Consider the following 260,222-nt stretch of genomic DNA (forward strand, 5'->3'; position numbering starts at 1 on the left):
TCCCTCTGTTATTCCCTCCTTCCTCACAGAACCGCTCTATTTTTTCATTCATCCTTAGAAACAACACAGGCTCTAAAGAGCCCCCTGTACCCTTACATGCACACTGTTTCCTCGGGCTCTACAGCTGGGTAGTGAACTATGTGGATTTGAATCTCTTCACTGAAGGCCTCAGATCAGTAACTAATAAAATACATAAAAGATGTTAAAGGGACTATATTGAATTTCAATCATAGAATATGGCCCTTCTTAGAGTTTCTAAAAAATAACTGAGAAGCCCAACACATCCACTATGCGTAATCTATATAAAACACACACCTTGACACGATGGTGTCTAACATGCAGCACACTATGCATAATCTATATAAAACACACACCTTGACACGATGGTGTCTAACATGCAGCACACAAACAGGACACAGTATCCCTGTCCCTGTGTGAGTGTATGACAGGAACAATCTGCCACTGGGCTAAAACAAGCAAACACCTTCTGCTCTGGGTGTGATGTGTCCCATCTGAACATGAAAGAGTCTCAGTACGCTGACAGAATGAAGCTGAGAGTCCCAGTGTGGCACAAAGATTGATCAGATTAGACTATATTCACTGTCCCAAAAGTGAAACACACAGACATAAAGGGGAAAAATAGGGTCAAGGCATTTTCATTAATTGTTCAGTAAAATGTTTCTTATAAGTTGAATAAAAAGGGGACTACTATTCTATGCGGAAGAACCTCTTGCTTTAAGTTATGAACCTAATATCTGTGGGAATTTTTAAGCTCCAGAATTCACCAATCAGGCCTTTGAGTTTGAATGCCTTCTTTTTTCTCATATAAACCCTTTCAAATACATGCTTGTCTTAATTTAAAACAAAATAGAGTTTATACTCACTTTGTTGACAACTGAATTCCCCTCCTCTGATATGTGCCTCTCAATGTAATTTGATGATAGAAGATCACTGCAAAAAAAAAAGAGCAGAAGTACACAGTTGGCAAAACGTTAAATGTTCTCTGCATTATTAGTGGATTCACTGAATTCTCTTCTAAGAATTTGTTAAATATTATTCTTAAATCTTCACAGAAATCATAAAATTGATTGCATTTCCCATAAAATACCAGTGCTTGTAAAAAAGAAAAAAAAAAGTTTCACATAAGTTTAGATTTTAGGCTTTGGTTCAGAAACTATCTGCAATGTATAGGAATGTATGTGGTTAAATAGATGCAAGAAAGGAAACACTAATCAGATTTCAGTATGCAAATACTATAATGATGCCATTGCGGTTATATTATAAATGGAACATTATATGAATATAAGAGATACCTTACATTTCTTAAAGAAGTAGAAAATTTACCAAAGCCAAAAATATATAGCACACCTACGATAAAAAGATTAAAAGGATAGATAGATAGATAGATAGATAGATAGATAGATACTAGCATACCTAAGAATTATTTAAATGAACACATAAGCTATTCAAACTTTAAAAAAAATAATTACATACATTTGTGGAGAAGAAAAATAGACTGTCTGAGGAATATGAGCACAGTAAATATGATTCATCATCATCCTCCCAAACACATCACTCCTGTTGATCCTGGCATCACACATTTAATGATCAGATCAAATCAACACTCACGTCACTCATGTACACTGCTTATCTAACAGAGGACAGAAATGGAACAGAATCTGGAATGGAATCTGCGTTCCAACACAGAGAGTCATGAACACAGTTAACCTGCGGAGAGATCCACGGCTGATTTCATACATCACAGTAAGTTGTGTTCAAGGACACTTCAGTGTGTGTGGTTTCCCAAGAAGGAGCTCATAAACCGGGCTGAGAGATTCACTGCGAGTGCACACTTTAGTTTTTTGCTAGCCAAATGATACATTTGCAATGATCAAAAACCGGCAATGTAGCAAAAAACAGATCGAGCCCAGGAGGAGAGAGGGGTGAAAGTGTCTCCCAGCAGGAGCTCAGTTACCGTGAGCTCATCACCAGGACAATCACAGTATGACATCAAACCAGCCTTTAAAGACAGAAACACACATCTTCAACAGCTGTTCACTAAACCAGGTGATTAGCAGGATATTTATGGAGCTGCAGCACTCTAACTTGCGAAACAGAAAGGAAATGTTTGTGTTTACAGTCTCATTCTGTGGTAAATGCAGAGAGGGGCAAGACAGAAATCAAAACATTGATTCAAGGACTACTAGAGGACAGGACAAAACCGGGGGCTAGAGAAAGAAAGACTGAGCACTGAGAGAGGATCAGAATAGGAGAGGATAAAGAGAGGGTGATAAAGTGGGATGTCAGAGAAAAGAAACATTGTGATTGATGATAAGAGCTGCCGTTGCACACACACCATTATATACACATGCGCCATCTAAGCCTCCAATTGCTACATTCTCCCACCCAACCACTCCCCTTCCCCACACTTATTTGACAATAGTGGGTGAAAATTTGCTGACAATACATTTTTCTTACTGGCCATGAAACTGCATTTTGTATTTAAATTAAATTAAATTATTTTTCCTTGCATATTTGAGACAAACAGAACTAGACTTTATGTCACTTGCAACATGTACAAGATGAGTCAGTCTCTGTCTCTTTGCTAAACTGCATCTGTCACTGTGATTTTGTTCTTTATATATTAATTTTTTTGACTTAATGCAATTATTACCAATTTGTCATCACATTACAGGGTTAGTTCACCCAAAAATGAAAATGATGTCATTAATGACTCACCCTCACGTCATTCCAAACCCATAAGACCTCCGTTCATCTTCGGAACACAGTTTAAGATATTTTAGATTTAGTCCAAGAGCTTTCTGTCCCTCCATTGAAAATGTATGCCTACTGTCCATGTCCAGAAAGGTAATAAAAACAAAATAAAAACCTAATCGCGTCACAGTCCGGAGCAGAAGGGGGCGGTAATGCACCAATAAGCTGGATGCCAACCGCCGTAGAAGAAGAAGAAGCAGCATCACTGTGGATATACACAGACCCGGAAGAGAATACAATGCTGAATAAAGTCGTAGTTTTTGTTATTTTTGGACCAAAATGTATTTTAGATGCTTCAAAAACTTCTAACTAACCCACTGATGTCACATGGACTACTTTGATGATGTTTTTATTACCTTTCTGGACATGGACAGTGCACCGTACAAACATTTTCAATGGAGGGACAGAAAGCTCTCTGACTAAATCTAAAATATCTTAAACTGTGTTCCGAAGATGAACGGAGGTCTTATGGGTTTGAAACGACATGAGAGTGAGTCATTAATGACATAATTTTCATTTTTGGGTAAATTAACCCTTTAAGTTCAGGATAATAAATATTACTAAAGAAAATGTATCATACAAATTTATTTAGAATCCTAAAATGTCTGATAACATTACGACCACCTTCTTAATATTGTGTTGACTCATCAGGCATGGACTCCACTAGACCCCTGAAGGTGTGCTGTGGTATCTGGCACCAAGATCTTAGCAGCAGATCCTTTAAGTCCTGTAAGCTGCGAGGTGGAGCCTCCATGGATCGGACTTGTTTGTTCAGCACATCCCACAGATGCTCGATTGGATTGAGATCTGGGGAATTTGGAGGCCAAGTCAACACCTCAAACTCGTTGTTGTGCTCCTCAAACCATTCCTGAACCATTTTTGCTTTGTGGCAGGGCACATTATCCTGCTGAAAGAGGCCACAGCCACCAGGGAATACCGTTTCCATGAAAGGGTGTACATGGTCTGCAACAATGCTTAGGTAGGTGGTACGTGTCAAAGTACATCCACATGGATGGCAGGACCCAAGGTTTCCCAACAGAACATTGCCCAAAGCATCACACTGCCTCTGCCGGCTTGCCTTCTTCCCATAGTGCATCCTGGTGCCATGTGTTCCCCAGGTAGGCAACGCACACGTACCCAGCCATCCATGTGATGTAAAAGAAAATGTGATTCATCTCAACAGGCCACCTTCTTCAATTGCTCCGTGGTCCAGTTCTGATGCTCACATGCCCAGTGTTGGCGCTTTCGGTGGTGGACAGGGCTCAGCATGGGCACCCTGACTGGTCTGCGGCTTTGCAGCCCCATAAGCAACAAACTGCGATGGACTGTGTATTCTGACACCTTTCTATCAGAACCAGCATTAACTTCTTGAGCAATTTGAGCTACAGTAGCTCATCTGTTGGATCGGACTACACGGGCCAGCCTTCACTCCCCATGTGCATCAATGAGCCTCGGCCGCCCGTGACCCTGTCACCGATTCACCACTGTTCTTTCCTTCGACCGCTTTTGATAGATACTGACCACTGCAGACTGGGAACACCCCACAAGAGCTGCAGTTTTGGAGATGCTCTGATCCAGATGTCTAGCCATCACAATTTGTCCCTTGTCAAACTCGCTCAAATCCTTACGCTTGCCCATTTTTCCTGCTTCTAACACATCAACTTTGAGGACAAAATGCTCACTTGCTGCCTAATATATCCCACCCACTAACAGGTGCTGTGATGAAGAGATAATCATATTTAATATTTTTCCTTATAATATGAAAAAGACAAGAACGACCAAAGAAAATAATAACATCTCAGTATCCAGTAAAATCAAAAAACTGTCATGTGTCTGACCTAAACCAGATGCAGATGCAGTGGTGGAAAGCTGCAGTATATAGTTCTTTGTGAAATGTGAAGGTAAAGGCTGATAACAGATTTCAACATTAATTGCTTTGGGATTTGAATAATTTATAAGGAAAGCCCCACAATTCCCCATCCCATACCAATCCATCCCTCTTCACACACACACTGCCCTACAAACATTTTAATATGGCACTGTCACATGACTAGAAAATGGCTCTCATTTCTCATGTAAAGCTTAATGGACTGATCCATTGTACGAGACAGACACAGAGAGAGCGAGACATGCTAATTAAAGAGGGAAACCAGAGGAATAAAAAAATGAAAGGGTTTACAGAAGAAAGAACAAATTGTGTGTCAGGTGAAAAGGTTCTCTTGCAGACATTAGCTCTGTTCCAAAACCAAATGGTCTGTTACCTGAACTGCATTTTAAGTCATCGTGCCATAATTATCGTGCCATCTATTATACCTTTAGCCAAATTTTAAGGTAGCATTTCATATGTCCTTTGCAAAGAAAGCTATGCCAGGATGCAGGAGTCCCATATAACTAAATTTGATATTTCAGTGAAAGGCATTATTTTCAGCTTCTTCCTCAGCAAGGAAACATAAAATTGATCAGAAGTGACAGTAAAGATATTTATAATATTACAAAAAAATGTATTTCTTTTTCTTTATTCTTTTTTTTTTTTTAAATAAATGCAGTACTTTTGAAGTTTCTATTCATCATAGAATCCAGGAAAATCAAGGTTTCCATAATGTTAAGCAGCTCAACTGTTTTCAACATTGATAATAATAAGAAATGTTTCTTGAGCAGCAAATCATCATATTAGAATGATTTCTGAAAATGTAACATAGAAATTAGTTCTTTTTAGTTGTAATAATATTTCACTTATTTTACTGTATAAAATAAATGCAGCCTTGGCAAGTATAAGATACTTCTTTCCAAAACTTTAAAGTCGACATGAAACGGAAGTTGTGATTTTTTTTTTTACCTATTGTGACATATATATCTTAGTGAAACGGCTTATCGAACAAGAAAAAATTGTAGGGCGGGATTGATTTTGTCCATTCCGAGATGCAGAAGAGAAGAAATAAGAGAATATTGCTGCAAGAGGGAGGCGAAGTTATTTTGATTAAAGATTAACAATTAAAAAAAAAAAATGCTATGGCTACCCCTGACTAAACATTTTTCTAGTCGACTAGTAAGTTGTTCATTTAAGCCATTAGTCAACTAATTGCACATTCATATTAATTTAATTACTTAAATATATACTGGGGGGCAGAATACATACCTCACACTTACACATAAAGTTTGCCGCAAAGCACTGGCAAAAGTAATGATTATGAATGTGTTGAAAAAATAGCAAGGAGCCATTTTAAACTTTTTTTTAATAAACTAGTGTTTTCTCGGTTAGTGTCAGCTGCAAAGATGAAGTTGACGATGCTGACTCGCCATCTCTGCAATTAATGCACCTATAGAGAAAAATGCACTTTTCATGTGGATTACAATCAGAGAGTATTTGTTTTCATTTGAATTAGTTAGTTTAAAAGTAGATATTTCAAGCTTTCTATAAATATATTTATCATGTCTGTGAGGCAAGTAGCCTATATGCTGAATTTCGGTTCATTTATGTAACGCGCTGCTGTTCAGGGAGACTGAGACGGCAGAAAGCACATCCTGTTTGTTTTCTTTATTTTACAAAAACGCAATGTTTTGTTGTTATTGTGAGTGTAATTTGAAACATCAAATTCTCCAAAGCTGTTTGCCAAGCTTTCGATTAAATTTCATATTTGAAATCACCAATGAACAACTGTCTCATAAATGTTGTTTCTAAATGTTCAAATCATGACAAAAAACTGTATTTTTCAGGCTGGATCAAGCTAATGCGCATGCGCAGTCCTAAATGCGTGTCTCTTGTGCCTCATTTCGGAGGCGCGCATCTGACTGTTTTTATAGAAACCGGAGCTTCTAACGGCCGCTGCAGTGACGCGATGACTTTACCAAACGGCGATTGGCTCTTATTTAGAAGGCGGGACTTATTCTGCCATATTGCACGTTGCACTTTCTCCCATTCAAAACAATACGAGTGATGCGTCTGGTGCGTTGGTGTACACAAATAAAAGTAGAGTAGACCCTTTAGAGTTTGGAATGATGTATTACTCTTATCTATGTGACAAAAAAATACAAGCGATCACACCTGCACCTCCATGTCATGCAGTAAGCGCGCTAATACGTCAGCTTCCATACTGCGCACAAACACTTGAATGCCCCTAATAATAGCGCACATTTATTTAGGTTAATGTTAGAGCAAGCGGCCATGTAAAGTTGCTACTTACATGTTTCAAATGATAAGCCATATTTAAGGGCGATGGATGATAGGCTAACATTTGGATTTCCTGCCTGACAACTAACATTTAGTCGACTATTAGGGGACAGCCCTAAATAATGCTGACCCCAAATGTGTGAACAGTAGGTTTTATATAAATATTTGCACACAATAACATATATGCAAATTTATAAGGCAAGTTCATGTTTTTTTCTTCTGTCATGCATATGCACATTTGCAGCATCTTTAGAGATTATGGAGTGTGTAAGTCTGGTTCTAGACCCTGGAGACCAGCAGAAGAACATCTCCCCTGAGGTCAGGACGCCGTCTAGCACAGCAGACCCCAATCTCTGATCTAATTAGCACTCAAACGCATACCGGTTCACTTTTTTTATGGCACACTTAAAACAAGTGTAAATAAATGTTTTGTAGTAGACAGTGTGCTGTTTCCACCATTTAGATTCTATTGAAATTTGAAGACTTGATCTGATTCCTGCTGTGATTTATGTGTGTTTAAGATTATCAAAGTCCCATGGAGAAAACACAATGCCCATTAGAGACTAATGCCTGTTCATGTTCACAGACAAAAACAACTACATCAGACTGAAGTGAATGCTATATAACGCATCTAGAGTTTAATGAGCTATTAAGACATAAACATCATGTTCAAGTATTGTGTGAGAGCATTTGCGAACGTGTGTGTGTGTGTGTTTGGAAAAGCTGAAGTCAGTAGGCCTATTGTAAAGTGTGTGCTGAGCTCTTCAGCTCTTTTGTGCTTTTGCTATCCTTCAGCTCTGGTCGTGTTCCCAAGGAGACAAAACTGCAGCCTCAGCAAACAAGAGACCTGCAAGCATCCAGCCTCATCCACACACATTTACAGTACTAACATAATCACTACAATAAAATCAAATGTGCTCACAATAGGAAGAATCAGCAAAATGTAACCATAAAACATGTATGAACTCATGGTCACAGAGAAGGTCTTTGCAATGTGAGATAGATTTGGTGTATTTCAAAGAGACACCCTTCCCCCCATAACAAGACATATTCTGAGGGGAGCAGGTGCAGTCGTTCTCATTGTTAATGTGTGTGTTTCACCAGCCCCTCCTACTGAGCTTGTTAATATCAAATATGCTCATTATTTATTATTTTCCTTCACAATCAAATAAAAAACAGATTTCTAGCAGATTCCAGCATAAACAGAACTGTTTGAAAAAGTATTTTTTTCTTCAGGATTCTTTGAAAGTTCAAAAGAACATTTATATGAAATAGAAATCTTTTAGTTATTTGTAACAACGTAAATGTCTTTGCTGTCACTTGTAATTTAAATGAATGCATCCTTGCTAGATAAAAGTATTAATTATTTAAAAAATGTTACAATGACCCCAAACATTTGACATTTAGGCATGTAGACACGGTCAAGACAATCTGCTGAAGTTCAAACTGAGCATCAGAATGGCGAAGAATTAAGTGACTTTGAATGTGGCATGGTTGTTGGTGCCAGACAGGCTGGTCTGAGTATTTTAGAAAGTGCTGATCTACTGGGATTTTCACACACAACCATCTCTAGGGTTTACAGAGAATGGTCCAAAAAAGACAAAATATACAGTGAGCGGCAGATCTGTGGGCGAAAATGTCTTGTTGATGCCAGAGAACAGCCAGACTGGTTCGAGCTGATAGAAAGGCAACAGTAACTCAAATAACCACTCGTTATGTCTGCAGAAGAGCATCTCTGAACGCACAACACATCGAACCTTGGAGGAGATGGGCTACAGCAGCAGAAGACCACACCAGGGCCACTCCTGTCAGTTTAGAATGGGCTCATCAAAATTGGAGGATAGAATATTGGAAAAACGTTGCCTGGTCTAATTAGTCTCGGGTTCTGCTGCAACCTTCAGATGGTAGAATCAGAATTTGGAGTAGCATGGATCCATCCTGGTGCTAGTGGTGTAATTTCGTGGGGGATATTTTATTGGCACACTTTGGGCCTCTTAGTACTAATTGAGCATCATTTAAACACCACAGCCTACCTGAGTATTTTTGCTGACCATGTCCATCCCTTTATGACCACAGTGTACCCATCTTCTGATGCCTACTTCCAGCAGGATAACACGCCATCTCACAATGCTAAAATCATTTCAAATTAGCTTCTTGAACATCACAATGAGTTCACTACACTGAAATGGCCTCCACAGTCACCAGATCATAATCCAATAGAGCTCCTTTGGGATGTGGTGGAATGGAAGATTCGCATCATGGATGTGCAGCCGAAAAATCTGATATTTCCTGGTTGTTTATGACTATGGATACTATGGATACACAAAATCGAGCAGTGGTGGTTTGGTATGGTAAATTAGACACAACTTCTCAGACAGGGTTTAACACGTTGACAGTTCAACAGATGATGTTAGCACACTAAAGCACAGCAAGCAGCAAGCACATTAAAAACCCTTCAAAATTCATCTCCTTTACTTTTATTATGAAAAATACTAAAGCTAAAAAATAGATAAACTGACTAATTAGTTTAAAAAGCATGTTTTCATTACATAAACATAATTTAAACATCACCACAAATCCTTTTTCAGAGATGCCTTGAAGTAAAAGCAGAATCTTTGCAGACTTTTAATGAAAAGTACTTCTCAACCCTGCAGTTGTGGGTTTCTCAAAAACAAAATGAAAGAGCACCAAAAAGATCACTAAAAAACAAACATGCCACAACATGTTACAGCAGAACAAACCAGTTTAGCCTCATTAAACGATCAAATGATGCATCTCCACCATTCAGAGAAAAGGAGAAAGAGAGATACACTATATTTTAAAGGTGCCCTCGAATGAAAAATTGAATTTATCTTGGCATAGTCAAATAACAAGAGTCTACAGTGAGTCTCAAACTCCATTGTTTTCTCCTTCTTATATAAATCTCATTTGTTTAAAAGACCTCCGAAGAACAGGCGAATCTCAACATAACACCGACTGTTACGTAACAGTCGGGGTGTACGCCCCCAATATTTGCATATGCCAGCCCATGTTCCCAACATTATGAAAGGCATTAGACAAGGGCAGCCTGTATTAACGTCTGGATCTGCACAGGTGAATCAACAGACTAGGTAAGCAAGCAAGGACAACAGCGAAAAATGGAAGATTGAGCAATAATAACTGACATGATCCATGATATCATTCAATTTTATTGATATTTGTAAATTGTCTTTCTAAATGTTTCGTTAGCATGTTGCTAATGTACTGTTAAATGTGGTTAAAGTTACCATCGTTTCTTACTGTAATCACGGAGACAAGAGCCGTCGCTATTTTCATTTTTAAACACTTGCAGTCTGTATAATGCATAAACACAACTTCATTCTTTATAAATCTCTCCAACAGTGTAGCATTAGCCGTTAGCCACGGAGCACAGCCTCAAATTCATTCAGAATCAATGTAAACAATATAACAGTATATAATACTCACATGATCCGATCCATGCATGCCGCATGCATGACGAACACTTTGTAAAGATCTATTTGAGGGTTATATTAGCTGTGTAAACTTTGTTTATGCACTGTTCAAGGCAAGCGCAAGCTCTGTGGGTGTGGATCATGAGAATTAAAGGGCCAGTAGCCCTGAATCGTCTCATTTATAATGATGCCCCAAAATAGGCAGTTAAAAAAAAGAATTAAAAAAAATCTATGGGGTATTTTGAGCTGAAACTTCACAGACACATTCAGGGGACACCTTAGACTTATATTACATCTTTTTAAAAAAAGTTCTAGGGCACCTTTAATAGTACTAATCATCTGTGTAAACAGAGTTTGTCTATGATGGACAGGTAAAGTAGAACATCTCAAACCTGCTTCTGAAAATGTCTTGCATCACTATATGTGTGAAATATATAAGCAAGAGCCCTACTGAGACTCTGACGCCAGCTGTTTTTCTCTCAGATCTCTCTCCTCCATCACACACCCACACAGACTCAAGGGTGCATGAAAAATGCTGGTTGGCCAGACTTTCACTCTCTCTCCATCCAACAACTTATTCACTTTCTCGCTCTCTCTCTGCCTCTTTCTCATGTTCTGTCTATCTTTCCTCTACTACGCAGTTTCATGAAAAGATGGTAAAATTGAGCTATAAAAATGATACTATATAAAATCAATTTAAATGGCACACACCATAGATCAGGACACTACAGCGAGTGAACCCCAGATGAGGATAATTCAAAGACATTACTTCACTGTGACAGAAGATATTATAAAAAGTGGCTTTATAAGTCAATATATTGTTTGTTTTGTGTACATCTGATTTCTGTTGTAACTCTAATTCAGCTTTCAGTGCTTGCCTGTGCATTTATTACATTGTAACACATTAACGTTACAGTTTCTTTTTAGGGTCCAAGTGCTCCTAAACAAAAATAGAGCCCTGTCATCAAAGCCTATTTATGTTATATAAAGCAAATTATTTTGACTACAAACTAACCCAACCCTATAGTTGGAAAACAAGAACCGGTTCTATTTTAGAGAATGTGTAAAAGACTGAGCACCCCAAAATAAAACAAAGAGACATTTCACACATGCACACACACGTCACAAAACCCTCAGGTGCAACTGTCATCTGAAATTAAACCAATGAGTGTGTCTGGAGGTGTGTATTTGGACTCTTTTTATCCATGCTGGACACAGTTGACATGAAGATAAATGTAAATGGCAATGCATGAAGTGTGTTCAACCGAGGTGTGTGTGTGTATCTCTAAAAGAAACCATATAATAAAGAAACCAATTTATAATTGCAAGCAAATGGAAATATATTCACACAAAACAACAGTGACATTATATAAATTGCACAACAAAAGCCATCCACGTATAGCTCACTCAACAGGACTGATACAGGATAGTTTTGACACACACCAGTGTCTCAGCAGACGTGTCCCGTCACAGGTTTGATCTGATGAGACGTCACGCGTGTGCTGACAGGGTCAAACAGAAGCTCATAGTAGCAGATGTCAGATGACACTGGGACTTTTACCCCACCCAAATGTCAGTAAGATTTTTTTTAATGTTTTGCTCACCACAACTGCATTTATTTGAACAAAAATCTGTTAAAAAGGTAATATTGTGGAATATTATTACAATTTAAAATATCTGTTTTCTATGTGAATATATTTTAAAATATAATTTATTTCTGTGATGCAAAGCTGAATTTTCAGCATCATTACACCAGTCTTCAGTTTCACATGATCCTTCAGAAATTATTCTAATATGATGATTTGGTGCTCAAGAAATATTTCTTATTATCTTATTAATGTTGAAAACAGTTGTGCAGCTTAATATTTTTATAGAAAGTTCAAATAAAGTTCAAAAGAACATCATTTATATGGAACAGATATATTTTGTAACATTGTCTTTACTGTCACTTTAGAATAATTTAATCCATTTAAATTTGTTTTAAAATATCAAATAAACAAAAATGTAAAAATGTAAAAATCTTTCATGACAAAAAAATAAAAGGGTGAAAGGTGAAATAAATCTTTGCTTTGGTAAGTTACCTGGTTGCCTTAAATTTTAGTTCATTGAAATTAAAAATACAATTAAGGCAATTGGTTTAATCAACACAAACTAAAAATGTTTTGATAACAAATCTAGGGCTGCACAATGATTAATCGAAAATAATTGGTTGCAAAATAAAAGTCTGTGTTTATGTAATATATGTGTGTGTTCTGTGTATAATAATTATGTATATATAAATACATGCACATACATGTATAAATTTAAGAAATATATGCAAGTATAAATAAATATATATATTTATATATATTTCATATTACATATAAATATAAATATTTTATATATAAATTCATTTTTTTCTTAAATATATACATGTATGTGCATGTATTTATATATACATAATTATTATACACAGAACACACACATATTGCGTAAACACAGACTTTTATTTTGCGAACGATTAATCGCGATTAATCGTTGTGCAGCCCTAAACAAATCATGAAAATCATTTTTTACAGCATGGAAAATTATACAAACATGGGATTTACCATGCATTTATCAGATATCTGATATAAAAGCAATGATTTGTCTGCAGTGATTCGATTCAAAGGTGAGCTTGTTTTTGGTTGTTATCTGTTCAGAGTTGCAGCTGTCTGTTCCCACCCCCCCCCAGCATCAGCAATATCTGACAGATTTTAATGCTTCCTTTCTGCCACATGGTCCGTCGTCACGACGACACAGCGTGATTGAAAAGCAGAAAACCCATTTGCTCCAACCGCTTTAATCAAACACACTCATTCATTATTCAGAGCGTGTGAGAGGGTGCAGGGGGGCAAGCCAGTGTGTGTGGGGGGAACTACTAGAGTTTGAGCAAGAGCACAATAAAATAATACAAGCAAAACAAGACTTTTTGTTATGAAACATGATACAAATATGTCAATCAGATGTGTTGAGATTGCTAACTAAAGTTGATGAACAATGATCACATAGCAAAGAAAAACTTTTAGGAAAGTAGGTCTCAGCTGGAGGCCGGAGAAAAGCCAAATGCGCACAAACACACACACAAACAAGTTAAGAAAATCCCAAACCTTTAGAAATTCACAGAGAGAGGTGAGAGAATGAGAATGAAAGAATGAATTGGTTTCCTAGGTGGAAACTGGGAAAGTAATCTGGACGCAGGTCAGTCAGGACGGATCCAACTGCCAGCTCCCCATGGGCGTAGAAGAACAAACTGAACAACACAACACACTTGTGTTTCTCTCTGCTCTATACACACATAGCACTATTTCAGAAGGACAGAGGCAATCAAATCCATCCAGTCAGAAACCATTAAAGCAGAACATATACTGAACAAGACCAGCCACATGCTGACACAGAGAGAGAGAACACTGACTGATATAATAACCTGTATCAATGGCTCTAATCCAAAACCTAGTGAGCAGCCTACGCAGACATGATTTTAAGGTATCAGAGGTGCGCTCCTGGCGCGACGGCTGTTAAGAAAGGTAGGCAGCATGAGTATACTGCCTTCTAAGAAAGGGCTGTACCTAGTCTCTTAATGAGTTATGGGTGTGTTTTGGGTGTAACGTGCAATAAACCAATCTCATCTCCCATTCCCTTTAAAAGCCAGCTGAGCTTGCACCATGGCGGATTCACCATTTACATGGCGGAATTTGCAAGCGGAAAGACTGAACGCTTCTCCAGAGAGGAATCTTTTTATTTGTAATATTTAAAAATGTTTGTGTGCTGCTGCGAGTCCCTGTGTGTGTAACAAGCAGAGTGTACGTACGTTGTGCACCCGCTTATAGGCGCATATTACTAACGCACCCTTTAAATAACAAAAAAAAAATACTGCGCCATTGACTTTAGAGCAGGTTTTTGTTGGTCAATGGCGCAGTCATTTTCAGTTGCCTCAAAATAGCAACACGCCAACAATGCGCCTGAACACCCCTCGTTTTCAGACCAGCACGCCCATGGGCGAACAGATGGGCGCGAGTGCATTTGCTATTTAAACAACGTGGTGCTGGACGTGAAAATGATAACTGCGTTCAGGCTGAAACTAACAAAAAACACTTGCGTTGTGCGTTGTGATAGTTGTGCGTTGTGATAGGACCCAAAGAGTTGCTGCCTATGAAGAGAGCTCCAAATGAGTCCAAATGTTTGGTTTTGGAACACACCCCAACATCTATTTATGCATTTGCAAATTCATCAGTGTTAGATTTGGGTGATTGAGGAGGTACAAACATGTGTAGAATAATCTGGCAGGTCTTCACTTAAGCTGCACATAATATTAATGGGAAAAGAAAGGCCTAAATGTCTTTTAATATTAACAGCAGTTTTGCATATCACACTCAAATACAGTGACTCTTTCCAGTGTTATTTTAGTATCATTGAACTATTATAGTTTTTATTATTATGAATTTGATTTAATTTTTTTACATATTTTCTGTTTTCATTTTGGTTAAGGTTTTAGTCATTTTGTTATGTTTTTGTAATTTTTATAGTTTTATTCTTATTTTTTATGGAATATTACATTTATTATAAATGATTTATTGGTGCTAATCGGCTTATAATATTTAATCAAAATAACTTCCCCTCCCTCTTGCAGCATCACCTCTTCTCTGATTATGTATTTACTGGCATAAGGGCGGGGTAACCTTTCACTCACATGAGATTGACCAACAGCAAACCACAACCATGCAACCATCCAATCAATTCCCGAGAGACAAAATCAAGTCCCGTCCTACATTTTTTCTTGTTTGAGAAGCAGTTTTACTCAGAAATCCATCACAACAGGGAAGATAAGACTTGCAGCTTCCATCTCATGCCTACTTTAAACATGTCTATATAGTTTTTTTTAAGTTTCAGTTTATTTTAGTTATTTTAGTACTTCAACACTAAACGAAAATGAGAAATGCTGCTTTGGCAACTAGCTAAAATAAAATATGTTTTTTTTTTAATATATATATTTCATTTTCAGTTAATGTTTATTTTATTACAAGTAATGAAAATGCTTTTTTATTGTTTTAGTTTTAGTTAACGATAATAACCCTGGGCAGAACTACATTAGAATGCCAACAGCACAATACAAACACACTGACAAAAAACACAGAGGGAGTCAACATCTTAATGCCAGATTTTCTCTTCACCAAGATGTTTTAGGAGAAACACACAGACACTGAGGGAGAACACTGAAATATTCATAATGCATTATTATAATGAGATCAGATCTGCTGACTCTGACTCTGTCTGGCACCAGTTTAAAGTACAGAGGCAGTTGTGGTTGTAACAGTAAGAGTTAATGGACTGAATGTATATGATGAATATGAAAGAAATTAGGTTATGACTGTGAGTTTTGGTGCAGACTCATAGAAGTTACTTAGACAATGAGTTACAAGACAATAAGAAACTTACAAATAAAGCAATTGAAGGTCAGTTTTGTAAAAAATCAGCCTTAATAAATCACCTTCTAAAGATAAAATACTGATTACAGCACCAGGGTGAATCTCACAAAACCTGTCAAGAACATGCCAGGTTATATTTCAGCCCAAAATTGGCAAAAAGAAATAAGAAATTGTTTCAGGACTATAAATATTTTTGCAGTGTGACATTTTCATAACTAATTCAAAGTTAATTATTTATGATTTATAATGAATACCCACCTAATTCTCATTACCATAAAAATTGGTTAGTATAATGCAAAAAAATTATTGATTATTCAAATTATAGTATTTATTTATCATGGCAATATTTGCTGTACTGCCTTTAATTTATGCTGATTTAAATACAAAAATCATTGTTATTACAGTAAAGTGAATCTAATGTGAATCACAAATGAGAATAAAGGAAATTGCAAAAAAAACTCATTATGGTAATGAGGATTTGGGCGAAATAGCTCAATTGCACACTATAAATAATGTAAAAATCCAACAACAAAAAAAAAGGCTTTATTTTATTTATATAAAATATTTTTTCTGGTTTATTTTCAGGGTGAAATGTGACCTGGGCATATTTTCATGAGACAGCATAATATAGTTTAATGCATTAGGGCATGCAACGTCAACTGGCGGCCCGCGGGCCAAATCCGGCCCGCCAGAGATTTCCATCCGGCCCCCAGAATAATACTGAATTCAGGAATAGCCTTGTAAGAGGAAAAAAGTTTAGGGCTGGTCCGAATACCATTTTTTGAGCTTCGAAGCTTCGGTAATAATGAACGTATTTTTCTCTCTAATAAAGGCAGGAATCTATGTCTGTATGTCCGTTTGCATTTTTATTATTTCGAGAACCGTTCATCCAATCGACTTCACAAGGCAGTGCAGTGTCGCATTTGGTGCAATATAGATGGACACGCGAGACGCGACACATTCAGAATTAATAAACTTTTAGTAAACTACAGTCAGAACAGCGCGAGCGGGAAGCGGCGCACCTCATGCGGGCAGGGCTTATGCTCCAAGAACGGACACTGCACTAGTGATATAAAACGCACACACACAGGTCTGTTAAATTAAGCAATACTTTTAAGGTAGTCTAATATTTTTCTGACTAACAAATTGGCACAGTAAGGGTAGATTTAAATAAAGAAAAACGAAATTTAAATAAAGAAAAATGAAATTTAAATAAAGAAAAACGAAATTAAGTTAAATTAAAAACGAGATTAATTTAGATTGATAATAACGGGTAAAAATGCTAATACATTTTGTTTCTATTATTGTATTTTCCACAGTGTCAAAGCAACAAAACACAAGCTCAGACATGCACTTCGGTCCATACAAACTCCGCTGTTCTGAACACTCCCGTTGCTGGAACACGCGTCGGTTCTATTTCTAGCATGCACGCGTTTTCCGCGTGGCTCGAGCGCGCCTGAGACGCGTGTCTCAGTGTGCAAACTCCATCCTGTTAAATATGGGAGCCGAAATAAAAACGGACACGCCACGCAGCTGAGACGCTCACGCAGCCAGTGTGTCGCCGGCCTTATTCAAGGGGGAATGAGAATCGTTTCGCGGGGGATCCCAGGTGTGCAAAAAATAAAAATAAAAAAATATTCGAATGTCAAATTTTCAAATCGAATACCAACCCACCGAACGAATATTTGAATATTCGGGTCCGTTCCATATTTATTTATTTTTAAATCTAACGAAAAAAAAAACCCTTCTGAAAAGTAGCTTGTGCCATAGCCTGCCTTCAGTCAAGAATGACGATAAACGCGTTGCTCTCATTGAACATCTTTTATTGTTTCACGTGCTCATTTTTTCACAAATGTCAAAATTTTCCTTGCCTGGGATTAGCGCACAACTGCGTGACAGTGATGGACAGCTTGACAGCCTCACAAATATGAAGCCTAAAATATCGCTATCGCCCCCTGGTGGCTTGCTGCAGTACAGGTAATATGTAAAAAATAAAATACATTTGGAATTAGAATTAGTATATCAAATAATAACATATTAGGAAACAATTCGAATTTTATTTTATATTACGAGTATCTGGCCCTTACAGTGTCTGCAGAGAAAAATTCTGGCCCTTGGACAAATATAGTTGATGACCCCTGCATTAGGGCATTATGACATCAAATCCAAAACAATCACAAAATGCAAAAAAACATCCTCTACAGGACCAGTCAAATGAGAACAAGGACCTGTGCAAATAGTGATGCTTATCAGTATTAAGACAACATGTATTATTGGGAATCCTGACAGAGTGAGAAAGAGACAGCGGCAGATGCCATGATCGATAGAGTGGTCAGGTCTTTCCCATTCCTTCAGCATAAATCAACAGCCATTATGATCATGCAGTCCATCAGTAGCAACATAAAACCCTTTGCAAATAGATCTGATGGACATTAGCCATACCTCACAAACTTCAATAACACACACTCCATTTTTCCAGTGCATTTCCAAACTTAAAACAGCTGCATGACACCCTGGAAGCAGATACTCACTGGTTCAGTTCCACGTCTAAAACGAAGGTCTGCCCGAAAGCCTCAACCTGGAAGCTAGCCTGAGCTGCATGGTTCTGTAAAAAAGACAAAACAAGATTAGATGTGGTCTTTTCAAATATATATGAGTGTCATGCATATGCTGAGATCATAAAAAATACAAAATTAGAACATATTTTGTGTTTCGGGAGAGAAAAGTAAAATTAGATGCACTAACTGTTTTGTGGGTCCCACTTTATATTAGGTGGCCTTAACTACTATGTACTGGCATCAAAAAATAAGTGCAATGTACTTATTGTGTTCATACTGTATTGCAAAACACTTTTGCTGCTATTGAGGTGGATACGGGTAAGGTTAGGGACAGGTTTGGTGGTATGGGTAGGTTTAAGGGTGGGTTAAAGTGTAAGGGATGGGTCAACAGTGTAATTATAAATGTAATTACAGAAATAATTTTTATTTTAATATAAGTTCAATGTAAAAATTTGTATGTACAAAATAAGCGCATTGTATCAAATGATTAATTTAATTCTAAGTACATAGTAGTTAAGGCCACCTAATATAAAGTGGGGCCGTTGTTTTTTTTAAATTAATTCATTACTTCAGTCTTCAGTGTCACGATTCGTCAGAAATCATTCTAATGTGGTGATTTGCTGCTCAAGAAACATTTCTTTCGGGATTCTTTGACAAATGTTGAAGTATTGTTCTTTTGAACTTTCTATTCAAAGAATTTGAAATAGAAATCTTTTGTAACACTATAAATGTCTTTACTGTCACTTTTTGATCAATTTAATGGATCTTTGCTGAATAAACGTATGTTTTTTTATTTAAAAAAATCTCAAGGTGCCACACATGAGCTAAGACTAATAAAAACTGTGAAATTAGAACATATTTGGTGTTTCAGAAAGGAGAATAAAATTAGATGCACTCATTTAAAAAAAAAAAAAAATAATTAATTACTCCAGTCTTCAATGTAACATGACCCTTAAGAAATCATTCTAATGCATTTCTTATTATTACCAGTGTTGAAAACAGTTGTGCTGCTTAATATTTTTGTGGAAACTGATCATTTTTTTTTCAGGATTCTTTGAATAGAATGTTCAAAGAAAGAACATTTATATGAAATAGAAATATTTTGTAATATTATAAATGTCTTTATAGTCATATTTTGATCAATTTAATATATTCTTGCAGAATAAAAGTATTAATCAATGTGTCACACATGAGCTGAGACAATTAAAAACTGTAAAATCAGAACATATTTGGTGTTTCAGGAGGGAGAAGTAAAATTAGATGCACTAATTGTTTTTTTTTATTCATCACGGGTACACTTTGATGTGCAGGACTGGTGGCTGTGTGTGTGTGTGTGTGTTCGCTGATAGTTAATTCACTGCCTGCTTGGGGCCCATATGGCCAGGGCCGTATAACACCCCCTCAGGGGAAAGAGAAGCTTTTTGGTTGCAATGCATTGTTCTCTATCTCGGGAGTGTGTGTGTGTGTGTGTGTGTGTGTGTGTGAGAAAGAGAGAGAGAAAGGGAGGGCAAAAATAGAATCATATAAGGGAGGTGAGGGGAGTCTAACACCCCCAAGGGAACACACCTCTCCCTAAACCAGCAAAGCATAGTTATCAATAAAAATGGAAGGAGAACGAAGGGGTGGAAGAAATACAGAGGAGGGGGAGATCCTCTACACTTCAACCATCAGTGACCCTCTGAATGAAGCTACCCTCCCCGCGACACACCCACATACTGCCCCTCGGATGAGTGTGGATTTGTGTGTGTCACGTCTGAACAAAATGCACAATAACACTCTCAACCCTTGTTTCTTTAAAACACAAATCTAATAAAGAGATTCAGAGTGTTTTCTAGAAACTGTGTAAGATGAGAGGGCTGCAGCTTTCTGTCCATTATGTCTGTGGTATCATCGATCGCTGTTTCATCATATTATTGCTCTAAAACTGCTTGACTCGATTTTTTTCTGATCTGCATTTTGTGTTAAATAAGGAAGATCTAAAATTAGCAACCTAAAAGATTCTCTGGTTTGTTTTCAGGCATCAATAAATATCTATAAATAAAACTGTCAATCTTCAAAAAGATCTAATTGCAAGCCAAGAGTGGAGCTAAAAACAGACCTGAGCGTAGTTAAATGTATTTACGAGAAAAAATATTTTATTGGCACACGCTTCTAATACAATCTCTAATGTTGCATCATATAAAACACCACAATGATTAAATCAATACTATGCATTGGCATGATGAAAAAGCTTTCACTTGAATTATACAGAACTCAGCTGCACATGTCAGACAAAGGGTTAAGCCCCACACATGCACACACAGCCCGGAGCACAAAACACGGTGGGACACATGTATAGATATTCTAACCGGTCAAAGAGACTCGTTACAGAAACGAGGCCACGAGCGATTGCGTGCATGTGCCTCTGAGAATTATTCAGTCAAGTATGAACAACAAAGTACCTGAGTAGTCAGGATAGACAAAAATGCTTAGATATTTTATAGAGGTTTCATAAACACATACATATTTTAGTGCTGTCAGACGATTAATTGCAATTAATTGCATCTGAAATCTACATAATGTGTGTGTACTTTGTATATTTATGTATAAATACACACACATACATGTATATATTTGTTTATATATATATATATATATATATATATATATATGATTCATATTATATATAAATATATTTTTGTTAAATACATGCTTGTGTGTGTATTTATATATACATAATAAATATACACACAATATAGACACATAAACCTTTATTTTGGATGCGATTAATCGCAATTTATCGTTAGACAGCACTAATGTAACGTTACTTTGAAACATTGAATACAGCTAATTTATGACTTAATGTAATATCAGTCCACTCAGAGAGTCTTATTCACTATCTTTCAAGCCAGGCAAAGCAAGAACAAAAGAAATGGCATGTCCATAAACCTCTAATAGCATTACACGCTCAACTGAGAAACAAAACACAAAGTACATTTACCAGTTTTATCAACATGGCACAGGTTTTGAGTCCCTGATCCAGTGTTTTGCTGGTTTCTGACAATTCTGTGCTATATAATAATGTAAAAAAAAATAATGCAATATTTATGTAGACTGATAATGCTCCAACACAGGAGCTGCTCGTTTATTCTTTCTGTGTCCTTTGTGTTTCCAAAGCTGTGATGCCACGAGATGCCTCAGGAGGCCTGAGCATCAGCATCTTCCAGAGAAATGTGTTGTTTTGGTTCATTAGATCATCCTTAAATGACTGGAATTAACTGCACAGTGCTCTTAGACCACCAAGAGTCAGACTACATGACTCAGAAAGAGAGTGAAAAAGAAAAACATAAACATAATTTGAAGAGCAGCATGTCTCCAATGGCAACGGGAGGAGAGAGCATGCATATGACACACGCATATGACATCCTAACATGAGATGAAACAATACACACCTGTTTACTGTCAGAGCTCATTCGGACCCGTGTGTTCAGAACATCATGAGCCGTCTGAGTGTCTCCGTCCATTCGGTACATCAACCGGACTGGTACCGTGTTCTCCCTCCCGAGGTACCTGGCGTCATCACGCCGAGCCCTTGTCTTTACCAAGGCGTCTCCTAGAATAATACAATTTGTTCTTAACAATTACATATTTTCCTTCTGAGTAACACGTATGAAACTTGACATGATAGTCTCTTAAATAAGATAAATAATGATAAATCACGCCTCAGGGTCGTATATTTACCGTTAAATATCTGTTTACATCAGCTGAACGGATGCAGTATGATTAAAATACGGCACTAATATGATAAAAATACGACATAATGCTCTTGTTTCGTGATGAAAATATAAATAGCTATATAAAATAAATACACCCTCACCGTAATGAGGCAGGGAGATGCTGGTGTGTACCACAGAGCTCATCACCGCTACAAAGAGACACAGAAAGGAATTCCCGACACGGAGAGGCATCATTCCCGCATCCATTCGGTTCAGAAAATCGCGGTTAATCATATCCCAAATTATTCGAAATACGAGTTATATCCCAAGTTATACGCGATTTTCTGTTTCCCTCAAGAAGGCACACACATCCTCTCGCGCGCTGGTTGCCATTAGTGACGCGTGAGCAGCTACTGCATCGAGACGCTGGTTGCGCGAGCAGCGGGAGGATGACTGGTCGAAGGCGGGTGCGTTCTGGAAAACTAAAATCAGGCCCTTTTTTTCTTCACCGAGCAGAAACCGCCACCTCCTCAGCAAGACATCAATAATGTCCAGCCGCCTCACTGCAGAAACGTCTCATAAATATACATGAGCGAACTGCACGCGGGATGACGGGTAGTGTAGTGCGCGCTCCACCTGCTGTTACCTTCTGCGCCAAACAGAAATCATCCAGTATTGAGCACACCAACAGCGAAACACAGGGCTTGATATGGAAATATATTACCACGTAGTAGAAATTAGAAAATAATAACGCATATTATAACAATCAGTCATCATAACCAGCCCAGACATTTGGTTAAATCTTTGATAATGTATATTAGCAGTATGCAATAATGCGTATCATTGGTGCACCAGGTAATGCTTTATGCATTTACAATATTAACCAGTAAAGAGCACAAAGAAAATGCTTTTCTAGAAAAAAAAAAAATCAAAAAAAAAAAAAAAATCATAAATACTGTGGCTGCAAGGTTCACAGAATTGATTTACATAAATAAACAGTATAAACAAAATAAATGCCTATGGAAGTCATTCAAAACAAATCCAAAGATTTCATAATTTGTTTAAAACCAAGGTCATGGGATTAAAGATACTGTTTGAAATAAATATTTATATATTCTTTATGTCATATACAAAATTTGATAACTGGAAAACATTCAATACCATTCAAAATTTGGCGTTTGTAAACTTCTTCTTATTAAAGTCTATTATGCTCACCATGCTGCATTTGTAAAACAGTAATATTGTAAAATAATTTTACAATTTAAAAGAACTGTTTTCTATTTTATTATATTTCAAAATGTAATTTATTCCTGATGTCAAAGTTGAATTTTCAGCATCATTACTCCAGTCTTCAGTGTCACATGATCCTTCAGAAATCATTCTAATATGCTGATTTGGTGTTCAAGAAACATTTCTTATTCTTATCAATGTTGAAAACAGTTGTGCCCTTAATATTTTTTTTTTTTGGAAACTGATTTTTTACACAGGGCTTGATATGGAAATATATTACCACATAGTAGAAATTAGAAAATAACGAATATTATAACAATCAGCCATCATAACCAGCCCAGACATTTGGTTAAATCTTTGATAATGTATATTAGCAGTATGCAATAATGCGTATCATTGGTGAACCAGGTAATGCTTTATGCATTTATAATTTTATAATTTTCACATTAACCAGTAAAGAGCAAAAAGGAAATATTTTTCTAAAAAAATAAATAAATACTGTGGCTGCAACGTTCACAGAATTGATTTACATAAATAAACAGTATAAACAAAATAAATGCCTATGGAAGTCATTCAAAACAAATCCAAAGGTTTCATAATTTGTTTAAAACCAAGGTCATGGGATTAAAGATACTGTTTGAAATAAATATTTATATATTCTTTATGTCATATACAACATTTGATAACTGGAAAACAATACCATTCAAAATTTGGCGTTTGTAAACTTCTTCTTATTAAAGTCTATTATGCTCACCATGCTGCATTTGTAAAATAATTTTACAATTTAAAAGAACTGTTTTCTATTTTATTATATTTCAAAATGTAATTTATTCCTGATGTCAAAGTTGAATTTTCAGCATCATTACTCCAGTCTTCAGTGTCACATGATCCTTCAGAAATCATTCGAATATGCTGATTTACTGCTCAAGAAACATTTCTTATTCTTATCAATGTTGAAAACAGTTGTGCCCTTAATATTTTTTTTTTTTTTTTGGGAAACTGATTTTTTTAAGGATTCTTTGATGAATAGTTAGATGTACAATGATGAAAAGTAAAAAAAAAAAAAAAAAGTAAAAAAAAACAGCATTTATTTGAAAAACTTATTTTTGTAAAAACAAAAAAAAAAACATTTAAAGTCTTTCCTGTCACTTTTGACCAATTTACCTCATCCTTGATAAATAAATTTATTATATATACACACACATCTTACTGACTCCACACACTTGAACAGTACTGTACATTGAATGAAGGCTTGAAACACTGAGGTTGGAACAACCAATCTGGAGATCTGTTAGATTAAAAGAAAATTTGAAACCCATGATTTCTAAACATTGTTTTGTGCAAAAGACTGGTGCTTATAACCATGAAACACAGACACAAAAAGAAAGAAAAAATGTAAAAAATATTTTCAATTTAATACAGGAATCAGGAAATCATTTCAAGACATTCAAGACCTTCAATTACATACACAACATTAATGTACTTACTGTGTAGCTCCACTCATTGCTCCCTATATATAGTCAGTAGTCCAGTCTATAATCAAAGTTTTCTTTTAAAGCCTGTATGGTGAGAATGCAGTTTTCCATTCTACTGATGGAAGAAATCACAGATCTATTAATATATATTATTTGGTATAGTAATGACCTTTATTACACATACATAAGTGTTCTCCACTCCTCAATTTCTCTCATCAGCATTAATCTCAAAAACCCTTAAAGTCTTCATCCATGTTGTCACTGGACTGAAAGAGATGCCACAGGTCTGGGACAGACACTGGTGGGCTCTCACACTCCTGTACAGGTTTAACAGTTGAAAGAGAGCTCAATGATTCTCTCTCTTTACTGGATTCAATGTGCAGGGCTGGTATTTGCTTTCTTCTTCTGGGTCTGACATTCCGAACCTTCCGTTGCAGTGAATTAGACGGGCTGTCACGGTCCGGTTCGGGTTCTGTGCTGGCCAAAGGGCAAAGAGCTGAATTTTCAACTTGATTTTCAGGCATACTTTGCATATAAATTTCACTGCAGGTAGTCCTTAAGTATTTATTTCCAGTTACTGTTTCTCGGTTTGTTTCACTGAACTCTTGAGCTGGGTGCGTGTCAGGGTTTGTCCAGGTCTGTTGTTCTGTCCTGCATTCAAGTGCATTCGAGTCAGAGTTCTGCTCTCTGCTGAGAAAAGATGCACCTTCAGATTTCCGCACAGCAGATCGCAAGTGGAATTCCCACTCAAAGGATCCACGCTTGGACTGGGATTTCTCTGGAATGTCGGACTGGTCAAACAAGCTGTCCCTGTTGCTACAAGGTAATTCACACTGGCCCCTGCTGCGTTTGCGAACCAGAAGAGGTTTTCCTGTGGTCTGTTCTGAGAGAGAGTGCTTTGCTGTAGAGTCCCAAAGCAAAGACCCTTCGCTTTTCTGTTTCCAATCACCATTCACAGATCTCACATCTTCCTTTACTGGCAACATGGCTCCAGCACACAGAAGAGGGGTTGACATACTGCATTTCACCCTATGGCAGAGAGACATTGATGTGGTGCTGTCATTATATAAAAATAAGCAAATAAAATTGGGCTGAGCACTGACAGATTTCACAAATCGATTCATTTCCATTTCTCAAGCTCTTGATTCAATATTGATTCATTTGGAGATATGGAGATATATATATTTATATTATATCTATCTATCTATCTATCTATCTATCTATCTATCTATCTATCTATCTATCTATCTATCTATCAGGTACAGTATGTCAATTATTAAAAAACAAATAAATCTCTCAATTAAATGTAGGGTAGGCAATGTTTTTCAAAAACACTTTGTTATACTGGTTTAAATTCTCTTCACATCCTGATAGCAATCAATAATAGAAATGGTCTAATATAAAAAAAAAATGTACATATATCTTATGTGGAAATCTCAGGACCAAATAATGTTCGTCCAATTGCATTCAGCCCGAACAGGATGTCCCACCTGACTGTCAACCTGTTCCATGAGACTATACAGAGTTGTAGACAGAAACCGAGCGCCAAAACAAACAGAAGCCAACTTTTACATTTTTTTTTTTTTTTACCTTTTGCACATTAATGTTTTTTTTTAATAATTATATTTCTACTCCAATTCATTGTTGAAAAATAAACATTTTAATGGTGGCTGTCTTAAAAACATGTTTTCATGACAAATTTATTCTAACATACATTAAATAATTAAGACATGCTCAACTCTAGAGTTATTATTTCTAGTTAACTAGGGAGTTATGGACACTGAATGGCTTTCCTAAAGATTACTGTAACATTACCATCTTATTTATTGACATCTTTCCATGGTTGAAACACTGATTCAGTGTTAACATGAGACATGATACATTTCAATACTTTGCACTGTTTCTTTCAAAATATCTTCTGATGTTCATTTGTTTATTTTATGCTATATCTATTAGTAGAGAGGAAAAGAGGATCGGTTCAAATTGTCTCTTTTTTTTGCAATAAAATTGACAGAATTTGAAAGCTGAGACTTTTTTGCTTATCAAAAGTAACAAAGCATCCAATTATTGGATGGGAGGTATGCTACAAATAATGGTGAAGTTTTGTTGACAACAATAGTAAACAACAAAGGCTCAAAAATTTATTTTGGACACGGTAATCAATGTCATCAACCTAGCCCTGAAGAAATATATAATTTTAATGACATGTTTGTACCTTCTGCAGTGTGTGCTGATGTTCATGAGGTCACAGGTCAGTCCCGCAGTGACTCGATCCACAACTCTGTACTCCTCACTCTTTGAGAATGCCTGATGCAGCTTACTCTCCAAATGCTGGTGGTCAGAAGGTCAAAAAGGTCAGACACTGTTTTTGTTTCAGAGGACAATAATCAAAATTTGTTGTATGAGCTTTAAAACAGAGTGGCTTTGTATTTTTCCAACACATACCGCTTTTAGGTTGTCAAATTTGATCTCACAGCACTCACAGTATCCTCCCTTCCTCTTTTCTCTGCGCCTCTCTTTCTTCCCTCGATCCCCTCCAGACCTAAAGCAAAACACAGATTCTAATTCACACTCAAAAAAAACTTGACAATAACATTCCAGCATGTAAATTATGCTCAATCTACCTTTGCTCTTTCTGTTTCTTCTTCGTATCATCTTTTCCATGTTCCTCCACTAGGAACGGACTGCAGGGTGGAAGAGAGCGGAGGTTGCACACAGGCATGTTGGACACGGGAAGGTAGATAGGACGATAATGCCTGCAAAAACCACCATAGATTGTTATGAAACTGGACCTATAACATATAAGTTAACAAGAACATAAACTAAGAAAACACACCTGCTTGAGTCTTCCACTTTCACAAACGGTCGACGAATTCTTCCAGCTGGAAATAAAAAACAAAATAATTAAAATTAATGAAAGCATTTCTATAATATGTTCAATTAACATTTTTCAACTGGAAGAGGCAACAAATTAAATCTGACTGGTTCTTTTGTACTTACCATTGTGTCTTTGATATGTATTTTTCTCTGTGTGCTGAATGCTGGCCTGAAATAAAGAGTGATAAACTGAATATACACAGAAATAACAAATTCATATGCAGCCCTGACCAGAATCTGCAGCTCCACAGATCTCTCTTCAGACAACCATATTTACATTCCACAGATTTCCCAACACAATCTGGGCACAAATTAACTAGTGCAGACTCTGCTTGGGCCTTGTAATTTTCTAGCGAATGTTAAAATGTTTTAGCTCAGTCTTTAAAACAGGGCAGTAAACTACCACAAACTTTGAGGGGCACCCATCCCACCCAATAGATCAGAAAAGTGGTTGAACAATAAGTTTTTTCAATGGATGAATTTTAAACTTGTTCATTTGGTTCTTTGTATCAAAAGAATAATAGAAAAATAATAGAAAAACAAAAATACTCACAGCTCCTTTAACCACTGGATTAGCTGCATTCACTGCAATGACTTTTGCTTTCTTCTTGTCAACGTAAGAAATAACATCTGTTTGGACGTCAAGCATGAAACACCATGAAATACTGAAACTACATCTCATTGTCTAACAACACATTAATGATGATGATAATGATGATGATACCGTCAACATGCAGGACTTTGACCCCCCATTCCACAGCATTGGCCAGGATCCCATTCATCTGAACCCGTTCCTAAAACAGAACAGAAAACCCTAAATCACTCATTCAGATCACTGATAAACTACTCAGAACTGCTGCACAGAGTTCATTAAGCAAACAAGGCTTGATAAGATTGACTCACTTGTTCCTTAACGACTCTTTCCACAAGAGATTTGCCTCGACTTATAGCCGCCTGTGAAATTCCAGCACAAAAAAAACATGTCAGTGTTTTTCCCAAAAAAATACCATTTAAGTTTGAGGTCCAAAAAAAACAAAAAACTAAACTTATTCAGCAAGGATGCATTAAATTCACCAAAAGTGGCAGTAAAGACTTTTACGTTGTTACAAACTTTCTGTTCATGAAAAGAAATAATGTGTTAATATTTAAAGCATTGCAGAATATCACAAATCAATATTCACCCCCGGTTTCACAGACAAGGTTTAAGCCTAGTCCCAGACTAAAACGCAAGTTTGAGCTGTTCTAACAGAAAGCCACTTGCACTGACAAATCTTAAAATATGTCAGAGCACATTGTTTTGTCTCAAGATGCACATCAGTAAATGTTTTTTTCTAAGGCATGTTTATAAAAGCTAATTAAATGTCCTAATTGAACTAAAGTCTAATCCTGGCTTAATCTAAGCCCTGTCTGTGAAACCAGGCCATAGAATATTAATAACAAAATATATATTGTATATTTCAGTGATTCGAAGCGTGTATTAAATTGCCAAAAGATTCTAAACAAAAAACTTGTAAAGCTTTGAAGCTTCAAGAAGCAGTGTTTTGAAATCACCCATCAATAGATATCATTAAATAAAGTATGTATTTAGTTTTATTACAAAAAGTGTTCTTGTCGCTTCATAATATTAAGGTTGAACCACTGTACTCACATGAACTGTTTTAAATATGTCTTTAGTATCTTTCTGGGCATTGAAAGTGTTAATTATCTTGCTGGCAATGCAGGCCTCACTGAGCCATCGGATTATCAAAAATATCTTAATTTGTGTTCTGAAGATGAATAAAGGTCTCACGGGTGTGGAACGACATGAGGGTGAGTTTATTAAAGGTCCCGTTTTTCATGGTTTTTTGAAGCTTTGATTGTGTTTATAGTGTGCAATATAACATGTGTTCATGTTTCGCGAGTAAAAAAACAGTATTTTTCACATAATTTACTTATCTGTATACCGCTGTTTCCACTGTCATAAATACGGGCTGATGACTTCCTTGTTCTATGAAGTCCCTCCTTCAGAAATACGTAACGAGTTCTGATTGTGCCAGCGGTTCCTGTGTTGTGATTCGACAGCAGCTTAGCGAACCTTGCCCGGAAAGGTCACGCCTCTTACCATAACGTGGAGATGCACGCGCTCAGTGTTATTGTAAACATGTCTTTAATTTTACCCTATCAATTTAAGCCGGAATCAGACCCGGTGATTGGACTGCGGGATGAAAATAACAGCGTTTCGACAACATGGCGACAAACACACTCTACAAACGCAACTCTTGTGTATTCCTGTGGGCGGAGGTTAGTCAAAAAACTGTTTTAGTGACGTAATTAAAGAAGGAAGTCCAAACTGGCCGTTCAATGTAGGCGACTTCTGTTAAATAAAATATCTCGCTTGGCATTGAACTTTGAGCTTTAAAATTTTACAGATTTTATTTATACTCTAACAACAACATTACACACTAACTAAAGTTTGAAACATGGGATCACGAAGAACGGGACCTTTAAGTTTACGCCATGTTAGCATCATGGCTATTTACATGGCAAGCAAAAAGGTCAATATCATCCATAAAATTTACATTATTATATAAAACATTGAAACTTAACATAAGATCTAAAATACATTCAGGTGATACATTTTGAAATATTCCATGCAATATTCCATTTTCCTTCTTTAAAAGATCTAATTTATTTAAGATTTCAACAATTATGGGGTGACATGAAGGTGGGTAATTAATGACAGAATTTTCATTATCGTGTGAATTAACCCTTTAACCATAAAAAAAGGCAATTTGAGGTCATTTATAATTACTGGATAAGAATTTTATACTCACAAAAAGCTATTTATTGCTAACATAATTCTTTAGAGTTGAGCATAACTATAAAAACATGATGTTGGCTGCATACATTTACAATGACATTTAAAAGACTTTAAACATTTTAATAAAATTTTAAGGACTGTAAATCACAACTTTAAAATGCTTTTGGTTTTATTTGACTTAGGGAATCCTAATACAAAAATTCTCACAGCGTAACAAAAAGGCACCCTGACTAACCGTATCTGTGACTCCCTGAGAGCTGCCCCTGTGCCCGTGGCTTTCTCTCCTGCTGCTGGGATGAGGAGAGCTGACGCCAGAATCCGGACTGGGCGCTGGGGAGTCCGGCAGGAGACGCTGGGCATAACGAGCCTCCGGCTTACTGGACACAAGATACTTGATCTCCTTACTGAAGAACTTTTCCACTGTCTGATGAACAGAACATATAAAAGTTACTTAATCTGTGATGAAATGTGCATGGTCAACATCATCATTTGTTAAGTTCCAGACTATTATTGCTTTATTCTTACCTAGAAACAGAGATAAAATATATAATAGACTGTTTAAAAATTGCAGTTTGATTTAAATCAGGAGAAGTGAACAAATAGCATCTTAAAGCTATCCTAAACAGTTTTGTTGATAAACAACTCAGTTTCAAAAGTGACAGCTGTCTAATTTTACCAATTTAAAAGCCATTCTCTTCCTGTATGTGAAAATACTTACATTATGTGCGCAATAGCCTCAAATATTAAAATATTTTAAGACAATAAACTGTACTTACACCTCCAAGTGTTTTGATGTCATTTTCCAAGAGTTGCGTTTTCATATTCCATGGCAGATCCAAGTAAAATATTCTCCCTTTAAAGGGTTTGTTGTGAAGAGCATCACATGCTGGTTTAATTTTGCTTTTAGATGATGCACTATTATGTCCCTCTAGTTTTGAATCTGTGAAGATTAATATAGCACAATTAGACAGTTTTAAACAATGTACATACATATTCAGTATACATACTGAGCAACAAAAGCAAGCAAATTTCCTAAAGCATAACTATCGGAGGCTACTTTTAAGAAATAATAATATAATAGAGATACAGGTCAACAGAAAGTTAATTCAAAGAGATTCACAGCACCTCGGTCTTTACACCTGGAGAAAGATTCGTGCTTCATCATGGAGCTTCTAGTTTTAACGGTTACAGCCCTAAACCCGGCTAAACCAGCTAGTTTTACCACCCACACATAGCAGCATTACTTAAAAGTGTGGGCTGATTAAAACACTAAACTAAAAACACGAAGACTGCGTTAAATGGCTCCACTGTTTGTAAATATCTTCATAACAAACACTCGACGCAGCCCGTTTCCATTTTCCCGCTCGAGAGAAAACCTGCTGCAATCTTGGAATTCATGAAAGACATTTCGACGTATATTTTTTGACGTTTCAAAAAACGAGTCCACAAAAAGTTTATATTTTAATGTCAATTACACCAATATAAACAGCCTGAATTTTATGTAGAATATAAATAAGGAACTACTGTTAAATATATAATATATGACTTTGATAAACTGTTACGTCAATACATTTTCTATTGTGTCCAATGGCGAAATTTAAATAGCCGGAAGTAACGAATCTGCTGGCCCGAAACACACCGCTTGATAAACACATGTCAAAGTTGAGGGAACGCAATGGCGCACACTAGTGTAGTATCGTGAAACTTCATATGAATCATGTGAATTCATTTATACTCTTGGTTTGCACTGATGACATTGCTTTTTTTCTTTCGGGGTTACATGATATTTGCTATTTGCATCCTTTGGAAACTCAGCAGCTGGCAGTTGTAATGATAACTGATAAAGGTCACAATAAGAGCGGTTTATTGTGTTCAGATCTGTTCGGAGCCGAGGTAAGTGTGAGCTTGTTCAGCAAGGTTCATTATTGGGACACGGCTGTCAGTCACTAAACACTGAAGTTAACGTAGTTTGTGAATCCAGATTTATATGAATTTTCTTTAAATCGCAGACTTTGAGATGAGCTCTCAGAAAAGTTCTTCAGGACCCAAGGGGGACATTACACCCTTCCAGCAGATGATTTCGTCTTGCTCTGGGGCAATTATTACGTCACTGTTTGGTAAGAGAATGTGGATTTTGTCCAGATCCTAATAAATAAATATAACACATAAATATATTAACTTATCCCACCTTATGCAACATGGGCCAGAATTATTATATAATATTATATAATTATTTATACAATAAATGTAGTTTCAAAGACAATATATTTATCATTTAGATTTTGTTTTTGTACCATTAAAATACTGTACTGTATATTGATTTGCATAAAAAAGCATCTACTAAATGACAGCTTGATGTAATGTTTTTACTAATTAATTACACATAAGAATAAGATATTTAATATAGCCAATATGCAATTACATATAGATAATAAATGTGAGAAAAATATTTTACTTCTTAATATTAAGTATAATAATATAGAAATTATGAAAACAATCTGGTAAACAGATTATAAAGATGCCCTGAATTAAAGGTCTCTTAAATGAGAAACGTAAAGGGTTAGTTCACCCAAAAATGAAAATTCTGTCATTTATTACTCACCCTCATGCCGTTCCACACCTGTAAGACCTTCGTTCATCTTCAGAACACAAATTAAGATATTTTAGTTGAAATCCGATGACTCTGTGAGTCCTGCATAGCCAGCAATGACATTTCCTCTCTCAAGATCCATAGAGGTACTAAAAACATATTTAAATCAGTTCATGTGAGTTCAGTGGTTCAATATTAATATTATAAAGCGACAAGAATAATTTTGGTGCACCAAAAAAACAAAATAACGACTTGTATAGTGATGGCTGATTTCAAAACACTGCTTCAGGAAGCATCGGAGCATAATGAATCAGCGGTTCGTTGCGCCAAAGTCACGTGATTTCAGCAGTTTGATGATTTGACACGCAATCCGAATCATGATTCGATACGCTGATTCATAACACTCCGAAGCTTCCTGAAGCAGTGTTTTGAAATCGGCCATCACTATATAAGTCATTATTTTGTTTTCTTGGCACACCAAAAATATTCTCGTTGCTTTATAATATTAATATTGAACCACTGTACTCACATGAACTGATTTAAACTAACCCTTTAATATGGAAAATATAGCCAATCTAAATGCATTTTATGCATTTTATGGTTAATAATGTGATTTCAGATGACACTGGGCTTTGTGCTGAAAAACACACATTTTGTTTAGATTTTTAGCAAATGGCACTGTCAAGGCAAACTGTGAATCTAAGAGTCTAATAACAGTCTATTAATAGTCTGTATCATGTCTTTGAACAGTCTGTAAGTCTGGAAAGGATGCATTAAATTGATCAAAAGTGAGGGTAAATGATATTTATTTTATAAAAGATTTGTGTTTCAAATAAATCCTGAAAAAAATGTGTCATGGTTTTCAAAAAAAATATTAATCAGCACAATGTTTTCAACATTGATAATAATAAGAAATGTTTCTTGAGCAGCAAATCAGCATATTAGAATGATTTCTGAAGGATCATGTGACACTGAAGACTGGATGCTGAAAATTCAGCTTTGCATCACAAGAATAAATGACATTTTAAAATATATTCAAATAGAAAACAGCTAATTTAAAATATAATAATATTTCACAATATTACTGTTTTTACTGTATTTTTCATAAACAAATGAAGTCTTGGTGAATGCAAGAGACTTTTTTCAAAAATACTAAAAAAAAAACCTTTGAATGACAGTGTATTCATTTAGCATACACTTTTATTTTACTATTAAAATATAACAATATAATCATAATTTATGCTGTTTCCTTCATGTTCACAGTAACCCCTCTGGATGTGGTGAAGATCAGACTGCAGGCACAAAAGAATCCTTTTCCCAAAGGTACACTTGAGCTGCTTCCTGTTCAAATCTAGTCAAATGTTGATAGGAAACCTCGCTTATTATTTTTTTCATGACTGGCAGGAAAATGTTTTGTGTACTGTAATGGCCTGATGGATCATATATGCGTCTGTGACAATGGCAATTCAAAGGCATGGTACAAAGCACCTGGTCATTTCAATGGCACTTTGGTAAGCTAAACCATATAAAATTGTAAAATGTGAATCCAGTTACTTTTCACCAATGGTAACGTTAAAAATATAAATATTACAGATGGGTTTAACTCATTCAAATGCTCTGTTCTTCTGTCCCAGGATGCCTTTATTAAGATTATACGTATGGAAGGAATCAGGTCACTATGGAGCGGCCTTCCTCCAACACTGTGAGTGTTCAGTTACATTTCTGAAGATTTCTGAACACAAATGAGGTTTATCGGGACACTACGGAGCCCTAAAGGGACATGGTAGTGGAAAAAATATGAAATGGGAGAATGTATGTCACAACTTTTGCGTTCACTCGCAAAACTTTTGTGTTTCCCAGAGAAACTTTACGGTCGCTCACAAAACATTTACGTTCTCCCAAGAAACTTTGCGTTCAATTGCAAAATTTTGTCTTCCCCCAAGAAATGTTGTGTTTATTAGCAAAACTTTTGAGTTTCCCCAAGAATCTTTGTGTTTACTTTAAAACATTTTTGCGTTCCCCAGAGAAACTTTCCCTTTACTCGAAAAAATATTTGCATTCCCCCAAGAAGTTGTGCGTTCACTTACAAAACTTTTGTATTACCCCAAGAAACTTTGCATTCCCTCTGAAAACATTTGCGTTCCCGCAAGAAACTGTGCTTTCATGATGAAATGGTTTTCCTTTACAGAATGATGGCAGTGCCCGCGACCATGATCTATTTCACATGTTACGATCAGCTGTGTGCTGTTCTCAAGGTCAAGATGGGAGACCGATCGGACCTGGCACCACTGTTGTCCGGCGCTATCGCGAGAGGTAACATTTAACCCTGCTAATTAAGTGTTTGACCTTTTCTCCACATGCTGACCTTCTATATCAAAGTGCGCCTGGCTTCACATGAGTTTTCTGCCTGTGTCAGTGGGTTCGGCCACAGTAATCAGCCCCCTGGAGCTGATCCGCACAAAGATGCAGGCTGAGAAACAATCGTACAGGGAGCTGAGCGCCGTGATCCGGTCATCGTTGCACAGCGAGGGCTGGCGGTCTCTGTGGAGGGGCTGGGGACCCACGCTGCTCCGAGACGTCCCTTTCTCAGGTGAAACGCACACAGCCTCAACATTACAGACTTCACATTTTGAAGCACTTGATTTGCAAACCCAAAACTATTATAAAAATACTAAAAGTAATATAAAACTGATAGTTCTGACTGTGAATTCAGATGGATGTTTTCGAAACTGCTGCTGAAAATTCATCAAAGCCATCACAGGAATAAATTACATTTTGAAATGTATTAAAGATGTCAAATTTAAGAGGATCTATTGACAGAAATGCAATATAATATACATAACTATGTTTTGAGTGTTGTATAAAGACCTTACATAATGAACTTATGTATTTATTACCTTAAAATGAGGCATTTCTATCTACAGTGGGTACGGAAAGTATTCAGACCCCCTTAAAATTTTCACTCTTTGTTATATTGCAGCCATTTGCTAAAATCATTTAAGTTCATTTTTTTCCTCATTAATGTACACACAGCACCCCATATTGACAGAAAAACACAGAATTGTTGACATTTTTGCAGATTTATTAAAAAGGAAAAACTGAAATATCACATGGTCCTAAGTATTCAGACCCTTTGCTGTGACACTCATATATTTAACTCAGGTGCTGTCCATTTCTTCTGATCATCCTTGAGATGGTTCTACACCTTCATTTGAGTCCAGCTGTGTTTGATTATACTGATTGGACTTGATTAGGAAAGCCACACACCTGTCTATATAAGACCTTACAGCTCACAGTGCATGTCAGAGCAAATGAGAATCATGATGTTAAAGGAACTGCCTGGGTACTTTCCGTACCCACTGTAAATACACCGTGGGTTCCCCCTCCATGTCAAGTTGTAATTTTTCGCCGGCATGTTTCTACAGTAACCCTAAATGGACAAACTGCTCCACAGAGCGCGTTTCGTCTCTATGTTTGTTGGTGTTTTTAGAGGCAGCTTGAATCGTCACTACGAATAATATGCACGAAGAAGTAGTAGTAGTAGTGGTCGTCTGATTTATTAGAAGCAGAGACCGTTCTTTGTTAGAAGTAAGAAGAAACCTCATTGCTTGCCTGTCTATGTGCTGTTTCGGACAACGACATATTTGTCTTTGTGTCAGCCTCCGTAGCTTCTCTAAAAGTGCTTTGAAAGGGAGGGGTGAGCACGGTGCTGCTGAGCCGTTGGTTGATGCCATCAAAATTTACACACTGCACTTTTAAAATAGAAAACAGTTATTTTAAATGGTAATAATATTTCACAATATTACTGTTTTTAATATATATCTATATATCTATATCTATCTATCTATCTTATATATATATATATTTTTTTTTTTTTTTTTTTTGTTTTTTTTTTTTGCTCAAATAAGTGCAGCCTTGGTGAATATAAGATACTTTCAAAAACATTAAAAATCTTACCAACCCCAAATGTTTGAATGGTAGTGTGATACGGAATAGCAGAATGTTTACTATTTGACCATATTTTTTAAGGAGTCTCATATACCTTCATACAGCTCTTTGAATGTGTCATGTTTGCTGCTATTTCCTAATTTCTTATCTGACTTGATGTGTTTTTCCTCAGCTATGTACTGGTTTAACTATGAGAAGGGTAAAGCCTGGCTCTGTGAATACAACAGCTGTACAGATCCAACCTTTGCCATCACATTCACAGCTGGAGCGCTGTCTGGATCGGTGAGCTTGTGATTTACACCTCCATCATCAAAGCTCCCATGGGCTCCATTTACTGATGCTAACACTTGTAAAATACAAGTATAAATGGGGTCCAATGTGATCCCATCACGCAAAACATATTTTGATGTATCCATGCAGGATGTATTTGGCCTGTAAAGTACCTGTATTTTGTTGTTTTAGTTTGCGTCGATCATCACACTTCCATTTGATGTGGTCAAGACAAAACGACAGGTAGAACTGGGTGAACTGCAGACAATGAACTGTGAGTATCAAAATTTTCCATCATTGGGATTTTCAGCTTTTTGTTTACATGTGTAATCAGATCAGAATATGACATTAATGTGTAGTATTCTCTGTGTAGTGTCCTCACAAGTCTCATCCAGCACATATAATGTGATGAAAAGGATAGTTGCCGAAAATGGAGTATCAGGACTATTTGCAGGTAAATAAATATATTTATATAATATATACAATACCGTTTAAACATTTGGCGTCACTAAGCTTTTTTTTTTTTAAAAGGTGCCCTAGAACCAGTTTTTACAAGATGTAATATAAGTCTAAGGTGTCCCCTGAATGTGTCTGTGAAGTTTCAGCTCAAAATACCCCATAGATTTTTTTAAATTAATTTTTTTAACTGCCTATTTTGGGGCATCATTAACTATGCACCGATTCAGGCTGCGGCCCCTTTTAAATCACGCGCTCCCTGCCCCCGAGCTCTCGACTATAATACAGTGCATTTACAAAGTTCACACAGCTAATATAACCCTCAAATGGATCTTTACAAGATGTTCGTCATGCATACTGCATGCATGCGTCGGATTATGTGAGTATAGTATTTATTTGGATGTTTACATTTGATTCTGAATGAGTTTGAGGCTGTGCTCCATAGCTAACGGGCTAAAACTAACATTACACACTGTTGGAGAGATTTATAAAGAATGAAGTTGTGTTTATGAATTATACAGACTGCAAGTGTTTAAAAATGAAAATAGCGACGGCTCTCGTCTCCGTGAATACAGTAAGAAATGATGGTAACTTTAACCACATTTAACAATACATTAGCAACATGCTAACAAAACATTTAGAAAGACAATTTACAAATATCACTAAACATATCATGTAATCATGTCAGTTATTATTGCTCCATCTGCCATTTTTTGCTATTCTTGCTTGCTTACCTAGTCTGATGATTCAGCTGTGCACATCCAGATGTTTTGCCCTTGTCTAATGCCTTGAACATGGGCTGGCATATGCAAATATTGGGGGCGTACATATTAATGATCCCGACTGTTATGTAACAGTCTGTGTTTTGAGATTCGCCTGTTCTTCGGAGGTCTTTTAAACAAATGAGATTTATATAAGAAGGAGGAAACAATGGTGTTTGAGACTCACTGTATGTCATTTCCATGTACTGAACTCTTGTTATTCAACTATGCCAAGGTAAATTCAATTTTTGATTCTAGGGCACCTTTAATATATACAGTACTGTGCAAAAGTCTTAGGCCACCATTAGATGTTGTTTTAGATATAATTATTTTTGTCTCTTTTTTTTAATAACCAGAAAATACAGGAAAATTTATATGCAGTATTAAAAAAACAGGAAAAAAGACTTCTATAGGCTAAGTGGCAAGTATTTATTGACCTCCCTTTACACTTGAGCAATTGCAGGAATCGGCTCTCTTAAACCAAAATAAAAAGGAAAAGGACTGGAAGGCCAAAAAAAGGTTCAAAATATGATAAGAAGTTTCTTATATGTTCTTTTCAAAAATGGAAAAAGTCCAGGAGATCACACTAAATACAGAGTTTTGCTTAAAGAAGCCATTTTGCTCTCTTCTTTTTTTTTTTACATTTTGTGTACATATTTACCGTATGTCTGTTTGTATCATAATAAAGACCAAAAAATAAATATGGATGGTCATTAAAACATTGTGGCCTAAGACTTTTGCACAATATGTGTGTGTGTATATATATATATATATATATATATATATATATACACACACAAACATACTCACACACTCTGTGTGTACTGTAGTAGTATTAGACTGTTTTACAATTTATATAGTGTGTGTGTTTTAGTTTAATTATACGTTTCTGGATTGTTTTCAGTTATGTTTGGTACCTTGATTTTCAAATCAACACTAGATGTCTCAGTAGTACACTCTTTTTCTCATCCTCAGGTTTTATGCCAAGGCTGATTAAAGTGGCTCCGGCATGTGCTATTATGATCAGCACATACGAGTTCGGAAAAGCTTTCTTCCGCAGATATAACCAGCAGAAACGGAGCGTGACCCGACTGCAGCCCAGCGTATGATCTCACTCTGCAAATCACTGAATAACAACAACACTTGTTCACAGGCTTTTAGAATACAGATCATTTACCATAGATCACTACACATTTTTCCCATCTTGTATTAGTCCTTGGTGTCTGTCTAGCAGGGTTGTCCAATCCTGCTCCTGCAGAGTTAATCCCAATTAAACACACCTGAACCAACAAATCAAGGTCTTATTAGGCATACTAGAAACTTCCAGGCAGGTGTGTTGAGGTTAGCTGGAGCTCAACTCTGCAGGACAGTGGCCCTCCAGGACTGTCTGGACAGCCCTGTTCTAAAGAAAAGTCTAGTTCATAGACTTGCTGTGAAATAAATACTTTTTACTTCTCTATATTAAGTATTTAAAAGGAATCCTTTAAGGAATTAAAGGAATATCTTCCTCTTAGATCAAATAGTTGAAAATCAAATATAATTTAATATTTGCATTTTGATATTTATTTAAGGAGGTGATGAAACATAAACCCTACCATATAAATTTGTCTATCTCCTGTGAAGAACCTTTTCTTGAATCATTGTGATTGATTTTATTCGACCTGTTCAGTCTTGTCAACTTTTTGGTTGTTTAAAAAGTCTTAGTCGTGTTTCAGGAATTTCTATGTGTGTATGGTGCCAAAAAAACCTGAAGCTGTATGTATGTATGTATTAATGACACTTAAATAATTGATTTTTAATTGTTAATTAGTAGATTTTCTGACCCTATGCCTAAATAGCGACTATCAACAGTTTTTAAACAATTGCACTGTGTAAATGAATTAACTTTAAGTGCTTCAATAATGAATTATTTAAAATGTCATTGTCTTGATTTCTTTATTCAGTCAGATCCAGAATATTGTTAGTCATGTTGCTTAAACTGTGGGCACATAAGATCTCATGCAGTCTGTAAAAATGTAGTTTATGCAATGTAAGCACAAATTACTTATTACACTGGATAACATAATGCAATGTGCCAGACCTTCTATTTCCAGTGTAATGAAAATCAGAATTAATTTGTGCAATCTCTAGTTTACATTCTGTTTTTAAACAATATTGCAAATAATTTGTATTGATAACTGGACATTAAATACAGAATTAAACATGCGATGTGATGAAGTTGTGTGACAATGTTAATAGCCAATGAGACAAAATCAGCATTCAGCCAAGCTTGTATATACATTTAAATTTATTGAAAAACAAGATGAGGACGTAAAGTGTAATTTGACTGAACATATTGAGGCTAAATTATAATGAATATATGATATTCATCTGTGCGCCCTCACCCAAATTATTTCTGTCACAGTGCAACAGAAATTTAAAGAGAAAACAAAACAAAAACTCAATCATAAAAACAGATTTAAAAGTACTGAGAGAAAAAAAAAATACATTCAAAAATGTCTGTAAAGGAGATAATTCTGCAGTCTTCCAAACAAGTGTTAACTTTTCTCAAGTTTAAGGCTAAAACTCTTTAACGAAACTGAAAAGTAACACTTAAGCACTGAAATGCATTTTCTTCATTCCACATTGGACATTTAAAAAAAACACTGAGATGCACGGATGTACCGGTTTCTGAATAGACTAGCTCTGAACAGTGTAAAACATGCGTTTCACATGTAAAACGTGTATTTCTGCGGTACAGAAATGAAGTCACACACAGGCAGATGACACATTCTTGAACACAAAGAACATGGATGTTTAGCAAGGCAACATACAAGCCAACAAGACTATTTCAAATGAGTGGCAACAAAGGGAATTCTGCATACGTGTTTCCCTGGAATTTCTGTTAATGGTGTGCTGATAATGAGCAATCATACACATTTCTTAATATGTTCAATATTTCCATACATAGCATGCCTCTTATCCTGATTTTATAAAAAGGTCTGTTTTTATGATCAAATCACACTAGTAACATTTAATGTTTATTATTTTTGTAAATCTCAGCAGCAGTATTAGGAGTGGTCAATTTAATTTAAACTTCAAACAACTTAATTCTAAAATTAAACCATTTAAAAAAGGGTTCAGACTGGGGCTGTCAATGATTAAAACTGATTTAAAATTAATGAAATACATTAATTAAAACATGCTGATTTAGTAATCAAACCACATATATAGAAAAAAAAACCCTAATGAAAATAATAATAAGACATTAACATTTTTGTGGCAGATGGGTAATGCATTGAATAGACTGTAGAAGTCAATATGTTATTTATGTCCATCTTATTGAACATAACTGGCCTATAGTCCATTATACAGTCGAGGTTTGCAGAAACAAAGTGGTACTTTAAACATGAATTACTCTGGAGGTAGGAAAATTACAGCATTTACATACAACTTAGAGGAAATTATTATTAACTACATTACTTTTTTTCCTATTAAATTTACAACCCTAGTTCTGACGATTACAAATCAAGTTACAAGATATTCGCTTTAGGTTCTGAATACATTTTTGTTTCGGTCTAATGTACATCATATTATTTATCATCCATATTATTCTTATATATTATAAAAATGCATGGCAATGCTTTACACCAGTGCACATTAGCCACTATCTCTGAGTGATGGCGGGAAAAAATGCAAAACTGATGTTTGAGTGTTGTATGAATATGTAAATCACAGAACTCATGAATATGTATGAAATCTTCATGTAAGAGGATTGAGTGATTCTCAAACACTTCTGTTAAAATCCAGAAAAAAAAAGTATTAACATCCACATTCATCACAGCAGAGAAATGTCTGAAATCACATGCCTCTTACACCCTTAAAAGACAAAAGATGGAAAGTGTTGTTCGCACTTCTCTGTCATCATCGGACAATTCTATATTATTAGGGCTCCATCATCCAATTTTCCACATTCTAATACAGAACACCCACTTCTCACAATCCCAACAATTTCTAATGGATAAAACTGTCACATCCTCTTATTGAATATCACAGCTATTCATTTATGTTAACATTTTGAAAGCTATTTTAAGGCCGTTTTAAGTTTAAAGAGTTAGTTCACGCAAAAATGAAATTTCTGTCATTAATTACTCACCCTTATGTCATTCTAAACCTGTAAGACCTTTGTTCATCTTCAGAATAAAAATTAAGATATTTTTGATGAAATCCGAGAGGTTTCTGATCCTCCAAAGAAAGCAATGCAATTACCACTTTCAAGGCCCAGTAAAGACATCATTAAAATAGTCCATGTGACTACAGTGTTTCAACTTTAACGTTATGAAGCATCAAATACTTCGTTCTGATGTAAAACTGGCGTTCTGATGTAAAACCGTGTTTACCACGTGAACAGACAGACACATAAGAGAAGAAATTGTTGAATGAAGTCATTATTTTTGTCGTTTTTTTGCGCACAAAAACTCGTCACTTCAGGCTGAACCAATGTAGTCACATGGACTATTTTAACGTAGTCTTTACCACCTTTCTGGGCCTTGAAAGTGATAATTGCGTTGCTGATTTCATCAAAATTATCTTAATTTGTGTTACGAAGATGAACAAAGGTCTTACGGGTTTGGAACGACATGAGGATGAGTAATTAATGACAGAATTTTCATTTTGGGGTGAACTAACCCTTTAAGCTAATTGTTTTAGTTGGCAATAAAATTAAATTAAATTAAATTAAATAAAATAGTGAAAGATCATCATAAATTGGCCATTGGCTCAGACAACCAATTTCCTATATATCTGTGCTAGTATAGCTGTGATGTGCTATGATGTGTTTGGCTTTTTCCAGGACCATTTTCTGAAGGCCAATCAGAGTTAAGCAGGGGTCAATGACTCAGCGTTACGGACAAATTTTAAGAACAGGAGCACAAAATAAAACAGCAAGAAAAGCTGTATCTATGGCCTTTGCAAAAACAGCAGTCATTTGATCTGGGAATTCCACAAATAGCTGAAATTGACTGATGTCCTGAGTCAAGATTGTCATTCATCGTGATTCATTATGCTCAACATTCACTAATGCTAATGCTTAAACTAGCTATGGACTTCAACGACCAAATGTTCACATTTGAAAATGAAACTGCACAAATGAAACTAAAACCAGTCAGGACAGCACTGTGGTGTCATCTTGTCTGATGTCTCTTAGAAGCTCTGAGGATGGTAGGTTTTCATTTCTTCTCCTCAGTTTGAAGCCCACACCATCTCAAGCAGGACGGTGTGTTTGTGTATGCGTAAGCTTGTGTGCGTGTATATGTCCATACTTGTCTCTGCGTTCAGGACGGGGTCAGTCCTGGGCTGGTCATGTCTGTTGTTGGACTGGCCAGATATTCACTGGACTTCAGACTGGCCAGAGATTTGTAACTGGCCATTGAGGTTAACGAACCACACAAACCCCTCAGAGACGGAGTATCCTCTTTCCCTGTGAAAACACAACCATGTATACACAGTAGTAGAGTGTGGAGACATTACTAATATCATTTCACAAGGCTGATGTTATTAAAGAAGCAAAAGGAAGAGCAGTAGACAACATTTGTGGAGACATTTGTGTTTTTATACCATTTCTGAATCATGCTTTTCTGTGCAAAGTTTGTGAATTTTCTGTAGGCATTAAAATATGCAATGACCTACTACAATTGCTAATGTAAAATGTGCAGTGAATGTGCATAATTTACTTTTTTTTTCATGCAATTCTAACTAATATTGAGGAATGGGTGCTGTTATCTTCCCTCAGGTGGTATAAAGACCCTTCCTTTGAGAAATGACATCATCTATAATAGAACTCATTATCAGAGAATGATGTCACCATAGCTGACTCATAACACACATCACAAACCTTCTCTGTGCCAGTGTGTAAGTCCTGCCTTGCCGTCCAGACTGTGAGTGTTCAGTTGTGCTGGATCGAGAGACATCTGAGAGAGACTCATATCCGCAGAAAGCTGCTCCAAACTCTGGAAGCTTTTACTGTAGACATACACATGGGTTATAAAATATTAAAAAATATATATATATTTTGCTTAAAAATACATATTTTAAAACCATCAAGATTTCTTACAATGTTATAACAAAAAAATAAAATTGTTAATATTTATTATAAAAAATATTAAAAATGCAAAATAATTGAAAAGTTAATATTTTTATATACATAAGATTTTTTCAAATTTTTTTTAGAATGTTATATTAGAAATGCTTTCTTAAATATTATAAAATATATAAATTATAAAATAAATGAAATAGCTAATTTATTAATTTATTATTTTAAAAAAATATATATATATAAAAAATGTTTTTGGAATGTTATATTAAAAATAGATTTTTAAATATAAAATATAAACAATTGTATAAAACAGTTATGTATATAAATTGTTTTATAAATTGTATAAAATGTGTATAAATTATACGTATTTATGCCGATTGATTTCAATAAAAATTTGTAATGCATTAAAAATATTACATTTCAGTAATGAACATTTAACACCACTGAAAATAATGGGAATTTTAAAAAAGGTCTATACACATGACAGTCATTTTTGGGAGGAAATGTGCTTAACTGTCATTAAAATAATGCAATAAAATAATTGAAAATAACATGATATTTTTTTGTGAGAAATACCAGTTGAAGTTTGGGTTACAATTAGAGCAACCCATTTAATAACCCTCTGTAGGTTATCAATACATGAGAGTGATGGCCGTAGGAAGTATGCCAATACTGTAATGTGATTTGAGAGCTGCAGACGTGAGCTAAATCTAGAGCCCGAGAGCCGTTGCTTCCTGAATCATTCGCTGACCATGAGGAACTTGACTGGAATTCAATATAAGATGAGCTGTGGTGTGAAGCTGTACGTATGTCATAAGGACATGCGTAACCTGAGAGGATACATTTATGAAGTACAAAAACAGGAAGTACATACTCCTCCCATGGTCCTGTGCGTTTTCTGTACAGGAGCGTATCCAAGGCAACAGCATTGGTATCCAAAGTGCCAGGTGAGGGCCATTGGTTTGTCAGGTGTGAGGTAAGCTCCTGTCTGGAGCGCAGGTCATGGTTCTTCAGTACCGTCCTGGAGGAACAAACACTGACATTGAAAGAGACAGTGCTAAAAAGTTGAAAATGCAGTATATGTAACCGTTTTATAAAAGCAATAAGGTACGAGAGGTATCGTGAATAAGTCACGGCTGAAGGGTGTTGTTAGGGTTAGGGTTACTCATTCACGATACAGCACTAGCCTCAAGTACCTTATTGCTTTTATAAAACGGTTACCACACAATACAAATATTAAAGCCAAAAATATGCATCAATGCAACTTTCATGAAGTAAACTTTCACTAAAGCATTCCTTCCGCTGGAAAAAATAGTCCCTGACTGTGAACAGCAACAGAAGTTACATTATTACGCCATTAGATGGCGGCAAAGGCTGTCTTTATGAATGTGTCAGTCAGTAGTGAAGACGTTTATATTGAAAAGACTGAATTGTTGTGAACACGGAACAAGACACAACTGACAAATGCTTTGACTAGCGCTGTCAGTCATGGGAAAACCCCTTAACTTTTAAAAGGACAGGATAATACATTGGACATTTAAACAGATTTTTTATTATGAACATAGGACTGACCTATGCTAAATCTGAATGCAGGTAATAAACTCACTCACTCGATCTTTTTCTTACAATACTCAATACATAATACAGTATTGTAAGCTTCAATGAACAATATCAATTGAGAACAGAAGAGTGGTTGCTAAGGGTGTTGTGCAGTGATACACAGAACCATTGGGTGAAGCGGTCATTCTATTGACCAATTAGAATCAAGGACAGGAATTAACCGTTTTGTAAAAATAAATACACTCACCAGCCACTTTATTCAATACACCTGTTCAACTGCTCGTTAACGCAAATATCTAATCAGCCAATCACATGGCAGCAACTCAATGAATTTAGACATGGCGATCTGCTGAAGTTCAACTGGGGAAGAAAGTTGATTTAAGTGACTTCGAATGTGACTAAATACAACTAAAGACTAATACAACTAAAGTATGAAGAAGAGCATCTCTGAACGCACAACATGTCAAACCTTGAAGCAGAAGACACACCGCTGCTGCTCCTGTCAGATAAGAACAGGCACCTGAGGCTATAATTAACATGGGCTCACCAAAATTAGACAATAGCAGATTGGAAAAAAGTTGCCTGGTCTAATGAGTCTCGATTTCTGCTGCAACATTCAGATGGTAGGATCAGAATTTGGCGTAAACAACATGAAAGCATGTATCCATCCTGGTGCTAGTGGTGTAAGTGTGGGAAATATTTTCTTGGCACTCTTTGGTGCACTCTTAGTACCAATTTAGCATCATTTAAATACCACAGCCTACCTGAGTATTGTTGCTGACCATGTCCATCCCTTTATGAGCACAGTGTACCCATCTTCTGATGCCTACTTCCACCATGCCATAAAGCTCAAATCATCTCAAACTGGTTTCTTGAACATCACGACGAGTTCACTATACTCAAATGACCTCCACAGTCACCTGATCATAATCCAATAGAGCAGCTTTGGGATGTGGTGGAAAGGGAGATTCGCATCATCTGCAAATCTGCAGCGACTACGTGATGCGATCATGTCAACATAGACCAAAATCACTGAGAAATGTTTCCAGCACCTTGTTGAATCTATGCTACAAAGAATTAAGGCAGTTCTGGAAGCAAAAGTGGTCCAACCCGATACTAGCAAGGTGTACCTAATAAAGTGGCTGGTGAGTGTGTATATAACTTCATCAACAAGTCACTGATCAAAACTCAACATCTGAAACATGGAATATCAATGTCAAATATTCTCATCCATAAAAAGAGTCTTTAACCTCAGCAATTGGATTTCCAAACTGACTACTCAGCTGAAAAATCACTCCTGGCGGTCTGCAAACACTCACGGCTCTCTGTATTGATTCGAACAGATGGTCCGCTGCAGCTGATGCAGTGAAACACAAACGGCTTCACATGGACAGAGAGAGACGGACTTGTTTCTACTCCGATAAACAACATATAAACATAAACTGCTTGAATCTGGTCATAGAAGAAAATAACTTTTCAAGCAGCTATTGCCAGACAGACTGAAAACACTGTTCTAGGTCTGCAATGCAGCGAATGATCTTCATGATTCAATTAAACACCTCAGACCATCCTTTGCCATCAGCGACCTCTCTCCAGATTAAAAGAGATCATAATGGAATACAAACTAGCATACTGCACACTACATAGGTCAGAAAGATTTTTTACTTTTTTTAAAATGTTTTAATTTGATCAAAAATGTAGTAAAAACTGTAATGTTGTGCAATAATATTGCACAATACTTAAAACAACTGTTTTCTATTTGAATATATTTTAACATGTAATTTTTTCCTGTGATGCAAAGCTGAATTTTCAGCATCATTACTCCAGTCTTCAGTGTCACATGATCCTTCAGATATCGTTCTAATATGATGATTTGGTGTTCAAGAAACATTTCTTATTATTATCAATGTTGAAAATGGTTGTGTTGATTAATATTTTTGTGGAAACCGATATACATTTTTTTCAGGATTAGTTAATTTAACATTATAAATGTCTTTACTGTCACTTTTGATCAATTTAATGTGTTCTTGCTAAATGAAAGTATTAATTTCTTTTTTAAAAAAACTTTTGAATGGTGATGATAGATAGATAGATAGATAGATAGATAGATAGAATAGCTCATTCATGTAAGTTTGTTTAGTAAGAAGAAGTGCCAATAAACTAAAAAGTACATGCAAACAAACAAATTCTTTCTCCTCTGAACAGTCTCTCCTCTAGTTTTTCATTCATTCCCCCTCTCTATCGATCAAATCCTCTCCCCGCTTACATGCTGCAATAATCTATTAACTTATTTGCGTCTGTCTCCATAGCAACCCTGCTCTGGTTTAGCTTCTGACGTCTCCTAAAGCAGACAGCTCTCCAAGGCTCATTTGAACCGTGAACTCCAGCTGTCTGAAAGAATGAGAGGAGAAACGAATCGGAGGGCTCAGGAGGCAGGAAACATTCAGAGATCATCCGTACTGACACTCTGCAGCCATGGAAAATGCTAAAGATTAACCGTTCTTCTGCTACAGCACCTTGTGCAACCAAAATAAATGAACAGCATAATAACTGCATGATAAATGAGACCGAACTGCAAAGATCTCTTCACAGGGAGACAAACTTTTTCCCTCCTGCTACAGCATATTTCCATTAACATGAATCACGCATACAAAGGCAAATTTACTAAACAGTTGCACCACTTTTGTATGCGGCATTTCTTTGCAAAATCCAGTGTCATATTCAGTAACCAACCACAATTTAGTTTAATCACATGCCTAATACAAAAGCACTTTAGAGGTGCGTGGGCGATATGACCAAATTCTTATTTCACAATAACGATATACATCACGATATACAGTCAAACCAAAATTTATTCAGACACCTTGAACATTTCATTCATTAACACAGTTTATTCACTATAGTTTAAAAAAAGCTAATAAAATATGACAAGATCTCAGAGTTAAACTGTGTCAGAAAAAAATTATCTTAAAGGTGCCATTGAATGGAAAATTGAATTTACCTTGGCATAGTTCAATAACAAGAGTTTAGTACATGGAAATGACATACAGAGAGTCTCAAACTCCATTGTTTCCTCCTTCTTGTGTAAATCTCATTTGTTTAAAAGACCTCTGAAGAACAGGCGAATCTCAACATAACACCGACTGTTACGTAACAGTCGGGATCATTAATATGTACGCCCCCAATATTTGCATATGCCAGCCCATGTTCAAGGCATTACACAAGCCAGTATTAACGTCTGGATCTGTGCACAGCTGAATCATCAGACTAGGTAGGCAAGCAAGAACAATAGCGAAAAATGGCAGATGGAGCGATAATAACTGACATGATCCATGATATCATGATATTTTTAGTGATATTTGTGAATTGTCTTTCTAAATGTTTCGTTAGCATGTTGCTAATGTACTGTTAAATGTGGTTAAAGTTACCATCGTTTATTACTGTATTCACGGAGACAAGACTGTCGTTATTTTCATTATTAAACACTTGCAGTCTGTATAATTCATAAACACAACTTCATTGTTTATAAATCTCTCCAACAGTGTGTAATGTTAGCTTTAGCCACGGAGCACTATCAAACTCATTCAGAATCAAATGTAAACATCCAAATAAATACTATACTCACATGATCTGATGTATGCATGCAGCATGCATGACGAACACTTTGCAAAGATCCATTTTGAGGGTTATATTAGCTGTGTGAACTTTGTTTATGCTGTTTAAGGCAAGTGTGAGCTCCAGGGGCGGGGAGCGTGAGGAATTAAAGGGGTCGCAGCCTGAATCGGTGCATTTCTAATTATGCCCCAAAATAGGCAGTTAAAAAAATTTATTAAAAAAAATATATGGGGTATTTTGAGCTGAAACTTCACAGACACATTCAGGGGACACCTTAGACTTATATTACATCTTGTAAAAAAACGTTCGATGGCACCTTTAATTATGTCAGATAACACTTAAGCAAAACATAGTCAGGTCAAAGTGTCTGAATAATCTTAGGTCCCAAATGTTTACTGGTAGTCCACTGTATGAAGAATTTTTTGGGTATAATATGTCACAGTTTACTTTATTTTGCTAACCTCACTTGCATAAATGAACTATAGTGTCCTGCACCCACTAGTAAAAAATTATATCTAGTGTCTGAATAATTTTTGGTTTGACTATTTTTGGTCATTTTGTGTTATTTTATCTCATTTCTGTTATTAAATATAAGAAAAGAGAAGCAAATTACAAACAATAGGACAAATACAATATAAAAAAATTATGACTTAAATTATGTTTTTCAGGTACAATAAGTTTATTTAACATGTAGTTAGAATTAGTACAGAAATGTAATAATCAAAACTAAAAATAACATTTACTGTATGAATTAAATATAAATGTGTTCTTATTAAAGCTAAAAAAGTAAGTTATTGTCTTTTTTGTTTGATCACATTAATGACACAGAGCAGCAGGTATATTAGGCTGCTGTCACTTTAAGACCAAAGGCACGGATCCATTATACTGATACACATCCGGTTTACTTTCACTTGAGACATAACCGGCTGTGTTTACATGAATACTCCACATGATGGGCATTTTGACATAATTGTGGGTGTATTCGACCATTCAAGCGCATAAGAAGTGAAAGAGAACTGAATTTGCGATGCTGAGAGACGGCTTTCTGTGCATGTGCTTATGCTATGTGTCAATAAGCCAGTGCACCGCATTGAGTTCTTTTTAACTGCTTATTGTGCTTAATAACACTTTTTAACATCGAGCATTTCCCAAAATCGCGATTGACTTCTGAGAGAGGCGGCTTTCTGTGTGCGCACTTTGGCAGTGTGTCAGCACGAGCCTTTTCAGGATATATTGCAACATTTTTTAACATCAAGCACGTCCTGCTTTTTTTATTATCATTCATACATTTCATCATTCAGAAATGTCAACAGTGCTATATATTTACATACCCCGATATAGCAAAATCTCTAATGATAGACATTTTATACTGTTGTAACAATATACTGTATCATACCGCTCCAGCCCTAAAGCACATTACAAAATCACAAAAATTTCATTGAAATTGAAATGAAAACTGGAAACATAAAAATAAAAGCATGTATAAAATAGTAAAAAACTATACATAAAATACTAAAATAACAGCAGTTCAAACTTACAGCTGATCCTGCAGCTCCAGTATGATGATCTCCAGCTGCTCTTTCTCCACTTTGTGGCTGATTTCCGTGTCTGTGAGCTGCTGCAGTAGAGATTTATTTTGAGAGACAGACTCGGACAGCTGAGCTTCCCTCAGACGCACCAACTCCTCCAGATAACCCTAAACAATTATAATAGTTAATGTAATCTGTGTCAGTGTTTCATGGTCTTGCTCCTGGGCGCCCCCAGGATGTCTCTCTTATCTAACAAACCTGACTGAACTCATCAGCTCATCAGTACAGACCCCATGACCTGATTTAAGGGTGTCAGACCAGATACTTAAAATTAGGAGCACTGAGAATCACTGATCTAGAAACAGCACCCAGTTTAACATTCAAAGTTCAGCACAGGATAAGGAAAACTAGTTTACTGCTTACTGCACATGGCAAAGTATGTATTCCATATGACATACTTAAAAAAAAAAAAAACAGTATGCAAAATCAGACAATTAGTCAAAACAGAGATACGATCACTTTTGGTTCATTCTTCACCATAAATATGAATACTTGAGGGAATGAAATGTAACTTTTAACTTTTTATGCCAAATTAATAGAAAAAAAAAATGATTAAACAATGAGCTTTTAACAATACATGCATATGCTCGGTAAGAATTGTTTTAGCCTTTTGTTGACATTAAATGATCTAAAGCAATTTAAAAGGATGATTTTTTTTGTTCAATAGCAGTTAGGATATAAATCAGTATGAAAACTGATTACAGAATCTGAATCAGTGTATACACCACCATTCAAACGTTTGGGGTCTGTAAGATTTTTCTTAAAGATATCAATACTTTTATTCAGCAAGGATTCCTTAAATTGATCAAAAATAACAGTAAAGACTTTGTTACATTGTTATAAAAAAATAATATTTCAAATAAATTCTGTTCATTTGAACTTTCTATTCATCAAGAAATCAAAAAAAAAAATACATCAGCATATTAGAATGATTTCTGAAGGATCATGTGACACTGAAGACTGGAGTAATGATGCTGAAAATTCAGCTTTGTATTACAGGAAATAAATTACATTAAAAAAAATTTAAAATACCAAACAGTAATTTCAAATTGTAATAATATTTCTAATAATATTTATGAATTTTTGATCAAATAAATGCAGCTTAGGTGAGCTTTAAAGTCTTTTTAAAAAAATCGTACCAACCCCAAACTTTTGAACGGTAGTATATGTTCCACAAAATGATGAATTTAGACATGATTTAATGCAGCATGCTTGAAAGATTTTCATACACAGCCAATGATAATCAAGATAAATGTGAAGGGAAGCTCACAGTGTGCTCTGGTTGTGTACTATGCATTTTGGCAAATATGCACACAGTATACTATACATACTGCATACTGCAGAAGCCATATGATTAGTACTCATCCTCACCTTCTGTTCCAGCACGACTCTGTATTTCTGCTCAAGTCTTTTGCTCTTGCTGTACCAAGTGCTCTGATCGGCCATCAGACTGGCGGCCATGTGGGATTCAGGAGTGCCTGCTTCACTGCCACTGCTGCCCAGCGTTCTCATTTCCTCCTCATCGCTGCTGATGCTGTCAGAACTACAGCACACACAATGTATACTGAATATATAATATTCAATCACATGCATTAAGAGGCCTTAATGCATGTGGTCAATGTCAGCATGTTTATATGTGTGATTTTGTGTAGCACTCTTACGTTTGTGTGAATTTCAGGTACGGTGTGTAGTCAATGACGACGGGACAGCTCTCATCAAGCCCCTCCCCTTTCAGACAGAAACTGTCAATTGAAGATGAGAATTTCAGCATAGGTCAACAAATTCACTTGATCAGACAGTGTGTGTGTGTGCGTGTGTGTGTGTGTGCAGGAACGTGTGTGACTCGTGTCAGCAGGTGTTTATGGAACGCCACCCATTTAATGAATGATCAACATCCTGTCCTGCTGCGGCACAGCTGAATGTCACTGCCACCCACAGAAAGGAAGTGAATGAACATAAATGTACCTGAAGTCAATGGCATTCAGTCCAATCAGAGTATCTGCCAGAAGCCCCGCCTCCTCCCCCAGAACTACAGCCCCCTCCTCATAAAACCTCCTGACAAATAAACACAAGACAGATCTTCAACACATTTTGTAGTTGTTGTTGTTTTTTTTTAAATACTAAAAATATAAAAAAAAAAAAAAAATCAGGCAAACAGTTTTTCCATTGTTCCCACCCTCAAACTTGCATCAAACTCACAACAAAGCAATGCTCTGAAAGAACTGCAGAGCCTTCAGGAAGTCGACCTATAAATGGCTGACTTTTAGATGTCTCTGCATATTAAACTGGTATACAAGGAAGAATTATTGATGACACAATGCATTTTTGTCAACTCAATATCCTTACGTTTTTTGCCATACGGTGCTGCTTTTATTTTGGTGAAGTCGCCATGTTTAAACAATCACTGTTGTGGAGAGGCTGACAACAGAGACTCATAAAAAGTTTTTATCACAATCAGCCTGCAATAAAAATGAGAGTGTCAGTGTGCGTGTCTGTGAGAGCTGCATAAAGAAAAAGTACCGTGTAGTTTTGAAGTCTCTCAGAGCTGCAGAGATGTATTCAGACAAACGCTTCTCCATTAACGCCACTCTAATCCAGGCACGACCCTGAGAGAGAGAGAACGAGAGAGAGAGAGAGAGAGAGTGTTGCTCTTACCTGTCAACCACAAAAGCCTGAAGTAATTCAACTGAGTGAGGATACAGATCCCATTTATCCGATAGTATGGAAAAACATTTGAGCCGACTATCTGTTATAGCTGACTACTTGTGATCAGATCACACAAAACAGATGATAATACCAGATTTAAACAGGACAGGTCTGCTCTGGGAGGTCTTGTTTCCTCTGGTTTACTTTGTGATCACATGTGTGATCCAAAACTATTAAAAATCATTTTTGTTAAATAAAATGAAGTACAATAAAATATAAATATCAAATGAAAAACTTAAATTTAAATACTTAAATGAAAATGTTAAAGGTGCCCTAGATTCAAAAATTGAATTTACCTCAGCAAAGTTAAATAACAAGAGTTCAGTACATGGAAAAGACATACATTGAGTCTCAAACTCCATTGTTTCCTCCTTCTTATATAAATGTCATTTGTTTAAAAGACCTCAGAAGAACAGGCGAATCTCAACATAACACCGACTGTTACGTAACAGTCGGGGTGTACGCCCCCTATATTTGCATATGCCAGCCCATGTTCCCAACATTATTAAAGGCATTAGACAAGGGCAGAACGTCTGGATGTCCACAGCCGAATCAACAGACTAGGTAAAGCAAGCAAGGACAATAGCAAAAAATGGCAGATGGAGCAATAATAACTGAAATGATCCATGATAACATGATATTTTTAGTGATATTTGTAAATTGTCTTTCTAAATGTTTCGTTAGCATGTTGCTAATGTACTGTTAAATGTGGTTAAAGTTACCGTCGTTTATTACTGTATTCACGGAGACAAGAGCCATCGCTATTTTCATTTTAAAACACTTGCAGTCTGTATAATTCATAAACACAACTTCATTCTTTATAAAACAGTGTAGCATTAGCCGTTAGCCACGGAGCATAGCCTCAAACTCATTCAGAATCAATGTAAATATCAAAATAAACACTGTACTTACGCGATTAGACATGCTGCATGACGAACACTTTGTAAAGATCCATTTTGAGGGTTATATTAGCTGTTTGAACTTTTTTTATGTTGTTTAAGGCAAGCACGAGCTCTTGGGATGTGGAGCACCAGATTTAAAGGGCCACACACCCTGAATCGGCTCATTTCTAATTATGCCCCAAAAATGAATCAAAAAAAATCTATGGGGTATTTTGAGCTGAAACTTCACAGACACATTCAGGGGACACCTTAGACTTTTATTACATCTTTTAAAAAAAAGTTCTAGGGCACCTTTAAATGTTGCATTGGAAACTAACTAAAATAAAATTTAAAAAAATTACAAATGCACATAATAAAATTACTAAAACTGAAAATATAAAAATAAATTCAAAATATTAACCAGGCATACTTTAATCAGGCATGTGATCAGCTAAAGACAAGCTTTTATCTTATCTTTTATTGTTTTAATTAAACCTTTTAAGTTGCAAATATTGTTTTGTTGAGTTCTGTTGACATAATGTTGATCATTACATCAACTTAATATCGTCTGTAATTTAAACTAAAATTATTGAGTTAATAGGCTTTTTTCTAAAAATTAGGTTGTAGTAACTGTAGTCTTGATAACTTCACTTCACATTAGGCAGTGGATTTCTAGTTCCCACCATGCTTTGCATAGGACTGGATAAGAAGAATAAAAATGTGTTAATTAATTAAGTGTTCATTTATTTGTTTTCAGTGAAGGGAGAGACCAGTTAGTGCTTAATGAGGTTCTGTTTGACATTTAAAAGAGCTTCTGTAATGTTGAAGTTTTTGTGGTTACCATTGTTCTAAAGAGTAGATACATGAAAGTAAACACTACATTGACTCTATAAGCAATGACTGCGCTAATGCCAGTGACAAGCAATATCTTACTTGTTCATCAAATATAAATGTTAAATGAGTTACGCTATCATGTGCTATGATAGCTGTCGATTTGAACTGAAACAGATAAGATTATGCTAATTGGATCCAGGGCTACAACTCTGGTAGTTGGAGCAACTTCATTTTTTTTTTTTTTTTTTTTTGAGTAATCAACTTAAAAATTTGTGTTTATGCTACAAATTATTAAGTTCTTCTTGCAAAATTGATGAAAACTGTTTTTTTTTTTTTATTGAGCCAACACATTATTATTTTTAGAGTGTAGTATATACACTATTGTATATACAAAAGTGTAATATTTCACAACATTACTGATTTTACTGTATTTTTCATCAAATAAATGCAGCATTGGTGAGGATAAGAGACTTAAAAACATAAAAAAAATTGAAATTATTCCAAACTTTTGACCTTCAGTGTAAATAAATAATCTTAAAATAACACTACACCAAACACCCTGCAAACAGCAGCGGCACAGACATGTGGGTCCTGACCTTTGCTCTAGAGCTGCGGACGTTCTCCATGTTCTCGATGCTGTGGATGCAGCTGTGTGGGACTTTAATACACGCCACACGTATGTAATCCCAGAAACTGCGCGGGCTCTCGTAACCAAACCAGCTGACCTGACCTACACAGAGAAAACACACACAATACAGTGTAAAAGCAGTTTGATTATACAAGAACAACTGTGCATTAATTCAGATGCAAAACTATTCTAGAAAAACAAACACTGTTTGTATCCAGTTGCACTATGTTTTAGTGCAACGGCATTGTGGGTAAATATCTGAGCTAGTAATTGAAAGGGTTGAATCTGACAAGTGACGAGCTCCACAGGGATTTTTAGCCTTTTAAGATGTTTCCGAGAACATAAACATAGAGAGATCAAATATTGCTGAAAGGCTGAAAATCAGCGATATGTAAGTGAGAACTGTTTTGTCATGCTGTTAGAGTCGTTGGAGCTCTTCTAACCCAAAATGAGGCACTCTGTGCTGTATTTATACCTCATTTCATCAGCCGCGTGTGTGTGTGGGGGGTCTTTTAGCAGCATGCATCACAGCATCACTATGCAATGGTGTGTGAAGCTTTTGGCATAACTCACATCAAGAAGTGTGTGTGTGTTGGAATATTATGTTTATTAATCAATTTTTACATACATTTTGTTATATGCAATATACATGCAACAGCAAAAAAAACAACACTTTAACACAAACAATATGTTACTATACTTATAAGGGATGTTCTGAGCCGATTTAATTTTTTTTTTTTAACTGATTGGTTTTGGCTAGCCTAAGCCCGACCCTTTATTTTACATCAGCTGTCACGCAGGTGTCTTGCTAGTAGGTGGTGTATGCATCCTTCAAGTGGGATTGCAAACCATTAGATTGATTTTAATATATTTAATGTGTTTAGCACCAAGCACCAGAAAAATACAAGTATTGGATCGGGACTTGGTATCGGCAGATACTCGGATCGGATCGGGGGCACAAAACTTGATCAGGACATCCTTAATAGTTATCTATAACTACAATGGCCAAAGGCTTAGAGAACAAGTGCAGTATATATACCGATCAGGCATAACATTATGACCACCTTCCTAATATTGTGTTGGTTTGCTGCCAAAACAGCCCTGACCCCTCGAGGCATGGACTCCACTAGACCCCTGAAGGTGTGCTGTGGTATCTGGCACCAAGATGTTAGCAGCAGATCCTTTAAGTCCTGTAAGCTGCGAGGTGGAGCCTCCATGGATCGGACTTGTTTGTTCAGCACATCCCACAGATGCTCGATTGGATTGAGATTTGGGGAATTTGGAGGCCAAGTCAACACCTCAAACTCGTTGTTGTGCTCCTCAAACCATTCCTGAACCATTTTTGCTTTGTGGCAGGGCACATTATCCTGCTGAAAGAGGCCACAGCCACCAGGGAATACCGTTTCCATTGAAGGGTGTACATGGTCTGCAACAATGCTTAGGTAGGTGGTACGTGTCAAAGTAACATCCACATTAGGGCTGCACGATTTGGGGAAAATGTCATATTGCGATTATTGAGGTCAATATTGCGATTGCGATTTGCGATAGCGATATAATAAACAAATAGTATCATGAGTCATCTTGCTTGGTTCTCAATGGAAATACACACACAGATTACTGATAATGCTGAAATGTGTATTTCTCAACTCAAACTAGCAACAACAGCAAACAAATGCACAGCGTTTTCAAATTAAAATATTTTTATGAAATTAAATAACATCTTTGCATTACTGCAAACTTGTTATAATCCCATTTAAGATATTTGTTTCTTTACTAATCTGTAGTGGTTCAACGGATCACAAAACTCACGGTTCGGATCACATCACGGTTATGACGTCACAGATCATAACAGAAGTGAACAGACTGTAAAAAGAACAAATACTGTACACCAATTACAACAAGCATAGATAAATACTACATAAAGTTACAAATAACGTATAAGGTCTAACTGTAGTATTAATTTTCATGCACAGAAATGTAATAATTAAATGTAAAATGACACTGTTCATTGTATAAATTTAATATAGATTAATCTTTGTTAAAGCTGTGTTTTGTTGTTTGATTTACATGACAGACCACAGCAGGTATTTATAGGTTGCTGTCACTTTAAGAGTAAGACATGCACGCACACATCGGACAGATACATCCGAATTCTCACCTCGTTCAATTAAGACATAACTGAATGTGTTTACATGAATACTTGCTGAGAGGGGTATTTTGACTGACACAATGCGTGTATGTGACCATCCAAGTGCACTGAGTAGTACGCGAAAGAGAAATCAATTTGGAGTTCGCGAGCTATAACGCGCCTCTCTCTCTCTCTCTCTCTCTCTCTCTCTGTGCGCGCGAGCCTTGTATGTATGTGCGTCATGTGCGCACCGATAACAGCGCTGCGTGCGATACCGAATTAAATCCTCTTTCCTCTTCAACCACTACTAATCTGGGTTTATAATCTTATAGCCAAAATATCGCCATATAACACAGGTAGCGTTTTTTCTTGCCACCAGTTCAGTGACCGTTTGCTCCGCATCCTTCTTTACCCGTTCTCTGCGCTGCACACCGGAAAAGTCATGACCATGCGCGCCACACATGCCACTGCCTAAACTGAAACTGACTGGTCTTCTTTTTATTAGCGGTGTATAAAATGGGCAAACAGCTCTCAGATTCACAAGGTTGTTGTGTCCACACATGTATTTTTTTATTTATTTATTAACTCATTATTATCTTATTTCATAAAATCGCAGCATTTTGCGTCATATAATCGCACAAGCTTGACATTGCGATTGCGATATGATTAATCGTGCAGCTCTAATCCACATGGATGGCAGGACCCAAGGTTTCCCAGCAAAACATTGCCCAAAGCATCACACTGCCTCCACCGGCTTGCCTTCTTCCCATAGTGCATCCTGGTGCCATGTGTTCCCCAGGTAAGTGATGCACACGTACACAGACTGGTCTGCGGCTGTGCAGCCCCATACGCAACAAACTGCAATGCACAGTGTATTCTGATACCTTTCTTTTAGAACCAGCATTAACTTCTTGAGCAATTTGAGCTACAGTAGCTGGTCTGTTGGTTCGGACCACACGGGCCAGCCTTCGCTCCCCACATGCATCAATGAGCCTCGGCCGCCCATGACCCTGAAGCTGGTTCGCCACTGTTCCTGCCTTGGACCGCTGCAGACCGGGAGCACCCCACAAGAGCTGCAGTTTTGGAGGTGCTCTGACCCAGACATCTAGCCATCACAATTTAGCCCTTGTCAAACTCGCTCAAATCCTTACGCTTGCCCATTTTTCCTGCTTCTGACACATCAACTTTGAGGACAAAATGCTCACTTGCTGCCTAATATATCCCACCCACTAACAGGTGCTGTGATGAAGAGATAATTATTGTTATACACTTCATCTGTCAGTGGTCATAATGTTATGCTTAATCGGTGTATTATAGTTGAAGGTATACTATCAGGTCCAGTTTCGTTTTCTAAAAATGTGATGCTCATATCAAGATGAAATGCAGTTCCTAATTTCAGTGTGTGTGTGTGTGTGTGTGTGTGCTTTCTGCCTCACCTTTCAGTCTATGGCTCAGAATATGTTCTAGAATGGAGACAAAGTTGATGAACTCAGCAGATGTGTCGTCTATCGTCTCAAAACATGAGCGATCAATGAGGGTCTTCACTGAGAACCTGCATACTCAAACACACACACAAATACACAATCATGAGCATGACAGTTTAAACTCTAACAGCTTGTACAGTTAAACTCTGACAAACTTTAATTGTGTAAATAATTAACTTAAGTATGCTACCTTCTAAGATTTGGCCTTAATTTAACGCAACAATACCATAATGCCAATAGGCAGTGAGAGAAATGTTGATTATAAATCTAGCTTTATTTCAGTTAACAAAATTATTTTAATTGGCTAGTTTTAGTTAACAATAACATCACCGCTATTGGACACGCTGACACAGATAAAAAAAAAAGTTCAGCAGAGATACAAACAGATGTCTAATTCAGAGCTAATATATAAAAAAAGCGCTGAGTCTCCAGTAAAACCCTAAAATAAAGCTTTTAAAAACCCCTAAAAGAGCATTTAAGAGTCAATGGCGATCTTGTGTTTTGTGGAGCACCATTAGAGCTGTTTAATACGTTCTCATCAGATGTAATTATGGCATAAATGACTGTCCTTTTCATTATCGGCAGCTCCTGTGCTTTTATGCGTCTCCTCATGACTTCCAAATACCCAGCAGCCTTCATGCAAATGTCATTTCAGAGATAATTTCACTACTGACATTTCCTTTCTAAAACACGCAGAGCAAATGTGAAAAAAAGATGAACAAGTTTGAACCAGAGACGAATAACTATCATCTTACGTAACTCAAAAACTAAAAATTATTATTAAATGCACAGCAGTGTTGTATGCCAAGGATTTGAATATTTATTTCTGAGACAATACCTGGCACAAAATAAATATGCAATGTAATGAGGTCATGTGGCACCAATGTATGAAATATTGATACACAAAGAGAGATTCCAAATCACTTTAAAATGACATGATGAAATGTCACATTGAGAATATTAAATCTGATATTCATAACACCAAAAATGGAATTTGTCAAGAAGCCATCTTGTGACATCTGACGTAGATTAAACCAGCCTGACATTTCATTTGAGAAGGTCCGAAAACCTCTGAACTTCTTTGAAGTTTCATGATCATTTTAAGAGCATTCAAGACTTCATTTAAGACTCTCTGACAAAGTGAACTTCCTTTCATGATTCGTTGAACATCACAGACAGTATTATCACTCAGAAAAGACCAGCAGTGATTTATTTCAGTCCTGAATGAACTCTGGATCAGATATCACAGGATAAACATGAGAGGAAATGGATTTTGCTTATCTAGTCTTTCTTCCTCAGACACAAATAGTAAAATGGCTTTATTTGTCTGAGCCGTGAGCTTCGGTCTCACTGTGATTGTGTGGACACGTCACGTCACGCTCCAAGCCTTTTGATTGGCCAATTCCTGCTGTGCCCCCTGATGGGTATGACATTCATTTGTGTTCAGACTGATGCTTTTTCTGCTTCAAACCTGCCCTGTACGCCGCTGCCTAATTAGACATATTAATGTAATTAATCATATTCATCTACATGTTCTGATTCCATCCTAGATAAGGAAAGTCTAACAACAAATACCACTGACATTACTTATTTCAAAAGGTTGTGGAAAGACATAATATATAACATATTAAAAATGTTAAAAAGAGAAAAAAGACTACGTTCAAAATGGAATACTGGCTTGCTACTCAGTATATAATGTATATTTTCAACATGCCCATGGCGACATTTGTGCAAAATTCAAAGTTCTGTCATGAAACCCTAGATGGCACAAGCTAACAGGTCCTTAATTTAACCTGCTTGCAATCACATCATTATCTATAGGACACAGCTGATTGGTTCCTGCTGTATTAGTAGCCAGTGAGCTCGCTGCTCAACCCTCAAATACACCGAGCATTTGCCTTAGTGCAGCGCGCTTTCAGAAACCCTCCACCTTCCCCAGCTCCACCTGTATAGATCTGCTATGGGTAATTCATGTACGCCATATTGTACAGTAGGGCTGCCCTCAAGTAAAGATTTTTCTGGTCGACTAGTAGTCAATCATTTTAAGTGATTAGTTGACTAATCGCAAGTTTATTAATAAACCATATAAATCATAATAAAGAGCATTTATTGCCTACATACATAGCCTAATCTGTGCACAAGAGCACACATAAAGCTTGCCACAGCGCACTGGTAGAAGTAATGATTATAAATGTGTTGAGGAAACACAGCAAGGAGATTGCTTTAAAGGTGCCATCGAACGTTTTTTTACAAGATGTAATACAAGTCTAAGGTGTCCCCTGAATGTGTCTGAAGTTTCAGCTCAAAATACCCCATAGATTTTTTTTTATAAATTTTTTTAACTGCCTATTTTGAGGCATAATTAGAAATGCGCCGATTCAGGCTGCGCCCCCTTTAATTTCTCGCGCTCTCCGCCCCCTCCCAAGCTCTCGACTCTATCGTTGCATAAACAAAGTTCACACAGATAATATAACCCTCAAAATGGATCTTCACAAAGTGTTTGTCATGCAGCATGTCTAATCGCGTAAGTATAGTATTTATTTGAATGTTTACATTTGATTCTGAATGAGTTTAATAGTGCTCCGTGGCTAACGGCTAATGCTACACTGTTGGAGAGATTTATAAAGAATGAAGTTGTGTTTATGAATTATACAGACTGCAAGTGTTTAATAATGAAAATAACGACGGCTCTTGTCTCCGTGAATACAGTAAGAAATGATGGTAACTTTAACCACATTTAACAGTACATTAGCAACATGCTAACGAAACATTTAGAAAGACAATTTACAAATATCACTAAAAATATCATGTTATCATGGATCATGTCAGTTATTATTGCTCCATCTGCCATTTTTCGCTGTTGTCCTTGCTTGCTTACCTAGTCTGATGATTCAGCTGTGCACAGATCCAGACGTTAATACTGGCTTGTGTAATGCCTTGAACATGGGCTGGCATATGCAAATATTGGGGGCGCACATATTAATGATCCCGACTGTTATGTAACAGTCGGTGTTATGTTGAGATTCGCCTGTTCTTCGGAGGTCTTTTAAACAAATGAGATTTATATAAGAAGGAGGAAACAATGGTGTTTGAGACTCACTGTATGTCATTTCCATGTACTGAACTCTTGTTATTCAACTATGCCAAGGTAAATTCAATTTTCAATTTGATGGCACCTTTAACATTTTAATAATTAATTGATAAACTGTGTTTTCTCTATTTTCGGCTGCAGATGAAGTGGACTTGTCATCTCTTTGCATTAGTGGATGTGCCTAATGCACATTTCATATGGATTACATAACCTGAGAATATTTGTTTTCCATTTGAATTGGTTCATTTTAAAGGATTAGTCCACTTTCAAATAAAATTTTCCTGACAATTTACCCACCCCCATGTCATCCAAGATGTTCATGTCTTTCTTTCTTCAGTCAAAAAGAAATTAAGGTTTTTGATGAAAACATTCCAGGATTATTCTCCTTATAGTGGACTTTTTCCGTAAGTAGAATAGGGAAGGCATAGGACATACAGCGTAAACTTTTTGAAGAATACGGAAAGCGGAATGGTGGAAGCACTTGCGAGTTGTATTTTTTTTAAGAAAATGACTGATCGTTTTGCTAGATAAGACTCTTATTCCTCGTCTGGTTTAAAGCCCTTTGAAGCTGCACTGAAACTGTAATTTTGACCTTCAACCGTTTGGAGACCATTGAAGTCCACTATAAGGAGAATAATCCTGGAATGTTTTCATCAAAAACCTTAATTTCTTTTTGACTGAAGAAAGAAAGACATGAACATCTTGGATGACATGGGGGTGAGTAAATTATGAGGAAATTTTCATTCAGAAGTGAACTAATCATTTAAATTAGACAATTCACTTTCTATAGATACATATTTTTCATATCTGTGAGGCAGGTTTACATGGAGTTTAAGTTTTTTTTTTTCAGTTTTTTGGGCGCACTCAAGTTCACAGAGAGAGACGGCAGAAAGTGCACCCAGTTGGCTTTCATTATTTTACAAAAGCACAACGTCTTGTTGTTATTGTGAGTGCACACAAATTGACTCTTCACAGATTCAAAAGATGTATTACTCTTATCTGTATGACCACAAATGACAGAGTATTTTAATTCCAAGTGATCGCGCCGACGCCTCCATGTTAGCTGTCATGCAGTAAGTGTGTTACTATTCAGCTTTCACACTAAACACAAACACTTGAATAGCCCACATTTTTCTAGGTTAACGTTAAAGCGAGCTGACAAGTAAAGTAGCTACTACTTACATGTTTTTTGAATATAAGCCATATGTGATGTCGATGAATCATAGGCGAGAGTTTGGATGTCCTGCCCGATGTACTGCATTTACCACATAGACCATTTGTTAAGACCTGTCCATCACAGACTGCATGACTTCGCCACTTCCTGTGGATTTTTTCCCCCTGCGATTAAGCAACTAATAAAATTTTAGTCAACTAAGCCTCTAAGCGCAATTAGTCGACTATTAGAGGACAGCCCTATTGTACAGCAGCAGCATGTCTTACTTGCTCACAGCAGAGTATTGCATATTTGTTGGAAGTAGCAAGTCCCGTACTTGCTCTGCAGCAGCAGCAATAAAAGCAGCAGTGTAGCAGATCTATTCCGCAAGACCAAATATATCAACACTTTCATACCCATTACCATGCCAAACACGAAGGGAGTTGTCATGACAAACATTATATTATGTTGCTTCTTGAATGTTTTGCGATACTTTCAAAGTGAAATGTCCAGTGAATAATTCCAAATGCACTAAGCAAATGTGAAATAAAAACACATTTCCATGTCATTTTAGCTTGTTTGTACAAGTGCAATACCATATAAGCCATATGTGTTTCTTACATATATAAGTTTGTTAGTTTACATATCATGCTCTATGTTAAAACGTATTGAGGTCATAATAACATTATACTGTGCAAATAACCACATGAAAATAAGTATTTATTAATTGATAACCCGCCCTTGTAATTATAATTTATCTGAAAAGGATAGAAGTTGTTGGTGTTTTACTGCCACTAGTGTTCATTTCAGATGGAAACGTCATTGAATGTATTGCAAAGGTACGTTTTTGGACTTTTGCTCATGCTTTTCCAATGAGCCAAGGTAATATGTTTTTTAAAACTAGTATATGAAAAAAAAAAACACTAATAAAGTTATCATACTTTATTAGCAACGCATATTTCAAACCTTTATTCTCAAGTTAAAATCTTTTTAAGTTTCAATAATCACAAGCTATAAGACCAGAGCAGGTGTCAATCATTTTGTAAAATAAAAACAAATGGTGTCAGGTTTTGTTTTTTTTTTTGGACATGTAGGCTACTATTTCAATACCATATTTTGGACAAGGCTCCATGATAGAACATTTTTAACATGTTTTAAACATCTACCCTTGTAAAAACGTTTTTATACGCCTTCTTGGAGTATTTTGTAGCACACTGTAAATTCAATATCGCACGAGCACCACTGTAGATCAGTATTCACCACAGTACTTTTTCTACAGACTCCATCTATATGACGTGATGCTCTGATGACAGATCTCAGATCGGCGCTTCTGTGTGCAGTACACGTACATCATCTCATCTCTCCTGATCCGGCATCAGCAATATGCAAAAACAAACTTGCTAAAAAAAATAACAATGACATCACCACACATGTTCTGTGCCGCCGGTGTGCTGCAGTGTGTCAGATGATGAATGTGTAATCAGATTTTACCTGCACACGGTGATCAGATTCCTCCTCTCTACGGCTCTGATGCGCGCTGCCGCTTTTTTACGAGCCCCGTTAAACCCGAGATTTATCGATGCCATGACCGTCTCTTTCTGATGCACAGCTGTTTATTTCCTCACGTCTTTTTCTCTTCTGATGTTTGGATCAGTCTCCAGCTGACTGACTCTCACTGGAGCCATAGAAATTGAACAAGCGGATGGAATGGAAATTAGCATGAAATGGGTTTCAGAGATGGGCGTGGTTTAGTGGGTTTAAAAAATAATTATCTTATTTTAATTCTTCTTTTGAGATTTTTTTTTATCTTTAATTAAATTGTAAATTTCTCAGTATTTTTTTCCAGGCGTAATTTACCATCCAGATTGCGTCTAAAACGGACGGCTTTGTCACATGCTCCCTGTTCCTTTTCTCAGCGCTGCTGTGATTAGCCAATCACAGATAAGTACACAACGATTCGTAAAATCCTTTTTTTTTTTAGATATTGATGAGCTAGATATCCATTTTCATGGTTGAAACCAATCCTTGTACGTAGCATATTTAAAAGTTTACATCTATTGTGTACATATGTTTCTAATAAGACATAAAACGCCGTGAAATTTGAAGTCGCTACAGTGGAGGATTGGCTTTCTGAGCCACCATTCGCCCCCTGCAGGATGATTATTCTGTGCGTTATAAGAAACGACTTGTCGCCCAATGACTGATCATAACTCAGGCTCACATTACGGAGCGTTTATGGAGGTTTATAAAGTGCGTTTATAATCAGTAAAAACGTTTCTAATTATAACGTCGTCATGAGAAATACTAACTAAGGATTATTATGATTTAATGGTAAAAGTATTATTAAGGATTTTGTCCGACGTAATTTACTACAGCTCACTAGGTGGCCCCAGAAGTCTAGTTTAGTTTGAGAACAGTAAACAAAAGAAATAAAAAAGTATATTTCTTCTATTTTATATATATATATATATATATATATATATATATATATATATATATATATATATATATATATATATATACTATATTGCCAAAAGTATTGGGACGCTCCTCCTAATCATTGAATTCAGGAGTTCCAATCACTTCCACAGGTGTATAAAATCAAGCACCTAGGCATGCAGACTGCTTCTACTAACATTTGTGAAAGAATGGGTCGATCTCAGGAGCTCAGTGAATTCAAGCGTGGAACAGTGATAGGTTGCCACCTGTGCAATAAGTCCATTTGTGAAATTATCTCACTACTGAATATTCCACCGTCAACTGTTAGTGGTATCATAACAAAGTGGAAGCCATTGGGAACAACAGCAGCTCAGCCACGAAGTGGTAGACCAAGAGCGGGGTCAGCGCATGCTGAGGCGCACAGTCAACTTTCTGCAGAGTCAATAGCTACAGACCTCCAAACTTCATGTGGCCTTCAGATTAGATCAAGAACAGTGCGTAGAGAGCTTCATTGAATGGGTTTCCATGGCCGAGCAGCTACATCCAAGCCTTACCAAGTGCAATGCAAAGCGTCGGATGCAGTGGTGTAAAGCACGCCGCCACTGGACTCTAGAGCAGTGGAGACGTGTTCTCTGGAGTGACGAATCACGCTTCTCTGTCTGGCAATCCGATGAACGAGTCTGGGTTTGGCTGTTGCCAGGAGAACAGTACTTGCCTGACTGCATTGTGCCGAGTGTAAAGTTTGGTGGAGGGGGATTATGGTGTGGGGTTGTTTTTCAGGGGTTGGGCTTGGCCCCTTAGTTCCAGTGAAAGGAACTCTTAATGCTTCAGCATACCAAGACATTTTGGACAATTTCATGCACCCAGCTTTGTGGAAAAAAGTTTGGGGATGGCCCCTTCCTGTTCCAACATGACTGCGCACCAGTGCACAAAGCAAGCTCCATGAAGATATGGATGAGCGAGATTAAGAATGGGATGCCATTAAAGTTCATGTGCACATAAAGGCACGTCCCAAAACTTTTGGCAAAAAAATAAATAAATAAATAAATTTTATATATATATATATATACAAATATAAATAAATAATTTTTTTTGAGTTTTACTACCCAAAATTCTTTTGACAAATTTACACGTTTTTTACAGAAATTAATCATTTTTATTTAACAACATATAGTAAGAACTTGCTAAAATGAACTAATAATTGTGTTATCATCAGTGGTTCTAAGGTTCTGTGCATTTCAACCGAAATAGTGGTAGATTAGAGTTTCTCAATCCAGCTCCCGGGGGCCCTTTAGCCTGCACATTTACAGAGTCTCACTAATCTTACACACAATTCAGGTCATGGAGCCTCTAATAATGAGATGAGTTGAATCGAGTGTCTTAATGGAGGAAGACATCTCATATGCAGTGCCTCGGGGCTCCCAGAAGCAGGATTTGAGAATTACTGTGGTAGAAGGAAAAAAGGAAACTCGCTCAACACGCATCAAGGATGTCATCAGTGAGTCATTATGCTTTTCCAGTCATTTTTCTGCATGCACATACATGCAGTACAGTGCACTCAGCAAAACCCAACATAAGCAAACAAGAAATAAGCAGAGTTGGGGGTAGCGCAACACAAGTAACGCAAGTTATGTAAGCAGATTACTTTTTCAACTAGTAAAGTAACGCATTACTGTTAAATTTACAACAAAATATCTGTTACTTTTCAAATAAGTAATGCAAGTTACTTGGTTTTCCCATTTAAGACAGACACCTCTTTTGTCCCCATGTTCAGAAATCAGAAATAAGGTGCAGCAGTGTTGTGTGCGATCATGTGTGAGATGTGTAAAAATGATGGTTATTGTAGTTCTACACTACAATATGAGCATGCATCACAAAAACACATTTAGTATTCCCCAAAATGAATAAAAACAGTTAAATGCAAACTCTGAATACACAAACCTGCATTAATATGTTTAATGACACAAATATACTTTATGTATTTAATCTCACTTTGTTAACCAATGTCTTCAACCATATGAATAAGCGAAAAATACTTTAGTTAAACATCACATTTGTTTCTTTTTTGTTGTTGTTTTATTGTAAGTAAGAATGTTGAACTTTATTTTCCTGCATTCTATTCAGAATGGCAGCACAACTGAAAGGTTTGTTTGCTGCGCCCTCTGCTGTACAGGCGTGAATTTGCATTTCTTAGCCATTGCTTTCTGTCAACAGACATGTTTGAGATTTGCTACACTGCTCAAAGCTGCAAAAACATGTCGTAAATAGAAACCTTTGACGCTTTCCTTAGCGAAAACTTAAACATGCACTTTATCGTTTGCCAAAAATCTTTATGCTATTAGCATACACCAATATGCTGCTATTATTATTATTATTATTATTATTATTATTACAGTTACAACTGAAGGTGAACCGGGCCTGCTTCCCCTGAACAAAAAGTTGCACGATACCAAAGTCCCAGTGTCTTTGACGACACCTAAACTATCACAGATCGACACACCCATTACACTAAATTGGCTTTGTTGATATTCGCCAACAAGGTAGGCCTATCGAATTTTCCGGCATTCTTACTCCGGCTCAATTTTCCTAGATAATGCAAAGTGTGAATGTAAAACGTAAACAGAAGTGAGATGTCAAGTGTTTAGGTTAGGGAACAGATCACTTCTCTGTGCGTGGGACCTTCATATGTGCAAGTCATTGGGACGTGCTAGTTTGTTTTGCACTTCTAGACAAATGCTGTCTAAAACAAATGAAATTGTTTCAGTTTAAATGCACCTTTATAGTGTAATTTGGTTGTTTTGAGTTGGTAGCTAGTATGAATGAAAGTAGGTCTACATTGATACATGATGCTACCCAGGGTGCGATTTGTGAAAAAACCAGAGGGGGGGGTGTTTTGAAAAGTTTTTTTTTTTTTTTTTTTTTTTTTAAACCCCTAGTGGAGCTATCCACCTGTTTCCGCGGGGCGCTACTGTAAAAGAGAACGTGGGTACAACTTCCGGTGAGGCGGCGGAAGCAGCCTACAATGGTATTTTGTGTGTGCTAATTAGCGAAGAGGCTAAGTGTTTTTTGGATCATTGTTTACTTTGTAAAGTTGCAAACCTTTATGAGAGATGTCGTTACGGTGCTCAGGGACAACATCTCAGTTTACTACATTATTAGTTAATAATATCACAATACAATAAACGTGCCCTTAATTGCTCTTTTACTTTACTGACCTTCCACAAAAGTGCTGCTGCATGACTACAAGAGCATCCTGACCCTGCAATACATGAACAACCCGCTGTCTGTACTTCACCTGTCACTGATGCTAGCACCAATATGGAAGGCCGTTTCAGCATAAAAACGTTCCAGCGTTACTCGTCATAATTATATTTTTACTAGTAACAATTAAATTAAAGAGCTCTATAATTTAATTTATACTAGTAACAATTACGATTACAGAGCTCTATAATTCAATTTTTACTAGTAACAATTATAATTGTAGAGCTCTCTAATTCGGTTTTTACTAGTCACAATAACAATTATAGAGCTCTACAATTAAATTTTTACTAGTAACAATTACAATTACAGAGCTCTATAATTCAATTTTTACTAGTAACAATTATGATTATAGAGCTCTCTAATTCAATTGTTACTAGTAACAATTCCAATTAGAGAGCTCTACAATTCATTTATTACTAGTCATATGTCTCCATTGACTTCCATTCATTTTTAATTATAGAGCTCTGTAATTCAATTGTTACTAGTAACAATTGGGATTATAGAGCTCTCTAATTGAATTCTTACTAGTAACAATTACAATTATAGAGCTCTCTAATTCAATTTTTACTAGTAACAATTACAATTATAGAGCTCTCTAATTGAATTCTTACTAGTAACAATTACAATTATAGAGCTCTCTAATTTAATTCTTACTAGTAACAATTACAATTATAGAGCTCTCTAATTGAATTCTTACTAGTAACAATTACAATTATAGAGCTCTCTAACTGAATTCTTACTAGTAACAATTGAATTACAGAGCTCTTCAATTGATTTATTACTAGTAAAAATACACATTAAAGATATGTGTAATTGCAGAGCTCTATAATTCAATTACAGAGCTCTCTAATTCAATTGTTACTAGTAACAATTGAATTAGAGAGCTCTCTAATCGTAATTGTTACTAGTAACAATTGAATTACAGAGCTCTCTAATCATAATTGTTACTAGTAACAATTGAATTAGAGAGCTCTGTAATTCAATTAGAGAGCTCTATAATCAAATTGTTACTAGTAAGAATTCAATTGTAGAGCTCTCTAATTGCAATTCTTACTAGTAATAATTAAATTATAGAGCTCTCTAATTCAATTGTTACTAGTAACAATTGAATTAGAGAGCTCTATAATTGAATTACAGAGCTCTCTAATTGAATTGTTACTAGTAAGAATTAAGTTACAGAGCTCTATAATTCAGTTCTTACTAGTAACAATTAGAATTAGAGAGCTCTGTAATTGCAATCTTACTAGTACAAATTGAATTACAGAGCTCTACAATAGCAATTCTTACTAGTAACAATTGCATTACAGAGCTCTGTATTCGGTGACATATCATTATGCTAATCGTGCCTTATGCATATTCAACTGGGGTCAGTGGCGTAACTTTGTTTTACAAAGTGGGTGGGACAAGAATGTGTATGGGTGGTTGTATTATTATTACAATAATAATGATATGATATTAAAATTATAAATGTGTTCAAATATGATAGTTTTCCTACATCTACTATAATACAATGTCGTTAGTCTCGAGAGTATGTACATTAGTTAATAAATACGACGATCCGCCTTTGATGATTGAATGTCCTGATGGACTAATGGCAGTTTCTCCGATTAGGATGTAAGAGATTCCCGGTTCTAATCCAACGAAGTGAATTTTTTTTTTTTTTCTCATTAAAACCAAAGATTTTCATCAGTGATTGTATATCAAGAGCAGTGACACGTTTATATGTATTTTGTTTTTTGTGATTTCAACGTATGGAATAGAGAGTCTCCGCAACAGCGATAGATTGAAGTGCTAATCCGTGTGCACGAGCGCTGTGAACCCTGTTGCACGCGCCTCTGATAACAACGAGCACTCCACAACAACATAATTTCAAAAACAACATACCCCAGCGCCAAATCGCCTATTATTAACACAATTTGATAATCAATTCAATAGAGGTGTTTATTTTGTATTAGATATCCGCGATAATCATTCTATTATTGCATAACAATACTAAACACTGTAAATATTTAAAATGAATTTATACTCCTTAATATCAAGTTTGTCAAAACACTTTGGGTGGCTTAGGGCATTTCACCCTATATTATGTCCAGTGATATGGAGTGTTCTTGGCTCTTAGCTTTACCAATATACAAAGGTGAATGAATATAACGACTAAATATAGGCTTTTATCTCAGGCATCATCTTAATTTTGCTTTAATGTGAACATGATTAATATGTTACCTAAGTCTGTAAAATATTTCAGGATACTTTAGAACCACGCTACAGGGCTTTTATTTTGAAACGCACTTTTGTAGGCGGGAAATCTGCAATCTGTTTTGCATCTCATGAATAGGAGTTTTTACTAGTAATAATACAATTATAGAGCTCTGTAATTAGAATTGCTACTAGTAAGAATTGAATTAAAGAGCTCTCTAATTCAGTTTTTACTAGTAACAATTATAATTAGAGAGCTCTATAATTCAGTTTTTACTAGTAACAATTGAATTAGAGAGCTCTCTAGTGGAATTGTAGAGCTCTGCAATTGGATTATTACTAGTAACAATTGAATTACAGAGCTCTGCAATTGAATTCTTACTAGTAATAAATGAATTGCAGAGCTCTCTAATTGGAATTGTTACTAGTAAAAACTGAATTATAGAGCTCTACAATTCAGTTGTTACTAGTAAGAATACAATTGCAGAGCTCTATAATTCAATTAGAGAGCTCTACAATCATAATTGTTACTAGGAAAAAAATAAATTATAGAGCTCTCTAATTGTAATTGTTACTAGTAAAAACTGAATTAGAGAGCTCTTTAATTTAATTGTTACTAGTAAAAATATAATTACGACGAGTAACGCTGGAACGTTTTTATGCTGAAACGGCCTTCCATAGCACCAAAGCCTTATGATGTGATATTATTGACTCCTAACGTGTCGTGCGTGCCAGAGCCAGTCGCGTTTCCACTGTCATATATGCGATGCTAAAGGCTACTTATGTTAACCACTGCGATAATAAATACACGTTTATGGAAAATATCAGAGACTGCTTGAGGAACGAAGACAATTCTTATGTGATTATAATCGTGTATTTAATTGGTTTAATGTTTTATCTGTCTCTTCCCTGTGCCTGTTGATTCCTGACAAATGCATATCTTTCACAGATTCACACACTCCGGTTAACTCGTATAACTCATAACTCCTGTTGTCTTCTCATGAGCTCCCTCTGTTGCTCTGGCTGAAAGGATCAGGATAGATAGACGAAGAGATCGCGCAAACATCCTCGGATAGCAATCATCGCATAATTTAGAGGAAAATAAATAGAAATGCTCAGAAAAGTGACGTAAACATAGGGTATGTTATCAATATATTTCTAAATGTGTAAGCCTTTGGATTTAAAAGCCTTAGTGGAGTTGTTTTTTGCGTTCTTGTGATCGCAAATAAAAGGAAGCAGGCGCAACTGAATAGGTCTGTGTTTTCTTTTTATGTCAATATAAATATCAGTTAGATTCAGCATGATTGATGTGCACTCCTGACATAAATTAATAAATTACTATTACTGTAACATTTTTTATTGTAAAACATTGTTCAAATATTGATGCCGGAATCTTAAATCTTTAAGTAAAAAACAAACGTTCTCAAGTTTGGATCGTAAAATCTTGAATTACTGTCAACTGTTGAATGAATGAGTGTCATGTCTAGCTTGTTTACTTAGAACCGGAAGACACTCCCACGTTTGACGCAAGGCCTCATGGGGCGTAGGAAACTTGTGGATAGCCTATACACAAATCCGCCGCGAACTCTATGGGCGCCGCCATCTTGCCTGCCGCCATTACTGCGTGCCTGCGAAGTGTGACGGTGTGACACTTGCCGGTGCCCTCTAATGACATTTCAATTAAAGCGCATCCTGCTCATTAAAGAAAATGTCTGGTGAAAGGGAACATGGGTAGATGATGTCAGGCAGTGGCCAAAACTTACCAATAAAGGTAATTTATTGACAACATAATGTAATAATGTAAAAATGTAATGTAATGTAATTACGAAGTGTATTAATTGATGACAACAATAAAACCGATCGCTGTTATTACTAGCTGTGTTGCTAATATGTTCACAAGCTTCAAGTTTTAAATAATTATTAGGCCATCCTTAAAATATTCTTGTTTGCCATAACCCGACCGACCCTGTCAATTTAGGACCGACCCAATTAGCCTAATTATTTTTTCCCCTTTTAGTCCGACCGACTTGCCGATTGTAATTGCGTTAAGACCCACGGATTTTTTTTTACTCTTCAAACAGCTAATACAAATGCAATAAAATGTGAGACACGCAATTGACGCTTTTCACACGCTCTCACGCCACACATCCATTTTCTCACGCACAGAAAAATCGCGAAGTAAAGAGGACACAGAGACCGACAGACTAGACAGAGCAGGTTACTTATGATAGAAAAAAATCTCAGCTCTCAGATTCTGTCAATTTTATTACGAAATTCAAACAATAAATACCGTTTTGGTGCTTGTAAATGTGACATGCTAGAAATACAGATTAAAAAAATATTACAACATCAAACGACGTATAATGTTATGTTCTTGTAAACATGTTTTTCAAAATGGATTTATGTATTCACACTTAGCCTACCTTCGTCTGAGGTAAATCTCTCAGAAATGACCGAACGCTGTCAGCTAGCAGCCCCTCACACAGAACCTGTTTTGGCTGATATGTGTACTGTATTACATCTTTATTATATTTTTACTTATATCATTAAATAAAGTTGTTATTATAATAAAAAATGCATTATATTTAAATTGTTATTTTTAAATAATACTGCCAGCTGATAGGGCTCTCTGTATGTTTACAGCATTAAGTTAGGTGAGTTGTTTTTTTCTTGAGAAAAATTATAGCCTACCTAATATTTATCCAAATGAGTCAATATTAAATCAAATCACAATAATAATTAAATAATAATAATTGAATAAAAATAATAAAAAAGTGTAGCTTACCAGAAATTGTAGCCTACCATGTAAACATTGTAACATGTCACTAAACCTAATAAAAGTCAGCTTAGTTACTAAAATGTTTTGACAATCACAATACACTTAATGTGATGCAATAATTTTTTTTTATTTTTTTTTTTTACATTTTTTACGACCTACCGACCATTTTTTTTTTTTTTTTTTGGCTGTTACGGCAAACCAAAATATTTTTAAGGATGGCCTTAGCCACGACCAGTTGTAGCAATAAAATACATGTTCTTACAGGTATTCAAGATTATTTTATTAATCATCTGACATGCGATGAGCCACCTCGGTTATGTGTTTCATCCACTTTTGACGCACATCTTGGTCCTCCGCTCGACCAGGAACTCTGTGCAATCCGTATGGCAGTAAACATGGGCAGTCAATGTGCAACAAAGCTTCGTGGATTACACAAACGGTTTTATTCCAGGCCTGTAGTTTTGTGCTGTTGTTAAAACAACCAACCACACAACATGCTCTGCCCGGCATCACTGGACAGCATACATACTAAAAAAACTATATAGCTAACATCTGCTACAGCCTATGGGACCAACACGCTACTTCTGCTACTTCCTTAGCAGCAAGGCACGCAGTAATGGCGGCGCTGCTTTACTTCCGTGTTTCGCATAGACAGTAAAAGAAAGTGTTTCGCCGGATTTGTCTATAGACCCCTTAAAAGTTTGTAAACATTGCAACGTTTCCTGGTGGGCGGGGCTTAGCTGGAGGCAAAAAGAGACGCTGGACCATAGCTGTCAACATTGAACACTGAAAATAAGGGAGATTTCCCGGAATCCATCCCCAAAATAAGGGATTTTTTTTTTACACGATTATTACGTTGGCACGGGGGACAGGGGGTCAGGACCCCTGCAGTTTTGAAAAGACAGAAATCGACCCCCGCACTTTTGATAAGGGCTGCTTCAATCAGTCACACTATATCATCTTTTAGCTTGGGGATATTTTCTTTCAAATGAGACCATTTTCATTTTCACGTTTCTGTGAGCTTTCGTACGTAAACAATCAACGGAAATGCGCGCTCGAACGGAGAAACACGCGATCTCCAAACCATCGATCAAAGCGTGCTAACGTTTTAGGACAGGTCGATGATGGTGGTATATAAATCATGCCCGAACGTTAGCGTTTGTCAATCAAGCCAAACCGCCCATTCAGAAGCCGAGAAATTTGGAGGCTGATCTCTCAGGTTGACGCGCAAGCTGGCTTGACTGAAGTTTTCGTGAGGATTTATAGTTTATGGACTGTTTTGATTTCGGTAAATACATCTAGAAAGGTAAAAGCATTGATGGCATCTATAAAAGAGATATCTGAAAGCGAAACGAAAGTGAGGAGTGACGCACGAGAGGAGAACTGCGCGTTTAATTGCTATGTGTATACTGTAATACTGCATTTACAATGCTTATCAGTGGCGTGCACTTTGATCGTGAAAGTGAAAGTGCCCTTTGCGGTCGCATCGCGGTGCCCGTGTTCCCATTTCTCCCGATGTCCATTACAATTTATATACTTCCATTTCCCACGAGCCTTTCAAAGAAACTCCATGAGCGGAAAGACGCGTTTGGCGCATGCATAGCCTACGTGCATCGCCCGTGGTCAAATGCAAGCCACTTCTTGCGTGTTCTGAGTTAACACAATCAGAGCGGAAAAATACGGGATATTTTACGGGAAAATACTAAAACGGGAAGACAGCGGGAAAAGAGCTAAAATACGTGAGAAACCCGGAAAAAACGGGAGGGTTGACAGCTATGCGCTGGACTCAATGTTGACAAGCGCAAGTAGCATGTTTTAGGAGGGATTTATTAAACATATGCAGAAAAAGGTTCAGAACTGTCCGAATATGTACAGTCACTGACTCTACGGGACCGTGACAGCTATTTTTGTAAATTAACTTAAGTTTTGGATATTTCCAAGACAACATATGAATTACTTTCGGGTGGTTCGGGGAATTTTGTCAAGGCTTATTGTCTAATGTAACGCTGGGCTAACTATGATTATGGCTAGCAATGTGGATTATTTTAAGAGACCATTCAAAGGATGGCGCACACATCTATCGCTGTATGTTTGTTTAACATTTATGCTAGCTAGTGCGCTGAAAGTTGGCGACTTTTCACCTATAAAACAGAAACGTGCTGATTTGTACTAGATAAAACCAACACACCATTACATATGCATCGATTATTTTACCTGATATGAAGTGTGCACTGCAAACACGAGCATTATTTATGATCGTCTCCGTCCAGTCTGTACGCCGTATTGCTTTCAACCACAATTATCTTTTTGATTTCTGTGAAGGAATGTCTGCCGGGATCTGGTAAAACTTTAGTTTTGAACCAAAAATCCTGTTCCTTCTATTCTGGCAGCCAAAAACACAACAAGACGACATTTTAAAGTCAAAACCTCAAACTTTTAGCGCGCCTGCTATGAGTTCTTATTTATGTTTTGCCTCCAGCTAGAGCGGTGACGTCACAGTGACGTAGGCGATTAAGGGGTCGATTTGTGAAAAAAACAGAAGGGGGGGGGGGGGGGTTTTGAAAAGTTTTTTTTTTTTTTTTTAAAAACCCACAGTGGAGCTATAGCCTATACTATTTTTGGCAGCTGTTACAGAAACCTTTTTACAAAACAATCTTCTGATTAAACCTTGAGATTTGAAGTATTAGATAGCTTAGATATTTGCACCACTATCTACAATGACACTAATAATTCTTAATTTCTGATAGAAATGCAAAATCAATCGGTAGTTATTAATAGAATAACGAGACACAAACCTTTACGTTCAATCGCGTTTGGTCCCATTTATTTTTGATTACACACGTTTAGTCCCAAAGTGCGCACATTTGTAGAAATGCACATTTAGGCTACCTCAGATTTCATTAGATAGAATAAGCCGGGCCGTACGCAGGGTTTCATAATTACCTAGGTCAGAAAATGTTGTTTGCTAGGGGGTTTGCCGAGAAAATTTAGATTTCCCTGGTATATATATATGTGCATTTTTAAGACGTTTTAAGGCCAACAATTTGGATAACAATTTAAAACCATGTCAACAAATAAATAAATGCATGCACAGTTTTGAGGCAGCTTTAATCGCATGTTTGGTAATTTCATGATTTAACTTACAACAGAACAACGACGATCATTGTTCGCAGTTTCTTTTGCGCTTTATTTAAGCTATAATAAAGTAATTAGCCTATGCAGTGCGCGCCGGCGCATTTACTCATGCAATTCTTGAGTGCGCGACACGAGCACAGTATAACGGCTGATTGGACAGTCGTGTTAATTTTTCTGAGTTTTACCGACATAGCCTGACAACATCTCATCTGACAGCAGTTCACTGTTGTTCAACTGAAGCTCCCTCGTCGTCACCTGCACCTTTTCCGCGCTTGTTTGCTCCTGGTGCTGAGGCGAAGCCGGAATGCGCGTCTGAAAAGTGTCCCGTTTGTTGTGGTCGTAAAGAGAGTGTTCTATATAAACGCAGCGTTTTACTTGGTGAAAGAAAGATTTTATACTACTTTTAAAAGAAAGATTTTTATTTTTGGTATTTTTTTTATGCTCTGTTGGTGGTTTGTGGAGTAGAATCACCAGAAAGTTGGAAATCCCCCCCGTCCCCTCCTACAAATCAAACCCTGATGCTACCAATCCCAAGTTTGTACACACTTGGCTGAATTTGTTTAATCTAAAGGTTCTTGAATTTGTGCCTACATATGGATTTCATTACAAAAAGACTGAAGGATCAAAGGGTCACCTTTGTGTAATTCAGTGATAACCTATGTCTGAACAGCAGAACAGATTGAATTGACTAGAAATGGGTGTAGAGGAGTCTATTTGTCTAAATTGTTCAACTTTTGTCTAAAGTTAGGGGTTTGTTTTACCTACAATCACTAAACACTGTACATGCACTCTGTACAACTTTCTAATGTTCAATCATTAGCTCTGACCAACAGGAAGCCAGTTATTTTTGTTTGAATGTGGATTTTTTTAACCAAGCTCTCAATTTTTAACTACTGCTCCAAAGGCTGTATTACAATTCACACCAAACTTTTTCAACATGAATTCAAGACATTAAAGGAACACACCACTTTTTTTTGAAAATCGGCTCATTTTCCAACTCCCCTAGAGTTAAACAGTTGAGTTTTACTGTTTTCGAATCCATTCAGCCGATCTCCGGATCTGGCGGTACCACTTTTAGCATAACTTAGCATAGTTCATTGAATCTGATTAGACAGTTAGCATTTCGCTCAAAAATGACCAAAGAGTTTCAATATTTTTCCTATTTAAAACTTGACTCTTCTGTAGTTACATTGTGTAAGACCGATGGAAAATGAAAAGTTGTGATTTTCTAGGCCGATATGGCTAGGAACTATACTCTCATTCTGGCGTAATAATCAAGGAACTTTGCTGCCGTACCATGGGTGCAGCAGGCGCAATGATATTACGCAGCATCTCTCACAAATGTCTCCATGGTTGCAAAGCATGCTCCATGTGCAAGCAGGGGGTCACAGGTGCTGCATTGCGCCTGCTGCACCCATGGTACGGCAGCAAAGTTCCTTGATAATTACGCTGGAATGAGAGTATAGTATAGAGTATAGTATAGGGAAACATTTAAAGATTATGATGAAACTTCAGCTGTTGTAGGAGGCCGATCACATGGATGCGACTATTGTGAGTAAAAGTCACCAACTGGCAACAGGAAGTGTGTCACTTTCAAAATGCTTTGAAATCACCCTGTTATTTTTACCCAATTCAAACTACATCAGATTAATGTCAAGACATGGCATATGTAGACCTGTGAAAGGATTCTTGATATCTTAAATACTGTTGCCATGGCAACACGTCAACCTTTTATAATATTCTTGGGTGTTTTTGCTTAGCATGCTTCAAATTGCATGAAACTAGAAACACATCAAAGTTGTCGGCCAGTAGACATGGGCAAAGCCTTAAAAATGGGTGGGGAGGAGGGGCTCTATAGTGCCACCTTTTGACAAAAGTCGGGGGGTTAGTCTTACTTACAGTCACCAAACTCAAAGTCAAGCTAGACAACTTTCTAATTTAGACATTAGCTCTGACCAACAGGAAGCCAGATATTTTGGTTTGAATGTGGATTTTTTGAATAATCAATAATCAGTTTTTAAGTACTCCTTGTAGGAAATTCATGCAATTGCCACCAAACTCGGTCAAAATTAAACAAAGACACTGAAGATGCTAAACTGTAAACATATATAGAAGAGTGTTGCCATGGTGAGGGATTAAAGTAATGACAAAAAAGGGAAGCAGGAAGTGTCTCATATCGTGTAAATTCATTGTTTGATTTAAATTAAATTAAGATTGTATGTTGCCTGCCATGTACAGGTTTCCTTAAGCCACCGGGGAGGCGGTAGCGCCGGAGCTTGGGCCCGTCATTGCTGCTTGCAGCTATATTTTGAATTGACATTTTCAACACACTAAACAGTTCTTTACCTCACCAATTTCCACTGCTGCTAAGCACAAACATTTATGTCATTCTGAAAGTCCATTTGAAAGTACTGTGACATTCAGTCCTTGTGCATGTTCAAGGAAATATGTTTTTTGATCCACTTTCATGCCTAAAAATAGCTTCCTGGCCTCTTCTCATTGCAACCACGTATCTACATCCCCTCTGAGCATCACATTTGTGCCTCCTATAACTTTCTCGATCTCTAGCTCTATTCATAAACCCAGCGAGCTGCCTCAGTTGTGCTTCGGAAACAAAATCTGTTCCAAAAGGTAGGTTACATAATTAGGCTGGCTACTAAAACTTCTTATTTTTATTATAATATATACAGTATTATATAGTAGCACTGCAAAAATCATTCACATTCATTTGATACTGGAAATAATTGACAAAAAACAATTAATTTAGTAACAATATTTGTGTGTGATATATTTTATGCATATTTCGGTATCACACAGCTTAGCAACATGCTTAAACCAGGTTTGCTCTCACAATTGCTTGACTAGCTGTTTACCAGTCTGAACAGCTAAACCTCTCTCAGTCTAACCAGGTATTTTTAAGCTTAAATTTTAAGATAAAATGTTGACATTGCGAAAAAAAAAAGAAAAGAAAAAAAAAAAGGTTAAGACAGCTAAAAACAGGTTCAGAGCTTTCTCATCCAACAGAGAAATAAGATGCAGGAAATGCACTCATTAAATATAAAAAGATATTGAGATAATATCATTATAATTCAGTTGCTTGTGACTCATCCATTCTGCTGTCAGAAGAAGAGCCATTAGCAGAATGCGTTTAGTGGATTCTGGGTTAGAGATGAGTATAGTTGGAGTGGTTTGAGGTTTTTAATCTTTCTTCCTGGTGCGCTTAAGGCAGTCTCATCAGAGGAAGTGAGATTCAGTCACTCACTGTTTCGCTAGCTGATCAGGACAGGTTCTGTGCCCAACAACGTCTGTGAGGATGGCAAGATTGTTCAGGATTTGGATGTTTAAGGTCCTCTTCTTCGGATTGATAGACCCATCTCAGGCCTCCCTGCGTCCTCGTGTGTCATTCTCTCAGGGTGAGTGAAGCTATGATGTCGAGACATACTTTACTGGTGGAAAACTCACCTTTATTTATGTGAATGTTGAGGACAGAGTAAACTGTAAAAAGATTATTAAAGTATGTTTTACAGGAAAATAATTTTTCTACTTCAAATTTTCATGTTTAAATAAGTTACTTGCTATTTCTTTGTGTTACTTGCTATTTCTTTGTAAATTTACTAGAAATTTCTGAGTGAAATTTGTTTCTACACCAAATTTTTTTCAGTATAAATCATCTGTTATTGAAATACATTCTTGTAGACATCCTCGAGCTGCTCAAGAAACCAGAACAGGATTTTAATCAGTCAGACTGTTGCTGATATCAGTCATTTGTGACCACATTTCTGACAGAATGTGTTTACAGTATGAACAATTGAGAAATTAATTGTTTTCCTACTTGGTAATGAAGTAGTTCTGTCCAAATCCAAAAATCAGCTCAGCTATGTACAAGAACATAATTCAATGGGCTTTATTCATGAATCACAAGCAAAGCATTTTCTTATATCATTTTTTTGCATTTGATTTACAGTAAATGGTACAGTTTAATTAAGAAAGGATTTATAAATGATTCACTCAACTAATCTATGGCTCAGTGTTTAGCATCAAAACGTGTTCAAATGACAAAACAGTCATGTGGGGCAAAGGCAGACTCTGTTGAAGTTTTGCAGTCTCTATTCTCTGAACTTGTGAGTTGTGGTTTTGTTTGTTATTACCCATTACCATTGTTCTGCAAATGATTGATGGTCTAAATGTTGCATGCTTGTGTACTGATGGTGGAAACCACCGTTGACCGATTATCTCCACCACATGCTCAAAACCCTGCTGCTGCAAACAGTCTTAAGCCTAGGGTTTATCAGGCATAAATCAATAGATTTGTCATGAAAATCTTTTTGTGCACTGTCCGGGGTTTTACTTATAACTTATATACATGTTTGAAGTATTTGGAAGAGAAACTGCTTTGAAACTAAATGCCTGCTTTAATATGCACGACCGTTTAAAAGTTTGGGGTCAGTATTTTTATTTATTTGTTTATTTTTGAAAGAAATTAATACTTTTTATTCCGCAATGATGCATTAAATTAATCAAAAGTGACAGTACAGATATTTATAATGTTATAAAGATTTGTATTTTATATAAACGCTCTTCTTTTGAACTTTTAATAAGAAATGCTTCCTGATCAACTTATCAGCATATTAGTATGATTACTGAAGGATCATGTGACACTGAAGACTGGAGTAGTATATAAAAAAACGAACCCAAACTTTTGAACGGTAGTGTGTATACAGTATATGTAGCTTGTACATTTACATTCTCAGAATCAAGACGTTTGCATATTAAAAGTATGCTTGGTATACCACACTGTTTCTCAGTGTTATAGTTTAGAAACAGACAATGGAAAGTTATTTATGAAATTGTTATGAAATCCAACCTCAATCATTAGCATTTAAAACATTCAGTGTTGTCTTTTCCTCTGATGTCTCAAATTGGGGAAACATTGCAAAGAAAAAAACAAGTAACAAGTGACAAAAGGACCTATGAGTGTTGAAGTCAGCATTAAACGGAAGTTGCGATAGTTTTTTCCTTCCCTATTGCGACGTATGTTCAAGTGAAATGGCTTCTCAAACAAGAAAAAATGTTGGACGGGACTTGATTTTGTCTGTTGGTAATTGATTGGATCATTGGATGCTTGTGATCTCATGTGAGTGACAGGTTGTCCCGCCTTCGTGCCAGTAAACATCATCAGAGAAGAAATGAGGAAGTTAATGTAATTTAAGATTATGAGGGCACTTGTTTAAAAAAAATAATGATGTGCATGGATAAATTACATTATAATACATACATTAGTATTCCATTAAAAAAATGGTCATTTTGATTTCATAGTGCCTTTAACACTAGACAGCACAACAAAATTATATGGTCACTTCTGTGTGTGCAGTATTGCTAAACCTCAACTCACGGGCCTTGTCTGTTTCCTCAGATCAGAAAGAGGAAAAGAGTCACAGTGTTGTGGTTTCATTTCTAAAATTTCAACTTAAAAATATAATTTTTTAAAAAATATTTCCCTTACACCTTGAAAACACTCAAGTGTACAAATTAGCTTCATAGCTTCCTACATGGTATAGGTTAATCATGTTTTGCCTGGTCGGTCTGACAGCATTAGCCCCTGCTGAATGCCATAACATCATCACTGTTGGTTGTTTTTCTTCAACAGGAAGTTCAGAGCGTCTCTTGGGCATCTACCACAGCTCTACTGTGAAGAGCACCACCACTCTGCTGCTCAGCACTGATGCTGACACACTGTTTGTTGGAGCTCAGGATGCTTTGCTCTCCCTAGATGTCAGTCAACCGGATAGTATTACACTCAAAGACGAGGTGAGAAAGATTTTGTAACCATCCAGGTATATTGTGCTATATATTTCAGTTTACAAAACTGATTATGTTCCCACTCTCTAAACTTCTGTCATGAAGATCTCCCTAGATTTTGGATGGAATATTACAACGTAATAATTTACATTAAGATAAAAATGTAAAAATGTTACATTTTTACAGCTGGAATGGAAAGCATCAAGAGAAAACCTGCTAACCTGTAAAATGGCCTCAAAAAAGGTATGTGCCATTGCTAGTGTGGAACTTCAAATTTGCTTTACAGTATGTTTCAATGACAAATTTTTTATATATATATATATATATTTATATATATATATATATATATATATATATATATATATATATATATATATACACACACACACAACCCGAATTCCATTTTACATTTTTTTAATTTGAATAAAATGAAAACTAAAAGACTTTCAAATCACATGAGCCAATATTTTATTCACAATAGGACATAGAAAACATAAATGTTTAAAGGGAGAAATTTTACACAACTTTACACTTTTATCCACTAAATGAGCTCATTTCAGATTTGATGCCTGCTACAGATTGATATCAGGTCTGTAACATGATTAGCTATAAAAGGGATGTCTTAGAGAGGCAGAGTCTCTCAGAAGTAAAGCTGGACAGAGGCTCTCCAATCTGTGAAAGAGTGCATAATAAGATTGTGGAAAACTTTAAAAACAATGTTCCTCAACGTCAAATTGCAAAGACTTTGCAAATCTCATCATCTACAATGCATAACATCATCAAAAGATTCAGAGAAATAGGGACAAGGCCGAAGACCTTTATTGGATGCCCGTGGTCTTCAGGCCCTCAGACGACACTGCATCACTCATCGGCATGATTGTGTCAATAACATTACTAAATGGGCCCAGGAATACTTCCAGAAACCAATGTCGATAAACACAATCAGCCGTGCCATCTGCAGATGCCAACTAAAGCTCTATCATGCAAAAATGAAGCTATTTGTGAACATGGTCCAGAAGCGCCATCGTATCCTGGGGGCCAAAGCTTATTTAAAATGGACTGTTTCAAAGTGAAAAAGTGTTCTATGGTCAGATGAGTCCAAATTTGACATTCTTGTTGGAAATCACGGACGCCGTGTCCTCCGGGCTAAAGAGGAGGGAGACCTTCTAGCGTGTTATCAGCGTTCAGTTCAAAAGGCAGCATCTCTGATGGTATAGGGGTGCATAAGTGCATACGGTATGGGCAGCTTGCATGTTTTGGAAGGCACTATGAATGCTGAAAGGTATATAAAGGTTTTAGAGCAACATGTTCCCCTCCAGACGTCTATTTCAGGGAAGTCCTTGTGTATTTCAGCAGGACAAGGCAAAACAACATATTGCAGCTATTACAACAGCATGGCTTCATTGTAGAAGAGTCCGGGTGCTGAATTGGCCTACCTGCACCAACAATTCCAACACCAAAACGCCAGAAACTCATAACCTCGATGCCCAGATGTCTTCACACTGTTTAGAAAAGAAGAGGAGATGCTACAACATGGTAAACATGCCCCTGTCACAAATATTTTGAGACCTGTAGCAGGCATCAAATTTGAAATGAGCTCATTTTGTGCTTAAAATTGTAAAATTTCTTTGTTTAAACATTTGTTAGTTATCTATGTTCTATTGTGAATAAAATATTGGCTCATGTGATTTGAAAGTCTTTTAGTTTTCATTTTATTCAAATTTAAAAAACGTCCCAACACTTCCAGAATTCGGGTTGTGTGTGTATATATATATATATATATATATATATATATATGTATATATATATACACTGCCCTCCAAAAGTTTGGAAACGCCCTAGAAAAATTTGGTTTTGGACAATATTGGCATGAATCCTTTTTAATTTGTGATAATTTTGCACTGATAAGGGACAACACAAACTACGAAAACATATTTTATTATGTAAACAGTTTATACATAGAAAAAAGCTTAAATTTTCGATTCATCAAAATATCCACCATTAGCAGCTATCTGACCTAAACTGGATTCTAATTGGTTCATTGTATTCTAAACTTAATTGGCAATCAATTGTTGAAGCTATTACGGTGTGCTGACCCAAAAATCTTTTACAAACCTGGGCCAAGTTTAAACCAGTAACCAGGCATCACAGCTGGCAAAGGGACATGTCTGACTTTGACATGTATATATTGCCAATATTATGTAATCCAAATGAAAATGATTATTTCTAGTCTTCAATGATAATGTCAAGTTACTGTAATGTATTTGCACCAAAAAATGATAAGGATTTATGCTGATATCATCCAAAACCAGACTTTGCCAGGGGTGTTTCCAAACTTTTGGAGGGCAGTGTATACACACACACACACACACACACACACACACACACACACACACACACACATACATTTTTATTTATTTTAAGTACAGATCTTGACTGTCTATGAGATCAAAATGGCCTCCTTCATGTTGGTTACATCACAGATTTAACTGCTTCACTGCATTAAAAAAAAACCCAAAACAATACAAGATATACATCCCAAACTACTGCCAGCATTTTGTTTTCAAGAATTTCAGCCTTTTAATGAGATTCTTCCTTTTTTTCAATATTTAGACAGTTACAACTTGACATATTTAATGTTTTCCATTGCCCTACAAAACTGAATCAAAATGACTTATAATTCAAAAAATGTAAACATAGAAAAGGTGCATCATGTGATTGACCCTTATTGCCATTAATGGGACTTTTTTCCCCAAGTATGATATTTATTCTAACATACGTCTTATTTTTTAATTGTATGCTTGTCCATAACAGGATTGTAGCAACTTCATCAGTATTTTACAGTTTTTCAACTCTACACACCTTTATGCCTGCGGGACAAATGCATATGGACCACAAGGCATCATCATTGTAAGTTCATATAAATTGTACAGATCGATATATGAGGAAGAATGAAGTATAATTTTAAGAATGAATCGATCGCACTGCTCTAACAAACTGGACATCTCTGTTTTAGCCAGCAAGTTATCTGAACGCCAGCAGAGACACAAAGAACGCCAAAAACTGCTGTCCCTACAGCTCCACCCGGAGGAACACAGCCATCATTGTTGGTGAGAGAGCAGAAACACAGTGACCTCAAAGATAGTCTTATCTAATCTAGTGCTCTCACACACTTAACTGTGACCTCTTTGCTTACAGATGAAGAGCTCTATACAGCAACCAAAGTCGGCTTCTTTGGAAACAAACAAGTAATTTCTCGCTGTCACAGCAAAGAAACCCGCAACAACCTGGAGCTTGAGAATGTACCAAAATTGCTACAGGGTTTGTATTTTTTGTACCAAGAATAATGCTACCATGATGCTCGGAATACCTGCTCTAACATATACGAATTAATAATTTGATCTTGATGGCCTAGTGCTTATTAATATGGGGTGGTAACACAGAGGTTGCCAGTTTGATTTCATGAAAGGGTCCTAGAGGAGTCACTATTGTAACCTTGAGCGAAACACTAAGAGCATTTCCACACGCATGTGAAGGCTTTTTAGGAATGAAAAAGTTTATTTTTTCTCTTAGACCCTGTATTCATCAGTTCAACACATGTTGCCAGTGAAGGAAAGATCCTCCTGTTCTTTACTGAGGCTGGGGACTTGACCGGAGACTTCTTGGTGAACTCTTTTTTTGTGTCTCGTGTGGCCCAGGTCTGCACGGTGAGACTTAATTTTCTCCTATTCTGAAACATAATTCCATTATTATAAGATAGAAGGCTGGGTTTTGTTTTGTCAGCAAAAACTACAAATATTCAAGTAACTCTCGTGTCCTGTTTTAAATAAATTTCAGCGGTTTAAGGATTAGTTCGCTTCAGAATGAAATATTCCTGATAATTTACTCACCCCCATGTCATCCAAGATGTTCATGTCTTTTTTGAGGAAAGTTTTCTGAGGAAAACATTCCAGGACTTTTCTCCATATAGTGGACTTCAACGGCTACCAACGGTTTGAAGGTTCAAACTGCAGTTTCATTGCAGCTTCAAAGGGCTCTAGACGATCCCAGACGAGTAATAAGGGTCTTATCTAATGAAACGATTTGTCTTTTTCTGAAGAAGAAAAAAAAAAATTATAATATATATATAAAATATATATACACACACACACACACTTTTTAACCACAAATGCTTGTCTTGCACTAGCTCTGCGATGTGCCATGCATTACGTAATCATGTTGGAAAGGCGGAAGTACCGCAGTAGGGTGTTGGTAGCCATTGAAGTCCACTATTTGGAGAAAAATCCTAGAATGTTCTTCTCAAAAACCTTAATTTCTTTTCGACTGAAGAAAGAAAGACATGAACATCTTGGAGGACATGGGGGTGAGTAAATTATCAGGAAATTTTAATTCTGAAGTGAACTAATCCTTCACGATCGCATCAAAAATGACCCGCTAGACTTAAAGTCAGCATGAAATGTAAGTTGCAATAGTCTTTCTTCTCTATTGTGATGTACTTATGAATATCTGAGTGAAATGGCTTCTCGAACCAAAAAATGTTGGACTGGACTTGATTTTGTCCATCAGGAATTGATTAGATCATTGGATGGTTCCTATTGCTATCTTTTTGTGATCTTTTCAATAGTCATAGTAGAAGCCTTTTACTTGGAAACCTTATGAATAACTGCATTTCAACAGTAGGGATAAGTAACTGAAACAGAGAATATTTGCAAATGTTAGGCATTTGAAATAAATCATGACTGTTTTTAGATTGTGAATGATTTTTAATAATTTCTTATCAGCCATGGAGATATTGCAAAAATAACAACAGATATTGTTAAAGACACTCAAGAATCTCCAATGACCCCCAGCAAAATTACCAGAGTATACAATTTTTGACTCATATATAAACAAATATTATAAAATCTAAAAATCTGAAGGTATCTGAAGGTATTCGGAATCTGAAGGTATTTTGAGCAAATTTAAGATTAAAGGGATAGTTCACCCAAAAAATGAAAGATTTGTCAACATTTACTCACCCTCAAGTTGTTCTAAACCTGTATGAATTTCTTTCTTCTTTTGAACACAAAGATATTTTTAAAAATGGCTGTTTGGTTACCGATATTTTTCAAAATATCTTCTTTTGTGTTCAGCAGAAGAAAGAAAGTCATACAAGCTTGGGATAAGTTACAACTTGTGATAATTAAATGATGACAGAATTTTCCTTGTTGGGTGAACTATCCCTTTAACTATATTTTTTTAGTGTTCTTAACTCTCATCAACTCTCAAAAAAGACCCGAACAGCATACAAAGGAAGCATATGAATCTGTCTAGTTTTAAAAAACTTCTTTTTTAATACCAGGATGACAACGGAGGAAGCCTTACCTTACAGAAACGCTGGACATCCTTTGCTAAGGCTCAGCTGGTCTGCCAACAAGGGGAAGATCTCCAGTTCAACAAGCTGCAGGACATTGTCAAGCTGTCCCCACCGGACAATGAATCTCCTGACAGCACTCTGTTTTATGGGGTCTTTACCTCACAATGGTGCCAATCATTTCAATCAAACCCACCATCGTGACATATTTTATTCACTGTTCTGAATGTTTCTGTGATTTCTGTTTAAACGTTTTCTTCCCATCTCTTTCTGTCTCACAGGTCAGTTTCGTCTGGTCAGTCAGCAGTGTGTGCTTTCAGATTAGCAGATATTAAAGCAGTTTTTTCAGGGGATTACAAGACATTCGATTTGAATGGAAATTACTGGTCACATCAGCCAAATGTAGACGGCAAACTCGGCAAGGTAACACAGACTAAGAGAGCTAGAATGTTTAAGGGCTGTTTGTACAATTGGGGAGAAATTATTATAAAGATTGAAAAATTATTTATTTAAATAATATTATACAAATTATTATCGCAGTTCTATTTGGTGCCACTTGTGGTGCTAATTATACACTACACCTTTAAATGGTTAGTTCACCCAAAAATGAAAATCTTGTCATCAATTACTCACCCTCTTGTCTTTCCATGTCTTTTAAATGAAATCTGAAAGATTTCTGTCCCTCCATTGACAGTCCACACAACTACCACTTTGACGCTTCAAAAAGTTCATAGAGAGATCTTAAATGAATCCATATGGTTTAGTCCAAATTTTCTGAAGAGACACGATCGCTTTATATGATGAACAGATTTATGCTTTTATTCACATATAAACACTGATCAGCGAACATAAGCAGAAGCTCAACCGAACCGACGCGCGAGAACAAACCTCATTGATTCTCGTACATGTCAAGCAAGCATGCTTGAGCTTCTGTTTACCATAACTGATGTGTGCGTTGATGAATGTTTATGTAAATAAAAGCCTAAATTAAATTTGTCTCTTCAGAAAATTTGGACTAAACTGTTCAATTCTATGGATTAGTTTTGCGATCTCTTTATGAACTTTAAGCTTCAAAGTGGTAGTTGCATAGGCTGTTAATGAAGGGACAGAAATCTCATTAAATTTCATTTAAAATATTTTCATTTGTGTTTCGAAGATGAACAAAAGTCTTACAGGTTTGGAACGACATGAGGGTGAGTAATTGATGACAATTTTTTCACTTTTGGGTGAAGTAACCCTTTAAGGTCAACATGAAATTATTTTGCCAACCCATGTTACTCCCATATAGTTGACGTGTTTGGCCACTAAAACAAACAACAATGTTTGCAAAGCACCACAGTGACTACACTCCTCAGGAAGTCCACTATCAATGGTTTACTTATAATATCACATTAAACTGCAGCAGGAGAATGTATTTTATCATCCAAATGACTCACAGCTGATTTAATCATAGTGTAACCAGACTTCTCTCATCTATTTGCAGTGCGGACTGTTTAACGACACTGACCGTGTGTTGAACATTGTAAAAAAGACCTTCCTTGCTGAAAAAGCTGTGAGTCCCGTGGGGAAGAAACTGCTTCTGTCCTCCACAGAAGAGCAGTATAGTCGTATAGCTGTTCAGAGAACTCAAGCTGCAAATGGACAAAGTTACACCATCCTGTACCTGCTCACCGGTAAACATAACGAATACTAATTTTACTGATCTTATGCGGTTTATTTTTGTATGGCCTGATCCCATTTCTGTCCATTTCTGTTTTCTTCAGAGTCTGGCTTTCTTCATAAAGTTGTCCTGCTGGCTAAAGGTCCTCATATCATCGAGGAGATTCAAACTTTTAAACAACAACAGACTGTGAAAAACATCCTCCTCTCCAAAAGCAAGGTTTTAAAGCATTACAATTTCCTTGTTTGTCTTTTTACTCTCCTGATCATTGATACATTTTTATACACTGTCTGTTTGCTCTGTTCCTAACCTAGTGAGCTCTTTCACTCCATTACATTAAAGGAGTGGTTTCAATCTTACCTTTTGCATTAACAGATTGGAACAGGGCCATAATTTATTAGATGTACAGTGTGATCAGATTTCATTTAATGGTCTTTGTAAATTACCATAGGGTGTGCTGTTCATTGGCTCTTCTGAGGGTGTCTTCAGAGTGCCTGTGTCCAACTGCTCAGCTTATCCAAACTGTGCAGAATGTGTGTTAGCACGCGACCCGTTCTGTGGCTGGGACTCGGAGACAAGAGTGTGTGCTACTGTGTCTGGAATGGGGTCTAAACTGTAAGCTGACTTTTCTATACCAATATCTGATCTAATAGATAAAATTATCTCTATTATAAGTGACTAAGTGGGCAAAGAACCACCCAATTAAACCACAAAAGTCAGTCTGACCCAGAGTTATTTTGGCATTATTTATATACTATTATAATATTTATTAATATTTTTGAATTAACTTTTATTTTATATGTGTGTATATATATATATATATAATATATATATATATATATATATATATATATATATATATATATATATATATATATATATATATAATTTAGTTTTCATTTTCATTTTAAATTAAATTTTTAATAATGAATGTGTTTGAAATGTTTTCATTTGAAATTTGGAATATTCATTGCTTAAATTTACAACCGTGTTAAATTTCAGCCCCCAAAAATGCAAACCCTGAAAATACAATGCATTAAAATACAAAAATTACAATGCATTTTTTTAATTAGTGCAATTCAACATGCCTTTTTTTTGTTTCAGAGACATTTGTCATTAGTTTACTTTCATATTTATTTTAGTTGGACAAAACTACTTGTGATGCTGCTTAAAAGCTGATATTTCTTCTATTATTTTATTGTATTGTCATAATTATAAACACACTGTAGTGCAAATAGTTTCACTGTTTACTGCGCTTTCTTCTTCTAGATATTTACTTATAGCACATTCACAAAATAAGGTGGATAGTTAGCTGATAAATATAAACAACATTTATATTTTTCATTTAAGTTTTTTTTTTCATCATAATTTTTTCATCTAAATGATTTTAAATACTTTAAGTTTTTAGTCTGACCAAGATGAAGTGTGACTTTGTGTGTGTGTGTGTGTGTGTGTAAAGGTGCTTTTATCTGATACCACACTACTATTCTTTTTTTGGCAGACGACAGGACGTGGAAAGCGGAAATGTCAGCGAACAGTGCAAAGAGTTCAAAAGTACTGCTGCTACAGGTGAAACACGTCTTCTGTGCAACCCGCTAGATATGATAGTCTCATGTCACCTTTTTTCATAACCAACATTTTTATTTGCAACTGCATGGTGTTAACTCATTTGATAGTATCACACTTTAGGTGAAGGTGCCAAATCTTCAACTCATAATCACCTACAAGCATGAAATGTTTGCTAATACAGGCTATATTTCACACAAAGCTGGACAGACATGTAGAGCTTTCAAGTCGACATGACACGGAAGTTGCGATAGTCTTTTATTCACTATTGAGACTAAATGTTATGGTAATTTAGTATCATATTTTAGTATCATTGAGGTACTATTAAAGTTTCTATTAAAGGTGCCATCGAATTGAAAATTTAATTTTCCTCGACAAAAGCCGTCGCTATTTTCATTTTTAAACGCTTACAGTCTGTATAATTCATAAACACAACTTCATTCTTTATAAATCTCTCCAACAGTGTAGCATTAGCCGTTAGCCACAGATCACAGCCTCAAATTCATTCAGAATCAAATGTAAACATCCAAATAAATACCATACTTACGCGATTAGACATGCTGCATGACGAACACTTTGTAAAGATCCATTTTGAGGGTTGTATTAGCTGTGTGAACTTTGTTTATGCAATGATAGAGTTGAGAGCTCTGGGGGGGCGGAGAGCGTGAGCAATTAAAGGGGCAGCAGACCTGAATCGGTGCATTTCTAATTATGCCCCAAAATAGGCAGTTAAAAAAATTACTTAAAAAAAATCTATGGGGTATTTTGAGCTGAAACTTCACAGACACATTCAGGGGACACCTTAGACTTATATTACATCTTGTAAAAAAACGTTTGATGGCACCTTTAATATATTGAATATATTTTCAGTTCATTTAAATTAAAGGTACAATATGTAACTTTTTGCCCCTAGAGGTCGCTTATTCAAAACAAAGGCATAGCTTGATGGCGCCTTGATTTTGCGGAATCATGGTTTATCATATTAGATATTATTTTAGATTATTTTATTTCAAGTAACATCTTTTATGGTTCTAATTTTTAACTGAACCTTTTGTCTTTCTCCAGAGAAACGGATTGCACACTTTAATGAGACTGTGGTTCTACCATGTCAGTCGAGATCCAGACTGGCGGAGGTGACTTGGAGATTTTCAAACAACAGCGTTGTTTCCCAATGTCCGTACCTGCAGCGGGCCGATGGCAGCCTGGTCTTCCCTGTCACTCCAGAGACCGTGAACACCTACCGCTGCATGTCGAAGGAGCTGGGCTTCGAGCAAATAATTGCTGCCTACACTGTAATTCTCCCGGCCATCCCTCGTTCTCTTCCTCCCACATCACACCAGCAACCTGACGTCAACCTGGACACGAAAATAGAGCCCATCCCTGATTACTACACAACACACAAGTTTGATGAATCTGGTGAAAAACAACCCAGGACTAATCGTGAATCTACTGTAACCATCAACACCTCTGGACAAGACACTGTTTGCATCTCACAGAAGAGTTACTACACTGAAATGGTTGCTTTTTGCTTTTTGTTTGTCATTTGTCTCTTTGTATTTGTTGCTTTTCTAATCCTGTGGAGACAAAGCATGAGGTGCAACAAAACCACCCCCCAGAAACAAACTAAAGACACTGAGTCAGACAATATCTGGCAAACAGAACTGGATGAAAAGCAAAGCTGAACCCTAAAACCAGCACTATCTGTAGATTACGAAAAACTAAGGAGTGATTCTTGACCCATAATTAGTTTGGAAAATAACAACATTTCCATTTTGAAATTAATTTGATTTGATCACTAGAATGCCAACAGTACATTTCATGATATTTATAATCATTTGATTTTATTTATATTTAATGATTTTATATAGCTAATCCTACTTGTTTTACTTTCAGTTTCAGTACACAAAAACCTCATAAAACATTGGGATGTGATCTAGAACCTGGAATTTTCAAAGTTACAAAGTTTCCATGGGAATTAATTGGAAATTATGTGAATAAACTGGAAATTTGCAAAATTGCAGGTTAACCTATAGCAGGGAACTTAAATGTAAAACATCTTGCAGCATAATCTTGGTTAAAACAACCAGATTTAATGCAAATTCAGTTGAATTTCTATTTTCATTTTACATTTTCAGTGGGACTTTTTGTGTGTGTCATAAGGAATTTGTTTATTATATTCAACATTCATGATTTTTTGTCCTAAATCGGTCAAAGATATCATTTTTATTTGTATTAGTTTGCATGCATGTCTGTTTATGATCAAACAAAATGTTTATGTTTGAACATGATACAGTTTGTATAAATTACCCCAAATTTCCAATTCCCTTTAATTCCTGTAAATTCTTGTTAAGTTTGCAACTTGGAATATTTCTGAAATTCCCCAGCTTAACTTCCCATGGAAAGTTTCTGGAAAATGTCTTGAAATTCTACGTCCCTTTGCAATCCTAATTGTTACTAACACAAGAAAAAGTGAATTGGCTTTTGCATTTAGTGTGTGATATTTTTTAGATTTTGGTTATCATATTTTTCTTGTTTGAAACCATCCTACATTCAATTTATTGTTCACAAATACAGATTTGTAAACACAATACCGTAAAAAAAATACAGTGGTATTTTTTCTATATATCAGTGTGTTAGAAACGTTGATACATTGATATAAACGATATTTTACTGCATAACTTGTTAAATATGGATATTTTTTAACACAAATGCATAGCTTCACTTCAGAAGGCCTTTATTAACCCCCCCGGAGCCGTGTGAAGCACACGTTTATGATGGACGGAGGCACTTTCTTTAGATCATACTTATTGATCTGCCATTATAAAGCTCGGATGCGTCAGGATATTTATTAATATATCTCCGATTATGTTCATCAGAAAGAAGAAAGTCATACACCTAGGATGACATGAGGGTGAATAAAGCTTGGGCTAATTTTCATTTGAAAGTGAACTAATCCTTTAAAGGTAAAATTTAATTTCATCAAAAACTCACAGTCCTTAAGCAACAAGTCACAATAATAAAAAAAAGTCATAAAACATCATTTTTCAATTATGAGTGTCCATGTTTTTTTTTTATCTGTATGTAAACATTTCTTTCTTTTTTTTTTTTTTTACTTGTGTTGCATGGATGCAAAAATGCTTGTGAATCTTGTGTTGCTAAAGCCAGAATCAAAATAAATGAATAGTTGCTTGGTTAGTATTTATGTTATCAAGTCATGTCTCTGGTTGCAGTTCACTTGGCCGAAGTCTTATAAATTTGTGAGTGAAGGTATAATAAAATTAACTTAAACTAGGAATATTTTCTCTTTATTTAGTGTTTAAAGTGGGGGGATTGTGTAAGTTTTATTTAAGATAACATGTTGCAGAATTATATTATTTTACAATGCATTCGAGTATAATGTGGTTACAGTGATTAGGATGCAGAATGTAGTGTAACCTTTATAGGGTATAACCTTTTTACAGTCTATGGGTATAACCTGTAAGGGTAACTGGGAGTCACTCAGATTCATAGGCCTATATGCTACCAAATCAGGAACGGAAGAAAGGGTTAGTTCGCCCAAAAATGAAAATTCTGTAATTTATTACTTACCCTCATGCCGTTCCACATCCGTAAGACCCTCGTTAATCTTCGGAACACAAATTAAGATATTTTAGTTGAAATCCAATGGCTCTGTGAGGCCTCCATAGGGAGCAATGACATTTCCTCTCTCAAGATCCATAAAGATACTAAAAACATATATAAATTAGTTCATGTGAGTACAGTGGTTCAATATTAATATTATAAAGCGACGAGAATATTTTTGGAGCGCCAAAAAAACAAAATAACGACTTATTTAGTGATGGCCGATTTCAAAACACTGCTTCAGGAAGCATCGGATGAATCAGTGTATCGAATCTTCTGTTCGGAGCGCCAAAGTCACGTGATTTCAGCCGCTGGCAGTTGGACACGCGATCTGAATCATGATTCGATACACTGATTCATTTGTGCTCCGAATCTTCCTGAAGCAGTGTTTTGAAATCGGCCAACACTAAATAAGTCTTTATTTTGTTTTTTTTTGGCGCACCAAAATATTCTCGTCGCTTTATAATATTAATATTGAACCACTGTACTCACATGAACCGATTTAAATATGTTTTTAGTACCTTTATGGATCTTGAGAGAGGAAATGTCATTAGGCTACTCCCTATGCAGGCCTCACGGAGCCATAGGATTTCAACTAAAATATCTTAATTTGTGTTCCGAAGATTAACGAAGGTTTTACGGGTGTGAAACGCCATGAGGGTAAGTAATAAATGACAGAATTTTCATTTTTGGGTGAACTAACCCTTTAATGTTTGTGGCCAATCTCTGTACAAAACAGATGGAAACCCCAGGCAAAAAAAAAACAAAACAAAAAAAAACACCGAACTAGTTACTGGATTGAACTGACAGTGTACTTTTACCATAGACTTTTACACAACTTAACACGTGTTTAGCCTCAAACGAGTAATTTGGAGTCCGTGTACATTTTAGTTTGATGGTTCTTTGCCCATTCATGGCGTTATAGATGAATAGAATTTCTGACAGAAATTCTGTCTCTATGCCTGAAGGGGTTAAATGAAGTCAGTGCCAGTGGGAGGAGAAGGAAGTTTATTTTCCGTAAAGGTTTTTCTGTTGTTCAGTCGTTAAATGAGGTCGCAAGTCAACTGAAGTCAGTAGAATCGGTAAGTAAACAGCTTGCATATCGTTCTTTTGTATATATAATACAAGATATTTCTCCAGCGTCGAAAAGTTCGTTCTGCGTAGTAAGTCATAAATAGCTGTTATGATTATAGCTGTGCCTTAAAATCTGGCAAGCTATCTAGATATCGTCGTTCTAAAATCTAGTAAGCTGCTGCTTAGACGACATTTTCTTTTTTTGATATCATATCGCAAAAATATCGGTGGCTTTTGGAATACTCTTAGGCCTACTGTTTTGTAATCTATGTGTTTATGTATACTGTATCAGGGACATTTAAATATGTTCAGATCAGTCTAGTAATGTTTCTATGCACAGAATATTCATATGACCTACATTTTCGAAAATGTTCCATTAGATACAACCGCGAGCACATTGCGTATAAGTTATCCCAAAGTGCTTCTATTTCCATCATATAGCCTCTGTATACAGCACGTGTATTGTATCAGGAAATCGTGTGATAAAACACACCTGTAGTGTCCCTTATAAGTAGAATAAATAACTAAATAATTCAGTTTCAACTATAGTTTTAAATAACATTGTTTACAGCAAACATTCTTAAGCAAACTAAAAAATAGATTTAAAATTTGCAACTTTAATGAGGAATGAGAAGCAGGTTTGGCAAGTCCTCATGTTTCATGTGTTTTTTTCTTCCTTGTTGTTGCAGAATAAAAGTGAGCCTCATATTACTGTGAGATATGGCCTCTTCCATGACTACTGAGGCAAATGGAGTGAGGGTAGTGACTCATGTTATCCCACTGGAGGAAAAAATGGAGTCTCCGGAGGCGAGCTTGGTCAAACAAGAGAAGTCCAACCTGCCACCAAAAACAAGGATGTTCCTGAAGGGGAAGCCTCTATCACTGGGGGTGAGAGCTGGGCGCAAGTATTCAGATGCAGTTTCATACCAATATTAAATATAAGTTAAGCTTCTTTGACAACATGTTGACTCCCAGAGGATAAGTTATATCAGCCTAAATCATTTTAGCAGTTTGTAAAAGATGTTGTCCTTTGAATATTCTCCCTCTGTTTAGATGAAAGTGATTCAGTTTGTTTAATGTATTTGATGTATATATAATGTATATTTTCCTGAAGTGTGTTTGTGTTTGTGTAGTTGGTGCAGGTTTTTACTGGTTTGGTAATCATGACTCTGTGCACCGTCTCCCTACTTGTCGGCATGCTACATGCTGACTTTGTAGTCTTCCTTGGACTTCCTGTGAGTGAATATTCTGAGCCTTAATAATACTCCAACATAAGAAATATTAAAATTTATATAAGTTTTATAGTCAATAATGCACAATAAATGTCACTGAAATATAATTTAAAGGGTAAGTTCACCCAAAAATGAAAATTCTGTCATTTATTACTCACCCTCATGTCATTCTACACCCGTAAGACCTTCATTCATCTTCTGAACACAAAGTAAGATGTTGTTGATGAAATCCGATGGCTCAGTGAGGCCTCTATAGAAAGCAAAGCCATTCAAACTCTCAAGGTCCATAAAGGTACTAAAAACATATTTGAAACAGTTCATGTGAGTTCAGTGGTTCTATCTTAATATTATAAAGTGACGAGAATACTTTTTGTGCACCAAAAAACATAAATAAAGACTTTTCAACAATATATAGTGATGGGCCGATTTCAAAACACTGCTTCGGAGCTTTACGAATCGAATCCGTGAATTGGAGCGCCAAAGTCACATGATTAAAGCAGTTTAGCCGTTTGATAGGAGATCCAAATCACTAATTCGAAACAAAAGATTCATAAAGCTCAGAAGCTCATATAGATATTGTTGAAAAGTCATTATTTAGTTTTTTTGGCGCATGAAAAGTATTCTCGTCACTTTATAATATTAAGATAGAACCACTGAACTCACATGAACTGTTTCAAATATGTTTTTATTAGCTTTATGGACCCTGAGAGTTTGAATGGCTTTGCTCTTAATAGAGACCTCACTGAGCCATTGGATTTCATCAACAATATCTTAATTTGTGTTCGGAAGATGAACAAAGGTCTTACGGGTGTAGAATGACATGAGGGTGAGTAATATATTACATAATTTTCATTTTTGGGTGAACTAACCCTTTAATAAATCTGATTATTTATTGTTCATGTCTGAACATATGGATTATTGTGTTTGTATCAGTTTTTTGTTTTCTTTCTTTTTATTTATAATTTCTCATAAAAGAGCCTCTGTAGTTTGGTTCAGGTTAATGAACAAAATAAATTGTACATTCAATTGTTTTACATTTTTGTTTTTTCAGTTTTTCATCTCTGGGTTCGTGGCAATTGCTGCACACAAGAAATCCAGTCTTGCTCTGGTGAGCAAATTCTCATATTTACTGTATATTTTTGCGTATTTAAATAAACACTGCATTTAGTGCATACCTTATGTGTTCAGATATCTTCAGCATTCGACACTCTCTCTGAACACTCAATAAACTGTCTACAGGATTTCAAATGTTTCTTGAAAGCCTGAAAACACTTTCTTTCTGTAATAAAACCAATTTCTTATTCTTTGTGATTGTGCAGATCAAAGCCACTCTGGCCATGAACGTGATCTGTGTTCTGCTGGCTGCTGCAGGAACTGGATATTTCAGTTGGGAGCTCAGCATCAGACCAGGGGAAGACCCTTGTAACGGCGGAGATTATTGGTCAAATTGTTCAAATATGTTTAGGAGATTTAATGTACGTCTGTAACTAGTGATGATCTCAAGCTTACATTTAATGAATAATGATGCATATGCCTTCCTGTAGCATATTCATATGACAGATCTTGACTGTCTGTTTGCCATGTGCAATATTTTTTTTTATTTAGAATTTGATGGATGGAGTGAAGGGTCTTCTGCTGGTGCTGTCTTTTCTTCAACTGTGCATGTGCATCTCTCTGTCCATCTTTTCCGGCCGGGCCATCGTCCAGGTAATAAGTGAACTGAATGACTATAGGCTTGTTCGAGATGCATCGGCGCTGCGCAGACCGATCGGCGAATGACATCAAAGTACCGAGAGAGCGATTCAAAAGCATAAGGAGTCGTCTGGTCTCCAATTGCTCTCGTGGTACTTTGATGTCATTCGCCGATCGGTCTGCGCCGCGCCGATGCATCTCGAACAAGCCTAATATGTCAACCACATGACACATTAGTGAATTATTAGTAAATGATATTCAGAAAACTTAAGTTCTCAGTTGCTATGTTTCCATCCAAAGGTATATATTTAACTTACGCGCAAAATTGGAATATCGCATAAAATATTTGCGAATACAGCATCGTTTCCATCCCATGTGTTCAAGAAAACAAAATTCTGTTCCTGGTGCAAAATATCTGTAATAAAAATGGAAGTTGTTGCAGTCAGGATTGTAAATGTGTTTACATCATAGTTCATGTGCATATCTTCTTATTGGATAAGAAAATTTGTTGTCCTCAATTGAGTACGTTTGTTTTTTTTTTTGTTTTTTTACGCGCATCTTGGCGTTTCAATCCAGCATTTTTTTTAATGCGATATCCTAAAATTTGCATATAAATGTGTGGATGGAAACATAGCTAGTGTAGCCCCGACCCCACAAATCTCACTCTAAAATATCAGAAGTTGAGAACTAAAAATCTTGCAACCAGCTTCATGACTTCTTTGAGTTTACTCATCTTATGAAAAAATTGTTGTATCAACTTAGCAATTTAAGTTTGACTTATTATAAAACAAAATAATACGTTAAATGTTTTTACTTATAGATCCATGTTCAATCAGCTTGCATTTTAAGTTAATATAAACATTGATATTACATAATAGTGATAGTAAAATAGAACTTAGTTTATCTAACTTGTGTATCAATGTGTTGAGCAAACTGAAGGGCTCCATAGAATTCTATACACCAAAGCAATGTATGTATTTGAAGAAATCTCACCAAAAAGAACTCTATTCACTCAAATAGGGACTTAAAACATACAGCTTTTACAACAAAATATAATCAAAAACACTACATAGTGCTGAAACAAGATGGTCCTCAATGCAGAACACGAGATCCAGGGGGGCGAGGTTGGATCCAGATCCAACTCCTCCCACTTTACATATCCCTAAACCTATCCATCTCCGCCCTCTGGATCTAAACCTACCCATCTCCACCCCCTGGATCTGGACCCAACTCCTCCCACTTTACATATTCCTTAACCTTCCCGTCTCCGCCCCCTGGATCTCTTGTGTTCTGCAGTGAAGGGCTGCTGTTTATTTCAGAACAACAAATCATAACTCCCCATGCTTTGACCAAAAATACAAATTATTCAAGTGCACCAACAGTGATCAAACTGAGCATGCTCAGCAGCCTGCTAGTTGACCCCTCACAATCAAACTTGTCATTGTAAGTTCTTTTTTTTTTTAAGTTGCTGAGACTAAATGGCCAACAAATTAATAAATATTTTATACAATGTCAAATTTGTCTACATGCAATAGTTCAGTCAACCTTTAAAATGAAAGGTAGATTTTTTTTTTACAGTGTGTTTTGCTGATTGTGACATACAGATGTGATCTAACTAAATCATCTTTTTTTTAAATTCCAGGATGAAACTGATGCCGATCCCTATGGCAGTAACTGCAGTCTCCTGAAGGTTGGGTTGGATTGCCCCTCCAACCCCTGAATGGCCAACACAGTTATGGCCAAGGCTTATCTAGCCAAAAGTTTAATCATCACATAGGCTAAACTTAATAACATTTGCTTTCTTTCTTTTTGATGGAATTGTTTGATATAATACGGCCATTTTCCATTAGATGGTTTGTCATTTTTGTGGTATATATCTGGTATAGACATTTCTATCCAGGAATGTTCTGTGGGACCTATAGCACCTTTCTTACTGACTTTATGAATAAAATGCACTTTTTATTTCATTATTCCTCTTGCATTGTTTTGAGAACAATAAGTATAGTAGCGTTCACAGCAACAGACGATAACATTCTGTTTATTATTAGCTCGTGCTGCAGTTATGTCATCTGCCACTTGTGTTCTGTAAAATATAGTGGGTTCTGATTGGCTGTTCGCTATTCTCATAGTATTAGAGCGATTATTGAAACTTACCGTTATAGTTATGTTGTTAGTGTGAATGGGCCTTTTATTATTCATTATTTTTCATTACTTTTTTTCATAATGCTTGCATTAAATTATATAAAAATATATATTTTTCAAACATTTCATATAATATTTAAAGCATTCAATAAATGTTTTCTGAATGTAATAAATATATACACACACATTTTTTTTATACGTTTTTTTTATTTTGCAGTGGAGTCAAAGTTAATGTAGCTAGCACAATCTGTCTTCTCAACTACTATTTACAGTTTTTTTGTTCGAACAGCCCATTTAAAGTGGATGTGATGTCGCTACCCTTCAGAGGTTGGGCTCATGAATATTTATTATCTCGTGCTGACGTTGTCAGTTAATTGACTGTTCAGTCACGTACTGTATCTTAGTAATATTCATAGTGCGCCACCTTGATACTATTCATAAATATCCTGTGTGCTGTTACTGCTGTAGTTTTTGTAGGTTACTAGTTTTCTAAATGTTGTAGGTTACTGGTTATTTCCATGGTCTGACGTCTGTACTTTTTACGTCTTAGTGCTGGGGAAAAAAGGGCACATTTATTTCTATCTTGCCATCCAATACAGATGCTAAGGAAAGCACTCAAGCAACATGTTTTTGCTGCGATTATACCTCCTCAGGCAAATATACGACTGATGTTATATGAAAAAATATTTTTCGCAACCCTCCCCCAACCTTGCTGATCTGATTTTTTTGGAGGCATTCAAACATATTATGTTATAAGCCATATTATGACACATAAGGAAAAAAAATCATTATGTCATAATTATGACATAAGTCATTGACAAAAGGTCGAAATTGAGAAAAAAAAAATTCACATAATGACTTTTTAATTCATAATTATGAGATTTTATGTTATAATTATGATTTACAAAAACATTTTTTCTTATGTGGTAAGAATGGGTCTCCCTATTAATTAGGGGGTCACCTTGATTTTGCCACGTAAGACGTATTTTGTTGATCCTGGAACAACATTCCTGTCTGAAAATTTAGTCCTAACCCTATCCCTACCCCTAAACCTAATCCTACCCATAATTTATCCCTAAAATCTGAGGGAAATGATAAGTGAATGACACTGATGTAGAAGCACCTAACCCTGGTTGTAAGCCGAAACTTGACATAAACTGTTACTTGTCCCTCAAATCTGGTTTATTGGAATTTTTGATCCAGGATCAACAAAGATGTTGATTTAGGAATTAGGTTGGTCAGACTCAGAACCCCCAAACCTCGATAATTCGCACCCTGCTTTTAGCCAATAAAACACTAGTTGCCTGACGTATATGCGTTACTCTGGTGGTTATCAATCTTTTTGACTCCAAGGTTCTCCACTTTTCTCCATTTTTTCCATAGTGGTTGATTATGATTTCACTTTTTTAACTTTAGTTAGTGTGTAATGTTGCAGTTTGATAATAAACAACATCTGCAAAGTTATGATGCTCAAAGTTCAATGCAAATGGAGATATTTTCTTTTACAGAAATCACTGTTTAAGGACTACAACAAATGGCTGGCACTAACCCTAAAATTGACATAAACACTGCCCCCGAGAACACGCAACAAAGGGGGAGAGGCCATGTTGGGCTGCTTTGTTGTTACCATGCCGTCATTTTAAACTAGAGTCAATTCAACGCAGGGTTTACACAAAAGATTAACATGACGGCACATGCTAGTCGATGAGTTGAATCAACTCCACAGCAGCTACATAAATTTATCCACTAACCATTCAGAAATGTTCAGTTTCATTCTAAAAGTTATAACTTCTTTCTGAATCTCTCCATCAGTGTCTGACTCTGGTTTGAACAATGTAAGGCTGAACACCATTACTGACAATCGTCATTTTGGCTGTGTGAGATTCTCCAGCTTTGTTGTTGTTGAGCAACCAAAAGCTCCGCCCTCTTTGCAAAGCTGGCTAAGAGCAGCAACTCATTCGCATTTAAAGGAACACAAAGAAAAATGGTGTGTTTTGATAAATTTAAAGGTGCCGTAGAACTTCTTTTTAAAAGATGTAATATAAGTCTAAGGTGTCCCCTGAATGTGTCTTTGAAGTTTCAGCTCAAAATACCCCATAGATTTTTTTTTTAATTCATTTTTTTAACTGCCTATTTTGGGGCATCATTAAATATGCGCTGATTCAGGCTGCGGCCCCTTTAAATTCTGGTGCTCCCCACCCACGGAGCTCGTGCTTGCCTTAAACTCCATAAACAAAGTTCACACAGCTAATATAACCCTCAAAATGGATCTTTACAAAGTGTTCGTCATTCAGCATGTCTAATCGCGTAAGTATAGTATTTATTTGGATGTTTACATTTGATTCTGAATGAGTTTGATAGTATGCTCTGTGGCTAAAGCTAACATTACACACTGTTGGAGAGATTTATAAAGAATGAAGTTGTGTTTATGAATTATACAGACAGCAAGTGTTTAAAAAATGAAAATAACGACAGTCTTGTCTCCGTGAATGGTAAGAAACGATGGTAACTTTAACCACATTTAACAGTACATTAGCAACATGCTAACGAAACATTTATAAAGACAATTTACAAATATCACTAAAAATATCATGGATCATGTCAGTTATTATTGCTCCATCTGCCATTTTTCGCTATTGTCCTTGTTTGCTTACCTAGTCTGTTGATTCAGCTGTGCGCATCCAGACGTCCTGCCCTTGTGTAATGCCTTGAACATGGGCTGGCATATGCAAATATTAGGGGCGTACATATTAATAATCCCGACTGTTATGTAACAGTCGGTGTTATGTTGAGATTCGCCTGTTCGTCGGAGGTCTTTTAAACAAATGAGATTTATATAAGGAAGAAACAATGGAGTTTGAGACTGTATGTCATTTCCGTGTACTGAACTCTTGTTATTTAACTATGCCGAGGTAAATTAAATTTTTAATTCTAGGGCACCTTTAAAGTTATAATAAATTATCTGTGGGGTGTTCTGAGCTGAAACACAGACACATTCTGGGGACACCAGATACTTATATTACAATTCTTGTAAAAGGGGCCTTTAAGTTATCTATCCCCTTGGAAGTTTGCTGAGGCCCCCTAGTGGGCCCCGGACCCCTGGTTGAAAACCACTACTTTACTAAGACATACACACCCATCCATAACCCATATATGCAAGACATTATTTAGGAAGAAGATAATAAACAGATGTTCCACGAATGTATTAGTCTGCAGTTTCTCAAAGCACACTCAGCTCTTATCCTCTACATAATTCATAACCTAGATAAAAATACCCACTCTTGAGCGCTTGCAAGGGTATTTTCTAGAAAAAGGGCCGGTGGGATGAATGAGTTGTGCTCGGGACCGAGCCAACCTGAATTTCTCCTTGTTTAGCCGCCGCCTCCCCTCATGACATCAACACTGCGGAGAGCCGCCGCGCGCTCAGACTCTGCTGCAGAGTGCAGAACGCCAGTGCGCAAAGGTAAGCGAGCGCTCCTCATCACACACAAGAGCCTGATAGTACACATGTGTGGATTGAAAATATTATTCTCAATATGCATGAGGAATGCATTAGCTCGTCTCCACGCCATACCAGCATGTTTTGTTGATGCATGCTGTTGTGCTTGTGTTTGCAGCGGATCGTGTGGTATTGATGAGTGATTGGTGATCTATCAGGATGTCGCTGTACGCGTCTCAGATTAAAGCTTTTAAACGCGCAGAACCCAAGACACTTGGCGTGAGTTTCCCTACAGCACACTATCACATTATTCTATCGATATTTGCTGCTGTTTTACCTCTGCCATTACAGATGTTTTATTAACTAGCCTGTATCATGCTGGATGTTATAGACTGAGCAGATTGTTTACATATTATTGGAATGCTGCATATGAGATTTTAGTCATTCAACCAGTGCTGTCCTTATAGAAGATAATATTTAGGTTTAAGTTTAATATAAATGCACAATGCACACGTAGTTTATTTATTAAAAGACATCTGGCCATCATCCAAGGACACACCCATATCTGAAATGAAACACACACATACTGACAGACTCAATAAAATAAAATTAAAACAATTAAAAATGAAATTAAACAACAATTGCAATTCTAATATTTTTCTTTAATTTGGTTTAGGCTATTGAGATCATAATTGGAGTGTTGACTGTCATTTTGAGCTCAGTTGTGTATAAGCTGCACTATCATATCCAGCGGGAAATCATCATCCTCATCATCAATGGTGCTCAGGTACAAATGCACATACATGTGGGTAGATTTGTGATGTTTAAAATCAGTAATGTGACCTATGGCATTGTTTCCTACAGCTTGTCATAACTGGTGTTGTCCTGGTGCACACCGGGAGGAAGCCAACTAAATGCCTGGTATGGACACACAAATATTAAAATCATCTGAAAATAGGAAAGTGTAAGAAAAAGAAGCATGAACAGGTTGCAGTTAGCTTATACACTTAGTACACTCTTAGAAGAAAAGGTTTTATATAGAAACTTAAACTGTTATCTGCTTCATATAGAACATTTTAGGGGTTCCCATTATTGGTTTAGTTCTAATTAATTCATTTTGTTTTAATTAATTTTTAATTGTAATTAAATGTTATTAATTAAACAGCTGGTGAACATACTTTATCACTAGAAAAAATTGAAATAACCATTAAATATCATTGTATTATGAAATCATTCAAGACATTTCTCCTTATATAGAACCATTTTGACATGAACAGAACCATTGAACCTAAAAGTGTTAGTACAGTTATGACAAAGTTGCATTTTTTGAAAAGTTTCACATATAGATGACAACATTGTCAAAATGATCCCCGTTCACACGTATCCACGAAAACGACTAAAAGCGCTGTATTATGCATGCCAGGCCAGTAGTTGGCAATGTCACATTGAAAAGAAACACTACGTGCCTGCGCACATACCATAGACTGTAAAAGACACATACGCATTCTTCTACGTATGTAAATAATGCATCTCTGCTGGCTGTAGTAGTGGTGCAGTAAATCCACACTTTGCTGGAGAAGCGTCAATAAACTCGATATCTTGAGCAGCACAAAAACCGTTCTGTAGTCCGCTGTAACGACAAATTGGTTCCCCCTGAAATTGGGTCTCCATTAAGACCCCAAACAATCCCATTGATTTGAATTGCTTTTAATTTACTCTCTTTAGCATCTGAGTACAACCCCTACAAAATCATGTTATGATAAATGCTGTTTCAACTGTTATAATGACCATATTTTTCTGTATTAGTTAGCTTAGCATAGCATACAGATACCGATTAGCCTTATAGCTTAGTTTATACATGCATTTGCACTTACTCTACATGTATTCACAATAATCTTTAATGTAGTTAAGTGTTAAATGTCCAAATATTTCAGTTATAAATAAAACAAATGAATGATTTTCAATTATTCACTCAATAGGCTATTATTAATATTCTTTATTAATTAACATTTAAGTGTAAGAAATTACATTCAGTTGGATTTATTATGCACTAATTTGTTTTCTTACGCATTATATAGTAAGCTATATGTGTATTTTAAATTAATATAATTCGTATATACTTGAGATAATCATCACCTGACAGTTTGTGGAGACCTGATTTCAAGGGAGGACCCGATTTGTCATGACACCGCCATTGTTGTTTGGTTGTCAAGTATTCGCTCATGCATAGACTGAACAAGTATACGCATTCGCGTGATGTCACGTTTTCACAAATTTGCGTTTTTGTAATTTACACAGAGACGATAACGGTACAAGTTAACGTTTTCAGGCCCCTAAAACAATGTTGTTGCGTACATGAATGGCCAAAACGCTTAAAAAGTTTTAGCTGAAAACGGTGTCCAGTAAACGCCCCCTGAAACTCCAAATATAAATATTCATATTAACATCTACTCTTGAATGCATACAGGAAATTTTAAACAACTGCAGTCAGTTGACACAAATCATGTCAGTCTTGCTCTCCTCATTTAAAATCCTTTAAGGTCCCTCCGTCTGAAAGGACCTTGCACCCCGTCCTGTATTGACCAAGTTAAATGCAAGCTCAGCAACAGTAGTCTTGTGTAGTCAAACTTCTAATGACAAAGGTCTTCTTTACATATTATTTTGGCCAAGAACTGCCCATTTAGACTGCAAGAAATTGGCTGCATCCGAAATCGCATACTTCCCTATTATATAGTAGGCGAAAAACAGTATGTTACAAAAGAAGTATGTCCGAATTCACAGTACTCATAAAAAAGTAGGCAAAAAAGTACACAGACTTACTACTTCTGGTTAGATTCTGAAGTGTGCATGCGATGGACACTTTACTATCCCATGAAGCCACGGGAGAGGATTTGTGAATGGCAGTGAAGCGACGTAACTGATGCTGGTAGGTCACATGATAAGGACAACATGGTGGATGCAGTACGTCTAGATTACACACACTCATACTATACAGAACATACTTTATTTACTTATTCAAAATAAGTACTTAATCTAGAGAGTATGCGATTTGACTGACCAATCACATTTTGTGTTTTTACATGTCATTTAGGGGCAGTTTGGATTTTCCATATATTTCTGAGCATTCATATTTGAAATCAAAAGATCAGAGTTTACAAAATTATCAAAAAATTGTATTTATCCCAACGTTTCAGTCCCATGACCTTCACCAGACATTCATTACCGGAAATGAGATTATTAGTAGGAGATTGGAGATTTATTATTTATTGTTGAAATACATGTCTGTTCGTTTGTCGCAGGTGCTGACAACCATTGTTCTGCAGTTACTAACAGCAGCATTTGATATTGTTGGATTTGGGCTCATGGCCAGACACATCCCATTCAGAGGAGAGTCGTACTACTACAGGGACACAGAGGTAAACAAACAGAGACGCCCCATCCTGTTCATCCTCGAGCCAAGGCATCTACATTCCCACAAGTGAAAGAAGATTACTATACTATAAACAAAACAGATCATATAATCGGTTATTATATATATTAAAAAATGGGAAAATGTTATACTTCAACCTTGCTTTGTTAAAAAAACTGAGAGCTGAAAAGCCGATGATTTTGAGAGCAGGAATCAGGAAGCCGTGCATCGATCTGAACAGACGGTAGACTGTGGTTGAGTGTGTGTGAGCAGAAAGAGAGATGTGACTCCAGGCTCTGTCCTGCTTGTTTCAGTGGTGTTGTGACCCACTTCACTCTGTTTGGGCTTGCTGTGGAGAAGGAGAGAAAGGGGGACATAAAGAGGTGAGTCACATTACAAGCTTTACGATGCAGCAGGGAATACTACAAACACATCCTGAACAGGATTAAAACTGTAATTCGGTTCAAGATGAATCTAATCTGAATTTAGACAAACACAGATTTAATGCACATTTCTCAGTGTTTTAGGAGAGAACTCACTAGCGTTTATTCATTTAGGATAACTTTGCTTTGATTTTGTGGTCAAATAATGTGAGCTTCTCAATGGCAAACGAAAGAGCAATGTGACCATATAATGTTGATGTATTGATTTTGTTATTGCTAACTAAAATTATTAAAAATATTTTTGTTAATTGAAATAAAGCTGAAATAAAATATATTCATTATTTTAAAATTAACATTATAAAAATTTAAGCTGAAGTGCTAAAACTACTAAAACTAAAACTGAAAAAAAAAAATCTAAATTGAACTAAAATGACTAAAATGAGTAAAATTAAAATGTAAACTGATTGTATAAAAATGAAAGATAATATACTATAATAGTATATAAATATTACTAAAATAACACTTTTGTAGGTAATTATATAGCAAATTAAATAAATGCATATACTCTACAATTACATTTACTTAAAAAAGTGTGAAAATAGAAATTATGCGTAATAAAAATGTACTAGTCTATCACTAAATTAGACTTTTGGAATGATTAATTGAAGTATAACATTTTCCATTTTCCCTCTCTGTTCATATTCATTGTTCATTATTTTGAATATGATTATTATTTACCATGTAAAAAGACATAAAATACAGGTATATTGCTTTATCATCGAATTGTGCTGTTGGATTATATTATTGTATTTGTGGTTTGTATTACAGTTCTTAGTGAATGGGATCTTGGGAACACTGATCGGTTTCCTGGTGCTAGCATGTATCATTGGTTTGGTTGTGTCTCTTTTTGGCGTCTACGCCCTTTCTGTTAGTGCCATTAAGGTACGTAGTTCAGCACTGCTATTAAGGAGATCCCATTATCAGATAATTATGTTCTGTTAGATATCTGGTAATGTTTTAAAGCTAATTTATAATGAAACTGACTGTCCAATTCACTGTTTTCTCTCAGGAGCTGACGCCCATCCCTCACTCTACAGCAAATCAATATTATGGTGCTGGCGTTCAGGCCCAGAATATGATCCATGCTGGAAACTGACAAAATAAAAGATGTTCAGTGCAGAAGGGCACAGTTTTAGCACACTTTTACACCAACTGCTAACTACAAACTACAAACCACTCACAGGTAAACAACCACAACTACAGAAAAAAAAGAGAAAAAAACTTTTGTGAAGTTGTAAATAACTTTTTGAAAATAAAATGGATAAAATCTTGTTTTTTGCTTGGCTGTTGCTCTCACTAGGACTGCTGTAATTTTGAATGCTCAACTTAATAGTTATTCGTACCTCATTAATTTTTGCTCTTACAAACTGAAGCTTCTTAGCATGTAAGTCTAATTAAATGTCTACCCAGAAATCTTGACCAGAATCCAATGTTATAGATGTATGTTAGAGAGGGGTAAATGTGTTTATCATTCTTAGGATATGTGAAATTCAGCATTAGGTACATAAAAGAAACGGAAAAGGAATTATGGGGAATGGGAACGGTAAGAAGGTTCTGTGATTCTGACTTTTGTAGAATTTTGTACCACCTTTTGCATGAAACTTTATATTGGTCAACATGTTTGTTTTAGCCACATGAGGACATATGGGCAACATTTTGTCAAGTTGATATTTGTTCATTTGAATTGCAATTTGAAACCGTAAAAATCTAACAACATTGTAAGTAGGCCAAATGATATATATATATATATATATATATATATATATATATATATATATATATATATATATATATATATATATATATATGCTTACAAAAAAAAAAATATCCTGGCTTGATAAATGTGGCCCATGTTCAGTGAAACTCCTCTAAAGCAGAGTAATGAGAATTTAAACACCAGTGAATAATTAAACAGCATCGCTTGGCTTTTTTGTCATCTCGTTTTATCCGTACTGATTCTTCAGGAAAGCTATGATGACTGCCAACTCTGTAAGTGCCACCACTTGTGACCAAAATCATGGACACCCTAATGACTAAAGGTCAGAGGTTGAACCCTCAGTCAAGGGCTCGACTTTGGTGATGTAAAATCCTCTTGTGGAAGCATGTGTCGTTCGTTCTGTGTCTGTAGATCTTTGTCTTTATGACAGCATGTGAGATTTACATTGTGCCTGTTCTCAGTGATCTCTTGATGTGTAGTAAAATGAAACCATGTAGTATGTAGTAATATGGCTGTGTTTGTGTTTGTATTTGACTGAATGATATTTCAAATAAACTTGATTTAATACACAATCGGATGCTCTCACTTTATTGCTTTATTTTCCGCAGTGCACAAACTTAATCAAATCAGTAGATATGAATATAAACTCTCAGCAAGTCATTGAGAGTACAATTTAATGCTGAAAATGGGTTTCAAAATTTAGATGCATTTTTTTAAATGTGACTCTGGACCACAAAACTAGTCATAGTTTTGACTATGGACCACAAAACTAGTCATAGCATGGGTATATTAGCCAACAATACATTGTATTGTATATCGATTTTTCTTTTATGCCAAAAATCATTAGTATATTAAGTAAAGAACATGTTCCATGAAGATATTTTGTAAATTTCCTACTGTAAATATATCAAAAATGTATTTTTGTGAGTGGATATGCATTGCTAAGGTATGGAGTCAAATTAATGCCTGAAAGTTTTGCACAAAAATAAAGTTTTGCAAAACACAAAAAAGAATTGAGCAATAAAAAAATGTTTTGCAAACAAAAATAAAGAATTGCAAAGGAAAAATAAAGTATTGAGCGGAAAAAAATAAGTTTTGCAAACAAAAATAATAAATTGCAAAATAAAATAAAGTAGTGCAAAAATAAAAATATAATCAATTACAAAAATCAATGACAGCTGTAATCCTATTTTATCTTTGCCACATATTTTCCATGCTCAAACCGACTAAATCATTTGCAACGCTCATTTTATTCTGCGTTTCAGTCAAGCGTGCGCTCACGATACCGGTTTTCCTTTGCGCTGCACTTTTCTGTGCGGTTCTCTTTATGGCACTGGTTTGACGTGGGGGTGGAGTCAAGAAACGGGGGCACGCCCCCGCGAAATGCATTGGAGGGGAACGTAATCGGCGACAGGTGAAATAATTCTTTGACATGGTTAAAAATAATGAATGGTTTGTTTTTGTTGGTTTGTTTAGCATATGTTGTCGCCGATTACGACCCCCTCCAATGCATTTCTTATAGTAATATGACCCGTTGCTCTCTGTCTCACTGCCTGTATCCACTTTTGTGTCCTTAAACATTCGTTTTTGGGGGTCGACAGCTTATAAAAACTTATTTCTGGGTTTTTTAGCTTGTTAGCTGTACACCTTGTCACACAGCAGCTTTTAGGCATTGTTCTGTTTTTTGTAATGAGTCAGAAAAGACAAGAAGGCAGCCTGGAGACAGTTGGATTGTTTAATAAATGCGCTCTGTCTCTATGCTTGATCTGTTCTGTTGCGATCTGCGTCTCCTGCCGATGACGTGTTTCACGGGGGCGTGCCCCCGTTTCTTGACTCCACCCCCACGTCAAACCAGTGCCATAAAGAGAACCGCACAGAAAAGTGCAGCGCAAAGGAAAACCGGTATCGTGAGCGCACGCTTGACTGAAACGCAGAATAAAATGAGCTTTGCAAATGATTTAGTAGGTTTGAGCATGAAAAATATGTGGCAAAGATAAAATAGGATTACAGCTGTCATTGATTTTTGTAATTGATTATATTTTTATTTTTGCACTACGTTATTTTATTTTGCAATTTATTATTTTTGTTTGCAAAACTTACTTTTTTCTGCTCAATACTTTATTTTTCCTTTGCAATTCTTTATTTTTGTTTGCAAAACATTTTTTTATTGCTCAATTCTTTTTTTTGTTTTGCAAAACTTTATTTTTGTGCAAAACTTTAAGGCATTAATTTGACTCCATACTAAGGACTTCATTTGTACAACTTTAAAGGCAATTTTCTCAGTATTTTGATTTTTTTTTTTTTTTGCACCCTCAGATTCCAGATTTTCAAATAGCTGTATCTCGGCCAAATATACTAACAAATCATACATCAATGGAAAGCTTATTTATTCAGCTTTCATATGATGCATGAATCTTATGGAGTCAAATTAATGCCTTAAAGTTTTGCACAAAAATAAAGTTTTGCAAAACACAAAAAAGAATTGAGCAATAAAAAAATTTTTTGCAAACAAAAATAAAGAATTGCAAAGGAAAAATAAAGTATTGAGCAGAAAAAAATAAGTTTTGCAAACAAAAATAATAAATTGCAAAATAAAATAAAGTAGTGCAAAAATAAAAATATAATCAATTACAAAAATCAATGACAGCTGTAATCCTATTTTATCTTTGCCACATATTTTTCATGCTCAAACCTACTAAATCATTTGCAACGCTCATTTTATTCTGCGTTTCAGTCAAGCGTGCGCTCACGATACCGGTTTTCTTTTGCGCTGCACTTTTCTGTGCGGATCTCTTTATGGCACTGGTTTGACGTGGGGGTGGAGTCAAGAAACGGGGGCACGCCCCCACGAAATGCATTGGAGGGGAACGTAATCAGCGACAGGTGAAATAATTCTTTGACATGGTTAAAAATAATGAATGGTTTGTTTAGCATATGTTGTCGCCAATTACGACCCCCTCCAATGCATTTCTTATAGTAATATGACCTGTTGTGCTCTGTCTCACTGCCTGTATCCACTTTTGTGTCCTTAAACATTCGTTTTTTGGGGTCGACAGCTTATAAAAACTTATTTCTGGGTTTTTTAGCTTGTTAGCTATACACCTTGTCACACAGCAGCTTTTAGGCATTGTTCTGTTTTTTGTAATGAGTCAGAAAAGACAAGGAGGCAGTCTCATGCATTACAAAGTCAATGGAGACGGTTGGATTGTTTTTTCCCCCGGTGGGCATGGTTTTCAGATTATAATAAATGCGCTCTGTCTCTATGCTTGATCTGTTCTGTTGCGATCTGCGTCTCCTGCCGATGACGTGTTTCGCGGGGGCGTGCCCCCGTTTCTTGACTCCACCCCCACGTCAAACCAGTGCCATAAAGAGAACCGCACAGAACAGTGCAGCGCAAACGAAAGCCGGTATCGTGAGTGCACGCTTGACTGAAACGCAGAATAAAATGAGCGTTGCAAATGATTTAGTAGGTTTGAGCATGAAAAATATGTGGCAAAGATAAAATAGGATTACAGCTGTCATTGATTTTTGTAATTGATTATATTTTTATTTTTGCACTACGTTATTTTATTTTGCAATTTATTATTTTTGCTTGCAAAACTTATTTTTTTCTGCTCAATACTTTATTTTTCCTTTGCAATTCTTTATTTTTGTTTGCAAAACATTTTTTTATTGCTCAATTCTTTTTTTTGTTTTGCAAAACTTTATTTTTGTGCAAAACTTTAAGGCATTAATTTGACTCCATAGTATCTCAATTTCAAAAAAATGACCCTTATGACTGGTTTTGTGGTCCAGGGTCACACATAGAATTTCTTTGTGAATTACTAGGCTATGGAAACTTGTTTCCCCCATGGAATTAAAAAAAAAGAAGGTAATTACGACTTTTATCTAACAATCTTAACACATTTATCTGTTTTTTGCAACTGTGAGTTTCAATTCTGAGGAGAAAAAAAAGTCAGAATTTCAAGATATAATCTAACAATTCTGAAGGGGAAAAAGTCATAATTATGAGATATAATTATTATCAAAATCAATCTTCCATAATTCTCTTTCTACATTACCTGAAATTAGTGTAATAAATATCAATGTAACACTTTAGTTATAAAATGGGCTAAAAAAACAGACTTTTATTCTAAAACATCAGGAGAAGTTTTTCGAGTTGACTCATTTCCGAAGCTCATGAATATTTATTACGTAGTTTTACGTTCGCTCAGTATTTCTTCCTGATTTGCTGCAAGGTTTCTGAACGAATTAATAACACTGCGTAACTGAGTTAATATTCATAGAGGAGCCTTAAAGCGCTGTAAATAGTTAGACTTTTATTTTAAAACATCAGAAGCCATTTTCTGGAGAATCAGCTCGGAATCGGGTGGTGTTTGTTATGGTTTGGGTTCAGGGTCTGGACACTGACAGCATGTTTGTGTTTCCGCTCTAAACACTCATGCGCTCTCTGACGATCTCCTGGATAGTTAAGTGGTTCACCCTGATTACTAGTACTGTATCCAATACAATATGAATATTTTGTAGTGATATGTCAAATCATGAATGAAAAAAGTGAATTAATCATATTCTGTGATCATGTCATACAGTATGGAGAAGGTCCGAAAGATTCTAGTTCATCTGTCGAAGGAAAACGCCGCTCCGCAGTGCGCGCGATTCGTGCAGGTCAGCTGAACTCATATTCCAGCTCCCATTAGTTAATAACGTTAGTAATGTTAACTAATAATGAGCAATACATTTGTTACAGTAATTATGAACGTTAGTTAATAAAAAATAGAATTGTTCTTTCTTAGTTCATGTTAGCTCAGGTCCAGTAAATAATATTAACAAATGCTTTTTATTTTGAAAATGTATTAATGTTGAAATTAACTTAATTTTTTTTTCATTGGTTAGTTCATGTTAACTTGTAGTTAACTAATGTTCACAAATGAAATGTTATTGTAAAGTGTTAAATATGCATACAATTTGAAAATATTCAGTTATATATATATTATAATTTTTAAATAACAATCTGTTTAAAACGATCATATATGATAGCACCAGGTCCAGGGCATATGTGCACATCCAGAGTTGGAAAAACTCTTTTCAATTCCCTTCTTTTATTATTTTTTATTATCATGTTTTCTTTTAGCTGCAAGATCATGGTGTTGGATACAATCAAGCTGTAATAATTAAAATTAGTCCTATACGGATAGAAGTCTAGTATGTGCTCATTATGTGATGCTGAAAAATTCTTATGCATTTGTATGCATCTTCTGACAGCTGAATAAATAAGCTTTCCATTGTTGTATGGTTTGTTAGGATAGGACAATATTTGGCCGAGATCTAGAATCTGAGGGTGCAAAAAAATAAAAATATTGAGAAAATTGCCTTTAAAGGGATAGTTCACCCAAAAATGAAAATTTGATGTTTATCTGCTTACCCCCAGCGCATCCAAGATGTAGGTGTCTTTGTTTCTTCAGTAGAACACAAATGATGATTTTTAACTGCAACCGCTGCCATCTGTCAGTGGTATAATGCAAGTCAGCGGGAACTTGGACTATAAGAGTAAATAAAACACGACAGACAAATCCAAATTAAACCCTGCGGCTTGTGACGACACATTGATGTCTTAAGACACGAAACGATCGGTTTGTGTGAGAAACCGAACAGTATTTATATCATTTTTTACCTCTAATACACCACTATGTCCAACTGCATTCATCACTCGATTCGTTTGGTCTGATGTCTCGCTCTCATTGAAGCATATGCGCGAGACCTCACTGCCGCTGTCAGAGCGCGATCAGACCAAACGAATCGAGTGATGAATGCCGTTGGACATAGTGGTGTATTAGAGGTAAAAAATGATATAAATACTGTTCGGTTTCTCGCACAAACTGATCGTTTCTTGTCTTAGGACATCAGTGTGTCGTCACAAGCTGCAGGGTTTAATTTGGACTTGTCTAAGCAAGTTTTATTTACTCTTATAGTAGAAGTTCCCATCCACTAGCATTATTTGACTGACAGACAGCAACGGTTGCAGTTAAAAATCATCATTTGTGTTCTACTGAAGAAACAAAGACACCTACATCTTGGATGCTCTGGGGGTAAGCAGATAAACATCAAATTTTCATTTTTGGGTGAATTAACCCTTTAAAGTTGCCTAAATGAAGTCCTTAGCAATGCATATCCACTCACAAAAATACATTTTTGATATATTTATGGTAGGAAATTTACAAAATATCTTCATGGAACATGATCTTTACTTAATATCTTAATGGATTTTTGGCATAAAGAAATATGTATTCTTGGCTATTGCTACAAATATACCCGTGCAACTTATGATTGGTTTTGTGGTCCAGGGTCACATATGCATTTCATTTTTTCCAGAGCATAACTGGACACTTTGTTGGGAGTGAGGATCAAGTAAATGTGAGCTGTTCTTTGGAGAATAACAGATTTATTTTATGTGACCGATTGTGTGATGGAGGAGTTCCTCTGAAGGTGAGATCACACTGAGTTTATATTATGGCCATTTCAGTTTTGTTAATTGAATCCAGTTAAAACAGGAAGTTTCTTTGTGGATCAAACTCATTGTCTGACCCTAGAGGGCGTCGTTTTGCCCCATCAAATACCTGTCTCACTCAGAGGCAGTCTCCCTGCCTCCAGACACCCTCAGCCGTGGGGTAGACGTGGGCGTGGCTGTGCTGCTGCAGTCCTCCAATCAGAGACTGTTGCTAACGCGTCGTGCCTCCAGCCTCCGGATCTTCCCCAATGTTTGGGTTCCACCTGGTGAGTGAGTTATTGCGCACCGACCCAAATGACCACTCAAATATGTGCGTGCTCATGTTTATGATTTACAGATGAGTGAGGTCATTTTAGTCAGCTTTATCTGGTTCTGAGGACCACAATTTTAAACGGTTATTTAGTTTCATTATCTGTCGAATCTCAGATCTGACTTTCCATCAGAGACTGTAATGTTGTTAGCTGAAATTAGCTACAGAAATGTGGCCAGCATGTGTGTGTGAGAATACTGTGGTGTTCAGGACTAATGGATGTAATTTGTTTGTTCAGGAGGCCATGTGGAGCTGGATGAAAAGGTACATGCTGTATTGCATAAACAGTGAGCTATCAGTCGATCAATCAATCAGTCAGTCATTAAAGGTGCAGCAAGGGATTCCAGAGAAACGCTGTTGATATTTGAAATTAAAGGATTAGTTCACTTCAGAAGTAAAATTTCCTGATAATTTACTCACCCCCATGTCATGTTTATGTCTTTCTGTGTTCAGTTGGAAAGAAATTAAGTTTTTTGAGGAAAACATTCCAGGATTTTTCTCCATATAGTGGATTTTAACAGGGACCAACGGGTTGAAGGTCCAAATTTCAGTTTCAGTGCAGCTTCAAAGGGCTCTACATGATCTCAGCCGAGGAATAAGCGTCTTATCTAGCGAAACAATTGGTAATTTTCTAAAAAATATATATAATATATATACTTTTTAACCACAAATGCTCATCTTGGAATCACATTGGAGTTTTTCGGCCTACCGCGGTACTTCCGCCTACGTCACGCGTGACCTTTCCAACATGATTACGTAATGCGTGGCGGATCACAGAGCAAAACCAATGTTACTCACGTATGGAGCAGAAACAAAGCAACCCGAGCATCTGTTTTCAGGCCTTCCCGCTTAGGTCTCTCCAGTGCTGGAAAGCTTTTCTAATATTAACTCGGGTCCTAAAGCTCATGCCTGATCATAACCCTTCTCTTTCCAGTGATATTCCTCTGACCGTTTCTCTTTTGTAATGTCTCTCAGAGATCTCTCTTTCTACAGTCTTTCTTCAAATCTCCCTCTTGCTCGCTCTTTCTCCTCCCCCATCATGTGCTGCTCAGTCCGATCCACTTTCAACAGCATTTCTCCGAAAACGCTTACTGCAGATTTAACAGATATTGTCAAGTAATTTTAAATTTCTTGAGAGAATTAGTTTGTGATTGATGGATTGATTGATATCCAAATCTGAGACTACTTTTTGCATTCTTTTTAAATTTAATACAGTATTTTTCATTACCAATTATATTTTCAGTATAGCAAACTAAGTGATCACATTGTTTGTTGACAGCAGCACTTGAACTGCATGAACTCCACAAGTTTGTGATAACATTTGTACAAGCCACAAATGTGCTTGTTTGATTATTGACCTAGAAATAGAGCAGAATTGTAAATATTTGTTCTTCGTTTTATGTCATGAGTTTTTATATACATATACATACATATAAACACATTTCAAAAGTTTGGGGTCGGTAGGATTTTTCAATGTTTTTGTCTCTTATGCTCATCAATGCAGTATTTATTTAATCAAAAACACAGTAAAAACAGTAATATTGTGAAATATTACAATTAATAACTATTTTCTATTTGAATTTATTTTAAAATGTAATTTATTCCTGTGATGACAGCAGAATTTTTACTTCAGTCAACAATGTCACATGATTTTAAGGGATTCATTGATAAAAAAATAAAAACACGCATTTATTTTAAATAGAAATCTTTTGTAACATTATGAATGTCTTTAATGTCACCTTTAATTAATTTAATGCATCCTTTCTGAATAAAAGTATGAATTTCCTTAAAAGAAATCTTCCTGACCCCAAAGTTTGGAATGCTAGTGTACATTTTATAATTATATTTTTATAAATTATTCTGTATTAATATAATAATGCCACCAAGTGAATTAGATTGAATTAAAGGCACAATATGTAAGATTTTTGGATTAAAATATCCAAAAACCACTAGAACAATGTATTATATTTTGTTGACTTTTGTACTTACATTATCCCAAATGTTTCCAAGAATGTTTAAATACAGAGAAATAAGCAATTTTAACCAGGACACGGACTGTGTCCGTGCGTCGCCTATCAAATCAAGGCATCATCAAGCTACACCTTGATTTTGAATAAGTGACCTCTAGTGGTGAAAATGTACATATTGTGCTTTTAATGAACAACTAAGATATTATTCTGAATGAATGAATGAATGAATGAATGAATGGCCCATGGCTCAGTGATTTCTTTCTGTGTGTGTGTGTATAAACTAGCTGTTGGACGCAGGACTCAGGGAGCTCCAGGAAGAGACTGGTCTGAAACTGAGCCCTGATGAGATCTCCTCTCAGCTGCTCGGCATGTGGGAGGTGTGTGTTTATAGCACAATGTTTTTTGTGAGACCTGCAGCCAAAGTCCAAGGGGGCCACTGCACAGAGACACTGAATTTGACAGACCGAGGCCGATTGTTTGCAAACCGTAATTGTGTAACCTGGAACAGTCAGGCGCTGCACACATCTGTTGTCTATCTCAAAGTATTAATCATTGACATTAATCTGTTGGCGCAAGATGTATATCTAATCAAGCTAATCCAGGGGGTTTACTTTAATTTTCACAAAAAACAAACATATGAGATGGTAAAGGAATAGTTCATCCAATGACGTTGTCATCATGTCCTCATCTCCATGTTGCATGATTTTATTTGTTTCCATGAACACAAAAGATGTAGGCAGAATATCTGAGGTACTATTTTCCATGCCCGGAAAGTAAATGAAAAAGGACATTAAAAGTTGAGTACGTGGCTAGTGTGCTCTCTTCCAATACTTTTAAATCCAAACACTACATTAATGTGAGCAACAGACTGAAAATTTGAACATCCACTGATAATCTTCTTCTCTGCCATAAGTCTCAGTTGTGGTTGCATGTAATTAAACTTTTTGAAAGTATAAATCACCATCCACTTTCATTGTATTAAAATGAGCAGCTCAGACATTCTTCCCAGCATGTAATTTTGTGTTTTAAAAAAATTAAAGTCGTAATGACATGGGAATGACTAGATGATGACAAAAAAACGTAATTTAAATTAAGATGAATGTACATGAATCATGTCCCTTTTGATCAATTTAATGCACCCTTGATGAATAAAAGTATTGAAATCTTACTGACCCCAAACTTTTTTCAAAAAAAGATGAATAATTAAATTTTATATTAAACTCTTATTCTCTGTCCAGTCAGTGTATCCGCCCATGTTGTCCAGAGGACCACCTCAGAGACATCATGTTGTGACGTACATGCTTCTGAAGAGCTCTCAATCACACCTGCAGCTTCAGGTACACCTTTGGCTCGTCAACAGATACGAACATGTTTACACCCGCTGCTGATCTGAGGTCCATGTGCTCCATAAGGTCTCTCTCCTTCTTTCTCAGGCTTGTTTGCGCCCAGATCCTGCTGAAGTCAGTGCGTGTGTGTGGGTTGATGCAGGTTTGGTGAAAGCTGTGGTATCTGCTGTAGATGGTGAGAAGGATTCTGTTAGAATACCAGCTGACCTGCCACAGACCATCAGGTATGGAGAACTTCATTAAAGGATTAGTCCACTTTTAAATAAACTTTTCCTGATAATTTACTCACCCCCATGTCATCCAAGATGTTCATGTCTTTCTTTCTTCAGTCGAAAAGAAATTTAAGTTTTTGATGAAAACATTCCAGGATTTTTCTCCTTATAGTAGACTTGAATGGGCACCAAACGATTGAAGGTCCAAATTAGTTTCACTGCAGCTTCAAATTGTTTAACACGATCCCAGATGAGAAATAAGGATCTTATCTAGTGAAACCAGTGCTCATTTTCTGAAAAAAAAAAAAAAGAAAATTATATAAGTTTTAACCTTAAATGCTCATCTTAAATTGGCTCTCTTCTTCTTCTCCTCTATTAGAATTCCAGCAGTGTAGACGCTGCTAAGTGTATCACTGCCCTCCACAGGCTAAAGTTTGAACTAATTGTTATATACTATTGAACTAGCATATTGCATATAAACATTAGTTAAAACTTTGGCCTGTGGAGGGCAGTATTACGCTTAGCAGCGTCTATACTGCTGGAATTCAAATAGAGAAGAAGAAGAAGAGAGCTAGTTCAAGATGAGCATTTCTGGTTAAAACTTATATAATTTTCAATTTTTTTCCAGAAAATGAGCACTGGTTTCACTAGATAAGACCCTTATTTCTCGTCTGGGATCGTGTTGAACAATTTGAAGCTGCACTGAAACTAATTTTGACCTTCAACCGTTTGGTGCCCATTCAAGTCTACTATAAGGAGAAAAATCCTGGAATGTTTTCATCAAAAACCTTAATTTCTTTTCGACTGAAGAAAGAAAGACATGGGACATCTTGGATGACATGGGGGTAAGTAAATTATCAGGAAAAGTTTATTTAAAAGTGAACTAATCCTTTAATCTCTATTAACCCTGACATATGAAATAATAGTCAGAAAAATCTTATATTTTTTTAAATGGAACAGTTTTTTATTTTAAAATTATATTTTTATATATATATATATATATATATATATATATAAATTTTTTTTTTTTTTTTTTTTTTGATACATCAGGCTTTTATGACTCATATGATATAGAAGAATATAGAGCTCATACTTGAGGAGTAAAAACACAATGAGCAAAATTATGCAATTTGGTGTAATTCTAACAACTTGTGAGGTAAATCAATGGGATCTTTATAACAGCATACCAGAATACTTACATAAAATGCATATAAATATTAGTTGTCACTTTATGGGCCAGATTTATTAAACAGGGCAAATTAGCATGAGAGTGCAATTCCAAAAACTCTGCGCAACTCCAATTTGAGTGGAAAGTTCTGCGCGTAATCTACTGACGACACACAAATTAAAGATCACAGATGCAGCCGAATCATTTCCATAATGACCAGCACAATCTACCAAGAGCAGCGCAAATTAGGGTCTGGTTTAAGACATGCTTTTTTGGGGGGCGGTAAATAATGGCGCAAATACCAGTAAATTGACTAGCGCAAACCTTAGTAAATCACCATGCATGATTCATTTAAATACTCTCCTCCCATAAATTTTTCACTGCGTGTCTTTATTAAATTCTGACAGTAGTTTTTTAACGCCAAAAGAGGGTTTGCGCTGGAGCAAGATCTGGACCTATATCTTCAATAATATGTCTTAGATGAAATTTAAATGTTTAATTTTATGATCAAGGCTCTGTATTTTTTATTGTGGGGGAAAAGTATATAATGGAATGCATTACAATGATGATTGAGAGATGTACATATAAACATTCCTCAATAGCCTGATGTATCATATTTGATACTCATATTTGACCATGATTTTTCTAAAAATTATGTATAATCATGGACAATCAAGTAAACCTAATTTGCTTCAGTCCAGTATGTGTTCATCTTGAAATATAACTACAAACCCGATTCCAAAAAAGTTGGGACACTGTACAAATTGTGAATAAAAACAATGCAATGATGTGGAAGTTTCAAATCTCTGCCCATCTTGACTTCTGAGAGACACTGCCACTCTGAGAGGCTCTTTTTATACCCAATCATGTTGCCAATTGACCTAATAAGTTGCAAATTGGTCCTCCAGCTGTTCCTTATATGTACATTTAACTTTTCCGGCCTCTTATTGCTACCTGTCCCAACTTTTTTGGAATGTGTAGCTCTCATGAAATCCAAAATCAGCCAATATTTGGCATGACATTTCAAAATGTCTCACTTTCAACATTTGATATGTTATCTATATTCTATTGTGAATAAAATATAAGTTTATCAGATTTGTAGATTATTGCATTCCTTTTTTATTCACAATGTCCCAACATTTTTGGAATCGGGTTTGTATATAAAATGTATGTGTTTACTTTATAAAAATCACTTGAAGATTTCACTAGAAGACCTAAAGGGGGGACATTTTTAGAATTATACAAAAAGGCCATTTACTTGCTAAAAATGTATAAACTATCAATGAGAAGACAGAAGACATGTAGTAGATTGTGTATAACAGCAAAATTGATAATATGATACAGTAGGCTTTATTTTTTCCATTGTTTTGAGTGTTCATTTCCTGTATGTTGTCAGTGTGACGGAGGTGTCTTCACGCGGTGAGCTGAGCGAGACCTCTCTGCCCGTTTCTTTGTTCTGTAACCGGGCCCCAGATCATGGCGAGGACATTGAACGAGTCAGCACCGGAACCAAATTTGCATTAGAACTGTGGTTGAAAACACTGGAGTCTCATGCTGAGATGGGCTGACCACAACTCTCTGCCAGCTTCTGTTTATGTTTGTTACCATTTAACCAGTGCCTTGAGGAAGACAGCACCACCTGCTGGACTGGAGCTATTTCAGCAGGGCATGTTATTCAGGCACAACATTAAAATCTAAATTTTGCCATAAAGCCTCGACAGCCTTAGAATAACATTTTTCATTACAATATGATTTTATAATAATCAAAATGTTTATTTAACCCTTGTCAGTGTGCAATATTTTTCAGCATTTTTTAAAATTACAACAAACATCTCTGCCTACCACAAGGAGATGGTAGAAACTGTGTCCCCTCTGCTAAAGCTGGCAAATTAAAGTTGGTTTAAAGGTAAATTAATTAATTTTTCTACATAAAGGTGTTGAGATCAGATCTGAATATTCGCTTTGTCTCTTTTTAACTCCACAATGATCAGACTCTTTAATATGCAGAATAAATGAATCTTGACAAATACATCTATTAATAGTATATAATCGAGTTATAATTGAGTTTTAGACCATTGGAGAGACAAAGAGAGTAAAGTGAGGACACTTTGGCCGGTCCACATTTTCTGAGACCCCTTTAAAGGCCTGTTTTAGGGTCAAGAATTTGTTTTGGCGATAAGGTTGTAATTAGGTTCAGGGTAGGTTTAGGGTTCTACGCACTTAGTTGTGATGGGTAAGGTTAGGGTAAGGAGCTAGAGATTGAATTGTGTCAGTGTATGTCTTCACAAAGATAGATGTACAAGAATGTGTGTGTGTGTGTGTGTGTGTGTGCGCGCCTCTGGATTCAGAGTCAGTGTGACCAGAAGCTGTGAGACGAAAATATGAGAAAAATTCAATTTCATCAGAGATTACACTTTACCTCAAAGATAATCTGCAGCATTTCACTTGCCTAACCCTTCCTCTAACACATTGTGTTCTTGCTGTTCAAATACTCCTTGATTTCTCCATCAGGATAGTGCCTGGACATTTTTCCCCTCTTTGCTTTTAAGCAGAATTTGACCTGAAGTGACACAGAGCCCTGTTATGACCATCTACTTCTGTTCAGTTGATTCTGTTCACCTGATGCACAATTATGATCCACGTTTATGCTTTTTCTCAGGGCCAAAAATTGTTACACTTACAATAGGTTACACTATCATTCTACATTGCAATTTAAACATAAATGTTGCATTATGTGACTCATTTCAGCTCTGATTCTTGACCTCAATCCTTCAGAGAACAGACTAGTCATCCCACAGCCGTTTTCAGAAACTCTTTTTAATTTCACTAAATCACTGTTAATACATCACATCATTCAATCAATGTGTAAAAGTTACAAAGTACATTGTGCAAAGGTATATTGTAGGAAAATAAATTCTAAATAGATCGTAATGGCATGTAAAATCATTTCCCTGTCTGTTCAGCTTCCTGCAGTGCAGTGCCGGTTGAATGACAGTTATTCTTCCAACAAAAGTTTTCCTCAGGCCTTGTTCTTCACACGTGGAGTGAGTGACAATGTCGGGGGTTCAGAGAACCTGAATGATGGAGTCAAAGTGTGAGATTGAGCTCTGCTGGGTTTGTTAAGTGTGTCACAGGTACTGCTGCATGTGTGTGTTTACCGTACCTGTGTCCATCATTTGTTCACCACATACATTCCTGTTCGGATTTTCGGAGGTTTTTCTCTGACGTCCTGTTATTAACAGAGTCAGTTATTAGTACCTGTATGCACATCATAACACCAATTCTGAAAATAAAACTATACTACCTTCAGCATCAGACATAAAACTACAATGTCAAAAGTAACCCCCTTTATTTATTTTTATGCAGTTTGAACTCTTTTTATTTACTGTTTTATTTTTATATATACAAGCCGAATTCCGGAAATGTTTGGACGTTTTTTAAATTTTGAATAAAATGAAAACTAATAGACTTTCAAATCACATGAGCCAATATTTTATTCACAACAGAACATAGATAACATAACAAATGTTTAAAGGGAGAAATTTTACACTTTTATCCACTAAATGAGCTCATTTCAAATTTGATGTCTGCTACAGGTCTCAAAAAAGTTGGCATGGGATAACATCTAGCAACTAATTAAGTTAATTTATAACAGGTCTGTAACAAATTGCAAATGCTTTGCAAATCTCATCATCTGCAGTGCATAACATCATCAAAAGATTCAGAGAAACTGGAGAAATCTCTGTGCGTAAGGGACAAGGCCGAAGACCTTTATTGGATGCCCGTGGTCTTTGGGCCCTCAGACGACACTGCATCACTCATCGGCATGATTGTGTCAATGACATTACTAAATGGGCCCAGGAATACTTCCAGAAACCACTGTCGGTAAACACAATCCGCCGTGCCATCTGCAGATGCCAACTAAAGCTCTATCATGCAAAAAGGAAGCCATTTGTGAACATGGTCCAGAAGCGACGTTGTGTCCTGTGGGCCAAGGCTCATTTAAAATGGACTGTTTCAAAGTGAAAAAGTGTTCAGCATTCAGCTCAAAAGGCAGCATCTCAGATGGTATGGGGGTGCATAAGTGCATATGGTATGGGCAGCTTGCATGTTTTGGAAGGCACTATGAATGCTGAAAGGTATATAAAGGTTTTAGAGCAACATATGCTCCCCTCCAGTTGACGTCTATTTCAGGGAAGTCCTTGTGTATTTCAGCAGGACAATGCAAAACCACATACTGCAGCTATTACAACAGCATGGCTTCGTCGTAGAAGAGTCCGGGTGCTGAATTGGCCTACCTGCAGTCCAGATCTTTCACCTATAGAGAACATTTGGCGCATCATTAAACGAAAAAACTACATCTAAGACAACCACAAACTCTTCAGCAGCTGGAAAGTTATATCAGGCAATAATGGGACCAAATTTCAATACCAAAACTCCAGAAACTCATAACCTCGATGCCCAGATGTCTTCAAACTGTTTTGAAAAGAAGATGATATGCTACACCATGGTAAACATCCAAACTATTTTGAGACCTGTAGCAGGCATCAAATTTGAAATGAGCTCATTTTGTGCATAAAATTGTAAAATTTCTCAGTTTAAACATTTGTTATGTTATCTATGTTCTATTGTGAATAAAATATTGGCTCATGTGATTTCAAAGTCTTTTATTTTTCATTTTATTTAAATTTAAAAAACGTCCCAACATTTCCGGAATTTGGGTTGTATAATATTTTGTTTATTTTATAAAATGTTGTTGTTTGTTTTATTTGTGATATTTTTTATTTAAATTATTTATTTGTATTTTACATATTTACTTTTATTATTTTATGTGTTACATATATTTTTTTTTTAATAATTTTTTTATTTAATATATTTGTATATTATAAATAATTTTCTTTTATTTTTGTTCATTTGTTTGTCGGTTTATTTTTATTGTATGACTACAATAAAAAAAATCTGCCTGTTTTTAAGATTGACATATTTCAATTGTACAGTAAAATTCGATCAGATTGAATTGAATAATCTTTACATATTATTTATATTATGGATTAATAATTTTAAATGAGTAAAAAAAACCTAGAGCTTAATAAAACATTTTGTATAAATCTTAATGGAACAAGGGAATGGGCCATTTCAGTTTATGTGATTTGTATTCATAATTTAAAAAAAGAAAAGAAAATATGTTTACATTTATGAATACAAATCACATAAACTAAATGGTCCATTCCCTTACTTTTTTTATTTTGAGTTATTAAAAAATACTTTTTTTTAAAATTTTTCAGCTTGATGAGGTCTTGCATAACCTGCAGTACAGGAAGTGCTAAAACGAATGTCTTATAAATCTTTTTTCTGTTTAGTTTAATGATTACGCCCCTGTTTCTTCCATTTTAGTCTGCCATTTTGTGTTTGGGGTCCATAAGGAAAGTAAGTTGGGGCATTTAGGGGGATTTTGATCATTTTGTTTTCATTATCACTGTGAATCATCCCAGCTTGTTATTAATATAAATGCCAGTGCCCTAACAAACGCCTCCGTTCAGCTCAGTTCAGTTAATCACTCTCTGCTCTGATCAGCTGTCGACCAAAATCTGCTGCTCAGATGCATTCAGCCCTGGAGGCCTCAAGGGTTAGATTCAGAGTTTAAGTCTTTCTCTCCTGGCTCCCGTTATTGTTCGAATGTAGGCAGGGCATTGTGAGCGGTGACGCCGTGGCTACTGGACGATGGAGGAGACGCAGATGGAGGCCTCACAGTCTCTGAACGAGAGTCGAGTTTCCCACGCTTCAGGTTTCTCAGTCAGAGCCGCACAAAGAGGGGCCTGTGCAGGCGACGGGGACGCTGGAACGCCAGGTAACAGTAGCCAATTTTCCCCAGTTCTGATCCGTGATTGTGGGGTCAGTGTTTTACATGGACACAGATAGTGATGGAGAACCCTCCTGAAAACCCCTTTGTTTCCCTCCACAATAAAGATGCAGTTCTATTTATATAGTTAAAAGTTGCAAAACAAGATTTGCGTTTGTATCCAATCTTAATGTTGGGTTTATGTTGCATTGTTAGTCGTGTGAACAGGTTAAAATGCTGCATTAAAGTTTTTGCATTAAAGTACAAGGTTCTTGATGCTTTCTAAGCTGCATGTAAAGCTGCATTCACACAGTGTTTTCATTCTGCATTTACTAATAAGTGTGACTCTCAAATTCTCCCATTCATCCATCAGCAGGCAGGAGCAGATCCATTATGTCTGTATGAGCAGGTAACCAAAGTTAATCCCCCTTTTTAACTTGAGAATAAGTCCTGTAGCTATTGTAAATATCAATATGTGTACTGTGCCTTTAAGGATTTAATACTTAAAATCTCCTGCTGCTTTCATCCTCTCAAAAAATGCTGTGGTTCTGTTTTTGTCTAATTCAGGTGTTGCATTTTTACTCTATTGCTGTGTTATTTAATATTTATATAGGCCTACTATTATAGTATTTTTTTTTTTTTCATATTTTGTAATAGCTTTTATTTTTGCATTTTCAGTTTTCATTTTAATTAAGTAATTTTGTTATGAGCTGTTGTCGTTTTTATTTTTTCACATTTCTATTTAGATTTTATCAGTTACATTTTTTATATCAGTTTTAATAATTTTAATACTTCAACTTAAACTCGTTGATTCTGTTCATAATGCACATACTATCTGAACTCGCTGGTATGAAGACCTAAAATTTAAGGGAGTCACTTTTGTTATAGAATCTAGTTTCATAAACGAACTGTATAGGAACAAAATGTCAGAATGAATTGGATAGTATCGCACCGCTTGTTTGCCGTTGGCTGTATCAAACGTGCTTTGCGTTGAGTACATGGGGATGTCTGGATTGTAGTACATGGGAGGATTCATCTCTTCAGGTTCATTCACGAAAACTCTTCGTTTCGGACAACAGCACCAGAGCACCACCTGAGAGGAGGAACACTTTTGTCCTTTAACAGTACAGTCACTGACAAAAAAGTACCACATACATTCGCTTTTTGGACATATTTATGATAGTTTTATGTACATGTAAATGAACCATAATGGTGTTATTTTGAGTATGTTACCATAAATACATTGCTTTATTCACCTTATTTTTCGCGTACGGGCGCGGCCATTTGTAAAACGAATGTGTCTGGCTTCCGGTGTGATTCACTTTCAGCTATTTTTAGATGTACAAAACACTTGATATTGAAAACTAGTATTTCTTAGCATATTATTTTAATGTACTATCTTAATTATAAACAAACAAACAGTTTTACTATTTACTGCACGTTGATATTCTTCTCCTTAAATGGAGTCTAATGAATCGGAAGTCTCGCACATTCACAGAAAACAGCTTTCCGTGTTGAAAAATAAGGTGGATGGATGAATATGGTAATTATTTAGTAGTATGGTATATAATCTGGTATATACCACCACTATACTTAATAATAATAATAATAATAATAATAATAATAATATAGATGTTGGTCAGTTTTATTATTTATTCAGATGAATGTACAATCAATACAAATTTAAAAGTTACTACCATGTTCTCCATAAAACCAAAGGTTCATACAATATTGATCCTACACCCTCGATCACTCACCAGAATGATGAGGATGATGAGGAGGAAAAGGCTGATAGCCGCCAGCGCTAAGAGGGCGACGCCCCATCCAGGAACCAGAGCAGAGGCCTCGGTAGGTGAATAATTCACAGGCGTGGTCTTCGAGGGCTGTGCTGTTGGGAATGGAGTGGAGCTGAATGTCGGGTTCACAACAGTGATGTGGATGGAGGTAAAAGTGGTCTTGAGGGTTGTAGTGGAGGTGTCATTGGGGGCTGTGGAGGCGGTGGTGCCATTTGGGGAGGCAGTGATGGTGGCATTGGGGACTGTAGTGATGGTGTCAGTTGTGGTGGTGGTGCTATTGGAAGGTAAAGTGATTGTACCAATTGGTGCTGTTGTGGTGGTCCCAATGGGGACTTCTGTTGTGGTTCCATTGGTTACTTCATTGGTGGTGCTGTTGGGTGCTGCAGAAATACTTGCGTTATTCATTGGAGAGTTGGCTGTGGTGTTTGGGTGCATTGAGGTTGCGTTAAAGGGTGTGGAGGAGGTGGAGTGGATGAAGTGTGTGATGTTTCCTACAACAACAGAAGTGGACATGTCGGGTGTGTGTGTGGATGGAAGGCGGCTGGTGAGGGATTCGGCATCCGTTATGATGTCAGGAGTGGAAGTGAGGGGCGTGGCCATGGAGGGCGTGGTCGTAGAGGGTGTTCCTATGTGTGTTGTCGTTGGTGGTCTGCTGAAGGTCTTCTCTTCTTCAAAAGGTTCTTCAGTTGATAGTTTATCTGTGGTTGGGATTGAATTTACTTTTTATTAGTTGGTGATGTATTTTTCTAAAAATCTAACTTTTCATATGATTCACATTGTATGGATTCATACAAAACTGCCATCTTGTAAAATAGTTACATTTTCTTGTGAGATTTGGTTGTATTTGTCTGATTTAGATGGTCTTTTCTTAACTTTTAATTCTACAAGTAAAACCCCAGTCAATGAACAATGTGAAAACAATGTGAAATCAACTATTGTCGACTGTTATTTTACTTTCAGTGTAGCTGAGGTCGATCTCTAGTGCCGGCGATGGAATTTGTTTGTACGCAGGCAAAAAGATGTCTCTCACAATCTCTGGATTGACTTGGGTCGGCCCAAACAGCAGTCGAGAAGTGGCGATCACTGACCCGTTACTGCAAGAGAAGAACTCATAAGATCAGATATTCTCTATCGCTTAAATTGGATGTTAATCTAAGATTGATCAAACCTGAAGATCATTTCTTCTGTCCCCAAATATATCAGGTGAGTGGTGTTAAATGGTTGAGCATAAATATCTTCAAACTGGAAAAGGGAAAGAACAACAGTGAAAAAGTCAATGTTCATCAGAGTTAAATCGATTTTAGGAGCCGTTTACACAACAGCGTTTTCAACTAAAAACTGAAATGTTTTATGCATTTTGGCCATTCATTTACAAGATAATGGCGTTTTGGGGGCCTGAAAATGAAAACTGTTGTAAACTGGTTTCAAAGTGCAAGTTTTTGAAAGCGATACCGTTATTGTCTCTGTGTAAAAAAATGTAAAAAGATAAATTTGCGAAAATGGTGACGTCATGTGCATGTGTATTACGTGTTCAGTCTATAAGCGCGTAGTTTCTTTACAAAATGACATTGCCAACTACTGGCCTTGCAGCAGAATACAGCGTTTTAATCGTTCTCGTGGATCTGAACATTTTGACATCATTGTCGTCTGTACGTGAAAAACGCAAAGGAATTTTTTTTCCATTTTTAGTAAATCATTGTCGTGTAAACATACCCTCAGTCTCTCAAATGACCCTTTAAATGCTCATTAATTTAATTTAATATTATTGATAAATACACCATCATTGTATTTTTGGACTTGGTACCATGGTAATACTATGGTTTCCATTACATTTATGCATTTGGCAGATGATTTTATCCAAAGCGACTTACATTGCATACAAGATATACAGTACATTTAATCAGTTCCATTTATCACCTTAATAATACTGTGGTATTCTATAAGGTACTTTAGTTCATTAGCATATCTTATTTTATTGGTACTATAGTAATACCATGGTTTCTTAGATGGGCCATAGTATGGCATACATTGTAATATTTTGTAAATAAATCTGCACTAAAAAAAATAGTAAAAATAGGGCACAATGTACTGTATTAATTTGACAGAATTTTCCGTATTTACTTTTTTTTTTACAGGTGTTTTACCTGTATTTTGAATTTTGAACTTCATTGCATTGTGTTTTAGGGTTAATGGAAATGTCTATAAAATTACTGGATCATGTCCTGGTAATTTTCTGCCAGTACATTATCCGTTTTTTACTGATTTTTTACAAAAAATTACTGTACCATGGCAGTACTGTGGTATGGCTTTAATATAAACTGTGGTATTAACATGGGATTGGTACTTTTAACAAGGTAAATGGTACTTTTTTGTAAGTGTAATCATTCAATTCCATAATATATCAAAATACCATGGTATTTCCATCTGAGACCATTACTGTTCCATGATATATTTTTCAAAGGATTTCTAGACAACCACTTGTCATTGACCTGACCATTCAAATGATTCACTTCCATCTGTGGCATACTGTATATCTATTGGTTGTCTGTAATATATCCCAGAATACTGTAAATACCCCATGAATGCTTCACATATACATGCATGATTAAAAAGAGACCCTCACCAGTTGGTCCACCTCTTGCTTGAGTGTTGTATACTCTGCTGATTGCTGGTCAGCCAGTGAGTCATTATAAACACGGTTAGTGATTCTGAGATCCATGAACACTGAAGTTAAAGCATGTGGAGTCGAGGCATCTGTGCTTTCATTTGGGGAATCCAACGCAGAGTTATTGACAGAGTATACACCTGAATCAGATTTTGATATATTCATCACAAAAGGTTTTTTTATGTGTCTTTATCTTTTTTGCATAATATTTAAAATTAATTATTATTTCAAATGAAAAATTTGTCATCAGTTATTCACCCTTTTGTAATGAGACAAAAGAAGGCTTTTTGAAGAATGTGTTTATTCTATACAGTGAAAGTCAATGGTGTAAAAAACAACAAATACAATTAGTTTCATTGTATGGACAAAAAAAAACAAACAAAAAAAACACATTTTTCAGAATATCATCTCATGCTCCACATAAATAAGAATGTCATACAAGCTTAGAACATCATGAGGGTGAGTAAATAATGACAGAATCTTCATTTTTGGGAATGCTATCCCTGTTACAATGATAAATTAAAAGTAATTGTCAAATGTTAAAATATTTTGTGATTCACATTTTTAAAACATAGCTGCTACTTACCCATGAAAAGTGCAATCCAACCAACAGCTAAGGTGGTGGAGGCTCTTAGTATAATCTTCATCATCTTTGAAGACGAGTAATCCTTCAGCGTGTGATCTGTGCCAGCGGGTTGAGTCAACATCAACTAATGTTCTGGACTCTGGAGAAAGTGCCTCTTTATCAGAGTGAACAGTCCTTTTATTGTTTGAGCACCTGAGCAGGTACCACACACAGGTGGGTGGAGCTCCTGTGCCACATTTTCTCTAATGTTTGTGTTTAAATGAGTAAAATAAAAGATGATGCATTTTATAAAACCTCACAAATTAGATTTTTTCTTTTCTTTTTGACAGCAGTTAGATTAAATGGAGACTTTTCTTATGTCTCATGCTTTTCAGATGGTTCTCCTGAGGAAAAAAAAACCCTGTGATCACACATGACTTCAGTAGAGTTTCAGAAGTTCTCAACAGTGTCTCACTTTGTGCTCAAATTTGCCAATAAGTCTGTCACAAGTCTTTTTTAAAAATATTTTTTTTTCTCCAAGACCATGATCTGAGCTATGTTATCCACATTGATTTTATATCTCTACATTCTTGATGTCAACATTTGTCTAGACTGTGTTTTTTTTTTCCCCCTCCAATTTCCTCCAAGGAAGTTTAGATAAACCTTCTGAGACAATGTTTTGCTATTTTGGCATTACATTTTTAAAAAGTTACTTCTGAATGTTGAAAAAGTTTTTAAAAATGTTTTATACATTGGTTATGCAAACATCCCAGGTGAAAAACGTACACTTCTATAATGTACTTAAAGTGCTCTATTCTCTATTTTTTGTACTTAATATACTAAAAATTCTTCTTTAGTACTAATTAAGATAATCTTAAGAACATCTAAGTGTACTCAACTGTGCTATTTTGAGACAGCATGAAATATGAACTAAAATGTGCTTTTAATATACTATCTCTGTATTTAAAAAAATGTATTTAGCTACCACTTGTAGTACACTATGGGTTCAAATGTACTATAAGTGTTATCTAAATATATTTATCAAATACAGAGAAAGCATAATAAAAGCACATTTTAGTTCATATTTCATGCTGTCTCAAAATAGCGCAATTGAGTACACTTAGATGTTCTTAAGATTATCTTAAGAAGTACTAAAGAACAATTTTTAGTATATTAAGTACAAAATTAGTGCGCGAAAATAGAGCACTTTTAGTACATAGAAATGTACTTTTTTTTCACCTGGGATTTAGGAAACATTCTATTTTTGGATTTTGCAAACATTATGGGAACTTTACTTTTGAATGTTCATTGAAAACATTTAAAGAACATTAGACGAATGCCCAGAAAAACACATTTCAGAAAAACAGTGAAGTATAAATAGTGTTTTTTGTGCTAACTTTATGAGAACATTTTAAAAGACCAGATAACTTTGAATAAATATTCTATTAACATTGCTTTGAGGAATGTTTTGTTTATAACTTTGACATTAAATGTTCCCTGTTTGCTGGGTTGGTACTTTTAAGTTTGTTGATATGATTTCACTTTTTTAACTTTAGTTAGTGTGTAATGTTGCTGTTTGAGCATGAACAACATCTGCAAATTTACAACGCTCAAAGTTCAATGCAAAGGAAGATATTTTCTTTTAAAGAAACCTCTGTTTAGGGACTAACAACGAGCTGCTTCCCGGGTTAGTGACATCACTAACCCTAACATTTACATAAACCCTGCCCCCGAGAACACGCAACAAAGGGTGTGAGGCCATGTTGGGCTGCTTTTGAGAAGAGGAAGAGTTGTTATAGTAGAGTGTTGTTGTCATGCCGTCATTTTACGCCAGACTGCTTCACAAACGAGGGTCAATTCAATGCTGGATTTGCACAAAAGATTAACATGACAGCACATGCTAGTCGATGAGTTGAATCAACTCCACAGCAACTACATAAATTTATCCATTAACCGTTCAGAAACATCCAGATAGTTGTAACTTCTTTCTGAGTCTCTCCATCAGTGTCTGACTCCGGTTTGAACAATGTAAGGCTAAACACCTCTACTGACAATTGTAATTTTGGCTGCGTGAGATTCTCCATCTTTGTTGTTGTTGAGCTGTTAAAGCTCCGCCCTCTTCTGGAAAGCGGCAGCTCATTTGCATTTAAAGGAACACACACAAAAATGGCATGTTTGTGCTCACACCAAAATAGGGGCAAATTTGACAAGCTATACTAAATGATCTGTGCCGTATTTTGAGCTGAAACTTCACAAACACATTCTGGGGACACCATAGACTTATATTACATCTCGTATGAAACTGAGAACACATGAGCAATGAAATAGCAACATCTGAGCAATATATTGTTCCTTGGCAGTGCTTTTAAAAGCAGTGATTTGTTCTGTGTTCAAGTTCTGTAGATATGCACAAGTGCCTGTGGAATATAAATCTGATTTACTTTGAATAGAGATATGAAATTGTGAGAGAATTAGAAAAACAAACAGAATGGACATATATATTCATATGAGATTTTGTCTAAAAGCATTTCATGCTTAAATTCAGTTTCTCTCCAGGAGACGCTTGGCATTCAGCTTTATGGTCATAGCATCTCACCATAAATAGCACATCTCACCTTTGCAGAATTGTATGTGATGACATCATCTGTGACATCAGCAGTGACATTATCCAGCAGGGTAAGGTGTGTGTGTTTCCTCTGGCATTAGCAGGAGACATCTCTCTTCTTCTGACCATTTCAACCACATATGTCTGCCTTTTTTAAGTATCCACTCAGATAAATAAGATAACAACAGGGTCACTTACTGTTCCCAGCTAACAAAAATGTGTTTTAAGAACGTTTTGCAAACGTTCCCATTAAATTACGAAAACGTTATTTCTGAATGTTCTCTGAAAATTCACAATGTCCAGTTTTGTAAATGTTTTAAAATCTTTTTGCGAACGTTAAGGAAACAATCCATTTTATATTTCTTCATACATTATGAGATTGTTACTTTTGAATGTTCTCCGAACTTTCTGAACCAAGTAACGTAAAAAATGTTAGACGAACATCCAACTAAAACATTTCAGAAAATAAAAACATTCCATGAACGGTGTATAAATAATGTTTATGTGCTAATGTTTTGAGAACATTATTAAAGACCAGATAACTCTGAACAAACGTTCTATTAACATTACTGGAAGAACATTTGAGAGAACCTTGCCAGAACATTAGCCGAATTCTTGCCAGAACTGGGTTGCCAGTTGCATTAGAGTTAAATTATTATTGTGGCATGTTTGTGTCAGATGGTTCAACAAAATCATCTGCATTCACATAAATATTTTGAAATCCCTGATTTTTTTTCTCCAGGTCAGAGACGCCGTGGTAAGAACTCTTCCCCTCGGGTCAGTGATGTTTTATTCACTTGAGGTTTGAGTGCTTGTCTGTGTCTGAAATTTGAGTTGTTAAACGGGTCATTTGGTTTTTCCACAGGGCTTCAGTGAAGTGCTTTATGCCACCCTGATGTTTGGGATGAAGGACGTCATCTTACCACACACAGTCTGAAATTTTTAGTGACACTCAGTTTAGTGGCAGAATTTGCACTCTTCAGTGTCTAATTTGCTATTTTAGTTTATTTTCCAGTCTTGTGTTTTTGAATATTTAAAAATGCACACAATGTGGTCTGTAAAATCTGGAGAACATTATCCATCAGCATTTCAATTCATGGCAGTTGCTTGGCTGGTGCAGGTGTGCATATTTTTTTAAGTACTATTAAAAGTACTATTAATTTCTTTAAAATATATTTTAATGTCGGAAAAATTATTTCATGTGAAAATGTGCAAGGCTCCTTTTGACCTTTAGTTGTTCTTGGAACAATTTCAAAGAATTTCAGAATGTCCCAATGATGCCTAAAGCCCTTTTCCAGAGATTTTCGCAGTGTGTTGAACTTTTCTTGTCTTTACCCTTGATGAAACTTAATTATCTAAATGGGAACACACAGTTACATTAAGTGGTTACATATGTGATATTTTCAGGCCATAGATTAAGACAGAGTAAATGTGGTCTAAAGAAAGAAGAGGATTACTGAAACGAACTCAAGAGTTCACACAAACGGACGGGATGGGTGCTCATGGCCTGAACAGGAATGTACTGGACTCTATCAGTCCCTTGGGTTTCTGGAGATGATGTCATCATGTGTGCATGTGTTTTTTTTCTCATGAATTCTTGGCAGATTCCTGGGTTGGAGAGTTTCAACATATGCAGCTGATTGTCCGTTTGGCCAAGGGATGAAGTCTTCGCTCTTTCCTACAGCAATGATATAACACAATGACATACAGTTAAATTAAATTACCTTACAAATCATGCCATGGTAGTCTCAGCCTCAGATGTCACGCGCACTGTCTGATGCATTGGAAACACTTGCAGGATATTCAAAGTCGTCATCTGGTTGGTTGAATTCTATAGGATATCCATGAGACGTTTGTGTTGCGTTCTTTAACGGTCCACCTGGAAACAAATGCTGTGATGCCAAACCCCCTTATGGAAGAAAGGACGCCATTGCGTTTATAACTGTGACAACGAGCGCTTTCCAGGATCAACTAAACGCTTGATTTTCAAAAGTAGCCTATGTGACGTTCATGGCTCCATTGTTGCAGTAAACTTGCACAACGTTCTTGAATGAATAATTTATTAGATGCCGGTCTGTTATTATAGGGACATTGACTTTACATTTTCACATTCTTAAAGTCCCCCTGAAATCAAAATTTAAGTTTTTTAGCTTTTAGTATGATTATGTTGGCCTTAAGGTTATGAATAAGCTGGTGTGTTCCAAAACAATGACAAAATTCGCATTAAGGAGATATGAGCATTCAAAACTTACAGTCTCTCACTTCCGCTAAAATGGATCACGGATTTTCATGACATCACATCGCACTTCAGTTTCTCGTCAAATCTTCGGTCCAATCAAATGCTCTCTAGAATCTGAAGTCCCGCCCCCTCCTACACTCTTACAGATGCTGAAGCCTCGGCTGAAATCGGTCACACATTTACTAGTTTCTACATGGCACATAGTGTACTATATAGAGAATAGGGAACGTTTCAGAGAGTGTAAATATGCTTTCCATTGATGAAGTCCGAATGAAGTCCATTTTCACATTAGTGTCACATGAACTGCCGCAACACGAGCACAGACTGCTCCAGTCCAGAGACACGAGAGCACAGGGTGGATCACATATATGCGCGAGTCGGCACAGACCACAAAAGGTATCGGACCCATTTGAATTCTGCTGTATATAAGCAAAATAAAGGACATTATGAGGAGAAACGGTTAGAGATTAGAAGGAGACAGAGATTTTACTGAGTCTTATGGCTCTGGCGAGCTGTAACATAAATGAAACGCTATTGGCTATTTAAAAAAAGGGGCGGGGCTGTTCGATATATCGCCCTGTCTTCCTGTTTCAGTTAAAATTATGTCAACACATTGAATAATGCTGCACGTTTCAACATTCTTCAGTGGGCCTTTAAACATGATGCGGAACAAAACGAACTGTGACTGGTTGCATTACATGTCAGTCAAACGTCCTCTTGGGCGGTCCTTGGCCAATGAAAGTTCCAGACCTTCTGCCGTCAGTCTCACCAAGGCTACATTTATTTGATAAAAAATACATTAAAATCAGTAATATTCTTAAATGTTATTACAAATAAAACGAACTGTTTTCTATTTTAATATATTATAAAGTGCAATTTATTCCTGTGATAGAAAAGCTGAATTTTCAGCATTACTCCAGTCTTCAGTGTCACATGATCCTTCAGAAATCTTTCTAATATGCTGATTTGCTGTTCAAGAATCATGAAGTGCTCAAAAAAAATTTTTTTCTCTCTCCAGCATTTATTTAAATTAAAAATCTTTTGTCTTGATGAAATTACAACGTGCTTAAGTTAATTATTAAATTAATACAATTAATAAATTAATTTAATAAATTAATAACATTTTAAGAGCGGTATGAACATATCACAGATTATTTTACACACCCACAGACTTACTAAATGTACCATCAACGCGATCACTTTATTTAGCGTTCATGTAAACAATACCGTCAGATTCATCAGTCGGAATGAATTCATTCCGATAGAAACAAGAGGTGTGCATGTAAACATAGCTGTCTGTTCACCTGTGAGTAGAACACATCCACAAAGTTATTGGGACTTTTATTTGTCAACGCAGCAGCAGCTCCGGGTCAAAGGTGTTTGGTCTGTGAAAATGGCGGCTCCCTGTGAGCTGTTTTGCTGGAAAGCTGGTTTGGGTTTACCGTCAGTAAATACGGACTGTCTCATCGTGCTGGTGAGTTTTCATCACAGGCTCATGTAGACTGGATATTTATATGGGTTGGGTTCTGCTCACATGTCCATGTTTGTACAGCGATTCGGCTCGGTACCGCCCTTACTACAGTGTGGGTCCATGGTACAGTGATATAACATAGTCATGTCTTATTTATAATCATATTTGTGTCACATGCGTGTTATTTAAATGCAAGGCACTTAAATTTTTTAAATATAGAAATATAGTTTTATGTGAGTAGTGGTCGTAGCTGTTGTTTATATAATAATAATAATAATAATATATTTATGTATATTATATTTTAATATGTAATATTATTATTAGTATTATTATTCGTGTTATAATAATTAATTAATTCATATTATTATTAATAATAATAATGAATATTTATTTCTTTAATTTCTCTGTTCTGTGAAACATAACATTTTCCAGAATGAAATTCTGGAGATTATCAAGATCAAGATTATCCATTTTATTTATAGAATACCAAATTATGTATACTCATTGTTTTGTTTTGTTTTTTAGTCAAAGGGTTAGGAAAAGAGGTCTGCCACTAGGGTTGCCCTGGGCCTCACATGACCGCGATCTGACCCTGTCTAAATACCATTCAGATCATGCTGCCCTTTGAAACTGCAAATCTGCACTGTTTACTCTTCATGTTTCAATTTGAAATTCATATCTTAGTTTTTTTTTTTTTTTTCCAAAGCCAAGGTGCTTATCAACAGATATTTTTATTGCATGAATCATCATGTGGGAAGTTTCCTCCACTTTTTCTTATTTTTCCACTTCAGTTTGGTCACACCAGGGCGCCACCTGTCTGTGCTACTGTAAACCACAAACCCACCACTGTCATCTGGAGTTAACATCAATCTCATCTCCATCGGCAGCTTTGGAGACTGAATTCAGATCCATTTTTTTCCGAATCAACAAAGGTTGTGTGTGGGCAAAGAACCAGGTTACTATCGCTGAAAACGCATGTTAAAGTGATTAGGTTGCATCAGTGCTGTGTGTTTTGGACTCTCTGAGTGTTGTGGGATTTTTCCAGCTCGCCAGCGGTCGGGTTGATGTCTGTGCGTTACAGTCTGTCTGCACCTACTGAGGGCGCTGCAAAAACCGCAGGCATGTTTTGCTCCCTCTGTCTGATGGTTTGGTAATGTGAAGTTCATTCAGAATTTTCCAGATTATCTCACTGCACTAGAAAAGATATTGTTGCATTAAATTGTGACTGCATGTGAAGGCCTGAGGATGTTTGGAGATTTGCCTGTCAGCTGCCAACTTGAAATTAGGCCTGTTGTAGGCCAAGTAATTGTGATTTATTTAATAATTATTTTTTTATTAGTCTTGAAATGTATGCATATTATGCATATTATACATATTTTAAAGACACAGTGTGTAACTTCTCGCCGCTAGAGGAGGCTTAATCAAAACAGAGGCGTAGCTTGATGACGGCTTGATTTCGAGGAATCATGGGAGGTGTTGTCTTCACGTCTACAGCCAGTGGAAAAGACTCAGGCAGAAATCATATTCATGGATGAGCTAATGTATTAAAGATTTATTAACGTTACTGTAGTGTGAAGCAGGGTGTGGCTGAAAGCCGTTGGAGTTGAACGAGGCCGCTGGAGCGATTGCTAATGAGAGACGAGCACGACACATGGCTTTTATTATGCCGCAGACGACTACTTCCTCTTCTTCCGGTCAAGCCTATGTGGGGTAAAGCAGTGCTGTTTTATTATGTTAGATACATTTGTGTGTTAAAAGTTGTTATAGTGCTACTCTGTGTTCACTCGGCGGCAACTATGAGACACTTGTTGCACACTGCAGTAAGCTAGATCGATATTAGGTATGGTAAAACATGGTACTCGCGGTAAATCAAGAAAACGAGATTTAAAAAATGACTTACTGTGTTGAGCTATATAACATGATTCGTTTTTCTGTTGATGAATATATTCAAACCGTGTTTGAATGTCTTTGGTGTTTTCATGGTTTCTACAAAATAAAACCGGAAATCGAGGGCAACACGGGTATGATGTCATTGATAGGCGACGCACGGACACGGCCCTTGTCCTGGTTAAAATTGCTTATTTCTCTGGATTTAAACATGGTTCGAAACATTTGGGATAATGTAAGTACACAAGTCAACAAAATGTATAACATTGTCCTAGTGGTCCAAAAATCTTACATATTGTGCCTTTAAGTAGATGTCCATTAGTCATGTTAACTTACATTTTTATGCCTTGAAAAAATGGCATATAAAAATGTATTAAAATTAAAATATTTAACTGATTTGGAGTGCTCCCATATCCCATTACTGCACCTGGAAGGGAGAAATAAAATAAAATAGAAATATAATTTCATTGCATTTCTTGTATTCGTTTAAAACTTTATTAGTTAGTTTAGTTTTTTTTTCAATTTTGAATGGAATTTAACATTATTTGACAATTATAATATAATATAACATAATAGTTATTAAAAATATCAATATAATAACAATACATCAAATAATCTGACCAGGCAATTTTGTAATAATTATGACAGGCCTACTTTTAGTTAAGAGATTTCTTGTGATGTTGTGATGTGCTTGTTTTATTCTAAGCTTCAGTCTTGATCTTAAACTATAGTATGCTTTTTTGACATTTAGAAAGTCAATTTATTTCTTTATGTTATGCTTGATGTTTTGCAGTGATCTATTAATTTATACTAATGTGTAATCTTATAAAAAGTATTATGCTTCTCTTTTCATAGTAAACTTACAATTTAGTTACTTGGTGCACCTTTAGATGTTAAAATTAATGAAAAAGTGCTCTGATTTGGAAATGTTACTGTTCAGCAAAAATGTACTCTAGTATGTGTTTATTGATGAATTAACCCCTTCTGTGGCGGCTTTTTGTTGTATTAACATTCCCTTAACGACAGAGCAGTGATTGGATACACAGCAAGACGTGGGCAGGGCTTAAAATCAGGACAGCCCAATCATAATCTGCGCCACTCTATTTAAGGATCTTATGGAAGGCTCAAACTAATTATTACCATCTGCACTTTCAAGAGAAGCTGTTCTGTCATCCGTGGCCTAATTTGAGTGTGTTTATGTGTGCAGCAGGAGTCTGATGAACTGCTTTTACTGTGGGTAAAGTGGATTTCTGCCAGCTGTAGTTTTCCTCCTCGTGTTTGTTTTGGACTATACCAGTTGTTCACGTAGGAAAGATTTATTTCCAAACTTTATCCTCTCCGTTTTATGAGCAACAATTTAGGATGCTGTAGGAATCAATCTAGTAATAAATCTGAGGTTGTGATGTCAGCCTTTGATGGAGTTAACTGCGTTTTCCAGCTCACCGCGCGACTGTAACCGGGAAAAGGAGAAAATCTCAGAACTCAATACTCAGCTCTTTCCACAAATCTGAGTTTCCTCTCCTCCTTTTACAGTCACTGTGAGTTTTAGAGTTCTGTGAGTGCTGGCAGCCTAATGTTAAAGAAATCATCCAGAAATGAAAATTCTGCTGGTATTCTGTGGCTGTTTTTTCACTGAAACACAGGAAAAGATTAAAAGCATCTTTATGTAGTTCTTTTCCATTAAAGGACAATTTATTGTGATGAAAGCTCCAAAACTAGCATTAAAAAAGTTCATATTCAAGCACTGTATTCCATGTCTCTTACATAATAAAATATATCTGAGGAATAATTATGTCCATCCATTTTCTCTACCCATTTATCCTGTGTAGGGTCACCGGAGAGTGCTAGAATGAAATTAAAATTATTTACTTAAAGGGGTGGTTGATTATGATTATGATTTCACTTTTCAACTTTAGTTAGTGTGTAATGTTGTTGTTTGAGCATGAACAACATCTGCAAATTTACAACGCTAAAAGTTCAATGCAAAGGAAGATATTTTATTTTAAATAATTCTCTGTTTAAGGACTACAACAAACGGCTGGTAGGGACTACAACAAGCTTCTTCCCGGGTTGGTGACATCACTAACCCTAAAATTTACATAAACTCTGCCCCCGAGAACACGCAACAAAGGGGGTGAGGCCATGTTGGGCTGCTTTAGAGAAGAGGAAGAGTTGTTGTAGTAGAGTGTTGTTGCCATGCCGTCATTTTACACCGGACTGCTTCACAAACGAGGGTCAATTTAACACTGGATTTGCATAAAAGATGAACATGACGGCACATGCTAGTCGATGAGTTGAATCAACTCCACAGCAACTACATAAATTTATCCACTAACCATTCAGAAACGTCCAGTTTCATTTTAAAAGTTGTAACTTCTTTCTGAGTCTCTCCATCAGTGTCCGTCTCCGGTTTGAACAATGTAAGGCTGAACACCGTTACTGACAATCCTCATTTTGGCTGTGTGAGATTCTCCAGTTTTGTTGTTGAGCAACTGAAGCGTGTGCTGTTAAAGCTCCGCCCTCTTCTGGAAAGCGGACTGGGAGCAGCAGCTAATTTGCATTTAAAGGGACACACAAAAAACTGTGTGTTTTTACTCACACCCAAATAGGGGCAAATTTGACAAGCGATAATAAATGATCTGTGGGGTATGTTGAGCTGAAACTTCACAGACACATTCTGGGGACACCAGAGGCTTAGATTACATCTGGTAAAAGGGGCATAATAGGTCCCCTTTAAGTTATCCACAGTATCATTTTCGAGGACGAGTAAATATTGTCAGAATTTTCATTTTTGAGTGAACTATCCCTTTAAAAATGGAGGCTAATGATTCTTGACTCATTCTTGGCTTCAGCCTGAAATGTAAAGGAATCGCTCCAAGGGCATTTAACCCCAGTGATCAGTAGTATACAATGCATTCAATGGAAAGAATCCGCTAAACGACGTGCTGATGTTCTGAGCCAGGTGTGAAGTGCTGGATCTGGCAGCTCTCAGCTGCATGTGCTGGAATGTGAAATTACGTCCTACTTTATCGGATGTCGTCGTAAAACAAGGCATCCCATCCAAGAACTAATCCTGTCCAAGAGCTAAACGGAGCTGGTTTGTGTTGTTGCTTTTGGTGTAGTTAACTAGCTATTGTTTTTTTTATTCAGGTTGTGTTCTTTGTTGCTACTTGATATTATGTTGTTGTGAGGTTGTGTAGTAGCAGTGCTATTGGTTTGTCCATTTGTGCTAGAACATAAATGATACCTCAAATTGCTTCTAGCATAAAATTTATAACTGTAGCTTGGCAATAATAATAATAATAATGTCTTTTATATAATTTTCCAGGCATATGCTCGCTTCGCTGGAGCTCCGCTCAAAATTCACAAGATTTCTAACCCCTGGAGAAGCCCCACAGGTAAGCAGGCCCAGTTTTAACAATCTGTTTCTTGGCAGACACTCCACATTCATTAAAGAGGATTGTTTAGCATGTTTTAACTGAAGCACACAGGCCTCTTCCTCTTTCCTGCCGAGCTGCTGATAACTTGCATCTGTATCTTTCTCTTTCCACATTCTTGTCTATCTCCATTATTATTTTCCTTGGCTCCTGTTTCTTATTATTCCATATTGAATACCAATGCTGTCTAAACAGTTTTATACTGGGCAGACCCTTTGACCCGTGTACTGACCCAATTAAAGACCTATCAAAAGCATGACAGTTAATTAGCCTGTTTATCACATTTGAGCAGACTTTGGGTGCATGATCATTTAATTTTATAGAATTTATAATATACAGCTACTTAAAACATATAAATAAACTAATTACTTGATCATTTATTTATTTATATGATTTTTTTTGTACAGAAATAATACTTTTATTCAGCAAGTATACATAAAATGTATCAAAAGTGACATTTGAGATCTCCATTTCAAATATATGCTGTTCTTTTAAACTTGGGGAAATCCTGGGGAAAAAATGTATCACGGTTTCCAGGAAAAAAATAAGCAGAACAACTGTTTTCAGAAATGTTTCTTGGGCAGCAAATCAGCATATTAGAATCATTTATGAAGGATCATGTGACACTGAAGACTGGAGTAATGATTCAGCTTTGCATTACGGCAATAAATTACTTATTAAAATATGTTCAAATGGAAAACAGGTTTTTAAAATTGTAATAATATTTCACAATTTTCCTTTCTTTGCTGTGTTTTTGATGAAATAAATGCAGCTTGGTGAGCATAAGAGACATATTTTTAACCAAGCCCAAATTTTTGAACGGTAGTGTATGTTGTGCCAGAGTGATAGTGTTTTAATTTTGGTATTCCTTGGTAAGGACATGCATTTCTATCATTGATATCCAGATTGATTGCTAGATTAAATGGACTGTCATTGGTCATCTTTGTAGGCATTAAGAAAAATCTCAAAACTTTGGCAGTAAACTCATTCAGGCAAAAAAAAATGATGTTAATGTCTCCACTGAAGGTTCACTACCTGCTCTCAGGACCAAAGAGGAAGGCAGCTGCTCTCAACCCAGTCAGATCATCATTCAGTTGAGGAAACAGGTGATTATCTCACACCCGCAAAAACCTCCTTTGCCTTACTGCTGCCATGATCTCATTTTGCTTTTCATCAAGAATTGTACAAGTGTCCCTGTATATTTCACTCTTCATGGGCTCATTTTGTTCCAAACAAAGCTTAGTTGAGTAGTTTCGGGTTCATGCATTTGAGGACTGCAGTGTTTCCAGTGATTCCATCATAAAGGTCCTAATTTTCTCATTAATCATGTTTGATTGCACAATGAAGGTACCCATTAAATGTGTTTGGAATGAGACAAAATAAGCATGTGTTTTCAGGAAAGGTTTTAATTATGTGCATAATTAAATCCCTTTCTAGAACTGTTTCTTGCCTCTCATTCTCCAGGTAGTAGTGCTGTTCAACCCAGAGTCAAAAGCATACACAGATCAAGTCAATGGTTCCAGCTTTATTTACAAAAACTACACAACTTTTTGGATGCTAAAAATCTGCTTTTCTTCACCTTTTGGTTAAGTGGCTGACATATGAACTGTGGTTAAAGGATTAGTCCACTTTCAAATAAAATTTTCCTGATTATTTACTCACCCCCATGTCATCTAAGATGTTCATGTCTTTCTTTCTTCAGTCGAAAAGAAATTAAGGTTTTTGATTAAAACATTCCAGGATTATTCTCCTTATAGTGGACTTCGTTGGCCTCCAGACGGTTGAAGGCCTTCCCTATTCAACTTACGGAATGAAGATGGCGCCAGTTTTGTTTTTTCCATAAGTAGAATAGGGGACATACGGCGTAAGCTTTTTGAAGAATGCGGAAAGCGGAAGCACATGCAATGCGATAATTTGTGTTTATAAAGCATATACAGTTGTTTTTTGTTTTTTTTTTAGAAAATGACCGATCGTTTCGTTAGATTGTTAGATAAGACCCTTATTCCTCATCTGGTATCGTTTAAAGCCCTTTGAAGCTGCACTGAAACTGTATTTTGACCTTCAACCGTGGACCCTGGAAGCCATTGAAGTCCACTATAAGGAGAATAATCCTGGAATGTTTTCATCAAAAACCTTCATTTCTTTTCGATTGAAAAAAGAAAGACATGAACATCTTGGATGACATGGGGGTGAGTAAATTATCAGGAAAATTTTATTTAAAAGTGGACTAATCCTAAAATATCGCAAGATATTTTCATGTTTTATTCTACTAAACAAAATACATTAGCACAAAGGGGACATATCATGAAAATCTGACTTTTTCCATGTTTAAGTGCTATAATCAGGTCCCTGGTTCATCTACCAAACCAGAAAACATGAAAAAGGACAACCCAGTAACTTTGTTTTGGTAAGCCTTTCTCTGCAAGCATGTGAAAAGCCGCTCAGATTTCGCTCCCCTTGTGACAGAGGAAGGGGATCTTATTATAATATTACAGCCCCTTAATCTGAATGTTTCCACCCATGGTGCCGCCATTTTGTTTTCGCAAGCGGCAGCGGTGTACCAGTAACATAAGCTGTCCTGCACAGCTACGTGAAGGAAGGTGAGTTGGGTCTGAGCAAAACTCTGCAGGACAGCAGCACTTAAAAACGACCGTCCCTGAACTTGTGATATGTCTCAGCTATGTATCTGCTAATGGCTATAATAGTAAACATATGAGTCTCCATAAACTCCTGGCATCTGAGCCACTAAGGACGCAGTGGTGTAATTTTATTTATGAAAGGAATGTCCAAATAAATTCATATACCAGTATGTGCAAGTCATTTTACCCCAGACTGCTTTGCACACGAGAGCCAGTAAAACACGGGATAGCCACACAAGTTGATTCTCAAAGATGGATCGATACCAACTGTTCATGATCCATTTTCATATACATTTCGTGATGTTTCCAAATTGTCTTTCTGAATTCATCCGAGTCTCTCCAACAGTGTTTAGCTTTAGCCACGTTAGCTGTGCAGCACGCTATCAAACTCATTCAGAATTGAATGTTAGCAAACATCCACAAAATACATGCCATACCTACGTGATCTGATATGCTGCATCACGAACAGTTTGTAATGATCCATTTTGAGAATTATATTTGCTGTATGAGCTTTTCCTGTATTGTTTATGCCTCAGTGTATTGGAATCGCGAGCTTGGGGGCGGTGAGCACGAGCTCAGTTTCATTTAAAGCAGAACTAAGTAACTTTTTTTACCTTCATAAATAGTTTTCTTAGTCCTTACGATGGTTAATTGACTTGTAGTGGTGTGTTTGAGGCGAGCACTAACCCCCTCTGGCACGTCTACGCCAAAAAACAGCACTTGCAAGTTGAGCTGCACCGACCCGAAACAATCTCGCCTCATGTTCACGTTCACGCGAGAGTGACAAAATGCTTTACGGTAATTCAAAAACAATGTATATATTATGACTTTATAAGACAATTTCGAAAATTACCCACCTCCATCGAGATTTCTTGTACTGTATTTGCAAAACTACTGCGCTGGTGAGCGTTGTAGTCCAGAGCTGCGCTTGGAGTATTTACGACAGTGTGATTCACTGAAGGAACCTATAGGGAGAGCTTCGCAAATCTTACTGAGTTCCGCTTTAAATGTACACACACCAAATCTGCATTTTTTTCCCACCCAAAAATAGGCAGTTAGCACATGGTATAATAAAAAATCCATAGGATATTTTGTGCTCAAACTTCACGGACATATTCTGGGGACACCTGACACCATGTCTACACCGGCAATAGAACCTATTATAATCCATGATATTGTCTACACTGAATGCGGCATGACGCAACAAATTCCCGACAGTAAACAGATTCCCTGTTCTATTTCTGACATAGTCCAAGTGCTTTCCATTGGTCGTCTTGTCGCATTCAGTGTAGGCAGCTTTTAGCTGTTGTGGCGCGACACGATAAAAGTCGTGTCTGGTGTAGACACGGTGTGAGACTTCTATTACATCTTGTAAAAAGGGGCATAATAGGTCACCTTTAAAGGGACTCTATGTAATAATGACACCCAGTGTTCAAAATAGGTACTGCAGTCCAAATTCAAAATATTGTTTGGCCCGCCCCCTCGTTCAAAGACGCGGGTTGCCAGCAACAATAGGGAGCGCAATTCACAATGAAAGCTGAGGAGACTTACACACTGTAAGCTGATGAGTTGATTGATCTGTTTTAATATGCTGTCATTCATAGAGATATTGAGATGGATTCAGAGGCTTTTTAAGGTCAAGTAGAATCTGCGATTCTCTGACCCAGTTTGTTTGTTGGTTTCCATGGCTGCAGTACGCGATGTTTTCCGCCAACTGGCAACCTGTGATATCGAAATACTATTGGATAAACTGGCAGCACATGGTTTCACACAGACCAAAACAAAGACAGACATTCCGACACGGAACGCACATTTTCAAAGTAGAATATCTGGCTATAGCATTGTTTTTCTGAGAAACAAGTAGGTGAACTTAGCATGTTTCCTAAATATCTGCAAACATATCGGGGAATTTTTATGCTTTATTAAAGTAAAAATCTTACATAGAGCCCCTTTAAAGATGGTTGCTAACAAGTGGCTAAATGGGACTACAAATGTTGCCGGGGACGTTAAAGGTCATCACACCAAACAGGACTCACATTTACTCACTGGTCTGCTTTCACAGCCTCGCACTCTTGCAAACTATTGAACTCAGACTTTCCAACTTGCAGAGTTTAAATTAAGATTTAATTTTGGTGGTAGTGACGTTGAACTTGTATGACTGTGGTGTAGTTGTGCTGCTTGTATTTAGACCTTAAAATTCACAAAAGTTGTGTTCATTTGTGAAGAATATCTTGATGAACAAAATGTGTAAGAATCCTTAACTTTTGTTGCGGAGCTTATTTTCTGCAGTAATCCCAAAGCCAAAGGAATTATCCTTCTGGCTATTTGTCGAGGGAACCAGGTGATGCTTACTTCTGGGCTGACCTACAAAAATACATCATCACTTCAGTGCTCAATAAATAGGCTGTTCCTAGGTTGTAAACACTGGCCCTTGGTTGAACGGCCTGACATGGCTTGACTTTGGAAAGGGACTATCTGTTTGTCTGAACACTAGCAGAAGTAGTAGTAATGCTGTAATTTTGCCTTTCAGAAATACAATGCAGACTATGATCTCTCGGCCAAAGAGGGCGCGGACACATTGGCCTTCATCTCGCTACTGGAGGAGCGACTGTTGCCTGCGCTGGTAAGATTCGATTTACTGAAACTTGAAGATGATAGTTTTGGTGGGTACCTCCTCAAACTCTCTCCTCATTTCCCACCAGATCTACGCTTTATGGATCGATCCTAAGAACTACGTGGAGGTGACGCGCCGCTGGTACGGAGAGAATATGTCCTTCCCGTTCAATTTCTTCCTGCCGGGCCGCATGCAGAACAGGCAGCTGGAGCGACTCCGTCTGATCCGAGGAAACAGCGCGCTCGAGGCGGGAGAAGAGGCAGAGAAGGAGGTGAGATAGGAGGAGTTTTCTGCATGTTCTTCAGGTGGGATTCTGGATATTGTGCTTATAGTGTAGTATTGTGGGCTATTTTGACACTAACGCCCTCCTTGAGAGAACAGGACGGCTGTTAGACTCCAGCCAGAGCCAACAGTGTTCTGGTCCCTGAAGAGGTCACTGATAAACCAGCAGATGTGAGGAATCAGGGTTCAGATAGAGCAGAAGTTCCGTTCTGGCAGACAACTAGTGGCTAGAGTTAGAAAACAACTCTGCTTATGAAACTTCAAGTCATGAGTCATACTTTGAGTGCATGCTTGTGATCTTCTCACTACAACTGAGAAAAATATTATATTTTCAGTGATTTTGCTTGTAATGTAAAACTACGGAAGAGGATTAGGGCCAAGCAATAATAAAAAAATAAAACCATCTCGAGATTAAAGTTGTTAAATTTCGAGAAAAAACTCGTTAAATTTCGAGAAAAAAGTCTAAATAAAATGTTGAGAATAAACTCATTAAATTTTGAGAAAAAACTTGTTAAATTTCGAGAAAAATGTTGAGAATAAATTCGTTAAATTATGAGAAAAACGTCATTAAATTATGAGAACAAATTCATTCAATTACGAGAACAAATTTGTTAAATTACGAATTTGTTCTCATAATTTAACGACTTTTTGCTCGTAATTTAATGAGTTTATTCTCAACATTTTATCTCAACTTTTTTTCTCGAAATTTAATGATTTTTTTCTCATAATTTAACGAATTTGTTCTCATAATTTAACAACTTTTTTCTCGTAATTTAATGACTTTATTCTCAACATTTTATCTCGACTTTTTTCTCGAAATTTAACGAGTTTTTTCTTGTAATTTAACGAGTTTATTCTCAACATTTTATCTCGACTTTTTTCTCGAAATTTCACGAGTTTTTTCTAGTAATTTAACGAGTTTTTATTCTCAACATTTTATTTCAACTTTTTTCTCGAAACAACTTTAATCTCGAGATGGTTTTATTTTTTTATTATTGCTTGGCCCTAATCCTCTTCCGTATAAAACAAAGTTTACTTTGAATGCAATGCTTTTAATGCAGTGCTTAGGCCCAGTCACACCTGTAACTATAACTATATTAGCATTCACACCAATGCACAGTAACAGTAACGTTGTGTTCATAAATACGCACACCCTGCAGTTATGTTGTCTGCTGCTTTAAATGCTCTAGCTCATTAAAGTCAAGTGGATTCTGGTTGGCTGTCAATGTTTGTATTGTTCATCAGCCGTTATCGTTATAGACTGCCCTATTGTCAAAAATGTCTTACATTTTTGCCATGTAATCAATAATTTTATCCCTTAAAACTCATCTTTGATCACCAAAATGACATATTTAAACATTTTTTTTCCTGTGAAAAATTTCTTCATGCCTTAGAATAGCTTGATGTTACTCTACATCCTTGCTTCATTTAGTATACGTGGATCTATGAATATGCTAATTAGCCCCGCCTCCACTCACTCGCACTCACTCAGAGATCCACTCGGTCAACTTAAGCCGCGCACACACTTAACGATTGTAAGGCCGATTATGAATGTAAATTGATACTTATGACTGATCGCGCTCAAACGCGTCCAGTCAGAGCCAGTTGCGTTCACTCGCCGATTACAATCGGTGTTCAATTTCCATGTGTAAGTATGTAAATCTGATTCAGTCGAAGGAAACAATTGCTGTGTGCTGAGCTCAGTTTTAGAATGTTTTAGCTAGTCGTTAAATGTGTGCCCAGCTTTACTGCGGTAAACGCTGCACAATGGTATGGCTCTTTACAACGTCGAACACATAACAGTAATTAATATGATTATCCTTTTTTTTGACTTTATCAAACAGCTAATAATGTGTTGCTAATGTTACACAAACCATGTTCCCGTTCACCATCTCAGAGTCAGACAGCTGTCTTCTAAAAATCAGTATCCTTAAAAACGCTTTGAACAACTTAGAACGTCAGTGGAGAAAGGCATATAGTTTATCATAACATCATAATATGTACAATGTATATGCATATAAACATAATGGCTGACATGAATAAACAAGGACATAGGAATCTGTAATCTAGCTGTTTATTCTACGCCCTCTCTGTCTCTATTGTCAGTGACTCTCTGTCTTTTCCTCCAGCTTTACCATGATGCTCTGGAGTGCCTGAATCTTCTCTCTCAGCGCCTGGGATCGAACAAATTCTTCTTTGGAGATTCGTAAGTCCTACAGTTAGAAAACCACAACGTGTTTTACACATTAAGTTTGATCTTTGAGCTTCACTTCGAGACTCTTGGTTGATTATGGGTTAGGTATAATACACATTTTGATATACATTTGATGTCTTTGTGTGTGTTAAAGGCCCTCTTCTCTGGATGCGTATGTGTTTGGTCATCTAGCACCACTTATTAAGATCCGACTGCCTAACTGCCGAGTGCAGCAGAACTTGAAGAATCTGGACAACTTGAACACATATTGCTCTAACATCCTGAGTCTGTACTTCCCCAGTGAGAGTAAAGGTGGGCAACCAACAACTACAATAAAGTGTTTGCAAAGAACAAAATGTGCATCATGTTGTTGTTCTTCTGTCTGTAGAATAAGAGAAGTTTTTGCTTCATATTGGGTTCTGTTCTGTGTGCAGAGGGCGTCAGCCGTCCGGTGTCCAGCACACAGCAGGGGAGCGACTTTGACAACGAGCCATACAAGAGACGCAAGCAGTTGCTGTCAGTGCTGGTTGCTGTGGCAGCAATGTTGAGCTACGCTCTCCTCACCGGCATAGTAGCTATTGAGCATATGCATGAGGAGGGGCCCATAGGCCCTGCTTCACTCAGAGGCCCCTCACATGAGGATGAAGAGGAGGAGTGAATGAGAATCAGGGCTTTCTGTTAGTTGCACTGGGACTGTCACTTCTACATGGTGGAGGAACATACAAGGAACCATATATTGTTAGGAATTTATGTATTATTTATTCCTTGACTTGAGCTTTAATTGCATCATAAGCTTTCATTTTATATTTTGTTAGATGTTTTTCTGTTATTCCATAGAGCTGCATTGTTTGCTTTAATCTCTTATCTGGGTATGTTCACATGTGTTTTCTTTTTGTTTTGTTTTCTACCAAAAATAAAAAGCATAACTATTTATAGGTTCTAATCTTAAGTTAAGTTCAGGTAAGAAAGCACTTAAAACTTGTCACCAACTGAGGGATTCCCTCTACTGTCATTGTGTGGACCAAAACAGAGTGTTTTAAACCCTTTTGATAGCTTTATGATAATTATAATGAGAGATTCACATCTCTTATGTGCTATTGTGATATTACCTTAAAGCTCAGTCAGTGTTTTTCTTGTTTTAATGCACATTTTATTTGCTACCTGCATAAATCATCTTTTCCACTCTGCTGTCAGTACTAGTCTGCTGCTTTATACTTCAAACAGATTAATGCTCATGTTAATGTGATATATCCTATTGACGGAAATGACCAATATTTAATCCAGTTAGTCTTAAAGTAATAGATAAACAAAATAATTGATTCTCCTTCATGTTGTGTGATTTGCTTTCTACTGTAAAACACAAAAGGACATATTTTTCAGATTGTCGCCATTACTGATTTTCACACAATGAACGTAACGTAGTAACTCGCGTTAAAGTAGTCCAAACAACTTGTGCGTTATTTTCAAAGTATTCTGCAGACATACAGTAGTTTATGCGAGAAACTGTCCATAATTTAAATCATTATTTGCTCAAAATATTCTTATTGACTCTTGTATCTAATTTGCACTAAATATTCATATTCAAACATTCAATACATATGGCCACTTGGCATGTGAGAACAAATAGCATTTGGCATCACTAATTGTGCATTGCACATTTAGATATTGGGCCAGAATGATCCAAAACAGCCTTACACATTGAATAAAAAACTGTGACTCAAACTTAATTCAAAATGGGTTCTTTTGTAAAAATCATACAGGTTTACAACAACAGAACAGGGAGTAAATGATGACACAATTTTAATTTTGGAGTAAACAAATGTTTTAAACAGGACATATTCACCTTATTGCAAAGGATAAAGAAACTGTGTCTTATGTTAATGATTAGAAATTGCTCTCAGATGGAGATTTTTTTAGGAGACAGTAATAGATTATTAATGCCAAAAGATACTGTCCAAAGGAATCTCGCTGACAGACCGCAAAAACTGGCTAAGATGTTTCAGTTTTTGTAACTTTCCATGAGATCCATGAGGTTTTCTGTAAGGAAGTTAAACTACATGAGAGCGATTTGTTCTTTCTTGTTAAACTATGTTTGAAGATGGCTGATTTGGGTAATATGTATGGTCTGTAGTCGTTTATTCCCCTTAACAGCTTTGTTTTGCACATTATTAAAGCTTCAAAACCAGTTCACCTTTTACATTCATGTGTTGATTTGTTCATATTCATAAACCGGTGATCTGTCATGGTAAAGGATGGGATTCTATAGAAATGGAAAGAAAATTTAAACTCTCTTCAGACTGAACTTTGGATCTCTTTTCACTAGCTGTTATGTGCTGTAACTTATGGATTTCTATTTTCATAATTTGAGGGGCAAATAAACTGTCTTGAATAATCCTGATCCTACATGTGGTTTCTTTACTTTCTGCAGATGCATTGCTGCATTGACACTGAGGGAGTTGCTGCAACAAAATTCAGATTTTATCTGTTGCAATGTTGTAACACAAAAGCCCCTGAGGACTTTGTGTGTGTGAAGCGGAGGTTGTAAGAGAGAAAGATATTCTCTTTAAAATACAATTTACCTGCCGGCAGTGTTTCCGAGTATCGGAGTCGGCTGAGCGAGGTCTCTGTGAATGTGTGCCCTGGGGAGACACAGCTGTGTGTTACAGCACCAGACTGGAATCTCTCTCTGGCTCCTGTTCATTCCTGGGTTTGTTTCCTTGTATTTGTGTGTGGAAACATAGTGAACCCCCTCCCTACCACTAGATCCAGAGCAATCAGGAGCTCCCCGAAGCCGCACGACAGCGTTTAATGACCTCAACAAAAATCATCTGGGAAAGAATTTCTGTTTGAGAAGGAAAAATGCATTCGGATTGTGCTGATTTTCCACACAGGGATTGAGACGGGGGAAGCGGTGGGTGGGGTTATGCTCTGAACTATGTGTCATTGACCAAACTGGTTCTGGTTTTGTTCAGGGTGTAAAATTTAGATTCATGACTCCATTGTGAAATTTTTTGCTCAAAACTCATATTTTCCTTTCTGGGAAGAGGGCTGTTTAACAAGTCCCTCATTTAAAGCACTGCATAGAACAAAAAGCTGAACAATTTTTTCTGCTTGCAGGGTCCAGTAAAGCTCAAGTATGACAGAACTGTTCCCCAGACACCTGCTGTTAAAAGCTGTTTCTAAGGAAACTCAAGATGTAATGAAAAATAAACATCACCCCAGGACAGACTGTCGAGACTGGACGCTGAAACTGAACAGCCCTCATACTGCTCTGCTTTAAAATGTCAACAGAGTTTTCTTTCTTCATGCCAATAAATTGCGTTTGATCGCAGATTGGTGCAAAATCAAAAGCTGACACTGGAATTATGAGTTTGAACTAGACGACCAAAGCCAGTGTTTGCATTTGTTCTGGTCACTTAAAATAATTGATATATTAACACTGACAAAAAATATTATGGTAGCCTATATTACCCTGTAGGATTTACTTTGAAAGAATTGTCTCATAGAAATTGCAAATAATTACAATTGTTTACACAGAAATGATAATTACAAAGAACTGACAAGATTACACTGAAATGTTATGTAAAGAAATGTAAAACGTACTCCATTAATCTGTTTTATTTACAACTTTGACTTTTTTTGTACAGTGTTTACAGTGTTTATGTATCGAAGTACTGTGTTTTTGCCATCTGTTAGCATTAAGGGAAACCTTTTGTGCCCAATTTTTAGTTTTTATCTCTTTTTTTCCCTTGCATTTGTGGGTCAGTGTGAGGTCAGGGTACGATTTAAATAGCTAGTGGCTACTGAAAAAAAAAAAAAAAAAGTACGTCAACACGTTTGCAGTTGCCACAAAAGTCCACATGAGTGACCCTTTCTTTTACTGTCTATGGAGTGACCGCATATCTTTACTTTACGCTCAGACGCTCGCGAACGGAAGTCACGTACGACGTAGCCTACTTGTAACTATAGCAACACGATGAGTGCGGAACGTCAATAACATTATTATTTTTGTAGATTCTACATTTTACGAATATATTCATTTTCTTTATTCATTTTAAATTTTGCCTTGCTGTGATAGGCGAATTTTAGAGTTTCGCGAGGACCCTCAACAACTTGAACTCCGAAAATTACCGATACCGTCTTAGTTTGTTCAACTTTTTAATGGTTTTCCTGTTCTCCAGAATAGACGTAGCGTGAAAACACCGTGTCATTTTAAAAATAGTTAAACTTTAAAAAACCTGTCTCGAGACCTCTACGTTCCGTCCTGTTCTATTTATGAACGCTGAACGCGTCCAGCGTGAACGCGCTCTGCAATCAATTATCCGTGTGCGTGTGTGTGTGTGTGTTACAGAAGAATAATGTGTTGTATGATGATGAGGAGGGCGGATTCATTTCTCAAATCAGCTCGTTCTCTCTGTCTGTAAACGCAGCTCACTCTCTCTCTCTCCTGCACAGCGCAGGTTTGTTCCAGTGGAAATATTTCGTATTTCAATGCATCGCTGACGGATCTGTTCTGGATATTTACTGCATCACTTTTGCGTGTAATTTCTGTAAACATGAAAGTTTGGGTCAGTCTATTCGTGTTGATGTTCGTCCGGTCCACAGAGAGCGCACAGAAACAAGACGTGCCGGGTAATTATTCTGACTTATTATTTTTTTAACTTTCTTAATCAGTTATACTGACTTCTCTCAGGTAGCCTAGTTGTCAGTCAATATGCTTTGCCTTTCTTATATGCCATGTATCTTTTAAAGTCTTCTTTGTTTTAAAGTTCGTCCAGTTAAAAGCTCTGACAGAAAGATTTAGAGGCAGAGTGAATTTCTCTCAGACTGTAATAATATAGTAGAAAATTCATCATTTACTCACTCTCATGTTCTGCCAAAACTGTATGACTCATTTTCCTCTGTGGAGCACAAAAGAAATTGATTAGAATGGTAAAATGTATAATGAATAGGAGCCAGAGCTTTCAAAACTGACGCAAAAGCATCATAAAAGTGATGATGCACATGACTCGTTCATATGAGATTCGATTCAAAACTTCTTTCTGAGTCAGATTTTTTGTTAATGAATCAGTTGACCCATTTCATAAACCCATTCTGAATGATTCATTCACAAATAGGTCTGCTTAGGTCTCTGACTTTTGACTGACCGATTTTACCTTTATTTAACCAGTCAGATATCTTAGGGACATTTACAATGACAGATTGGCGGGAGCTGAATGGGTACAATTAAGAAAAATAAAAAATAAATACAGAAATAATTATATAGCATATATATAATTGAACTTCTGCAGAAAAAAAAATGTAAATAGAATATGAAAAGATAAAATAATGGAAATTTTATGGCCATTTTAAAAAATTGAAATATATTGTGTACAGTAGGCTGTAAGTCATATCGATTAGGCCTTTATGGTGCTTTTATCGCTGTTAATTTTATTGGTCTTTTGGTTGTTATTAGAGTTTGACAGCTGTGGTCACCTTGATTTGTCACTGTACGACAAAGTAGAGTTGCTGAAGATTCTGCAAAAAAATTGTATGTTTTTACTGAAAAAAAAAAAAAAAAAACAGTATATGTGTTTGGAACAAATGACATAATTCCTTTATTTCCCCCTGTCTCTGTTTCTCTCTCTCAGTGATAGATGTGTTGAGTTTGGAGGATGTGAAGCAGACCGTGGCCGCAGTGGAGAAGGTCTCTTTAGCTCTAAAGACTCTCAGTGATGTGTATGTGTTGTCTACGTTTCGCCTGCCTCCTAAACTGGGTGGAGTTCTGCTGGGCCTCTACAACAAGCAGGATAACAAGAAATACCTGGAGGTTGCCATCATGAGCAAGATTAACAAAGGTAATGCAGCTATGACCCTTTGTTTTAATCATTATATCATAATCAACTTGCTTTTTCTCTGAAACAACTTTACTTTTCCACTGACATCACTGCTGTTGTATAATTTTGACTAACAGCCAAATAGCAAGTTGCTTGTTGTTTCAACAAACTTACATTCAGATTTCACTCAATTTTGGTATGGATTGTCCACTTTTCACCATCCAATCAGTTCTTGGTGGATAAAAACAAGTCCCACCCTACATTTTTTTTCATCGGATATCCTGTTTTACTCGTAAATATGTAGGATTAGTCCAGAATTAAAATTCCCTGATAATTTACTCACCCCCATGTCATCCAAGATGTTCATGTCTTTCTTTCTTCAGTTAAAAAGAATTTTCTCCATATAGTGGACTTCACTGGGGTTCAGTTTAATTTAAATTACAGTTTCAGTGCAGCTTCAAAGGGCTCTACATGATCCCAGCCGAGGAATAAGAGTCTGATCTAGTGAAACAAGCGGTCATTTTCTAAAAAAAAAAATGCTCTGTGGTGCGTGTCCACGACTTCACGCATTACAGTACGTAGTCACGTTGGAAAGGTCACGCGTGACCAGCGTTGGGCACGTTACTTTAAAAAAGTAATTAGTTATAGTTACTAGTTACTTCGCACAAATAGTAACGGAGTTAGTAACTGAGTTACATTGCGTTACTTTAAAAAATAAAAATAAAAATATGCCAAATAAATTGAATGCCCCCAATATTACATATAAGTCTAAGAATAAATTATTCTTGATGCGACTCCTGACTCATGATCCGCTCTTGCTCACGACATGAAATTTCTCTGTACTGTGTTGGTAGCCATTAAAGAAAACGTAGTTTCATATTTATGTTTAAATAGTCCTATGTTATGTTTTAAATCCATTTATTCGATTATGACAAGTGAACAGCGTGAGTAAGATGCATCATAAGATGCGCAAATATATCGGGAGACATGGAGTGGGTCAGATATGATTTTGACCACTTCATTAAGTTTTGCTTTGTAGAAAGCCTTTCTTTAAAGTGAATTTCATTTTGTAAAAATTGTATCTTAATTTTAATCAATGTTTCATCAACCAATTGCTTGGATTTAATATATAACAAGCAAATATAGCAGACAATAAAATCATGACATGGAGGCGCGGGCACGATCACTGGCGCGTGAACTGGAGCGCGTCTTATAGGCTAAATGAACCGAAACTCAGAGGCTGCTTGCCTCGCAGACATGAGAAATATATCTATAGAATGCTTGAAATATCTACTTTAACGAAAATGAAGTAATTAAAAACGAAAAGAAAGAGGCTACTCTGATTATGTAGCCTAATCCGAATGAAATGTGCATTATCTCTCTAGGCGCGTCCATATGAGCAGATGATCAGCAATGAGAATCAGCAATGTCAACTTCATCTTTGCAGCCGACACTGATTCAGAAAACATTACTTTATTAATAAACAATTAAAATGTCTCCTTGCTGTTTTTGTCACACTCATAATCATTACTTTTGCCGGTTCTTTATGGCAATTATGCGTGCCCTTGAGTGCTATATAGCCTATATTATGTAAACGCTCCTTATTATGGTTTATTCTCTCCAGTATTTAAGAAATTAAATTAATATAAATGTGATTAGTCAACTAATAGCTTAAATGAACAACTACTAGTCAACTAGAAAAAAACTCATTTCACATATTTTCGATCAAGCTTAAAAAAGGGTATTCTGGTTTGAGCTCGCGCTCAGCTCGCATGCTCTGACAGACACACACACAGCGCATCATACATTATTATCAGTTTAAAATTATATTTGTGTATGACTAACCGCAGCACACACCAGAGAAAAAACTTTGCAGGTCCTATGGCTGAGAGAGAGCCTACTCGGATGAAAACCGCTTCAGTGAGCTCAATTATAGTAACGCGGCATTTTTTTTGTCGGTAACGGCGTTATAACGGGAGAAAAAGTAATTCGTTTGATTACTTGTTACTGAAAAAGTAACGGCGTTAGTAACGCCGTTTATTTATAACGCCGTTATTCCCATCACTGCGTGTGACATAGGCGGATGTAACGTGGTAGGGCGAAAAACCATCTCATTTTCTCCTCCAACTTCAAAATCGTCCGACATCGTTGTTTTGCCTTTTTTTTTTGTAAAGGGCGTTTGACTTAGTCTTTGCACGTTCGCTTTGTAAACACTGGGTCAGTACTTCCGCAAATGTCACGCGTGACCTTTCCAACATGATTACGTAATGCGTGGCGCTTTGCAGAGCTAGCGCAAGAAGAGCATTTGTGGTTAAAAAGTATATACATTTTTATATTTTTTAAGAAAATGACAGATCGTTTGGCTACATAAGACCCTTATTCCTCGGCTGGGATCATATAGAGCCCTTTGAAGCTGCATTAAAACTGCAGTTTGGACCATCAACCTGTTGGTCCCCATTGAAGTCCACTATATAGAGAAAAATCCTAGAATGTTTTCCTCAAAAACCTTAATAAATTATCAGGAAATGTTAATTCTGGAGCGAACTAATCCTTTAGTGAAACAAAATGGGTTGCGAATGTGGTATCTGCTCAGAACATCTCTAAAAGGTTTGTTTGTTTTAGTTCTGGTCCGGTATGTTCGTGAAGACGGGAAGCTGCACACAGTAAACTTGCAGAGCCCCAATGTGGCAGACGGACGGCCTCAGTCTGTTATTCTACGAGTCGGTGGCCTGCGCAGAGACTACCTGAGCCTCGAGCTCTATGTGAACTGCCGTCTGGCTGACTCCGCCCAGCGACTGCCTCCATTGGTCTCTTTGCCCAGAGACACTGAGCTGGTGGAGATTCGTAATGGCCACAAGGCATACTCTCGGATGCAGGTGAGATCCAATGCAATATGACCTTGATCATATGATGTCTTGATAATGTCTTCACACAACAGCTGCATAAACGCTTCCGTTCAAAAGTTTGGGGTCGTATGGTATTGTAATGTTTTTGAAAGAAGTTTCCATGTTTACCAAAGCTGCATTTATTTGGAAAAAAAATGAATTAAAAACAGTAAAATTGTGTAAAATATTATTATAATTTAAAATAAATGTTTTCTATTTTAATATATTTTATAATGTAAAGTATTCCTGTGATGACAAAGCTAAATCTTCAGCATCATTACTCCAGTCTTCAGTCTTCTGACATTTTTTATGCATCTTTCCAAATTCATATAATGTTATTTTTCCTCCATGCAAGGCAAAAATGTGAATATGAACTATGCAGATTCTCCAGAAGTTCTCCTTTTGTGTATCACAGAAAAAACAACAGCAGTTTTCATTGTTGTTTTCAATTTTTAATGAAAGAAAGATGTTATGATCGGATTATGAACTGAAATCCATATATGACATTATATGATATCCAACTGATATTATATCAAATACTATGATAAAATGACAAACGTACAGAAACAGAGCTCTTGTAACTAACAGGTTTGTCTTTCAGGGTTCAGTGGAGTCCCTTAAACTGGCACTAGGTGGCACTGTTGCCCAGGCTGGAGCTCTCACCGACTGCCCCTTTCAGGGAGACGCCTCTTCATATAACATAGGTTAGCCAACATCAACACAAGACTGTACATGGGGCTTGAATATATTGCTTGCGAAATCTTTGTCTGAAAGTTTTTTGTCAAAACTTTGTTTTTCAGTGAACGGTGAGGTTAATTCTATTCTTGGTGAGTCTCAGGACATTGTTGAAGTCATAATATGCAATTTGTTGGTTTTTAATTATTTATTTATTTAATTTGAAGATATTGCATTATTTTTGTACAGGTGACCACACTAAAGCTCTGATTGGCCAGCTGATCATCTTTAATCAGATTTTGGGAGAGCTGAGAGAGGACATCAGAGAACAGGTGTGTGAGTGAGTGTGTATATATATGTGAGGGAATCTGAACTGAACATGTTTGATTAATATTCAAGTGTTTTTGTACTATTTAGGTGAAAGAAATGTCTCTTGTCAGGAATGCTATTCTGGAGTGCCAGATGTGTGGTGAGTAGCAAAAACAATCAAACCAACCTGACAGAACTTATGAGCTGCGTTCAGACCGCAGAATACAGTTGATAGTCCTGTTAGAAGTGCTACCTGTACATACACAGTTGAGATAAGAAAGACCACAGTTAACAACTAGATGTTTGACACCATTGTACGTATGGAATAATTCCTAGCAACATTAATAGATTTATATTATTATATAAATTATTTATTACATGTGATTGGAGAATGAGTGAAAACACTACCGTTCAAAAGGCTGGAGTTAGTAAGACTTTTTAAAACAGTAAATACAGTAATATTGTGAAATATTATTACAATTTAAAATTTGTAAATGTAATTTATTCCTGTGATTCCAAGCTGAATTTTCAGCACCATTACTCCAGTCTTCAGTGTCACATGATCCTTCAGAAATCATTCTAATATGCTGATCTGCTGCTCAAAAACATTTCTTATTATTATCAACGTTGAAAACAGTTGTGCTGCTTAATATTTTTGTGGAAACAGTGATGTGTTTTTTTCAGGATTCTTTGATAAATAGATAGTTGAAAAGAACAACATTTATTTGAAATCTTTTGATCATTTAAATGTGTCCTTCCTGAATAAAAGTGTTAAAAGTATTACTTTCAAAAAATCTTAAAGGTGCCATCGAATTGAAAATTGAATTTACCTCGGCATAGTTGAATAACAAGAGTTCAGTACATGGAAATGACATACAGTGAGTCTCAAACTCCATTGTTTCCTCCTTCTTATATAAATCTCATTTGTTTAAAAGACCTCTAAAGAACAGGCGAATCTCAACATAACACCAACTGTTACGTAACAGTTGGGGTGTACGCCCCCAATATTTGCAAATGAAAGCCCATGTTCCCAACATTATGAAAGGCATTAGACAAGGGCAGCCAGTATTATCGTCTGGATCTGTGCACAGCTGAATCATCAGACTAGGTAAGCAAGCAAAGACAATAGCGAAAAATGGCAGATGGAGCGATAATAATTGACATGATCCATAATATCATGATATTTTTAGTGATATTTGTAAATTGTCTTTCTAAATGTTTCGTTAGCATGTTGCTAATGTACTGTTAAATGTGGTTAAAGTTACCATCGTTTCTTACTGTATTCGCGGAGACAAGAGCCGTCGCTATTTTCATTTTTAAACACTTGCAGTCTGTATAATTCATAAACACAACTTCATTCTTTATAAATCTCTCCAACAGTGTAGCATTAGCCGTTAGCCACGGATCACTATCAAACTCATTCAGAATCAAATGTAAACATCCAAATAAATACCATACTTATGCGATTAGACATGCTGCATGACGAACACTTTGTAAAGATCCATTTTGAGGGTTGTATTAGCTGTGTGAACTTTGTTTATGCAATGATAGAGTCGAGAGCTCGGGAGGGGGCGGAGAGCGTGAGCAATTAAAGGGGCCGCAGCCCTGAATTGGAGCATTTCTAATTATGCCCCAAAATAGGCAGTTAAAAAAAAATATTTAAAAAAAATCAATGGGGTATTTTGAGCTGAAACTTCACAGACACATTCAGGGGACACCTTAGACTTATATTACATCTTGTAAAAAAACGTTCGATGGCACCTTTATTGACACCAAATTTCTGAACAGTAGTATATAATTATTTTTTTCCCTGCCGTGTTCAAGAAGTTATTAAAAAAAAAACATGTTGTGACAGTTTCGTGTGGCAATACAAAATGGTAAATCAGTGAAAAAGTAAATAATGCATTTTTGTACACAAATTTGAGAGGATGACAGCTGTGGGATTGTAAAAAAAAAAAATAGTTTAGAATAAGTAGCAGCACTGACAAAATTATTGGAAATTATCTGCCATTTTTCAGGCAAACTGATAGTCCCTCCTGAAACCTGCTAGTATATAATGCAGCACATTGCAAAGATGTATACCAAAATGCAATGCATTTGACTGCACCTTCCATTTCATGATTGAACCAGTAGTAATGTCAGCTGTGATTTTATTTTTTACTCATCATTTAGTCGAACAGCCAAAAGACACCTTTACCCAAAATTGGCTTAAAAATACAACAATGAGGTCATGTGACACCAATGTTTGAAAAGTTTAACACTGCGAAATGCATACTGTTTCACATACTGCTACATTTTAATTGTAGGCAGCATACAGTGTATAGTAAGCAGGAAGCAGTACGCTAGTATTCCCTTATCCTAAAACTCTCCACTGATTGGCAGGGCTTTAATTTGTGTATTATTCGCATGATATTAGATTTCATAAGTACATTTTTAACCACCCTTAAGAAATCTGATTTTGATAATTCATGTCTTTGGTTTGAAGGATTTCATGAGCCACGTTCACGCTGTCAGCCCAGTCCTTGCTTTAAGGGCGTGGCCTGCATGGAGACGTTCGATTTCCCAGGGTACAGCTGTGGGCCCTGTCCGGAGGGAATGACAGGGAACGGCACACACTGTAAGGATATAGATGAGGTGGGTGAAGGCATTTAGTGCTGGTTTTATTTTAGAGTAACGATTAGTCTTGGTCCAGAACTAGCTGTGACTGTTTATGTCCATGATCCAAGCATTTCAAATAAACATGCCTTCATTTTTTAACCATATTAAGTATTAATTTGTCAAAGCTGATTCATATTTAGCTCATTTGAATAATTAGCATGTCCCTCTCCATCAGTGTGCAGAGGCTCAGCCATGTTATACACCAAGCGCGTGTGTCAACACAGCAAAAGGTTTTACCTGTGAGTCCTGTCCACCCGGGCTATGGGGTCCACCTCTCTCTGGAGTCGGTGTGGAATATGCTAAGAGTCAACGCCAGGTACAGTTCATTTATTTGATCGAAGATACAGTAAAAACAGTAATATTGTGAAATTTAATTACAAAAAAATTTAAATCAAAATTTTTAATGAAAAATAATACTGTACGCACATAAAGAACAAACTTTGTATTCTATGTACAGTACTCAACTCAGTATACTATAAAAATACTAAACACATGTAACATTTTAAAACATGTAACAGTGCTTAATAAAAGTTCAAACATGATCAAATAACTGAATTGTTGTTTGAAACATTTAAATACTGATCAAAAACAAAAAGTAGTGAAGCTTGCTTTACCCCAGGGTTACTGGGGTAACGGCTGATTTCTGCTGTTTAATAAGTGCCATATACTTCGATTTCAGACCCCATCTGAAAATATAATGCCTTGCAAAAAAAATTCAAGAACTGAAGACTTTTTAATGCCCGCATACTATATTACAGTTATTTAAAATAATTGTTTTCTATTTGAATATATTATGTAATTTAATGTCATTTATTCCTGTGATGGCAAAGCTGAATTTTCAGCATCATTACTCCAGTCTTCAGTGTCACATGATCCTTCAGAAATCATTCTAATATTCTAATAAACTGATACATTTTTTTCAGCATTCTTTGATAAATAGAAAGTTCAACAGCATTTTTTTAAAAAAAAGAAATCTTTTGTAACATTATAAATGTCTTTAATGCTACTTTTGATCAATATAATGCATCCTTGCTGAATAAAAGTATTATTTCTTTCTTTCTTTCTTTCAAATAAAAAATCTACTGACCACAAACTTTTGAATGGTAGTCTGTATAATTAATTGTTTTGGTTACATATTTAAAAAAAGAAAGCAGTGAAAGTGTCAAAAATGGTGAACTGTTTAGAATAAAGGTGAAATCATTTTGGCTCATTTGAATGTCGGTATGGAGTATGCTAAGAGTCACCTGCAGGTACAGTGACCATAAAAAGTATTTACTCTTAAAAATGCCTGAATGTCATTGCATCAGACAGCACAATATCAAAGCAAGTGGCAACAAATATTTTTTTGCAATGAATTTGTTTCAGGAATGCTCTGACATCGATGAATGTCTTGATTTGGCCAATGCCTGCACACCCAACTCCATCTGCATCAACACCATTGTGAGTATGAGGCATAAAAACTCCCAGACGGTTTTCTCTGAAATCACACACAGTGTATGTTAATGTTTTTTAAACTTCTTCCCCTTCTCTCAGGGATCATATCGATGCGGTCAGTGCAAAGTTGGATATGTTGGGAATCAGACAGCTGGATGTTTCCCTCGGAATTCATGCGCTTCGCTCAGTTTCAACCCCTGTGACACTAACGCTCACTGCATCATTCAGCGGAACGGCGACGTCACCTGTGCTGTATGTGTACAATCCTCAGTTACCACTATAACATTAACTGCTTTTCCGCCACTGGGCCGAACGGTTCTAAGAAAGGTAGGGAACTGCTCCAGTTATATTTCCACTTGAGCCTGGTATGGCACAGCACGATTACAAACTGTTCTCAGCCTGGAATTCTCAGCACGGTTGGCTAACTGTGCTGAACTGTGCTGCTAAAGTGTGTGTGTAGTGACGTCACAACTACAATTGGTCACTTGTCTGTTGCCTGGCTACTAATTTCTTTGTAGCTGGCTAAGCACGCTATTTAAGCAACGTAAACACAAATTAATAATAAAATTAAAAGAAAAATCTGATGATCCTCCATAACACGGTCGCTATTTTCATCTCTATTGTCTGTAAACTCTTGCTTTACCAAGGCAACAACTGACACATTTGTATTACATTCCGTTATCAGCCTCACAGTGGAAAATGAAACCATATCATACTGGCTTGGCCGGATCGGCATGGAATGGAACGATTAAGCAAAAGAGAGCGGTTTGGCCCAATGGTGGAAAAGCAGCTATTGTGTCCTAACCAGACGCGATGCAGTAAGATTTAAAAGACAAGCAGTTCACATCCATTTAGAAAATATTTGAAACTTGAAGTCGGCATAAAATGGAAATTCACCATATTATTATGAACAATTCATCCATGCATTTTTTTAGTTGTTTTTTTTTTTGTTTTTTTTTTTGATGATCTCATCATTTTGAATCAAAATATCATTTTAATCAAACTGTCTTCTCTCTGGTGATGTATGCCAAACTTCTCCAATCATTTAGTCCACTTATACTCCGCTTAAACCTCGCCTCTTTCTTACAAATGACTGAAAGCTTGTATTCAAATCTGCCTTCATACAATCAACAACCAGTGGATTGAACCAATTAGACTCTTAAAAAAAAGGTGAAGAACGTTCCATGGAACCTTCCAGTCAGGTTCCATCCATGGAACCTGACTATTACACTTAACGGTGGAAAAAGATTATTTATATTTTAAAAATGTTCTTCACACTAAGAAAAAAACGGTTACTGAGAGGTTCTTTGGGGAAATAAAAATGTTTAACTGACAAGATTAAAAAAAAAGTGTAACTGACAAGATGCTCATCATTTATCATGGCTGGTTAGAAGAAAACTCAGATTTAAATGTATCATATTGTGTTTCTTTATTGCATCATGACTGTCCTCTGAAGTTTTCTGATAAACTTCTCTATGATTCTCTTAGTGTAATGTTGGATGGGCTGGTAATGGTCACACTTGTGGGAAGGACACAGATATTGACGGCTATCCAGACCGCTCCTTGCCCTGCATGGACAATGACAAACACTGCAAACAGGTCTGAAACTCACAATCTTTTTACCCACAATTTGTATCAACATTCACTGAGTTGATGTGATTATTAATAAGTATTGGGAAACCATATTGTTCTATTTATTCTGATGGTTTATAGACTTGATTGTTTAATTGTTCAACACAGACAATTGTTCACATGTCTTATACCTTTCAAGTAAACCAAGTTTTTTTTTTTTTTTGGGGGGGGGGGGGGGGGTTGTTTGGCGTTTTATATGATAGATTCACTGTAACTTGCAGTCCTGAAACTTTTCCCATGAACGCTCTTTAGATTCAGTATGTCTAAACTGCAGTATTTTATTCAGCTCTAGCTTGAAGTGTTATGCTATGGTTTTTGATTTTCACGTTCTGTTTTTCAGGACAACTGTGTCTTCACACCTAACTCTGGGCAGGAAGATGCAGATAATGATGGGATCGGAGACCAGTGTGATGAGGATGCCGATGGAGATGGAATAAAGAACGTAGAGGTATGTTTGTTACGCATCCGACCAGCGTTGTTATTGTTAACTAAAACTACCTACAGTAATTTTTGTTAAACTGCAAAATTGCTGTATTTTAAAAGTTCCTTATTTTGTTTTGGAGGTTTCCTACATTAAGTTTACATGCATCAAAGGTCAAAAACACAAATTTTCTCATAATATAGATTGCACTTCACCTCATTTCTTAAAGAATCTGAAAACGTTTTTTTCGAAGATTCAGTCTCTCTTTTTTCTCGAGCCTACTCTGCTCTGACTGGTCAGATGACTCGGTCTGTTGTGATTTTTTTTTATTTTTCTATTCTGCTTTGATTGGTCAGATGGCCCAGTCTGTTGTGATTGGCCTACCTCTTATAGTGTGTGTGAAACAAAACGCCTATTACCATATCTGAATTTCAGCGTCGGAGGCTTTGATACACAATGATATGAACGGTAACAATGGTGTCAGTTTTTTCATATCATTTCCAGCGCAAGTAATTTTTTTGTCTCTCTCTGTATGTGTGTTTCAGGATAACTGTCGGTTGGTGTCCAATAAAGATCAGCAGAACTCTGATACAGATTCATTCGGTGACGCGTGCGATAACTGTCCCACCGTTCCCAACATTGACCAGAAAGATACTGATAATAATGGAGAGGGAGACGCTTGCGATGAAGACATCGATGGAGATGGTGAAGACTGTTCAGCTTGATGAATTGCTTCACTTTGTGTCCCTACAACATCCATCCTTTGGTGTATGTGATGTGTGTGGATGTTTTGCAGGAATCCAGAATGTGCTGGATAACTGTCCCAAAGTGCCGAACCCAATGCAAACAGACCGGGACAGAGACGGAGTGGGTGATGCATGTGACAGCTGTCCTGAGATCAGCAACCCCATGCAGGTACTGTATCACATCTTACTTTATATCAAACTTTAAACAATCATTATACATTGATACAGTGTCAAAAAGAAGTTCAAAAATTAAAATTAAAATAATCCAAAAATTAAAGTTTCTCACCCTCATGTCATTCCCAACTTGTGTGACTTTCTTCTGTGGAAAATAAAAGAAGGACATATTTAAAGCCCATAGTTGATTTGAGAGCTACATCGGGGGAATTTCAATTTTGGTCTGTTCCTCGTACAAAGCTATCGTATAGCCTCAGAACACTTTTATGAAACTTTATGGTGCTTTTTGGTCATTTTGATGCTTGAAGCCTTTGACCAGTGCAAATCTTCCTAATTTCTCTATTTGTGTTCCACAAAAGAAAGTCAGTGTTATTTTAGTGACATTTATATACTATGATAGTTTTTATTAATATTTTGAATTAACTTTTCATTTATATTTTCAGTTTATTTTAATTTTATTTTTTATATTACTATTTAGGTTTAATTTCTTTTTCTTTTTCATTTGAATTCTAGTTAAATTTGCCAAGGCAACATTTCTAATTTTCATATAGTTTTCCTTTTAATATTTTTATTTAATATTTTATTTTGTTTCAGCTTGATTTCAATTAACATAAATATTTTTTAATAATTTTAGTTTTGGTTAACACTAATAAGCCTATTTGGAATGACGCGAGTAAATGATGACAGAATTTTAATTTTTGGGTGAACTATACCTTTGACAAATTATTTTAGTATCTAAAAAACAGCTAGTTCTTGCTTTTGCAGTAAATGGTCTATTATTTTATTTACTTTTTTTCTCTCAAATTAAATGTATGAATGATAAACTCAATTAATACTATTGCAGACAGATGTAGACAATGACTTAGTCGGGGATGTTTGTGACACCAACCAAGACACGTGAGTACGCGCACAACTCTGGTAAATATAAATATATATTTAAATATGTAAACCACACAAATTGTAGACTATTCAGTTTCTCATTAACCTGTATACAGTATGTGAAAACTGCTGCCATTTAACCCTTGTTCTTACTGTCAGTCCAAATCCGATTTTTGCACATATCCGATTGGAATCTGATCATATTAAGAAAGAGTAAATGGCAAAACAATCACATGAAATCAGATTTTTAAAAATCCGTTACAAACTTCATTCATATGTGGCTTTAAATCTCATTTTTGGAAATCTGTTTCAGTCTGACTGCTCTGATTGGATTTTGCTTAGCTTTTTTCCTTATGTTACTTTCTCACGACATGTAAAAGATAAACACATCAGACGTCGTTGCAGAATGGGTGGGAAAGAAAAGGTTGTAGATTGTTACAAATCATTGTGAATTTGTCAGCAGACATTCTGAAGTTTGACAGCCACATACATTCATGCATGAATTTTGAAACAGGTGGAGACGGCAGCATGGAATAAAGCTGCTGCTGCTTCATTAGACTTAGGAGTCCAGTGCCATGGCTACTCATCATTGCTGTTGATGCTTTTTGGCATATGCCTACCAATGCAACAGCATTGCCATAGAAACCAACACAGATATTCCAGAAAACAAAAGAGCACCACAGGACACACAGATTGGATCTGAACAGTTTGAACAGACAATCATTGAAATCAGATTCCAAACGGATATGATTTGGACTGACAGTGTGAACACAGCCCTAGTGTCTCATAGTTGCTCATACCATTTATTATCACCGTAGACACTTTCAGTTCAGCTCATAATGTTGAATGTTGTGTGTTTTCAGTGATGGAGACGGACACCAGGACACTCGAGATAACTGCCCCGACATTCCAAACAGCTCTCAACTGGACTCGGATAACGACGGCATCGGAGATGACTGTGACGAAGACGATGATAACGACGGGATCCCGGACAATTATGCCATCAACGGCATGGGACCCGATAACTGCAGACTCATTTCCAACCCCAACCAGAAAGACTCGGACAGTAAGAGCGTTCATATCCAGTGATGGTGAATAATCTCCCTGATTAATGACACACCTAATTTCTTTCTTGTCATTTAGGTAACGGAGTCGGTGACGTATGCGAGAATGACTTTGACAATGATGCGGTACTGGATTTTATTGACGTGTGTCCAGAAAGTGCTGAAGTCACACTCACAGATTTCAGAGCCTATCAGACGGTCATTCTAGACCCGGAGGGTGACGCTCAGATCGACCCGAACTGGGTGGTGCTCAATCAGGTAAAGCATCATAGGAATCCTGTTGATCACATTGACGCAAGTTGCTGTAATTTTCTTATTCCAGAGATTTAAATTACACTTTTTTGGGTATCCATGATGTAATGGATATTATTTAAAGATGAAGTCTGTAAATTTCTGTACTTTGCTAAATGCTTGTATTAATATGGAGTATTATGTATTTCAGGGTATGGAGATTGTTCAAACCATGAACAGTGACCCGGGCTTGGCAGTGGGTGAGTCTGATTTCTGATTTCAAGAGCTAAACACCCAGCAGACACTCCAACTTAAACTGTAAATTGCTTCTCCACAGGTTACACAGCGTTTAACGGCGTGGACTTCGAAGGAACTTTTCACGTTAACACAGTGACTGATGACGACTACGCCGGCTTCATTTTTGGCTATCAGGATTCCTCTAGTTTCTATGTGGTAATGTGGAAGCAGACCGAACAGACATATTGGCAGTCGGTCCCATTCAGGGCCATGGCTGAACCGAGCCTGCAGCTCAAGGTGCGAATGTTGCTTAATTGTGTCGTTTCATTGTAATATATTGGCTTGCTAATGTCTGTATGACCTCTTGGCGAATAAGACATCTTGTGTTTATGTAGGCAGTAAAGTCTCGTACAGGCCCCGGTGAATTTCTTCGTAATGCTCTGTGGCACACGGGGGATACGGATGGAGAGGTGAAACTGCTGTGGAAAGACCCACGAAATGTCGGCTGGCAAGATAAAACTTCGTACCGGTGGCAGCTCAGCCACCGACCACAGGTCGGCTACATCAGGTGAGATCTCCTACAATTTTGCAGCAGTAGAGTACAGTGGGTACGGAAAGTATTCAGACCCCCTTAAATTTTTCACTCTTTGTTATATTGCAGCCATTTGCTAAAATCATTTAAGTTCATTTTTTTCCTCATTAATGTACACACAGCACCCCATATTGACAGAATTGTTGACATTTTTGCAGATTTATTAAAAAAAAAAACTGAAATATCACATGGTCCTAAGTATTCAGACCCTTTGCTGTGTCACTCATATATTTAACTCAGGTGCTGTACATTTCTTCTGATCATCCTTGAGATGGTTCTACACCTTCATTTGAGTCCAGCTGTGTTTGATTATACTGATTGGACTTGATTAGGAAAGCCACACACCTGTCTATATAAGACCTTACAGCTCACAGTGCATGTCAGAGCAAATGAGAATCATGAGGTCAAAGGAACTGCCTGAAGAGCTCAGAGACAGAATTGTGGCAAGGCACAGATCTGGCCAAGGTTACAAAAAAATTTCTGCTGCACTTAAGGTTCCTAAGAGCACAGTGGCCTCCATAATCCTTAAATGGAAGATGTTTGGGACGACCAGAACCCTTCCTAGAGCTGGCCGTCCGGCCAAACTGAGCTATCGGGGGAGAAGAGCCTTGGTGAGAGAGGTAAAGAAGAACCCAAAGATCACTGTGGCTGAGCTCCAGAGATGCAGTCGGGAGATGGGAGAAAGTTGTAGAAAGTCAACCATCACTGCAGCCCTCCACCAGTCGGGGCTTTATGGCAGAGTGGCCCGACGGAAGCCTCTCCTCAGTGCAAGACACATGAAAGCCCACATGGAGTTTGTTAAAAAACACCTGAAGGACTCCAAGATGGTGAGAAATAAGATTCTCTGGTCTGATGAGACCAAGATAGAACTTTTTGGCCTTAATTCTAAGCGGTATGTGTGGAGAAAACCAGGCACTGCTCATCACCTGTCCAATACAGTCCCAACAGTGAAGCATGGTGGTGGCAGCATCATGCTGTGGGGGTGTTTTTCGGCTGCAGGGACAGGACGACTGGTTGCAATCGAGGGAAAGATAAATGCGGCCAAGTACAGGGATATCCTGGACGAAAACCTTCTCCAGAGTGCTCAGGACCTCAGACTGGGCCGAAGGATTACCTTCCAACAAGACAATGACCCTAAGCACACAGCTAAAATAACGAAGGAGTGGCTTCACAACAACTCCGTGACTGTTCTTGAATGGCCCAGCCAGAGCCCTGACTTAAACCCAATTGAGCATCTCTGGAGGGACCTAAAAATGGCTGTCCACCAACGTTTACCATCCAACCTGACAGAACTGGAGAAGATCTGCAAGGAGGAATGGCAGAGGATCCCCAAATCCAGGTGTGAAAAACTTGTTGCATCTTTCCCAAAAAGACTCATGGCTGTATTAGATCAAAAGGGTGCTTCTACTAAATACTGAGCAAAGGGTCTGAATACTTAGGACCATGTGATATCTCAGTTTTTCTTTTTTAATAAATCTGCAAAAATGTCAACAATTCTGTGTTTTTCTGTCAATATGGGGTGCTGTGTGCACATTAATGAGGAAAAAAATGAACTTAAATGATTTTAGCAAATGGCTGCAATATAACAAAGAGTGAAAAATTTAAGGGGGTCAGAATACTTTTCGTACCCACTGTATATGCTACTGTTTAAAAGTTTGCTGTCAGATTTATTTATTTTTTTAAAGAAATTAATACTTTTATTCAGCAAGGATGTATTAAATTGATCAAAAGTGACAAAGACATTTATGTTACAAAGGATTTCTATTTCAAATAAATTCTGTTTAAATAAACTTTCTATTCATCAAAGAATTCTGCAAAAAAAAAAAGTATCCGTTTCCACAAAAATAACAAAGTCCCTTTCAAGGAAAGTCTGTTCACTTGGCGGCCATATTTGCAACGCCTCCGGGCAGCTATTTCAGGCATCCAAGACCAAGTCCTATCTATTTGAATGGGGTAATCCTGAAATCTCAAAAACTCAGAAATCAATTAAATAACATATTTCAAATCAGCAACAAAATCTGACATGAACTGTCCCATAAATGTTTTTTCTTATGCTCAAATAGTGTTAAAAAAGGCTTATTTTTGGTAATGTACATTACTGTAAACATATTTTTTTACTAAGTGACTGCATGCCAAAAATGTTATTGTTAAATTTTAAATTATATTTACCTTATATTAAGAGTAACAATATAAGACATTTGTCCCTGCTGAAACAACTTTTTTGTCTGTCCGGTTGTGGGCCGCGTTTGTTGTCACAAGAGGGCGCAATACCAGTTTGGGTCATTGACTGCACTGGTGTGAGCGGCAGCTGATGGAAGTTTTTGCTGGTATACTGGAGGGGAAGGGGGTGGGGGGGGTCTGGTGGTGGCTATGACTAGTTATCCTTAAAATTTCTTCACAATTGCCCCCTCCTCTTGCCCCCTTCACACCCCTGAGACTCTGCTGAGTGGTTGGGCCCCCTGGCCGCCCATTGTTGTGGTTGCCATGCCAATGAAATCCTTGGCAAGAATTTTCTTGGTGCCTGTTCATATGCAGATCCAACGGAAACTACTGTAGTGGACGGGCCGTTAAAGAAAGAGGGAGAACGGACCGCAGAGGACAGTTAAACATGTATTGTGTATGATTTCCTGTACTGAGTAATTTCTTGGCATTGTGTTTTAAATCAGATACTCTTTGCCAAAGAAACAATGCATAAACTCCAGAAAATGTCAAAAAAATGTGTTTTTAAAAAAAAATGTCATAACAGAAATTGCCTAGAATAAATTCTCATTTCATAGTTACAATTTTTTGAAGCTTTTAAACTTTAAGTCTACGCAATTATTGAACTCTAGAACACTCCCAAGATTCTATTATGCATAAATACCTACAGGAAGAGGGAGAACTGTGTGTAGCTTGGTGTGTGTGTACGTACACGTGTATTCACATTTGTGTGAGACAATGTGTAGCTGAGGCTTTGTAAGGGCCTTTTCAAACACACACACATAAACACACCTGCTTTGTATTCAGTGAGAGGAGTGAATAGAGCACTGGACTCCGGTACGCACACACACTCTGCAACCGTGCTCTGCTCATACATAATGCAATTTAAGTCCGGCCTGCTGCTAAATCAAATCAGATCTCATTTATTATCAGGTAATTAGAGGTCGAGCAGGTGGAGTTTAGTAGTGGCCTGTAGCACAAAACAGCTCTTGGCTTCATTCAGATCAAATATTCTAGTACAACGGTTCTCAAAATTGGGTCAGCAATACTAAATGCAAATAATAAAATGCAACTAACCGTATAAGTTTGGATAAGTTTTTTTTTTTTAAGTGGTAGGACAAAATGTTACCTTTGTTTGATTATAAAATGTATAATTTGTTGTTGATCCAATTAGACTAAAGTACTTTGGTGCAAATTAATTTATCATTTTTTATACATTTTAATTATTACATTTATATATTGATTTATATTTTTAATAAATATACTAGTATTAAATTATTATCTAGAATATTAAATATTATCATATCTAATGTATTCAAAATAAAAATGTTTATATATAATAATAATTTAAAAAAAAATATATATATATATTATATTATATTAAAATATATATTTTTAAATTAGATATAATATTTAGACATTTAATAATTTGGTATATTACCAATATTATATACAATACTTTAGTTTATTGTCCAATACTCACTATTAACTAGCTTATTAGCATGCATATTACTAGAATATTGGCTGTTTATTATTAAATATTATATCTAATGTATTAAAATACATTTATACATTATTGAATATATATTCATATATATTAATATATTTTGAATATATATTATGCTATATTATCAATTTTGTATGTATATATATATATATATATATATATATATATATATATATATATATATATATATATATATATATATACACACACACAATTTCCATGCTTGCAAAACATAATTTTTCTATTCATGAAGTTTGTGGTAATATTAATAAATTTCAGTGTTTGATCTTAAGGATATTTTTGCTCACTTTTGTATGCTAAACAGTTGTGAATGTCCACTATTACATCTGGATCCAGTAGTTGAGAACTGCTGAACTCCGTCTAAGAGGACTTTCGTGTGTGTGTGTGTGTGTGTGTGTGTGTGCTCCTGTTGCAGGGTGAAGCTGTATGAAGGCACAGAGATGGTGGCTGACTCAAATGTTCTGATTGACACCTCCATGAGAGGGGGCCGCCTGGGCGTGTTCTGCTTCTCTCAAGAGAACATCATTTGGTCCAATCTGCGCTACCGCTGTAACGGTAAAGATTAATCCACTCTTTGATATTTAAATCATAATCCCCAAACCCTCAAATCCAATGCTCAAAGTCTTCAAGAAATCTAAAATCTGCTAATTCTGTATAAAAGTTGTTTATTGACAAAACCCAGCATTACAACAATAGAACAAAACAATAAGCAGATTAAACATATCTTTTCCAGATACTGTTCCAGAGGACTTCAGTTCACACCGTCAACAGGTTCTAATGCACATAAAGGTGTGAGAGGAGTGGGACGCCCTCCGTCTCTCTCTAGACCCCCTGAAACCCAGTGTGGGGCCACTGCACTCCTGTGTACGAGGGGCCAAACAACCAGGACAGATGAGAGATTTACCAGCGTCTGTGTCACTCCGGTGGAGGAGACTGAATGAAAGGAGAGAAAAGACTTTTATTTTACGTTTTGCGTGTTTGTGTGTCGTTGCGGAGTCGTATAATGTGAGTATGAGAGTGTGTGTTTGAAAGGGTCCATTAGAGTGTGTATGCATTAATAATGTCTTAAATAAAGGGATATGATGTATTTTATAGAACACAATAAATACCTGGCAGTACTTTTGTTTTATAATATTATGACAACAGTCAATTTTAAAAATGCCAAAAGTGACAGTTTAATGTGTCAATCCCAATTCTCCTGTTCTGTATTTCATTAATTATGAATAAGAGATCAGCTCTATTTCTACACTCAAGCATATGTATGAAAATATAATAATTTAACATTAGTTCAAATAAAACCATCTCAGCCACTGTGGGGGCAAATATCATATTAACTTGAATGCTTCTTCATTTTCAAAAAAAATAAAAAAAATAAGTAAAACGTAAATATATATATATATATATATATATATATATATATTTGTATTATTTTATATTTAATAATGTATTTTTATTAAACCTTTTATATAAACTCACAAGAGAAATCTAAGCGCACTATGTTATAGCATGCTTGTATATATCATATATATATATGAATTTTATGTATGCATAAACACCGGAATTATCTAAATACACTTGCTTTATTGCACAGTAAACATTAGAGCACCCTGTGTAGAATACTGAATCCCATAATGCAATGCAAAATAAGTATACAGTATACAATGCATACTGCACAATATTTAGTAAGTAGTAAGCTAGTATTCCATTCCAAACAGCCACTGTGTCATATACTCACACTGGTGTTGAAGATACACCTGCGGTCTGGCGCCGCCCTAGTGGTCGAGCAGTTCATAAACTGTTGTTGTGGCGGGAGAATCCAGCGGGGAGTCGCGTGTTCCTCGTGGTCAGGGAGGCCGGGACGAGTGCAATATTGGCGGGAGATTGAACAACAGTGCACAGCATCCCACACCTGCCAGACCGCAGGACTTCAAACACACTCTTGAAGGCTTCAGTTCAGACTTCTCCGCAGAACTACACAAATACACATTTATTTACAATATCTTATATTAAGTTGTTTGAAACATTAAAAATGTTGTTTTTAAATTAAGTTTTCAGCTTGTTTGAAAAACATGGTAAAAGTTTATTTTTTTCCCATTTAGTAGGGAAGGACAATGCGAGCACCTGAGGCCCTAAAGCCAAACATTGTTTGCATGAATATCTTTTGAAACTTGTGAATATAAGGTGTCGAGCTTCATGTTTCACAATATTTTTTGTCATAATGCACTTATTAACTCATATATCAACATGTAAAACCTTTATGATAATAACAAAACGATCGCATGACATCTTGTCACTATATAGTGTGTGGGAAAAGATACATTATAATGTTGCAGATTTGGAGTAAGTTTAAAGTTCAGTTTGAGTGCATTATTCACGGTGAGTTATTTTAATATAATGTCAGCCCAAATATTTAACTTTTATAAGTAAGTTTCATATAAATTTCATTAGTTTCTTTTTAGGTTTAACAGCGCATAAGCGAAATCGTTCCAAGTATTCCTGGCGACGTGCGCGTGCTGCTGGTTGAATCACTGTCCTAAACTACCGGTTGCTTAGTAACGAGGTAATCTGTTGACCAGCGAATAGTCCAGAAGACAAAAATGTACAACACAAAAAATGTTTGTTAAGAAAATAAAGTTGTCTGAGAATAACAAGTTCAATGACGCACTTCACTTAATACTCAACAAATAAATGGAAAGTTTTCTCCTGACCCCACAAGGAGTTTATTAAGCTACTCACCTATAAAATCACAACGCTCCTCAAACGCTGTATTTAAATCACATCTCTGTACTGGACGTCGCTGTTTATGAAGTTCTTCTTCCCAAAATATTTTCGTATAGCCCTGTTGCATGCTTTTGGCGCGTCTGCAGCTCGGTGGTTCTGGTTTTGCCCAAAATGTGAGGGGCACAAAAGGACCTGCGGCCCCGCAGCGCCCCGCCTCCATCCATCCAGCCAACAAAGAGCCTGAAACTCACTGATGCATGCATGCATACTGCAGACAACAGAGCAGATCACACTCAGACACACACACAGTCCCAGATCACACTCTGATGAATGCTGTAAACACAGTACGCATGCATCAGTGTGTGTGCAAGTATACACTTGCAACATTTTTTTTTTTACTTTTAAGTGTTGAAAAGCTGGTGACCGCCATGTATTCCAGTGTTTACAGTATTCTGAAGCACAATTTCGTGTGATTTGCATCAAACTCGCTCTATTTGCGCACGTTCATTTCTCACTGGTCAACACCGCCACCTGGCGGACGCGCCCTGAACTGCAGCTCTGAACTTTGGTTTCTATTCAGATAAATACTAGCAAATATATCCAATAAGTGCAAATTGAGCGACCTAAATAAGTAAAAGAGGGGCTCTTTGGGACGTCCTGGAGATATGATGCTGCTAAATGAGTCCAAAGATAGGCAAACACATCCTCAAACACACGCATTTAACACCAAACAGAGAAAATAGACAGAGAAATCACACACTTCCGTAACACATAGAAACCTTAGAGACTTTTAGATTGTCATTAAAGGATTAGTTCACTTTCCAATTAAAATTTCCTGATAATTTACTCACCCCCATGTCATCCAAGAAGTCTTTCTTTCTTCAGTCGAAAATAAATGTTTCTCCATTATAGTGGACTTAAATGGTCTCCAAACAGTTGAAGGTCAAAATTACAGTTTCAGTGCAGCTTCAAAGCGTTCTACGCAATCCCAGACGAGAAATAAGGGTCTTATCTAGCGAAACCATCGCTCATTTTCTTAAAAAAAATAAATACACATTTTATACGTTTTAACCATAAATGCTCATCTTGAACTAGCTCTCTTCTTCTCTATTAGAATTCCAGCAGTGTAGACGCTGCTAAGTGTATTACTGCCCTCCACAGGTCAAAGTTTGAACTGAATTGTCATATACAATATGCTTGTGCAAGTATATAACAAAGTTCAAACTTTGACCTGTGGAGGGCAGTAATACACTTAGCAGCGTCTACACTGCTGGAATTCTAATAGAGAAGAAGAGAGCTAGTTCAAGATGAGCATTTATGGTTAAAACGTATAAAATTTGTATTTATTTTTTTTTTAGAAAATGAGCGATGGTTTTGCTAGATAAGACTCTTATTCCTCGTCTGGTATCATTTAAAGCCCTTTGAAGCTGCACTGAAACTGTAATTTTGACCTTCAACCGTTTGGAGGCCATTGAAGTCCACTATAAGGAGAATAATCCTGGAATGTTTTCATCAAAAACCTTAATTTCTTTTCGACTGAAGAAAGAAGGACATGGACATCTTGGATGACATGGGGGTGAGTAAATTATCAGGAAATTTTAATTTAAAAGTGAACTAATCCTTTAAGCCATTATTTTGTATGTTTTTAACATTTATTTGTATTTTTCAAGACTGCTGGCAGCTTCCCACCTATGTCATTTCATTTCATATCCTACATTAATAGATTAAGTTTTGATAGCCTACATTTTGTTTGTAATTGTAGGGGCAAAGTAATAAAGAATAAAGAATATATTCATAAGTGTACCGTCTAGAAAGATAAATATTTGTGTGTTGACAAACAGCGCATACAGAGAGAGTTTGGAGCAGCTCTTCGTCAGCTGGTGCGCGTGTGGCAGGTGCGCGCGGCGGGTGATTTACGTGTCTCACTCGTGCGGGACGGTGACGCGGGGGTCACGCCGCACATGAGTCCGTCACATGAGCGCGTCAGTGACAGAAGTGACGGGCAAAGATCTCAGCGTCGGTCTACAGGAGAGAGTCCTCTGATTCTGTGAGTTTGTCTCTGTTATATATTCTATATGCATGGATAGTTAATAATTAACAATACAAATATAAGTAAACTTAAAAGAATGGCTGTTTATGCATTTAACCAAACATTTTATTAATCAACCCAAAAGTAGCCTACTAGGTTTTTGGACATTTTTTTTTTCTCTTGGGGAAAAAAGGTCCCAAAATGGAGTTTTCGCAGTGATGCCATAGAAGAACCATTTTTGGTTCCCCAAAGAACCTTTCAGTGAACAGCTCTAAAAGGAACCATGTTTTTTCTACATTCCAACCTAAATGATTCCAAACCTATTGTGGAATGGACATTTCCATGGATGTTCTTTATTTTATGCAGTTTTATGAACCTTTATTTTAAGAGTGTACTTTGGCGTACCATGTAAATTATATCAAAATACCATATCTGGTACATCACTGTACCATAGTATTGCTACAGTACTTTTCTGTAAGGGATTATGTCTACAATAATACTTTAGCAGAACCATGCCTATTCATTCATTGTTTTATATTAGCAATGTTTTCCTTTGTTCCAAAGGTAGTTTGGATTGAGTTTACCTATTTCTTTTAATAATAAGCAGTAAGGTTTGACATCAAGTAATTAAGAAATGATTTCATAAAAAAGCTATATGTTCAACTTACACACACACAAACAAGCAGAGTAATGCACATGTGCATGCCGTGCCACAGACAGTCAAACTTCCAGTCATGTCTAACGCTGATTCAGACTGAAAGAGAAGCAGCTGTTTAGAGGAGGATCCTGTGTCCTGAAATGTTTGCTACCCGATGAGCGTTTAGACACGTTTGGAGTGGAAATGAGCTCTCTTTAAAAGTGCTGGCACACCAGATTCTGCCAGTTTCCACATGCAATGGCGCTATAGCGAAAGAGGGAATGATTCTGAAGTGTCCGGCTGAAATTAGACTGCAGATGGAAACGGAGAGCTGTTGAGTTTCTGCTGTCCGTCTCACACCTGCTTCTGTGCTGCAGAGCTTTCAGCCCTGTCTATTTCCACTGGGGCAGGTGCTGTAGGGGCAGGCCGGTGTGGTGGGGTATATTTAGACCCCCTATTTCTGCCCTGCAACTCCTGTAACTGCCCCTCCCACCACCAGCCGTCCCAACAGCTAGAATAAATATCAGCTGTCGGTGTTGGAGCAGACATGCAGGGAGAAAGCTCTGCTGAAGGTGGAAATGCATCAGAACTGCATGCAGTGCAAATGAGATTGTAATGAGATTTGAGATATTTGTCATGTGCTGAAAATGTTCAGCAGGTTTGTTTTGACAGATTGTTCATATCAGAGCTGTTGGTCAAGTGCAAACACAGAGATAGGACTGGAGTTTACTCCCGCATTCCCCCACTGTTTGTTCTTGAGTCTTAGTAAATAACACATCAGTGGTGAGAGTCCAAACTGCGAAATATCCCTCAGTACTGAGAACAATATGCATGCGAAACTCTGTGTATGACAGTTTGTTATACTGATCTGATCTATTATCTATGTAGTTGCAGTATGCAAACTTACTTTATTTAGTTCAAAATGTCGACTTGAAAGAGTTGCCGCATGAAAGAGTTTACAACATGTATAGAACAGTTCACAACAGTTTTAATGCATTTATCATATTCGTCATATATTCTTCTTTCTCTCCCAAGGCTGTACAACATAATCATGACAGTATCAGTCTCTTGATGGGTCTCAGGAACTCATAATTGATCAGATGAACTTTTGAGGTAAGAGAAGGTTTCTAGACACTATAGAATATGTCATTTTTATTATGTATGATGCTTATTAGATGAATGGTCTTGTATTTAGAACACATACTATGCTAAATTAAATTATACTTATAATATAATATAAAATAATATAATATAATATAATATACAGTACTGTTCAAAAGTTTTGGATCCATAAGAATAAAAAAAAATATATAATACTTTTATTCAGCAAAGATGCATTAAAGTGATAAATTGGTAATAATAAGAAATGTTTCTTGAGCATCAAATCAGCATATTAGAATGACTCTGAAGACTAAGAGTAATGATGCCAAAAATTCAACTTTGCATCACAGGAATAAATTACATTTTAAAATATATTAAAATAGAAAACAGTTATTTTAAATCATTTTTATCATGAATAAAATGCTCTTGATATGTTCTGAAAATAATACAATATTAGAATTGTCTCAGAGCATTTAGTGTTAGTTCACCCCAAAATTTTGTCATTATTTATATCGTTTCAAACCCATAAGACTTTTGTTCATCTTCAAAACACAAATAAAGATATGTTAATGAAATCTGAGAGATTTCTGTCCCTCCATAGGCAGCCACATAACTACCATTTTGTCACTTCAAAAAGTTCATAAAGAGATCATAAAACTAATCCAAATGAATTAAAGTTCCCATTCTTCGTCATCCCATGTTTCAAACTTTAGTTAGTGTGTAATGTTGTTGTTAGAGTATAAATAAAATCTGTAAAATTTTAAAGCTCAAAGTTCAATGCCAAGCGAGATATTTTATTTAACAGAAGTCGCCTACATCGAACGGCCAGTTGGGACTACATCCCTCTACTTCCTTCTTTAATGACGTCACTAAAACAGTTTTTTGACTAACCTCCGCCCACAGGAATACACAAGAGTTGCGTTTGTAGAGTGTGTTTGTCGCCATGTCGTCGAAACGCTGTTATTTTCATCCCGCAGTCCAATCACCGGGTCTGATTCCGGCTCAAATTGATAGGGTAAAATTAAAGACATGTTTACAATAACACTGAGCGCGTGCATCTCCACGTTATGGTAAGAGGCGTGACCTTTCCGGGCACGGTGCGCTCAGAGCTGTCGAATCACAACACAGGAACCGCTGGCACAATCAGAACTCGGTACGTATTTCTGAAGGAGGGACTTCATAGAACAAGGAAGTCATCAGCCCGTTTTTATGACAGTGGAAACAGCGGTATACAGATAAGTAAATTATGTGAAAAATACTGTGTTTTTTTACACGCGAAACATGAACACATGTTATATTGCACACTATAAACACAATCAAAGCTTCAAAAAAACATGAAAAACGGGACCTTTAAGTGGTTTAGTCCAAATTTTCTGAAGAGACTCAGTCACTTTATATGATGAACAGACTGCATTTAGACTTTTATTAACATATAAACACTGATCAGTGAACATAAAAAGAAGCTCATCCGTACCTGCTTGATGCGCGAGAACCTCATTGGTTCTTGCGGAAGCTCAAATGTGCTGCGTAACACACGAGAATGAACCTCATTGGTTCTTGCACACGTCAAGCAAGAGTGCTTGAGCTTCCGTTTACCATATCTGATGTGTGTTGATGAATGTTTTTATGTGAATAAAAGCCTAAAGTAAATTAGTTCGTCATGTAAAGTGATTGTGTCTCTTCAGAAAATTTGGACTAAACCGCTCAAATTCATATGATTCAATTCACCAGTGTTCACCAGTGTCCGAAATCTATACCCTTAAATAGGGCAGTATTTGAGGGGGCAGACATTTGTAGTGGTGTCCGAAACCATAGTATGTTAGAATGTTATTGAATGCACTTATTTAATCCAATGCACTGCGATAACGAGTGTACAACTGATGCACACCCATTGGCTAGAGAATACCTATAATGTAAGAGTGCGTGCAGAATGAATTCCCGCGTCTGACCAGAAGATGGCGCCCGCAGCTGAATCTTCCATCCATCCATTTTCCAAACTGCTGGTCCAAATACAGCGTAATATCATACAGGTATAAATTCCTTTTTAAATGATTATTAAATTGTTTAATTAAGGTTTACACATGCTAGTTTCCATGAATCATGAATCTTTTCATTACTACTGGAGCTGCCAGTTTGCTAAGTTTCAAATGATTATTAAACGGCATGCACAAATTATGCAAAAACTCTTGTTTTCATTGACTCCTTCAAGTGGACTGTATTAGTGGAGTAATGTAGAGAATAGTGAATGAGGGTATCGGTGGGCTATTTCAAACACAGCTATGGATTGGTTTTTATGAAGTCTTTATGAACTTTTTGAAGCGTCAAAATGGTAGTTGCGTAGACTGTCAACGGAGGGACAGTTCATTTCATTAAAAATATGGACAAAAGTCTTAAATGTTTGGAACGACATGAGGGTGAGTAAGTGATAACAGAATTTCCATTTTTGGGTGAACTATCCCTTTAAACCTTTCTAAAGAAGTATGTTTTTCCAGATTTGTGATTGGATTTGTCTCCCCCGTGTGGTTGTTTTATATAGTGCTCTTCAGCACCTGTGCAGACACCTGTGAGCAGGCCGTCCTGCCTGTGTCTGTATGGATGGGAATGGCAGCATCAGCTGTCCGTGGGAATCATTCACACAAAACATGGAAACACATTGTGATCATAATTACAACGGTCCTGCTCTTTAGTGCTCCATCAGGTAAAAATATTCCAGTTCTATTTCAATTAACAAAAAAAAAAATTAGTTTTGAGTTAACAGTAACAAGACAGCATAACATTTATTTATATGCCACATATTTTAGTTAATAAATATGATTACATAAATGCCTAAAACATAACTGTACTCTAGTTCTTACTTAGTAAAACCTGTTAACTGTACCTTCATTTGGAGTCTGACTCATATCGAATGAAATCTGTAAATTTATGAAATAATGCATTCGTTTTTTTTTTTTCCTGCAGTGTGTGCACAGTGTCGAATCTTGAGATGCAACTCAGATTTCGTGGCTGCGACTCTGGAGTTGGGTGTTATTGGAAGTGGGGGTAAGGATGGGGCTAATGCCGGCTACTGCAGCGCCCTGCGATCCTACGCGCTCTGCACCCAGCGGACGGCCCGAGCGTGCCGTGGAGACCTGGCATACCACTCTGCCGTGCAGGGCATCGAGGACCTGCTCATCCAACACCGCTGCCCCAAAACAGGGCCCACAGCTCAGCCACGGCCCCTGCCCCAGGCCCCTCTCTCAGGGGACGGATGCTTCTATGAGAAGGGGTTTATGCAGAGGGAGGGCCGGGCCCCTGAGTACCTGCACTGCGGGGTGTTTGGGGACCCTCATATCCGCACCTTTAATGATGAGTTCCAGACATGTTCAGTACAGGGCGCCTGGCCTCTCATAGACAACCAGTACATGTACATCCAGGCCACCAGCACGCCCACTAGAGGGAGCTCTTACACCACCATCCTCACAAAGGTGTGGAAAAATCACATTTACATTTATCCTCTTCTATAACTCTCATTTAATATTATAAAGTTACCTTGGATTTATTAATGCAATAAAATGTATTTGTATTTTAAATGTAATATTTCTCAGGAATGAGTTGTAATTCATTAATTTAAATAGAAAAGCCTAAAGCCTTTTTTCCTAACCATCCGCGACGGCGACACGCGACGATTCTGTTTTAGAAAAGGTTTCTATTTCTGCAACCATATTACAAAGTATGACAATGATAACCTCAGGTGCTGTTAATGTGCTTTATTTAATGTTAAATGCGTCTAATGTGAGTTTCAATATCATTTCGTGTGCTCTTTATAGCTATACTGAAAGCAACAATGTATAATTCACCTCAGATCTCGAAAATAAAGGAAAGAAGAACGTTCAAACTGTAAACTCAATGTGAACAAATAAGTGACAGTGATTGTTTCAGTCACTCAGTATGTCGTTTTAACAGTGTTAAAATGATGTAATATTATTTTTTTATGTACTTATCCATTTCGAGTGCAGTGCGCTTGCAGAGAGACTCCGCCCACACGCTCTTCTGATTGGCTGTGATTTTTGATTGATTTTGTCGTGTCTCATAGTCTTGTCGCTTCTGGTGTGGACAGACAAATTGCTTGATGCTGGAATCTTATCGCATCGAGTCTGGTTAGGTGTAATAGTTTTGTTTTGAACTCAACTGTGAAACATTACTGAAGAGGTAAGCGGCGCGGCCGTGACAAAAGCAGATAGAACTCATTATAATCAGTGATGCTGTCTACACTGGATGCCGCACAATGCAACGCAACAAATTCACTACAGTAAACTGATGCCCCGTTTTATTTTTGCCATTGAAATGACTGGGGAAAATTGTCCCAATCAACCTGAATTCACCCTACTCCTTGCGCAACTTCTGAAACAAAAGAGAAATAGTTTTGCAACAGTCACTTTATCGCTTCTAGTGTGGACAGCTTCTAGTTGTTGCAGCGTGAATCAACGCGACAACGGTTGCATCTGGTGTAGACATGGTTAGTTGCTGAAAGACAGAGACAGTTTGCAGATTTTGGGCAGTCGGAGTTGACAGATTTCACAGAAAATGGCAAAGTGTACGATTGGCACAGACTCTGAATTTTTAGCTTCAGACCGTGCTTCAATCCAGTCAGAGGATATCTTTGTTATTTTGATACCCTGCTGAAAAATCCAGTTAAAACCAGCCTAAGACCTTTTATATACCGGAATCTTGATATGACATCACGTGACGTTATATTCGGAGCTGTTCACGTCCTTGGACTGGGAATTACGCGTTTCCATGGCACCACAATCAACACCTATGAATCCACAGCGGTCAGGTGGTACAGCGGCCACGTGGTACATGTGGGAGCTTTCAGAAAACTCCCAGCTTACAAGCTGTAATTACGAGCTCTACGAGGACGTGAACACTTTTTACAAGCTAGAATCTCGTAACTACAGGAATTACGAGGCCGCGTGAACGCACCTATAACACCGACTGTTACGTAACAATCGGGGTGTACGCCCCCAATATTTGCATATGCCAGCCCATGTTCCCAACATTATGAAAGGCATTAGACAAGGGCAGCCAGTATTAATGTCTGGATCTGCACAGGTGAATCATCAGACTAGGTAAGCAAGCAAGAACAATAGCGAAAAATGGCAGATGGAGCGATAATAACTGTCATGATTCATGATATCATGATATTTTTAGTGATATTTGTAAATTGTCTTTCTAAATGTTTCGTTAGCATGTTGCTAATGTACTGTTAAATGTGGTTAAACTTATCATCGTTTCTTACTGTATTCACGGAGACAAGAGCCGTCGCAATTTTCATTTTTAAACACTTTCAGTCTGTATAATTCATAAACACAACTTCATTCTTTATAAATCTCTCCAACAATGTAGCATTAGCCGTTAGCCACGGATCACTATCAAACTCATTCAGAATCAAATGTAAACATCCAAATAAATACCATACTTACGTGATTAGACATGCTCCATGACGAACACTTTGTAAAGATCCATTTTGACGGTTGTATTAGCTGTGTAAACTTTGTTTATGCAACGATAGAGTCAAGAGCTCTGGGGGGGGGGGGGGGGGGGGCGGAGAGCGCAAGCAATTAAAGGGCCAGCAGCATGAATCGGTGCAAAGTTAATGATTCCCCAAAATAGGCAGTTAAAAAAATTATTTAAAAAAAATCTATGGGGTATTTTGAGCTGAAACTTCACAGACACATTCAGAGGACACCTTAGACTTATATTACATCTTGTAAAAAAACGTTCGATGGCACCTTTAAGTAGCTGGTTTTAGCTGGTCTCCCAGTCTCCTAACCAAAACCCCTCTAAAACCAGCTATGACCAGGCTGGGAGACCAGCTAAAACCAGCCTGACCAGCTTAGGCTAGTTTTAGCTGGATTTTTCAGCATGATAATTCTCATCTCATCAGAATACATTGCATCTGGTCAGCGGTTGCATACAGTCCAACCGCAAAAGTTCAAATGTTTAAATGCAACCAATGCTCAAATCGGACCATAGGTGAGTGATAGGTTTAAGATCTGCGCTGTTGGTCCTGATTCTAAAGAGTTTTACATTTGATAGTTTTAGCTTCAATTTAATATGATTTACTGGCTTTATGTTACTTTTGGGAGCACCAGTTTGCTTATGAAATAGCAGGTTGATGCAGGGAGCACATATAAAGAAGAACCAATCAGTGGATTTGCCTCAAAACTGTGAAAGATATTTTTTTATTATTATTTGAGACACTTATAAAATAGATCCATTTTGCTTTATTTAAGAGTTATGGTTTTGAAAAGTTATAACAAATATTTGGCTTAGTTTTATTAGTGCATTCTGTACAGCCAGTTGAGAACTGATGATGCTGAGCAATTTAAAAAATAATAATAATAATTTCTAGTTTCCATACTGGGCTTATTGTGGTATCAGCTGTTTCAGATGACTCCTTCCCTAAACAGCATATAAAACAAAGCAAACTGTTGGCTTTTTTATATGCTGGTCAGACATTCTCTTATTTTTCATGTTAGGGTTTCCCAAACGGGGGTTCGTGAGTTGATGAAAAGCTAATAATTAAACCATAAAAATGAAAATTAAATTAAATAATTTAAAAAATAAACTCAATTAAAATTAAACTTTTACTAAAAATATTACATATTTTATTTGTTTAACTGCATGAACCATGAGCATCCAGATGTGTTCTTAAATGATTAAAATATTAATAGTAGATCCTTTATTTTTAAGAGTGTACATGAGGCCATCTGTTGGAAGACTCCACATTTTCAGTTAGTGCTTAAACACAAAAATGTTTTTATTGCCATATAAAAGGCTCCAACATTACTTTTAAAACACCCAATTTTTTTAATAAAGTCTGTTCTCCCCTTATACGAGCCTGTCCAGCTGAGAGGGAGATAACAGATTTGTCTTCTTTCAGCACTGCTGCTCAAACATACTGGGTTGCGTTAATGGTATTCTACAGCCTGACATCTAATGATGAATTGATATGAATAATTAATAGGACATGCATAATGGGATATGTGCATGGGTTTAGAATCAGTCCCGCAGCTGACATTTCTCTGGCCCGTTTCCTCATCAGATCACGGTTATCTTGAAGAACTGGCGTGAGTGTGCAGAGCTGCAGATATATCAAGCAGAGCTGGATAACGTTCCCCCGGCGTTTGTGGACGGTTCTGTGAGCAGCGGCGATCGCAGAGGGCACCAGAGCCTGCGCATTCACTCTCACGACCCTGGCCGACACGCTGAGATCTGGGCCACTCACATCGGGACGACGCTAGTGGTGCGTCAGGTCGGTCAGTCGCTGAGTCTGTCCGTCCGCTCCCCTCGTGCGATCGTGGAGTCCTATACACCTGAGCAGGACCTGCAGTTGTGCGTATGGGGGTGTCCGGTCTCACAGCGTCTGGAGATGCCACACGCGCATCCGTCCACACCTGCATACTCGCACTGTTCCTCACTGCTTCCGGTGCGGGATGTGTATTTCCAGGCTTGCCTGTTTGATCTACAGGTCACTGGGGACTTGAACTCCAGTGCATCAGCTGCGGCTGCTTTAGAGGACGCTCGCGCAATGATCTCTGACCCTGATAGAGTTCACCTGCTGACGGACAGGGCAGGTACCAATCTTCCATCGCTGCCGGTGGTTCTGGCCTTTAGTGTCCTCACAGAGACCCTCAGACACACTATCTCGGGCCCAGTGTGACATCAAAAACACTGCACTAAAGCAGGCCTTGTGTGATATTTAAAGGATATTTATACTATTGTTCAGTGTTTACATCTCAGTGGTTTGGAGGTTTGTGTTTTGTGAATAGAGGCTGTCTGGAACAGCTTTGTTAAAAGGAATTGTATTGTGGTTATTTCAGTGTTAAACACGTGTGTGAATTATAAATGTAACATATTTGTGAACATTTTTAGCAGGATAAACTTGAATAACCTTTGCAAAAATGTAAATATAAATGATATTTAGTCATGCGACTCGTGTATGTTTTCTCAAAGGTGGATTAACTTTATGCAGGAGTGTATTTATAATAAAGAACAAAATGTAAAATATTTCCACAGAGCAGAAGCTCATTGTCACAGTATTAATTAAAGAAGGTCAGTAGGGTTATTCAAGAATTTAATTCATTTTTTATTTTTATTTGTCATTTGAATTGTTTAAGTTTCAGTTTTTCAGTTTTTTAAAATTATATTTAGTTTTTAGTAGTATTTTATGGCTACCAAAGTTAATGCATTACCTGAAATTATTTAAATATATTTGTTAAAGTTATGTTTAATGAAGGAGGGTTGTACTCAATTCAACTAAAAATTTATTGTATTTGTTTTACCAAGTCATTTTATTACTTTATTTATTTTCCCATTATCACATTTATTTATTTTCAATTTCTGCAGGTTTGGGCTTCCGTACTGGAGTCATAAAAATGTTTTTCAGTGTAATTTTAAGTGCGTAACGATAAAAACACTGGGAGACATACTGTAAGACACTGCAGATCATGTCAAATTGCAATAATCACTTTTCCAAAGCTAAAATAAAGAGTATTGAATCATTTTCCTGTCAAACTTGTGCTTGTGATTTCAGAACTTTAGGAATATTATGTGTCTGTGAAATTTACCATGAGAATCTGATTTTTTTCCCAGTAATTTTTCTCCCATTGATCTTCTTTGCCCAGAGACTCCTACTGAAAGCCTGTGGAAGACCATGAGAATGGATCTGTGGTATTCTCTGTTCGCATATGTTGCTTAAAGTTAAATCTATGCATCATTTATGCTGGGAAACCATAGTTTGCAGCAGGTGTGAGATGGAGGCTGTAGATTCATCTGTGTGAAAATCACAGTTGATGGAGGTCTCACTCCTTGTGAATGATCACACTGAATGGTGTTCGTTTGGATGAGCTTGCATGTTTATATTATATTGGTCTGGGTTATGTACTTGAAAGCTGTCTTTTCCCTGCACTCTTATCTTAAAAGTACCATTCACTATAGTTTTTATGCTAGTTTTATGTTCATATAATGTACAGGACAGAACGACGGGTGTTAATGTACTGTACAGATATCCAAAACAGGGAGTCGAGCAATTTCCCACCCTCTCCGGACAGGATTGTAACTGGAGATGAAGGGTGTAGGAAGGATGGCACGAATGAGGTAAGCAGCTGTTTGTTTATATAGGCTACTCTTATCACCGTGATGATGGATGGATGGGGTTATATAATCAGACTCCTCCTAAACTTTTTGTTAGGGTTCATGCAATGAAGTGTTTTGGATCAGTCAGCAGATGGCAGTGCTTATCCAATCAGAACAGTCCATGTGAATATAGAGTCTCTGTTGCACACGTTTCCGAGCATGTGGACTGTTGCATTCGTTTGGTCATCTCTTATGACCGCTGGACTTAATTGTACATGTCAGATATATCTTGTATATTCAGTAATACCACTAATACAATGTTTTTGGACATGTATCAAAGCAATAACATTCATTTTGGACATGTACCAGAGTAATGGTTTTATGATGTACCAGGGTACCATGTTTTTGGTCATGTACCAGTGCAATACCATAGTATTTTGACATGCACAAGAGCAATATCATGGTATTTTGATATGCACCAGAGCAATATCATGGTTTTTGACCTGTATCAGGGTAATACCATGGTATTTTGACATGCACCAGGGTAATAACCATGTTTTTGGTCATGCACCAGAGCAATACCATTGTATTTTAATATGTACCAGGGTAAGACCACATTTTTTGTTCATGTACCAGAGCAATACCATGGTATTTTGACATGTAGCAGGAAAAGACCATGGTTTCTTGATATGCACCAGTGCAATGCCATAGTATTTTTTACATGTACCAGGGTAATAACCATGTTTTTGGTTATGTACCAGAGCAATACCATGGTACTTTGACAAGTACCAGGGTAGTACCATGGAATTTTGGCATGTACCATAGTAATTCCAAGGTTTTTGGATATGCACCAGTGCAATACCATGGTATTTTGGACATGTGCAAAGGTAATATTGTGGTTTTTGGCCATGTACCACATTAATACCATGGCATTATCCTAGGTACCTAGGAGGAGCGCCATGGCAAATACATTTGGTAATCATTCTGTAATAATGGCATATCCTCACATAAACCTATAGTACAGTGACAGTATAAGATGGCAATATTGTATTTTGATAAATGCATTTACATGGTATTCCAAAGGAACCTCTAAGACTATCACATTACTACTGTGGCATATGTCCAAAATCATATAATACTTTTTGGTACTTTGTTTTAAAATAAAAATAACATGGTATTATCATCCGATACCATTACTTTACCATAGTACAGCCACAGTCATTTTTGTCTGTGTAGAGACGCTTGATTCTTTGGTGTCATTCAGTTTAGGTACAGATGCATTTGTTACGTAGACAATCCCCCACTATTATGAATGTGTCACACGTGTCCACATAACTTGTTTTGGAACAGGGCACAGTGAGCACTCACACTCCACCCCTGCTCCATATAATTACTCCACCTCCTCAAAAACTCCTGCCCCTTACCCACGAGCTGTCCACGCGCTCTGGACAGACTGCCATTGGCCCGAGTGGACGCAAACAGCCTGTGCGTCCTATGAGAGAGACGCGCCTGGGTCGATCCACGGGGCGCATGTGGGTGTCCAGCACCGATGCCCATATCTGTGTCCAGCTCGCATCATCAGCAGAGCGGCCGTGTGAACTATATAACCACCCACTCCCACTCAGTGTTTACTGACAGATCAGAGTCACCAACAGATTACCAAAACATCTAATCGAAAATAATATTACAAGAGAAAATAACACCAGCAGTACTGGTGAGCTTGTTGCAGAACTGATCCATTCAGTTACTTTGATAACCGTTAATAAAACTATTGAAATTCTTATTCGCAAAATTAATAAAGTAGCAAAATGGGCGTACTGACAAAGAAACCCAAGACCTTCGAGGTTCAGTTCAGTGACCCAAACAAGAGCGCGTATAGCGGCGGAGATAAAGTGGCCGGGCGGGTGATCGTGGAGGTGGCGGAGGTGGTAAAGATTTCCGCCGTTAAACTGTTCGGAATCGGATGCGCTAAAGTCGATTATAATAAAGGAAAGCTGCACTGCAGAGAGGAGATTGACTACCTGAAATATGAAGAAATTCTTCACCTCGATCATCAGCCCACAGGTGAGAGACAAACTTTTGTTACCTGGATGTGCGAATTCAGAAAGGTCTACTTTTCCTGTCAGTAGGCCTTTTATGGCGACCCTTACAAAGTTACCTAACTACTTTAAACATATTTTAATCAAAATACATAATGTGATATGTAGTGATATATTTATGAAATCTGTAATAAAGTGATATTGACAGTATCCAGTCAAGCTACGTAATGTTGCTATAGTAACCTCCTCAAAAGCGACGGATCTACTTAGCGCACCCTGACTAACCTGTAAATCTGACTTTATTTGTCACTAAAACGTTTTAAATCGTTAATATAAAATCATTTAAGACCTCTAACCTTTGTTTTATTTTCTTTTTGAATGGTTTCAAGCCCCTTAACTAGTTCTAGCTCCTATGTAGCCTACTATTGTAGTTTGAACAAGGAGGGGTAGATATTTTTCTCCCATACACTTCTACTCTAGTTTTGGTGTGGGTTGAATTTAGTTATTTGAGCATAGAATGAAAATCAAAAGGTGGTTGAATAGGGGACACATGTAAGTTTAAGGATTGTTTATTGAAAACCCATTTTTAAATTGAAAATTGGAACGACATGAGGGTGAGTAAATGATGACTTTTGAGTGTTACTTAAAGCCCAATCTCGCCTCCACAGATGCAGATGGCTCCATGACTCTCAGGCCTGGAAACAAATACGAGTTCATGTTTGGTTTCGAACTTCCTCAGGCAGGGTAGGTTTCTTTTCTAAAATTTCCTATTACAAATATTGCATGAAAAAATTAATATTTTAATGCAAGACCTTTCTAAACAGGTGCCTAGTTTCCTCGTACATGGGAAAGTTTGGCTCAGTCCAGTACTACGTGAAGGCTGTCATAGAGAAATCAGGCCAACCGTATGCGGAATGCAAGCGATATTTCGATGTGGAGGAACCCATTGATGTCAACACCCAAGAGCTCATGGTAAGTCCACAGATATCACTCAAATTTCAGTGAAAATACATGATTAAAAGGTGAGTAAGTAGTTTCCTCTTCCTCTCAGGCTCCAGTTACAGGAGCAAAACAGAAGAAAGTCACCTGCATGTTTATTCCCGATGGTAGTGTTTCCGTGGCTGCTCGCATAGGCCGGAAGGGTTACAGCGAAGGAGAAGACATTTGCATTGACGCTCAGTTCGAGAACACCTGCTCTCGGATCGTCGTTCCTAAAGCCGCCATCATAGCCAAGCACATTTACCTGGCGAACGGCCGCACCAAAGTGTTTCAAGAGAAACTCACTTCTGTCAGGGGCGACCACATCATATCTGGCATGCGTGATATGTGGCGGGGGAGAGTCGTCCGTGTGCCCAAGCTAAAGCCCACCATCCTGGGCTGTGACATTATCCATGTTGACTACTCTCTAAGGGTGAGTTATATTCTTAATAATCAATGCAGACGCTTCAGACTTCACTGGCAGCTGTGGATCAGAGGTTAAGGTTTCTCTCTCTCTGGGGTTAGATCTCAGTGCACATCCCAGGAAGTGAGAAGCTGATCCTAGAACTGCCTCTGGTCATCGGGACGATCCCCTACAACGGCATGAACAGTCGCACCAGCAGCATGAGCAGCCAGAATGGCAGTGCCACCTCCAGCACCTGCGTCTCGCTCCCATCTTCTCCGCCTAGCTACAGCGAGATCTCCCGGGACAACCGCATGGATAGTTCCTTCATTCCTCTCTTGGATGATTATGACACAGATGACAGTCCTATCTTCATGCGCATTAGCGAGTATCAGCTTCCACCTCCCCCAGCATACACTGAGGTACACACACACACAGATATATTTAAACATAGCCTTTACCCTAGTTGAGATTGCACTAATGATTGTGTCTATCTTTTCTCTGATTAAACAGCAGAACTGAGGCTGCATTGGCAATGGAGTTCTTCTTGCTGCCACAAAATATTAAACTCCAGTGGAAGATCAAATGCAGGAAGATACAGATCATGCTTTACTCCAGAGTGTTGGACTTTGTAACGCTGTGTCACATCAAGAACTGGTTGATTGCAAGTCGGTGAAGTCGTCCGAAGCCGTTTTACTGAATCACAGGACAGTTTTTCCGATGTAAGAATCCAACTCTTGAAAATGTCCATTTATGTTTTAATGTTTAATTCTGAAGTACCCTCAGCATCTGAGGGAGTTTGTACATTTATGATTTTGCCATATTGGTGTAAAATTCTGTCTGCTCTTATTCCAAATTGGAAATTATAGTGTGTTTATGGCAGAAAAATGTTCAGATTAACGGGACGATTTTCTTTTGTGATGCACAAAAATGTGATGCAGTTTTGTGAGGGGAAATATTGTAGTTATCATTGCTATGATCTCCTAGCAGCATGTGTATTTCTAATGTAATGTAGAAACCAGAATATGCATTTATATAGAATGTCTATATATCAGTTTTCATATAGTCTACAACAGAGTATTAGTGTCAAATTAATCCATCTTGAAATTATGTGCATTTTGTACTCCTGATTTTTTTTTTATTTGAACTTATTATTCTACAAATAACATTTTAAGAACACAATAAAAGTTGAAATAATAAAATGCAATCAAGTGTCATTAGTATGAGACCCCAAACTTCTATCTATCTATCTATCTATCTATCTATCTATCTATCTATCTATCTATCTATCTATCTATCTATCTGTCTGTCTGTCTGTCTGTCTATCTATCTGTCTCTGTTTACTGTATATCTGAGTATTATATAATATTGCATACTGTAAAATTTTATAGTCACTGTACTAAGCATGTAGTTTTATGAAACATCTGGTGTGTAAGTGCATTAGCGCAGAGTGTCCTCGTGCCATTCCTGGCATGAGGATGAATGGAGAGGAAAGGTTGATCGCAGGAAACAAAACAAATAGCAATGTTATGAGCACCTGTTGTGTATATCTGTAGGGGAATATTTTCTGGCTGGAAAATATTCAAGAGCTATTTACTCATGGCCAATGCACTTCCATCCATGGGCCTGTTTTCAGAATAGCATTTCAGTCATGTAATTCTAATCCAAATGGGCGAAGTGAACGTGTTGGTAACTATGAGCACTCCCTCACCGGGCAGATCAGACCATCTACAGTACAGTATGAGCAGCCCGGTCCGCGGATATCCGTGCGGGATCGCATGCGTGCAGGGATGGAACCGATTCAAGGCCGAGATCAGCAATCCTGGAACCATTAAATCAGACATCAGACACCTGATGCGGCTGTTTACTCACCGTGCAGCTGTTCCTCTTTATAGAGCTCACTCAAAAAGGATCTGTAGCTCTCCTGACCCCCCTCTGTCTCACTCCATTTCCAGCTATTGAACTTGAACCTTGTTCAGAAATCCATGCAGATGCGAGACTAGTCTTCTCTTGATTTTTCTATACGCTTCCGTAAGACTGCAGTGAATTGTGTAACGCCATTGCATGATATTGTGCGAGACAAATAAATCAGTGGTTGAAGCCCACTGCATAGGTCAGATAGGGAGGTGTCTCTGAACCTGTGCTGGTATTTATCGCTCTTTGCATTTGCTAAAGTTGCTTGAAGTTGCTAAAGTGAAAATGTCAGACAGTCACATTAAACAGGAATGCAAGGCTGCATACATTTATTCACATACATACTTTCACGAGTTCACATATCCATATAATTAAATAGAGTAAAGTTCATCGTATTTGGCATGCTGTCCGGGGAGAGGGCTCCGAGCTCTGAATTTTGGCCCGAACCCAGAGTAGGCTACTCCCCTCCCCCCCCGGTGTGGTAAAAGTAGATAGAACTATAAGTGAGACGATGGGGTGGAGGCAGGACGCTGATAAACTCTCAGATGAACAGAAGTCAGTCTGCTGAATTTATACCTTTTGACATTGGTTGAGCTGATTAACTGAATGCTCTCCACCTGTGCTAATTAGGTTAATTATCTGAACTTGCTCCTCCCGAATTTTGTTAATAAAACATCATGTATTTGTGTGGACATCTCATTGACTTCTATTTATGTTCAGTTAAACTAATTAATTAATTACCTTTAACTCTTACATTACAGACAGCTTATGTATTTTGATTTTTTTATTCTAAAAATGAATGAATGAATATATATATATATATATATATTATTTTATTTTATAACCCAGTTGTCTTTGGTTTCTCCAATGTAATGTGAGTGCTGTACATGTCGTCCTGCTGACTAATGCTGCCTACTGCCAACAGGGACTCTATGCTATGACAGGTATGATAGGAACCTTACTTCAAGTCAAGTCATTTATTGCCTTCTCTCTTCTTAAAAATTAAAGGGACAGCCAACCCAAAAATAAAAATTTTGTCATTTACTCACCCTTATGTCTTTCCAAACCTGTATGACTTTCTTCTTTGGTGGAACATGTAAAAATATATTTTTAAGAATGTTGGTAACCTAACAGTTTTGGTTCCCATTGTATGGAAAAATAAAAACACAATGCAAGTCAATGGCAAACGAAACTATTTAGTTACCAACATTCTTCAAAATCTCTTCTTTTGTGTTCCGCAGAAAAAGAAATGCATACGAGTTTGGAACGACATGAGGGTCAATGAGTTTTGTGTGGATTTAAAAACAAAGGAAAAAAAAAAAAATTAACCTTTAAAGACACAATATGCAAGTCGCTTATTCAAAACAATAACAAAGGTGTAGCTTGATGATGCTGCGAATGAGTGTGGAATCATGGGAGTTGTCTTCACCTCCACAGCCAATGGAAAGCAATGCGATGGGAAACAGGCAGAAATAGTGTTCATAGATTAGCTTATGTATTAAAGTTTTATTACAGTTTTTCTCAGTTGCTTTGGTGCATTTCTCACATCACTATTTACATTTGCATAACAGTTAGTTCAACCTCCACAACATTTAGTCATTTGTGCACATCATAGTAGCAGTTTCTCATTCCTTCGAACAAATTGCAAATGCTTTTGGACATGCATCAATTGCTTTCATACAACTCTCTGCTGTTTTATAACATTATCATTTGCTTATGTCATGTCAGTCAAAATTAACTATACTTGTGAATGCTGAATAGTCATTCCATATAAAACTAATTGTCCTCATTTCATTGCTTGAGTCATTACATACAAAAATGTTGAAATAGTTGTCAAAATCTGTCAAGCAAATTTTACATATTTTTTTAAATCTTTTTTTTTCCTGAAAATGTCTCCTAAATTGAACAATTTATCTCAGATGAATCTCAACTTTCACTGATGAGAAGGTGTGTGTGAAGCATTAGTTGCAACCAATGATAAGCCACTTCTCTACAATCCCATAAACACCCACTTTACAAGCATATATGAACCAAGCAGGACATAGTGTGTACCATTTCTACAATACTGTGACACAGAAATGGAAGGTCAGCCTCGTGGAAGAGGGGTAAGGGTGCGGGGAGGAAGGGGAAGGAGACAAAACAGGGGAAGAGGAAGAAGAGGCCAAGTACATAGGCAGATCCCTGATGAAATCAGGGCTACATTTGTGGATCATGTTGTCAATCACAGCCTCAAAATGGCTGAGGCTGGTCGAAGGGTGCAGCCAAATGTTGGGAGAACCACTGTAAATTCAATTATTCAAATATTTCGTCGGGAGAACAGGTGTGTATAAATGGACAGTAATTCAGCACTAAACAATCTTCACTGCACTACTGTCATCGTGTCATACATGAAGCTTGCAGTGGGACAAGAACTTGTCACTGTACATTTTACATTTAGACGTACAGCTTTACTGCATCACACATTTAGTGTATTGTAGTGTACAGTAGTGTTACAGTAAAGATTTGCCATATGTACTGCAATAGTGTTTACAGTTGTGCACAGCTCTACCCAAAGGGAGTTTATGTTTGTTGCAAATATGGGTGTATTTTTTCTTTTGCACAATGCTGTGAACAAATTAGAATTGCAAAGAGCATATGCAGTAAAAATGTGAAACATACATATTCAGTGTCTTGTACTCAGTTACCTCAGTAAATACAGTAATGTGTAACTTTACTGTATTTTTCAAATGGCTGTGCAAATAGTATATAGTGCTGTCTTGAGCATTTTCAGGTAGTGTCACCAAGATCTGCACTGGAAAACATTGACAGAGTAAACAGTCATAATGCAAATGTAAATAGTGATGTGAGAAATGCACCAAAGCGACTGAGAAAAACTGTAACTTACTTGTTGCTACTTGTTGTTTTTATTATGCTTATATGCCGCAGTCTGCCGCCACCACTCCTTTTGTTTAGTCGTTTATGGCTATTTTAAAATTAAAGGTGGGGTAAGCAATTTTTCAAAAACACTGTTTGGAAATTAGTCGGACCAACACCAAAAACAAATGTGTAGCCAATCAGCATTAGGGGGCGTATGACGGTCGAGAAAAGAGAACGAGCAAGAGGGAGATTTCAAGAAAGACTGCAGAAAGAGAGATGAGACACAATACAAAAGAGCGCAAAAGGATATCACTGGAATGAAGGTTTATGATTGGGCAAGTGCTTTAGAACCCACGCTAATATTAGAAAAGTTTTCCAGCACTGGAGAGAGCTAAGAGGGAAGGCCTGAAAACAGACACGGAGGCTGCTTTGATTCCGCTTCACACGTGAGTAACACTGGGTTTGAGTGTCATTGATTGTCTGGAGTGCTGTGCTGTTGGCGACTAAAAAAACAAACACTTGGTTGTATTTACTCTTGTGTACTGTACATTCATTTTTTGTGCTTCCTTGTCGTTCGTTCATCATCTGCGCTTTATTTTTAGTGAAGCATTATTTTGTTATGCGTCAGCTGTGATAAAGCTCACAGCTTGCGTATGTTACTGTGGCCAGATAGTGAGAGTTGTGCAGGTAAACAACTGCACATTGACGACTGCTAGAGAATGCAATGTTTAGCGTCATTGTTAGTGCACTCGCCTTGCCTGCCAGCAGTGATCAGGCCAGGTTTTGAAACCAACTCGAAGCAGGGTAGTTAGGATTGATGAGTTTTGGAGGTGGAGCAATGAAGAGAGGGGTCGGTTTGTTTGGGTTGATTTCAAATATCAACAATGTCCAACAGTGTTTTTGAAATATGGCTTAACCCACCTTTAAAGTTATGATTAAAGTTACGTTTAATGTTCGCCTCCTTCTTTACTCCTTCTGAGCTTTATTATAGTTATGTTTGATAACTTAAATTCATATTATTTTATTTAATTCTAATGAAACAGCAGCAAGTGCTGAATTACTACTCGCACAAGTCACTTAATTTGACAAATAAAAATTATGGGATAATGCAGCGCTGTTTTACTTGGTCAAAAAAATCATTCTAAAATATGTTGAAAGTTATAACGGTAGTATGTGCATTAGCTCGGTGGCTGGTATGAGATGATTGTTGCACACTGCAGTAGGCTAAATTGACATTAGAATATCAAGCTGGGTGATTTGTATTGCTAAATGGCATGCAATTAATGGTGGAGAAAATGCTGCATAACTGTTACAAGCTCTTTCTGATTATGCTGTGTTAGCCACTTGACAAAATAGTGTTGTCTCAGGCATGGTACAAACATGTTACTCGTGGTGAATCAAGAAAACAAGAGATTCAAACAATAAGACTATGTGTTGAGCTATATTTCAATGATTAGTTTTCTGTCTGTAAAAGTATCCAAGCAGTTGCCCAACTGTCTAATAAAAAAATAATATATTAAAGCGTCTTTGGTGTTTCCATGGTTTCAAAAGAAGTAAAAATGGAAATCAAGGGTACCGCAGATATGACATCATTGAGAGGCGACGCAATGACACAGGACGTTACACTGGTTAAAATACCTGATTTCTCTGAATTTAAACAGTGTTGGAAACTTTTGAGATAATGTAAGTAAATAAGTCCACAAAATATATAACTGTTCTAGTGGTTGTGGATATTTATTAAAAAAAACTTACAAACCCGATTCCAAAAAAGTTGGGACACTGTACAAATTGTGAATAAAAAAGGAATGCAATAATTTACAAATCTCATAAACTTATATTTTATTCACAATAGAATATAGATAACATATCAAATGTTGAAAGAGAGACATTTTGAAATGTCATGCCAAATATTGGCTCATTTTGGATTTCATGAGAGCTACACATTCCAAAAAAGTTGGGACAGGTAGCAATAAGAGGCTGGAAAAGTTAAATGTACATATAAGGAACAGCTGGAGGACCAATTTGCAACTTATTAGGTCAACTGGCAACATGATTGGGTATAAAAAGAGCTTATCACCAATTCCCCCAATGCTGCGGCGAAAAATAGTGGAGCAATATCAGAAAGGAGTTTCTCAGAGAAAAATTGCAAAGAGTTTGAAGTTATCATCATCTACAGTGCATAATCTCATCCAAAGATTCAGAGAATCTGGAACAATCTCTGTGCGTAAGGGTCAAGGCCGGAAAACCATACTGGATGCCCGTCATCTTCGGACCTTAGACGGCACTGCATCACATACAGGAATGCTACTGTAATGGAAATCACAACATGGGCTCCGGAATACTTTGAGAAAACATTGTCGGTGAACACAATCCACCGTGCCATTCGCCGTTGCCGGCTAAAACTCTATAGGTCATCTATGTTGTATTCTAAATAAAATATTGAAATTTGAAACTTCCACCTCATTGCATTCTGTGTTTATTCACAATTTGTACAGTGTCACAACTTTTTTGGAATCGGGTTTGTACATATTGTGCCTTTAAAATGTTATTTTGCAACAATGGTCTGTTTCCCTGAGGTTGGTTTCTCTGAAAAATGAATGTTTGTATGTTACAGGCTGAACCAATGATGGGACTTTGGGGCGGGGTTATCTGTTTTGGTCTACTAATGGCAATGTGTGTGTGTGTGTGTTGGGGTTGGGGAAACCTGTTTATTATTATTATTGCAAATCTATTTGGTGAAAGAAATGACACACTTCACCTTTGAATCATTTGTGCAGCACTGTATGCGTGCTGGGATGGAACCACATCAAGGACAACATCAACAATAATGGATCCATCAAATAAGAGAATCAGATACCTGATACGGTTGTTTACTCACTATGCAGCTGTTCCTTTTCTTAGAGCGCTCTCAAAAAAGATCTGCATCGTTCCTGACCTCCCTCACGTACTCATCTCTCTCTATGTCCGACTCTTGAACTTTAGCCTAGTTCAGAAAAACACCCAAGAAGAACTGTTTTTCCTAGTCTCTTCTTGCTTTTTCTGTGAGCTTTGTTTGGTTGCAGTGACAATTGTGATTGCATTGGATGAGAAGAGCAACACACACACTGTGCAGCATGAGGTGCCATTCATCACTCCTGCTTTTGTAGAGCATATTAAAATGAAAATGTCAAACAGTTACAGGTGCCATAGTACTAATTATTCCAGCTATCAGCTAATGTTTGCCATAATCCAGTTGTCTTAGGTTTATCTAGTGTTATGTGAGAGAAGCAGGTCGTCCTGCTGATTAATGCAGTATACTCCCAACAGGGAAAGAAGGACTCTCTGCTGTGATTGACAGGTGCAACATGGGCCTTGGTATTTATTTCACATTCTGTGGCCTAGAATTTGAAGCACTTTATAAAAAAGTGCATAATAGAGATGATGTCAGTGAGATGTGTTATTAATAACCCTGAGCTAGAGTAATGCAGATATTTTACAATAGACAATATTATTTAGCACACATAATAATGGATAGCTTGCATTATGAACTGCCCAAAATACCACAGCTAGCCTACTATACCTCTTGCTCATACTAAGAGTTTGGTATTTGAACAAATCTCTAACCCAAAAAATTACACTTGGGCACACATAAGTTGTCTGGCACAGTTTAATGATGCCTCAAATTATGCATATTATAAATAATTGGGCTGAAATCACTTTGAAATCACAATTACATGATTGAAGGACATTGAGGGAAGAACCCAAGGAACCAGAATAGCATAGAGACTAGACTACTATAGTGCTCTTGTTTATTGTGACTTATATAAGTCAAACTATGAGTCACTATGCAACCACATAACAAAGCCTTACCAACTACCCAAACTGGTTACATAAAAATATGTTTAAAATCAACTATTTTCATCAGAAAATATTAAAATGTAAACATCCATCTGTTTAGCCTACTAAAATGAGTTATTCAGATTCGTTCAGTGATTCTCTCTGCAAGTCCATCGCTATGCCAGTAGAGGAGGACAAGTGTAAATGTCTTTTATGCGTTATTTTGTCGTTTACGCCATTTTGTGTGAAAGCGAGTCGGCAGTCCACTTGTTTCTATGGCAATATCAGCTGCTTTGTTAAAAAAAATGTAAATTAAAGCTGAAATCCAACCTGAATAATGAGAACACAGAATAAAATACTATCACTAGTGATCATCAAATCCTTTTTACAGTTTATTTTACACACTTTATGTTTAAGTCTTCCACTTTTTTCACAAAACCCTTGCTCTCTAGAAACCCAGTCAGTTTGGGTTAAAATTCTTTAAAAAGGCTTATAAACACTGAATTATTACCAACATATGAAATTAAATTAAGGACATGCATCAGAAAAATTGTAAAAATTCTATATTCTATAGTCTTTGGCTGTAGTCCGTTTATAGCTTACTGTTAGCTTTTTGTATCTGACGACTTTATAGGCTTCAATTTGTTAAACTTGTTGTGTTAACTTGTAAAGATTATCTTGATAGACAAAACATGTAAGTGTCATAACCCTTTGTTGAACTCAGAGCTTATTTTTGGCAATTTTCCAAAAGTCTGTGGGAAAAATCATTTGATCGAGGGAACCGTGCGCCGCTAACTTCCGGGTTGGCCAACAAAAACACGTCATCTCTGAGGTGTTTTATCTCAAATATTTTTTTTTTTTCCAATTTTCTGTAGTTTGTATCACGCTAATGTAAGTTTAAGTGTTCGTTTTTTTTGTTTGTTTGTTTTAAATAAGTTTGGGTTTAGTTCGTTTGTTGCTTTAAAAAACGGGAGTTTGACGTCATGATTGACTGCAGATTTTCTGAGCGAAGTAGTCACTGAGGCACCAGCTGACTTTTTTGGGGGGATTTTCGGGAGGAGATTGGAGCTTCAACTTAATTCCTACCTTCCCATAACTGTTTAGTTCACACCTGCAGTAAACCGTACTAACCGCTTCTGTGGGAGTGTGGGCGTGGCCTTGACACTGCGGCTCCACTTCACGCTCACTACTGCGCAGACTCGGGTTACAAGATATCAGATACCCATATGAGGACATTCACTTTTCTACAATGCAAGTGAGTGAAGGTGTGTTGTCCATATATATATATATATATATATATATATATATATATATATATATATATATATATATGTATATATATATATATATATATGTATATATATATATATATATATGTATATATATATATATATATATATATATATATATGTATATATATATATATATATATGTATATATATATATATATATATATATGTATTTTTTTTTACAGTGTATGTGGCTTCACAGGTTAGCTGTCTATTCAGATACATTCTCTTCTGATACTTAAACTTGTTGAACTACATCAAAACAGTCCAGCATCTGTGAGCAAGACTCAGCATGAGATTGTCATCCTTGTTTGGGAGAAAATCTGGATGCTAATAGCAGTAGCTGTCAAACTGTCCAGGCAGAATTGGCCTGAGTTTTTATCTCAGAATCAGGTTTCTGTGACCTTTACATCAGTAACAGGCTCATCCAGGGCTGCCTGACATCTTCAGCTGATATTGTGTTGAATGCTGACTCACTCTTCTGTTTGCAGGTCACTTACTCTAGAAAGTATTTTAGCTAACATATAAATTTGATGACTTTTTTTAATGAATAAGGAATAGCCTGAATCATGTTAGCATTATATTTTAGCTCTGAACTGATCCTCATGCTCTCAGCCTTATTCAAATGGGGTGAGGAATGATGTGTGCGAAGATAAAGCTTTTACCATGCAGAGTGTCCTACAATCTCAGACCTCAAGTGTCCAAAAGGATCATGTTCCTGGAATAAGTGTTCTTTGTATAAAACTCAATTTTTCACCCATCTATGAAGGGCAGGACAGGTTGGGCATTATGTAGGGTGCTTACGTTGCTTTTGTTTTCAGTACACGGCCATCCAGGCGGAGTGCTGCATCCTAATTACCTGAGCTGAAGGACAGAGGACATCTCTTCGCCTCCTTAGCTGGAATAACTATCCCTGTAAGCGTGTGTTTCCGTTTCTTTACTTCAGCTTAAAAGGATCCTCAAGGGTATTCATCATGCCTAGATGGAATTTCGATTGAAAATGTGCAGGTTTAAACATGCTAAAATATCTTAAAGAGTTTACTGTCCCATTGGTAGATGAAAGCATGATCAAACACATAAATTAACCAATCGGAACTTCTGGAATGGAAGTTAAGGGTCTGGTTTATTGTCGACATTGTCAATAATGTCAACTTATCGTTTCAGCCCATGAAGTGTTTTAGGTTTCTTCTTTTCATGTAAGCACATATCACTTTGAGAAATCCAATGGGAAAATTCCTGAGAAAATATTTACAGATGATTGCACTATATAGTAGATATAAGTAAGCAATAAGGTACGAGAGGCTAGGTAAGAGTAAGGTAAGAGATTGCTTTTATAAAACGGTTACCACACAATACAAATATTAAAGCCAAAAATACGTATCAATGCAACTTTCATGAAGTAAACTTCCACTAAAAGCCTTCCTTCTGCTGGAAAAAATAGTCCCTGACTGTGAACAGCAACAGAAGTTACATTATTACACCATTAGATGACAGCAAAGACTGTCTTTATGAGTGTGTCAGTCAGTAGCGAAGACTTTTTCATTGAAAAGACTGAATTGTTGTGAACACGGAACAAGACACACCTGACAAATGCTTTGACTGTCAGTCATGGGAAAGCCCCCTAACTGTTAAAAGGACAGGATAATACATCGGACATTTAAACAGATTTTTTTTATTGTGAACATAGAACTGACCTGAAGGAAAATGCTAAATCTGATTGTAGATAATAAACTCGCTCATTCGATCTCTTTCTCACAACACTCTTCTAAATAATACAGTAAGCTTCAATGAACAATATCAAATGAGAACATACAGTTTACGTTGCTAAGAGTGGTTGCTAAGGGTGTTATGCAGTGATACACAGAACCGTTGGGTGAAGCAGTCATAGCCATGTTTTATTGTGAATAAAACACAGCTGTTGACCAATCAGAATCAAGGACAGGAACTAACCGTTTTATAATGCCGAATAGTGAACCATTTATGTTAAATAGGGTCTGAGAAATCTACAGAGAGGTTTGGAAATTTGAGTCTGGAAAAGTATGCAATGTTAAAATTGAAAATGTGTAGGAACCCTGTTTATTGTATGCCAGTTAACTGAGCATTCCAGATTTGTAATGTCTGACTGCTGGTGTTGAGGGTGTCTACAGTGAATATATCACTGCAGCTGCTTCATTTGACTGCTCTGATGTCAGTCGTCTCAGGCTGCTGTAATCTTCCACTGGAGATGAACTGCTCTCCGCTTCCCTGAATAAAAGCCCTGACTTATTCCTGGAAGAATTCCTCTGCCTGTTCTCTGTTAAAGCACGCCTGAGTCAGCCACTAAATTCATCTTCAGCAAATTTGCCCAACCAGCAGTGTTCTCGAGCTGAAGGGTCACGTCAAGAACAATTCTTTCTCCTCTGGTGATCATTTGCTCAAAAAAATACCAAAATTTTCTTTTTATTCAGACTCTTTTCAAGTGTATCTGGTCAAATGAGATTTCAGCTATTGTCTCAGACATGAAAGAAACATTTATACACAGCAAATCAAAGGTGATGAGAGATGGAAACCTGTGATTTAATTTAACCAAGAACACTTAAAGACTCAAGGTATAGAAAGACAAGGTATAGACTGTGATACTTTAATTCCCCAAGAAAAACATGCACATATATTGTAAGTAAATTTTATAAAAGCAACTCTGATACAGGTTCACGATCAGTGTTGGGGGCAAGGGATTACATGTAATGCGAGTTATGTAATTAGATTACTTTTTTCCAAGTAACTAGTAAAGTAACGTATTACTTTTAAATTTAGAGTAAAGAGTTAAAGTTACTTTTTCAAATAAGTAATGCAAGTTACTTTGATTTCCCTTTATTGACTGACACCTCTCCTGTTCGCATGTTGAGAGAAATTGTGAACTCATTTGTGTTTCATTTTTTCATTTCTGAGTTGCACCCTCTACTGTACAGGTGTGAATTTGCATTTCCTTCAGCCTAAGGCTTATTCAGAACTGCATCTATCTATCTATCTATCTATCTATCTATCTATCTATCTATCTATCTATCTATCTATCTATCTATCTATCTATCTATCTATCTATCTATCTATCTATCTATCTATCTATCTATCTATCTATCTATCTATCTATCTATCTATCCATCCATCCATCCATCCATCCATCCATCCATTAATGAAACAAAGTCTTGAAACAGTATGACTTTATCACACTTAATGGCGATAACATGAATATTTACAACCACTTGACTTGAGACTTTATAAAACATTACTTATCATCCAGAATAAACAATCTAAATTTACTGGAGTTTATCCCAAATCTAAGATGTATAAAAAATTAGACTAAAACATACATTTATAGCTAAGATTCTAAAAAAATGATTTCAGTTATGCAACAATAATCATTTACAAAGCTTTAAAAACATATAGCTGCATTAAGAGAGAAGTTTTTGTCTCAGTGTCTTTCTCTGTGTCCTCCACCAGCCGTAGCCTTCGGATTCAAACGCTCTTCGTCAGCAATCAAACGCCCTGCCAACCGATCGGACAAGAGGAAATCCACTGCATACAGATTTCAACATCAGCTGCCAAACATAATGATCCACCCCAGAACAGTCCTGAGGGACAGAGCAGTTCCAGAGACACTCACTGCCCAGAGGAGGGTGCTGTGGAGCCCCTGGCACCTGCTTCAGTAAATGGCTTCATCCATATTATCATCACTGTCCCCTCCAAACTCCTCCTCATTGTCAAAGTAGGACATAACGTAATCTGTTTCCTGTTACACATACAAGATCAATTGGCTAAAACTTATATTGAACATTGGTGTAGTACAAGTTAACCTCAATCAAAAGCATTTACAGCATAATTTTCATTACCACACAAAGTAATTTCAATCAAATCAATTCATCCCTCGTATTCTTTAAAAAAAGGCAAAAATGTGAGGTTACAGTGAGGCCAATTTTTAGAGTATTTAAAAGCAGAAATGTGAAGCATATAATTTCCTAAAATCACTAACATTCATTTTTCTGTTAATTCTTGTTTTTTTTTTGAGCGATAAAGTAATTCTCATTGTTTTTACTGTTTTAGGCTTTATGTTGTCATGGCAGCAAAGTTGTAAAACTGCATATACACAGAAACTGCATATACACATTGTTTACATCTGGTGGCTATACTATAAAACACTGAGTATTTTAATATTTATGGATTCATTGTAAGAACATCACTGTAACCCAGATTTCCCCCTTTTTTTGGTAAATAAAAGGAGGGACAAGTCAAAATAAATTTTTGTGGAAATCAGAGTTAAGCCACAATTGTTAACTAAAACTAACCCGTTAATTGAAATAAAGCTGAAATTAAATTAAATATAAAAATTAGATGAAAAACATCAAAATTAGAACTGTGGCTTTGGTAACTTATACATTTTTATTTCGATTTTAGTCATTTTAGTACTTCAACTTATTTTCAGTTGAAGTACTAAAATGACTAAAATCTAAATAAAAATAATTTATTTGCTAACTAGAAATATAAAACAAGACTAAAATGACTAAAACAATCATTTTAAATAAAAACTGGAAAATAACACTGCTGTCTATTGATCTGATCTTGTATTAAACCCAAAATATTAAAATGTTGAGAATAAACTCGTTAAATTACAAGAACAAACTTGTTAAATTACGAGAACAAATTCGTTAAATTATGAGAAAAAATCGTTAAATTTAACGACTTTTTTCTCGAAATTTAACAACTTTAATCTCGAGATGATTTTATTTTTTTATTATTGCTTGGCCCTAATCCTCTTCCGTAGGTTCATTAGTTAAACATTAGTTAATGTATTAACTAACATGAACTAACCATGAGCAATACATTTGTTACTGTATTTACTAATCTTCGTTAACTTTAGTTAATGAAAATACAGTTCATTGTTTGTTCATGATAGTACGCAGTGCATTAACTAATGTTAACAAGATTTTAATAATGTATTAGTAAATGTTGAAATTAACAAAGATTAATAAACGCTGTAGAAGCGCAGTTCATTATTAGTTCATGTTAACTAATGTGAACTAATGAACCTTACTGTAAAGCGTTACTAATATTCCTTTAAGTTAAAATCAACTGAACATATAACATTAAATTTACATTACACTTATGCATTTGGCCGATGCTTTTATCCACTGCATTTAAGGTGGACAAGTCATAAATTGCAGGCCCATTTTTTTCCACTCAACTGAGAAACGTTTTTTTTTTTTTTTTACATTCCCTTTTGATCAAACATATTGGCTTAATATATCAGAAGAAAAAAATGAATCACTTACACCCTCAAATTCCTCTTCATCATACTCCTCTTCTCCCTCAGCTTCTTCCTCTTCTGGCTTCTTTTTCTCTCCCTCCTCTTCATCAGAACTCCCCTCTTCCTCTTTCTGCTCCAGAGTCTGTACAGAAACACACACAGTTTGTTCATATGCCACATTTTTGATCGGAATGTGTAATAAGGTTGATTAAAACTCCTTTTTTTTGAGTGCATTACACATTAAAGTTGACGGTAGCCGTAGCCATTGATTTCCATAGTAGGAAAAAAAATACTATGGAAGTCAATGGCTACCGTCAACTGTCTGGTTACCAACATTCTTCACAATGTCTTATTTTGTGTTCAACAGAAGAAAGAAACTCATGCAGGTTTGGAACAACTTGAGGGTGAGTAAACGATGACAAAATGTTCATTTTTGGGTGAACTATCCCTTTAATGGCATCCTTAACAAGTATTTGTACACCTCCAGTTTGCGTATAATCTCCTCTTTGTCCACTCGTGGCTGTTTGGGTTGTTTGGGAACAGCTGGGCTTTCTGCAACCACATAAGCAAAGCGTGTTTGTGACAGTGGAAATGACATCAGCAACATCCTCCCATAATAACATCAACTCACTGATCACAGCTCCTCTGACAAAAGACACAGAAAGACTAAAAATAAACTTGTTTCTCCTCTCTTAGTGACAGACGCTCTTCAAGCCTAAACCTTCATCCCTCTCTCATCGTTCTCTTTCTCTCCATCCTTTCATTTTGGAGAAGTGTGTGCAGCGCGGCTGAGAGCCGTCTCTCTGATTTCCCCAGAGACGCCGATGAGTCAGAGAGCGAAGCGCAGACCTGCCGGGAGCGGCCCGTCTTTACGCGCTCATTCATGAGCACATCAGCCTCACCTGCTCCCTTATCTCGGCTTTAAAAAAAGAGCACATTTACAAACCCATGCTTCCTGTGCTGGGCGTCTCTGCTCAACCGCAGCAGAACACAGTGTCCAGTATTAGAGCATAAGAGCCCGTTAAGAGCATCAAACACACTCACTGTCTCTCTGGGGTCTCTTCTCCCTCACGCGCAGCTCCTTCGGAAAACGCCTCCAGTCTGAAAACACACACATGGATGTAGAGGATCACACAAGCGTGCAAAGACACAAGTGAATCAGTGTTGTAATTACAATTAAAAGAGCATTTTTGTTCATTGAAATAAAACTGAAAGTAAATGTAAGTATTAGATGAAAAACTTATTTTGAACATAGGTTTAATACAAAGTAAAGTCAGTCAAAAGTATTTGCAATAGGGGTGTAACAATATATTGTGTCACAATATATCGCAATACAAAAATGCAACAACATCGTATCGTGGATAGTGACAATATGGGTTGTGCATAGTTCACCCAAAATGAAAATTACTGTGTGAGACAAAAAATCAAGTTTATTCATAATTTTAGTGTCAGTACTACATTAAACTACTATATATAATGTTGAATATAATGTATAATAATGCAATGGGGGAATATTTGTAGGCCCTGATAATGCCAAATGTCTTATGTTACCAGTAAAAAGTGGCCTACATTATTTTAAATATACCTAGTCAGTGACAGAGTGCAAACATATTCATCTAAAATAAATCTGCTTTAGAAACATGAATATTTTTATTCTGGTGTCACTGTGCATTGGGTTACCAGCACCACGTTCAAGCCTGCTGTCACAGATGGTGGCAGGAAGCACACAAAGATGAAGATTCAAACAATATAGTCTTTAATCCAAGTATATAGAACAGGAGCACTCAGGGAAGAAGACATAATGCACCTTAATATAGACGAGAACGGACAAAGAATGAGGGAGAACACAGGGACTAAATATATGAAGCAAACAAAGGCTCTCAACAAGGTAATTAATAGGACACAGGTGAAGGAAATGACTAATTAGACTGAATGGGGAAAACTAGGTCAAACCAAGAAACACAAAACAGCGGACATGTAACACCTATTCATTTACACCCCTAATGTAATACCAAATTTAGCATTTTAATCAACAGTACATTTTTTGTTATCTTTTTACCATATGTCTTGGAGTATTGCAATAATATTGGATCGGGTGCTCAGTATCGTGATATGTATTGAATTGTGACATAACGGTATTGTTACACCCCTAATTTGCAGCATAATGTTATAAATAATTTCAATTCATCCCTTGTATTCTTTAAAAAAAGGCAAAAAGAGAATGTGAAACATATAATTTCATAAAAGCACTTACATACATTTTTTGTTAACATTTGTATATTATTTGAGCTGTAAAGTTGTTCTCATCATTTTTACAGTTTTAGGCTTGATGTTGTAAAATAATATTTTGAAATTAAATATGCCACATAAATAAATAGTTTAAAATAAATGTAAACTATTTAGGGAATATAAAAAAATTATTTAAAAATGACAAAAGCACAAGAAACATTTTTTAAAACTAAACATCAAAAATGAAAACTGAAAATATAAAATAAAAAGTTAATTCAAAATATTATTAAAAACTATAAAAGTACATAAATAATAGCACTGAAGTGAATCACTGATATAAATCGCTCACCTGGCTTCCATTCCAAACTGTTGTCAGTGGTTTCCGTTTTTTGGTATTTGTCAGAATAACGCTCCACATCTGTCAAGAGGAAAAAAACTAATTGCTAATCACTATAGACCTATTCATATAAAAAGGGAAGAAATCATCTGGCAAAGTTTTTAAATCTTTGATCTGAGATTTTCTCTTTTTAAGTTTGTAAGTCTTTGATCGGTGTAAAAAACAAAAGTAAAAATTTCTTTGATAATTTATGCATTCTGAAACTGTTTAAAAAGCATTGGATTTTGTGTTCCTACAATCTGCATGGCAAAGAAATGGAGGATGTCTTAAAGTCGGCATGAAATGGAAGTTGCGATTGTCTTTTTTTCCCTATCGTGACGTATATCCGAGTGAAACGACTTCTGGAGAAAAAAGTAGGGCAGGATTTGATTTCATCCTTCGGGAACTGATTGGAATAATTGGAAGCATTGTTAACTAAATGGAGGCAGAGAGGCTGCTCACTGCAGAGCCGATGGGTGGAGCTTGACATCCCTTGCTGGACATAATGGGTGGAGCTATAATGCCACTTTTTCACTGCGTTGCGATTTGGCACAGCACGGCTCGCTTTACTTTGGCTCGGTTTGCTTTTCCACTGCAGTTTAGTACCGCTTCAAAGTGGGTGGGATATTATAGACTGTTATAGTTGCGCCGCCTCTACTGCTGCTTGGTTTGGTGTCTCGTGTCACGAATCCAATGACGCTGGTAGTGATGATTCTCTCTAACCAATCAGTGATCTGCAGTGTTTACACGTCACATTTTAGTATTGATACAGCTCGCTTGGAACTTAACCAAGGTGGTACTATTAAAGTGAGCTGTACCAAGCCATACCATGCAGTGGAAAAGCGTCAAACGGTCCAACAACACCCTAACCCTACCCATAACCCTACTGCTAAACATAACTCCACCCATTAGATCAACAGAGTTGGAGCCAGAATAGGTCAAGCTCCACCTATTAGGTGGACATCATTTGGCCCTGCAGTGAGCATCAAATGGATCTGAATGCTAGTTTGCAGTCAGTTGTGGAGGAAAAGAACATCATTAAAAGAATGGTTCAAGGGGAGGGGAGGTTAAAGGTAGGGTAGGCAATTGCAGAGAGGCTATCAATTGCAAGTTAGCTTTGAAAGCATGAGATCCCACCCTCCCTTCAGAGCGTCTCCAAAGCCATGCCTCCTCCTTTACACATGAACACGCACAGCCAGAGCAGAGTCTGCAAAGCGTCACGAGAGAAGGCGTTAAATTACCTCATGTCTCAAACCACATAACATTACAATAATAATGAATGTAAACAACTTCCAGAGCTCTTACTTGTACCACCTGACTGCTGCAGATTAATTTCGGCATTGATAGTGTTGACAGAAACGCATAAATCCGAGTCTGAGAACGTGAACAGCTCCGGGTAGAAAGTCACGGGTTGCCATCTTGTAATTACAGTTACGATATGGCATGAACGCAGCATATGTTCGTTGTTTTGGTTCTAAAGGGAACTGTAAAAGGTGGCTGCAGCTGTTTGTTTGTGGCACTCTGTGACTGTCTGTCTACAACTCTGCATAGTCTAACAGAACGCGCTGATGACGTGTGATAACTGCGCGAGCAGGGTGTGCAGAGGTATGGATATATTTTGGACCTAATGCAATGATTGGACGGACATTTTTTGGTCCTGAGACTTTCACAGAAGATATATGTACATGTTTTAATATTTAGACCACTTCTATGATTGATTGCTATCAGGATGTGAAGAGAGTTTCAACCAGAATAACAAAAAGTGATTATAAAACAGATTGCCTATCCTACCTTTTAATGTTTTTAATTAAAGATTACGAGAGCATATGAATTTTAAAAAAGAATGATGTGCACGAATAAACTATTTATAATAAGCACTGCAACATTCTGGAAAAATTTATGAATCTTCAATTTTTATTTCATGGTGTCTTTAAAGATGCCAGTGAAGAGCTCATCCTCCACCCTTAACTGACCTTTTTTGGGTGCAGCTGGACGGATGTAAAATGGGAGTGTCTTCATGGCTCCTCTGAACTCCTGTTTGAGTGCCAGCATGTACTCGGCCTCCTCGCCCGTCTGCAGGGGCACGGGCTTCTGATCCAGAGGCTGAAACATCAAACAGAATTGAGGAAGGACAGCGGATACACATCTGTCTTGTATAAGGGGTCAAACAAACACCTGCTTTGACAGTTAACTGTCCACTTATTAAGAAACATTTTTATACATAAATGAGCTTTTAATAAGGGATATCTAATGTTATACTAGAGCTTTTCTCTGAACTAACTTCATTTAAAACTTATTTACTTGTTTGTAAATATGTTCTTTAAAATAATTGCCACTTTAATATTTTGTTGTGATGACATTCATATATTTTTATTTTTGTTTACAGCTTTTGAGGCTACTCTACATGTGACAGCTGAACTGGAGAAGATGTTATTACACAGTTGTGTGATTTCTGGGTCCTGGGTTTGACTCTCAGAGTGCAAGAATCGATGTGTATCTTCAATACTATTTAAGTCGCTTTGAATAAAATTGTCTATTAAGTTCATAAATGTAATGTTATATGATTAATATCAGTCTGATAAGATTTTATCCTATCTCAAACACTCACAGGGAATAGAGGGGTCGGCTGGACGGAGGACGGAGGGAGATTTTCTCCTTTACCAATTCCAACAATCTCCACAGAGAAAGTGAGCTGCCCTCTGCCCCTTCCTGCCATCATCTGAGACACAATCACCACACATCACATTTATACATCAGCTTTATTTATTTTAATATAAATTCACTTATTTGTCTGAGCACACTTACATTCGGCTACAAAATAAGACTTTTAGACCAAATATTTTACATAATATATTTTACTAAATGTATTTCTATTAAACTTTATTATATACATATTTGTTTAGACCGAACTGTATATTTTAAACACGACTCGTTCACTCACAGACAAAAGTGCGACGAAATCCCTCTTTATTTATAACTTCATTGTGCAAAGCATTTATTGGATAATCCGTGAATATTAAACGCAGTTGGTTGTCATGTAAATGCATGGATTTTATTGATGTAGAATTGCGCAGTAAAATCACCCGCCAAACATCTGCATATTTGTTTTCGCCCGCTGCTGAAAACGTTCCTGCCAGAAACGTGCGCGCGTTCACTTATGGTTCCGCGTCTGTTTGTTAAACTAATCTAAGTGAGTCATGCAAAACAAACAACTCAATTAAAATAATATATATATATATATATATATATATATATATATATATATATATATATATATATATATATAAAACATTATTTGAACAGTTTTGATGGAGGATCAAATGCAAAAGGGTGTTTTCCCCCCAACTACATGCAGCCAAGGGCTGATTTGTATTAAAACTAACCAACTTTGAACTTTACTTTTTGTTATATAATGCAATTCTACCCGAAAAACTATGTCCAAGTGTATCTGGACAAAAGCTGTTTTAAACGCAAGGAGTGGTCACAACACATATTGATTTGATTTAGTTAATAGAAGTTAATTGATCAATAAAATCTATTTATGACATTATTTTTATAAGCACAATCCCTTTACAGCATTTTTACACTAGTGCCTAAAACTTCTCATAGTACTGTAGCTTTGCAGGTATGTTAGAGATATTGCCGCAGTTCTTCTTGATTTAGTCTGCCTCAGTTTTTTACTGTTTCTTTATGTAATCCCAGATGGACTCAATAATGCTGAGATCAGATCTCCATGTGGAGCACTGGCTGTTGTCAGACTCCTTGTGCATATAAAATCTCACTGGATTATTACAATTAATGGCAAAGGAATGTTTTGGAAATTTAAACTGATATTTCCTACTGACACAATGCAGAAAAAGATAAAAATAACTGTCTTAAAACCACTTTTTTGGGGGGTGAAAATACTAACGTGCCTACTTTTGCACAGTACTGTATATATACAGTATATATAACACATTTATTTATTTTATTGTTTTACCCTTGTCCCAGACCCATTTCCCCATCAATATGTGAAAAAAACACCACCATAAATGTGACCATGCACAAAACCAGTCATAAGTCGCACGGGTATAATTGTAGCAATAGCCAACAATACATTGTTTGGGTCAATATTATTGATTTTTCTTTTATGCCAAAAATCATTAGGATATTAAGTAAAGAACATGTTCCATGAAGATATTTTGTGTATTATTTTTTTGAGTGGATATGCATTGCTAAGGACTTCATTTAGGCAACTTTAAAGGTGATTTTCTGAGTATTTAAATTTTTTTGCATCCTCAGATTGTATCTCGGTCAAATATTTTCCTATCCTAACAAACCACACATCAATGAAAAGCTTATTTATTCAGCTTTCAGCTGATGTATAAATCATGTTTTGTCTCAAAATGCGCACCAGTGATGTTTTTTTCTTGTGTACTTTTATAAAAGCTACTTAAATATCCTAATTGAGCTAAGGCCTAATCCTGTCTTAGGCTAAGCCCTGTCTGTGAAACCAGGCCGTGATGTGTTACTGAGCACCTTTTCCTGAGCACCCTTATTTCAAAAATTATCATTCCCATTAAAAAGTCATACACATCCTTTGAAATGTGTTGGAAATGTTCATGACATTTCAGAAAAATCATAGAAATAAACAAATGAGCAGTTTTTAACGAGATTTTCAAAATCAGTGCATTTCCATTTCCTTCTGTTCTGATGAAGCTGTTCACAGCACTGACATGCTTTTCTAGGAAACCTGAAAACAGCTGAAATTCAGCTAAATCTGCATTTAAAAAAAAAAAGAAAAATAACCATGATATTGCTGACTCACAGCCTCCCCCATCAAAATCACAAAATATGTGTTTATTAGTATATGAGAGACAGAAATGAGGGATGTGCCCATTTCAATAAGGTTCCCACATTTTAACAAAACTTCACATTAATTGAAATACTGGGACATAATCTTCAAGCTATAATCTAAATCTAAACATGGAGAGTAAGAGCACATTCACTACTATAACCTCTCTCTCTCTCCCTCTCTCTCCTGCAGCATGTGCATGTCACCGTGGGAACGCTTCTGTCGGAATCCACTGAATCAGTTGCCATAGAAACTGTGTTCAATAATAGCTATAGTCACTGAATTAGTATTTATGCAGTCTGAGAATTGTTTCACACCCCCTTCTTTCTTGCAGAGAGGGCCTTGATATATATATATCAATATGTGTGTTTAGTGCATTTTAGCTAAAGAGTTTGATTGACCTGAAACACGCCATCTTTACACTGCACAGAGCATGCATTTACACAGAAAGTAAGATTGCACACAAAAAATGTCATTAGGGTACTGTTTTAAATATAAAATGATGAATATAGAAAATGAGAAAATGCAAAATTAGAAAAAAAATAAATAAATGCACTGTCATCCCAATAACTGCAGTGCTGCATCATTTAGATTCATTACTAGGGGATTAAGTGGGTCAAGGCTGGCATATTTGATATTTTGCATGGGTTTAATGCGCCATTGCGTCTTTACACAGAATTTAGAGCAGGCACAGAGCCTGCTCAGAGCAGCCTTAATGTGGCTGTGTAAAGCACACACACAATGCTTAAATGTTGTCATGCATCAAATCACATCAAGCCACATTTGCTCTATTTCTTAGACAAGTCTATTATAATTATGGTACATTTTTTTCACCTGTAAAACACAGCACACAATGACACACACATGCAGGGGTGCATCAAAAATGAGGGAATAAATCAAGGATAAAATGAACAGAATTAAAAGAATTGAAATAAAGTTTCCCCCTAGTGGAAAGCAGAGCTGGTCATGTGCATGCGAGCAGTCAGTCAGTGAAGCTGGACCTCAGTGAGTCTGTGCGTGATCGTGGGAGACTCGCATCAGCTCACTGCCCACTCCACGCCCCCGCAGAGTCTCCCAAACTCTCGGTCGCAGGAGGAGAGATGATGTGGGGGATGTAAGACACGGGGATCAGCAGACAGCAGCTGGATTCTCGGGCGAAAACCAGCCGCTCGGATGGAGTGAAGACAGCAGACAGGCTACACGGTGAGACTCTCCTTTCAAAATGTTCATGTTTAGGTTAAAATGTATTATTATTGTTATTTTTATTTTGTATTATTCTCAGCTGAGCATGGACATAATTTCGCAGACTTCCGTCCTTCATATTGCAGTGATATCTTAACATTTCCTTGCACTGTCTTTCTCAATATTTACATTTCAAACCACTTTTATAGAGCAATTTTTCAATGTTTTGAAGCATGCAAACGACTACGAAATAATTTTCCTCTGGAATGCATGTGCGCTGTTTAGAAATGGTTGCTGGCTGCTCATTTTAGGTGTTGAAGGTAAAAGCGATTTTTTTTATTGGAAGAATTCATTATGTGCATGTTGCTGCAGCTGTTCATAAGGCTTTATGAACGTTCATTGCTGACGAATTCATGCACCGCAATTTGGTTTCTCGGTTACTCTGATTGTGTGCTGGCATTTCCTTTTTAAAACCATCACTGAAGATTTACTGGATGTCAAGGAGAAGGATTAAGACTGATATTTATGCTGCTGTAATGTTGGTTCTCTCACTTTACTTCATAAAAACTTAAAATGCGAGGCGTTATGTGGGGATTGGTGGATGTTTGCTCTAACAGAGGCTTGAAGTGTGTGTCTGCTGTTTGGAAGTTCATTTGTGGACACTGAGGCTTTGCGTCAGGCAGAGAGCTGACGTGAACAGACACCAAATTTGATGCTTCGAGACTAAAAATAGTCCTGAGCTGAAGATATTTGCAGCTGGCGTGTAAACCGAGTCTGTAACACATAAAATTCTGGAACTGCTCCGTTTTTCGAATGACGTTCAGCACCGCGGACAGCGACACCTTATTACTCTCTTGTCGTATGATTTGAGTAATTACCAATTATAGAATCAAGTCTTGAGAAATGTTGCCGCTTGCTTTCTTACCTGGTTGTATTAGAAGGAAATAATAGCATTGTACTGCAATGAACAAGTTGCCAAGGTTTTTTTTTTTGAAAATGGCAATACCATAATTTTGGACGTATAGTAGCCTACTGTAAAAATGTGGGGTTAAAAACAACCCAAGTTGTGTTGAAAATGGACAAACCCAGCGGTTGGGTTAAATGTTTGCCCAACGAGCTGGGCAGGTTTATATAACTGAAATATATTGTTTAAAAATTACTATATGGTTGGCTTAAAATGAATCCTAGCTGGAAATTAAAAATCAGACACATAATTACTAGAGGCAACAATAATAATCAATAATAATACGCATCTTAATTAATTAAACTTATTATTAAATGTTAATTTATTAAACATATTAATAAGTGTTCATTTCCAACATATTTTGGGCTCATATTAAACAAGCAATACAGTATTTTATTAAAAATAGTTGAGTTAAATAAAACAACCCAGCAGGTTGGGCAAACATTTAACCCAATCACTGGGTTAAAACAACCCAATTACATTTTCAACCCAACTTGGGTTGTTTTTCACCCAGCATTTTTTTTAGTGAAAGAGAGACATGATCAGATGCACTACAGTCGCGATGAGAATTGGGGGGGCTTAAAACAATGTCTGAATGCAAATGTAATGATCTTAAATGCAAGACATATCCCTATATGCTGGACAGTATATCAATCATTAAACCCAATTGCTGGGTTTTTCCATTTTCAACCCAACTTGTGTTGTTTTTAACCCAGCATTTTTTTCATTGAAGCACTATGAAAATACTATGGCACATAAGTATTCATTTAGCATTCATAAGTATTCATTAGGCATATAGATAAAGATATCAAAAAGATGCCCCAGTCACATTTCACTCCAAAATCGAGAAAACAAAAGAAATTGCATATAAAATATATATATCTAGGACTATTAAGAGTTTTGATTTTGATGACAATGAAGTATTTTACACCCCAGTTCTCATTACTCATTTGAATCGAAAAAAAAAAATCTTTATTTTTTGATCATGCTAAATGTTTTATATATTTTTAAATTAAAATAAATTAAGCTTCTTTCTCTTGCGTCAGTCAGAGAGCTGATGTGAATAGACACCAAATTTGATGCTTTGAGACTAAAAATAGTTCTGAGCTGAAGATATTTACAGCTGGCGTGCAAATCGAGCATGAAACACATCAAATTCTGTAACTGCTCCGACTGTCTACAAAATACAGTCTTATTTACCTACGCATTTATTGTAAAGCTTTCGTTCATAGTAGGTTATTTACTTATTTTTTTTAAATGAAAATAATTGTGGCTTAAAAAAAAACATTTGTAGGCTATAACATTATTTTTACAGTAAAAAATACTATACAGTAATGAGAAATATCATGGAAATGTAATTGGAATAGTACACTCTAAAAAAATGCTGGGTTAAAAACAACCCAAGTTGGGTTGAAAATGGACAAACCCAGCATTTGGGTTAAATGTTTGCCTACCCTGCTGGGTATTTTATTTAACTCAACTATTGTTTAAAAATTACTGTATTGCTTGCTTAAAATGAACCCAAAATATGTTGCAAAATTAACATTTATTAATATGTTTAATGAATAATAATTAAACAATAAACATTTATTAAATTGCTTATTAATACATTTTCACCTTTTGATTATTATTGTTGCCTCTAGTAATTATGTGATTTTAACCTGCTGTGTTAAAACAACCCAATCACTGGGTTTGTCTATTTTTTATTTTTTTTTGTGTAAGAGAGACATGCATCAAATGCACCGCAGTAGCAATGAGAATTGGGGGGTAAAATTAGCTTAACTGTCTTAAAACAATGTCAGAATGCAAATGATCTTAAATGCAAGACATATCCCTATATGCTGGATAGTACATCAATCATCAGATTTCTACATTGATCACATGAAGCCACTTTCCCGTCTGCATAAAACAGTATTTTGTTTCTGATGTCTGCAGTTCGAGGGCAGAGAAAATGTGTTGGTATTCGGTTGTGTGTAGTTATGTGCAAGGAGACGCGCAGATTGCTCTCGAATTGGAGGAGAATTCATTCTCAGCACTGTAAATCACTGAACACTCAGTCTAGTCGAGTCAAGTGGTTTTGTTGTCATTCATTTCATTACAGACCAGAGTATAGGAGAAAAACGAACTCAGCACAACATGTACAGCAATGAAAATGACAGCAAGACCTAAACATGTCACAATATACAGTACAGAAGAAGCACAAACGCCAGTAAAGGCAGTTCAGAGGACGTGTCAGGAACGCTTAGGACATTTAGTATGAAGGAGATAATCTCATTGCCCCACTGCAGGATGGTTCTCTTTGAAGCTGCCAATATGAGTGATGAATTGCCTCAGCAGTTCTGATGCGACTGGGTCACAGGGTCAGCGGTGCACCGCTGATGGATGCTGTTCTCTCAGCTGCTGTAAAAGTGATTGCACCTGCCTCGATCTGTGTGATCTAATGAGGCAAACAGCAGCTCAAAGGCACCACGGAGCTCTCGGTGGGGCGAAAACGCTTGACTGCGCAGCCCCTTCTGGTCACGGGCCCCCTCGCGCAACCTCAGATGCAGCCTTGAGTCACACACGCTGCTGTTACGTAAAAGAGAAAGCCAGGAGTGGGGTCTCTCAGAGGCGTGAGAATGAAGACATGATATTAATTTCCGTCATCTGTCAGGAGACCACAGAGAATGGGATATGATTTGTCCCGACAAGACGGCGTGGTATGTTGCCTCGCTCCTGTTGCGCAGCACTAAAACGCAGAACCTCTGCAAGTGCTTCTTTTAAGTTTATTTTGGTCATGTCAAAGAGCTCTCCATTGATGTGTACACACTCGAAGATCCATAGGGAGTGCTGGAAAAAGCAAAGGCTTTGTTTAGGTGGCACTTAAATCCGATTTATCTATCAAATTTAATCTTTGGGACTGTCTGCACTGTCATTTTGCAAGTGACAGTGAAATCAATATCTGATATGTACACACATACCGAATATTGACTGACAATCCTGATATCTTTTAATACACAACAAATGCAAGAGAAAAGTACTAGACAGCTACTAGAAAACACTACTTAAAATCTGATTAGAAAAAATGTATTTTCATAAATACAATCTTCTACCTTTAGTCATATCCGCTTGTTAAGTCGTGACGTAAGGAACGCCGTTTCTGGGTCGACTCGACTCGTTTCACTTGTACGGAAGAGGATTAGGGCCAAACAATAATAAAAAAATAAAACCATCTCAAGATTAAAGTTGTTAAATTTTGAGAATAAACTCGTTAAATTACGAGAAAAAACTCGTTAAATTCCGAGAAAAAAGTCGAGATAAAATGTTGAGAATAAACTCATTAAATTCAGAGAAAAAAGTCGAGATAAAATGTTGAGAATAAAGTCATTAAATTACGATAAAATAGTTGTTAAATTACGAGAACAAATTCATTAAATTATGAGAAAAATGTCGTTAAATTTCGAGAAAAAAGTCGAGATAAAATGTTGAGAATAAAGTCATTAAATTACGAGAAAAAAGTCGTTAAATTGCGAGAACAAATTCATTAAATTATGAGAAAAATGTCGTTAAATTTTGAGAAAAAAGTCGAGATAAAATGTTGAGAATAAAGTCATTAAATTACGAGAAAAAAGTTGAACAAAGTACGAATTTGTTCTCATAATGTAACGAGTTTTTTCTCGTAATTTAATGACTTTATTCTCAACATTTTATCTTGACTTTTTTTCTTGAATTTTAACGAGTTTTTTCTCGTAATTTAATGAGTTTATTCTCAAAATTTTATTTCGACTTTTTTCTCAAAATTTAACGAGGTTTTTCTCGAAATTTAACAACTTTAATCTCGAGATGGTTTTATTTTTTATTATTGCTTGGCCCTAATCCTACACTTGAGAATGGCATCTCCACGGCCATTTATGAGCGCTATTTATTCATGTTAAACATTTAAAATACTTAAAGTCTACACAACAGTCTCCGTGCTCACAGCGTCACAGACATTAATATTTTAACGATTTATAAAAGGTGAATCACTGTCTGGCCATCTGGAATTTTGGTATGGAGATAAAGGTTATGATTATAATTTTTTGGGAGTATTACACCACCTCGTGTGTGTATATTAGCACCATTTGTTGTTTTCTTGTGGTATGAGATAGAGTGTTTGGCCCCGGAAGCGCCGCCGTGTGACTTCAGACTTAACAACCGAATTTATGTGGTTTGGATTAAAGGATTAGTTCACTTCAGAATGAAAATTTCCTGATAATTAACTCACCCCCATGTCATCCAAGATGTCTTTCTTTCTTCAGTCAAAAAGAAATTAAGGTTTTTGAGGAAATCGTTCCAGGATTTTTCTCTATGTAGTGGACTTTAATAGGGTTCAACAGGTTGAAGGTCCAAATTGCAGTTTCAGTGCAGCTTCAAAGGCTCTACACGATCCCAGCCCGAGGAATAAGGGTCCTGTCAAGCAAAATGGTCATTTTCTAAAAAAATAAAATAAAAAAATTCTATACTTTTTAACCACAAATGCTCATCTTCCACTACCACTGTGATGCGCCACACATTACGTAATCACGTTGGAAAGGTCACGCATGACGTACCGCGGTAGGCCGAAAAACTCCATCTTATTTTCTCCTCCAACTTCAAAATCGTTTAACGTCGTTTTTTACCTTGTTTTGTAAAAGCCGGTCGACTAAAGCCCTGGTTATACTTCATTTTTTAACGTGCACGCTAGTGTAAACACAGTCGAACACACAGCCTTGGAAAGTATACTTCATTTGACTTGTACGCGTACACAGGCATTCAACGCATGCACAGTTGTGCGCAATCTCTCGCCACGAGTTACAACCCATGTAAACATCTTTGTATTTTTTCATGCTAGAGTTGTACAAATAAGGGTACTTTCTAACCTCTTCGCACAATCTCTTGTCTATGTAGGCCTCCATCATCACTGTAGCTTGCATGTGTTCCAGTCTGTTCTGTTTATGCAGGTTTTCTTTGACTACCTTGTGAATTGACGCCCCCAGGGCATGGTTGCCACCTTGTGGATAAACTAATTACTGCAAAAAAAAATTAAATGCGCATGTGCGACCTGCGCGTACCTGCACATACTCTTTAGTCTTTAGTCTACTCACATAGTCTTTGCACGATTGCTCTGTTAACACTTGCTCGGTACTTCCGCCTATGTCTCCCGTGACCTTTCCAATATGATTACGTAATGCATAGCGCATCGCAGAGCTAATGCAAGATGAGCATTTGTGGTTAAAAAGTATATAATTTATTTATTTTTTTAGAAAATGACTGATCATTTCGTTAGACAAGACCCTTATTCCTCGTCTGGAATCGTATGAAGCTGCATTGAAACTGCAATTGGGACATTCAACCCATTGAACCCTGTTAAAGTCCACAATATGGAGAAAAATAAAAAAAGAACATAAAGTGAGTCGGAAATGCTGTCTGTCTGAACAAAGCCACAGAAATGTTGACGGAGTGAATGATTGAAAGATGATGACGGTTGTTTGTCCTCCTGTATGAATTGAAAGAGAGTGGAAAAAAGTCTTCAATATGTCATGTGTGACATAACATCCATTTTGGAGTTACAAAACTGAGTGAAGAATCAGACATCTGTAACAATTTTTTTAATGCGTCTTGTTCTGTTTAGTGTCAACACCTTTATTTTGAAGTTTAGTTCTTTTCCTCTTGTGTTTTTAGAGGCCAAAGACAAAACGGATAAAACAGCTCTAATTTATACATTGAATGTGATGAAAATCACTTTGCAAAAAAAAGCATCTGGCAAATACATAACTGTAATGTTCACAATCCCTCCCTGAATTGTGCCAGGTGTTTCTTGTTTAATCAGTATGTGTATAAATAACCCTCATGGTTCTAGAGTATCTCTTAATTATGCAAATTAGAAAATTTATTATTTAGAAAACACAGATGTTGGTGCAGAATTGCAATAGCTGCATGTGCTTACATAACTTTAAGCATCTTTTGTGCACATATCTGCTTCTAAACCGAGCAAGCCAGCTGTAGTCTACATATAGGAAACATCAGCATCTTAATTGAACTCATGAAATAAACTGGATATGTCACCAAAGACAAGGGAAACATGAGTGTTTTTACACAGACTTACGATTAAGCAAAGAAGAATTGTGAATCGTGATCACCGACATTAGCAATATAATTAAACTTAAAAATATAGGTCTTGACATTAACCAGAACAAAAGCCCTGGCTGATGTCCTTAAAGGGTTAGTTCACTCAAAAATGAAAATTTACTCCTGTCGTTCCAAACCCGTATGACTTTCTTTCTGTATGCTGAACACAAAAGAAGATATCTGTTGGAATCTAACCAATATTGGACCCTACTGACATTCAATGTATGAAAAAAAAACAAAAAACAAGGACATTTTTCAAAATATGTTCCACATTTTAATGAAATCTGAGAGATTTCTGTCCTTCCTGTACATCCAAAAGCTTCAAAATGTTCATTAAAGAGATTGTAAAATAAATCCACATGAATCAAGCAGTTTAATCCATGTCTTCTGAAGAGACATGATTGCTCTATATGATGAACAGATTTAATTTAGGCTTTTATTCAAATATACACATTGATCAGCAAATAGAACAACCTACTTGCTTGACACTCGAGAACAAATCTCATTGGTTCTTGTGGAAGCTCAATTTAATTGATGACAATTTTCATTTTCTGGTGAACTTACCCTTTAAAATAGGCTGGTCACAATACACATCAGGTCAGGATACATACAAGAATGCCAGCGGGCTGATCTCCTGAGAGACGATGCCTGCCCCGAGTCTTTGTGCCACATCTCTCCAGTGAGTCTATCATGGAGATGAGTCATCCATGCTGCCTGTGCGAGACAGGAGATTAACCTCACTGTCTCGAATCCATGAGACACTGGTCTCTTAAAGATGGGGCTTTTTTGCGATTACACTTTCAAAGAATGGAGTTATTTTTCCTGTTCCTCTCTGCTTCCTATAATCAGTATGCAAAAAAAGCATTCCTCTTGCTTTCCCTGGCTGAGCTGGCTCGGAAATCACAGAGAATTCCTTAAGAAGGCAAGCAGGAGGAGCAGCAGCTCGGGATCTGTGGGTGTATTGGTGTGATGAAGGAGGGATGTGAATTCTGCACAGCTCTTCTTGACGTTCCCAGTGTTCTTCTCATAATGCCAGAGACAGACTATAGGCTTTGAGAGCACCAGGACCTCTTCTGGTGGGCCAGTCGTTTTCAGGGACAGTTGTATAATGTAAATATACATAGGTGTATATATACAGTACTGTGCAAAAGTCTAGGGCACGTCAGTATTAAGTTTAAGCCAGTCATATATATCTTTTGCTGTAGTGTGTCAGTAGGAATTGTCAGTTCACATTTCTAAACATTCATTTTGCCATTCATTGTAATAATGCAGTGAGATTTTTGTATGCACAACAGCCGGTGCTCCACACAGTGATCTGATCTCACCATCATCGAATCTGTCTGTGATTACATAAAGAAACAGATGAAACTGAGACAAACTAAATTCAGAAGAACTGTGGCTGTGTCTCCAAGATGCTTGAAGAAACTGTTATTATAAAAATACATTTTCTATTTAATATATATTAAAGTGTAATCCATTTCTTTGTAGTCCTCCTCCCGGTTCATGTAGCTCATTGTTTCAGTTTGAAAAGAGGCAGGGCTTCATTCAGTGACTGTATCAATATGCCATGTGACTTTTTTGCTCAATAAATTTCATATACAGTAAGTTCAAAATGATTGTGAGGGCTGTGATATGTTAATAATGCTGTTATTGGACTGGATGCCCTCCTGCCCCACTCCCTGTCACTTGCTCTAACCATCTTGCCAAGATAGTTAACTCATACATTGCATGATGGGAAGGTTTCTGATTGAGGGTGAACGTTCACCCTTAAGCAAGTTTTTTTGTTTTTGGTCTAATAATTACAAGAATTATTAAATATTGTAGATTTGTTTTTTGTCTTACATTGCAATTTAAGTACATTAGAAAACAAATGAAACTATTTCAAACAACATAATTTTTGTGTTAGTAGATCTCTGGTATCTGTGTGTGTAAGATAAATTCATATCATAAATCATTTCTACGTGTGCAGAGCTGACTGAGCTTGTCACACGTCTTGATGCTCTCTGCACCACTCAGGATTTCAATTTTCTTTTCTTTACTGGACTGCCATTATCATCACCTCTCCTGCCTTCATTACAGAGAAGATGGAGAGAAGACTGTGTTAAAGAGTACAGGGCTGTACAGAGTGTCAGCGCACAGGACACAGTGTTCTGAACTGATTAATAAGGCAACACTTTTAGAAGGTTGTACACTGCGTTCCAAATTATTATGCAATTGACATCTCAGTAAGATTTAAGTACAATAAACATTTAGATTTTAGTTTTTAGTTAAAAAATAAAAATGTTTGTTTGTTTATTTATCCATGTCTTTTTAGATAAGTGGTATCAATCTCAGACAAAATAATTTGCCAGATCTATGGAAACCCTACTTAGAGGTTGTTCCACATTATTAAGCAAGTCACAGTTCTCATGCAATATGGGAGGAAGAAAGATCTTTCTGAAGATGAAAAGCATGAAATGGTGCAATGTTGTGCAAAAGGCATGAAAACAACTAATATTGTGTGAAACTGAATGGAGATTATCGAATTATCATAAGATTTGTGAGTGATTTAGAGCACAGCAGAACTCGGTCAGATAAAGGCTTATTAATTAAAGTTCCTATCAAAAAAATTACTTGTATTAAAAGGGCAGCTATAAAAAAGCCAGTGTTGAGCAGCAAACAGGTATTTGAAGCTGCTGGTGTCTCTGGAGTCTCGAGAAGCTCTCCATGCAGGCTGGCAGTTGTGCGTAAAGATGCATTTTAGACACCATTAACCAAACCTCACAAAGAGAAACATTTACAGTGGGTGTAGAAATACATTTTCAAACAGTTTTATTGCTGTGGTGTTTTTTTGCAGCATGGGATAGTGCATAGTGCGTTGTATTTCAGAAGGCACTATCCTCCTTTTTATACCATAGCTGAAAATGGGCAGTTATGAGCTCCACATATCTTGCAAAAGTAATTTTAATACCCTCCATCTCACTTCCCAGTATTCCAGCCCAAATAATCACCCACCAGCTCCTTGCTGACGTCACAGTCTTGTTGGAACGTGGTGGCCATTCACCAACCATCCAGAAATCCATCCATTTAGACCATCCATTGTAGTACGGCATTAGTCAGTGAATAAAACTATTTAAAAATGAGTCTTCATGTATTTCTAAACCCACTGTAAATGTTTCTCTTTGTGAGGTTTGGTTTGGAGTGGCTGAAATGCATCTTTAAGCACGACTGCCAGCCTGCATGGAGAGCTTCTCGAGACTCCAGAGACACCAGCAGCTTCAAATACCTGTTTGCTGCTCAACACTGGCTTTTTTATAGCTTCCCTTTTAATACAATTAAATTTTTTGACAGGAACTTTCCTCAATAAGCCTTTATCTGATCGAGTTCTGCTGTGCTCTGGATCACTCACAAATCTTATGATAATTTGATAATCTCCATTCAGTTTCACACAATATTAGTTGTTTTCATGCCTTTTGCACAACATTGCACCATTTCATGCTTTTCATCTTCAGAAAGATCTTTCTTCCTCCCCATATTGCATGAGAACTGTGACTTGCTTAATAATGTGGAACAACCTCTAAGTAGGGTTTCCATAGATCTGGCAAATTATTTTATCTGAGATTGATACCAGTTATCTAAAAAGACATGGATAAATAAACAAACAAACATTTTCTTAGAAAAACTAAAATCTGAATGTTTTTTGTACAGAAATCTTGCTGATTTGTCTCTTGCATAATAATTTGGAACGCAGTGTATACATTAACTTTAGTTAATGCACTGGGTACATAGTTAACAATTAACAATCATTTTAAAGTGTTAATAGTAAGACAATGTAGAGTAATTATAATGTTTGGAGTGCTGTGGATTATGTGGTTTTGTGTCTGATCAAAATAATAATGTTATATTATGTTATATAATGTTGTAATAATGCTTTTAGATTTCAGAATTTGATTGATCGGAGTTGTGTGCCATTTAGAACTGAATTGAGAATGCCTGTTAAATTCCAATTCAATTCCTGAATTTATTTTGATGCAGAAGTGCATTTGAATGTAAGGACGTACAATTAAAGTTAATTGAAATCGAAAGAAATTCATACATTCAAGGGTTAGTTCACCCAAAAAAAGGAAATATCTGTCATTAACTATTCAGCCTCATGTCCTACCAAACCAGTAAGACCTTCGTTCATCTTTGGAACACAAATTAAGATATTTTTGATGAAATCCAAGAGGTATCTGAACCACACATAGGCAGCAATGTCATTGCACCTTTCAAGGCCCAGAAAGGTAGAAAAGACATCGTAAAAATAGTCCACATGACTACAGTGCTTCAACCTTAATGCTACAGAGTGACAAGTATACATTTTGTGCGCAAAAACAATACAAAAATAACTTTATTCAACAATTCTGTCTCCTCTCTGTCATTCTCCTACGCTGTTTACGATCAGTGCTTCCAGGCTTCTACGTCATAACGTTGACTCAGTATTGGCCGACGCTGTTCACGTGAGCAGCACGACGCATGCGTGTGATGTTGACACTGGAGCCGGCCAATAATGATTCGGCATTCTGACGTAGAACCTGGAAGCACTGAACGTAAACAACGTAGGAGAATGAGAGGGAGGAGATGGAATTGTTGAATAAAGTCATTATTTTGATTCTGTTTTTGCGCACAAAAAGTATTCTTGTTGCTTTAAGTAAAAAGCAAAGTTTGTCTTCTTTTGAAAGATTTTTTGTGCAGCCTTGGTGTCAGTTTCAGTGTCTGTGATTTTGGAGTAGGATGTTCACCTTAGCAATATTCAAATATCAAATATACCTCATGACAAAGCACTTTTTTTTGTTTTCGATCTAGGTTGACCAGAATCTGAGCCGGGATGTGCCAACAGTGCTGAGGCCGGAGGAGAGGGGTGGGGGATTCTGGGATTCTAGAGGTGGAGAGCGAGACATCATGGGTGATGGAGGGGCCTTGCACACAGAGGGCAATGCCCTTCTGAAGGCGGTGTTCCAGGGCAAACTCCGTCTCGCACGCCTCCTCCTGGAGGGTGGAGCCTATATCAATGAAGGGAACGAGCGAGGGGAGACGCCCATAATAGCAGCCTGTCTGGCAGGATACGATGATCCGCAGACCCGGCAGAGAATGGTGCGGTACCTGCTGGAGAAGGGAGCAGACCCAAACATCCCTGACAAATCGGGTCGGACCGCCCTAATGCATGCATGTGCAGAACTGGCAGGCAAAGAGGTGGTGTCACTACTGCTGGAAAATGGCGCCGATCCCAGCTTGAAAGACTACTCCGGGTCCTCGGCACTTGTACACGCCATCAATAAGGGCGACAGGGACACTCTCCAGGTTCTGCTGGATGCTTGCAAAGCCAAAGGCAAAGAGGTAATCATCATTACAACCGATACATCTCCCTCTGGCACTAAAAAGACCAAGCAATACCTGAACTCCCCACCATCTCCGGGTATAGTGGACAAGCTCTCCCCTGCTTGTATGTCTCCGTCTGAAGTGGAGATCCATACCACTGGTTCTGCCCCCGGTGAGGAGGAGGAAGGTATCTTCAGCTTCGCTGTGACTTCAGCACTCCCACTACCCTCTAGTAGACCACTGGGAGAGAGGAGACCACCACCCCGCAAGCTTCTGAAAAGACTGAACTCTGAGCCCTGGGGTCTGGTGGCTCCTTCCGTACTTGCTGAGAGAGCGGAGCGGATAGAGGGCGATTTAGCAGAGGAGGACAAGTTAGTCTCAGAGATGAATGGGATGACAGTTTCCGGTCCAGGCAGACCTCTTCTGTCCCGAAGGCACAGTATAGAGACCCATGACCCATCCTCTCCGAAGCTTATGGACCGGTCCTGTTCGGAAGACTGTGCAGCACTGTGTGGCTCGTCCTGGGCGGATAAAGTCCATCAGCACCAGTCACTGTATCGTAGAAACACAGCCCCTGAGACTCAGGACAATGTGGCTCAGGCATCGACGGGAATCCGTGGCTTACCACACCCCAAACTCACCCGCATGGAACACTACGAGTCGGACACCCACCTGTGTCCAGCCTCCATCCCTGGATCTCCAGATTCTGGACGTGTCTCAGTGGAGCGGCGCAAGTACAATGCCTCTCCCTTGTCGCTGCTCACTAGCTCTTCTCGAGAGTCTCTGGAGAGCATTCCCAACTCTGTGTCTCCGCTCACAATACGACGGCGTCCAACAGGACTGTTGGAACGGCGGGGATCAGGGACTCTCCTCCTGGACCACATCTCCCACACACGACCTGGATTCCTTCCTCCTCTCAATGTCAACCCCCAGCGACCCATTCCTGATATCCGTGCCAATGGAAAGCCCACTTCTCCCGTTCACTCAGGGAGCAAGATCCTGCTGCCGGTCGCACCATCGTCCCCGAAACGTGGGCCAGACTTCAAGATGAAGAAGAAACTGATGAGGAGACACTCAATGCAGACAGAGCAGATGAAGCAGCTTTCGACCTTCCGGGAAATCCTCACAGAAAAGGTTATGGAGATGAATGGAGATTGAGAGCAAGAGAGAAGGAAAATGAGAGAGTCATTGCTGGCCGAGAGGCTCCTCACCGGGTTCATCTACATCATCTTTGAGGCACACCTGCTCTGGTCCAGTTCAGCTCATATGACTAACACATACATCAAAAATATGCATTGTGAAAACAAAACCATCTTAAAATTCAGATTATGAAAGAAAACGAGTCATGGTCAGTCAAGATCATAAAGGGATCAGTTCTTACAAATGATCTGTTCCATGTTTTTTGATGGAGATCATTCTAATGTTTTTAATTTTGGGGGGATTATTCCTTGACCATTGAGAATGTGTGAAGATGAAACCATTAGTGTCTGTGGAAGTGCTTTTGGTGTTTGAATTTGCTGCAAACCCCAGATGAGACCTGACAGATTTGGTGATCTAAAGGTCTCTCTATGTATTAGCGCTGTTATGGCTATCAGCTTCCTTCCTGTCATGCACTGTCAGAAAAATTTTCAAAAATTGTATTTTTAGGGGTACAACAGCTTGTCAATGGGGCAGTACTTTTAATAGGACAGTACCAGTACCAAATGTGGAAATGTATTAAGGGACAATATTTGTGTATATATTTTACATACCCCTAAAAGGTGCATATTAGTAATAGAGTAGTAATATGTACACTTAAAGTACTACTTTGTATCTTTTAGGGGTAAATAAGGTACAAAGATGACCCATTAAGGGTTCTGCGTCAGTGACAAGCTGCTGTACCCCTAAAGGTACAATTTTTGCACATTGTTTTTCTGAGAGTGTGGCTCTGTGATGATCCTGTGGAAAACTTGGGTTAATGTCCCTCTGTTTTCCATTCATAATAGCATCAAGTGGTATTCAAAACGTACAGGGTAATTACTTCAGCATTACATTACACATATACATTCAAGTAATTTCATTAAAATGTGAATTTATTTTAAAATTGATTATTTACTTATAAATAACAGAATAATGAAGCTTTTTACTGCTGCTTTTTTTGTTTTGGATTGAATTTTAGTAATCGTAGTCTTTAGAGCTCTTTTAATTTGGCAATGGCAACCTTCCTGATTTTTCCACAGGATGTAAGAGGACTGGAGATGGCTGACTGCTAAATATTCCTGTAACAAATAATAGTGATGAACATGTTTCTGAAGAACATTTTAATGTATAATGAAAGTGCAAAAAATGTTTCAACTAGATGAGTATTTTTAAAGGAAACAATTACATGAAAACAAACTAATAATTGTACCAGTTAAACATAGGCCTACTGCATGTTTCAGGGCTTTTGGATGGGTTGTTTATCTTTCTTAAACTCTTATAAGTGATACAAAATAAGTGAAGTGCAATTTTTGAAACTCAAAATCCCAAAGAAACCCTACAAACCCCGTCCAAACCACAGAGATCCACCCTGACCCCACTCAGCGGAGGGGAGAGAGAAACCCCTCACCTAACGCACACTCCCATCTGGAGACACAGAGCACAGATATTGTGTACATACTGTACAGAGTACAATTGTGTCTCAAGCGTTTAAACATGCAATATTCTGTGCTGCCTCAGCACTGATTTCATATTATTATCGTGAATGTGAACAATCACTCGGACGTGTCTGTGGTAACATGATGCTGCGGTAAATAGTTCAAGACGAGCTGGGGCGAGCTCAGTTTACATTCAGAGGAGGAATTTCTGCACAAAATACATGAGAATGAATTTCCCTAACGAGCTGCAGTGCACAGTGTGTCCGTGTCAAACACATAGTTCAACTCAAGCTTATGATGTGAGTGAATTTAGTGCTTCTGCTTTGAGATGTTCTACACTTGATGTGAATTAACCTTAGTGTACTTGAAATATATCACGAAAAACAAAAAGAGGAATATTTTTTTATGCCTGTAGGGTTTTATTCTTGTTGTTTTTTATTTTTATTGAAATGAATTTTAATGTTTAATACCGAATTGTTGGTGGTGCAATTTCACTTTGACGGTAGCTTTTGTGTTCCAGGATGTTTGTAGGAAATAATGTATGAGCAACCGGAGCTCAGCGGCTACAGCAATCTTCCTGAATACGGTCGTGATAAAACCCATCCGTCTCCTGTTGAACAGACAGACTGAAATCCAGATCTCTGATTACCAAGCTATTTGTTATCCTGATATAATTAGGAGAATCTCGGCACTTTGCTGTGTATTCATTGATTTTAGCGATTCTCCTCTTTTCATTTAACACACATGCGAGATAACCGAGTCACAGGAGTTTGATTTGTTTCTAAATATGTTTGTATCTAAATATATCCAATATTTCTGACCTGCTGTACAAAACATCAATTTAAATGGGTTGAAATTGTGTTAAAGTGTACCTGAAAAGATGTTAATAGTGTAAAGGGTGTTTTAGGTGCTGTACACAATGGACCTCTGTCTGTGCTACACTGTCGTTGGGTAGTTTGAGCCAGTGTTCTGCTCTCCATTCACATAGAAGGGTCACAGTTACACTATCAATGCATTATTTAATGGACTATGGATTAACTATTTCTTGTTATTTTGTATGTTTAGTGTGATACACAGGTCAAATGTAGTAAGCCAAATAATTTTAAAAAAGTATTAAATTATTTAAAAGTAAAAACACTTTGTGGTGCAACTTCTCTGACTAATTGAAGGTGATTATTCTTTTCATGAACTTAAATCTGCTTTGAATAAACACATGACTGAATCAACCCTTTTTCTTATACCAGTGGCTCTCAACTGCTCTTCCTGGTTCTAATAGGGGTGCAGCCAGGAATGAAAAACAATGCTAAATGCATAAAATAAAATGGAAAATTATACAACGATGAGCCAAAACATTATGACCGGTCACAGGGGAAGTGAGCATCATTGATCATCTCCTAACAAGGCCACATATTAAAGGGTTAGTTCACCCAAAAATGAAAATTAATTACTCACCCTCATGTCGTTCCAAACCCGTAAGACCTTCGTTCATTTTCAGAACACAAATTAAGATACTTTTGATAAAATCTGATGGCTCAGTGAGGCCTCCATTGCCAGCAAGATAATTAACACTTTCAGATGCCCAGAAAGCTACTAAAGACATATTTAAACATTCATGTGACTACAGTGGCTCAACCTTAATGTCATGAAGCGACAAGAATACTTTTGTGCGCCAAAAAAACAAAATAACGACTTTATGACAATATCTAGTGATGGCCAATTTTAAAACACTGCTTCATGAAGCTTCAAAGCTTTACGAATCTTTTGTTTCGAATCAGTGGTTCAGAGCGTGTATCAAACTGCCAAAGTCACGTGAACCATTGAAATTTCAAAACAATTATGACGTAACGAAGCCTCGTTTACTGAAATCACGTGACTTTGGCAGTTTGATACATGCTCCGAACTACTGATTCAAAACAAAAGATTCGTAAAGATTCATGTGGTTAGTGAAATAGAGACAAAGACAGATGAATGAAATGAAATGAAACCAAGCAGATCATTCCAGACTCTGGGCATGTTCCATAAACAGTCAGAGAAGGAGTGACCTTCATCCCAGAGGAATTGCTCTTCTCATCCAATCTCAGAACCTCTGGCAGTCTCATCTCTTCTCTGTTTGTTAGACACACAGCAGTGTCAGCGATGCCTGAAAGCACTTGTCCTGTAAAAACACACACACACACACACACACACACACACACACACACACACACACACACACACACACACACACACACACATTTCCAGCTGTGAGACACCATGAAACAAAGTACAGATCACAGAGCCACTGAACTCAGACATCAAAACATCAGCTAACATGAAAATGTCTCCTGTTTCAAGTCACTTAGGGTGAGGTTCAAAAAGCAAAGCTTAAGAAAGCAATTTTATTCATTACACTGGGACATGGTACAGACAGACTATTTTGTAGTGTGTTCATATTTTCATAAAATCATTGAATGATATAATATAGCTGGCTTGCTGTTGATGGAGAGCTCAAATCTGAAACAGAACTCAAGTAGTCAGTAAAACGAGGTGTGCAACCTTTAAAAAATGTTCATCATTAAAGGATTAGTTCACTTTCAAATGAAAATTAGCCCAAGCTTTATTCACCCACAAGCCATCCTATAGGACTCTCTTCTTTCTGATGAACATATTAATAAATATCCTGACGCATCCGAGCTTTATAATGGCAGTGAACGGGATCAATGAGTATGAACTAAAGAAAGTGCTTCCATCCACCATAAACATGTGCTCCACACAGCTCCGGGGGGTTAATAAAGGCGTTTGTGTAAAAATATCCATATGGAGTAAAATATCTAGCTTCCGCCAGACTGCCTTCCATATTCAAGTTACGTAGAAAGTGTAAACTGGCGTCGCATCAATTACACTTTTTCCGTAAGTTGAATAAGGAAGGCGTAGGACGTAGCGTAAGCTTTGTGAACTGCAAGAGCTTTACACTTTCTTCATACGTTGAATATGGAAGGCGGTATGGTGGAAGCTAGATATTTTACTTCATAACTTGTATAAATATGGATATAATACTTTGCTTCAGAAGGACTTTATTAACCCCCCGGAGCCGTGTGGAGCACACGTTTATGATGGATGGAAGTACATTCTTCAGCTCATACTAATTGATCCCTATCACTGCCATTATAAAGCTCGGATGTGTCAGGATATTTTTTAAGATTTCTCCGTTAATAGTCATATACACCAAGGTTGGCATAAGGGTGAGTAAAGCTTGGGCTAATTTTCATTTGAAAGTGAACTAATCTTTTAACTGAATGGGTTCAAACAAAATTCTGAATTTAAATACCATCTTCCTAATAAATATAGTGTAACAGGGTTGAACTTGACGAATGCAGTAAAAAGGAGGGGCCTATTTCTAACATTTTCAGTGGTGCATGTGCAGCGCAGACACCATGCTAGTTAGTTTACTAACGATATGTCAATTACAGATAAATTCATGTCTCTAATTCTTTAAAAAAAAAAACTCTAGGGACGAAAAGTATTGCAGCGTATTCGTTGAAATTGACATATAGTCCGACTCCTTCGCCATTTTAATCACCTACACGTTAACAACGGTTGCGTTGGAGTATTTGTTGCAGAAATTAGGTAAGCATCTTTTTAAATACCTTTACGTTGTGACTGACAGGATTAGATGAACATGCTCCTTCCGAAGGGTGGGTTTAAAGTACTTCATAAGTTCAAAACCACTTTAACTCACTCAAACAAGGCCGTGCAAACTTCATACACAAAAAGTGATGTGTTCTTTATTTATTTGCCCACTGTGCGCCCTCTGCTGGAGCATATGGATACTGCACACACCTTCACATTTCTTATTTAATAAAATATTTTGCTTTTAAAAATGAGTAACAGTAATTAGATTTAGATCTCAAAGATTGTGAACCAAAGCTAGGATCCTAGCAAAATTTCAGTGTGTTTAGTTAATTAGAAATATTGTCATCAATATTACCAAAAAACACTCTACCTTTTAAAATACCCTTTTAAGACGTCTTAAAGGGTTAGTTCACCCAAAAATGAAAATTCTGACATTAAAGGATTAGTTCAATTTCAAATGAAAATTAGCCCAAGCTTTACTCACCCTCAAGCCATCCTAGGTGAATATGACTTTCTTCTTTCTGATGAACACAATCTGAGAAATATTAATAAATATCCTGATGCATCAGAGCTTTATAATGGCAGTGAACAGGGTTCATGAGTATGAGCTGAAGAAAGTGTCTCCATCCACATCCATTCATCATAAACGTGTGCTCCACACGGCTCTAGTGGGTTAATAAAGGCCTTCTGAAGCGAAGTGATGCATTTGTGTAAAAAAATATCCATATTTAACAAGTTATGAAGTAAAATATGTAGCTTCCGCCAGACTGCCTTCCGTATTCAAGTTACGAAGAAAGAGTAAACTGGCATCGCGTCAGTTACACTTTTTCCATAAGTTGAATAAGGAAGGCATAGCACGAAGCATAAGCTTTTTAAACACCAAGAGTTTTACACTTTCTTCATACGTTGAATACAGAAGGCGGTCTGGTGGAGGCTAGATATTTTACTTCATAACTTGTTAAATATGAATTTATTTATTTTTTTACACAAATGCATCACTTCACTTCAGAAGGCCTTTATTAACCCCCTGGAGTTGTGTGGAGTACAGGTTTATGATGAATGGATGTGGATGGAAGCACTTTCTTCAGCTTAACACTCATGAACGCTGTTCACTGCCATTATAAAGCTCTGATGCATCAGGATATTTATTAATATTTCTCAGATTGTGTTCATCAGAAAGAAGAAAGTCATATTCACCTAGGATGGCTGGAGGGTGAGTAAAGCTTGGGCTAATTTTCATTTGAAAGTGAACTAATCCTTTAATTACTCATCCTCATGTTGTTCCACACCCATAAGACCTTTGTTCATCTTCGGAACACAAAAGATATTTTTTATGAAATCCGTTTAGCTTTTTGGCCTCCAATAGACTGCAATGTTATTTTCACTTTGAGTCGACGTAGAACCCGGAAGCGCTGCACTGTATTTACTACGTGAACAACGTAGGAGACTGACATGGAAGAGAAGAAACTGTTGAATAAAGTAATTATTTTTGTTTGTTTTTTTCCGTACAAAATGTATTCTCGTCGCTTCATACCATTAAGGTTGAACCAATGTAGTCATGTATTTTAACAATGTCTTTACTACCTTTCTGGGCTTTGAAAGTGGTAATAACGTTGCAGTCTATCGGAGGCCAAAAAGCTCAGGGATTTCATCAAAAAGATCTTAATTTGTGTTCTGAAGATGAACGCAGGTCTTACAGGTGTGGAACGACATGAGGGTGAGTACTTAATGACAGAAATTTCATTTTTGGGTGAACTAACCAAAATGAATATATGGATCTACATCATCAGTGATTTATCATAAGAAAAAAGTTTTTAAAAAAAAAATCAATTTGGATGAGACTGGCAGTGAATATTAAATTTGTTCATTCTCCCAGACTGGTTATCTGAGAATATGGTTTTAGTAATACAGTATTTGCTGATAGGTCGAGGAGTCAGGCTGTTAACGCAGTAGCGAGAGTTGCTCCGAGCCTTTGTGAAAACAGCTAAAACCAGGGCTACAGATATAATAATGTAAAAGCTCTGGATAAAAAGAATTTGTCCAAATGTGCTGTAGTCCAGTGGTTAAAGAGCTAAAAACAGAATGACTGTAGGTTCAAACCCACCAAGAGCTGATCCATGAAATAACACTATTGTGCCCTTGAGCACTTAATGTCAGCGTGCTTCTGGCAGATTGAATAAGTAATTTGTTTTCTGTAATAAACTAGATTCAGCACTATGGCAAACTACAGTGGATAAAAATATATTTCTAGGAGGAAAAACAACATTTTAGTTAAAAAACTTGATATTTTAATACAGAAAAAAGTAACTATTTTAATCTAATCTTTTGGCTGAGATCTCAATCATCTGCAGTCTTCAGGTCTGGAACAGAAGATACAGAGGCCTATGAATATTGTTCATATTGCAGTAACACACAATTTCCTATTATAGATCATCAGTTAAAGGGTTAATTCACCCAAAAATGAAAATTCTGTCATTAATTACTCACCCTCATGTCGTTCCACACCCGTAAGACCTTCATTCATCTTCAGAACACAAATTAAGATATTTTTGATGAAATCATATGGCTCAGTGAGGCCTGCATTGCCAGCAAGGCAATTAACAGCTACTAAAGATGTATTTAAAACTACAGTGGTTCAACCTTAATGATGTGAAGCGACGAGAATACTTTTTGTGCGCCAAAAGAACAAATAACGACTTTATTCAACAATATCTAGTGATGAGCGATTTCAAAACATACACGACAATGTGTATCAAACTGCCAAAGTCACGTGATTTCAGTAAACAAGGCTTCGTTAAATCATAAGTGTTTCAAAATTTCAATGTTTCACCACTGGGGGGCGTGACTTTGGCAGTTTGATACACGCTTCGAACCACTGATTCGAAACAAAAGATTCGTTAAGCTTCATGAAGCAGTATTTTGAAATCGCCCATCATTAGATATCGTTGAATAAAGTCGTTATTTGTTTTTTTGGCACACAAAAAGTATTCTCGTCGCTTCATAACATTAAGGTTGAACCACTGTAGTCACATGATCTGTTTTAAATATCTATAGTAGCTTTCTGGGCATTGAAAGTGTTAATTGTCTTGCTGGCAATGCAGGCCTCACTGAGCCATCGGATTTTATCAAAAATATCTTAATTTGTGTTCCGAAGATGTGTGGAACGACATGAGGGTGAGTAATTAATGACAGAATTTTCATTTTTGGGTGAACTAACCCTTTAAGCTTAAAGATCTTTTTCTAATGATTATTTAATCAGGGTTTTAGTGTACACAAACCATCATTTCTTAACACTCCTCAAAATAGCTCAGTCTGGCTTGACCGTGTTCTGATGGCAGCACATATCGGACTGAATTGTAAACTGTCGGCAGTGCGGCAGAGTCAGGGACAATCACAGTATTCTGGACAATCACGCTAGGTCTGTTCCTGTCATAACGCCAAACGTTGTCTTGGCTGGGAGTGCAAGCCAGTGCTTCCTAAAGGATCGAGACAGAGGATAGAACACATTTAATTTACATCAACATGATCTCATTTGTCAAGATGAAAATGTGTTAACCTCCGGATTAGTTGTTTCCATTGTTGTTTCCAATCGTCTGCAGCAGTAACAGCATTTATCGCCGATGGTCGAAGCGACAATTGCGGAAAGGATGCAGATCAGAATATCACAGACCACGAGGACTATGACGGTCCAAAGAGGCTGAAGAAATGGTCAGAAAATGCACATGGTTGACATTTTTGAAGGACAGTTTAGTGTTGAACAGGTGAAACCAACTGTAAGTTGACCATACTGATGTTAGCAATTGATGTAAATCTGTAGCACTGACCTCGCTTTCAGCAGAATGAATACAGATGGAAATAGAGGTCGTCATGGCACAGAGACAGCTCAGTATTTGCGAGGTTCTGATCTGATATGAGAAAAATCTTCTATAAAATAGTCGCTCCTTACATAAAGGTTTTAAATTTGAAAAAAAAAATTATTTGACTAAGATGACTGACCAAAAACATGGTTTCTTTTTTGTCAGCTGAGACCGTTACAGCTCCAGTGACAAGTGACTACAGTGAATGAAAAGAATATTTTTCAGTATTTCAGGTTCTTGTATTCCAGCACAATGTTTTCACTAAAAGGAAAGAAATACTTACAAAGCAGAAGAACAGAAAAAAGAAGCCACCCCACAATGATATGATGATACAGACAAAACTTATCAATATTTCCAGACTCTGTCAGAGAAAAAGATCAGTTGGCATCTGTTTAGATATTCATCCAGAAAATATTCCTAGGCTAGAACCTAGAAATCCTTGAGATAAAACAATTTGCATTACCCCCAGAAACACTGGACAGATCTCCAGAAATTCAGACTTCCCTTTTAGGCGACATCCTCCCATCTTTAAAAACTGTAATAGACGTGTGAAGATACAATTTGTTAATACAATGCATTCTCTGCATTCTCAATCCTGTCAGGTGAAGTGTCACTGTTCACTTTCATTCTTAGTTGACACCCAAGGCATAATGAAAAAGTTTAGACTAAATTGTCAGTTGTGATTTTTTTTTTTTTTTTTTTTTTATAGATATTTTTAGTACAAGCTGAAAATAAGGCTTTAGTTTGGGTACAGTGATGCCATTATTTTATCGATCTCTAAAGAATGCAATACCGCTAAATTCACAATTTTTTTCTTTTTTGAAAAATGTATTTATATGAAATCACCACAAGAGAAATGGCTCCAGCAACTCAATGAGCAAATAAAGATTTTAAGCCTAGTGATCAATATGTTAAATATAAAGATTGCTTTACCTTGATGTTGCTCTTGTCCTGTGTCTTTTACTTTTCATTTTCTCTTTCTTTTTCAGTTGGTACAAATCAGATTATGAGACTCCACCTCCTTAGTGAAATGTATGCATGTTTTTGAAACTTCACACTAGTTTGGGATGTATCTATGTACAGTATGCAGAAATATGTATATTTATAACACTTGTTAGTTGTTACAGTTTACTAATATGATAAAATGTCATAAAATACCACACATCTGAATGCGCTGGCAGATACTATTTTTTATAATGTTGGTTATACTTTATTTTACAGTGCCGTAGTTAGACGTAACCATCCATGTCCCTTTAAGTCCCTTTAAGACAAGTCATTTCACTCGGCGGCCATCTTTGAAACGCCTCTCGGGAATCCTGGGCATCATGCAATCTCTTTGAATGGGGAAACATCAAATTCTCCAAAACTGTTCGCCAACCTTACGATTAAATTTCATATTTGAAATCACCAATGAAATCTAACAACAACCAGGTCATAAATTTAGTTTCTAAACGCTCGAACTATTTTTCAGGCTGGATCAAGCTAATGCGCATGCGCAGACCTAAATGCGCGTCTCTTCGGAGGTGCGCGTCTAGAAACCGGTGATTCTAACGGCCGCTGAAGTGACGCGATGACTTACCAGTCGGCGATTGGCTCTTATTTAGTATGGCGGGCCGGAAGGTCCAAAAATATGGCTACCGACTTGTCGCGGGAATTCACTATACAATTGCCAGCAGCCACTGAGTTTACCACTGATAGGCCGGCGGTGCATCTGCATACACACTCTCCTCACGCAGCGACTCACCACTCACCACTGACTCTCCTCAGCCGGCGACTCACTTTCCTCACGCAGCGAACGACTCACTTTCCTCACGCAGCTGACCACTGACTCTCCTCAGCCGGCGACTCACTTTCCTCACGCAACGAACGACTCACTTTCCTCACACAGCTGACCACTGACTCTCCTCAGCCGGCGACTCACTTTCCTCACGCAGCGGACGAATCACTTTCCTCACGCAGCCGGCGACTCACTTTCCTCACGCAGCGGACGAATCACTTTCCTCACGCAGCCGGCGACTCACTTTCCTCACGCAGCCGGCGACTCACTTTCCTCACGCAGCCGGCGAGTCACTTTCCGCAGCCGGCGACTCACTTTCCGCAGCCGACGACTCACTTTCCGCAGCCGGCGAGTCACTTTCCGCAGCCGGCGAGTCACTTTCTGCAGCCGGCGACTCACTTTCCTCACGCAGCATTAACTCTCCTCACGTTTCTTTTCAAATACTGTGATGGTGCAATAACTAACTACATCTAGTAAAATTGATCATTTTTGTGTTGTAAATGTAATTTATTCTGAAGCAATATTCCCATCAGTGTTCTGTAAACTGTTACTGTTAAGATGTAAACTGTTAATCATCAGATTTGTATATGCCCCCTTAAAGGGATAGGTCAATCAAAAATAAAAATTCTGTCATCATTGACTTACCTTCTAGTTGTTCCGAACCTGTATGAGTTTCTTTCTTCTGTTGAACTAAAAATATATTTTGAATGTCAGTAAACAAACAGCTGACTGTAGCGAGTGACTTTCATAGTAGGAAAAAAAAAAAAATATGGAAGTCACTGGCTACCATCAACTGGTTACTGACATTCTTCAAAATATCATCCTTTTTCTTTCTTCTGTTGAACTAAACTCATATAGGTTTGGAACAAACTAGAGTGTAAGTCAATGATGACAGAATTATCATTATCATTATTATCATCAATTATCACAGGTTTAACGATCCCTTGAAATTGATTGTCATGGCATTTTTTTTTTTTTTTTTTTACCTTTATAAAAAGGTACTTTTCCCCTAACCTTGGCTATCAGTCTCATGTTAATTAGAATAACTCACTGTAGGGCTTTTACCGTTATTTTTTCCACGGCAGAGGAAACAGAATCTGCATCAGAAGTGGCATTTAGATGCATGTATAAAATTGAATATGAATGTGCAAAACAAGCATGAAAAACACTGTTTAACAACTTTACAATAAAGATCTATAAAGCTTTTGTGGATTTTACAAATTATCTTTAATATACAATATTCTGAAAAAGTGACATTTCCCTTTTTGCAAAGTTCAAATGTTGATAAAATATATAACTTTAACTAAAGATACATTTTTGATTTGCAGCTGTCATGCTTAAACACTGGTTCTGCAGATTTTTGACATTTCAAAATTGCATTGTTTTTGTAACCATCACATTAGACTCAGTGAAACAGTCACTGTTTAGGGGCCCAAGCTGTTGGTGCCTTGTTTAAAATGTTATTTGTAGTGAATGCTCTTTTGAATAGTGTTATCAAATAAGGAATCTGTTGTAAGCTGATTAAATTTTTTTTTTAAAAAAAACATGAAAGTAGCGTATACCATAAACTAATGTGATGGTTACAAAAACAATGCAAATTTGAAATGTCAAAAATCTGCAGAACCAGTGTTTAAGCATGACAGCTGCAAATCAAAAATTTATCTTTAGTTAAAGTTATATATTTTATCAACATCTGAACTTTGCAAAAAGGGAAATGTCACTTTTTCAGAATATTGTATATATTGTATAAAGATAATTTGTAAAATCCACAAAAGCTTTATATATCTTTATTGTAAAGTTGTTAAACAGTGTTTTTCATGCTTGTTTTGCACATTCATATTCAATTTTATACATGCATCTAAATGCCACTTCTGATGCAGATTCTGTTTCCTCTGCCGTGGAAAAAATAATAAAAGCCCTAGAGTGAGTTATTCTAATTAACATGAGATTGATAGCCAAGGTTAGGGGAAAATTACCTTTTTATAAAGGTAAAAAAAAAATAAAAAAATGCCATGCATGACAATCAATTCCAAGGGACAGTTAAACCTAAATGATAATTCTGTCATCATTGACTTACACTCTAGTTTGTTCCAAACCTATATGAGTTTAGTTCAACAGAAGAAAGAAAAAGGATGATATTTTGAAGAATGTCAGTAACCAGTTGATGGTAGCCAGTGACTTCCATATATATTTTTTTTTTTCCTACTATGAAAGTCACTCTCTACAGTCAGCTGTTTGTTTACTGACATTCAAAATATATTTTTAGTTCAACAGAAGAAAGAAACTCATACAGGTTCGGAACAACTAGAAGGTAAGTCAATGATGACAGAATTTTTATTTTTGATTGACCTATCCCTTTAAGGGGGCATATACAAATCTGATGATTAACAGTTTACATCTTAACAGTAACAGTTTACAGAACACTGATGGGAATATTGCTTCAGAATAAATTACATTTACAACACAAAAATGATCAATTTTACTTGATGTAGTTAGTTATTGCACCATCACAGTATTTGAAAAGAAACGTGAGGAGAGTTAATGCTGCGTGAGGAAAGTGAGTCGCCGGCTGCAGAAAGTGAGTCGCCGGCTGCAGAAAGTGAGTCGCCGGCTGCGGAAAGTGACTCGCCGGCTGCGGAAAGTGAGTCGCCGGCTGCGGAAAGTGAGTCGCCGGCTGCGGAAAGTGAGTCGCCGGCTGCGTGAGGAAAGTGAGTCGCCGGCTGCGTGAGGAAAGTGATTCGTCCGCTGCGTGAGGAAAGTGAGTCGCCGGCTGCGTGAGGAAAGTGATTCGTCCGCTGCGTGAGGAAAGTGAGTCGCCGGCTGAGGAGAGTCAGTGGTCAGCTGTGTGAGGAAAGTGAGTCGTTCGCTGCGTGAGGAGAGTGTGTATGCAGATGCACCGCCGGCCTATCAGTGGTAAACTCAGTGGCTACTGGCAATTGTATAGTGAATTCCCGCGACAAGTCGGTAGCCATATTTTTGGACCTTCCGGCCCGCCATAATTTAGAAGGCGGGACTTATTCCGCCATATTACGCGTTACACTTTCTCCCATTCAAAACCAGTGCCCAAGGAAGTCGACCGGAAGTTGAAGTCGGCCGCGTGCCGCCATCTTGTAGCAGAACTTCACTTGCGTTAGCATCCCATTGACTCCCATTCATTTTGGCGTCAATTTGACAGCGAATAACTTTACATCTGAGGCGTTTAAAGACTCCATTTGTCCATTATTTATTTCTAAAGATACACGACAATGTATAAAGGGCTCCATTACCTTCTATGTTACATTATGGCCCCGTAGAAACAGTTTTTGTAAAAATAGGCTAACGATTGCGTCATAACCACTCGACTCTCTGTCGCACAGTAGAGAAATGACCGTACAGACAGGAGGAGAAGCTCACAGGCAATAGTATGCATTAACTTAATATGGCGTACTGGCGTTACATTTTAAAATACTATACAAAATAATTTATCAGAATACTTACTTCTGCTCACTCACGCCAAAGAACTCCCCGCTCAAGCTCGCCGTCTCTGCAAGATTAACGATGGCAGTTTGCACGCACAGCTACTAGAATATTTACATCTGTCAGACAGGTTGCTGACGTCATCAAGCTTAGTTTGAGTCTGCGCGTCAGAAACGGAATTGCTAAAAATCGCTAAAAATGGGCTTCACTTGTCTCAATTGAGTTCCAATGGGGTCGCTGTGTCCATTTCTTTTACTGTCTATGTTCAAAACAATACGAGTGACACGTCTTGTGTTATTCTATAATCTCTGACGTAACTAAGTTACAAGTAACTAACCCTAAACCAAACACTACCATATCTGTAGCCTAACACTATAGTAAGTACTGTACATGTAGTTAAAGGATTAGTCCACTTTTAAATAAACTTTTCCTGATAATTTACTCACCCCCATGTCATCCAAAATGTTCATGTCTTTCTTTCGTCAGTCAAAAATAAATTAAGGTTTTTGAGGAAAACATTCCAGGATTTTTCTCCATATAGTGGATTTCAACGGCCAACCAACAGGTTGAAGGTCCAAATTACAGTTTCAGTGCAGCTTCAAAGGGCTTTAAACGATACCAGTCGAGAAATAAGGGTCTTATCTAGCGAAACGATCGGTCATTTTCGAAAAAAATACAACCATTTATGCTTTATAAACACAAAATATCGCCTTGAACGTACTTCCCGTTTCCGCATTCTTCAAAACGCTTACGCTGTATGTCCTACACCTTCCCTATTGTACTTACGGAAAAAAACGAAACTGGCGCCGCGTTCATTCCGTAAGTAGAATATGGAAGGCGCAGGACATTCAGCGTAAGCGTTTTGAAGAATGCGGAAACGGGAAGTACGTTCAAGGCGATATTTTGTGTTTATAAAGCATATACAGTTGTATTTTTTTCGAAAATGACCGATCGTTTCTCTAGATAAGACCCGCTGATTCATTATGCTCCGAAGCTTCCTGAAGCAGTGTTTTGAAATCGGCCATCACTAAATAAGTCGTTATTTTGTTTTTTTGGTGCACCAAAAATATTCTTGTCGCTTTATAATATGAATATTGAACCACTGTACTCACATGAACTGATTTAAATATGTTTTTAGTACCTTTATGGATCTTGGGAGAGGAAGTGTCATTGCTGCCTATGTAGGCCTCACGGAGCCATCGGATTTCAACAAAAATATCTTAATTTGCATTCTGAAGATTAACAAAGGTCTTACAGGTGTGGAATGACATGAGGGTGAGTAATAAATTACATTATTTTCATTTTTGGGTAAACTAAACCTTTAATTAATAGTACTCGATACTTATTTGAGTAATTACAATGTAACACTGTAAAATAAAGTGTAACCATAATGTTTTATGATGACTAATATCTTGTCATCTTGTATTAATTTCATACCCATTGCACGTTATATTTAAAGTAAAATTGTATATTTAAAGCTGCAGTCAGTAACTTTTTTTTGGTTGAAAAAGATCCAAAATCAGTTTTTGAGCAAGTACATAATAGCCAGTGTTCAAAACTGTCTCTTTACCTTAGCCTGATTCACAATGGTAATCTTGTAATAGCCTAATGTTTTGCAGTTCGAGTGGTACTGGTGGTATTCAAGCATGCTGCCGTTTGTCTTTACGTCATTACAACATGTCTGTTTACATAAAGAAGGAGTCCCAGCTAGTAGGCTACACTGCATGTGAAGATGGTCTTTTCTCACAGCAGCTGAAATAATGAAACTTATCATTTTGATGGCAGATTATATGGTATGACAAATTAACGTTAAGAGATTATAGAGACTGTACAGAAATTGAAATCTACAGGTAATGCTAATACACACTAAATACATGTAGTCATGAAATGTTGATGTTGTTAACATTAACAATTTTTAAAAGAAAGTATAACAATAATAATAATTTGCATGGTTTGATGCGATCACCATTGGTAGTGCGATTTACTGTAATGCTTTTTTTTTCTCAGTTGATCAGAACAAAAGTGGCAGACGTGTTATTTACTTGTTCAGATGACATTTTCTGGTGAAAATTCTTACTTTGATCATACTTCCAAGACTACAATCTGTGATTCCGAAGTACAGTATCCACACATCTCCTCAAAATATTAGATTCATCCTCGTTGAAGAGCCGTGCCGACGCCCACGTAAAGATGATAATTCCACAAGTAACTGCAATTGCAGGTTTCAAACAGAGATGGCGACAAAGAAACAAAACTTACAGACTGGAGCTTTAACATTATTTTAATGATCTAAGCACATGGTTTGAAGCACATGGCGCAGGTGCACTTAGGGCATGTCCGAATCCACTTTTGCTAGTTGAATGATGGGGAAAACTAGCACTTGCGTCACATTGCGGCCGGTGTATGCAGGGCCCTATAAGTTAAAAACAATAAAATCTCTAATGTTAGTATATGTGACATGCTGTTGATTACAACAGAAAAGACCTTCTAGCAAAAGCAATGAAAAAAATGTTTAGGTAGGGTACTTACAAAGGAAGCCTATAGGGCATCACAAATAAATGGTGATAAAATGAAACTGTCACACTAACGCATGCCAGCACGAGACCTGTGTGATAGCAATGTTTGCTATGTTTGTTCATAACACTGGGACATGGTACACAATGTACAGGTCAGGTACAAACAGACTATTTTGTAGCATATTTCATGAATTTAATCCTTGAGTGATATAAACAGAACTCAAGCTCTAAATGGCACTTTCTCACAAGTAGGGTACAAAGTAAAAGTCTTATTTTTGTCATTCAACAATCAGTCAGTGAAACAAGGAGTACAACCTTAAAAAAAAAATTTTCATCATTAACTGAATGGGTTAAATTTCTGAATTTTGTTTAAGCTTTTTATTGTAAATTTTCTTATTTTTAGCAATATAATTTCTTTATGTAGTAATTTACTAAATATAATTAGAACCCTGGACTATTTTAATTACTGAAGCAATAATAATATTACTTTGGGAGTGGAAGAATGATTACAGAAGTGAAGTAAAATACCTTTACGTTGTGATTGACATGATTAGATTAACATCCTTTATATGTTCGAAAACACTTCAGCACAAACAAGGCCATAGAAACGTTCATACACAAAGTGATGCTTTGTTGTTTATTTAATACTCCCTCTGCTGGAGTATATGGATACTGCACACACATGCACATTCTTATTTTATGAAATGTTTTGCTTTTAAACATGAGTTACAGTAATTTTACAATTTATTCCCATTTACATTTAGAGCTCAGAGATTGTGAACCTAGCAGAGAGATCACAGCAAAATGTGAATGTATTGAGTTTATTATAAATGTTGTCATCAAGATTAACAAAAGACACTCTACATTTTAAAATACACTTTCAAGAAGATCAAAACATAGTAAGATCTATAATTTAAGATAAGATGAAAAAAATGACTGGCAGTGAATCTTATAGAGATTTTATAGAGGAGAGGTGGCTCAATGGGTAACACTGTTGCCTCACAGAAGGTCCCCGGTTCGAGCCCGGCTCTGTCCCTTTCTGTGTGGAGTCTGCATGTTCACCCTGTGTCAGAGCTGGTTTCCCCTAGAGTCCAAAGACATGCAGGTTAGATGAGCTGGATATGCTACATTGGCCGTAGGAGTGTGTGTGGGTGTGCTGCGGCAGGAAGGGCAAAATCCAATGTGTGGATAATTCCGCTGTGGCGACCCCTAATGGGAGCAGCCGAAAGGAGATGGTCAAGGAGTTAACACAGTAGTGGACATCACTAAGCCTTTGTGAAACCACCTAAAACCAGGGCTAGAGATGTTATAGTGTAAAAGCTCTGTATAAAAAGCCTTTTTCAAATTGTGCTATAGTCCCGTGGTTTAAAACAGAATGACTGTAGGTTCAAACCCACCAAGAGCTAACACTATTGTATAAAATGGAACATACTCTTAAAGGGATAGTTCACCCAAAAATTAAAATTATCCCATGATTTACTCACCGTCAAGCCATCCTATATGACTTTCTTCTTCCAGACGAACACAATCGGAGTTATATTAAAAAATATCCTGGCTCTTCCAAGCTTTATAATTGTAGTGAATGGGGCTTGAGATTTTAAAGCCCAAAAAAATGCATCCATCCATCATAAATATAATCCACACGGCTCCAGGGGGTTAATAAGGGCCTTCTGAAACAAAGCAATGGGATTTTGTAAGAAAAATATTTATATTTAAAACTTTATAAACTTTAATAAGTGGTTTCCAGCAAAGGCTGTACACAAATCGAGTTCCGGCGGATGTGTAACCCATGACCCCACATATGACGTAGGATGTAGGAGTAGCATAAGTAGCATAATACAATTTATAAATTTTAAATATTTTTCTTACAAAAACCCATTGCTTTGCTTCAGAAGGGCTTTATTAACCCCCTGGAGCCATATGGATTACTTTTATGATGGATGGATGCACTTTTTTGGCCTTAAATCTCGAGCCCCATTCACTACCATTATAAAGCTTGGAAAAGCCAGGATATACTCTGATTGTGTTTGTCATATACACCTAGGATGGCTTGAGGATAAGTCATGGGATCATTTTCAGTTTTGGGTAAACTATCCCTTCAACATTTGTATAAATAAGAAAAAGCGTTTTTTGAAATCTTAAATAATTGGACGTTTCAGAACATTCAGAAATAACGTGTTCATAATATTCTAATGGGAAAGTTATCAAAATGTTTTCTTTTTCTTTACTACAGGATGAACCTGTAAATTGTTTGCCATAATAAACTAGCTTTAGCATTATTGGTTAATGACAGCTGTGAAAAATTGCTTGCATATCTAGAAGGAAATACAACGATTATTAGTTAAAAAATTGCTGTTATAATACAGAAACAAGTAACTAATTTATGTTCATCTTCTGGTTGGGATCTTGAACATCTACTGAGCTTCAGTCCTCAGGTCTGGAACAAAAGGTATAGATCCCTGTGGATAATATTCGGGCTGTTTTTAGAATTAATATTAATTAATTAACTTAATTATTAGAAAATGCACAATGCACAATAATTACACCTCAGGTGTGCATTATTTTCTAATAATTCAACAGACCAGAGTCAATTATCTTAAGACATTGCTCAGATGTTGTATTTCAAAGGTTTTTGTCCTTAAAGGTCCCGTTTTTCGTGGTTTTTTGAAGCTTTGATTGTGTTTATAGTGTGCAATATAACATGTGTTCATGTTTCGCGTGTAAAAAAACACAGTATTTTTCACATAATTTACTTATCTGTATACCGCTGTTTCCACTGTCATAAAAACGGGCTGATGACTTCCTTGTTCTATGAAGTCCCTCCTTCAGAAATACGTAACGAGTTCTGATTGTGCCAGCGGTTCCTGTGTTGTGATTCGACAGCAGTTTAGCGCATCTTGCCCGGAAAGGTCACGCCTCTTACCATAACGTGGAGATGCACGCGCTCAGTGTTATTGTAAACATGTCTTTAATTTTACCCTATCAATTTGAGCCGGAATCAGACCCGGTGATTGGACTGCGGGATGAAAATAACAGCGTTTCGACGACATGGCGACAAACACACTCTATAAACGCAACTCTTGTGTATTCCTGTGGGCGGAGGTTAGTCAAAAAACTGTTTTAGTGACGTCATTAAAGAAGGAAGTAGAGGGATGTAGTCCAAACTGGCCGTTCGATGTAGGCGACTTCTGTTAAATAAAATATCTCGCTTGGCATTGAACTTTGAGCTTTAAAATTTTACAGATTTTATTTATACTCTAACAACAACATTACACACTAACTAAAGTTTGAAACATGGGATCACGAAGAACGGGACCTTTAAAAAGTTCTTGTGTGTACGGCTAATTTCTTTGCATCTCATCCAACGCCTCTGTTGCTAATTCTAAAATGTCATTTTAGAGCTATAATAACGGAGGCTTCAGCCATTGATAACAGACTAATGCAGTTATTAGAGAGAGAGAGAGATGAAGCTTGTGTGAATTACCTGAGTCTGTCTCTCAACAGTGTTCTGCAGCAGCGTCTCTACTAATGGCGAAACTGTAAGTTTATCTGCTTCAAGAACAAAATAGCTCAATTACCTTATAGTCTGGTACAGGAAGGACCATGTTGAGGTGGTAGACCATATTGGACTGAAGTGAATACTGTTGTTGTTGTTGCAGCAGAGTTTGGTTGGGCCAGAAGCACAATATTGTTGACAGTCACATTAGTACGAGGAATATTAATTCGATAAACCCTAGTGCGGCAAGCCGGTCTTCGCTAAAGGATTGAGACAGAAAACAGAACCAACATGGCACATTTATTTCACATCCTGTGATCTCATTTCACCCTTTTAGCATGTCATGATGAGAACGTGTTAAGGCCTGTTCACACCAAGAGCGATAACTATAAAGATAACAATAAAGATATAGTTCTAAAAATCTTTTTAAATATAAAAGAATAGCACTGTTCACACCACAGCTATAACAAACAATAGTTGGGATCACATTCAGAATTATTTTTTTCCAGCTGTTGAATGACAAAAAACTCAGACAGCCAATCAGAATCCGTTGTAATTTAAGCGCCGTTCGTGCATTTAAAATGGCAGAAGTCATTGTGGAGAAGTTAATCGCCAAGGTCCAGAAAAGCCTTTTCAAAGATACTTTAAAGAAAATGGATATATGGAAAACAATTGGTCATAACCTCGGAATAAATGGTGAGAAATATTAACGATGAGATCATTATGCCAGGCTAGCAAATAATTGTAACATAAAATTAGCTCGGGTATCCAGCGCTAGTTTCTAACATGTTGTCTTGCTTCCTTTGAAGTTGCAGTGAAAAAGACTAACGTTACGTGTTGTTTTTATTCCACTTTTGACTTTGTCAGCTAAATTCATTGTCAGGTTAGATTGATTACACTAACTATTCACTTGAAACATAGCATGCTGAGGACATCTGCTGGTTAAGGCTGTGTAAATGCAACAAGAACAGCAAAAACGTACACACTTTGAATAAACTCAAACTCGTTGGTGTGGACGCAAATATAGTTTTCGTTATGGTTATCGTTCTTGGTGTGAACGGGCCTTAAATCTCTTGATGATTTTGGTCTGCAGCAATAACAGTATTTACTGTGGGCAGTCGAAGCAACATGGATTTGAGAGAAGATGCAGAGCAAAATATCACAGACTACAAGGTCAATGCAAATCACAATCTGAGCCTGTAATAATTCATCTCAATTCAGTTCAGTTCAAGCTTTTTTATGTAGTGCTTTTCACAATACATATTGTTTCAAAGCAGTTTTACAGAAACAGCTTGTTTCCATGTTAGAATTTAGTAATTCTGTTATCAGTATTCTAGTTATTCTAGTATAAGAGGCCTGAAAGTGAACATGGTTGATACTTGAATTTTTGGTAATGAACACAAATTATCCATTATTAGATCATTGTTAGCAACTTTTAAGGGAAAAAGATGAACCTCACATTCATCTGGATGAATAAACATCTATCTGTGAGATATAAATGTGGTTCATTTTTTGTTATATGGCTTTTGTTACTGAAATAAGTGGTGTTGTATGTAGGGTTGCAAAATTCCGGGAATTTTCAAAGCTGGAAACTTTCCATGGGAATTAACGGGAATAAATGGGAATTAACGGGAATATATGGGAATTAACGGGAATTAATGGGAATAAACAGAGAATTTGCAAAATTACAGGTTAGCCTATAACAGGGTACTTAAATGTAGTTGAAAAGAACATCTTGCTGCATAGTTTTGGTTAAACAACCATATTTAATGCAATTTTAGTTAAATTTTTACCCTGCACATTCCTCAATCACAGTCACATGACTTATTGCAGGGCTATTGAGGCCACGCCCCCTGCATGCTCTGTGCATTCCCCCAGTCCATAACATGCACATTTGATCAGAAATACAGAAAAAAACAGTAATATTGTGAAACATCAATACAATTTAAAATAATGGTTTTCTATTTTGATATACATAAAAATATAATTTATTCCTGTGATAAAGCTGATTTCAGCATCATTACTCCAGTCTTCAGTGTCACACGATCCTTCAGTTATCAATGTTTGAAACAGTTGTGCTGCTTAATATTTTTTATAACCTGTGATACTTTTTCAGGATTCTATAAAAATTTAAAGAACAGAATTTTTTAATAGAAATCTTTTGTTACAATATACACTACCATTCAAAATTTGGGGGGTCAGTTGATTCAAGGATGTGTCAGATTGATAAACAAAAAGTGATATTAAAGTGATATTGTTAGAAAAGATTTTGAATAAATTCTGTCGTCTTAACTTTTTGTTAATCAGTGAATCCTGAAAATAGTATTACAGGTTCCAAAAAATATTCAGCAGCACAACTGTTTCCAACAATGTTAAAAACTGAGTATCAGATCAGAATATTAGAATGATTTCTGAAGAATCATGTGACACTGAAATAAATAACACATAACAATTGCTGCAATAAAAATATATTTATTTTACATATTTACTAAATTAGAATTAATTGAATGCGAAAAATAAATAACTTTTATTTCATGTTATGACCAAACAAAATTAAACATTTTTTTATTTGTTTTTATATGATACTTTTTATATAAATATTATAAATTTAAATAAATTTCCCAAAATGTCCAATAAATTCCCATAAATTCCCGTAAATTCCCATAAATTCCCATAAATTCCTGTAAAGTTTCCAAATTGGAATATTTCCAAAATTACCCAGCTTAAGTTTCCGTGGAAAGTTTCTGGAAATTTACCGGAAACTTTCCGCCCCTTTGCAACCCTAGTTGTATGTCATACAGGTTTGCAACAACATGAGGGTGAGTAAATATTGACAGAATTTTTTCAGCACATATGTTATGTCAGAAGTCCCATTAAGTAATTAAGTAGTGTTTGAACCACATCTTGAGTTTTACCTTCGTCCTGCAGCACTCACAGGAAGTTGAGGCAACAATAATAGAGATGACGATGACTAGAGCATCACAGACCATCAAAACAATGTGAGTCACACCCTGAGTGAATATCAGAGGCAGGATAATTATGAACGAAGTAAATTTCATGGTTGATATAAACATTATGAAGGAGAGACTAGTATAGATCTAAATAATTACAGTAGCTTGTACTGCATTGGAAACCAACCAACATGTAAATTAACTTCTGGAGTCATTTTTACAGATCTATCGTGTGTTTTTAAGAAAGTCTATATACTTACATCATTTGCAAAGGCATGAAAGGGAATGGAGATAGCAGCTGTTATGGGATTGAGGTAGTTTAGAGATTGTGATGTTCTGATCTGAAATGAGAAAGACTCTTTAGGCAAATCAAAAATGTATTAAACAATGCATTGTATTCTAATATTATTACTTTCATTCAGATAAAATGAAATGTAAAACACTCAAGATATTCAGACGAACCAAGTGTTTGTTATGTGTGTGTGCAGCTGACACCGTCACAGATCCAGTTAAAACTGACTACAGTGAAGAAAATGAACATTATTCAATATTTGTTTAATGCACAATGTTTTCCTGATGCTGAAATAAAAGACGTACAATGGGAGATGCCCAGAGAATGTAAAATAAACCTTTCCAGGTTGTTAAGCTGAACATCCCTATGCCTAATAATATTTCCAAAACCTGTAAGATATAAAACAAGATGGTCAATGTTTCCTAATGGACCCAAAATTAGCATGTAGCAGAAAAAAACATGGAAGTGTAGCAGTTTGATTTACCCCCATAATCATTGGCCTGATCATCATGAAATTAGACACCACGTACTGGTCAAATGGTGACAATGGCTTCTGCTGAGAGCTGGTCACATCATCACGTTTAGGCATCTTTAAACACACTGAGAGAGATATGTGTTGGGATGGGAAGTGTAAGAAATATTATGTTCCAAATCTGATGCACTTAGCCATTTCAATTTTAGTTAGATTTTGGTTTCTAACAAGCTAATGTACTTTTACATCTATACTATTATCAGTTACATTGTTAAACTTTTTTTTTTTTTTTTTTTAACTCTGCAGTTGTTTCTCTTTGCAGTCAGCCAAAGAGAAACCAGCAGAAAAAAAAGTCACTGTTTACATTCTCTGAGCTGAAAATCAGGATTTACTAGAAGAGTTGCACAGACCTCACATGATGGGAAGTTAACCAAACGGTGTTGGCGGTTGGTTTATTTGGAATTTTTTTTTTTTAAATCCTAAACAGTTCATACTAAAAAAGGGACAAGCGACATCACTATTTTCTGATAAAACTTTGGAAGAAGCATGTTCATTTGATTCATCACATTACATTAGATCTAAAAGTTCAATCTAAGGTTGTATTTGTATTCCACATATTGTATAATATTAAATAATAGTCTTCCTCCCAACCTCTAGTCCATTCAGATTAGCAGTATCAAACAGATCTGTTCTACAATCTGAGGAAAATAATCAATATATTAATAGATTGCTTTACCTTGATGTTGCTCTTGTCTTGGCTCTTGTCATTTCCTCTTTCCTTTTAAGTTGTAATTTAGTTAAAAGGCAGTTTATGAGACTCCACTTCCTGAGGGAAGTTTATGCATATAATTTTTGTGATATTATGGGTGTTTGTGATATATGGCTCAGTGGGTAGCGCTGTCTCTGGTTTGATTCACGGTTGAGCCAGGAGGACATGTGAACTTTGCATGTTTATGAGACACCACTTTGTGCTCAGTTTTCCCTTACAATCCAAAGACATGCAGGACAGGTGAATTTGAGACACTAAATTGTACATTGTGCGTGTGTGTGTGATAGCCCAGCATGGTTATCTGTTTAGGGTGTTTCTCTTTTTAATGGTCTGAGATGCTGGAACAGACTCCATGCAGCTCCCCAATGACCCTAGAAGCAGTTTGGAAAATGGATGCATGTTTCTGAAACTTCACTCTATTCTGGGATATGTAGCTTATATACAGTATGCAGCAATTTGTCTATTTTTTTAACACTGGCCACTATTCTGATAAAATGTCATAAAATACCAAACATCTGAATAAGCTGGCAGAGACTGTTTTTGATGATGTTTTATGATGACTAATAATATCTTGTATTCACACCCAATGCACCTAATAATTACAGTAAAAAACACAATATGTGTTTATCATTAAAAGTTCAATACATAATAGCTTATGGGGGTATCACACTGTAAAGGGATTAGTTCACTTCAGAAAATTTCCTGATAATTTACTCACTCCCATTTCATCCAAGATGTTCATGTCTTTCTTTCTTCAGTCTAAAAGAAAATAAGGTTTTTGAGGAAAACATTCCATGATTTTTCTCCATATACAACAGTTTGAAGGTTCAAATTGCAGCTTCAAAGGGCTCTAAGGGAATAAGGGTCTTTTCTAGAGAAACAATCTGTAATTTTCTAAAAAAAAAAAAAAAAAATTAAAAAAAATTTTTTTTTTAAATTTTATATAATTTTAAACCACAAATTCTCATCTTGCACTGCTCTGCGATGCGCCACGCATTACATAATCACGTTTGAAGTGTCACACGTGACGTAGGCGGTACTTAAGGTGAAAAACTAATTTTCTCCTCCAACTTCAAAATCATCCGATATCATTTTTTAACCTTTTTTTGTAAAGGGTGTTTGACTTAGTCTTTGCATGTTCACTTTGTAAACACTTGCTCGGTACTTCCGCCTACATCACGCGTGACCTTTCAACGTAATGCGTGGTGCATCGCAGAGCTAGTGCAAGACGAGCATTTGTGGTTAAAAAGTATATCGTTTTTATTTTTTTTTCAGAAAATTACCAATAGTTTTGTTATGGATAAGACCCTTATTCCTCGGCTGGGATCGTGTAGAGTCCTTTGAAGCTGCACTGAAACTGTAATTTGGACCTTCAACTCATTGAATCCTACTGAAGTCCACTATATGGAGAAAAATCCTGGAATGTTTTCCTCAAAAACTTTAATTTGTTTTTGACTGAAGAAAGACATAAACATCTTGGATGACATTGGGGTCAGTAAATGTGAACTAAAAAGTGAACTAATCCTTTAATAATAGTTAAAATGAAACAGTCACACTGTTTTAAAGTAAGGCCGGGTTCACACCGCAAGCGGCAGCAGAGCAGAAGCAGCGCGTTAGCAGCGCGTGAGCGTGAACTGCAGCTGCAGAGACGCGCGAGTATTCACACTGGAAGCGTTTGTACAGCGTCACAGCAGCGGCTCGAAGCTACATATAAAGTGAGCATTTCTTTACAAAGACAGCTATAAATTTGTTTTTATAATTGGTCATTGTTAAACTTGATAGTCTTGAAAGTTTGTTAACATGCAAGGTGTACAACACTCACATATAAACGTAAAATAAATAAAAAATAAATAAATAAAAGCCTCGTGTCATCCATTGCTGCACACGAATGAGGTAAGCTTTGTGTTTTACATCATCTGACGCATGAACATGTTTACAAGACAGCAAACTCGGCGAAAAAGACAGCAAACTCGGGTTTGATTTGGGTATGCAAGAGCCTAAATTGCTGTCTGTGTAATAACTAAAATAATGTTTATATATCATATTTTCTGGCTAGTTTAGTTTAGTTTTCTATAATATACCATACTTTAACCCAAACTGAATAATTAAAAACAAGTTTAAATGAGTAAATCTTCTATAAATATTTTTTAATATTAATTTTCTCTCCTGACATACTTCAGTTCTTGTTAAAACACACTAGATATGCTTATTCTGTGCATTTTGAGCACTTTTTGTGTGAAATCATATTTATTTTGTCCATCAAAGGTGTACTTTTACTTTAATTGAGCGTTAGCAGCGCAGCAAAAATAGACCCAGCGCCGAAACGATCGCGGCACTGCTGCTTCTGCTCTGCTCCTGCTCCGCGCTGCCGCGCAGCCTCTGCGTCCGGTGTGAACGCTCTCTAACACTTAAACATGTTAGCATGACACTTGTAGAATTTTTCAATTATATATTCAGAAAAGAGAATAAGGAGCTCCAATAAAGCTCTGTAGCAAAAAAGCAACTCATTTCATCAACAGTCATTTCATCAACTAGAAATTAGGGGCCAAGCCCCGAAGGGGCTGTAGCCCCTATTGTAATTGTACGTTTTCCCTTTTATTATTATTATTCTTCCTCCCGAATGGGAGTCTATGGCAGCCCTATCAACGGAACATGAGAAAATGATGAAATTTGGCACACTTGTAGTGATGGTCATGTCTAGAAATCTGACCAATTTTGGAGTCTCTAGGACCAACTCTATAGCGCCACCACCAGTTCA

The 260,222-nt window shown here is 36.8% G+C and overlaps 16 protein-coding genes and 2 long non-coding RNA genes across 29 annotated transcripts in view; 11 read left to right on the forward strand and 7 right to left on the reverse strand.

The window, feature by feature from the left end:
• Window positions 1-22,756, reverse strand: part of adam22 (ADAM metallopeptidase domain 22) — a 74,569-nt gene extending 51,813 nt beyond the window's left edge. Inside the window, exons 1-4 of one of the 4 annotated variants that reach the window (XM_048152395.1) lie at window positions 22,254-22,756; window positions 21,829-21,989; window positions 18,371-18,444; window positions 885-951 (exon numbers count right to left, since the gene is read on the reverse strand). In XM_048152395.1, coding sequence (XP_048008352.1) covers window positions 885-951; window positions 18,371-18,444; window positions 21,829-21,989; window positions 22,254-22,386 — 435 coding nt within the window. In that variant the 5' untranslated portion in view covers window positions 22,387-22,756. The remainder of the gene's footprint in view (window positions 1-884; window positions 952-18,370; window positions 18,445-21,828; window positions 21,990-22,253) is intronic. The other 3 variants (XM_048152398.1, XM_048152396.1, XM_048152399.1) reach the window with 3 other exon arrangements.
• Window positions 22,757-24,716: 1,960 nt separating this feature from the next.
• On the reverse strand, window positions 24,717-31,873 carry dbf4 (DBF4 zinc finger). The gene is made up of 12 exons (XM_048153792.1): window positions 31,600-31,873; window positions 31,251-31,414; window positions 30,710-30,898; window positions 28,578-28,628; window positions 28,399-28,468; window positions 28,228-28,304; window positions 27,798-27,843; window positions 27,634-27,679; window positions 27,422-27,553; window positions 27,243-27,339; window positions 27,013-27,128; window positions 24,717-25,826 (listed from the first exon to the last, which is right to left on the reverse strand). The coding sequence occupies exons 1-12, from the start codon at window positions 31,637-31,639 to the stop codon at window positions 25,025-25,027; spliced, it is 1,830 nt and encodes a 609-aa protein (XP_048009749.1). The 5' UTR covers window positions 31,640-31,873; the 3' UTR covers window positions 24,717-25,024.
• A 241-nt stretch (window positions 31,874-32,114) lies between these two features.
• On the forward strand, window positions 32,115-40,416 carry slc25a40 (solute carrier family 25 member 40). Its single transcript, XM_048153127.1, has 11 exons — window positions 32,115-32,367; window positions 32,484-32,591; window positions 34,328-34,387; window positions 34,469-34,575; window positions 34,699-34,766; window positions 35,253-35,377; window positions 35,481-35,654; window positions 37,185-37,294; window positions 37,475-37,556; window positions 37,656-37,736; window positions 39,475-40,416. Exons 2-11 carry the CDS (start codon window positions 32,492-32,494, stop codon window positions 39,606-39,608), a joined length of 1,041 nt encoding a protein of 346 aa, XP_048009084.1. The 5' UTR covers window positions 32,115-32,367; window positions 32,484-32,491; the 3' UTR covers window positions 39,609-40,416.
• Window positions 40,417-43,198: 2,782 nt separating this feature from the next.
• Window positions 43,199-66,307, reverse strand: rundc3b (RUN domain containing 3b). 2 transcript variants are annotated; one of them, XM_048153128.1, is made up of 11 exons: window positions 65,733-66,307; window positions 59,950-60,065; window positions 56,354-56,487; window positions 53,857-53,942; window positions 53,302-53,391; window positions 52,998-53,078; window positions 52,708-52,879; window positions 51,286-51,443; window positions 45,447-45,608; window positions 44,372-44,499; window positions 43,199-43,957 (listed from the first exon to the last, which is right to left on the reverse strand). In XM_048153128.1, the coding sequence occupies exons 1-11, from the start codon at window positions 65,825-65,827 to the stop codon at window positions 43,812-43,814; spliced, it is 1,368 nt and encodes a 455-aa protein (XP_048009085.1). In that variant the 5' UTR covers window positions 65,828-66,307; the 3' UTR covers window positions 43,199-43,811. The 2 variants fall into 2 exon arrangements, with proteins under 2 accessions (XP_048009085.1, XP_048009086.1); XM_048153129.1 differs by having other exon boundaries at window positions 45,447-45,593; window positions 65,733-66,276.
• A 14,378-nt stretch (window positions 66,308-80,685) lies between these two features.
• On the forward strand, window positions 80,686-95,724 carry LOC125243891 (semaphorin-4B). Its single transcript, XM_048153752.1, has 14 exons — window positions 80,686-81,464; window positions 83,699-83,859; window positions 84,037-84,093; window positions 86,665-86,760; window positions 86,867-86,960; window positions 87,049-87,171; window positions 87,424-87,557; window positions 89,192-89,373; window positions 89,485-89,626; window positions 90,687-90,876; window positions 90,967-91,082; window positions 91,315-91,478; window positions 92,365-92,432; window positions 93,495-95,724. The coding sequence occupies exons 1-14, from the start codon at window positions 81,365-81,367 to the stop codon at window positions 94,109-94,111; spliced, it is 2,244 nt and encodes a 747-aa protein (XP_048009709.1). The 5' UTR covers window positions 80,686-81,364; the 3' UTR covers window positions 94,112-95,724.
• Window positions 95,725-96,927: 1,203 nt separating this feature from the next.
• Window positions 96,928-102,018, forward strand: si:dkey-7j14.6 (uncharacterized protein LOC556585 homolog). Its single transcript, XM_048153578.1, has 7 exons — window positions 96,928-97,132; window positions 97,814-98,012; window positions 98,258-98,359; window positions 99,408-99,464; window positions 99,676-99,831; window positions 99,962-100,063; window positions 101,691-102,018. The coding sequence occupies exons 2-7, from the start codon at window positions 97,845-97,847 to the stop codon at window positions 101,766-101,768; spliced, it is 663 nt and encodes a 220-aa protein (XP_048009535.1). The 5' UTR covers window positions 96,928-97,132; window positions 97,814-97,844; the 3' UTR covers window positions 101,769-102,018.
• Window positions 102,019-105,498: 3,480 nt separating this feature from the next.
• On the forward strand, window positions 105,499-111,770 carry si:dkey-7j14.5 (uncharacterized protein LOC556563 homolog). Of its 3 annotated transcripts, XR_007179217.1 has the most exons (9): window positions 105,499-105,653; window positions 105,808-105,908; window positions 106,306-106,416; window positions 106,494-106,550; window positions 108,929-109,045; window positions 109,353-109,421; window positions 110,250-110,363; window positions 110,491-110,664; window positions 111,446-111,770. XR_007179217.1 is itself a non-coding variant. In XM_048154031.1 (8 exons), the coding sequence occupies exons 2-8, from the start codon at window positions 105,849-105,851 to the stop codon at window positions 110,575-110,577; spliced, it is 615 nt and encodes a 204-aa protein (XP_048009988.1). In that variant the 5' UTR covers window positions 105,499-105,653; window positions 105,808-105,848; the 3' UTR covers window positions 110,578-111,770. The 3 variants fall into 3 exon arrangements, 2 of the variants coding, with proteins under 2 accessions (XP_048009988.1, XP_048009989.1); XM_048154031.1 differs by having other exon boundaries at window positions 110,491-111,770; XM_048154032.1 differs by lacking the exon at window positions 109,353-109,421 and having other exon boundaries at window positions 110,491-111,770.
• A 3,635-nt stretch (window positions 111,771-115,405) lies between these two features.
• nudt17 (nudix (nucleoside diphosphate linked moiety X)-type motif 17) lies at window positions 115,406-124,663 on the forward strand. Of its 3 annotated transcripts, none has more exons than XM_048153394.1 (9): window positions 115,406-115,671; window positions 115,788-115,863; window positions 117,568-117,681; window positions 117,786-117,969; window positions 118,252-118,277; window positions 120,268-120,360; window positions 121,222-121,320; window positions 121,417-121,553; window positions 124,106-124,663. In XM_048153394.1, the coding sequence occupies exons 1-9, from the start codon at window positions 115,640-115,642 to the stop codon at window positions 124,275-124,277; spliced, it is 933 nt and encodes a 310-aa protein (XP_048009351.1). In that variant the 5' UTR covers window positions 115,406-115,639; the 3' UTR covers window positions 124,278-124,663. The 3 variants fall into 3 exon arrangements, with proteins under 3 accessions (XP_048009351.1, XP_048009353.1, XP_048009352.1); XM_048153396.1 differs by having other exon boundaries at window positions 115,407-115,691; XM_048153395.1 differs by having other exon boundaries at window positions 115,407-115,667.
• A 979-nt stretch (window positions 124,664-125,642) lies between these two features.
• On the reverse strand, window positions 125,643-133,376 carry LOC125243619 (cell wall integrity and stress response component 4). Its single transcript, XM_048153393.1, has 7 exons — window positions 132,968-133,376; window positions 131,513-131,586; window positions 131,299-131,438; window positions 130,306-131,042; window positions 129,501-129,641; window positions 125,873-125,938; window positions 125,643-125,783 (listed from the first exon to the last, which is right to left on the reverse strand). Exons 1-6 carry the CDS (start codon window positions 133,172-133,174, stop codon window positions 125,882-125,884), a joined length of 1,356 nt encoding a protein of 451 aa, XP_048009350.1. The 5' UTR covers window positions 133,175-133,376; the 3' UTR covers window positions 125,643-125,783; window positions 125,873-125,881.
• Window positions 129,572-137,844, forward strand: LOC125243622. The gene is made up of 4 exons (XR_007179073.1): window positions 129,572-129,692; window positions 130,268-130,396; window positions 136,922-136,956; window positions 137,045-137,844. It is a non-coding gene; the product is annotated as an uncharacterized LOC125243622 (long non-coding RNA).
• Window positions 137,845-139,735: 1,891 nt separating this feature from the next.
• mtx1a (metaxin 1a) lies at window positions 139,736-155,334 on the forward strand. Of its 2 annotated transcripts, none has more exons than XM_048152418.1 (8): window positions 139,736-139,892; window positions 145,105-145,174; window positions 146,240-146,319; window positions 150,383-150,475; window positions 150,555-150,737; window positions 152,878-152,954; window positions 153,097-153,254; window positions 153,377-155,334. In XM_048152418.1, exons 1-8 carry the CDS (start codon window positions 139,812-139,814, stop codon window positions 153,598-153,600), a joined length of 966 nt encoding a protein of 321 aa, XP_048008375.1. In that variant the 5' UTR covers window positions 139,736-139,811; the 3' UTR covers window positions 153,601-155,334. The 2 variants fall into 2 exon arrangements, with proteins under 2 accessions (XP_048008375.1, XP_048008374.1); XM_048152417.1 differs by lacking the exon at window positions 139,736-139,892 and adding an exon at window positions 140,623-140,844.
• Window positions 155,335-156,914: 1,580 nt separating this feature from the next.
• Window positions 156,915-177,750, forward strand: thbs3a (thrombospondin 3a). The gene is made up of 23 exons (XM_048152416.1): window positions 156,915-157,574; window positions 158,573-158,779; window positions 161,381-161,634; window positions 162,245-162,347; window positions 162,444-162,470; window positions 162,568-162,650; window positions 162,736-162,787; window positions 165,113-165,261; window positions 165,461-165,601; window positions 166,651-166,725; window positions 166,819-166,971; window positions 168,208-168,318; window positions 168,692-168,799; window positions 169,318-169,477; window positions 169,569-169,687; window positions 170,537-170,589; window positions 171,435-171,637; window positions 171,715-171,893; window positions 172,078-172,126; window positions 172,204-172,400; window positions 172,499-172,671; window positions 176,838-176,977; window positions 177,156-177,750. Exons 1-23 carry the CDS (start codon window positions 157,499-157,501, stop codon window positions 177,215-177,217), a joined length of 2,874 nt encoding a protein of 957 aa, XP_048008373.1. The 5' UTR covers window positions 156,915-157,498; the 3' UTR covers window positions 177,218-177,750.
• Window positions 177,071-179,152, reverse strand: LOC125243103. Its single transcript, XR_007178974.1, has 2 exons — window positions 178,158-179,152; window positions 177,071-177,355 (listed from the first exon to the last, which is right to left on the reverse strand). It is a non-coding gene; the product is annotated as an uncharacterized LOC125243103 (long non-coding RNA).
• A 1,882-nt stretch (window positions 179,153-181,034) lies between these two features.
• On the forward strand, window positions 181,035-191,461 carry hjv (hemojuvelin BMP co-receptor). Its single transcript, XM_048153035.1, has 5 exons — window positions 181,035-181,190; window positions 182,845-182,922; window positions 185,447-185,608; window positions 185,869-186,374; window positions 189,998-191,461. Exons 3-5 carry the CDS (start codon window positions 185,506-185,508, stop codon window positions 190,613-190,615), a joined length of 1,227 nt encoding a protein of 408 aa, XP_048008992.1. The 5' UTR covers window positions 181,035-181,190; window positions 182,845-182,922; window positions 185,447-185,505; the 3' UTR covers window positions 190,616-191,461.
• A 2,013-nt stretch (window positions 191,462-193,474) lies between these two features.
• On the forward strand, window positions 193,475-196,240 carry txnipb (thioredoxin interacting protein b). 2 transcript variants are annotated; one of them, XM_048153037.1, is made up of 6 exons: window positions 193,475-194,094; window positions 194,738-194,813; window positions 194,894-195,041; window positions 195,121-195,480; window positions 195,573-195,872; window positions 195,967-196,240. In XM_048153037.1, the coding sequence occupies exons 1-6, from the start codon at window positions 193,839-193,841 to the stop codon at window positions 195,970-195,972; spliced, it is 1,146 nt and encodes a 381-aa protein (XP_048008994.1). In that variant the 5' UTR covers window positions 193,475-193,838; the 3' UTR covers window positions 195,973-196,240. The 2 variants fall into 2 exon arrangements, with proteins under 2 accessions (XP_048008994.1, XP_048008993.1); XM_048153036.1 differs by having other exon boundaries at window positions 193,480-194,094; window positions 195,964-196,240.
• Window positions 196,241-208,507: 12,267 nt separating this feature from the next.
• polr3glb (RNA polymerase III subunit GL b) lies at window positions 208,508-216,343 on the reverse strand. Its single transcript, XM_048153815.1, has 8 exons — window positions 216,150-216,343; window positions 215,817-215,927; window positions 215,182-215,311; window positions 213,182-213,250; window positions 211,648-211,704; window positions 211,085-211,155; window positions 210,629-210,745; window positions 208,508-209,091 (listed from the first exon to the last, which is right to left on the reverse strand). The coding sequence occupies exons 2-8, from the start codon at window positions 215,925-215,927 to the stop codon at window positions 209,005-209,007; spliced, it is 642 nt and encodes a 213-aa protein (XP_048009772.1). The 5' UTR covers window positions 216,150-216,343; the 3' UTR covers window positions 208,508-209,004.
• A 2,250-nt stretch (window positions 216,344-218,593) lies between these two features.
• LOC125244055 (ankyrin repeat domain-containing protein 34A) lies at window positions 218,594-235,401 on the forward strand. Its single transcript, XM_048153980.1, has 2 exons — window positions 218,594-219,245; window positions 231,139-235,401. Exon 2 carries the CDS (start codon window positions 231,235-231,237, stop codon window positions 232,807-232,809), a length of 1,575 nt encoding a protein of 524 aa, XP_048009937.1. The 5' UTR covers window positions 218,594-219,245; window positions 231,139-231,234; the 3' UTR covers window positions 232,810-235,401.
• A 756-nt stretch (window positions 235,402-236,157) lies between these two features.
• Window positions 236,158-243,109, reverse strand: LOC125243817. 2 transcript variants are annotated; one of them, XM_048153659.1, is made up of 8 exons: window positions 242,669-243,109; window positions 242,199-242,270; window positions 242,019-242,096; window positions 241,875-241,931; window positions 241,703-241,783; window positions 241,435-241,575; window positions 241,157-241,354; window positions 236,158-236,421 (listed from the first exon to the last, which is right to left on the reverse strand). In XM_048153659.1, the coding sequence occupies exons 2-7, from the start codon at window positions 242,259-242,261 to the stop codon at window positions 241,166-241,168; spliced, it is 609 nt and encodes a 202-aa protein (XP_048009616.1). In that variant the 5' UTR covers window positions 242,262-242,270; window positions 242,669-243,109; the 3' UTR covers window positions 236,158-236,421; window positions 241,157-241,165. The 2 variants fall into 2 exon arrangements, with proteins under 2 accessions (XP_048009616.1, XP_048009615.1); XM_048153658.1 differs by lacking the exon at window positions 236,158-236,421 and adding an exon at window positions 240,144-240,238.
• Window positions 243,110-260,222: the final 17,113 nt, after the last annotated feature.

Source organism: Megalobrama amblycephala, linkage group LG13, assembly GCF_018812025.1.
Source record: "Megalobrama amblycephala isolate DHTTF-2021 linkage group LG13, ASM1881202v1, whole genome shotgun sequence".
Taxonomy (NCBI): domain Eukaryota; kingdom Metazoa; phylum Chordata; class Actinopteri; order Cypriniformes; family Xenocyprididae; genus Megalobrama; species Megalobrama amblycephala.

Bases quoted from the DNA above. Each gene is read 5' to 3' on its own strand.
- LOC125243817 (XM_048153659.1), bottom strand. From the start codon at position 242,261: ATGGGAGGATGTCGCCTAAAAGGGAAGTCTGAATTTCTGGAGATCTGT. The intron at 241,932-242,018 runs GTAAGTATTTCT...CATTCACTGTAG, and splicing joins TTTTTCTGTTCTTCTGCTTT to TCACTTGTCACTGGAGCTGT. The intron at 241,784-241,874 runs GTCAGTCATCTT...TTCTCATATCAG, and splicing joins AAAAAGAAACCATGTTTTTG to ATCAGAACCTCGCAAATACT.
- txnipb (XM_048153036.1), top strand. From the start codon at position 193,839: ATGGGCGTACTGACAAAGAAACCCAAGACCTTCGAGGTTCAGTTCAGT. The intron at 194,814-194,893 runs GTAGGTTTCTTT...CTTTCTAAACAG, and splicing joins TTCGAACTTCCTCAGGCAGG to GTGCCTAGTTTCCTCGTACA. The intron at 195,042-195,120 runs GTAAGTCCACAG...TCTTCCTCTCAG, and splicing joins TCAACACCCAAGAGCTCATG to GCTCCAGTTACAGGAGCAAA.
- slc25a40 (XM_048153127.1), top strand. From the start codon at position 32,492: ATGAGCTCTCAGAAAAGTTCTTCAGGACCCAAGGGGGACATTACACCC. The intron at 35,378-35,480 runs GTAACATTTAAC...TGCCTGTGTCAG, and splicing joins GTCCGGCGCTATCGCGAGAG to TGGGTTCGGCCACAGTAATC. The intron at 37,295-37,474 runs GTGAGCTTGTGA...TTGTTGTTTTAG, and splicing joins CTGGAGCGCTGTCTGGATCG to TTTGCGTCGATCATCACACT.
- nudt17 (XM_048153394.1), top strand. From the start codon at position 115,640: ATGCGCTCTCTGACGATCTCCTGGATAGTTAA. The intron at 118,278-120,267 runs GTACATGCTGTA...TGTATAAACTAG, and splicing joins ATGTGGAGCTGGATGAAAAG to CTGTTGGACGCAGGACTCAG. The intron at 121,554-124,105 runs GTATGGAGAACT...GTATGTTGTCAG, and splicing joins GACCTGCCACAGACCATCAG to TGTGACGGAGGTGTCTTCAC.
- hjv (XM_048153035.1), top strand. From the start codon at position 185,506: ATGGGAATGGCAGCATCAGCTGTCCGTGGGAATCATTCACACAAAACA. The intron at 185,609-185,868 runs GTAAAAATATTC...TTTTTCCTGCAG, and splicing joins GCTCTTTAGTGCTCCATCAG to TGTGTGCACAGTGTCGAATC. The intron at 186,375-189,997 runs GTGTGGAAAAAT...TTTCCTCATCAG, and splicing joins ACACCACCATCCTCACAAAG to ATCACGGTTATCTTGAAGAA.
- dbf4 (XM_048153792.1), bottom strand. From the start codon at position 31,639: ATGATGAAGCACGAATCTTTCTCCAGGTGTAAAGACCGAG. The intron at 27,680-27,797 runs GTAAGTACAAAA...TTTTATTTCCAG, and splicing joins TACATATCAAAGACACAATG to CTGGAAGAATTCGTCGACCG. The intron at 27,340-27,421 runs GTAGATTGAGCA...GTTTTGCTTTAG, and splicing joins AAGAAACAGAAAGAGCAAAG to GTCTGGAGGGGATCGAGGGA.
- LOC125243619 (XM_048153393.1), bottom strand. From the start codon at position 133,174: ATGAATATATCAAAATCTGATTCAGGTGTATACTCTGTCAATAACTCT. The intron at 131,587-132,967 runs GTGAGGGTCTCT...TCCCTTTTCCAG, and splicing joins AGCAAGAGGTGGACCAACTG to TTTGAAGATATTTATGCTCA. The intron at 129,642-130,305 runs GTGAGTGATCGA...TCCTCCTCTCAG, and splicing joins TCATCATCCTCATCATTCTG to GTGGTGCTCTGGTGCTGTTG.
- polr3glb (XM_048153815.1), bottom strand. From the start codon at position 215,927: ATGATGGCAGGAAGGGGCAGAGGGCAGCTCACTTTCTCTGTGGAGATT. The intron at 215,312-215,816 runs GTGAGTGTTTGA...TTGATGTTTCAG, and splicing joins AGCCGACCCCTCTATTCCCT to CCTCTGGATCAGAAGCCCGT. The intron at 209,092-210,628 runs GTAAGTGATTCA...TATGTGTAACAG, and splicing joins ATGAAGAGGAATTTGAGGGT to GAAACAGATTACGTTATGTC.
- si:dkey-7j14.5 (XM_048154031.1), top strand. From the start codon at position 105,849: ATGTCGCTGTACGCGTCTCAGATTAAAGCTTTTAAACGCGCAGAACCC. The intron at 109,422-110,249 runs GTGAGTCACATT...TTTGTATTACAG, and splicing joins AGAAAGGGGGACATAAAGAG to TTCTTAGTGAATGGGATCTT. The intron at 110,364-110,490 runs GTACGTAGTTCA...GTTTTCTCTCAG, and splicing joins TTTCTGTTAGTGCCATTAAG to GAGCTGACGCCCATCCCTCA.
- mtx1a (XM_048152417.1), top strand. From the start codon at position 140,638: ATGTGGGAAGTTTCCTCCACTTTTTCTTATTTTTCCACTTCAGTTTGG. The intron at 145,175-146,239 runs GTAAGCAGGCCC...TCTCCACTGAAG, and splicing joins CCCCTGGAGAAGCCCCACAG to GTTCACTACCTGCTCTCAGG. The intron at 146,320-150,382 runs GTGATTATCTCA...TTTGCCTTTCAG, and splicing joins TCATTCAGTTGAGGAAACAG to AAATACAATGCAGACTATGA.
- rundc3b (XM_048153128.1), bottom strand. From the start codon at position 65,827: ATGGCATCGATAAATCTCGGGTTTAACGGGGCTCGTAAAAAAGCGGCA. The intron at 60,066-65,732 runs GTAAAATCTGAT...TTGAGTATGCAG, and splicing joins AATCTGATCACCGTGTGCAG to GTTCTCAGTGAAGACCCTCA. The intron at 53,392-53,856 runs GTACTTTTTCTT...TTTATTTGTCAG, and splicing joins AGAGACTTCAAAACTACACG to GAGGTTTTATGAGGAGGGGG.
- si:dkey-7j14.6 (XM_048153578.1), top strand. From the start codon at position 97,845: ATGGCCTCTTCCATGACTACTGAGGCAAATGGAGTGAGGGTAGTGACT. The intron at 98,013-98,257 runs GTGAGAGCTGGG...GTGTTTGTGTAG, and splicing joins GGAAGCCTCTATCACTGGGG to TTGGTGCAGGTTTTTACTGG. The intron at 98,360-99,407 runs GTGAGTGAATAT...TTGTTTTTTCAG, and splicing joins TAGTCTTCCTTGGACTTCCT to TTTTTCATCTCTGGGTTCGT.
- thbs3a (XM_048152416.1), top strand. From the start codon at position 157,499: ATGAAAGTTTGGGTCAGTCTATTCGTGTTGATGTTCGTCCGGTCCACA. The intron at 161,635-162,244 runs GTGAGATCCAAT...TTTGTCTTTCAG, and splicing joins AGGCATACTCTCGGATGCAG to GGTTCAGTGGAGTCCCTTAA. The intron at 169,478-169,568 runs GTGAAGACTGTT...GATGTTTTGCAG, and splicing joins TGAAGACATCGATGGAGATG to GAATCCAGAATGTGCTGGAT.
- LOC125244055 (XM_048153980.1), top strand. From the start codon at position 231,235: ATGGGTGATGGAGGGGCCTTGCACACAGAGGGCAATGCCCTTCTGAAG.
- LOC125243891 (XM_048153752.1), top strand. From the start codon at position 81,365: ATGGCAAGATTGTTCAGGATTTGGATGTTTAAGGTCCTCTTCTTCGGA. The intron at 86,961-87,048 runs GTGAGAGAGCAG...CTTTGCTTACAG, and splicing joins GAACACAGCCATCATTGTTG to ATGAAGAGCTCTATACAGCA. The intron at 91,479-92,364 runs GTAAGCTGACTT...TTTTTTTGGCAG, and splicing joins TCTGGAATGGGGTCTAAACT to ACGACAGGACGTGGAAAGCG.